At 39.3% G+C, this 255,243-nt stretch overlaps 2 protein-coding genes and 1 pseudogene across 5 annotated transcripts; 2 read left to right on the plus strand and 1 right to left on the minus strand.

The window, feature by feature from the left end:
• The first annotated feature begins 18,558 nt into the window (after positions 1 to 18,558).
• On the plus strand, positions 18,559 to 160,345 carry TBC1D12 (TBC1 domain family member 12). 3 transcript variants are annotated; one of them, XM_073019183.1, is made up of 13 exons: positions 18,560 to 19,644; positions 63,301 to 63,424; positions 95,205 to 95,320; positions 118,828 to 118,910; positions 122,489 to 122,606; positions 125,288 to 125,394; positions 132,564 to 132,644; positions 136,443 to 136,531; positions 137,947 to 138,018; positions 149,485 to 149,613; positions 149,871 to 149,980; positions 158,455 to 158,713; positions 158,979 to 159,782. In XM_073019183.1, exons 1-13 carry the CDS (start codon positions 18,689 to 18,691, stop codon positions 159,159 to 159,161), a joined length of 2,427 nt encoding a protein of 808 aa, XP_072875284.1. In that variant the 5' UTR covers positions 18,560 to 18,688; the 3' UTR covers positions 159,162 to 159,782. The 3 variants fall into 3 exon arrangements, with proteins under 3 accessions (XP_037865209.2, XP_072875284.1, XP_007961804.3); XM_007963613.3 differs by lacking the exon at positions 158,979 to 159,782 and adding an exon at positions 159,794 to 160,345 and having other exon boundaries at positions 18,561 to 19,644; XM_038009281.2 differs by lacking the exons at positions 149,485 to 149,613; positions 149,871 to 149,980; positions 158,455 to 158,713; positions 158,979 to 159,782 and adding an exon at positions 142,182 to 142,551 and having other exon boundaries at positions 18,559 to 19,644.
• Positions 111,425 to 111,988, minus strand: LOC103216294 (small ribosomal subunit protein uS17-like; annotated as a pseudogene).
• A 12,569-nt stretch (positions 160,346 to 172,914) lies between the features above and the next one.
• HELLS (helicase, lymphoid specific) lies at positions 172,915 to 226,802 on the plus strand. 2 transcript variants are annotated; one of them, XM_007963627.3, is made up of 23 exons: positions 172,941 to 173,079; positions 173,505 to 173,626; positions 180,148 to 180,270; positions 183,769 to 183,825; positions 187,916 to 187,952; positions 188,038 to 188,102; positions 196,584 to 196,625; positions 199,183 to 199,407; positions 199,778 to 199,960; positions 201,845 to 201,988; positions 206,424 to 206,620; positions 208,050 to 208,146; positions 209,058 to 209,195; positions 213,549 to 213,710; positions 215,702 to 215,841; positions 215,929 to 216,067; positions 217,520 to 217,603; positions 217,685 to 217,804; positions 218,779 to 218,895; positions 220,236 to 220,395; positions 221,422 to 221,518; positions 221,597 to 221,673; positions 225,523 to 226,802. In XM_007963627.3, exons 1-23 carry the CDS (start codon positions 173,049 to 173,051, stop codon positions 225,615 to 225,617), a joined length of 2,652 nt encoding a protein of 883 aa, XP_007961818.1. In that variant the 5' UTR covers positions 172,941 to 173,048; the 3' UTR covers positions 225,618 to 226,802. The 2 variants fall into 2 exon arrangements, with proteins under 2 accessions (XP_007961816.1, XP_007961818.1); XM_007963625.3 differs by lacking the exon at positions 209,058 to 209,195 and having other exon boundaries at positions 172,915 to 173,079.
• Positions 226,803 to 255,243: the final 28,441 nt, after the last annotated feature.

Genomic DNA, 255,243 nt, shown 5'->3' on the forward strand with positions numbered 1-255,243 from the left:
TCTTCAAAGCTGTCAGACAAAGTCTGCAGAGGTTTCTGCTCCTTTTGTTTACTGTGCCCTGTCCCCAGAGGTGGAGTCTACAGAGACAGGCAGGTTTCCTTGAGCTGCTGTGAGCTCCACCCAGTTCGAGCTTCCTGGCGGCTTTGTTTACCTACTTAAGCCTCAGCAATGGCGGGCGCCCCTCCCCCAGCCTCGCTGCTGCCTTGCCGTGAGATCGCAGACTGCTGTGCTAGCAATGAGGGAGGCTCCGTGGGCGTGGGACCCTCCCGGCCAGGTGTGGGATATAATCTCCTGGTGTGCCTGTTTGCTTAAAGTGCAGTATTGGGGTGGGAGTTACCCGATTTTCCAGGTGTTGTGTGTCTCAGTTCCCCTGGCTAGGAAAAGGGATTCCCTTTCCCCTTGCGCTTCCCAGGTGAGGCGATGCCTCGCCCTGCTTCAGCTCTAGCTGGTCGGGCTGCAGCAGCTGACCAGCACCGATTGTCCGGCACTCCCTAGTGAGATTAACCTAGTACCTCAGTTGAAAATGCAGAAATCACCAGTCTTCTGTGTCGCTCGCGCTGGGAGTTGGAGACTGGAGCTGTTCCTATTCGGCCATCTTGCTCCGCCCCCCATTTTACTTAGTCTTGAATGAAGAACTATAAATGGCTAAGTAATGTCAGGGTGGGGAGGAGGTTCAGCTTCACCTGTAGTTAAAAAAAAAAAAAGTAATTTAAAATAATAAAGAGAAGTCCTTTTATAAAGTTGGGAAGTTTTCTAAAATGATATAATTTATCTTTGGTGAGGATTCAGGAAGATGGGCACTTTATCTTACAGTGCAGGGAGGGAACCACGATCTTTCTGAAAAGCAGTTTCACAGTGTGTATCAGGAGCCTTTAATTCACACAGAGAAACAGCATCGTAAAAAACTAAAGCCTTTAAAATGTATATTTAAGAAAGGAGTTACAGACAAGGAAGGGGAGAAGGCTAGAACTCCATGGTATTAGATTGAAATGGGGCCTATCAGTATAATCTCTCTCTCTCTCTCTCTCTACACACCCACACATGCGCGCACACACACACACAAAGCAGACATACAGAAAGGCATATGGATATAGAAATAGATGTAAATGTGTGTGGTTATGTGTCTGTGTACATATCTCCACATCTCTCTCTTTTTATTTTTTGAGACAGAGTCTCACTCTATTGCCCAGGCTGGAGTATAGGGTCACAATCTCAGCTCACTGCAGCCTCTGCCTCCTGGGTTCAAGGGATTCTCCTGCCTCAGCCTCCCAAGTAGCTGGGACTATAGGCACACACCACCATGCCCAGCTAAATTTTGTGTGTGTGTATTTTTAGTAGAGACGGGGTTTCACCATGTTGGCCAGGCTGGTCCCGAACTTTTGACCTCAAGGGATCTGCCCACTTCAGCCTCCAAAAGTGCTGGGATTACAGGCATGAGCCACCATGCCTGGCCGACATATATCTCTTACCTCTATCTGCTGAGATGGCCTAGAAGCAATGAGACTCCAGTATCAATGAGCACACTTAGTGCCCAGATTTTTTTTTTAATCATTATTTTATTTTATTTTTTTGAAGATGACATCTTGCTATGTGTCCCAGGTTGACCTTGAGCTCCTGGGCTCAAGCAATCCTCCTGTTTCAGCCTCTGAAGTAGCTGAGACTACAGGCATGAGCCACTGCACCTGGTTTCCAAATCTGAATTTATAAATACCATTCTCCTATAGAAGGAATCAACGCTCTTTGGAAAAATGGCTCTTTCCAAGGCTGACGCAGGGAAAATACAGAAAGCAGCTGGAATACCTTGTGGTGCCAGAAAGTAGAAAGTTCCTTAAAAAAAAAAAAAAAAAAGAAGATGAGAGGCTAGGTGCAATGGCTCCTTCCTGTGATTCCAGAACTTTGGGAGGCCGAGGCAAGAGGATTGCTTGAGCCCAGGAGTTCAAGACCAGCTGGGAGACAAAGTGAGACCCCCGTCTGTACAAAAATAAAAATAAAAACATTAGCCAGGCATGGTGGCATGCACCTGAGGTCCTAGCTATTTGGGAGGCTGAGGCAGGAGGATTGCCTAAGTCCAGGAGTTCGAGGCTGCAGTGTGCCATGTTTGCACCATTGGACACCAGCCTGGGTGACAATAAGACTCTGTCTCAAAAAAAAAAAAAAGAGTATCTGTCAAAAAAGACATAGAAACAAACTTTAGGGGCTCTCAATGGCCAAATATAGGACAGTTTAGTACTGTATTTTAAGCAGGTAGAATAAAACGATAATCTATTAGTCTGTGCTGATATAAATAAATAATCAAATAAATAAACCGAGGAAAGATAAAATCTCTTTCTCACCTGAGAATTCCAATTAAATGTAGAACAAATGATGGATATAGATGCCATTTGGCAAACATCATAGGGATAAATGTTTCAAGCATAAAAGTTATGAGGAGAAACATAATTACATTGTCTTTAGGTATTTCCTTATGTCCCTGCTACCATAACCTGTTTTGCCAGGATCCAAGCCCCCATTCCTTCTATAACCTAAAGATGATACATAAGCTTCTAAACTCCATTGGGGGATGGATAATCACTCTGTGTGTGTTTCTCCCTGTGTACATGTTAATAAAATTTATATGCCTTTTCTCCAATTAATCTGCCTTTTGTGAGGTGATTTTTCAGTGAAACTTCAGGAGACAGAGGAAAAGTTTTACCTTGGTCCCTAAAGTTTGGTGCTGTGAGCGGGATCACCAAAGCGGATCTGTTCTTTCAGAAGCCACAGTGAAGGGAACCCAGGATTTGACAAGCCAGAAAAAAGGGCAAGAATTTCTTGCCAGTCAGGCTCCAGGCCTCTCTGTGGAATCTTGGTTGAGTGGATGGTAAAAATCACTGTCTTTTTTTCCTCTGCAAAATTTTGATGAATAGGAGAAAAGGATTTGTGTTACTAGTCTTGGGTGTAGTGACTCTGGTATATTTTTTGGTTCTTTTGTTATGAATATTCATATTGTTTGATCCCTTTCCTCCAGAAATAGTTGGTTTTTTTCCCCCTTTGTATTTGTCTTTCTGTGTTGTTCTTTTATAAAGAAGGGTACCAGATGAGGTTTCCGCTTGTCATGTTGTATATCCTTGAGAGTTTGACTTGTGAGCAAGCACTCTCTCTTGATCTTCATCCAGGGAATGTGATTTTTCAGAGGACATCAGGTGACCAGCCTGAAAATGGCTGGGAACTCAAGACTTTTTGTTCCAAATGTGTCAAGCTCCTAGGAGAGTTTGTCTATCTTAGCCTATTCCTGGGAGTGAATGTTTTGTCAGGGATCTTCAGACTTGTTTCTTCACTTTCCACGAAAAGGCTATTGGACTGAGTCACTACTGGAATGAATACAACATTAGAAATTAATCAGGCTGGGCGTGGTGGCTCACGTCTGTAATCGCAGCACTTTGGGAGGCCCAGATGGGCGGATCACTTGAGGTCAGGAGTTTGAGATCAGCTTGGCCAACACGGTGAAACCCCGTCTCCACCAAAAATACACAAATTAACCAGGCGTGGTGGTGCATGCTTGTAATCTCAGCTACTTTGGAGGCTGAGGCATGATAATCACTTGGATCTGGGAGGCAGAGGTTGCAGTGAGCTGAGATGGTGCCACTGCACTCCAGCCTGGGCAACAGAGTGAGACTCTATCTCAAAGAAAAAAAAAAAGAGGCGGGGCGCGGTGGCTCACACCTGTAATCCCAGCACTTTGGGAGGCCAAGGCGGGTGGATCACAAGGTCAGGAGATCAAGACCACAGTGAAACCCCGTCTCTACTAAAAATACAAAACAAAAAAATTAACTGGGCACGGTGGTGGGCACCTGTAGTTCCAGCTACTCAGGAGGCTGAGGCAGGAGAATGCGGGAGGTGGAGTTCATGGCTAGCCTTAGAAATTATTTAGGCAGGGCTGGGCATGGTGGCTCACACCTGTAATCCCAGTACTTTGGGAGGCCGAGGCGGGTGGATCACCTGAGGTCAGGAGTTTGAGACCAGCCTGACCAACATGGTGAAACCCTGTCTCTACTAAGAAAATACAAAAATTAACTGGGTGTGGTGGCAGGCGCCTGTAGTCCCAGCTACTCAGGAGGCTGAGGCAGAAGAATGGCTTGAACTCGGGAAGTAGAGGTTGCAGTGAGCCAAGATCACGCCACTGCACTCCAGCCTTGGCAACCGAGAGAGATTCCATCTCAAAGAAGAAGAAGAGGAAAGAGGAGGAGGAGGAGCAGGAGCAGGAGCAGGAGCAGGAGCAGGAGCAGGAGAAGGAGAAGGAGAAGCAGAAGGAGAAGGAGAGCAGGAGGAGGAAGAAATTCTCTAGATAGGCCGAGTGTGGTGGCACATGCCTGTAATCTCAGCAGTTTGGGAGGCCGAGGTCAGTGAATCGATCGCTTTGAGGTCAGGAGTTCAAGACCAGCCTGGCCAACACGGTGAAACCCTGTCTCTACTGAAAATACAAAAATTACCCAGGAGTTGTGGTGGGCGCCTATAATCCCAGCTACTCAGGAGGCTGAAGAAGGAGAATCTCTAGAAGCTGGGAGGCAGAGGTTGTAGTGAGCCGAGATCGTGCCACTGCACTCCAGCCTTGACAACAGAGCAAGACTGTCCCATCAAAAAAAAAAAAAAAAAAAAAAGGAAAAAAAAAGAAAGAAAGAAAAAGAAATTCTCTTGACAAAATTAAAGAGCACAGATCTGACCTAAAACAAAGCTAGAATCCTTTGTACACTCAGACTGCCTGCTTGTAATCTCTTGTGGGATTAACAATGGGGGGGCTGCTCTGCCTTGTAGTCTAGTAGTTAAAATTCCACAGGTTCACTGCCATGGCCTAGGTTCAATTCCTAGTCAGGGAGTCAGTCTCTTTTGGTTTGAAATTTGTGTGAGTTTTGATTTTTTGAGGAACCCATTTATTAATGATCCTTGTTCCTTCCATGGACAGCTTATGATTTCCTGTCAACTTCTGTCTATAGGAAGCACATGAGGCTTTTGGACCTTTGTGTGTAAATGATCAGCTGAGAAGCTGAGACCCTAGAGAATATAGAAATGTGGGTTATATCCTATTTGCAGATAGCAAAACTTTTCTTTCTTTGAGCTGTCTTTTGGGTGGTTCTGGATCTTGTGAGGCATTGGGGAGGGTACCTTTGGAATAAAACAATTCAAAAGTCAGAAATATTAGCTATTTGTCCCAGCTAAAATCTAATAATGAGACTTTAAAAGATTTTTTTAAAAAGAGCTCTATGGTTAGAAGTCAGCTTAATTAAAAGCTAATATTCAAGCCATATATATGTGTCTGAGCGTACATGTATATATGTGTATACACACACACACAAATATATAGAGAGAGGTGTGCATAAAAGGACTTCCCGCTTTTTCTCTTTTAGGATCCTGTTTTGGTACTTTCTTTTCAGTTGACAGAAGCCCTCTTTAAAGAAAAAAAAAACAACAGTATGTGCTTGGTCTCTCTTTTCACTTCTATTTACTTCTCCTCCTCCCTACTCTTTCTCTCTCTTTGCTGTCTTCAGTATCACATAAAAGGCTCTAGAGGGGGTCTCTAAGGACTCAGACGCCTTAAGGAACAGAGAAAAAGGAACCACTCCCACTTTTGGAGGGTCCTCTGTTTTCCTTATGGAGTTTCAAGGGTCATAAACAGATTCCTCTCAGGTTTAAAGCTTGCCCTGTCATCTCTGCAGCTCTCAGCAGAGATGCATCCTAGAGTGGGTGGCTCCTCTCTGCAGGCAGGTCCTTCCAAGAGGGTAAGTCCTCTCTGCAGCTGGTCATCTTGTCATCTGCTCAGCTCTGAGGTAGGGGCTTTTTTTTTTTTTCTGAGATGGAGTCTAACTCTGTTGCCCAGGCCCGAGTGCAGTGGCACAATCTCGGCTCACTGCAACCTCTGCCTCCCGGGTTCAAGCGATTCTTCTGCCTCAGCCTCCTGAGTAGCTGGGACTACAGGCACGTGCCACCATGCCCAGCTAATTTTTGTATTTTCTGTAGAGACGGGGTTTCACCATATTGGCTAGACTGTTCTCGAACTCCTGACTTCATGATCTGCCCGCCTTGGCCTCCCAAAGTGCTGGGACTACAGGCGAGAGCCACTGCATCCAGCCGAGTCGGGGGGCTTTTATGGGCCTAAGAGGGGAGGAAGTGCTCACCAATTGGTCCATGGGCGGCCATGGGAAGGCCGGGGAAAAAGCATCACAAGTTCCTGCTCCCATCCGTGGGACTAGGCAGCCCAGCCCCCAGCCTTTAGGCCCTCCCTTGCCTTAAGGTGGGGCCTCACGAGGATCCTTCCCCACTTTTGCTCAGAAAATCTGTCGGCCTCCTTCTGCTGTTCATGGTACCCAGGCTCCGCCCCACTTTGCTCCTAGTGCGCGCTGGGAGCAGGCACTTCGAAGTCTGGGAGGGCGGGGGGGACCTTCTCATGCTCCCCAAGAGTGCAGGGATGCCTGAGCCTGCGGCTGTGGTTTGGGTGGCTGCAGCTGTGCCGAGGAGGGCAGGGCTCTTGCCTGCTCCTGGCCAAGAGCGCAGGGAGGCTCTGATCTGCAGCCATAACTTAAGATGTGGAGCAGGAGGCTGGGTCTGCAGCAGCGGTTTTGGTGGCTGCAGCGGGCACCTGGGGAGCTACTCCCACCCCAGCTCAGAAGGGGTGAGGCTCTCGCTTGTCCCCAGCTCCTGCCGGCTCCATGGAGCATGCAGCCCTGGCTGAGCCTCTCTGCTGCTGCCGGCGTGATGGCAGTAGCAGGCTGTTTGGAGTGACCGCTGCCATCAGTATGTTAAAATAATATGAAAAGCATTGTCAAAGAAGAAAAGGTTTTTAACTTCCTTTGAGTTATATTTGTATTAATATGTTATTAATATGTGTTGCAAAATTGTATGAGATTCCTAAAATTCTGATGTGTCTTGGAATATGTTATCAATGATGATGTTTATAATTATTGGGTTTTTTTTAAATTAGAGTTGGGGTCTTGACCTATCATCCATGCTGGGGTGCAGTGGCATGATCATGGCTTACAGCAGCCTGGAACTACTGGGCTCAAGGATCCTCCTGCCTTAGCCTCCTGAGTAGTTGGGACTACAGGTATGGACCACCATGCCTGGCTAAGATTTTTTTTTTTTTTTAATATTTTGTAGAGAAAGTGTTTCACTATGTTACCCAAGCTGGTCTTGAATCCTGGCCTTATGTGATCCCCCTGCCTCAATCTCCTGAGTTGCTGGGATTACAGGTGTCAGCCATTGCACCTAGCTCTAAATTGTTGCGTGCCACAGTAATAACCAAATTTGCTTGCTCAAAAGTAGATAGCTTCAGTCCAAAATTTGCTGCTGCTTCAAGAAAAGTCATGGAAAGGATTCTGATAAGTACTCTTCAATACAAGTTTCTCATAACTTTAGAGATCATACTATTAGACTAGGTTAAAAACAAAAACAAAAACAAAAAAACAGCCGGAGGTGGTGGCTCATGCCTATAATCCCAGTACATTTGGAGGCTGAGGTGGGCAGATCACTTGAGGTCAGGAGTTTGAGACCAGCCTGGCCAATATGGTGAAACCCCGTCTCTACTGCAAATACAAAAATTAGCCAAGTGTGGTGGCAGGTTCCTGTAATCCCAGCTACTTGGGAGGCTGAGGCAGGAGAATCATTTGAACCTGGGAGGCAGAGGTTACAGTGGGCCAAGATTGCGCCACTGCACTCCAGCCTGGGTGACAGAGCAAGACTCTGTCTCAAGAAAAAAAAAAAAAAAAAAGCCAATGTGTAGGCTGGGTGTGATGGCTCATACCTGTAATCCTAGTACTATGGGAGGCTGAGACAGGAAGATTGCTTGAGGCCAAATGTTTCAGACCAGCCTGAGTAACATAGAGACCCTATCTCTAGAAAGAAAAAAAAAAAAAGGTAAATGTGTTCATGAGGTTTGCTAACCCGACAAAAAGAACAAAAATTAATTACATGGGACTGAGCTAGTAAAAGACTAAAATAATTTAGCTAGGTGTGTAGGCTCACACCTCTGGGAGGCAGAGGTGGGTGGATCATTTGAGGTCAGGAATTTGAGACAAGTCTGGCCAACATGGTGAAACCCCATCTCTACAAAAAATACAAAAATTAGCTGGATGTGGTGGCAGGTTTCTGTAATCCCAGCTACTCAGGAGTCTGAAGCAGGAGAATCGCTTGAACCAGGGAGGCAGACATTGCAGCGAGCCAAGATGATGCCACTGGTGAGACTCCGTCTCCATCTCTGATATGGTTTGGCTGTGTCCCCACCCAAATCTCATCATGGTGAATTCCCATGGGTTGTGGGAGGGACCCAGTGGGAGGTAATTGAATCACAGGGGACGGAGTCTCACTCTGTCACCAGGCTGGAGTGCAGTGGTGCGATCTCGGCTCACTGCAACCTCCACCTCCCCAGTTCAAGCTATTCTCCTGTCTCAGCCTCTCAAGTAGCTAGGGTTACAGGCACACACCACCATGCCCAGCTACTTTTTGTATTTTTAGTAGAGACGAGGTTTCACCATATTGGCCAGGATGGTCTCCATCTTATGATCTCGTGATCCGCCCACCTTGGTCTCCCAAAGTGCTGGGATTACAGGCGTGAGCCACCACACCCAGCTGATCTAATGGTTTTATAAACAGGAGTTTCCCTGCACGAGCCCTCTCTTTGCCTGCTGCCATCCATATAAGACATGATTTGCTCCTCCTTGCCTTCTGCCATGATTGTGAGTCCTCCCCAGCCATGTGGAACTGTGAGACCATTAAACCTTTTTGCTGTATAAATTACCCAGTCTGGGGTATGTCTTCATTAGCAGTGTGAAAAGGGACTAACACAGTCTCAAAAAACAAAAAAGACTAAAATAATTTGTGTGGCCTTTTTTGTTTAAAACATTACTGATTCTTTCTTGTTCTCAAGAGTTTAAAAAGCTTTTTTCTTTTCTTTTGAGCTACTTACAGCTTTTAGCAATTAAGAAAAGTATATTTTCGGAAACGAAATTAAAACATTTATTTTTCTCTCTACATGATCTCTCTAGAGTGTAGAAACTATTTGTGAATATTCTTGATTTATGGCAAAATAGTCACTTATATAAATTCAAGAAAAACCTGTTTTCCTTTGTAACAAGACACAATTAGAGGCACTGATTATTTTTCCAAAGCTTTGACTGGAATGATCTATTTTCAAATATTTGATTCTACAACAGCCGGGCGTGGTGTTATTAGATTCTAACCCTGTTCATTTTTTTTTTTTTGAGTTTGTATTATTTGCCTATCATTTAGACTAACTCTTAAATTATTTCCTGACTACAAGTCTGCAAATTAATGTTTCTACATTTTTCTTCCATTTTTCTGACTTGGATTCAATATAATTGCTACTACCTTTTTCCTGAGGCCCTACAAGCTGACACTCATAACTTGGGACATACAAACTACAAGTGAGAAAAATTTGTCAGATAACCACTGCCTACTTCCACTTTTACTAAATGTACTTCAAGTCTAACATCTAGATACCTCAACATACTGCCCTCCAGACTCCTAGAAAACTGGTTTATAGATTATTCAAAACATTAACCTTCGTTTTTCTTCTGTTTAAAAGCCCATCTACATGCCACTTCCTAAAGTGAGATACAAATGTTTAATGGGAATGGCCTCTTCCCAGAAATGGGAGACAAGTTTAATGGAATCCTTTACAAATCGATTATTGATTCAACTTTTTTCTTCAAAGTCACCAACTTAGCTTTTAGTGTGTGTACCTTCACACAGGATAATGTTGGGCCTTAGAAACCCCAGTACCCCAAAATATGGTGACTTGACACACTGAACTGAAGAAGTCTCAAGATCTCTCTGACCTCGCCTGCTCCCTCCTACCAACTCTCCCAAAGCCAAGATAAAATTTTTCTCTGAAGTTTCTTTATCTGCCTAAAATCCGGACCTCTCTCTAAAATAAAAATCATTTGTTCTTCCAGGAGCATTCAAATTCCAAAGAAAACTATTTACAGATAACATCTAGTCCAGATTCATTCATTCTCCCTAGTAATTCTTTTTTGACCCTCAACAGAACTCAGCTTCTCCCTACTCCTATAACCTGTTTTGCCAAGTTTAAGCCCTCATTCTTTTTATATCTCAAGTTGGTAACTTTAATCAAATTTACATGACTTTTCTTTTAAGAAAGAGTATCTCCTCATGTATGCATATTTCAAAACAACATGCCGTACCTAATAAATATGTACAATTTTGTCAATTAAAAATAAATAAATAAAAGTATTTCCACATCAGATAATTACAAATGGCAAAAGCTGTAAATTTACAGTGCAGAAACCTGACAGACAACATCTTAACTAAATTATCAAAGTTATTCCAATGGAATACAAGGGATACAAAAAAATTTTAAAAGTATCACCAGTATTGGGATAAATGAACATTATGTGCCTCCTGCTATGAAGCATTGAATAGCATGCAACATCTCTTCTGCAGTATTCTTACCAAAAATGCATTACCTGAATTTAATGATGAGGAAGCATTAAGTGGACAAAAATTGAAGGATATCTTACAAAATAATTGGCCAATCTTCTTCAAAAGTGTCAAGGTTATGCAGTATCAGCTAGATAAATTACAGAGATGAGTTCAAATTGAAACCTCAAAATGTGGAATTTCTTCTTCAACATGATTAAGATGTCAACAGCAGAATATTAAACTACATATGGAGGGTCCTCTGTGACTGCACAGATAGCATGTTCATAAAGCTGGCCCTGAGGTCATGGAAATCGCAGAAAGACCAAGAAACTGTCCTGCAGTGGAGGGTAGAAAGAGACATGAAAATGAAATGGAATGCTCGATCCAGCACCAGAAGGAGGACATTAGTGGAACAAAATGAAAACTTTTAATAAGATTGGTAGATTATATAATAGTTTCATATCAAAGTTAATTTCCTGATTTGTGTCATTGTATTGTAGCTAGGTTAGATGCATTAATTATTTGGGGAATCTGAATGAAGAGCACATGGAAATACTTGGTACTGTTTTGCAAATTTTTTTAAAGTCTGAAATTATTTCCAAATGAAAAATAAGTAATAAAAGAGATGTGAGAGATCAGTGAGCATTCTAGGACCCACTGAAATCATCTTGAATATTGAACTTAAAGCTGGGTTTTGGATAAAGAATGAGATTTTAATGAATAGAAAGGAGATTTAACTGGGCGTAAGAAGAAAACACGTAAAGCAATGCAAAGCCCTTGGCTTTTGAGTCTACTTTAAAAAATGTATGTTTATATAATTTCCCTATCAATTCCATTTCTAATAAACTTTCCTGAGAAAATAACGAAAGATATGCACAATATTTAGTATAAACATGGAATTTCATTGCAACAGTGTTTATAACAGAAAACAATGATAACAATCGAAATGGCAAATAATAGGGGATTAGTTAAATATAATTTATTTCATCCATAGAATGGGAAACAACACAGCAAATGTAATTATGTGTAAAAAAGTATCCTATTAATGTTCAATTAATATTAACATTGATTATTTCTGGGTGATGGGATTGTGGCTATTTTGTTTTTTGCTTTTAAATTTTTTGTATTCTGTTCTATTGCACAATGGCTTGCATTAACCTGTTATACCTTTGTAATAATAAAAATGAGCTGTCATTGAAAAAAACAAAAGAGAGATTTTTAACTTATTTAGGTCTAGCACCCACTGTTTCCTTTTTTTTTTTCTTTCTTTCTTTTTTTTTTTATTTAATTTATTTATTATTATTAAACTTCAAGTTGTAGGGTACATGTGCACAACGTGCAGGTTTGCTACATATGTATACTTGTGCCATGTTGGTGTGCTGCACCCATCAACTCGTCATTTACATCAGGTATAACTCCCAATGCAATCCCTCCCCCCTCCCCCCTCCCCACTGTTTCTGAAAATAGTAACATTTAATACATTTTAATCTTCCCCATCCTGAATGTATTTTGCTTTCTTTTTCTTTACTTTATTTTTATATTTTTAGAGACAGGGTCTCTCTGTGTTGCCCAGGCTGGAGTGTAGTAGCTATTCACAGGATTCACAAGAGACATCATAGTGCACTGTAGCCTCCAACTTCTGGCAATCCTTCCTTCTCAGCCTCCCATGACTGAGATTAAAAGGGTACATCACCATATAAGGCTTTCCTCACATTAAATTTATGCAAAAACTCTCATTTGATTATACAAGTAACAACTACCTGCAGAATGCATCATTTTAAAAATAAGTCCATAATTTTTAAGTGTGGGCTTATAGGTGTTTTTTCCTCCAAATATAACTTAATACCTTCCTGTAGTATAAACATATTTGCAACCCCTATTTCTTCATAGCTATGATATGCATTTGGAAATGCACTTCAGAGTTATCATCAATTTTTTTTTTTTTTTTTTTTTTTTTTAGGTGAAGTCTTAATCTGTTGCCCAGGCTGGAGTGCAGTGGTGCGATCTTGGCTCACTGGAAGCCCCGCCTCCCAGGTTCATGCCATTCTCCTGCCTCAGCCTCCAGAGTAGCTGGGTCTACAGGTGCCCACCACCACACCCAGCTGATTTTTGTATTTTTAGTAGAGATGGGGTTTCATCATGTTGGTCAAGCTAGTCTTGAACTCCTGACCTCAGGCGATCTGCCTGCCTCAGCCTCCCAAAATGTTGGAATTACAGGCGTGAGCCACTGCATCCGGCCCAACCATTAATTTTTAAAATGTCATAAAAGGACAAGCCAGGTATAGTGGTACCTGCCTGTTAATTCCAGCTATTTGGGAGGCTGAGCCAGAAGGCCTGCTTGAGCCTAGGAGTTCAGACCAACCTGGGTAACATAACAAGACTCAGTCTCTAAAGTCAAAACAATTTTTTTTAAAATTTAAATTATAAAAGGAAAAGTGTAAAAAAACCCAAAATCCATCATTTTCTTTTCCCATCTATCTTTTTTTTATCTTTATCAAGTTAGATATGCAGTTTCGTACATCATTGTAATTATGGTGTGCAATTGTGTATCTCTCCTTTTTCTTATTATTTTGTAAAAAAATCTCCATATTTCTGCATTTTGTCATTTTAATTGTATTCATAATGTTTCATTGATATACCTAGTTTTTCCTACACTTTCATATTATTGATTATTTAGGTAATTTCTAGTTTTTAACTCTTAAACTTTTTGCTATCAGCATCTTTTTTTAATTTAATTTTTATTTTTTTGAGACGGAGTCCGCTCTGTTGCCAGGCTGGAGTGCAGTGGCGCGATCTCGGCTTACTGCAACCTCCACCTCCCAGGTTCAATTATTTCTCCTGCCTCAGCCTCCCCAGTAGCTGGGACTACAGGCATGCACCACCACACCCAGCTATTTTTTTGTATTTTTAGTAGAGACGGGAGTTTCACCATGTTGGCCAGGATGGTCTCAATCTGTTGACCTTGTGATCCGCCTGCCTTGGCTTCCCAAAGTGCTGAGATTACAGGCATGAGCCACCGCACCCGGCCGGATCAGTGTGCATTTTTAACCATTCATCTGTCTCTTGGTTTGTGGCTGTCCCACTATGGCTTACCAAACAGCTGCTGGCTTGTGATCTTACTATCATTCATTTCCCACACATATCTCACCCTGCTGAGTCAATCTGCAGTAGGTATCCTTTCAATACTTGTTATCTAACTATAATCTGCAACCTTAGTCTAGTCACCCTCTCTTACCAGCTGGGGTTTTACCATGCACGCGTGGAATTTAAACTATTTACATAAGTTGAAGAATATTTCAGTAGCAAACCAATTCACGTAGTCTTATAAAAATTGTACGTTTCACTGCTTTACAAAACAGAATGGGGTAAATGCCATTGAATTGTACACTTTAAAATGGTTAATTTTATATTATGCAAATTTCGCCTCAAGTGTAGAAAATCAATATACAAGATGTCTGGACATAAGGATTGTTATAGGATGGTAAAAATGAGGGTAGCTACAGGAGTCTAATCTCAATCTTTTATCTTTTCAACCTTTGTCCTCTGCCTAAAGAACTTATCCTGCAATTTTCTTTCTGCTGTCAAACATTTCCTAAGTTATTCGTGATCTCAGCTCACTGCAGCCTCCGCCTCCCAGGTTCAAGTGGTTCTTGTGCCTCAGCCTCCCGAGTAGCTGGGATTACAGGAACGCGTCACCTTGTCCAGCTAGTATCAAAATGTGTGTACATAAAAATAAAAAATCGTCCAGACATCTCGTATATTGTTTTTCTATACTTGAGGTGAAATTTGCATAATATAAAATTAACCATTTTAAAGGGTACAATTCAATGGCATTTAGTACATTCACAGAGTTGAACAACTACTGTAACCTCTATCTAGTTTCAAAATATGTTCCTGTTCACCGCATTTTCATTCAATTCATTTTATACCCCCAAAAAACTTTATATCCATTAGATAGTCACACTCTATTTCTCTTTTCCCTCAGTCATTGATAATCATCAATCTGCTTTCTGTCTCTGTGGATTTATCTATCCTGGATATTTCATAGGAGTGGAATTACATGTTACCTTTTTTTTTTTTTTTTTAAAAGAGTTGGGGTCTTGCCAGGTTGCCCAGATTGGAGCGCAGTGGCTATTCACAGGCACTATCAGAGTTCACTATGGTCTTGAACTTCTCGGATCAAGAGATTCTCCCACCTCAGTCTCCCAAGAAGCTGGGACTATACAGGTACACACCACCACAATGCTTTTCAGATTCATCCACCTTGTAGCATGAATCAGTGCTTCATTTCTTTTTCACGGCTCAGTAATATTTGGTTACATGGATATATCATATTTTGTTTATCAGTTCCTCTGATGATGGACATGTGGGTTGTTTCCACCTTTTGGTTATTGTTGGTAATGCTGCTAGGAACATTTAGGTAAAACATTTTTTTTTTTTTTTTTTTAAAGACAGAGTCTCGTTCTGTCGCCCAGGCTGGAGTGCAATGGCATGATCTTGGCTCACTGCAACCTCTGCCTCCCAGGTTCAAGCGATTCTCCCTGCCTCAGTCTCCCAAGTAGCTGGGATTATAGGCAGGCACCACTGCGCCAGGCTAATTTTTTTTTTTTTTTTGAGATGGAATCTTGCTCTGTCACCCAGGCTGGAGTGGAGTGGTGTGATCTCGGCTCACTACAAGCTCCGCCTTCCAGGTTCACACCATTCTCCTGCCTCAGCCTCCTGAGTAGATGGGACTACCGGTGCCCACCACCACACCTGGCTACTTTTTTGCATTTTAGTGGAGACGGTGTTTCACCGTGTTAGCCAGGATGGTCTCGATCTCCTGACCTCGTGATCCCCCCTTCTCGGCCTCCCAAAGTGCTGGGATTAGAGGCGTCAGCCACCACGCCCAGCCTTTGTATTTTTTTAGTAGAGATGGGGTTTCACCATGTTGGCCAGGTTGGTGTCGAACTCCTGACCTCAGGTGATCCACCTGCCTCGGCCTCCCAAAGTGCTGGGATTACAGGCATGAGCCACCATGCCCAGCCCATGTAAAATATTTTTGTTTGAGCATCAGTTTTCAATTCTTTTGGGTATACACCTAGGAGTAAAATTGTTGGCTTATACAGTAATTCTATGTTTAACTTATTGAGGAACTACCAAACTATTTTTCACGGAAGCTGCACCATTTTACATTTCTACCAGAAATGTATCAAAGTTCTAGTTTTGGCCGGGCGCGGTGGCTCAAGCCTGTAATCCTAGCACTTTGGGAGGCCAAGACGGGCGGATCACAAGGTCAGGAGATCGAGACCATCCTGGCTAACACGGTGAAACTCCGTCTCTACTAAAAAATACAAAAAACTAGCCGGGCGAGGTGGCGGGCGCCTGTAGTCCCAGCTACTCGGGAGGCTGAGGCAGGAGAATGGCGGGAACCTGGGAGGCGGAGCTTGCAGTGAGCTGAGATCCGGCCACTGCACTCCAGCCTGGGCTACAGAGCGAGACTCCGTATCAAAAAAAAAAAAAAAAAAAAAGAAAGTTCTAGTCTTCCACGTCCTTTTCAACACTTGTTTTCTATTTTTTTGATTATAAACATCCTGGTGAGTGAGAAGTGCTATCTCATTGTAGTTTTGATTTGCATTTCCTTAATTACTAATGATGTTGGGCATCACTTCATATGCTTATTAATATTCCATTAACATATGTTTCTTAGGAGAAATGTATATTCAAGTCCCTTGCCCAGTTTTTCATTGGGTTGTTTTTCGGTTGTTGATTTATACAAGTTCTTTATTTATTCCGGATACTGCACTCTTACCAGATATACAATTTGCAAATATTTTCTCTCTTTTTATATTAACTTTTCCACTCGTGTCCTGAAAGTCATTTCTTTCTTCTGAAATACCTTGATAATAAATGCATTGCTAACTATGCCGTTGCCACTTAGTCCTTCCCTAGGGCCTTCAATAATGCTCATTTTAGAAGACAATTGATGTTCTTATTTTGTTGAGACAGAGTCTCCCTCTGTTGGGCTGGAGTGCAGTGGTGCGATCTTGGCTCACTGCAAACTTCCCCTCCTGAGTTCAAGTGATTCTCCTGCCTCAGCCTCCTGAGTAGCTGGGATTACAGGCGCCCATCACCACGCTCGGCTAATTTTTTAATTTTTTTTTTAATTTTTATTTTTTGAGACGGAGTCACGCTCTGCTGCCCAGGCTGGAGTGCAGTGGCCGGATCTCAGCTCACTGCAAGCTCCGCCTCCCGGGTTCACACCATTGTCCTCCCTCAGCCTCCCGAGTAGCTGGGACTACAGGCGCCCACCACCTTGCCCAGCTAATTTTTTTTCTTTTTTGTATTTTTTAGTAGAGACAGGGTTTCACCGTGTAAGCCAGGATGGTCTCGATCTCCTGACCTTGTGATCCGCCCGTCTCAGCCTCCCAAAGGGTTTTTTTTTTTTGTTTTTTTTTAGTAGAGATGGGGTTTCACTATATTGGCTAGGCTGGTCTTGAACTCCTGACCTCAAGTGATCTGCCTGCCTCTGGCTCTCAAAGTGCTAGGATTACAGATGTGAGCCACCGTGCCTGGCCTCTTGATGCTTTTTAAATTGAGTGTTAGGTACATGCATGCCCATTTTATTGACATTTTATTATATAAAAGTTATATTCCCTCTTTCTTGTATCTGTATGTATAGGTATTTTTATATGAAAAAAATTTAAAGGCTTGACAATAATGTCTCCTCTACGACTCTATTTTATTTCTGTTCTTGCATTCACTAACATACTTTTAGAATGAACGAGTGGCCTATATTCTATATACTTTCATAGAATGAGTGGTCTATATTTTCTGCTTCATTTTATCCACAACTGATGCCTCTTCAATCTCTTGCAATACAACTTTTTTGCCCTGAAATAATGAAACATTTGGGCCTGTGCCCGACCTTTATCTTTATTCTTTCTTCCTAGGCAATGTTACTCATGATTCATCCACCTATTTGCATTATTCAGATGATGCCTAATCTGTGTCTCTGAACCTAAACCCTAAACCAAGTTTTATTATTTATTTATTTGAAACAGAGTTTCACTCTTGTTGCCCTGGCTGGAGTGCAGTGGGGCGATCTCGGCTCATTGCAACTTCAGCCTCTCGGGTTAAAGCGATTCTCCTGCCTCAGGCTCCAAAGTAGCTGGGATTACAGGTGCCCACCACCACGCCTGGCTAATTTTTTGCATTTTAAGTAGAGACCGGGTTTCACCATGTTGGCCAGGCTGGTCTCGAACTCCTGACCTCAGGTGATCCACCCGCCTTGACCTCTCAAAGTGTTGGAATTACAGGTGTGAGCCACTGCGCCCGGCCAACTCAAGTTTTAGAACTCTTTCAGTCGTTTACTTTACCAGATATATTTCCCCTATTAATTGTTTTTTCCTATCCAATTTTCTATTTCTTCAAACCGTATCAGTTTCAGTCTTATACCTTTGTAGTAATCATTGATTACTCTGTCTTCTGTCACTTCTTCTGATCAGTTATCAAGTCTTTAGTCTTTTACTTTAAATATATTTCATTTCCACTGCATGGTCAATCATCTCGTTTTAATCCACTATCACAGAATGCTGGAATTATTTCAATAGCTCCTCCCTGCCTGACCACTTCCTCTCCCTCCTTAGGTGATAATCTTTTAGAGGACTGTGATGAAACATGGTGCTAAGTGAGCAAGATAACTTAGGTTATCTTTTTTTTTTTTATGTTAGATGAAGTGAAGAAGGGAGGGTGTTGACCTTCCTCGATGAAGTGATGAAGCCCTGAACTGTGGCAATGATGCGGGAGGAGGTAAAAATCCTAAAGTCGACTGGTGACCAATTAGAGCTGGAAGGACTTACCCACGCTAACAACCTCCCAAATATGGGAGTATTTTACTACCATAAATGAAATACATCAAGTGAATTTTTGCTAAGCGAGCAATACCCGCGCTTCGGTAAGAACTGTCACTCTTGTAGCAGGCCAACCAGCCTCCACCATCCAGATGGCTGATCCTAGATTGGCAGCCTGCGTCTCTCTAGCTACCGTCTCTATGGTTCGGGGAATCTCCAGGTCGGGGCTTGACCGGTCCGACTTTTGCGCGTGCGCGAGTCCTGGCGCGTGCCCGCCCTCCCGCAACTGTCTGACCCCGCGGGTGGGAGGGGTGGGTCTGGGAACGTTGAGGCGGGTGTCGCTGCGGCTCCAGCACTCAGAGGTGTTCTGCGGCCAAGCGTGCGCCTGGAGTCCTCCCTTGCCTCCTGGGGCGGCCGCCACCCGCCCCCAGATGGTGGGTCCGGAGGATGCCGGAGCCTGCTCGGGAAGAAACCCCAAGTTGCTCCCGGTGCCTGCGCCGGAGCCCGTGGGCCAGGACGGGAAGGTAATTCGGGCCATGGGCGGCTTTGGCGGAGGCGTCGGCGCTGTGGAGCCGCGGGAGGAGGCTGAGGAGGAGGAGGAGGAAACGCCGCCTCGGCAGCTCCTTCAGCGTTACCTCGCGGCGGCCGGGGAGCAGCTGGAGCCGGGGCTCTGCTACTGTCAGCTCCCAGCTGGCCAAGCCGGCGCCCCGGCGCCCTCGGCAACCCCACGATCAGACGCCTGCCCGCTGGGCTCGGGTTCCAAGCACCGCGGCGCGGAGGTGGCGGATGGCCGCGCGCCGCGGCACGGAGGCATGACCAACGGCGACTCGGGTTTTCTGCCGGGCCGGGACTGTCGCGATCTGGAAGAGGCTCGCGGGCTGGCGCGCGCCGGCGGCCGGGAGTCGCGCCGCCGCCGCCCCTGCGGCCGCCTCCGCCTAGAGGGGCCTGGCGACGAGGACGCGGACAGCGCGGGCAGCCCGTCCGACTGGGCCTCGCCGCTTGAGGACCCGCTGCGGAGCTGCTGCCTGGTGGCCGCGGACGCCGAGGAGCCCGAGGGAGCGGGCAGCGGCTCGGGGGACAGCCCGGCCAACAGCTGCAGCGGTAGCGAGGACTCAGAGCAGCCGGGAGTTGGCGCCGGGGGTCCGGAGGAGGGCTCGCCCCCTGCCACCTCGGCCGAGAGGACTAGTGGGGGTGCGGAGCCGCGCCTGGGCTTTTCTGACATTCACTTGAACTCTCGGAACACTTTCGAGGTGAGCCGCGGTCACAGCGCCAGCGATCACCTGCCCCCGGCCGGGCCGTCGGTGCCCTTGCCCGCCGCGGAGCAGGGTCCTGCGGGGACTTCGGCCCGGGCTCGACGGAGCGGCGGCTTCGCGGACTTCTTCGCCAGGTACGGCGCAGGCTGCGTGGGGACTCGGGGCGGGGCCGGGACCGGGGGCGGGGCCGAGGTCTGGGTTCGGAGTCGGAGCCGGAGCCGGAGCCCGAGCCGGAGCCGGGAGCTTGGTCGGCCGCTTCCTTGCCAGCCCCGCACGCGTCAGGGCTTAGCTTTGATTTGTCACTGGAGGAAAAGGAACTGGGTCGGCTTTATGTTTCTATAGGAGAAGTTGTGAGCTTTGTGGACAGCGAGTCTTTCTGTTGCCTTGTCGGCGGGAGGCTGTACCTGCCATTCATACCTGGCTTCTGTGCAGTCAGAGTCGGCCTGCTGGCTAGTGCCGCATCTGCAGTTGCTTTTTCTGGAAAAGCGGATAACCATCTCCGTCCCCAATTTTTAAAAATTGTACTACAAAGATTTAGGTTGTTGGGGGGTGGGGGGAGGCGGTATGTGTGTACGGGTGTGGTTGTGAAAAAGAAAGGAAGTCCTTTCGTAGAGCTGTTTATTTGCTGTGTTTGCATAGAGTCTAAATCCATTCAAGTGGTTTGGGAATTCTTGAAATTAGAAGTGGTTGTGCTTCATAGTGTTTATTCATTTGTTTCAGTGGCCTTTATTAAAATGCAGTTTGGTGTTTAGAATTTTATCCCAACTTTTTAAGCCAAATTAGCGCTTTAAGGAAAGCCTTTTCTCTTAATCTCCCAGATAGGCCTCCACTTTTTTCTCCCAATAACTTTTTAAAAAAATGGTATTGTATTTGTTATTTGACAGGATATTCTTGGAATTAAATTATGGGACGGGCGCGGTGGCTCATACCTGTAATCCCAGCACTTTGGGAGGCTGAGGCAGGCGGACTGTTTGAGGTCAGGGGTTCGAGACCAGCCTGGCCAACATGGTGAAACCCCGTCTCTACTAAAAATACAAAAATTAGCCAGGCGTGGTGGCAGGTGCCTGTAATCCCAGCTACTCGGGAGTCTGAGACAGGGGAATCACTTGAACCCGGGAGGCAGAGGTTGCAGTGAGCCGAGATCGCGCCATTGCACTCCAGCCTGGGGGACAAGAGCGAAACTCCGTCTTTCAAGAAAAAGAAAAGAAAGAAAATAAATTATGGCGCTGAACGTTGCAGATTTCAGGATGGGGGTTTGTTGATTTAATAGGGATAAATAAGAGTAGTCAGAAAATATTTAATGGACGTTACTGTAAGGGCAGTTTACGGCCGGGCGCAGTGGCTCACATCTGTAATCCCAGCACTTTGGGAGGCCGAGGCGGGCGGATCACCTGAGGTCAGGAGTTCGAGACCAGCCTGGCCAACATGATGAAACCCCGTCTCTACTAAAATATGTAAAAATTAGCCGGGCATATTGGCAGGCGACATAATCCCAGCTGGTTGGGAGGTGGAGGCAGGAGAATCGTTTGAACCCGTGGGCGGAGGTTGCAGTGAGCCGAGATCCAACCATTGCACTCAAACCTGGGGGTTAAGAGTGAGACTTCTCTCAAAAAAAAAAAAAAAAAAAGGCAGTTTTCCTTGAGTTATATTTTGACACGCCTTTTTCTTCTTCTTTTTTTTTTTAAATCCCTAGGTAAATAGGAAAATATTCCCAACTTGTAAAATTTTCCTTTACAGAGTTCTCTCTACTGTGTTTTTGCTACCTTTTTGGGCATCTTGACTACAACCAGAAGTGAAAGAAGCGAATTCTGAGCTCAAGTTTTAGCAGGTTATACAATTAACATACATATTGTAGATATAAAGGCATAATTTTCTGATTATAATTGATATTTCTTATTCCTCTTTCTAGTTTATTCCATATTTTTTTGCTCATATAAATTTACAAATATAAAGTTTCTTAAATCAAAAGTGGAAAATCCTAATTTTGTGTTACTCAGGACAATATGTATAGTAATGAGATCTGTATTTGTAATATAGTTGCAAAAATATATTTAAAACTTGTACTGGCAATATTCTAAAAGATCTCAAGGTGAGTTAGGTTTATAAATTTGTGACACTGTGTGGCCTTTGGGTGTTTATTGGTGGTATCTATCTTGGTCATGTTTTCAGGTCAGATGTCAGGCAATTTTAGATCTGGGAGGGACTTTGAAGATCACAGATTCAACTAGTATACTCTTGAGTTCTTGCTCTGTGCCATGCATTGTGAATAGAGATGATTTAGACAACTGTCCCTGACCTGCAGGTGGGGTGCAGGCTAGTGGGGATTAAGTTTGAAGACAGATAAATTGCAATTTATGAACAATTTTTTTTTTTTTTTTTTGAGATAGAGTTTACCTCTTTTGCCCAGGCTGGAGTGAAGTGGCGCCATCTTGGCTTATTGCAACCTCCGCCCCCTGGGCTCAAGTGATTCTCCTGCCTCAACCTCCCAAGTAGCTGGGATTATAGGCACCTGCCACCACGCCCGGCTAATTTTTGTATTTTTAGTAGAGACCAGGTTTTGACATGTTGGCCAGGCTGGTCTTGAACTCCTGACCTCAGGTGATCCACCCGCCTCAGCCTCCCAAAGTGCTGGGATTACAGGCATGAGCCACCGTGCCCAGCCAACAACGTTATTTATAAGAGGCTTTCATATTATTAACAGTAGGCAGGAATTTTATTTTTTCTTTCATTTCCCATGTGTTTTAAGTAGGCAGGAATTTTGATTTAATTTTTAAATTTTCTTTTATTTGTAGCCTAATAGAACTTAATATAGCTAGATGACATTCATATGGCCACATTATTCATATGTGTCAGAGCACTGGATTTGAAGTCAGAAAACAGGTGCCCTAAAGTTAATTTCTCTAAGCCTCATTTTTCCTGATAGAGGTCTGAATGTCAAGACTCTAGGAGTCAGTGCTTCCTTTATATGACATTCTTGGGAAAGAAAGGGCAGAGTCAGAGAGGCACAGTTTTTCTTAACTGAATTCTGAACACCTTAAAGGCAGGAACTGTGACATTCATCTCTGAAACTATAATACCTAGCCACTGGTATGAAGAACACCATTCAGATTGGGTTGAATCAGTAGCTTTCATGGATTCCCCTTTACTGTGCTCTAGCTAGGTGGTGTAATTTTGAGCAAAATCTCCATCCTCAGTGAAAATAATCAGAAATTACCCCTGTCTCACAACACAACCCAAGAGATCAAACCCTATGCATAGTTGCTATTCTCAACTCTGAAGCTCCAGATGAGGGCTGTCTTTGGAAGTGGCTTGTTTGGGATGGAATCTTGTTCTTCGGTGCAACCCTTACTCCCATTTTATTTTTTTTAGATGAGGAATCTCATTGTCTAAAGAAGGTAATTTAGTTAGCTAGTGGCAGGCTGGGATTCGAAACCAGGATTCCTGATTTCCCAGTCCATGTTTATGTTCAGTCTACAACCTTTGTTCACTTTATGACTCTTTTCTCTGCCACCTGTTTATCTTCCATGCTTTTCTTCTTCTTCCCTTCCCACTTCGTTCTTCTCTTTCTCTTAATTAGGCAAAAACCTATATGAGAAACCTTTTAAAAAAAAGTTTTACGTTTACTTAAGTAAAGAAGGGGGAACATTTTACAGCAATGTATCTATTACTACAAAGTATTATGTTAAATTAAGACACATTATTTCGGTAGCTATCATCTAGGACAGGAATTCATTTAGAATATGACTGCATTCATTTGGAGGGCCTTAGTGGTCATCTTCCACCTTCCTTCCCTTCCACATGAGGTGAGTTCTATTTCAGTCCCTACTGGGGGCTTGCTTCAGTTTCACATGGACACCTTTCTGTGTTTATGGTGACTTGGCTGTCAGAGCGCTAGAAGTAGCTTTCCCTCAGATCCTTGACCTTTTCCTGTCTATAAAAATTGAAATGCAGCTGGGCGCAATGACTCACACCTGTAATCCCAACACTTTGGGAGGGCGAGGCAGGTGGATCACCTGAGGTCAAGAGTTCGAGACCAGCGTGGCCGACATAGCGAAACCCTGTCTTTACTGCAAATACAAACAAATTAGCTGGGCATGGTGGTGGGTGCCTGTAATCCCAGCTACTCAGGAGGCTGAGGTAGGAGAAATGCTAGAACCCTGGGGGTGGAGATTGCAGTGAGCTGAGATTGTGCCACTTGCACTCCAGCCTGGGTGACAGAGTGAGAGTCCGTCTCAAAAAAAAAAAAAAGTTGAAATGCTAGCTGGGTACCACCCAGCAGTGAGGAGGAGTGAACACTTTTGAAGTCTTGTGTTTCCAAGCTTGCCTTAATTCCTCAAGGATCCATTTGTTACTCTTCTTAAAAAATAGTTCTAAGCTGGTCATGGTAGCGTGTGCCTGTAGTCCCAGCTATTCTGGAGGCTGAAGCAGGAGGATTGCCTGAGTCCAGGAGTTCAAGGCTGCAGTGAGCCATGATTGAGTCACTGCACTCTACCCTGGGTGACAGAGTGAGACTGTGTCTCTTAAAAAAAGTTCTAAACCAAAGTTTTTGTGGGTCCTTCAAGTAAATTCATGTCTTGTTTTCTAAGTAGAATGCTTTATTTTTTACATAGATAGACTCTTCCGTAGTTTTTTGTTTGTTTTTAGGCCATTTAATACTTTTGAAGCTTGTTAGAATTGCATTGGCATAGTTACTGTTATTTAAAAATATGGATACTTATCTGTGTTTCCTGGTAGTGCTGATTTTTTTTTTTTTTTTTTTTTTTAAACCAAGTCTTTATATGAATTTGGTGACCTTAAAGGGCATTGCTAAGGTAAGGAAGGAATAATTGAAGATTTTTTTCCCTTTATCAGAAAAGAAAATTGACTATAGATTTTGAAACATACAGATCCATGTGACTTTCTCTGTAGTTGTTGACCTCTGAAACTTCCTAAATATTGTGGCAAAAGCTGTTTTCACAGAGCTCTTTTTACAACGGTTGGGTTGAGTAGGAAAAACTAAAGGCTCTTTTACTGATTTCTTTTCACATCTAGATAGTCTCCATTCTCCCTAATATGAAAACCGATAAAGATTTTTTTCTTTTTTTTTTTTTTGAGACGGAGTCTCGCTTTGTCACCCAGGCTAGAGTGCAGTGGCCGGATCTCAGCTCACTGCAAGCTCCGCCTCCCGGGTTCACGCCATTCTCCTGCCTCAGCCTCCCGCGTAGCTGGGACTACAGGCGCCCACCACCTCGCCCGGCTAGTTTTTTGTATGTTTTAGTAGAGATGGCGTTTCACCGTGTTAGCCAGGATGGTCTCGATCTCCTGACCTCGTGATCCGCCCATCTCAGCCTCCCAAAGTGCTGGGATTACAGGCTTGAGTCACCGCGCCCGGCCGAAGATTTTTTTCTTAATTTAAGGTTCTCGGAAACAGCAAAGTCAGCCACGTCCTTTTTTCCACCTAGAATTTGCGCTAGTTGACAAAATCATAATTCATCCATCTGACTGAGCCATAATAAACATCTCTGTCCTATGAGGCTCCCTTACTTGTTCCATAGTGTGTATTCCTCCCCCAGTCAACTAAAATAAAAACGAGTTTCAACGTGAGTTTCTCAAAAAAAAGTTCCTTTCTCAAATAACTAAAGAAAAGGCAAAATATGAAACTTCTGATGTTTAAACTCTGACTTTTGTGAAAGTAAGATAATTTAAGCACTCAAACGTATTACTTTGAAGCGCTAAATTAAAGTAACTTTTTTTTTGGAGACAGGATCTCACTCTTCTCCAGGCCTGGAGTGCGGTGGCACGGCTCACTGCAGCCTCAGACTCCTGGACACAATTGATCTTTTCAGTTCAGCTTCCCAAGGAGCTCAGACTACAGGCATGCACCACTACGACCTGCTAATTTTGTTTTGTATTTTTTGTAGAGACAGGGTTTTGCCATGTTTCTCAGACTGGTCTCAAACTCCTGGGCTCAAGTGATCTGCCTGCTTTGGCCTCTTAAAGTGCTGGCATGAGCTACTACTGCATCTGGCCAAATTAACATTTTTTAATACACAGTTGTAAGCAAATCAGACTATTATTATAATACTAACTTGGAGTTACTTGTTTAATAGAAATCTCTAAACTATCCATAGAGATTTATTTTTAATTTTTAAAATATTTTATTTTTTAATAGTTTTAGATTTGTAGAAAAGTTGCAAAGGTAATACCGAGAGTTTCCACACCCCTCCCCCAGTTCCCCTTTGGTTAACATCACCTTGTATTTATGGTACATTTGTCACAACTAAGGAACTAACATTTGTACAATGCTCTTAATTAAACTTCACACTTTATAGGAGATTTTGACTAAAAGGTTTTTATTTGGGGAGTGGTTGTGTTACTTTTAAATGGAAGTTTTCACTTTTAAGTTGTTAGATCTTTTAAGTGGAAGGAACTTCTATGATCACCTTATTCATGCCTTAATACTCCATGGAAAGCCAATGATGCTGTTGACAAATAATCTTTTATTTGCTAGATACTATCTAACAAGGTGGTATTAATTTAATATTGGAAATGAATTATGCATGGTAACTCATTGTGTAACCTAGAACAATAATATTCACTGCACACTATTTAGGGGCAGCATTTACAAGATTTAAAAACCAGTACCTGTTTGCCTCTAGGAAAAAATATGAAAGTGTATCTTAGTTCTACATAATTTCACAGTTTTCTAAAATTATTTTCATATGTATTTTCTTCACAAGTTTTTTTTCCTTTTCTTTTTTTTCGTAGAGATGAGGTCTCACCATGTTGCCCAGGCTGGTGTCGAACTCCTGACCTCAGGTGATCTGCTCACCTCTGCCTCCCAAACTGCTGGGATCACAGGTGTGAGCCATCGTGCCCAGCCACAGTTTTTTTTTTGGTGGTTGTTCTTTACATATTGCTGTGACCTAGGAAGGGTAGGGTTTATTTCTATTTTATGGTTATTCAAAGTCAGATAGCTAATTAATGTAAGAATTACAACTAGACTATAGATCTGTTCCTAGGGCTTGAAGCTAATACACTGATTTCTATGAATTATAAATTTAAGAACAAAAACTTAGCTTTTGGTGTAGTGAAAATACAATGCTTGAGAGATAAGTAACTTGCGTTTTTGTCCTAGGTAATAACTTCTGCCATTAAATAATTCTTTTAACCTTGGGCAATTCACTAAATTTCTGAACTTCAGTTTCCTCATCTGTGAAATTGGGATATTCAGAGTCCCTTCAGTTCTAATATTGTGGTATTATAATACACAATTCTGTTGCACCCACAGTAGTAGACCACAAATATTTACTGATTGAATATTACAAATGTGAACTGAGTTAAAGAGAAAGCTGAAAAAAACAGAATTTTTTTTCCCTCTGTAAAATGAGAGGCATGCTAGAGATAGAACTATTCCTTTCAACTCTAAATTCTACTTTTAATGTGTCTTTTAGCAAAGGTCTAACTCTGCCTTAGAGTAATCATGATAGAAATATCAGTGATCTTTTAGTTTTTCATGTGAAGGTGGCACAAAGCAGCAGCTCTTTTTTCTTTTCTGTAGCAAATTCTAGATCTTTTTCTTATTATTTCTTTGAGATGGGGAGGAGTAGTGAGAGAGAGAGAGAGAATGGGGTGTTAAGTACATTTTAGTTAATCAATTAACTGGAATTTAAGCCTTTGACTTCCAGACTATAAGTTATTTCATGAAGGTTGCCACTGTGGCACTTTGGTGAGCTAGTGCAGTTATTTCTAGCTTTTGGTATATTTCAAAATCACCTGAAACCGCCCAGATATAGTGGCTCATGCCTGTAATCCCAGCACTTTGGGAAGCTGAGACTGGAGATTCACTTGAGGCCAGGAGTTCCAGCCTGGGCAGTATAGCAAGACCCCATCTCATTTTATTTAAAAAATTTAAAAAATCACCTAAAAACACATTTACAAAAATTAGATTCTCTAATTCACAGCCTCCACCTAGTCAGATTCAGGAGACCTACTATTTGGCTGGTGAATTTGCATTTTTAGAAAGTTGCCTGCTTGGGCCCAGTGGCTCATGCCTACATTGGGAGCCCAAGGTGAGGGGACTGCTTGAGCCCAGGAGTTCAAGGCTGCCTAGGCAACATAGTGAGATGCTGTCTCCACAAAAAATAAAAAAACTAGCTGGGCATGGTGGTGTGCACCTGTAGCCACAGTTCCTCAGGAGGCTGAAGTGGGAGGATCACTTGAGCTGGGGAGGTCAGGGCTGCAGTGAGCTATGGTCGCACCACTGCATTCCTGCCTGGATGGCAGAGTGAGACTGTCTCTAAAGAAAGATAAAATTGCTTGCAGTTGATTCAGATTGTCAACTAGGTTTTAGTGAATTGCTTAATCCTAGGTGACATCTTCAAATTACAGGATGGTATGGTGCTTAAAAATGCTGGTTCTAGAGTTAGGCTGCTTGGGTTTGAATTAACTTACTACCTCTTTTTTTTTTTTTTTTTTTTTTTTTTTTGAGACGGAGTCTCTCTCTGTCGCCCAGGCTGGAGTGCTGTGGCGCAATCTCAGCTCACTGCAAGCTCCGCCTCCCGGGTTCACGCCATTCTCCTGCCTCAGCCTCCCGAGTAGCTGGGACTACAGGCGCCCGCCACTGCGCCCGGCTAATTTTTTCTATTTTTAGTAGAGACAGGGTTTCACCATGGTCTCGATCTCCTGACCTTGTGATCCGCCCGCCTCGGCCTCCCAAAGTGCTGGGATTACAGGTGTGAGCCACCGCGCCCGGCAACTTACTACCTCTTTAATTCTGGACTTCTCTGGACCTTAGGCAACTCATCCATAAAATGGAGATTATAATAATGCGTAATTCATGGGATTGCCATGAGGGTTAAATAATATTCTACATTCTTTGTTTTTGCTATGTGGCATGTAGTGAAGATTCAAATGTTATTATTTGGACTATAGCAAGACTACTATAACCCCTTCCTCAACTTCACCACTGAAATCCACTGATTTGAAGAAAAAGATACTGGATGAATTTTTGTGTACTGTCTGGGAAATGTTACACAATTTGTGCAGTAGAAGATTTTTAAACATAATTTGTACATGGGATTGGATGGATGTTAAAGTAGATTCTGGTGTAGTGATATAACATTTCCCGAAGTCTTGAAGCTTTGACTAAAAAGCAAATCTGAGAAGGAACCAAAAGGAAGGAATGCTGAGAAGGATTAAAATATTTGTATCTTTTATTGTCTTAAGGAACTTTTATAGACAGGCAAAGCCAATTTTTTAGTTTAAGTTCATGAAATGTTTAACTTGGCTTACTCATGCGTTTCATACTTAGTATGTTGTGGTAGGAAGGTTTTGGGAAAGAGTGGAAACATTTGGAGATTTTGAGATGATACATCTGTTATCCATCTCTAAATGTATGCAGAAAGGCAAAGTGTGTCCTTTTTGAGGCTGCTTTTTTCTCGGTAGGAACTCTGTTAGCTACACTGTGAGTTATCTTCAGGTAGTTATGGCCGATAGTTGCTTGGACCCTACTACAGTGATTCTTAAATTTAGTGTTTAAAATTACTTGGAAGGGGGAGGGTTGTTAAGAATGCAGATTCCTTGAGACCCAAGTAGATCTTGGGGTGGGGTCCACCAGGAATCCAACTTTTTAAAAGGGCCCGCAAGTGATTCTGATGCGGGTGATTCCCCGACTATAACCACGGAAATACTGGGCTGGTTAATAGGCAGGTCTCCTCAGGTAGTGATTGAAAGTACAATAACCTTTATAGCTCACATTGCTTTATTGATTTAAAATTGGGTCATATTCAGGTACTGTGTAATTGATGAGTATAAACAGAGGTGTATAATAGAGAACAGATTCAAAATACAAATCTGGAAGTACTTTCCTAGCCTTTACTTGGTTGATTAATTATTTCAGCCAAATTCAATCTTGGCTTCCTTTTTATTAATGGGAAACATCTTTTATTTTCATTTTATGCTGTTTAGATAGCCATGCTTGCCTGTTTGTGAAAAGCTTTAACTTGTAAGATTTTCCTCAGGTCTACTCAGTTTGTTGGCATACCTTTACCTTTCTTATAGCCTGTGAAAAAAGTGTTAATTTTCCTTCCTTCTGCTGCTAGTTGTAATTATTTTCTGTGCCTTTAAGAAGAAATCCGGCACACTGCACGTGGTTTTCTCCCCTCCAGCATTTGCTGCTTCAGCCTTTCTTATGCTTCTTATTTCTGTGGCCGAAATAAGAAAGAGAGGGAAACCCATGTGACTGTCTGGGTTTTCAGCGTGCTCTTTCCTGCAATTAAGAGAAGTTTACCTTAGGAAATCAAGCTACAAGTCATGCTCCTTACTTAGAGCTAGTTTGACAGTGAACTTGATAAGGTGTTTAACTCATCTTTGAATGTGGCTTTTCAGGTATGTTTTTAAATTTGAATTTTATGTTAGATACTTTTTTTTGTTAAAAAATATTTTCATCTGCTTGTCTCTAACCTCACATAGATTAAAACATTTTAAATTTGGAACTGAACATAATAATTTTGAAATCAAATTATGTGCTGTTTTCTCATATTTTCCCAAGTACTGTAATGTACAACTACCCATCATACGTTAGGCATTATTTAGAATTTCCAAATCTGGTTTTCATCTAGATTGTTCATAGCCATCTTTTAGTCAAGTAGGGCAAATACATTTTTTGTTGTTGTCCCAGGAAAAAGTCATTCGAATACTATAATAGTTTACTTTTTTTTTGGTTAGAAAAACATAAAATGTTCACATTATCTGCTTTTGAAAAGCAAGACAGGAATATAAAATAAAGCTAAAGATAATACATTGTTTCCACGTTATTCTTGTTAAGGTGGTGAGAAGATGATAAAGAAAATTTGAGGGTTTGGAAGTATGGTGAGAGACAGGAGAAACTATTAGAGAATGAGTTTGAAGATATTCGTAGAGAGAGAAATTGCTGGAGAGATAAATATTAGGGAGAAGTTAGCCATGTAGTTAGTACTTAGGCCTGTTGGTTTCAGAGTATAACCACAGATTATTTCCATATTTTTCTAATTTTTCTACTTGGCCTACCTCAGTGCCTTTGTGGATGTTTCTAGCCACTTGTTTCTTTAAAGTATCTTGTATGTCCCTCCTTAACTTCCCTCACGTTGGTGCCTCTCAGTGGCTTAATAGGCCATACTGTGAAACTGAACTTTTTCTTTTCTTTTCTTTTCTTTTTTTTTTTTTTTGAGACGGAGCCTCTCTGTCTCTCAGGCTGGAGTACAGTGGTGCGATCATGGCTTTCTGCCACCTCTGCCTCCCGGGTTCCAGCGATTCTCCAGTCTCAGCCTCCGGAGTAGCTGGGATTACAGCCGTGCGCCTCACGCCCGGCTAATTTTTTGTATTTTTGTACAGATGGGGTTCCACCATGTTGGCCAGGCTGGTCTCGAACTCCTGACTTGAAGTGATCTATCCCCCGCGGCCTCCCAAAGTGCTGGGATTACAGGCAAACTGAACTATTTTTTAATAATAGGTCATATATATAAAGTTTAATTTAGGCTCTAAAAGTTTAGGTTGTTAATATGATAGTTTTGGGTACTAAAATGTACATTTATCAAAAGGTAAAATAAATGCAATATACAGTTGCACACACTGTATTCTTATTTGAGTTCCAGTGCTAAAAGGAAAGGAAAATTTTTCCTACAAGTACCAGGGTAAATCTAGCAAATGGAATTAAAGTCCCTCTTACCCATGTGGAAAAAATTCATGGTTCATTACCAGGAAGATATAGTACACAGAATTTTAAGTTCTAAAGTAAGTTATTAAAATTTTAAATAAGGAAAGCATCCCAACTGAATAAGTTTTTGTATTTTTGAAGAGTGATAACATTTAAGTTGCTTTTTTGTACTTACATAAGCCTCAACTCCCCCAACTCCTCACTGACTTTTTGACGTTATTGGTACTACCCAGAGTTACAGAGATTGGTAACCCTTGAATGTTATTTAGGAAACAAATAACTCATGATTCAGAATTGTGTTTTGGTTACCAAAATTTTTGATCACCAAAATTTTTGATCTAAATTTTATTAGTCTTTGATCTAAAGACTAATAAAACTAGCCAGGCGTGGTGGCTTACGCCTGTAATCCCAGCACTTTGGGAGGCTTAGGCAGAAGGATCACGAGGTCAGGAGATCAAGAGCATCCTGACTAACACGGTGAAACTCCGTCTCTAGTGAAAATACAAAAAAATTAGGCGGGCTTGATGGCAGGTGCCTGTAGTTCCAGCTGCTGGAAAGGCTGAGACGGGAGAATAGTGTGAACCCAGGAGGCCGAGCTTGCAGTGAGCCGAGATCGTGCCACTGCACTTCAGCCTGGGCGACAGAGTAAGACTCTGTCTCAGGAAAAAAAAAAAAAAAAAAAAAAACAACTAATAAAACTTTTGATAGGTAATTATTATATAAGGTAACTAGCACACTAATTGAACAAATAACTGGAGGATAATGCCCATCTTTGTGATATACTCTCAGAAGCACAGTAATACTGTCAAGAATGCTAGGATAAGGATTAACTTTCAAAACTGGGTGGGTGTACAAATAACACAGCTGAGAACTCTACTGCATGAAGGGAAAATTTTAGGAGATAACCACTATAAAATTTTCTTGAGTAAAATAATAACTAGCCACTTATTTTAATGAGTAGATAAGATTGTATTGCTCTTCTACAACACCGCTGAAACATAATCTTTTGATTTAGTTGTCCATTTAATAGAAACATAACACTGTGTAGGGAAAAAAATACAATTACCTTGGTCAGGATCCAGGTTTCACCTGTGCAACTGGAAGAAAGGTTCTATCATGCATATCGTCAGTTCAGGATGTATTTCTAGGTTAGACATGAGCAAAATGTCAAAGCAAAGCACCAGCAGCTACCATACAGCTAAGTGTATGCCTTTTTATTCTCAGAAGGTTTAGACATCTGATATATGTTATTTAGTCTTGCTTGAATTCTTTTACTAATTTGGAGCTCAGTTTTCTCAACAGAGCCTACTGAGGGTATTAGTTGTTAGAAGGTTCTATGTTGAAGTACAGTGTAGTTCATCGTAATGTTCATAGTCCCAATTTCCCCCTTAGTGCCACAAAAAACAATTCAATTCATTTACATGATTACCCTTCAGACATTTAAGATTGCTGCAGAACCCTTTTTAGTTCTTACGAATTAGTCTGGAATTTTCTTACTATTTATTCATTCAGCAAATTATTGTGAGCCCTCTATGTATACTAGGCACTAGGCACATAGGAAATTAGGTAAACAGAACATTTTATTTAAAAAGTTTCACATATAAGTTCCTATAATATCAATGCTTACAATATTACCTGATTAGTGTTATAAAAGAGGATATGAGATGCATCAATACCACTGAGGAAGGAGTGATTAACTTTGAGATAGGAAGTTAGGAACTTTACAGTAGATGAAACATGAAAGCATATTATTTTACTAATGAAGAGGGTTTGGGTTAGAATGACTCTGATGACAGGACAGGTAAAAATAACATAGAATTATATATAAAATAGCTCAGCACTTTTTGGGACTGCAGATTCTCATCAGTATGATTGCCCCTAGGGTGTATGAGGTATGTGTCAAAAACTGAGGCAAAAAGGTTGGGTCTAAATTATGGAGGAGCTAAATTTGTCTGACAGAACTAAGTAATTTGAACTGATTCAGTGAGAGGTGGCAGTACAGGGAACATTTGTGAGTTTTTTAAACAATGGTGACATACTTAGAACTACATTTCGAAACGGTGACTTGCATAGCAGTATGGCAGATGATTTACGACTTGAGAAACTGGAGCATGGAGATAGTTATGGTAGTTTATGGGTGCTTGTCAGTCTCCTTTTCAAAATGTGATATCCAGATAGTTGATGTAAATAACTTTTTTTTTTTTTTTTTTTACCAGTAATATTGGATTAGAGAAAAAAAGTAAATAACTTTAAATAAATCTTTCAATCTCTGCAAGAAGGGGTCATTAATAAGTTGAGTGAGACATACCAGTAGTCTTTTTGCGAAGCTTTAGGGAAAATAAACTTTGAACTGGATTTTTGTTTTTGAAGGAATTGAGATGATATGAAAATAGTCATGTGAAAAATTATGCTTACCATATTTTGTAAGAAATTTAATGAGGATGGGAAAAGAGTCAGAATAGCTATTTGGCTACATGTTTTGCTGTTGTGGATCAGAAAGGAAACAGCTTCAGGAAAAACCCTGGAGGTGTAAAATTGTTGCAAAATCAAGGTTTTACATCTAGTGTAAAAGTTCAGTACATTGCTTTATAAAAGTGTACTGGGACAGTATACTCATCAGCCATTTTTGAAGATTGAATGAGATAAAGACAAAATATTGAGACTTCCATAATTACCTCTATGTATGTGTCTAATTTTTTTTTTTTTTTTTGAGACCAGTCTTGCCCTGTGGCCCAGGCTGGAATGCAGTGGGGCGATTGGCTCACTGCAAGCTCCGTCTCCCGGGTTCACACCATTCTCCTAACTCAGCCTCCTGAGTAGCTGGGACTACAGGCCACCCGCCACCACGCCCAGCTAGTTATTTTTTTTGAATGTTTATTAGAGATGGGGTTTCACTGTTAGCCAGGATGGTCTCGATCTCCTGACCTTGTTATCCGCCCACCTCGGCGTCCCAAAGTGCTGGGATTACAGACATGAGCCACCGTGCCCGGCCCATGTGTGTCTCTTCTACTAAACTGCGAAGTCTCCAGAGACAGGGACCATGTTCTTGTTCTTTTTTTTTTTTTTTTTGCCTCTGCGTAGAGATACAGATTAAATTGAAGGATAATTAAACCTGAAACTTGGGGTCTGCCACCCTTAAATTTGGTTATCTCCAAGTAAATCTAGCTCTAATAATTTTAACAAAGCCCAACAATCTTTAGTTACCCGTGTGCTGGCAAAACAGTCCATGTTTAAAGGACCATCCTGGCTAACACAGGGAAACTCCGTTTCTACTAAAAATACGAAAAATTAGCCGGGCATGGTGGCCGGCACCTGTAGTCCTAGCTACTCGGGAGGCTGAGGCAGGAGAACCCGGAAGGTGGAGCTTGCAGTGAGCCGAGATCGGGCCACTGCACTCCAATCTGAGCGACAGAGCGAGACTCCGAGGCTCTGTCTCAAAAAAAAAAAAAAAAAAAAAAAAAAAAAGGGATTAACTACCTAAACATATAGATTTTGGTAAAATACTTGTGGCAGCTGCATAACTTTTAAGAAAATCCAGATTACAGCATCTGTAACTGAAATGTAATATAAAGGAAGTGCTGAATTTTGTTTTATAAATATTGCCTTAATGCTATTGCTAGTTTTGAAGAAAATATCTTCTTTAGGTTTTCTTATCAGCCTAACAGATTATTCTCAATTTCTGTAGAACTAGATATGTCTGTTTTTTGCACTCAATCTTTTTATATTTTGGTCTTTTATTATTATTATTATTATTTTTGAGACAGAATCGTACTCTCTCCCAGACTGGAGTGCACTGGTGCAGTCTTGGCTCACTGCAACCTCTGCCTCCCGGGTTCAAGTGATTCTTCTGCCTCAGCCTCCCGAGTAGCTGGGATTACAGGCACGTGCCACTGTGCCAGGCTGATTTTTTGTATTTTTAGTAGAGATGAGATTTCGCCCTGTTGGTCAGGCTGGTCTCGAATCCCTGACCTCAAGTGATCCACCCGCCTCAGCCTCCCAAAGTGCTGGGATGAGAGGCTGAGCCACCGTGCCCAGCGCTCCCCAGCCTTTTTTTTTCTTTTCTTTTTTTTTTTTCCGAGACAGAGTCTTGCTCTGTCACCCAGGCGGGAGTGCAGTGGCGCGATCTCGGCTGGCGCAATCTCGGCTCACTGCAACATCTGCCTCCTAGGTTCAAGTGATTCCCCTGCCTCAGCCTCCCGAGTAGCCTGGACTAGAAGCGCACGCCCCCACGGCTGGCTAATTTTTGTATTTTTAGTAGAGATGGGGTTTCACCATGTTGGCCAGAATGGTCTCGATCTCCTGACCTCGTGATCTGCCCACCTCGGCCTCCCGAAGTTCTGGGATTACAGACGTGAGCCACTACAGCTGGCCTCCCAGCCATTTTTTTGATAGCAAACACATACATCTTTTATTAAGTATTTATACATTTACTATTAAATGTGTTAAATGTACAGGTTATTTAATGTATATTACAGTATATTAAGTATATAGATTATTTAGTATGATTTAGTATGAAATCATTTAGTATTTAGTATGAAATCATACTAAATAACATTTGTTTATCATCAGTGAAGTTTTTAACATTAACCTGCATTTTAGATTCAATAAAACTTAAAAGGCCGGGCGTGATGGCTTATGCCTGTAATCTTATCACTTTGTGAGGCCAAGGTGGGTGGATCATGAGGTAAGGCGTTGGAGACCAGCCTGGCTAACATGGTGAAACCCCGTCTCTACTAAAAATAGAAAAAATTAGCTGGACGTGGTGGTGCCTGTAATCCCAGCTTCTTGGGAGGCTGAGGCAGGAAAATTCCTTGAATCCGGAAGGTAGAAGTTGCAGTGAGTCGATATTGCGCCACTACGCTCTAGCCTGGGTGACAGAGCAAGACTCGGTCTCGGGGAAAGAAAAAACAAACTTAAAAACAGCTCATATAGAATAAACAGCTTTTGATAGGAACAGTCATTTTATATTTTGTTTAAAAAACCTTAACCAGTGTAATTTAGTTTTCTATTTAATATATATAATACCAAACAGAGCCACAAAGAAAAAAGTGAATCTCCTCTAAGTTTTTATTTTACCGAAATGTGTGGTTTACATACGGCTTTTGGTTTGGGATACTTACTCCTACTGAAAGAAGTAAGCGGTTAGTCTGTTGATGAATGCTGGCAACCATGTTTTTTTTTTTTTTTTTTTTTTGAGACGGAGTCTCGCTCTGTCGCCCAGGCTGGAGTGCAGTGGCCGGATCTCAGCTCACTGCAAGCTCCGCCTCCCGGGTTCACGCCATTCTCCCGCCTCAGCCTCCCGAGTAGCTGGGACTACAGGCGCCCGCCACCTCGCCCGGCTAGTTTTTTGTATTTTTTAGTAGAGACGGGGTTTCATCGTGTTAGCCAGGATGGTCTCGATCTCCTGACCTCGTGATCCACCCGTCTCGGCCTCCCAAAGTGCTGGGATTACAGGCTTGAGCCACCGCGCCCGGCCTGCAACCATGTTTTAAAAACTGAAACTGGAAGTTCAGTTTTATAAATCTGCTAAATTTTTTTATCGCAGTGGAATATATTGCTGTGGACCAAATGTTTGTGTCCCTCCAAAATTTATGTGTTGAAGCCCTAATCCCCAGTAATGATATTTGGAGGTGGGATCTTTGAGGTAATTAGGTTTAGATGAGTTCAGGAGGGTGGGACTCTAATGATGGAATTAACACCCTTATAAGAAGAGGCCCTGGGGAGCTTGCTTCCCTTTTTCTGCCCTGCTGCTATGTGAGCACATAGCAGAAAGGTAGCTGTCTGAAAACCAGAAGAGACTCCTCACCAGACACCAAATTTGCTGGTACCTTGTTCTTAGACTTTTCTGTCTCCAGAACTTTGAGATACAAATGTCTGTTGTTCAAGTCACCAAGTTGGTGATATTTTGTTATAGCAACCTGAGCTAAGACATGTATATAACATAAAATTTACATTTAGTGACATTCAGTACATTCACAATGTTGTACAACTAGCACCACTATCTAGTTCTAGAACATTTCATTACCCTAAAAAGAAGCTCTGTACTCACTAAGCAATCACTTCCATCCTGCCTTGTCCCCAAGCCAACAATCTGTTTTTGGTCTCTGTGCATTTGCTTAGTCTGGATATTTCATATAAAGGGAGTCATATAGTTTTTGACTGTTTATGTCTGGCTTCTTTCACTTTGCATGTTTTTAAGGTTCATTTATATTGTAGCATGCATCAGTACAACATTACTTTTTATGATTGCATAATAGTCCATTGCTTGGATATATCATTTTGTTTATCCATTTATCTGCTGGTGGACATTTGGGTGGTTTCCGTCTTTTAGTTGTTATGGATAGTGTTGCTAGTATCATTTGTGTACAAGTTTTTGTTTGAACACTTTTTTCTTTCAAGTTTTATTTTTAATTGACAAATGTATATTTATGGGACACGATGTGAAGTTTTAATATATGTTTGCATTGTGGAATAATCAAATCAGTCTAATTAGCATATCATCACCTCAAACATTTATCATTGATTTATGCTGAAAACATTAAAAAACCCTCTTTTAACTGTTTTGAAATGTGTATTACTATTAACTACAGTCACTGTGCTATGCAGTAGAACACCAAAACTTATTCCTCCTATCTAACTGAAACCCATTTTGTACCCACTGACCAATATTTCCCCTTTTCCCTTTCACTCTCCTCCACCCACCTCCATCTCCTTCCCCCGTGACCACCCCCCGGCCTCTGGTAACTACTATTCTACTCTCCACTGCTATTAGTCTGACTTCTTTAGATTCCAAATAGAAGTGAGATCATGTGGGATTTGTCTCTCTGCGTGGCTAATTTCACTTAACATAATGTTCTCTCTGTTCATCCTTGTTGTCACAAATGACAGAATTTCCTAATTTAAAAATGCTGAATATATTCCATCGTGTACATATACATTTTAAAATGCATTCATCCATTGATGGACACTTAGGTTGTTTCCATATCTTGACTATTGTGAATAATGCTGCATTTGAACATGGGCATATAGAGATATCTTAAACATACTGATAGCAGTTCCTTTGGGCATATTCCCTGAGCACTAGTTTTTAATTCTTTTGGATGCTATGCCCCTTAGTGAAATTGTTGGGTTATAGGATAATTCTGTGTTTAAGTCATTGAGGAACTGCCAAACTGTTTTCTAAAAGCTGCAGCATTTTCCATTCCCACTAGCAATGAATGAGGGTTCCAGTTTCTCTATGTTCTTGTTATATTCTTTCAGAAAAAAAAATATAGCCATCCTAATGGGTTTGGAATAGTATTTCTTTGTGATTTTGGTTTGCATTTTCTAATAATGAATGATGCTGAGCATCTATTCATGTTCTTGTTGCCCATTTGTATATCGTCTTTCCAAAAATGTTTATTCAAATCCTTTGCCTATTATTAATTGGGCTGTGTGTGTTCTTGGTTTTGAGTTATATGAGTTCTTTGCCTATTTTGGATTCTAGACCCTTATCAGATAAGTGATTTGCAATTATTTTCTCCTATGGGTGTTATTAAACCTTCTTGATAGTACTATTTGATGCACAAAAGTAGAAATGTTTTAAATTTTGTGTGTATACAGTTCTAAGTTTGTGTAACCAATTTAGTTTTTACCTTAATAGGGGAAATAAGATGTGTATTTAGCTATCTGTAGCATAGGCGGGAAAGTGTAGAATGTATTGAAGAGTACGGTTTTTAGATGATATATTTTTTTTTTTTTTTGGAGTCAGAGTCTTGCTCTGTCGCCAGGCTGGAGTGCAGTGTCCTGATCTCAGATAACTGTGACCTCTGCCTCTCGAGTTCAAGTGATTCTCATGCTTCAGCCTCCCGAGTAGCTGGGACGACAGGTGCATGCCATCACACCCAACCAATTTTTGTATTTTTAGTAGAGACAGGATTTCATCATGTTGGCCAAGATGGTCTCTATCTTCTGACCTCATGATCCACCTGCCTCGGCCTCCTAGAGTGCTGGGATTACAGGCGTGAGCTACCGCGCCCAGCTGGGTTCATGTAGTTTTAAGGAACAGAAGTCTACTTAAGCTAACTTACTTATTTTTTCTTTTTTTTCTGGACTCCCATCAAGAAACAATGTTTGTTTGTTTATTAATTTTTAAGAGATGAAGTCTTGCACCGTAGCCAGACTGGAGTGCAGTGGCGTGACCATAGCTCACTACAGCATCAAACTCCTGGGCTCAAGCAGTCTTCTTGCCTCAGCCTTTTGAGTAGTAGGGACTATACGTACAGTGCCTGGCTAATTTCTTTGCTGTTTTTTTTTTAGAGATGGATGTTTCAGTATGTTGCCCAGGCAGGTTTTGAACTCCTGGCCTCAAGCAATCCTCCTGTCTCAGCCTCCCAAGTTGTTGGGATTACAGGTGTGAGCCACCACACCTGGCTAAGCTACCTTAAATAAAGTAGAATTTATTGTCAGCATATAATAGGCATCTTGTGGGCATTTTGAAGATAAAAAATAAACTAGGCTGGGCACTGTGGCTCAAGCCTGTAGCCCCAGCTACACAGGAGGCTGAGGCAGGAGGATCGTTTGAGCTCAGGAGTTTGATGCTGCAGTGAGCCATGATCATGCCAGTGCGCTCTAGCCTGGGTGACAGAATGAGGCCCTGTCTCGAAAGAAAGAAAGAGAAAGAGAGAGGGAAAGATAAAGGAAAGAAAAAAAAAGAAAAGAAGTAAAATAAGAAAATAAACTATATCTAGATTACAGAGTGTCAGGAACAGTGGTTTTTCTGCCTTCCAAGAGATGCTTGGTTTTTCAACTCTTTTCTGTCTCCTAATTGTTCAATGCGTGGTTTCTACCTACACAGGCTCTGTGAAGCTGTACCAGCTCTACACGAATTATCAGTTCAAGCATTCATCATCCTTTTTTTTTTTTTTTTTTTTTTTTTGAGATGGAGTCTCACTCTTGTTGCCCAGGCTGGAATGCAGTGGCACGATCTTGGCCCACTGCAACCTCCACCTCTTGGGTTCAAGTGATTCTCCTGCCTCAGCCTCCTGAGTAGCTGGGATTATAGGCGCCTGCTACCATGCCTGGCTAATTTTTTTACTTCTAGTAGAGATGGAGTTTGGCCATGTTGGCCAGGCTGGTCTCGAACGCCTGACCTCAGGTGATCCACCGGCCTCAGCCTCCCAAAATGCTGGGATTACAGTTGTGAGCCACCGTGCCTGGCCTCATTCACCTTTTTTTTTTTTTTGAGATGGAATCTCGCTCTGTCTCCCGGCTGGAGTGCGGTGGCGCGATCTCCGCTCGCTGCAAGCTCCCTCGCCTCTCGGGTTCACGCCATTCTCCTGCCTCAGCCTCCCGAGAATCTGGGACTACGGGCGCCCGCCACCATGCCCGGCTAATTTTTTTTTGTATTTTTAGTAGAGACGGGGTTTCACCATGTTCGCCAGGGTGGTCTCGATCTTCTGACCTTGTGATCTGCCTGCCTCGGCCTCCCAAAGTGCTGGGATTACAGGCGTGAGCCACCGCACCCGGCTCATTCACCATTTTTTAACTGTCTCAGTCTCTAAGGCTTCTATTAAAAAACTTGGGGGGTCTGCTTGTCTTTGCCTGTGTATGAATTTTTCTCCGTTTTATCAGTGGTACAGTTTAATCAGCTCTGACTAAGGGGTCGGATCATAAACTAAAAAAATAGCCGCTTTGGGCTACTGTTTCAGAGAAGGAATGGCAGAGTGGGAGTAGGTTGTAGGCATGCCAGAACCACGTACAGTCAGATGACCCTTTCTGTCTGTGGGTTCCACGTCCATGGATTCAACCAGCCTAGGATCGTAAATGTCCAGAAAAAATAGTTTGTATTGAACATGTACAGACTTTCTTTCTTGTTATTCCCTAAAAATATATAGTATAACAACTATTTACATAGCATTTACATTGTTTTAGGTATTATAATTAATCTAAGATTATTTAAAGTATACAAAAAGATGTTTATAGGTTATATGTAAATAGTGCACCAGTTTATATAAGGGACTTGAACATCCGAGAATTTTGGTATCTGAGGAAAGTCCTGGAATCAGTCCCCCACAGATGCCGAAGGACTCTGTATATTTTTTCTAGTTGTAGAAAGAGAGTAGTAGGAAATAATATTGTAAAGATAATTTGTGTCCCCATTGTGGAGAGCTTTTAATGCTAGGGTAAATAATTAAAATTCTTCCATAAATAATAGGGAGTTATTGAGGATTTGGGGACAAGGAAATGAAATAGTCTGTTCTTTTCTGCTTATACTTGGTAGTGTTTTCTAGTTGTAATGGCTTATCTGTCATTTTCTTCCTCTCTCCAATCTGTGTTTGTCTAAATTCTCCCTTCATTCATTCAGTAAGCATATTTGAGCACCAACTATATTCCAACAAAAGAAGGAGCTAGAATAAGGCCTTTCTGTTGAAACCAGTGATGCAAACATAAATTGAAACACTGTGCTGTGATACTAGCTCAGGGAGCATGAAATGGAGTGTTTTAAATTCTTTGAAAATAAAGAATAGCCCTTCAGCAACAGAAGGAGACACAAAATGGAATGAGGATTTCATTACAGGCCCTGGGAGTACATGGCATGCCTGAAGGCCACGTGGAGATGGGTCAGTGCTGGGAAGGGTAGAGGGGGCCCATGCGCCAAAGCTTTTATTGGCATCCAGGGCATATCTAAGCAGATTTCCTGTAGGGGGAATTCTAATTAATGGGTTTAAAGTAAACTGGTAAGAGTTTTAGAAGGTCACTGTGGCATGTCTGCACAATCCATGCAGGGTTTGGCAGTCAGTGGGGCCAGTTAAGTAGGTTGTATTCAACTGTCCCATAGGGAGGTGATCAACAGGAGGTCCACCTTGAGGAACTGGGAAGAGGTGTAGAACTGGAAACTGTCAAGGATGACTGAGCCCTGCTTCTAGTATGAGAAAGTTAAACTGATATTTAAAAACTGATGCCAAGGCAACATAAAATTATAGGGAATCACTGCATGGGGCAAACAAAACTTACTCCTCTGGCACTAACTCTGGTTTGCAAGTCCATCTTCAGGTTCATTTCCAGGGTAGGAAGGGGTGTGACTATAAAGAGATAGCATGAGGGAGTTTTTTGTTTGTTTTCTCTGTACTTCAGTGGGTACAAAATGAGGGAGTTTTTTTTGGGGGGGGGTGATGGAAGTGTTCTATATCTGAATTGGGAGTGTTCTGTACTTCGATTGTGATAGTAGTTACACAAATCTATACATGTGATAAAACTTGTAGAACTATACACCAAAAGAAAAATGGTCAATTTTGTTCTATGTCAGTTTAAAAAAGAAAATATTTGGTGAGTGCAGGGCATTGTGAAGGTTACATGTATCCTGTTCAATTAATTTCTCTGAAATTAGCTGACTTCCATTCCTTGTGTGAAGTCACAGCACTGAAGTTACAGTAATAAATTTGGAGCTCACACTCTAATGCAGTGAAGACATCATAGAACTCACAATTTTTTTTTTTTTTGTTGTGCAACTCAACCAAGTAGTAAGAGCTCACATTTTAATGCAGAAGACAGCTGATTAAATTTGCAAGATTGTTTTGGCTATTTTATTTCCTTTGCCTTTCCATATTGATTTTAGAATCAACTTGTTTTTATTTACAGATAATTCTTGTTAATTAACTTGGGGAGCATTGACATCTTTATGATGTTGAATCTTTCAGTTCTTGAGCACAGTATGTCTAGCCATTTATTTGGGTCATTTTTTATTTCCTTCATCAGTGTTTTGACATTTTAAGCATACACATCCTGTCATATTTTGTTAAATTTATAACTAAATGTTTAATTTTTTGGCGCTATTATAAATGATACTTCTTAAAAATTTCACTTTCTAACTATTCATTACTAATTCATAGAAATATGATTGATTTTTGTGTGCTTGCCTTTTATCTTGTAATCCTGCTAAACTTACTTAACTTACTAGGAACTTTTTTGTAGATTCTATGAGGTGACTGTAGACAGTCATGTTGTCTGCAAATAAGAGAATATTTTATTTTTTCCTTTCTACTATTTGAGATTTTTGACTTAATTTTTCTTGTCTTACTGCACTGGCTAGGACTTTCAGCATGATTTTGAAAGGGAATAGCAAAAGTGGACATCATTATCTGGTTTCCATTCTCAGGGGAAACATTTAATGTTTCACCATCATTAAGCATGATGTTAGCTGTAGGGTTTTTTAAATTATTTTTTATTTTTATGTTTTGGTAGATGCCTTTAATTAAGCTAAATAATTTCCCTTTTATTCATAGTTTTCTTTGGATTTTTTATTGTATTAATATTGCCAAATGACTTTTCTGTGTCCATTGATGTAATCGTGTGGGTTTTTCTCATTTAGACTGTGAATATAATTTGATACATTGAATGAGCCGTGTATTCCCAAGATAAACTCCACTTGGTCTTGTTGTTTTACCTTTTACAGATTGTCAGATTTGATTTTTTTTAGACAGAGTCTCGCTCTGTTGCCCAGGCTGGAGTGCAGTGGCACGATCTCGGCTCACTGCAACCTCTGCCTCCCAGGTTCAAGCAGTTCTCTGCTTCAGCCTCCCGAGTAGCTAGGATTACAGGTGCTTGCCACCACACCCAGCTAATTTTTTGCATTTTTAATAGAGACAGAGTTTCACTATCTTGGGCAGGCTGACCTTGAACTCCTAACCTCTTGATCCACCCATCTTGGCCTTCCAAAGTGCTGGGATTACAGGCGTGAGCCACCATGGCTGGCCTGATTTTTTTTTTGAGACGGAGTCTGGCTCTTTTGCCCAGGCTAGAGTGCAGTGGCGCTCTCTCGGCTCGCTGCAAGCTCTGCCTCTTGGGTTCGCCATTCTCCTGCCTCAGCCTCCCAAGTAGCTGGGACTACAGGCGCCCGCCACCACGCCCGGCTAATTTTTTTCTTTGTATTTTTTTTTTTACTAGAGACGGGATTTCACCGTGTTAGCCAGGATGGTCTTGATCTCCTGACCTTGTGATCCACTCACATCGGCCTCCCAAAGTGCTAGGATTACAGGCGTGAGCCACCGTGCCTGGCCTGATTTTTTTTATTTAAATATTTTAACAGCATTATTGAGACATAATTAAAATATCATACAACTTGCCCCTTTAAAGTGTACAGTTTGGTAGTTTTCAGCACATTCATAGAGCTGTGCAACTATCACCCTAATCAATTTTAGAACATTTCTGTCATCCCCAAAAGAAACCCTGTACCTATTATGAATATTAATACACATGAAGGTATTTAACTCTTACTGTAAACAAAAACACTGTTAGTTTCTGTTGTATTTATACAATAGGCGTAAATGGAAAGGTATTTACACATATGGTTAGTTTTATTTATCATTCCTCATCAGTCATCTTACCTGTGTTTCCCAACTTTCTCCTATGTTAAAACGTATCTTTCCTGCTGGTAACTGAAATATTTTGCCCATGTTCTGCTGATGTTGTTCCTTATTGCCGCTTGTGTGCTTGTCCTGAAAGTTCTTTCCTATATCCTTCCTCTTTTCTTCTGGTGGTTTCTAACTTCCCTTTGAATATCTTAGATACTACCATTGGTCCTAAAGCAACAGAGACTTTCTTTATAAAACATTTCGTACATGGTGTAATAAGTATGCAACACAAAAGCAAAGCTTTTTATAATGACTTTTTTCTTTTATCCCTAAATGTATTCTATTTTGTTCTCTCCTGTTGCAAAAGAAGAAAAAGATCTCAGCCAGGCGCGGTGGCTCACACCTGTAATCCCAGCACTTTGGGAGGCTGAGGCGGGTGGATCACTTGAGGCCAGGGGTTGGAGATAGTCTGGTCAACATGGCGAAACCCTGTTTGTACTAAAAATACAAAAATTAGCCGGGTGTGGTGGTGCATTCCTGTAATTCCAGCTGCTTAGGAGGCTGAGGCAGGAGAATCACTTGTACCTGGGAGGCGGAGGTTGCAGTGAGTCAAGATTGTGCCATTGCACTCCAGCCTGGGTGACAAAGTGAGACCCTGTCTCTCTCTCTCTCTCACACACACACAAAAAAAAAAAAAAAAAGGAAAGAAAAAGATCTCTATCAGTAAGGCATTGCCTGAAATTTATTTACCTTAAGAAATAAGACATATTGGCCGGGTGCGGTGGCTCAAGCCTGTAATCCCAGCACTTTGGGAGGCCGAGATGGGTGGATCACGAGGTCAGGAGATCGAGACTATCCTGGCTAACACGGTGAAACCCCGTCTCTACTAAAAAATACAAAAAAATAGCCGGGCGAGGTGGTGGGCGCCTGTAGTCCCAGCTACTCGGGAGGCTGAGGCAGGAGAATGGCGTGAACCCGGGAGGAGGAGCTTGCAGTGAGCTGAGATCCGGCCACTGCACTCCAGCCTGGGTGACAGAGTGAGACTCCGTCTCAAAAAAAAAAAAAAAAAAAAAGAAATAAGACTTATCATAAGGTGACTTGCTAACATGAATACACTTGGGCTGTATTCTGGAAGGATAAGAAAATAATTTATGTATTTGAATTGTTTAAAATGAAGGCATTTTGGCAATGTGTAGGATGGAGAAGATTAGGGATTAGTTGTGAAGCTCTTACATCTTGATTCTTGTGTAGAGGACATGAACAAGATGAATGTGATCAGAAAGAAAAGCAACTATGAAAGAAAGACCTATTTCAAACACTTAGTAGTGTGACCTTGGCAAGTATTCTTTGGGGTCATCAGTCTGTCTTGGAAGTGGTAGGGTGGCGTATTGAATCCTAGGAGAATTTGATGAAAGCTGGCCAAGAAAAATGTTTGGAACTTCCTTTTATTTATTTATTTATTTATTTAAGACAGGGTCTCACTGTGTTTCCCAAGCTGGAGTACAGTGGTGCAATCACAACGTGCTGCCACCTCAATCTCCTGGGCTCAAGTGAGCCTCCTACCTCAACCTCCCGAGTAACTGGGACTATAGACACACGCCACCATGCCTGGCTAATTTTTATACTTTCTGTGGAAATGAGGTTTTGCCATGTTACACAGGGTAATCTCCAGTTCCTGAGCTCAAGTGATCCACCTGCTTCAGCCTCCTGAAGTGCTGGGATTATAGGTGTGAGCCACCATGCCTGGCCTGTAAGCAAATCATTTACTTAAAATTGTGCATACAATATTTTTTTCTTACCTGACCTCATTACTGGATTGTGCACACAATTTGAGAACACTTGTAGACAACCTCTAGCCCATTTGTGTAGGTTCATTGACTTTTTTTTTGAGACAGAAATCTCACTGTTGTCCAGGCTGGAGTGCTGTGGTGCCATCAGGCTCACTACAGCCTTGACTTCCTAGGCTCACGTGATCCTCCGTCTTCAGCCTTCTGAGTAGCTGGGACTACAGACGCATGCCACCATGCCTGGCTGATTTTTTTTGTAGAGACAGAGTCTCACTGTGTTGCCCAGACTGGTCTTGAACTCCTAGATGCAAGTGATCCTCCCGCCTTGGCCTCTCAAAGTGCTGGCATTACAGGCGTGAGCCACCATGCCCAGCAGGTTAATTGACTCTTGATAAAGAACCTCTGACTTGGATAACTTGGATAGTCTTTTTTTTTTAAATTTAATTTTATATTTTCTTTTTCTCTGGACACTCTCCAATGTTATGGACATTTTGTAAGGTCCCTAGAAGCTCTAAAATATTATTTATTATTTAAAAAATTGTAGCCTTACTTTCAGCCTTGTAATTTCTGTTGTTTTGACAGAGTTAGTGATGTTGAATTTCCCTTTTTGATAGCTCTGATCTCAGAAAATATCTGGTTAGTTAAGTAATGTTTATTGAATAAAAATTCTCTATGTTTTTAAAAAATTTTTAGGATTTGTAATAACAATAAAGACAAGATCCAGAAACAGCTTGAAAAAGAAAATTCTTGGAATTAAAAAAGCCTAAGTTATCTGGCAAAAAACCCTACATTTTTTGCATATAGTCAGCTGAAATTTTTTTCCAAGTTAAAAATGATTGAGGCTTGTAAAGAATGTAGGTAATCTTTGTGCCAGATCTTTAATCCAGAATACTCAAGGGTAACCAGAGTACTGAGTTTGGTTACCAAAGAGACAGTAGTTATACTTCTTAGAATTAATTATGTAGTCAGCTGGGGCATTCCATGGTCACTAGATAATGTTTTCCTTATGGCTTTTTATTCTTTGGGGAAATTAAAGTCCAGGAAATTTTTATGTTTTCAGCCGTCCAACTTCCCCTCCGTTATGATTTCTAATTTTTAAAATTGATTTTACTCTTTGTATTGATTCTATCCCCTCCACCTTTTTTTTTTTGTTTTTTTTTGTTTTTGTTTTTTGAGACAGGTTCTTGCTCTGTCACTCAGGCTAGAGTGCAGTGGTACGATCTTGCCTTATTGCAGCCTTGACTTCCTGGGCTCAAGTGATCCTCCCGCTTCAGCCTGCGAAGTAGCTGGGGCTTCAGGTGCATGCCACCACGCCTGCCTAATTTTTGCATTTTGTTTGTAGAGATGGAGTTTTGCCATGTTGCCTAGGCTGGTCTTGAACTCTTGGACTCAAGATACCCGCCTGCCTTGGCCTCTCAAAGTGCTGGGATTACAGGTGTGAGCCACTGCACCCAGCCGAAAAGTTTTCTATCCCCGCTACCCCAATTTTAAAAAAATAGATGGGGTCTTGCTATGTTGTCCAGTCTGGCCTCGAACTCTAGGGCTCAAGCAGTCCTCCCTCTTCAGCCACCTGAGTAGCCAATACTAACATGTGTGTGCCACTGCGCCCAATGTTGAATCCCCTTTTAATATACAAGTCTATTGAAGTGATAATTAGAATTTATCTAATGAGTCTAAAAGGTTAAAATAGTCTGATGTAATTAAGCAAAATTAATTACTTTTTTGGGGGGCTAGAGCCCACATTATTGTTGGCAGTAAGAAGATTCAGGATTAGGTAGTCACAATTTTCTATAGTGTCAAAGTCCACAGTCTGAGAAACTATGGGATTTACATTGCTTTGTCTCATATAAGTAAGTGGGTTTGCCAATTCTTAAAGATCTAAGCACTGTACATTCTGTTATTTAAAAGATCCAAGCACTGTACATTCTGTTATTTAAAAAAGCATTAGTTAGAATTTGCATGATATCAATAAATTTTGCCCCTTTTTAGTGAGCTTTAGCCTTTGATAAGGTAGGCAAATGGTCTCTTAGGTCATATGTAGCTTTTTTTTGTGTGTGATAAAAGAAATGAAATCTTAGGAAAATACAAACACACAGATATGTGAAGCAAAGGTTAACATGTATTAATAAACTAGAGTCATTTACCCAAACGTTATTATAAAAGCCACTAAGGGAGAAGGCAGAGAAATGGTTGTATTAGTAGGCCTTTCCCCCTGTTTTCTAATCCCCACATTAGCCTTTTCTTAGTGTGCCTCTTTTCTTTTTCAACTATATGTTTTCAACAATGAAGAAACATTAGACTGCTGTTTCTGAGTTGATGCTATTTCCTAACTGGGGCAACTGATTTGCTCAATTCCTTTTTGCTAAAAAGATTGGACATAAATTAGTAGAGAGAATGGAAGATGGTGTGTTTGTGTCTGTGTGTGTATAGATGGGCGTGTATGTGAACATAGTATTTATATAGTGTTGATTGGGGTGGAAGATGAATTTAAAGGGGGAAAGGCGGATTAACACCACCATTCCCTATTCTCTACGTGTACTACAAGATATATCACAGAACGAAGAAAGAAAACAATTTGAAGTCTGGGTGCGATGGCTCACTCCTGTAATCCCAGCACTTTGGATGCTGAGGTGGTCAGATCACTTGAGGTCAGGTGTTCGAGACCAGCCTGGCCAACATGGAGAAACCCTGTCTCTACTAAAAATACAAAAATTAGCTGAGTGTGGTGGCATGCACCTGTAATCCCAGCTACTTGGGAGGCTAAGACATGAGAATCACTTGAACCCAGGAGGTGGAGTTTGCAGTGAGCCAAGATTGTACCATTGTACTCCAGCCTGGGTGATAGAGCAAGACAAAGAAAAGAAAAGAAAAGAAAAGAAAAGAAAAGAAAAGAAAAGAAAAGAAAAGAAAAGAAAAGAAAAGAAAAGAAAAGAAAAGAGAAGAGAAGAGAAGAGAAGAGAAGAGAAGAGAAGAGAAGAGAAGAGAAGAGAAGAGAAGAGAAAGAAAACAATTTGAAAACACATAGTTGTTCTTAATATTTCTACCATACCTGAAGCAATAAGGTACTTTTCAATTTATAAAAACTTGGGGCTTGGGGAGGCCTAATAGGTAACACCTTTTATCAACCCATTCAAGTTTGGAATCAATAGAAAAAAGATAGGAAAACAAATGTACCTCAAAATACCAGTCTCAATACAGATACATTGTGGATCACAAGATGTGGGTTTGTTGTGTGACTGCAGTGGGCCTCCTAATATTTCACTTGTATTAAATTTACTCAGCAAAAACATTAACGCAGCAGGTATTTCCCGTGGGGATGGGGAGCAGAGAGGTACAGAGGTAACTTGGCCTCCTAACAGGAGAGCAGAAGAGAGTATCTTCTCTACTATTAGGCAGCAGTGTCTGCTGCCAAAATTTAGTCTCTCAGATGGAGATGAATAAGGGGACAGAGAGAAGCTAGGAATGTTCCTTTCTGCTTTCCCCTCCCTTCAACACGAATAACATCACAAGAGTGACCCCTTCCCCAAAAGTGCCCTACAGATGTCATTCATATAGTCAGACACTAGTCTCTGGAATCCTGAAAGAATTGTTTTATCTTTTATGTGGGTGTGCTTGAACACATCTGGTTTGTTTTGCTAAGAAGCCTTTAGTGTTGATTTTTATTTAAGAAATTTTAATATTTTGGGGGATGGGAGAAAGGGAAGAGAGAGAGAGTGAGTGTGTGTGTCTGTCTGTCGGTCTGTCTCTGTCTTTCATTTGAAAAGGTGGTGATAGAGAGGAATGTGGTCTCACATTTATCTCCATTGAGACATCAGCTTTTCAGGCTCACTAACAGTAGATCGGGAGACAAGGGATGGGGCATGAAAAGATGACACATTTTTGGCCTGTTTATGTACCTTTTCATTGTTTTTTTCCCTTTAAGATTTAATAAAGTAGTGATTCTCTTCCTGGGCTGACCAGTGAAGCCTATTAAATCTGTAATGTTTTAACACAATTCCATATACAGTATTTGTAATAATATTTTAAAATTACTTTTCATTGCAGGTATATGCCATTTTGCTGTATTATGTTATAGTGTTTGTGGCAGGGAATAACCTGAAAACCCAATCCAAAATTTCTTAGTGGCATAAGAAATTAATGTGGAACAATATCTGATGGCCTTTCTTAGCAATTGGATACCTGTGGGCTCATATTTCTTTTATGGAAATTTCTCGTAGTAACCAATGTTTCCTGGATGCATTCATTTAAGTTATTTGGCTTTGGCTTGTTTTTTATTTATGATTTAACAAGAATTTAAACTTCATTCTGAACTTACTGTGTTGTCAGGACTATAATACATAATTAGAACCAGGCTTTTTTATTTTGGAGGTTATTTTTTTTTTTTTTTCCTTTTCATCTGTGCTGATCATAGCAAGATTCTACAAAAACCACATCCACTGAAAGACCTACCGTTATTTGATTTAAGAAGTTAGTATTTCTTGGAGTTAATTTGGGAAGTCCAAAATATCCTTATAAGTGGCCGGGTGTGGTAGTTCATGCCTGTAATGCCAGCACTTTGGGAGACTGACATGGGTGGATCACCTGAGGTCAGGAGTTCAAGACTAGCCTGGCCAACATGGTAAAACCCTGACTTTACTAAAAATACAAAAATTAGCCATGGATGGTGGTGTGTGCCTATAGTCCCAGCTATTTGGGAGGCTGAGGCAGGAGAATCGCTTGAACCCGGAAGGTGGAGGTTGTAGTGAGCCAAGATTGTGCCACTCCAGCCTGGGCAACAGAGCAAGACTTCGTCTCAGAAACCCTCCTGGGTTCAAGCGATTCTCCTGCCTCAGCCTCTGGAGGAGCTGGGATTACAGGTACCCGCCACCACACCTGGCTAATTTTTGTAGTTTTAGTAGAGATAGGGTTTCGCCATGTTGGCCAGGCTGGTCTCAAACTCCTGACCACAGGTGATCCACCTGCCTCAGCCTCCCAAAGTACTGGAATTACAGGCATGAGTCACCATACCTGGCCAATGCAAGATAATTTTTAACAGTCTCTAATCAAAGATTTATGAATATTTAGCATTTTAGGTGTGATTTTAAAAAATTCTGTAACTTACAGAGATCTGATAGACAATATTAATATGCTTAGCCTCTAGTTTTTCATATGAGAATATGTTTGGTAATGATTACAATATCTAATTGTAGGTAAAGCTGTAGAGACATAAATACCCCCAAGGTTCCTTATAGAATTCTGTACATGAAGAATTTTCTGATCTGTAGTTATTACTTTCCTTTGGTATAACTTTGTCTTAGATTTGTGGTTTTCTCCATCTGCTGCTATGTGTGTTTTCTTAGCCAGGTCACATTATTTGAAGCTGTGCTTCACTAAGTTAAAAGTTACGCTTAATTTAAGCCCTTCTATTTTATGGTTTCTCTGCTTTAATTATTTATACGTGTAACTCTGCATTTCTAATATAAATAATGGAATGCTGTTTTTTCCCCCCTCATGAGAACTACCTACCTGTTCTTGCAGTCTGGTCAGTGATTTGAGTTGAAAATAACTGTAAAAAAAAACCAATAAAGTTTGTTCACTGTAAATTTTTTTCCCCAAGTGCTTATTGTTAGTATGGTTTCTGACCCAGTAACTACCACAGTGTAATTGAGACAGATTTATATATAAATGTGAATTGACCCTAAAAAGGGTACTTGAAGTCTGAAATGTTTATCTACTTTGACTCAAGTAAGTGTACCTAAGCTTTGTGGCAGAAGGTGATGCCCAACGCAGTACAGGAAGAGGATAAATTGATAGCTCCTCAGCTATGGGTTAAAAATATGAAAATTGGCCAGGTGTGGTGGCTCACACCTGTAATCCCAGCACTTTGGGAGACCAAGGCAGGCAGATCACTTGAGGTCAGGAGTTCAAAACCAGCCTGACCAACATGGTGAAATCCTGCCTCTACTAAAAATACAAAAATTAGCCAGACGTGGTGGTGCATACCTGCAATCCCAGTTACTCAGGAGGCTGAGGCAGGAGAATCGCTTGAACCCGGGAGGTGGAGGTTGCAGTGAGCCGAGATTGTGCCAGTGCACTCAAGTTTGTAGGACAGAGCGAAACTCCATTTAAAAAACAAAACAAAAGAAAAGAAAATCTGGCTGGGCGCGGTGGCTCACGCCTGTAATCCCAGCACTTTGGGAGGCCGAGGCGGGCGGATCACAAGGTCAGGAGATCGAGACCATGGTGAAACCTCGTCTCTTCTAAAAATAGAAAAAATTAGCCGGGCGCAGTGGCGGGCGCCTGTAGTCCCAGCTACTCGGGAGGCTGAGGCAGGAGAATGGCGTGAACCCGGGAGGCGGAGCTTGCAGTGAGCCGAGATTGCGCCACTGCACACCAGCCTGGGCGACAGAGCGAGACTCCGTCTCAAAAAAATAAAAAAAAAAAAAAAAGAAAATCTTTTAACCATTTTAGTTAGGACTCTCCAGTTACTAGGGAGTCCTGATTGCGGCATTAGGATTACACGATGTAATAAAAACTAATATTTTGGGGCTGGATGCACTGGTTCACACCTGTAATCCCAGCCTTTGGGATGCCGAGGCGGGAAGATTACTTGAACTCAGGAGTTCAAGACCAGCCTGGGAAATATAGTGAGACCTCGGCTCTACAAAAGATTTAATAAATTAGCTGGGTGTGGTGGTGTGTGCCTGTGGTCCCAGCTACTCAGGAGGCTGAGGCAAGAGGACTGTTTGAGCCTGAGAGGTCGAGTTCTTTTTATTGTGTCATTGATCCATTCTGAGAGTGAAACCGTCATGACCTAAACACCTCCCATTAGGCCTGACCTCCAAATACTGTTGCATTGGAGATTAAGTTTCCAACAGATGAATTTTGGGAAACACATTCAGATCATAGGACTCAACATTGTTTTTTCAAGTTTCATTCATGGTGATGGATTAGCTTTGGTTGCTTTTCGTGGAGGAATAATATTACTTTTGCAAATATACCACAATTAGAATTTTCTGTTCTTCTGTCAGTGGATTTTTGGATTTTGAGTAGGTTTTTGCTCTTTTGTACAATGTTGTCCTGAATGTTGTTATAGATGTATTCCAAGTGTACATGTCCAAGACTTTACTTAGGATATGTGACTAGAAGTCTAATTGTTAGACGGTAGGGTATGCAGCTGTTCAACTTTATGAGCTAGAAACAACTGTATTTTTATCATGTAAATATCAAAACAAATCTGTATCATGTACATTTCTAACAGTGTTCTTCCCTTTCTAAACTTGGTATTATCAGGTTTCTTAGGTTTTGCTTAGATTTTATATACAGTGGTCAGTACATTACAAATGTTACTCTGTTTTTAGTTTGTGAGCTTCCTTATTACTAATGAGGCTAAATATTGTATGATAGATCTCATTTGCCATTTGTTTTCCCTCTTTCTGCAATACCTTTTATCTATTTTTTATTGGATTATCTTTTATGAAAGTGGTTAACAGAGTTCTTTGTATTTTCTGTGTACTAATTTTTTGTCATTTATGTGTGTTGGAACTTATCCTCTAAATTTATGTCTTTTTACTTTGTTTATAGCGCTCTTTGAGCAGAAGTTGTTAATTTTTATGCTGGTGATTTTACCAAGTTTGAAAAATTAATGCTTTGGGCCTGATTTTTAGATTTTTCTCTGTGAGATTAGAAGAAAAATTCTCCTGTGTTTCTTTCTAAAACTTTCAAAAGTTTGCCTTTCATATATAACTGTTTAATACATTGGGAACTGACTGTGGTATGTGGTAGGAATCCAGTTTTATTTTCTTTCATATTGATAGCTGGAGGTCCCAATACTATTTATTATAGTCTTTCCTCATTAATCTGCAGTGCCACCTGTGTTTCCATTTATGCTTGGTTATGTTTCTGAGTTGTTTATTTTTTCTCCATTGATTAATTTCTTTATCCCTGGGTCAATATCATATGGTGTTAAAAACTATAATGTTATGGTAAATTTGGATATCTGTTAGGGCAACTCAGCCTTGCCTTTTTTCTTCTTGAAAATGTCTTATCTTGGGTCCTTTATTCTCTCTCTCTCTTTTTTTTTTTTTTTGTGACGGAGTCTCACTTTGTTGCTAGCTGGAGTGCAGTGACACAATCTTGGCTCACCACAACTCTGCCTTCTGGGTTCAAGCGATTCTCCTGCCTCGGCCTCCCGAGTAGCTGTGACTATAGGTGCGCACCACCACGGCCAGCTAATTTTTGTGTCTTTAGTAGGGATGGGGTTTCACCATGTTGGCCATGATGGTCTCCATCTCTTGACGTGGTGATCCACCTACCTCAGCCTCCCAAAGTGCTGGGATTACAGGCGTGAACCACTGTGCCCGCCCAGGTCCTTTATTCTTTAATATAAATTTTTGAGTTCCCTTCAAGTTCCTAAGAAATCTTGTTGTATTTCTGATGGGAATTGTATAAAATTGATAGATAAGTTTGGAGAGAATTGATATTTTTATGATAGTGTTTTCCTTTCTATACACGTGAACTATCTTTCTATTTAATTGGGTTTTCTTTAATGTGGTTCAATAATATTATATCATTTCATTCTCTCTATAAATTTTTATAAAACTTTGGCTGGATTTCTTCTCAGATACCTTGTATTTTCTTGCTATTATATCTCTTTAGATTTTAAAAAATTTCCAGCTGTCATTGATGATACAAACTCAAAATTGCTTTTTTTAAAAAAAGAAAAAAATCTTTTTTTTTTTTGAGATGAGTCTCGCTCTGTCACCCAGGCTGGAGTGCAGTGGTGTGATCTCGGCTCACTGCAAGCTCCACATCCTGGGTTCATGCCATTCTTCCGCCTCAGCCTCCCGAGTAGCTAGGACTACAAGGCGCCCACCACCATGCTGCCCGGCTAATTTTTTTTTGTATTTTTAGTAGAGACGGGGTTTCACCATGTTAGCCAGGGTGGCCTCGATCTCCTGACCTCATGATCTGCCTGCCTTGACCTCCCAAAGTGCTGGGATTACAGGTGTGAGCCACCACACCTGGCCAGAAAAAAATCTTAAAGCCAACCACTTACTAAAAACTATTTCTAATAATTTGATGGTAGATTTTTTACTTTAAAAATGCAGACCTTTTTATGTTATCAGTGAATAATGACTTGCTTCTCCATTTCCAATCCTTCTCCCTTTTCTCTTTCTTGCCTTATTACACTAGGTAATCCCTTCAATACAATGCCGAATAGAATAGGGATTGTAGTCTATAGCCATACCATCCTGCATGCGCCCAATCTCACCTGATCTTGGAAGCTAAACACTGTCAGGCCTGGTTAGTACTTGGAAGGGAGAAACAGAAATAGTAGCATTCTTGTCTTGTTCCTGATTTCAAAAGAACATGTTTCTAGCATTTTATCAAGGATAACTTTTTTTTTTTTGAGATAGGGTTTCACTCCTGTTGCCCTGGCTGGAGTGCTTTAACAGTTTTATCATGAATGAAGTATTTAATTTTACCATCCTTTTTTCTGCTTTTATTGAGATGACCATGTAGTTTTTCTTTTATTCCGTTAATATATTGAATTATTGAATTGCGTTTAAGATCTTGTAATGTTTGACTACTTTTGCATTTCTTTTTCTTTTTCTTTTTTTTTCTTTTGAGATGGAGTCTCACTCTGTTGCCCAGGCTGGAGTGCAGTGGTGGCACAATCTTGGCTCACTGCAACCACCGCCTCCTGGGTTCAGGCGATTCTGTGTCTCAGCCTCCCGAGTAGCTGGAATTACAGGTGCTTGCCACAATGTCCAGCTAATTTTTGTATTTTTAGTAGAGACGGGGGTTTCACCATGTTGGCCAGGCTGGTTTTGAACTCCTGACCTCAAGTGATCTGCCCACCTCAGCCTCCCAAAGTGCTGAGATTACAGGTGTGAGCCACCGCGCCTGGCCTACTTTTGCATTTCTGAGGCAAACCCAACCTAGTTATGATGTCTTTGTCTACCTTATACAAGATTATATTTAGTTTGCTAATACTTTGTTTAGGATTTTTGCTTCTACGTTCATGGGTTATATTGTATATTGGTATGTAATTTTACAGTCATAAGCTGTTCTCATCTGGTTTGCTGTTGAGTTCATATTGACCTTCCAAATTTGATTAGAGTTTTTTTGCTCTTTTATTCTTTGAAATGGTTTATATAAAATTGATACACAATATCTTGAAAACTTGTTACAGCTTTCATGTAAAATCTCTATGTCTGATTTTTTATGGGGAAAATTTTAACCATTTTAGTTTTTAATATAGTTTTGGGTCTGTGGGCAAGTTATATTTTTCTATAAATCTGCCTGTTTTGTGAAAGTGTTCTAAATTATTGGCAAAAAATCGTTGTTTCTGGTATTTCTTGTCTTTTAAATTTTTGCTCTTTTGGCGTTGTTGATCCTGACTATTGCAGTCTTTTGCACTCTGTCTCTTTGTTGAGATATAATTTACATACCATAAAATTCATTCACTTAAGTGTATAGTTTAATGATTGTTAGTAAATTCATAGAGTTGTGCAGCCATCATCACAATCTATTTTTAGATTATTTCTGTCACACTAGTGAAATCCTTTGTGCCCATTTGTAGTCAATCTCCATTCCTAAACCAACCCCAGGCAACCACTCTTCTACTTTCTATCTCTATTATAGATTTACCTTTTCTGGACAATTCATATGAATAGAATTATACAAGATGAGGTCTTACATATTGGGCTTATTGCATTTAGTTTTTATGTTCATCCAGATGTGTAGCATGTATCAGTTCTTTTCATTCCTTTTTATTGCTGAATAGTATTCCATTGCATGGATGTATTACATTTTGTTTATAAATTTAGTAATTGATGGGCATTTGGGGGTGTCTTCACATTTTGGCTGTTATGAATAATGCTACGGTTAACATTCTTGTGCAAGTCTTTGTGTGGACCTATGTTTTCATTCCTCTTGGGTGGATAACTATGGATGGAATGCTAGGTTTTTACGTTTAACTTTTTAAAGGCTGCCAAATTGTTTTCCAAAATGGCTGCATACTTTGACGTTTCCATCGGCAATGTATGAGAGTTCTAACTTCTCCACACTTCTTATTGTCTGTGTTTTTTATTATAGCTGGCTTCGAGGGTGTAAAGCGATATCTCATTGTGATTTTGGTTTGTATTTCCCTGATGACTAATGATACTAAGTGTCTTTTTAGGTAGCTTATTAGCTTTTAATTTATCATTTTTGATAAAATCTCTGTTTAAAACCTTTATCTTATTTGTTTTTAGCACTTCTTATTATTGATCTGTAAGAGTTCTTTATATTGTTTGGTTAAAAGTATTTCCTCAGGCCCGGTGTGGTGGCTCACATCTGTAATCCCAGCACTTGGGAGGCCAAGTTGGGTGGATCATGAGATCAAGAGATTGAGACCATCCCGGCTAACACGGTGAAACCCTGTCTCTACTAAAAATACAAAAAATTAGCTGGGCGTGGAGCGGGCATCTTGTAGTCCCAGCTACTGGGGAAGCTGAGGTAGGAGAATGGCGTGAACCTGGGAGGCGGAGCTTGCAGTGAGCCGAGACCGCGCCAGTGCGCTCCAGCCTGGGTGACAGAGCGAGACTCTATCTCAAAAAAAGAAAAAGGAGTTTTTACTCAGACATACGTGGTGCAAATATTTTCTCTCAATCTGTAGCTTTAAAAATTTTCTTAATAATGTATTTTTAAAAATTGTAGTAACGTTTACATAGTATAAAACTTAACATTTCACCCATTTTTAAGCATACGATTGTGCAATTCAGTAACATTAAGTACATTTACAGTGCTGTACAACCATCACCATTATCTATTTACACAACTTTTTTTTTTTTTTGAAACGGAGTCTCACTCTGTCATCCAGGCTGGAGTGAAGTGACATGATCTTGGCTCACTGCAACCTCTGCCTCCTCCCGGGTTCAAGCGATTCTCCTGCCTCAGCCTCCCATGTAGCTGGTACTACCGGCGCGCACCACCACGCCCGGCTAATTTTTGTATTTTTAGTAGAAACGGGGTTTCACCATGTTGGCCAGGGTGGTCTCGATCTCTTGACCTCGTGATCCACCCGCCTCGGCCTCCCAAAGTGCTGGGATTACAGGCTTGAGCCATTGTGCCCGCCTCTCCTTCATTTTTGAAGGATAGTTTTGTTGGATATGGAATTTTTGGTGGACAATTTTTTTTTTCCCTTTCTGACCTTTAAATATGTAATCTTACTTCTCGCCTCCATGGTTTCTGAAGAGAAATAAACTGTTAATCTTATTGAGGACCCCTGGTTTTGATGGTACCTCTCACTGTTTTCAAAATTCTCTTTGAGTTTCAGCTGTTTGACTATAATGTATCTCATTGTGAACCTCCTTGAGTTTATTCTGCTTAAAGTTTGTTGAGTTTCTTGGATGTGTAGATTATGTCTTTCCTCAGATATGGGAAGTTTTTGGTTATTTCTTTTTTCTTTTTTCTTTTTTTTTTTTTTTGAGACAGAGTCTCGCTCTGTCGCCCAGGCTGGAGTACAGAGCCCGATCTTGGCTAACTGCAAGCTCCGCCTCCTGGGTTCATGCCATTCTCCTGCCTCAGCCTCTGGAGTAGCTGGGACTGCATGCACCCGCCACCTCACCCGGCTAATGTTTTATATTTTTTAGTAGAGATGGGGGTTTCACCATGTTAGCCAGGATGGTCTTGATCTCCTGACCTTGTGATCCACCCTCCTTGGCCTCTCAAAGTGGGTTATTTCTTCAAGTATTTTTTCTGCCTCTTTGTCTTTCCCTTCTTCTAGGTCTTTTATGGTGCATAGTTGGTACACTTAGTAATGTCTCACAGGCCCTCAGGCTCTGTTCCTTTTTCTTAATTCTTTTTTCTTTCTACTACCGAGAGTGGAAAGTTTCAATTTTCTTATCTTCACATTTGCCAGTTCTTTCTTCTGCCTGCTCAAATTTGCTGTTGAATACATCTGGTGAATTTTTTATTTCAGTTGTTTTTCAGCTCCAGAATTTGTTTTGTTGCTTATTATAATTTCTGCCTTTACTGGAATTCTCATTTTGTTCATTTTCCCCCTTTATTCCCTTTATTTCCTTTAGTTCTTTGTCCATGGTTTTTTGTGTTTTTTGTTTTGTTTTGTTTTGTTTTGGTAAATGAAATTGATTTAATGTCTTTGGTAATTACTTTGGGCTACTCCAGGGATGATTTTTGTCAAATTCCTATTTCTAGGTTTATGGGCCATACTTTCCCGTTTCTTTGTATGTTTTGTAATTTTTTGTTGTTGACAGCTGGATACTCTGAGTATTATAGTATGGTAACTCTATAAATCTGTTTCTCCCACTCCTCAGTGATTACTGTTTTTTGCTTGTCGAGGGCTGAAGCCACCTGTTTGTGACTTTATGAGCTGTTTTTGCAAAGTATGTATTCCATATTGTGTATGATCACCAGTTTTTGTTCTGTTGTCTCTGTGGTTAGCTGGTGACCTGACAAAGATTTTCTTAGATATCTGGCTCCAGAAAAGGAGACAAAAAAGGTTTTACCTTCTTTAATGTTCTGATAAATACCTACAGTGAAAGCCACTGCTGTGGAGAGTACTGAAACTGATGCATGACTGCATCACTCCCTCAGGGCCAGACCAACCAAAATGTACAACCCTAAATTTTGAAGGACACAATCCCCACTGTCCCTCCTGGCACCAGTTAGCAACTCTGGGAACATGGGCTGCTATCCCCACTGCCACAAGAGGTGGTGGGTGTGGTGGTGGTGGTTCTGAGGAATAGGGGAGGGTAATTGGTTTATGCATGCTGCTTATTCGTACTTATGAAAGATCAGTAGCCTCTTCCTTCATCAAGCACTCCCCTGGTTGTTAAAAGGGTTTGGTCAGTTCCTAGAATTCTACTAAAGTACTTGATTCCAGTTACTCTTAGTCTTTTTTTAAACTCTTAGGTTTTTTGAGACAGAATCTTGCTCTGTCTCCCAGGCTGGAGTACCGTGGCGCCATCTCAGCTCACTGCAACCTCCGCCTCCTGGGTTCAAGCAATTCTCCTGCCTCAGCCTCCTGAGTAGCTGGGATTACAGGTGTGCACCACCATGCCCGGCTAATTTTTTGTATTTTTACTAGAGACAGGGTTTCACCATGTTGCCCAGGCTGGTCTTGAACTCCTGACCTCAGGTGATCCACCCGCCTCGGCCTCCCAAAGTGCTAGGATTACAGATGTGAGCCACCGTGCCCCGCTCCAGTTACTCTTTCTAGCTCAACTTTTACTTTGGTGGGGAGACTGACCCCTAGATCTTCCTATTCTGTCATTTTGCATCCATGATGTCTTTTGAAGTTCAAATGTTTTAAATTTAATTAAGCCCAGTTCATCAACTTTTTATTTTATAGATCATGCTTTTGGTGTCATATCCAAGAATTCTTTTCTTAAACCATAGTGACAAAGATTTTTTCCCGTGTTTATTAGTGTGGGTAGATAGGAAACCTTTAGGGTGCAGGCAGGTCACATAGGAATTGTAGAGGGAGTATGACTTGATGAGAACTGTCTGGCCTGTGTGGGGCTTGCAGAGGAAATTGGCACACTGATGCTGGCAAGAAGCCTTGGGTGGAGTCAGTTTTTATGTTGAGCAGGCTGCACGGACGCCATCTCCAGGTTGAGGCTGCAGGTTCAGCAAGGCTGTAAGTTTGCTGAGGGGCTGCAGTCTGGGCATCTAGCTAAGCAGAGTTTTACTGGATGTCCTCACACCTCTACCCCTGATCCACTCTGCAGCAGCTGGAAACCACAGGAGAGCCCCTTTCTCCTTCAGTGTCCCTTTGGTGCCCTCTACCCAGAAAGCTTAACAATTTCATGTTTGTTTTAAAGGAGAAATGATTAAAGAAATTTTTTCTGTTGTCTCAGAGCATAAAGGTGAATTTGGAGCTAAGAGCTATTAGAAGAATCATCAACAGAAATAATAAAAAGATAAACAAATTGGAAGGAAAATGATAGCCATAAATAAGATGTAAACATTTATTTAAATCAGCTACAAAGTGTTTTCTTAATAAGTGGTACACAACGTATCAAACATTGTTTAAATTAGTAGACCATCCTTTGACAGCTTGAACTTTTTTTCTTAGAAGTATTCCTAGTCCTCAGCATATTCATTATTGAAAACTTTCAGCTATTTAGTGATCTTATGAAGTAGAGAATTAAGTCACTATACATGGTCTCTGAGGTGAAACCTCCAGAGTATCTTAAAATAGCAATTATTCTAGTGTCATATGTTTATTTTTGTTATACACCTGAGGAAATAAGAGTGTTTCTTTTCTTTTTATTTCCTTTTTTTTGGGGGGGGGCAGAGTCTTGGTCTGTTGCCCAGGCTGCAGTACAGTGACAGTATCACAGCTCACTGCATGCTTAACTCCTGGGCCCAAGTGATAGTCCCACCTCAGCCTCCCAAGTAGCAGGGACTACAAGGTGTGCACCGCCATGCCTGGCTATTTATTTTTATTTTTATTTTTTGTAGAGACAGGGTCTCACTACATTGTCTAGGCTGTTCTCAAACTCCTGGGCTGAAGTGATCCTTTTGCTTTGGCCTGCCAGTGTTGGCATTACAGGCATGAGCCACTATGCCTGGCAGTTTCTTTTCTTTATTGATTATCCTGCATTCTTTTGTAGGAGTCCCTTAACATTTTTCATTAAAAAGTTATTTTCTATTATCACTGATCTGCACTTTTAATATATATTGATACGGCATTTTGAGTATAGATAAATCTAATTATTTGGGACTTCAACCAATTTGGAACTGTTTGTAATTCATTGTTTGTGTGAATTAGAAATTTTCTTACTGTTCATTTATAGCTTATGCAAAGGGTTTATATTGAGTTGAATTCATCAGTACCTTTCTAATTGGTTCATTGGGCCCTGGTCATGTTGTTTTGATGGGTACATATTTTGAGTATCATCCCTGCTTACATAAAAAAATAGGTACTTAATTTGGTTGGTTAGGACATGGAGATAATAGGTAAAATCCTTAATACCTCTGCAGGGTGCTTAATGACGCAGAGTGCAATGAGGTGGTCTCAGCTCACTGCAACCTCCGCCTCCAGGGTTCAAGCGATTCTCCTGCCTCAGCTTCCCGAGTAGCTGGGATTACAGGCGCCCACCACCACGCCCGACTAATTTTTGTATTTTTAGTAGAGACTAAAATACACCTCACCATGTTGGCCAGGCTAGTCTCGAACTGCTGACCTCATGATCTGCCTGCCTCTGCCTCCCAAAGTGCTGGGATTACAGGTGTAAGCCACCGCACCTGGCCTGGGTTTTTTTTTTTTTTTTTTTTTTTTTTTAAGATTTTTCGGTGAGAGATGCTTTCTTCCTTGGTTATATATTGACTCTTTTGTAATAAGCTTTCTTGTACATAGCTGGCCTAGGAAAAAGAGGTTACATGTATATATTATAGCAATAGGGGATAAGTAGTTATAATTTTATAATAAATAACAAATTATTACTGTAAATAATATTTATCCAAATATTGTATTACTTAATCCTTTAACTGTTATATAGTTTCTTTTAAATGTTTTTGTTTTCAGAATTTTGGCTGTTATTGTTAAGCACATGTACAGTCAATTCTAGTATACTTTGTAGCTGATTTAGACAAATGTTTACGTCTTATTTATGGCTGTCATTTTCCTTCCAATTTGTTTATCTTTTTATTATTTCTGTTGATGATTCTTCTAATACCTCTATGTAAGCCAGATAGTCTTTATTTTAAGTTCTGGGACACATGTGCAGAATGTGCAGGTTTGTTACATAGGTATACACGTGCCATGGTGGTTTGCTGCACCTGTCAACCTGTCATCTAGGTTTTAAGCCCTGCATTCGTTAGGTATTAAGCCACATATTCTTAATTGAGCCTTATTATTCTAAGTAATAGTGGTGTAAGTAGTAGAAATAGTTTTATTTAAAAGTATTTTTGTTTTTGCCTTGGGAACAAACTTATAAAATTACTGTTAAATAGCTCTCTGGTTACAAAAAACACAATTCATGTAACTTTTCTGTGTTTCAGAAACCTTTTTCCAAAAAGGACAAAGGAACTCAAATCAGTTGTCCATAGTGCTCCTGGTTGGAAATTATTTGGTAAAGTCCCTCCTAGAGAGAATCTTCAGAAAACATCCAAAATCATTCAGCAGGTAAGTATGGACATAGCCATGTAGTTTACCCTAGCTTTTTAAGCATTCTTCTTCTTTTTTTTTGATAACTAACCATATTCTGTTTTTATTCTTATTTTTCTAGATACGGACTTTTGGGATTATAAGTATTTATAGGGATTTGCTAAATTTTTTAGAAAAACAGGTCACATATTTTCTGTTATCTTTCGTAATTGTGAAAATTCTTCAAAGGAGTAGAACATTGACTGTTTTTTAAACCAGTTATTCTTGAATAGATTTTTAAAAACTTAATCACTCTCACCACATACTGTTTGACTTCCAGTTGAAGTTGGTAGCATTTGTCAGCAGCACAGTTGTTCTGAATATTGGTTGTTGTGAACTGATGAAATATTAAAAACCAAAAACTGAGTAGATTATGAGGTTGAACTCTTTCCTTTGTCACTTTTCTGGTGTCCTCTCTAAACCAAGGACTTTGTAAATGAGAAAAGTTGGTACACAATCTGCTTCTAGTAATTTGGAAGCTATTTCTTCTGATATCTCTATTAACATCTGTATTGCGTTCCTAAGACTTTCTGATCTTATTTGACTTCTGAACTTTGGCTCTTCAGTACTAGATTAATGAGAATGGAAAGCAGTGAGACTGGATCAATCTGCAGTGTTTTAAAGTTCAGAGAAGTTATTGCTCAGAAGACGACATATAATACATTTCCTATTTTTATCCTTCCAAATTGCAGTTTACCAGATTTAACACAGCTAGCATTTATAAAGACAATCAAATGAAGGCAATAATCATCATTCAAATTGGAAAAGATACTTTCCTTTAAGAATTTAATAGTGTTCCTTTTATTGCTCAGAAGAAAAACTGGTTTTCCAAGTAATATGAGAAAATAATTTTAGATCTTTAAAAGCATTATTGTAGTTCTTTTTTCTTCTTTTTGGATTTGAATAAAAGTTTTATTTTTTTCCTCAGGAAAAACAGAAAGTTAGGGAAACACACTATGTTTTTAGAACCTATATTATTTTGTAGTTGGTCCTAACCCTTCCTGGCACAGCTGTCAAAAGCACTAGCTGTTTAAACAGAACCAAGGTGTTCACCCCCATAGAATGTACATGCACGGCACTAGATGACTGCATGTTTGTCCCTGAGAGAAGCATAAGACAAACGGAAGTTGCTGAGACAGCTGTCTTTTTAAGCAGCCCCTCCCTTTCCCTTTTGAAGGATTTGCCTGAACTATGTAGCTAGTCAGCACTTAGACCATGTGCCTCCTCCTCTGCCTGTGAACTAACTTAATTTCTTTTTTCAAGAGACTTGGTATTGCTATGTCGCCCAGGCTGCCCTCAAACTCCTGGGCTTAAATGATGATGCTTCTGCCTCAGCTTCCTGAGAAGCTGGGACTACAGGTATGTGCCACCACACCTGGCTTATAGTTAATTTTCTTTACAAGCGATTAAAATAGTGAATAGTTTATCTATTGGTACTTAAAACTGTGTGCTGTGATCCCCAAACCACGTGCTCAGTCGCTCTGGTGTGCTGCACTTAACACAGTGGGGTACTGTGGGATATTTAAATTTTTTCAGGCAAACTCAGTGATATTCTACATCAGTTGGATATGTTGCAGACTGTTAATTTGAAGCAGTACAGTTCCAACATTAAGTGCTACTACATACTTTTCTGTGACATCATATCTTGTGAATCTGTTTTTTCTGAGGTTGCTGTGATAAAAACCAGATACTGTACAAAAGTCACCGTGGGAGTGGAAATGAGGGTGATGTCTAATCTGCTTTTAAGGTTTGAGAAATTGTATCCAATGCACAAAGCCACACATGCCCAAATTGGTAATTAATTGTGGTTATTTAAGAATGAGGCTGGGTATAGTGGCTCATGCCTATAATCCCAGAACTTTGGAAGGCAGAAGTGGGCGCATCACTTGAGGTCAGGAGTTCAAGAGCAGCCTGGCCAACATGGTGAAACCCTGTCTCTACCAAAAATACAAAAAATTAACTAGGTATGGTGGTGCATGCTTATAGTCCCAGCTCCTCGGGGGGTGAGACAGGAGAATCGCTTGAACCTGGAAGGTGGAGGTTGCAGTGAGCCAAGATCATGCCACTGCACCAGAGCAAGACTCCATCTCAAAAAAAAAAAAAAAAAAAAAGAAAGAAAGAAAACATATTTCTTTTTTCAATTTATGTGTATTTTTTTTTTAGCGGTTACTAAGTGTTAAGATATACATCCTTATTAAATTGTTTCGACATAGCTACTTATTAAGCAGAATCATTAGGTATTTCTTTTGGCTTAAGAGTTACTGTGAAAAAGATTAGAGACACTAAAGGCATTGACCAAGAAAGGTTGGAAACTTCTGCTATTGTGACATCTTAAATTTTAGCTCCTTTGTTTTTTTTGGTAAAGTCTGAAAGTAACTTCCCTTGTCTGGAAGTTTTCAGAAGACCAGGTTCGCCCTCTAGAGGCAAAACGGTGGTCTTGCTACTGAAGGTTTTTACAGGTATTCTTGATTTTGTATAGTAGTTTAAATATGCATGCACATACATTTTTATATCTTTATATAAACTAACGTTCTATGATATTTTCTTACCATAAGTCTCTGAATAAATTCCTGGTTGGATAATTATCTTTACTGGTATGCTGTATACCTTTAATCTGCTATTTTCATTTTGGAAAGCCAAGACCTCACATTCTCTTATACATATGGTATAAAAACTTGATGGATGGGCTGGGAGTGGTGGCTCACATCTGTAATCCCAGCACTTTGGGAGGCTGAGGTGGGCGGATCACGAGGTCAGGAGATCGAGACCATCCTGACCAGCATGGTGAAACCCCATCTCTACTAAAAATACAAAAATTAGCTGGGCGTGGTGACACGTGCCTGTAGTCCCAGCTACTTGGGAGGCTGAGGCAGGAGAATCACTTGAACCTGGGAGGCAGAGGTTGCAGTGAGCTGAGATTGTGCCACTGCACTCCAGCCTGGCAAAAGAGCGAGACTATGTCTCAAAAAATAGTAACAATAACAGTAAAACTTCATGCGTGGTCAGGAAAAGAACAGCTCTTTTTTATTTGAGAAGAAGGAGTAGAGTTGAAATGTAGTTGCTTCCTCTGCCTCTGCGGCCCCTTCTCTGATCCTTTAAACTGATGATTATTTCTCTGCACCACTTACTTTAGTTTTTGAGCTTTCCAGCTATGTCATAGGTGTTAGTATATATTTCAGTGCCCTTTTTGTGGTTATGTTTGTTCTCTGGGAGGCATTATGTATAGTCAAGTCATTTTTCTTCTGACCCTTTTCCACCTTCAAAATATGTATCAGCTGGGTGCGGTGGCTCACCTTTAATCTCAGCACTTTGGGAGGCTGAGGCTGGTGTGTCACCTGAGGTCAGGAGTTCGAGACCAGCCTGGCCAACATGGTGAAACCTGGTCTCTACTGAAAGTTCAAAAATTAGCTAGGTGTGGTAGCAGGTGCCTATAATTCCAGCTGCTCGGGAGGCTGAGGCAGGAAAATCACTTGAACCTGGGAGGCGGAGGTTACAGTGAGCCGAGATTGCGTCATTGCACTCCAGCCTGGGTGACAAGAGCAAAACTCTGTCTCAAAAAAAAAAAAAAGAAAAAAATGTATTACTTTTACCATGTGATGGAACATGTTTCTACCTCTTGCTTTCTACTATCTCTACTTCAGTGTGTGTCCTCTACTCCCTATTTGTCTAATTTTGCTATCCTCTTCCCTGCAATTCTCATTTTTCAAAGTGGACATGATTTTCTTTTTATTGTAATGGTAAATTTCCAGTCTTATGTCTCTGTTCTAAAACATTTTTTCACAGCACTGATTTTTGAATTCTCTAAAAGATGAATATAAAACTGTGTATCTGGGCTCCTTTACCATGTATGCTTTCAGATAGATGTTATTATGTTTGGAATCAGAAACTGAAAGTGAAGACAGTATCAGTAAAGCCATGAGGAATGTTAGGACACTTCTGTCATGTTTTGGGATAGGGTCTTAAGGTGTTAAGGCTTTAGGAAATGAGGAGATAGCTGGCAATTTAGGTGTAAAAAACTGCTTGGAGAAATGATGCCTCACTTGCTTTTTGAATGGTAAAGCAGTAAGCTTTATTAGATTAGGGTAGTAATATTTCTTTGGCTAATAACTTTTTAAAGCAGGTCTTCAGAAAGAAGTTGTTGATTCTTTTAAAACATTTTTTGAAAAAAAGTTTTTTGGGGGAGATGGGGCTCACTGTGTTGCCCAGGCTGGCCTTAAACTCCTGGGCTCAAGCAATCCTCCCGTCTTAGCCTCCTGAGTACAGGGCACTACAGGCGTACACCACCGTGCCCTGCAGAGTTGCCATATTTTTAAATATGTTATTAAACCAAACATTTCTTTAATAGAAAGACATCTGTAGGGACATGAATGCAGCTGGAAACCATCATTCTCAGCAAACTATTGCAAGAACAGAAAACTAAACACCGCATGTTCTCACTCATAGGTGGGAATTGAACAATGAGATCACCTGGACACAGGAAGGGGAGCATCACACACCAGGTCCTATTGTGGGGAGGGGGTAGGGGGGAGGGATAGCATTAGGAGATACACCTAATGTAAATGATGAGTTAATGGGTGCAGCACACCAACATGGCACATGTATGTATATGTAACAAACCTGCACGTTGTGCACATGTACCCTAGAACTTAAAGTATAATAATAAAAAAAAGACATCTGTAAGATTACACCTAAGTAAAGAAAAAAGGATTTAATTTACAAAGTTTTTGCTGAGTGTGGTGGCTCACGCCTATAATCCCAGCACTTTGGGAGGCTGAGGCGGGTGGATCACTTGAAGGTCAGGAGTTCCAGATTAGCCTGGCCAACCCCATTTATAGTAAAAACACAAAAAAATTAATGGCCATAGTGGCACTTACCTGTAATCTCAGCTACTTGGGAGGCTGAGGCAGGAGAATCACTTGAATCTGGGAAGTGGAGGTTGCAGTGAGTGGAGGTTGCGCCACTGCACTCTAGCCTGAGCTGTTTAAAAAAAAAAAAACAAAACAAAAACAAAAACAAACCCTTTTTTTCCCTATAAGTGAAACAACACATGATTATATTCTCTTTATAAAATATAAAACATAGAATGATATATCTCAGTTCACTTTCACATTTTTATGACTTTTAAAATTTATTTTTTTGTGTGGAAAACACATAATTATTTTTGCATGTATATATTTTGCATGTATAGTATTATATGGTTTTTTTCCATTTCAAGAATGAAATGTCACCATATTTATATAGATATACACACACACGTATATATATAATTTAACTTTACATATTTTGTACCTGTAGCTTTTCAGAGATACGTCAGTTCATAAGTGAAAGAATAGGTTAAATATTTTAAAACTTTTTTTATTCCTGCAGTAACTTTTATTACAAGTCCAATCAATTTTAGTGCTTTCCATGTTAATAGTAAAGAAACATAAAAATCATTTTAGGATTATAGCAAAGTCAAACTGACTGAAGTTTGGCATTTAACTTGATGATCAGTTCCCAAATCACAAGAACATTTGCAGTATTACTTTTTGAGGATTATCACATGTGTTCTCTTGCAGATGTGAAATTCCATTTGTGGCCTTTTGAACCAGTTGGTGAGCCAGGTTAAAAATTACATCTGTTAATTATAAATAGTATTTCAGTTATATCGTAGTTCAGTTGACCTGAGTATTTTTTTTTCCTAAATTAGTAGGTAAAGTTGGAATACAGCTACATGGTTTGTCTTAGGAACTCGAAACTGCAAGTGATAATGATTTCAAATGAACCATGTTATATATAATTATGATACAGTTGCATACTAGATTGAATATGCACTGTTTATGTCAAACTGATAATCTCTCAGGGAAACTTATCTTTTTTTGCTAGGCACTGCTTTTATATTGGCATCTTTAACATGAAAATGAGATTGTAGTCCTTAGATGATCAAGTTTTTCGTCAATACTCGTGCCATTTTCTGGTAAAGTTTAAGTTGAGTGGTTGAATCAGTTTCACATAACTTTTGACAGGCGAGGAAAAAAGTTGTAAGATACTAATTTCTTAATCAGACAGCGTCAGATTGTTTAAAAGTAGAATAAGTCGCTTTCCTCAGTTAAGCCTTTGCTTTTGAAATTTTTTACTGCAGGAACAACATTATGGAACGGACTAGCATACATGTGTTTTGTGAGCAGTAGTTAGATGTTAAATACATAAAACTTAGAACATGTTAGAGCTTAATTTTCTGGTTTCTGATTTTATTGGTATGTGTAATAGAATATTTGAAAAGTTTATTGGTTTTAATTATGCTTACATACCGATATTCTTGCTGTAAAATTTGACTAAGTACTGTAAAAACAAAGCAATTCTTTCACTGATGTTAAATTGTAGAGGGGCTGGACTGTGTTCAGAAGTTATTCTTTAGAAATTCAGTTTTTGAGACAGGATCTCACTCTTTTGCCCAGGCTAGAATGCAGTGGCACGATCATGGCTCACTGCAGCCTTGACCTCCTGGGTTCAAATGATCCTTTCACCTTAGCCTTCCTAGGAGCTGAGACTACAGGTGCACACCACCATACCTGGCTAATTGTTTTACTTTTAGTAGAGACAGGGTCTCACTGTGTTTCCCTGGCTGGTCTTGAACTCCTGGGCTTAAGTGATCCTCTGACTTGGCCTCCCAAAGTGTTGGGATTACAGCCATGTGCCACCATGTCCGACCAGAAGTTCTTCTTGAAAAGTTTAAAAAATTGTTGCACTATTGCATGTTTTGTTTTCACCTTTATTTACGTTATCTCTTATCGCCTTGAAAAGGCAGTGAATAACTACATTTCCAATTGCATGTGTGTTCTTTATTGATGGTTAATAAATTATTATGCATTTCTTTGTATAAATGGATTTAATAAAAATTAATTTTTGTGGTCTAAAGATTGGAGAGGAGCTAGTAATATTTCTGGGCCTGTGTTTCTGGGAGAAGGGAGAAGTATGAGCCTCAAGAGAGAAACCAAAATTATTAATTAAAGAAAATTAAAAGAATAAAGTTAAGTTTTCACAAATTTAACAGGGTAGAATTTGAGGGAATGTTTTTTCATTTTATCAGAAACAGAGACTTGGAAAGGGTTACAGTTTGAAAATACTCTGAATATCTATATTTGATTACAGGAATACTGTTTTGTATATCAACATTATATTAAAAGTTGTATTCATCCTGTCTTTATCTCAGACTTGTATATTATGGCAGGCTTCAGACTAAACAAACAAGATCATGCTAGTAACTTTGCAAAAATAAAATTGACTAAGGTACTCTTATATGCCAGAAAGTGATGAAATGCTTTGCCCCGAGACTGCAATTGAGCTTGAAATATAGGATGGGTTTTTTGTCTCCTAATTCATAGATCTGGAATAAAATTTATGATCTATAAAGACATCGTAATCAGCTAAACCCTGTCTATCCCAAGCATAATGGTTTCCTCAGCTCTTAGATTAAGTTGTGTAAGAGACTCTCTTTATCTTGGGCAGACATGGTCTTGAGGTAGCAGAGGTGGGGAGTTTTTCTGCTTCTGAAACATTATTCTGGCTCCCTATATATTGTTCACAGCATAGAGAAATAGAAGGATTTACTCACTAATGTGGTTTAACACTAACCCCTTTAAGGGGGAGTGTTCCTACTGTCCATTGAACCTCAAAGTCAAGTCAGTTAATGGATATATCAGTGTATATATCAGGCTATTCTGGCTCTCTCATTGTCTTTGAAGGAAAAGCTTCTATGTTACTATTCTTTCTTCTTGTCAATCCCCATATTTTATTTATTTAGGCAGCTATTCAAAGATTCTTGCCACTTTTCCTTTGAATCCAGTCTGATCTTCTCACATATTTCCCTCCTGGTACATTTTTCTGGTAAATCGCTTTAGCTACAAAACGCAAGGCATCAAAGTGTGGTAGAATACCATTCTGCTGCCAATTCAATGTGTGACCTAATATTAGCAAACTCTAGGCCTTTTCTATAGCAGAACTTGAAGGACAGAATTCTTGAATTGATCTTAGATTTCATAAGATTTTCTGGCTTATTTCCATGAATTCTTTATTCAAAAAATATTATGTTTAATGCAATAGGTATAATTTAGGTTCTTGACACACACACATGCACACACATATATATATATATATATCTCCTAGCCTTTGAGTTATTTCAGTATAACTGCAGGGAACAAGGGGTAGAAGAGAATTTCATGTGTAACTATAATATTGTATGGTAAGTGTTTTAGTAGAGCTGTGACAGAGACAGAGTATGAGAGTACAGTTGAAAGAGTGATTTATTTTTCTCAGAGTTGACATGCAAATTGTGTTCCTGAGTGTATTAGTAGGAATTAAGCAGGCAGACAAGATGGGGAAAGCCAGTCTAGATAGAGGAAATTGAAAAAGCAAGCAGGAATGAATAGGATCTGTTTAGCTAATAGGACAGTATATCAAAGATACAGGGTAGATGGTGAAGGCTCATTAGCCATGAGGCTAGAGAATTGGGTTTTATCTAAAATACTTTTAAATAAGGTACTGAGATATCAAATTTATGTATTAGAAAAATAATTCTGGAGGCATTCTAGGAGCTGGATTAGAAAACAGTAATGATCCAGCAATCCCGCTACTGGGCATTTATCTAAACAAAAAGAAATCAGTAGTATATCAAGGAGGCATCTGCACCCCCGTGTTTATTGCAGAACTATTCACAATAGCCAACATATGGAATCAGCCTCAGTATCTCAACAACAGATGCATGGATGAAGAAAATGTGGTATATATACACAATCATATACTATTCAGCCATAAAAAAGAATGAGATCTTGTCGTTTGTGGCAACATGAGTGGAACTGGAGGACATTATGTTAAGTGAAATAAGCCAGAAATGGAAAGTTAAACACCACAAGTTCTCACTTATATGTGGGACCCAAAAAAGAAAGTTGATCCCACAGAAGTAAAAAATGTAACAGAGGATATTAAAGGCTGGAAAGGGTAGGAGGAAGGTGGTGGTGGGGGCTGCATGTTAGGGAGAGATTTGTTAAAGGATAAAAAATTCCAGCTAGATGGAAGGAATAAGTTCTAGTGTTTCATACCATTGTTGAATGACCATAGTTACCAATAATATACAGTTTTAAATAGCAAGAAGGAGGATATTGAACATTCCCAACACAAAGAAATGATACATGTTTGAGATGATGGATGTGGTAATTACCCTGATCTGATCACCATACATTGTATGTATCAAAACATCACTATGTACCCCGTAAGTAGGTAAAATTATTATGTGTAAATTAAACCAATAAAAACATCTTAAAAAGGTTAAAAAAAACAGTGGATTTGAGGACAAGGCTGTTAAGATTTTTAAAATAATAATCTATTATTCTAATTTTCAAACACAGTGGATGATTAGAACTACCTAGAGAATGTGTTAAGAATACATTGGCTCCATACATTGAGTTCCTCATGTCAATTTTATGTGTTTTTAATTCTTCTGTTCCTAGCTGGTTCTTTTTCAAATCTACTGTATCACTTTTTACAGTTTACTGTTCCCTGCTGAAATTTCAAGCTTGGCCTTTATCTCCTTGAACATAGTAAGTATAGCTATTTCATATGTCTGGAAATTCCAGCATCTGGAACTCCTGTAGGTCTGCTTGTATCAAATACTGTTTCTGCTAGTTTTGGCTAGCAGGTATTACCTTACCTCTTTGTGTGCCCAGTTACCTTTGCTTGACTGCTTGGTGTAATATTTCAAACATACAATATTCGAGACATCATGTATGGAAAGCAGTTTGAAGGCTAACATGATGTCATCCTTCAGAGATTTGATGAATGTTTCTTGGGCAGTATATGTCTAGCTGTTGGTCCATTCATATAAAGTAAAACTCAAGTGCCAACTCTTGATCATTTTTTAAAATTATTAAGTTGTGTAAGTTAGTTTTTGGTTGTTAAACCAACTTTGCATTCCAGGAATAAACTATGATCAGTCACAGTTATTATTCACCTTGCTTATTTCTGGATTAGATCTGCACATATATATATACACACACATATATATATATATATATTTTTTTTTTAAATGTAAAAACTATGGCAGTTGTAGGTTCATAGCAGATTTGAGGAGAAAGTACAGAGTGTTCCGTATAACTCCTGTCCCCACATACACACAACCTCCTTCACTGTCAGCATCTTGCACCACAGTGGATCATTTTTTTTTTTACAACCAATGAACTTACATTGACATACTGTCACTCAAAGTCTGTAGTTTACAGTATCATTCATTCCCAGTGTTGTACATTTTATGGCTTTAGACAAATGTATAATGACATGTATCTATCATTGTAGTATTATACAGCATAGTTTTACTACACTAAAAGTTGTGCTGTGTGTATTCATCCTTCCCTCCCCCAATCCTCTGGAAACCACAGATCTTTTTCTTGTCTCCATAGTTTTGCCTTTTCCAGACTATTACGTAATTGGAACCAGACAGTATTTAGCTGCTTCAGGTTGGTTTCTTTCACTTAGTAATATGCATTTATATTTCCTCCATGCCTTTCCATAGCTTGATAGCTCATTTCTTTTTAGTGCTGAGTAATATTCTATTGTCTGGGAACACCACAGTTTATTTACCCATTCACCTACTGAAGGATGTCTTAGTTGCTTCCAAGTTTTGGCTGTTGTTAATAAGTCTTCTCTAAACTTATGCGTGCAATTTTTTTGTGTGGTTTTATGTTTTTAGTTCATTTTGGTAAATATCGAAGGAAGTGATTGCTGGATCATAAGAATATGTTTAGTTTTGCAAGAAGCTAGCAAGATGTCTTCCAAAGTGTTGGTCCCATTGTGCATTCCCAGCAGCATTAAATGAGAGTTCCTCTTGCACCACATTTTCTCCAGTATTTGCTGCTGTCAGTGTTTTGAATTTTGGCCATTCTCATAGCTGTGTAGTGGTGTCTCATTGTCTTAATTTGCAATTCCCTAATGACATATAATGTTGAACATCTCTTCACATGCTTACTTGCCATCTGTATATTGTATCTTCTTTGATGATATACAGGTCTTTTGCTCATTTTAAAATCAGATTGTTCAATTTCTTATTGTTGAGTTTTAAGAGTTGTTTGTATATTTTGGATAACAGTCCTTTGTCAGGCATGCCTTTGGCAAATATATTCTGTCTTTCTATGGCTTGTCTTTTCACAGAGCAGAAACTTTAAATTTTAGCGAACTCCAGCTTATCAATTATAGTAGTCTCCCCTTATCACAGTTTCACTTTCCACAGTTTTGGTTACCCATGGTCAGCTGCAGTCTGAAAATATTAAGATATTTTGTGTGTTTGTGTGTGTGTTTGTGTATGTGTGCATGTGTGAGTGTATGTGTGTGTGAGCGAGAGAACACATTCACATAACTTTTATTATAGTATTTTGTTATAATTTCTCTATTTTATTGTTAATGTCTTACTGTGTCTAGTTTATAAATTTATAAAGTTGATAAAACATTATCATATGTATAGGAAAAAAGCACATACAGGGTTAAGTATTATCCATGGTTTCAGGCATCCACTGGGGGTCTTAGAACATATTTCCCAAGGGTAAGGGGGACTACTGTATTTTAATTTTTATTTTTTTGTAGATCATACCTTTAGTATTGATCTAAAAAGTCATCACCATACTCAAGGCCATCCAAATTTTCTGTGTTATCTTCTAGGAGTTGTATAGTTTTATACTTTACATTTAGGTCTGTAAACCATTTTGAGTTAATTTTTATGATGGATGTAAGGTCTGTGTGTAGATTGATTTTTTTTTTTTTTTTTTGGGCTGTCAATGTCCAGTTGTTCCAGTACCATTTGTTGAAATGCGTATCTTTGCTCCATTGTATTGCCTTTGCTCCTTTGTCAAAGATCAGTTGACTATATTTATGTGGGCCTAGTTCTGGGATCTCTATTCTGTTCCATTGACCTATTTGTCTGCTCTTTCTCCAGTGCCACACTGTCTTAATTATTGTAGCCTTTTTGTAAGTCTTGAATTCTAGTAGTGTCAGTCCTCTGACTTTTTCTTCAATGTTGAGTTGGCTATTCTGGGTCTTTTGTCTCTCTGTGTAACTTTAGAATCAGTTTATCATTCCCAGAATAATTTGCTGAGATTTTGATTAGGATTGTGTTGAATCTGTAGATCAAGTTCAGAAAAGCTGACATCTAAATGACGGTGAGTCTTTTTTTTTTTTTGAGACAGAGTTTTGCTCTTGTTGCCCAGGCTGGAGTGCAGTGGCACAATCTCAGCTCACTGCAACCCCCGCCTCCCGGGTTCAAGCGATTGCCCTGCCTCAGCCTCCTGAGTAGCTGGGATTATAGGCATGCACCACCACGCTGGGCTGATTTTGTATTTTTAGTAGAGACAGGGTTTCTCCATGCTGGTCAGGCTTGTCTTGAACTCCTGACCTCAGGTGATCCACCTGCCTCGACCTCCCAAAGTGCTGACATTACAGGCGAGAGCCATCACACCCGGTGAGTCTTCTTAATCATAAACATGTAACATCTCTTCATTTATTTTGTTCTTCTTTTTATCTTTCGTTAGAGTTTTGTACTTTTCCTCATACGGATCTTGCGTATATTTTGATAGATTTATACCTAAGTATTTCATTTTTATGGTATTATGTTTTAAATTTTAAATTTTACTTGTTCATTGCTGTTATATTGTAAGAAAGTGATTGACTTTTGTACATTAGCCTTCTATCTTGTAAACTTGCTGTTATTGCTTATTAGTTCCAAAAGTTTTTCTGTTGATATTTTTGGACTTTCTCCACAGACAATCATGTCGTCTGTAAACAAAGACAATTTTATTTCTTCTTTCCTAATTAGTGTAACTTTTATTTCCTTTTTCTATTGCATTAACTAGGACTTCTAGAACAATGTTGAAAAGCAGTGATGAGTGGGGACATCCTTGCCTTGTTCTTGATCTTAGAGAGACAGCTTCTAGCTTCTCACCATTAAGTATGATGTTAGCTATAGGTTTTTTGTAGATTTTCTTTATCAAGTTGAGGAAGTTCCCCTCTATTCCTAGTTTACTGAGAAGTTTCATCATGAATGGTGTTGGATGTTGTCAAATGCTTTTCCAATATCTATTAATGTTTTATCATGTGATTTTTGTTTTTTAGCCTCTTGATGCAATTGATTAAATTAATTGATTTTTTTTTTTTAACATTGAACCAGTTGTGCATACCTAGGATAAATCCCACATGGTCATGATATAGAATTCTTTTTATACATTGTTGGATTAGATTTGTTAATATTTTCTTGAGGATTTTTTGCATTTACGTTCATAAGAGATACTGGTCTGTACGTTTCTTTTTTGGTAATGCCTTTGTCTAGTTTTGGTATTAGAGTAATGCTGGCTTCATATAATGAGTGATGAAGTATTTCCTCTGCATCTATCTTATGGAAGAGATTATAGATAATTGATACAATTTCTTCCTTAAATATTTGGTAGAATTCATCAGTGAACCCATCTGGGTCTGTGCTTTCTGTTTTGGAAGATTATTAATTATTGATTCAATTTCTTCTTATGTTAGTTTGGGTATATTTCAAGGAATTGATTCATTTCATTCAGGTTATCAAATTTTGGGCATAGAATTGTTCATAACAGGCCAGGTGTGGTAGCTCGTGCCTGTAATCCCAGCACTTTGGGAGGCCAAGGCAGGTGGATCACTTGAGGTCAGAAGTTCGAGACCAGCCTGGCCAACGTGGTGAAACCCTGTCTGTACTAAAAATATTAGCTGTACTAAAAATATTAATTAAAAAAAATAGCTGTACATGGTGGCATGCGCCTGTAGTCCCAACTCCCTGGGGGGCTGAGGCAGGAGAATCACTTGAACCCTGGAAGTGGAGGTTCCAGTGAGCCAGGATGGCACCTGGACAACAGAGAACAAGACTCTATCTCAAAAAAAAAAAAAAAAAAGAATTGTTCATAGTATTTCTTCATTATCTTTTTTAATGTCCTTGGGCTCTGTAGTGATGGCTCCACTTTCATTTCTGATATTGGTACTTTGTGTCTTTTTTTTTTTCTCTTAGTTATCCTGGCAAGAGGATTATCAATTTTATTTATCTCTTTAAAGAACTGTTAGCTTTTGGTTTTGTTGATTTTTCTCTACTGACTTCCTGTTTTTAATTTTATTGATTCCTGCTCTTTATTTTTATTTATTTTTTTCTGCTTACTTTGTAATTAATTAGCTCGAATTTTTCTTGTTAAGGTGGAAGCTTAGATGATTGATTTTAGATCTTCTTTTCTCATATATTCATTCAAAGCAATACTTTTGCCTCTAATACTGTATTTGCTGCATCTCACAAATTTCATAAGTTGTATTTTCATTTTCCTATAGTTAAAAATATTTTAAAATTACCCTTAAGATTTCTTCTTTGACACATATGTTATTTAGAAGTGTGTTGTTTAATCTCCAAGTATTTGGGGATTTTTCAGGAATCTCTCTCTGTCAATTTGTAGTTTAATTTCATTGAGATCTGAGAGCAGACATTTTATGATTTCTGTTATTTTAAACTTGTTAAGGTGTATTTTGTGGCCTAGAATGTAGTCTGTATTGGTCGATGTTCCGTGTTAGCTTGAGAAGAATGTTTCATCTGCTGTTGTTGGATGCAGTAGTCTACAGATGTCAATTACATGCAGTTGACTGATGGTACTGTTGAGTTCAGCTATGTCCTTACTGATTTTCCGACTGCTGGATCTGTCTATTTCTGATAGAGGCTTTAAAGTTTTCCAGTGTAATAGTAGATTCATCTGTTTCTCCTTGTAGTTCTACCCGTTTTTGCCTCATGTATCTTGACCACTCTGTTTTTAGTTGCATACATGGTAAGAATTGTTATGTCTTCTTGGATTATTAACCACTTTATTATGTAATGCCCCTCTTTATTGCTGATAACTTTCCTTGCTCTGAAGTCTGCTCTGTCCAAGATTACTATAGCTACTCCTGTTGTCTTTGAGTAGTGTTGGGATGGTATATCTTTCTCCATCCCTTTTCTTTTAATTTGTACGTGCCTTTATAGTTAAAGTGGGGTTTTTAAAAATGTAACTTAATTTTACTTTAAGTTCCAGGATACATGTGCTGAATGTGCAGGTTTGTTACGTAGGTGTGCGTGTGTCATGGTTGTTTGCTGCACCTATCAACCCGTCATTTATGTTTTAACATCCGAATGCATTAGGTATTTGTCCTAATGCTCTCCCTCCCCTTGTCCCCCCACCCCCTGACAGGCCCCTGTGTGTGTGTGTTGTTCTTCTCCCTGTATCCATGTGTTCTCATTGTTCAACTTAGAGCGAGTTTTTTTGTAGACAACATATGGCTAGGCCTTGTTTTGTGATACATTTTGACAGTCTCTATTTTTTCATTTGTTTGTTTTGTTTTATTTTTGAGACAGAATCTTGCTCTGTTGCCCAGGCTGGAGTACAGTGGTGCAATCATAGCTCACTGCAGCCTCAAACTCTCGGCCTCAAATGGTCCTCCCTCTGTGTCCTCCAAAAGTTCTGGGATTATAGGTATGAGCCACTGTGCTTGGCCTCTCTGTGTTTTAATTGGTGCATTTAGACCATTGATATTTAAAGTGATTATTGATATAATTGGATTATTCTCTCTCATTTCTGTTACTGTTTGTTAGTTGTTGCCTTTATAATTTGTTTCCGGTTTTGTCTTCCACATCTTTTCAGTCTTTAGTTTTAATTGAACATTTTATATGATTACATTTTCTCCCATTTCTTAGCATATCAGTTATACTTCTTTTTTTAAAACTTTTTTTGGTGGTTGTCCTGGAGTTTGCAGTATGTATTTATAGCTAAGCCAACTCCACTTTCAGGTAACACTATACCTGAAAGTGGAGGTATAGTGTTACCTGAAAGTGGAGTTTCATGTGTAATGCAAATACCTTGTAATAACAAAACATTCCTAATTCCTGCTGCCCATCCCTTTTATTACTGCCATTCGTTTTACTCGCATGTGAGCATACACACACATGAGCATACATAATTAAACACCTTATTGCTGCTATTATTTTGAGTAAACTGTTGCTGTGGTTTGAATGTTTATGCCCTCTAAAATTTATGTTGAAATGCAATCCCCACTGTGGCAGTATTGAGAGGTGGGGCCTTTAAGAGGCGATTAATTCTTTAAGAGGATTACTCTATTTTACAGGATTAATCCATTAACAGATTAATGGATTATTGGATTATCATAGGAATGGGACTAGTGACTTTATAAGAAGAGGAAGCAAGATCTGAGCTAGCATGCTCAGCCCCTCACTGCATGATGCTCTGCACCACCTCAGGATTCTACAGAGCGTCCCCATCAGCAAGAGGGCTCTCATTAGATATAGCCCCTTGACCTTGGACTTCTCACCCTCTGTAACTGTTAAGAAATAAATTCCTTTGAATTTTAGGTATTCTGTTATAAGCAACAGAAAATAGAATAAGAAAACTGTTTTCTATTAGATCAATTAAGAATAAGAAAAATTCGAGACCTGCCTGACCAAAATGGTGAAACCCTGTCTCCACTAAAAATACAAAAATTAGCCGGGCATGATGGCACATGCCTGTAATCCCAACTACTTGGGAAGCTGAGACAGGAGAATCGCTTGAACCCAGGAGGCGGAGGTTGAGGTGAGCTGAGATCACGCCACTGCACTCCAGCCTGCGCAACAGAGTGAGACTCTGTCTCAAAACAAAAAACAAAAAACAAACAAACAAAAAAAACAAAAAAGAAGAATAAGAAAAATATCTTCTTTAAGAAGAACTTCTTTTAACATTTTCTTGCAAGGCAGGTCTATTGTCAAACAAATTCCTTAATAATTGTCTCAGAAAGTTTTTTTCCTTCACTTTTGAAGGATAACTTTGCAGGATACAGAAATCTAGGCTTGCAATTTTTTTCTCTCAGCACTTTAAATATTTCTCTCTACTCTTTACTTGCATTTCTGAGGATAAGTTTATATCTTTGCTCCTATAGGTAGGGTGTTTTTCCCTCTGCCTTCTTTGAAGATTTTTTTGATTTTTGATTTTCTGAAATTTGAATATGATATGGCTAGAAGTAGGGTTTTTTTTATTTATATGTTTATCCTATTTGATGTTCTCTGAGCTTCCTGGATCTTTGGTTTGGTGTTGACATTAATTTGGGGGAACTTCTCAGTCTATATTGCTTTAGATATTTCTTCTTCCTTCTCTCTGTCTCTCTTCTCCTCCCCTCTCTCTTGTCCTTTGTAGTTTTCCTGGTGTTCTTGGATACTCTGCACTTTTTTTGCCCGTCTTTTTTCTCTTTGCTTTTCAGTTTTGAAAGTTCTGTTGTCATACCTCAAGTTCAGAGATTCTGTCACAGCCGTGTCCAATTTGCTAATGAACCCATCAAAAGAATTCTTTATTTCTGTTCCAGTTTTTTAATCTTTAGTATTTCTTTTTGATTATTTCTTAAAGTGTCCATCTCTTACATTATTCTTGCATGTTGTCTACTTTTTCCATTGAAACCTTTAGTGCACTGCTCATAGTTCTCTTTAAAACAAATTCTGGTTTGATAATTCCAACGTTCCTATCATATCTGACTCTGGTTCTAATGCTTGTTTAGTCTCTTTAAACCGTGTTTTTTTTTTTTTTTTACCATTTAGTATGCCATATAATTTTTGCTGAAAGGTAGATAGAATGTGGTGGATAAAAGGAACTGGTAAGTAGGCCTTTAGTAAGTGGTAAGGTGTGGGAAAAGGGGAAGCATTCTATAGTCCTATGATTAGGTCTTAATCTTTTGGTGAACCTGTACCCCTGAATGGTACGCTTCATAGTATTCTCAGTTTTGTTTTTTTTCCCTCTTTGACAGGACAGAATGGCCAGAGGGAGCCGGAGTTGTGTATTTCCCTTCCCCTAGTTAGGTTGGAGCAGGTAAGGTTCTGATAAAATAGTTTCTCCTGAGGGCAGACCTTGTTAAGAACAGAATGTAAAGGAGTATTTCAAAATAATTACTTTTTCTCTCCTGCCGAAAGCACAAGGGGATTTCTCCCCCACAGTACTCACTCTGAGGACCTGGTAGAGTTCCTGGAGGTAAAACTCACAAAAGTGTATGCAACTGGGTCCTCCTGGAGTTTTGTTTTATTTTATTTTTTTCCTTTTTTAAATACCTGCATATCCCCTGGAGTTCTAACATCAGACTTGTCCACACTCAGCCTCCAACAGTTTGTCTATAACAGTTTATGTTTTCCTACTCCAGCACTGCCAGAGGTTTCAGCTTCTGGGTGTCTGCTCTGCTAAGTTGTGATTCTCCTTTATGTGTTTGTCTCTGCAGTTTTGGGGCAGTGGTTTTCTCTGGCTTCATGTCTCTGATGAATCTAAGAATAATTATTAATTTTTCAGTTTGCTTAGGTTTTTACTTGTTAGGATGCAGTGGCAACTTCTTGACCTCCTGGCCTCAAAAGATCCTCCCACCTTGACCCCCCAAAATGTTGGGATTATAGGCGTGAGCCACCACACCTGTCCTGGAATGACAGTTTCTAAGCTGTATACATGCTGGAGTGGAAGTCCAGAAGTCAGTTTGCTAATATTATATTGGGGATTTTTGCTTCCATATTCATGAGGGATGTCAGTCTATAATTTTCTTTTAATGCCTTTGTCAGATTCTGGTATTGGGATAGTGCAATCATCATTTAATAAGTTGAGGATTGTTTCTTTTCTATTTTCTGAAATAATTTGTGTACATTGGTGTTATTTCTTCCTTAAACGTTTGACAGAATTTACCAGTGAAATAATTTAAGCCAAGGCTTCTCAACCTCAGCACTTTTGACATTTTAGGTCATGTATATGTAAATGTAAATGACCTAAATGTAAATATTGTGAGGGGTTTTCCTGTTAAATATGGGATATTTAGTAGTATCCCTGGCCTCTAAGAATTCTGGTAGTAATTACCCCCCTTCACTTCTCATTGTGACAACCGAAATGTCTTAGACATTGTCAGATGTCCTCAAGGGGGTAAAGTCAACCCCAGTTGAGAATTACTGATCTAAGTGAAGTGTGGAAGTTTTTTTGTTGTTGAGCATATTTTTAGTTATAAACTTAATGTTTTTCTTGACCTCAGATTGGGCTATTCAAGTTTTCTGTTTCTTCTTGAGTCAGCTTTGGTAACATGTCTTTCAACAGATTTTTATATTTCATCTATGTTGCTGGATTTATTACAATGAAATTATTCATATTTTCTTATTTTTTAAATGTCTGCTAGGTATGTAATACAAATGTGGATAGTGATGATCTCTCTTGCATTCCTGATTTTGGTAGTTTTTATCTTCTCTTTTTCATTGATCAGTTTTACTAGGAGTTTATCAATTTTATTATGTTTTAAAAGAAACACCTTTTGTTTCACTGATTTTTACTTCTTGGTTTTGTGTGTTCTATTCATTGATTTCTGTTCTTCATTATTTACTATCCACTTACTTTGGATTTATATTGCTTTTTTTCTAGTTTTCTAAGGTGGGTCATTCATTTTAGACCTTTTATCTTTTTAATGTATTTTAAGCTACAAATTTTCCTCTAGCTATGCTTTAGCTGCATTCCATAACTTTCAGTGTTTTCATTTTCACTCAATGCAAGATATTTTTCCTTTTCTTTTGTTACTGCCTTTACTTATGATTATGTAGAAGTATATTATTTTACTTTTAAAATATCTTGGGATTTTACAGATATGTTTTTGTAAATGATTAATTATGGATGGTCAATGTCTCAGTCCATTTTCCGTTGCTTATAACGGAATATGGGAACTGAGTAATTTATAAAGAAAGGGAATTTATTTCTTACAGTTATGGAGGATGAAAAGTCCGTGGTCGAGGGGCTCCATCTGGTGAGAGTCCTCTTACTGGTTGGAACTCTGCAGAGTCCCAGGGCGATGCAGGGCATCATGTGGCAAGGGAGCTGAGCATATGAGCTCAGGTCTCTTTTCCTTTTCTTATAAAGCTACCAGTCCCACTCTCATGATAACATGTTAATCTGTGAACAGATTAATCCATTCATGTGGGCAGAGCCCTCCTGACCAGATTGCCTCTTAAAGCCTCCCCCCATCCCCAGTACTATCACACTGGGGATTAAATTTCAACACCAGTTTTGGAAGGGACAAATATTCAAACCATAACAGACAATGTATGTTATGCAATTTCAGTGTTTTTTCAATTTATTGAGACTTGTTTGTGCCCCAAATATAGCTTGTCTTACTGAACGTTCCTTGTGTACTTGAAAACAGTGTATATTTTGCAGATGTTGAGTGAAGTATTCTATAAATGTCAGTTTAGGTCATGTTAGATGGTAGTGTTACATTTTTTATACTTTTAAATTTTTTTGCTTTTTCTACCAGTTACTGAGAGAAGAGCAATAATATCTCCACTATAAATTACTTGGTTATTTCTCCTTTCGTTTCTGTCAATTTTTGTTTCCTGTTTTTTGAAGCTTTGTTTTGAAGTTGTCTTGGTGAATTTTACCATCAATGATAAGTCCTTTTTGCTTTGGTAAGATTTCCCTTTATGAAGTTTTTATCTGACTTTATTAGCCACTAGAGCTTGCTTCCAGTTAGTATTTTGCAGACATTTCTGTTTTCATCCTTTTATTCTTGTATCTGTCTTTATATTTAAAGTGAGTTTCTTATAAGTAGCATATAGTTAGGTCTTGCTTTTGTATACAATCTGATACCCTCTGTTTTTTAAATGGAGTGTCATTTATTGTCATTAGTGATATGATCAGGTTTAAATTTACCAACTTGCTGTTTCTTTTCAAATTATTTCATCTGGGCCTTCACTTTTTTTTTCTCCTGCCCTCTTTTGGGTTGACTGAGTATTTTTGTCACTGCACTTTTTCTCCATTATTAGCTTACTAGCTTTACCTTTGTTTTACTTTTTTGGTGGTTGCTGTTGACCAGCAGTTTTCAAACATCTTAGTCTCATGATTGCTTTGGATTCTTTTTCTTTTTTTTTTTTGAGAAAAAGTCTGGCTCTATTGCCCAGGCTGGAGTGCAGTGGTACGGTCTTGGCTCACTGCAACCTCTGCCTCCTGGGCTCAAGCCATCCTCCCACCTCAGCTTCCCGAGTAGCTAGGACTACAGGCACATACCACTATGCGTGGCTAATTTAAATTTTTTTTTTTTTTTGTAGAAACGGGGTCCCTTTGGATTCTCAATTATTAAAGACCTCAAAGAGTTTCTGTTTATGGGATTATCAATTATTACTATACCCCCAGTTAAAACTGAAATGTTCAAGTATTAATCATTTAAAAATCACAAGAGTAAAGCTATTATATGTTAACAAAAACAACATATTTGTGAAAAATAACTATTAAAAAACAAGTAGTGGGGAGAGTGACATTATTTTCCATTTTTGCAGATCTCTATGTCTTAAATGAAGGCTGGATTCTCATATGTACTCTTGCATTTAGTTTTTTGCTTTATATTGTTTTAGTGAATTTAAGTACATGAAGAAAATCTGACAGAGTTATGTATGTAGTAAAGAGAAGAACATTTTAATAGTCTTTTCAGATAGTTGTGGGCATTCTTCTTTGATGCCACTCCAAAATTCATCAAGTGGTTGTTTCTTAAAGGTAAGTTATAGTGTGGAATCTGAAACCATATAACTCTGTTGTAGAAAAATCTATTGGTCTTTCTTGCACTTTGCATGGGTATGTATATTTATGCGTGGTTTTATAATATCATGCATTGGTGATTTGGAAAATGTTGGTGCACCAGATACGTCGATCTTCCAAATATTACAGCATTGCATTATAAAATATCAAAAAATGACAGTATTATTACTGCTGATCTCACAAAAATCTAATTCTGGGAAGCTGTTAAATATATGGTGGCATAGGTCTGGGTGCAGTGGCCCACGCCTGTAATCCTAGCACTTTGGGAGGCCAAGGCGGGTGGATCGTGAGGTCAAGAGATCGAGATCATCCTGGCTAACATGGTGAAACCCCATCTCTACTAAGAATACAAGAATTAGCTGAGTGTGGTGGCATGTGCCTGTAGTCCCAGCTACTCGGGAGGCTGAGGCAGGAGAATCGCTTGAACCTGGAAATGGAGGTTACAGTGAGCCAACATCACACCACTGCACTCCAGTGCGGGCAACAGAGTGAGACTCTTGTCTTAAAAAATATATACGCGCGTGTGTGTGTGTGTGTGTGTGTGTGTACATATATACGTATATGTGTATGTATACACACATATAAGAATATATACGTATATATGTGTGTATGTGTACACATATGTAAGAATATATATACGTATATATGCACACATATATATGAATATACGTATATATACTCTTATATAGGAAGTTTTTATCTGACTTTATTAGCCACTAGAGCTTGTTTCCAGTTAATATTTTGCAGACATTTCTGTTTTCATCCTTTTATTCTTGTATCTGTCTTTATATTTAAAGTGGGTTTCTTATAAATAGCATATAGTTGTATCTTACTTTTGTAAGAACCTTACATGTAAGAACCTTACAACAGCGTACTGCTGTTACTTCCTTTCTAACTTTTGTGCTGTAAACTCCTTATTTACATTTACCAGTATATTTCTGTATTAAATGACCGCATATTCTCTAAAACTTTAAGAAATGAGAAAACTGACTTTTTTATTTGTCCATATTTATTATTCTTGGTGCTTTTTTTTTCTCTTTGTGTATATTCATGTTTTCATGTGATACATATTTTCTGCCTGAATAATTTCCTTGAAATTATATTGCTGGTCCTTAAAATTATATTGCTGGTCTATATATGTGTGTGTGTGTATATGTGTGTATATATATACACACACGCATATATACACACACACACATATATATATAGTGGCGTTTACAAGTTCACAGCATTTTAATTCTTACTGAAAGGCTGGATTTTATTATTGGCAATACTTATTTTCAGTTGCTTTCCTTAAAAATCACTGGCACACTTCATCCTTTTTTGTTTGTTTTAATAAACTTTTTATTTTGGAATAACTTTAGATTTACAGAATAACTTTAGATTTTGGAATAACTTTATTATTGTGATTTTGAAAAAAATAATACAGAGAATTCCTAAATACCTCTCATTCAGTTTCTCCTAATGTTAACATCTATTACCCTGTACATTTGTCAAAACTCAGAAAACTGACTTTGGTAAATTACTGCAGACTTCACTTGGATTTCACCAATTTTTGTATTAAAGTCCTATTTCTCTTTCAGTGTCTACTCTGGAATACCACATTATATTTTGCTATCACAATTCCTTAGTTTCTATAGCTTTTGACAGTTTGTCATCTTTCCTTTTTTTTAAATGAACTTGATACTTTTGAAGAGTACTGGTCTATTATTTTCTAGAATGGTCTTCAATTTGGGTTTCTCTCATGATTTCCTTATGACTTGACTGGATTTATGGTTTTCTGGGAGAAATATGGAGATGAAGGGCCCACTTTGTCTAATTTTTAGAAAATAACTGCCACTGCATTTTGCAGTCAGTATTTTAAATAAAAGTAGTGTTCTTGAAAAAGACATTTGTTCAGTTTAGAACTCAAATACTTGCACAAGTACTTTTCCTTTGCACAAGTGTGTAGTTGAGTTCTTTATCGGTACTTTTCCTTTTCTTTTTTGAGACAGAGTTTCGCTCTTGTTGCCCAGGCTGGAGTGCAATGGCGCGATCTTGGCTCACTGCAACCTCTAACTCCTGGGTTCAAGTGGTTCTCCTGCATCAGCCTCCTGAGTAGCTGGGATTACAGGCATGCACCACCACACCCGGCTATTTTTTGTGTTTTTAGTAGAGACGGAGTTTCTCTATGTTGGTCAGGCTGGTCTCGAACTCCCAACCTCAGGTGATCTGCCCGCCTCGGCCTCCCAAAGTGCTGGGATTATAGGCATGAGCCACCTTGCCTGGCCCTGTACTTTTCCTTTTGTCACACAGGATGTTAAGATGATGTTTACTCATATATAAATATTTAATACAATTAATAATTTTTACTGTTTTGTCATAGACATTCTTAAATGAATCTGGCCGCTGCTCCCTTTTTTTTTAATCCTTCAGTGCATGTCCTGAAGAATACAGTGATCAGTAGTGCTATTGCTTTGATTTGTGATGAGGCACTGAGAGTTTTTGTTTTTGAGATAGTCTCTGTTGCCCAGGTTGGAGTGCAGCAGTGAGCTTATAGCTCACTGCAACCTTAACCTCTAGGGCTCGAGTGATCCTCCCACTTCAGCACTCCCCCACCCCTATGCCCATGCAACCATACTTGGCTGATTTTTAAATTTTTTGTAGAGACGGTGTCTCACTATATTGCCCAGGCTACTGACAATTTTATTCAACATTGCTGAGCACCATTAGTACAAGTATCAATGCAGTGACAAACTATTAACACTATTAGGAATATAGCTCTGACTTTGCAGACCGCATGAAAGCATCTCCTGAACACATAGGTCTTCTGATTACACATCGAGAAACCTCCCCATTAGGGCTTTTATGATACTTATCTTTAATTTATCATGGTCTACCTTCAAATAACTTTATAGCACTTGAGTATAATGGAAGAACCTTACAACAGTGTGCTGCTGTTACCTCCTTTATAACTTTTGTGCTGTAAACTCCTTGTTTACATTTACCAGTGTATTTCTGTATTAAATGATCAAATATTCTCTAATTTTAAGAAATGAGAAAACCGACTTTTTCATTTGTCCATATTTATTATTTTTGGTGCTTTTTATCTCTTTGTGTATATTCATGTTTTCATGGGATACATACTTTCTGCCTGAATAATTTCCTTGAAATTATATTGCTGGTCTGCTGACAACAAATTCTCTTAGCTATTGCTTGTCTGAAAATATTTTTATTTTGCTTTCATTTATGAAAGATATTTTCTCTGGTATAGGATTCTAAGTTGATAGATGTTCCCTCTCCATTTTTTTTTCCTTTAGCAATTTAAAGATTTTTCTATTGTCTTTTGACTGGAATAATTTTCAGGGAAAAGTCATAATCCTTTTCACATTCAGTCTTTTCAACATAAGTGCTTTTTTTTCTGGCTGCTTTTAAAATATTCTTCTTAACATTATATTTTAGTAAATAATTATGATGTCTTTTGGTGTGGTTTTATCTGTATTCTGCTTAGAATTTATTGAACTTCTTGGGTCTGTGGGTGTAGTTTGACAACATTTCAGCCATTATTTTCTTAAATATTGTTCTCCCTTGTACCTAGACTCCAATTACACATAATTTAGGCTGCTTGATATTGTTCCCCAAAGCTCTGCTTATATTTCTTCAATTTTTTTCCCTTTCTTTGCTTACTTTTGGATAGTTTCTGTTGCTCTGTTCTCAAGTTCATTGATAACAGTGCTACAGTTTTTAATATGCAAGATCTGAAGTGAACATTTTACTGGGTGACATTGATCACAGATTAAACACTGCAGAAGAAAGTACATTCATTGATAATTTCTTAGTTATGGAATAAATTAGCTCAAAGGAAAAATTACGTTAGTTATGAACTAAAAAATGTTTGTAAATAAGCCGTAAAATATTCAGACTGATGCACAAGAAGCTTGACTTCTGGACAGAACAAAATCAAACATCATTCAGCCCTCAGCAATCTAAAATTCACAGTGTCTTACATCCAACAAAGAAGACACTTTCTGGGTTTCTCCTGAATGTTTTGTGTATTCCCAGTGATGACTTTTTATTCTGGTGGGTGATAATGTGAATAATTCTCACCCCTGGGTAAGCTCTGGAAAGTGTTTTGCGTATAGCTTCTCAGGTTGTTGTTCTTTCCCCAAAAGTTCTCCTTTGCCCAGCTTTGTAGGGTTTTATCGTACACATGTGTAGATCAGTATTCAGCTAAAGATTCAAGAATACTGCTATGTCGGTTTCTGGAGTTTTTCCTTTTTGTTTTGTTTTGTTTTTGAGATGGAGTCTCATTCTGTCACTCAGACTGGAGGGCAGTGGGGCGATCTTGGCTCACTGCAACCCTCTGCCTCCTGGGTTCAAGTGATTCTCCTGCCTCAACCTCCCAAGTACCTGGAACTACAAGCACATGTCGCCACGCCCAGCTAATTTTTGTATTTTTAGTAGAGACAGAGTTTCAGCAAGTTGGCCAGGCTGGTCTTGAACTCCTGACCTTAAGTAATCCACCTGCCTCCCTTCCCAAATTGCTGGGATTACAGGTGTAAGCTACTGTGCAGGACCTGGAGTTCTTTCTTGATGGGGCACTTTCTTTTCTGCTACTGTGTCCCCAAAATTCTAGCCCTTTGGCCTTTCCAAACTAAAAGTCAAACTTCCTTTGGGGTCCCCCTTCCTGCCCTGATGTTCACTCAGTATTGCCTCCAGGCACAACAGTTGAGTGATCCTCAGGCTCATCTTGTTTGTTCCCCCTTTGTCAGGGACTGCAGAGGTTGCAGCAAGAAAGTTGGTGTGAATTACCCAGTTCACCAAGCGGGAGTCTACCCTATGTCTCTGAAGAATTTTTTTTTTTTTTATTTGTATATACATAACTTTTAGGAATGTAGATGAAAATCAGTACTTATTTAAATTTCTCATTACATCTTCAAATCACATGGAGGAGGGCAGAACTGAGATAACAGTAGAGAAGTGGAGTTGCTGATTGATGTTTATGCTGTGAACCTCTTGGTCAAATGGAGTCCAGAGTTAACTGATTGTATGGAATATTCAGTTTTAAGAACTCATAAATTTGCCTAAACCTGTTTGAGTTGGGTTTTCTGTTATATATAATCAAAAACATCTTAATAAATAGCATATAATCTGGGATGAATTTTGAAAGTACTAGTGTTAATATTTGATAATTATTACTATTTTTGAGAGAAGGTCTCACTCTGTCACCCAGGCTGGAGTGCAGTGGAATGATTATGACCCACTGCAGCCTCCACAACCTGGCTCAAGTGATCTCCCACCTCAGCCTCCCAAGTAGCTGAGGACTAGAGGTGCATGCCACCACACTTCGCTAATTTTGTATTTTTTGTAGAGACAGGATTTCAACACGTTGCCCAGGCTGGTCTTGAACTCCTAGGCTCAAGTGATCTGCCCGTCTTGGCCTCCCAAAGTGCTGGGATTATAGGCGTGAACCTCCATGCCCAGCTATATTATTTCTAATACAATTTGTAATTTTTTTTTTTACTTTTTATTTTTATATCCAGGAGTACTGCTATATAATTTGTAATTCTGATTGCATTAAGATGGCATGTTTGGCCGGGTGCGGTGGCTCAAGCCTGTAATCCCAGCACTTTGGGAGGCCGAGACAGGCGGATCATGAGGTCAGGAGATCGAGACCATCCTGGCTAACATGGTGAAACCCTGTCTCTACTAAAAAATAAAAAAAAAAAAAACTAGCCGGGCGAGGTGGCGGGCACCTGTAGTCCCAGCTACTCGGGAGGCTGAGGCAGGAGAATGGCGTGAACTGCGGGGTGGAGCTTGCAGTGAGCTGAGATCCGGCCACTGCACTCCAGCCTGGGCGACAGAGCGAGACTCTGTCTCAAAAAAAAAAAAAAAAAAAAGGATGGCATGTTTAATTTATTCAGCAAATATTTAAGTTATTTTGATATGGAAATCTGTGCTATTTTCTATAAAGATGAGCTCATATAAAGTTTTAAAGCTTCTTATTATTACTCTCTAGAATTTTACAGCACTTTTATGACAAGGATCTATGTGGAAAGTGCTAGAATACAACTTCTTATGTGAATGATGTTTGAGTGACGATTCTGTACAAAACTCATTCCTAGGTCGGGCGTGGTGCTCATACCTGTAGTCCTAGCACTTTGGGAGGCCGAGGTGGGTAGATCATCTGAGGTTAGGAGTTCGAGGCCAACCTGGCCAACATGGTGAAACCCTGTCTCTACAAAAAATACAAAAATTAGCCAGGCATGGTGGCACATGCCTGTAATCTCAGCTACTCGGGAGGCTGAGGCAGGAGAATGGCTTGAACCCTGGAGGTGGAGGTTGCAGAGAGCTGAGATTGTGCCGCTGCACTCCAGCCTGGGCAATAGAGCGAGACTCTATATCTCCAAAAAAAAAAAAAAAAAAGCTCATTCCTCTCTTAGATACATAAATTATATTCTAGCTGCTTCATTTTGAGTTGCTTTATATATTCAATATATACTCAGTTCATGTTTTATAAAGGACAGCTTTCATCAAACTTGGCTTTATCCAAACTTTCAGTGGTTTTCCATTTTGTTCGTGATTAAGTCCAAATATTTTAGCCAGTGAAAGGCCCTGTAATTTAACCCACCCCTTTCTAATCTTATTTCTCATCATTTTTCCTATTCAGTGAGATTAATGTGTTTCCCTGATCCATGCCTTTGCTTGCTCCCACTGACCTGTTCTTTTAATTCTTTCTGCCTATCAGTACCCATCATTTTTGCTCCAGTTCTGATCCCACCTCTTTAGTAAGATCATCTTTATCAGTCATCCACCATGGCCATGAGTGATCTCTCGTAAAACATACTTTATTTTTTGTTGTTTACAAAGCCAATCAACACTGGTTTCATAAGGTAAACCAAAAGCCCTTCATTTCTAATCTCACTGTCCAGAGGAGAACCTCTTAATACTTCCTTAATAATTTTATGCATATTTAAATATGTGTTAGCTTATTTGGTTATTACTAAATTTGGCCACCATATTGGAGAACACAATTCTATAGGCTTAATTATATTGAACTTTGATTTTTCTTTTGGCAAGAATATTTCAAGAATGGTAATGTATACTTTATATTGCATCGTACAAGAAATATACTATCTAGGGATCTCCTTTTGTGATATTTAAGTGGATTGGGGATTTAGGCATTGTCAGTCTGATCTACCCCAATGAGTCTTTCACTGAATGATCTTATGAATCTCATTCTTTTAAATTTTCATCAGCCAGGCACAGTGGCCCATACCCGTAATCCTGACACTTTGGGAGACGGGGCGGGAGGATTGCTTGAGCCCGGGAGTTCAAGAACAGCCTTGGCAACCTAAGGAGATCCCATCTCTACAAAAAAAAAAAAAAAAAAAAAAAAATTAATGTCATGCATAGCTACTTTACTGCCTGTTAATATAGCAAGATAATAGATCGTTAAAAGGCAGGCTCTGGAGCCAAACTGCCTGCTGGTAATGACCTTCAGCAAGTGAGTATACATGTTTGTGCCTCAGTTTTTCTCCACTGGGAGGGGACTGACAGTGCATGGTTACATAGTGTCAGTCAATGTTAATTGTTATTAATATATTGGTTTAAAAGTTTGATTTTGCTGTCTATGTGCATAGCCTTTGTTTGCATGGAAAAATGTTTTATTGGATAATATTCATGGTATTCTGTTAGGTAGTGAAACCAGGTTACCTTGTAGGAAAATGAAACACCATTTAAATTATAACAAATTTATTATTTTTCTATAGTTTTTAGTAAGAAAAACAGCAGAAAAGGAATTTATTACATTGGAGTTTGTAATGAAGAAAAGAAACATTGAGCATGATTAGATATATATTCTAGATATTAGGAAAGAAAATTGGAAAAGACAAAAAGAAATGAGTGACATTATTGCTTTTGATTATGAATGGCTGTATGGTTCTTTGAGATGACAGTTAATAAACATAAGTGCACACAATCCTAAATAATTTGATGGAGGAGAAGTTTCTGAAAACCCAATGTGGTGATGCAAGGGAACTCTCAGATAAGCAAAGCGTAGATATAGTAGATGGAAGGGAAGGTGCAAAACTAAAGATGAATATGAAACTTTATAACAGTGGCTGAAACCACAAGGTAAACTGAAGTTTATAAGACAACATAAGTTGTTTTTTGAGAGTAATATCTCAATTAAGGTTAAGCTTCAAAAAGATCATCAAGGCCGGGCGTGGTGGCTTATGCCTGTAATCCTAGCACTTTGGGAGGCTGAGGTAGGTGGATCACAAGGTCAGGAGTTCGAAACCAACATGGAGAAACCAACATGGAGAAACCCTGTCTCTACTAAAACTACAAAAAAAAAAAAAATTAGCCAGGCTTGGTGGCACAAGCCTGTAATCCCAGCTACTCGGGAGGCTGAGGTGGGAGAATCACTTGAGGAGGTGGAGGTTGCAGTGAGCCGAGATCGTGCCACTGCACTCCAGCCTGGGCAACAAGAGTGAAACTCCATCTCAAAAAAAAAAAAAAAAAAAAAAAAGAAAAAACAAGATTATCAAATTTTTAAGAGGTATGGAACTATCAGGTCTCATTTTACAATTGCCTGATTGAGTAAGGAGAAATAGGTTTTGAGTTGGAAAGGATGTAACAATAGTATTAAAAGAATTATAGGAAATTGTAGTTAAGCAACTAAGAAGTGAAATATCTGACCACTTTAAGTGCATTTTATTTTCTTCATATAAATCAGGGTCTTATCTTGCCACCAGTGGACTTGCATAGTTCATGAAATCATTCAGTAATATTTGAAAATGTAATGAAAAACATAACTAATGCCTGGAGATGATCAGATGCTAGCTTGATTTTTTAGAAAGGAAAAAATGTGGGTACTGAAACTTGCAAGCTGGTAAATTTGGTATTGATCTTTGGCAAATTTCTATAAATAAATTTCAGAAGTTTGGGAACATTTGTGAAAGAATACTTGAATGGAGACATTTAAATGTGTTTACCATATATTATATTAAATTAATTTAGGATTATCAGGTTGGATGAATTAGAAGAATACTATAGAAAGTTTCTTTAGTGAAGTATTTGACAGTCTGTGGCTACATTTTTGAATAAGATGTGTTAGCAAAGTGTTGTTTAAATTTAAAGTAGATCTATTTGTAGGCCAGGCGCGGTGGCTCAAGCCTGTAATCCCAGCACTTTGGGAGGCCGAGACGGGCAGATCACAAGGTCAGGAGATCGAGACCATCCTGGCTAACACAGTGAAACCCCCGTCTCTACTAAAAAATACAAAAAAAAAAAAAAAAACTAGCTGAGCGAGGTGGCGGGTGCCTGTAGTCCCAGCTACTCGGGAGGCTGAGGCAGGAGAATGGCGTAAACCCGGGAGGCGGAGCTTCCGGTGAGCTGAGATCCAGCCACTGCACTCCAGCCTGGGCGACAGAGCAAGACTCTGTCTCAAAAAAAATAAATAAATAAAAATAAATAAATAAATTTAGAGTAAGTAGATCTATTTGTAATAGTAGATTGAAATCCAAAACTATCATTTCATTAGAGGTTGAATGTCACCCTTGAGAGGGATCTTCAGAGCAATACAGTGGCATTGTCTATATCTTGTCTCATTTTAATCACTTGTCTCGTTTTAATCACTGATCTAACTGAAGGTTTAGTAAGTAGGCTTATCTACTTATAGATTATTCAAAGATAGTCTTGGATAGCTGATATCATAGAAAGTAATCAAGAATGTCTCCCTAAAACTTTACCTAATTAATCTAGTGTATTTCTGTCTTTCCTTTTCTTACATTTTGATACTTTGTATGTAATATATATTTATAGTTTAGGTTGCTTCAGGAAAAAAAAACAAACTTTTTTTATGTTTTGTTTTTAGTAGAGGTGAGGTGTTGTCCCTTGCCCAGGCTGGTCTTGAACTCGTGAGCTCAAGTAATCCTGCCACCTTGGCCTCCCAAGTGTTGGAATTACAGGCATGAGCCACTGCTCCCAACTCCCCTCCACCTCCCAAAATTTTTTTTTATTTTTTGTCTGCTTGATATTTTTACCAAATTATTTTTTGAATTGTATGTATCTCTCATTATAGCATAATACTTAATGATACAGATTTAATAATACAAAATATGTTGGAGCAGTTTCTGCATAAGGTATGTTTTAATTTACTCTAGGAATATGAAGCACGAACAGGGAGGACTTGTAAACCACCACCTCAGTCTTCAAGACGCAAGAATTTTGAATTTGAGCCACTTTCTACCACTGCCCTGATTCTTGAGGATCGCCCATCGTAAGTATTTTAGTGATAATCAGTAAAATTGTTTATATTTTCAAGTTAAATTTAATTTTGTTCACTATTTTAAAAGATAGCGAGAAAGATACTGAGATAGATATGCAAAGGATTTAATTTTTACAAAATTTAATCCCTGTTGTCCTAAAACTATGTGGGGAGAATATATTTTTCTTGGGTTTTCTGTTTGTTTAGAGACAGGGTCTTGCTATGTTGTCCATGCTGTTCTCAAACTCAAGTGATCCTCCTGCCTGAGTCTCCCCTTCCAGCATTATAGGCACGCACTGCTGGCCTTAGTAGAGAGTATATTGTTGTCTAAGACTTAACGCATATTTTCTAGAGGTCTCTGTGAGTTAGTATATGAAACATAATAAAGTATTGGCTCTTCGTGTCTGTTTCTATTTCAATTCTCTGCTCCTCCATTTTAACATGATAGGGCAATTATTTTTCCTTTCTTGACATTTAATGTGTATTTAAGATGTGCTTGTCTTTGCCTTTTGTACTATGTAACTACTTAGGTAAGCAAAAGTTTTATTAAGGAAGTAAGCATATACTCCAAGACAGGAGTGGGCTGACCCAGCTGGGAGCCCACTATTATTATTAAGAATACATTTATTGGGCCGGGTGTGGTAGCTCATGCATGTAATCCCAGCACTTTGGGAGGCCGAGGTGGGTGGATCACAAGGTCAGGAGTTCAAGATCAACCTGACCAGCCTTGTGAAACCCCATCTCTACTAAAAATACAAAAAAGTAGCTAGGCATGGTGGCGCACGCCTGTGGTCCCAGCTGCTCAGGAGGCTGAGGCAGGAGAATTGCCTGAACCCAGCAGGCAGATGTTTCAGTGAGCCGAGATCGTGCCACTGCACTCCGGCCTGGACGACAGAGTGAGACTCCATCTCAAAAACAAAACAAAACAAAACAAAGAATACATTTCTTATTTATATATTTATGTTTGTTTTACTTTATTATTTTTAATTTTTAATTTTTGAGACAGAGTTTTGCTCAGTCACCCAGGCTGGAGTGCAATGGTGCGATCTCAGCTTGCTGCAACTTCCGCCTCCTGGGTTCAAACCATTCCCTTGGCACAGCCTCCTGAGTAGCTGGAATTACAAGCTCGCACCGACATGCCTGGCTAATTTTTTCTTTTTGTATTTTTAGTAGAGACAGAGTTTCGCCATGTTGGCCAGGCTGGTCTTGAATTCTTGACCTCAAGTGATCCACCCACCTCAGCCTCCCAAAGTGCTGGGATTACAGGCATTAGCCACCATGCCTAGCCTAAGAATACATTCTTAATGCTCAGCAAAACATCTTACATTGTTCTTTTCCCATATCTGCCCTTCTCTGTATTTTCTACAGTGCTGCTGTACATCAGAATATTGTCTGATTTATTATTAAACAAAACACATCCTAAAGCAAGACCACTTGGTTCTTAGCTCTTTTTCTCCTCCTTGGGTTTTCTGGATCTATTCTTTTTCTTTTACTAGAATTTTCTCTTTGTCCCTCTCTTTCTTTTTAATTTAATTTAATTTAATTTGTAGAGGTGGAGTCTTGCTCTGACATCGAGGCTGGAGTGCAGTGGCACAATCATAGCTTACTGTAGCCTCAAACTCCTGGCCTCAGACAATCCTGCCACTTCAGCCTCCTTAGTAGCTAGGACTATGTGAGCACACCACCGCACCTGGCTAAAGAATTCTCTCTCTCTCTCTCTCTCTTTTTTTAAAATGTAAAAGTTCTAGCCTTTCTTGCCATTTTCCTGATCTGGACCTTTTTCTACCCGTTATCCTGATGAACATAATAAAAGAGTCTGGAGCCAAATAGAAGAGTATAGAATATTTTTTGGACTTTGCAAGAGAAAGCCGAACCTGTTAAGTATATTATTGTTTTATTCTGGTTACATTCCCTCATACTAAAGAATTGTGGTCCCAATACTCCTCTTTTAGGATTTGATGAATATGTTTATATTCATCTTTTCATTGCTTAAAAAAAGCATTTTAGAAACTTAGTTATGAGAACATGTGAAATTTTATTTCAGACTTGCTGCCAGGGATTAAAATGAACCAGGCCAATTCAAAGATTCCTTTCTTGGTGGAGACATTTATAGGAAAACAAGAATGGTTAGATAAACAAGAAAAGAATAACTTGTTAAAGATCTTTAGACTTTGCAACTGTCAGATGAGTACGTAGATAAGTTCCCAGAAGAGTTTGCTTAAACTTGTTAAAATTTATCCGAAATGGGTTATGCTTTTTACCAGGTATGTTTTTTTGTTTTTTTTTTTATTATTATACTTTGAGTTCTAGGATACATGTGCATAACGTGCAGGTTTGTTACATATGTATACTTGTGCCATGTTGGTGTGCTGCACCCATCAACTCGTCAGCACCCATCAACTCGTCATTTACATCAGGTATAACTCCTAATGCAATCCCTCCCCCCTCCCCCCTCCCCATGATAGGCCCCGGTGTGTGATGTTCCCCTTCCCGAGTCCAAGTGATCTCATTGTTCAGTTCCCACCTATGAGTGAGAACATGCGGTGTTTGGTTTTCTGTTCTTGTGATAGTTTGCTAAGAATGATGGTTTCCAGCTGCATCCATGTCCCTACAAAGGACCCAGGTATGTTAATTTCTTCCCAGAAAGCGTTTATGAATGTGCGGTAGCTCATGCTTGTAATCCCAGCACTTTGGGAGGCTGAGGCGGGCGGATCACGAGGCCAGGAGATCGAGACCTTCCTGGCTAATATGGTGAAACCCCATCTCTACTAAAAATACAAAAAATTAGCTGGGCATGGTGGCGGGCACCTGTAGTCCCAGCTACTCGGGAGGCTGAGGCAGGAGAATGGCATGAACCTGGGAGGCGGAGCTTGCAGTGAGCCGAGATAGTGCCACTACACTCTAGCCTGGGCAACAAAGCAAGACTCCGTGTAAAAAAAAAAGAAAATATCACTCAGAGAGTTCTGTTCTAGACAGTGTTGGGGACAAATCTTTCTTTACACCATACTCTATTTTATATCATATCTGTCTCTTTAGGTTCTGCCTCCATGCCTTTGCTCATGTTATTCCCCTGTCTTGGAAGGCTTTTGTCTTATTTCTACTTCTTTCTTACTCAGTCCTTAAGGATTAGGCTTTATCTTTTCTATCAAGTCTTTGGTGATTTATTCAGCCTTCCGTTGTATCTACTTCTCTTGTACCTTTCTTGTAACACACAAAGAGTTCCTTGAAATAATATGTTCAGTGAAATTGGCTTGAAATAATATGGTAGACATAATAACATTATGAAAAGAACTGAGTGTACAAAAAGATATAAACAGCTGAAAAAAAGTACTTGTATTTTCACTCGAACTATCTGTAGTTATATTATTATAATAAATGTTATAGCTTTTATTCTGTTTCTGTGTGTTTGCTCATCTGTAATATAGAGACTGAATTTGGTCTCTAGTGTTCCACTCAACACTGAGATCCTGTGGTTAAGAATTTTGTTCACCTTTTTAAATTTGAAGGGGCATTTTTGGTGTGGGGAAGTTATTTATATGACTTATGTAACTAAAACAAACCAACAAAGTGTTTTCATGGTGGTGGATTGTGAGGGTGTGTAATCACTTACTTATTCTTCTACTTCAACCAATTGAAAAATAGATAATGGAGAACAGAAGGGAATGAAACCTTCAATTTTATTGAGTATAAAACCAGATGAGGGGAAGAAAACTCTACATGGGAATACCTGGGTACAACCTGAGTACTAAAGTGGAACTTTGTACTTTATCTCCCTCAGAATACTCTTCTAGCAGACTTGGGCCAGCTAACATCTGTCTAGTTATAGCCTAAGAAGCTAGAACAGAGATCTGAGTAATCTTAGATTTCTTCTGTTTATGGATGCAGGCAGGTTCAAGAGGCCTGTTCTGCTTTTGTGTCTTATCTACTGGTAATGCCACTACTTCCACAAAGAGGTGGCATCTGGAAGAAGATAGAAATTATTCTACAGCAGGGCTCCCCAAACCCCAGGCCAAAGACTGATTCTAGTTAGGAACTGGGCTGCACAGCAGGAGGTGAGCAGTGAGTGAGTGAGTGAATGAGTGAGTGAGTGAGCAAGCGAGCGAAGCTTCATCAGTATTTACAGCTGCTCCCCATTACTTGTGTTACTGCTTGAGCTCCATCTCCTGTCAGGTCAGCGGCAGCCTTAGATTCTCATAGGAGCATAAACCCTATTGTGAACTGTGTGTGAGAGGGATCTAGGTTGTGTGGTCCTTATGAGAATCTAATGCCTGATGATCTGTCACCTTTTCCCATCACCCCCAGATGGGACTGTCTACTTGCAGAAAAAGCAGCTCAGGGCTCCCACTGATTCTACATTATGATGAGTTGTATAATTATTACATATTGCAATGTAATAATAATAGAAATAAAGTGCACAATAAATGTAATGCACCTGAATCATCCTAAAATCATCCATCTCAGCCCATGGGAAAATTGTCTTCCATGAAACTGGTCTCTGGTACCATAAAGGGTGGGGACCAGGGGTCTAGACCATCTACAAATTTCACCTTATTAAATAGATGACTAGATCTCCTAAACTGTGCCCAGCAAATCGTTTGCCATGACTTGTAGAAAAGAAACAACAGAGGAGCTAGGCGTGGTGGCTCCCATCTATAATCCCAGCACTTTGGGAGGCCGAAGCAGGAGGATCGCTTGAGGCCAGGAATTCAAGACCAGCCTATGCAAAATAGTGATACTCTGTCTCTACCAAAAATAAGCCAGGGTGTGGTCGTACATACCTGTAGTCCTAGCCTACTTGGGAGGATTTCCTCAGCCCAGGAGTTTGAGGTTACAGTGAGCTGTGATTGTGCCACTGTACTCCAGCCTGGGTGACAGAGTGAGACCCTGTCTCAAAAAAAATGAAATGAGAGAGATTGCAGTTGCAAAAGGGATTAAGCTTCACACCAGCTTCATTTCATCTTATGTGAAGAGAAGGATCAGGCCTATTTGGTGGAAGCCAGTAGGTGGTTAGAAATCTTAAAGGCGGGATTTGTAGTTAAACTGGAAATGTAGGCCGGACGTGGTGGCTCACGTCTATAATCTCAGCACTTTGGGAGGCCAAGGCAGGGGCAGATCATGAGTTCAAAAGATCAAGACCATCCTGGCCAACATGGTGAAACCCCATCTCTACTAAAATACAAAAATCAGCTGGGCATGGTGGCATGCACCTGTAGTCCCAGCTACTCAGGAGGCAGAGATAGGAGAATCGCTTGAACCTGAGAGGTGGAGGTTGCAGTGAGCAGAGATTGTGCCACTGCACTCCAGCCTGGTGACAGAGCGAGACTCTGTCTCAAAAAAAAAACAAAACAAAAAACTGGAAATGTGATTTAAATTAAGCTGTTTCTTGAATGGTAAAATGAAAGTTTCTAAAGGTAAATGAAGTACAGCTATCAATCAAACAGTTTTCTGTATCTTAAGGGCTCTGAGTCCAGTCAGAAAAACAAATCAATGTAGTAATTTCAAATAGAGGAACTTTAATAGAGGAATTCATTGCAAGGTTGTTAAAAGGACTATAAAAGCAAAAGAAGGGAATATAGGTTCAAAAGATTAATAATTCCAGAAAGGTATGTACTGCTCTGGGATGTAGAAGCAAAAGAAAAAAAGTAATATTACCCAGAGTCCAGTATCACTGTTTACCCGAAAACTAGATTTATATTTAGCTTCTATTTTTTTCATGTGGTCTTATTTTCTTTACAGTAAATAAAGTTTTTTTTCAAGTATTAACATAATGAAAAGGGATATTGTAATTATTTTGCATGGAACTATATGGAATCCATCATTGCTTTTATCTTCACATCCTTTGTAATTCTAGGAAGCACTTTATCTGAAATTTAGGAACAGTTAAATCCATTATTCTTTTACAGAAATCCAGAGAGGCAAGCAGAATAGCTTGTAAAAGGAAATAAGAGAGACTTAAGGCTAGGATTTTGGAGTTAATAGTTGGTCTTATGACTTAGGTAGAAAGCAGCTTTGGACAGAATCGATTTGCAAGATTTAAGGCAGTTAGTATGTGCAGGCAATACTAGGAATTATAAGATTCAATGGATCTGGATGTGAGGACTAAACTCCATGGATTTGAAATGTGGTTGGAGTTTGTGATGGCTTTTGACCTTTAGAGCATCATCATTGATTAATTGGTATATGATTAAGTAGTTACATTCAACTACACATAAGAGACTCCCCAAATAGTAGCCTAAATACACGAGAATTTAAGTGTGTAAGTAGCCCAAATTAAGTAGTTCCACGTTAGTATGGTGGCTCCATGTATCAAAGACAAGGGTTGATATCTTTCACAGTATTCAGAAGAAACTTTATTTTCATGCTGACCTTATGCTAACCACAGAATGGGCTTGGGGACCCACTAGATCCACAGTAAGACAGACTTGAGCTAAAACTCCACTAATCGCCTGACCTCTACATACCTCTACTTTGACTCTGGACTATGGTGACATTTTGGGTCTCTTGCAATTAGTGTCAGATCAGAGCCGATATCCAGTAGTCCCTGAACGATCTGATTGTTTTCTTTTACCTAATGAATAGTTACCCAGTAAAAGGCCCCTTTGGGGAAGGCTGGGAGAAAGATTAATGGTGTAAAATTTTGGTAGTGTATTGGAGTCCTCTCAAGGGGACCCGTCATCTTCTGCATTCAAAGGATTCTGGGTCTGTAAACTGGCTCAAGTCTAGGGAGTGATTGAGGGGCTGTTAGTCTTCATGATTCAGGATAGACTTTTATTCTCTTGACCTAGCACTTTTCTGCTTATATAGATCAACTAAGAATGTAGTAGGTTTCTTTTTTTAACTTCTAGCAACATTATATCAACTAGCCAACACAATAGGTTTGTGCAAGTCATACTACTCTGATTGCTACTTTGACTCTGCTGTTCATTATGGTAATTACACTCACCTTGCTTTGGTAGTTGAGTGCTGCCACTTGGTCCCTGCCACCCCAGGATTCAGTTATTCCCATTGCATTTAGGTTTCCCAGTTCAGTGACCGCAGTTCGCCCTGGAAGGTCTGGCTTACAAAAAAGTAATCACAGAGTTCTTCAGGGATGCTGGGGCTCCCATCACAATTTTATTTCTCACAATTGCAGTGAAAAATATGTCATCTGTGCCTGTAATCCTTGCACTTTGGGAGGCCGAGGTGGGCGGATCATGAGGTCAGGAGATCGAGACCATCCTGTCTAACACAGTGAAACCCTGTCTCTACTAAAAATACAAAAAATTAGCCAGACATGGTGGCAGGCGCCTGTAGTCCCAGCTACTCGGGAGGCTGAGGCAGGAGAATGATGTGAACCTGGGAGGCAGAGCTTGCAGTGAGCTGAGATCGTGCCACTGCACTCCAGCCTGGGCCACAGAGCGAGACTCTGTCTCAAAAAAAAGAGAAAAATATGTCATCTCTGGGGTACAATGGCTCATGTGTGTAATCCTAGCACTTTGGGAGGCCAAGATGGGAGGATCACTTGAGCCCAGGAATTTGAGACCAGTCTGGGCAACATAGGGAGCTGCTGTCTCCATGAAAATTTTTTAAAATTAAAAATAAATTTTGAAAAGAGACAAGTATGTTTTCTGGACCCTTCCTGTGTAGATGAGTGGGTTTTAAATGACAAACCTGTTCTGACATTCCCATCTCCCTAAGCCTTTGATTTCCTTCCTCTACATTAAACCATAGCAGGTCTGACATTTCCCCCTCACTTCAATGTGGGCCACCTTTTGGTCCATGTTTTAGCCAATCAACCAACCAAACTATTAGAGCCCCTTTCTAATTCTCTGGGCTGTAGCATTAAGTACAGCATCTCTGCTTAGTGAGCCCATATAAATGTATCCTGATCCAGCTTTATCTTATATCAGTCCTTGTTCTTTCCACCATTATCTTATACTCTTACTGTCCATTCCCATACTTGTTCCTCAGATTTCTATGTGTATAAATTTAAAAACTCAAATAGTTCTTTTGGAGTATATTATGCCTCCGCATGGGTCTCACTTTGTAACTCACCTTTAGGAGCCTGCTGAGTCCTGAGTTTAGTTATAGGCCTAGAAGCAAAAGGGTAGTAAGGCTAGGTCCTGAGGAAAATCATCATTGTCTTGCAGGGCAACTGCGCCAGGGAAGGCGATTACCATTTCCTTAGGCAATGCAGGATTGATCACCTTCAGATGCTGTGGAGAGGCCTCTTCTACTGGCAAAGAAAATTCAGCAGAGTTTAGAAGCTCAGTGTCCCCAGCTTCATCGAGGTCTTCCCATGTATACCTATTTCAACTTTCAGGATCCCATTATTTCCCAAACATTGCCCTCACTTTAACAGTAGACACCTTGCGAGGCTGGGAGTTCAAATTTGTTGTAGTTCAGCCAGTCATGGAATGAGATTCTGTATTTGATTTTCAGCAGTTGCAACCTGCTACTATAGGAGATGAGGGTCCTCAAGGTAGAAGCTTTTAGTCATTTATGTGGTGCTTAAGGTGGGAATTCAAATCTCTGAGTTCATCCTTTTCTTTTTCCACTTTGTCTAATGACATTAGGAGGAACCAGCCAATCTTACTAAATTTTTTAGTTTTCCAAATATGTTCAAAAGTAACATGTACATCGTCACCCAGCTTCTTGCTTCTTATTAGTGGTTGATTAGGAGTATCCAGTGGTGATATTTTGCTAATCTCTGTTGCTAGGTTACATACTATGGACTACCAGTGCTCTCTTTACTACTGCAAATTTCCATGTGGTATCATTTTTCTTCTGCCTGAAGAAGATTCTTTTAACATTTCTTATTGTATTAATAGTAGTTCATTGGCAGTGAATTTTTTTTCTTTTGAGTGCTTTTAAGAATTTTTCTATCTCTGATAGTCCTCAATTTGATTATGATATGCTTTCTTATTTTTTTTTTTTCATATTCCTTCTCTTTCGGGTTTGTTAGGTCTAATGTATCTTTGCATTTGCATTTATAGTTTTCTATAAACTTTAGGAAAAGTTTAGCCTTTGTTTCTTCTTCTGTTTTTTGTTTTGCCCCCACCCACCTTTCTTCTGAGATGCCTAAATATATGTTGCTTGATAGTGTCTATGTCCCATAGCTCATTTAGATGCTCTCACTCTCTCCCTCCCTCCCTTCCTTTTTTTTTTTTTTTTTGGTCTTTTTCTCTGTGTATTTCATTTTCTGTAGTTTGCTATTGTATTTTCAAGTTCACTGAATTTTTTCTTTTGCAGTGTATACTCTGCTGTCAGTCCCATTGCTCTATCTTGTGTGTTTTTCTTTTTTTTTTTTTTTTTTTTTTTTTTTTTTGAGATGGAGTCTCGCTTTGTCGCCCAGGCTGGAGTGCAGTGGCCGGATCTCAGCTCACTGCAAGCTCCGCCTCCCGGGTTTACGCCATTCTCCTGCCTCAGCCTCCTGAGTAGCTGGGACTACAGGCGCCTGCCATCTCGCCCGGCTAGTTTTTTGTATTTTTTAGTAGAGACGGGGTTTCACCATATTAGCCAGGATGGTCTCGATCTCCTGACCTCGTGATCCGCCCGTCTCGGCCTCCCAAAGTGCTGGGATTACAGGCTTGAGCCACCGTGCCCGGCCTTCTTGTGTGTTTTTCATTTTAGAAATTGTATTTTTCATTTGTTACATTTTTATTTGGGTCTTGTTTCCCTTCTCTTTATGTTCATACTCGCTTCTGCCTATATAAAAAACAATATATATAAACTTACATTGCCCAGAACCAGTAGAAGAATCAATGATCTGTGGCAGCTATAGCCTTACAAAATGTATTTCTTTAGTAATAAGAGTTGAGGCTGGGCGCAGTGGCTCATGCCTGTAATCCTCACACTTTGGGAGGCTGATGTGGGTGAATTGCTTGAGTCCAGGAGTTCAAGACCAGTCTGGGCAATACAGCAAAACCTTGTGTCTCCTATATATATATATAATTAGCCAGGTGTGGTGGCACACAACTGTATTCCCAGCTACTTGGGAGGCTGAGGTGGGAGGATTGCTTGAGTCTGAGTGGCAGAGGTTGTAGTGAGCCATGATTACGCCACTGCACTCCAGTCTGGGCAGCAGAGCCAGACCCTGTCTCAAAAAAGAAAAAAAAAAAAAAAAAAAAAAGACTTGAAAGCCAAAATTGCTTCTTCATCCACAGGCTGCAGAATGAATGTTGTGTTGACAGACGTGAAAACAACATTCATCTTTTTGTACATCTCCATCAGAGCTCTTTGGTAACTAGGTGCATTGTTAATAAGCAGTATTGCTTTGAGAGGAATCTTTTTTTTTTTTTTTCTGAGCAGTGGGACTCATCAATAGTCTTAAAATATTCATTTAACTGTGCTGTAAACAGATGTCCTGTCATCCCGGCTTTATTGAGCACGAGTAGAGTAGATTTAGAATTGTTCTTAAGGGCCCTAGGATTTTCAGAATGGTCCATGAGCATTGGCTTCAACTTAAAGTCACCAGTTACATTAGCCCCTAAGAAGAGAGTCAGCCTGTCCTTTGAAGCAGGCATTGAATTCTCTCTTGCTTGGAAAGTCCTTGATGGCATCTTTTTGCAGTAGAAGGCTGTTTTGTCTCCATTGACAATCTGTTGTTTGGAGTAGCCACCTTCATCAGTGATCTTAGCGTATCTTCTGGATAACTTGCTACAGCTTTTCCATCAGCACTTGCTGCTTCATCTTGTACTTCTATGTGTGTAAACAGTTTTTTTCTTAGACTTCATTAACTGATCTCTGCTAGATTCCAGCTTTTCTTCTGTAACTTCTTTACCTCTCTCACCTTTCATAGAATTGAAGAGAGTTAGGGCCTTGCTTTGGCTTACGCAAATGTTGTGACTGGTTTGGTCTTTTATCTACACCACTCATACTTTCTCAGCAATAAGGCTGTTTTGCTTTCTTATCATTTGTGTGTTCATTGATTAGCACTTTTAATTTCCTTCAAGAATTTTTCCATTACATTCTCCACTTGCCTAACTGGCTGAAGAGGCCAAGCTTTTGGCCTATCTTGGCTTTTTTAAAAATTTCATTTTTATTTTTTGTGGGTACATAGTAGATACATGTATTTATGGGATAAATGAGATACTTTCATACAGGTGTGCAAGTGCATAATAATCACATCATTGTAAATGGGGTACCCATCCCCTTGAGCATTTATTCTTTGTATAATAAGCAATCCAATTATAATCTTTTAGTTATTTTTATTTTCTCGTTTTTCTTTTTGTTTTCCAAATTTTATGTTAGGTTCCAGGGTACATGTGAAGGTTTATTACGCAGGTAAACTCATGTCATGGGGGTTTGTTGTACAGATTATTTTATCACCCAGGAATTAAGCCCAGTATCCAATAGTTATCTTTTCTACTCCTCTCCCTCTTCCCACCCTTCCACCCTTAAGTAGACCCCAGTATCTGTTGTTTCCTTCTTTGTGTTCAGAAGTTCTCATCATTTAGCTCTCACTTATAAGTGAGAACATGCGGTATTTGGTTTTCTGTTCCTGCATTAGTTTGTGGAAGATAATAGCCTTTGGCTCCATCAATGGTTCCCGTTTTCGTTCCCGCAAAAGACATGATCTTGTTCTTTTTTATGGCTACAGGATTATTTTTAAATGTACAATTACATTATTTTTGACTATAGTCACCCTGATGTACTGTCAAATACTAGGTCTTATTCATTCTTACTGTATTTTTTTTTTTTTTTGAGATGGAGTTTCGCCCTTTTTTTTTTTTTTTTTTTTTTCTGAGACGGAGTCTTGCTCTGTGCCCCAGACTGGAGTGCAGTGGCGCGATCGCAGCTCACTGCAAGCTCCGCCTCCCGGGTTTACGCCATTCTCCTGCCTCAGCCTCCCGAGTAGCTGGGACTACAGGCGCCCGCCACTGCGCCCGGCTAATTTTTTGTATTTTTAGTAGAGACGGGGTTTCACTGTGTTAGCCAGGATGGTCTCGATCTCCTGACCTCGTGATCCGCCCGTCTCGGCCTCCCAAAGTGCTGGGATTACAGGCTTGAGCCACCGCGCCCGGCTGGAGTTTCGCTCTTGTTGCCCACCCAGGCTGGGGTGTAATGGAGCGATCTCGGCTCACTGCAACTTTTGCCTCCCAGGTTCAAGCAATTCTGCTGCCTCAGCCTCCCGAGTAGCTGGGATTATAGGCATGCACCACCATGTTCAGCTGATTTTGTATTTTTAGTACAGATAGGGTTTCTCCATGTTGGTCATGCTGGTTGTGAACTCCCAACCTCAGGTGATCTGCCTGCCTCAGCCTCCCAAAGTGCTGGGATTACAGGCATGAGTCACAGTGCCTGACCCATTCTTTCTGTTTTTAAAAATCTATTAACCATCCTCACTTTCTCCCTGCCCCACTACTATCCTTCCCAGCCTTAGGTAACCATGTTTCTACTCTCTAGCTCCGTGATTTCAGTGTTTGAATTTTTAGCTCTGTAAATAAGTGAGAAAATGTGTTATTTTTCTGTGCCTGGCTATTTACGTAACATCATGATTTCCATTTCTGTCCATGTTGTTGCAAATGACAGGATCTCTTTCCTTTTTGTGGATGAATAATACTCCATTGTCTATGTGAACCACATATATATATATATATATATATTTTTTTTTTTTTTTTTTTGAGTCAGAGTCTCACTCTGACTTCCAGGCTGGAGTATAGTGTACAGTGGCACGATCTCGGCTCACTGCAGCCTCCACCTCCTGTGAACCACATTTTCTTTACCCACTCGTCTGTTGATGGACACAGGTTGCTTCCAAATCTTGGCTACTGTGAATAGTGCTGCAATAAACATGGGAGTGCAGTGCCGATATTTCTTTGATATTCTGATTGCCTTTCTTTTGGGTATATACCTAGCAGTGGGATTGCTGGATCATGCAGTAGCTCCATTTTTAGTTTTCTGAGGAACCTCCAAACTGTTCTCCATAGTGGTTGTACTAATTTCCATTATCTCCAACAGTGTACAACGGTTCCCTTTTCCCCGTGTCGTCTTCAGCATTTGATATTGCCTGTTTGATAAAAGTCATTTTAACTGGGTTGAGATGATATTTCATTGTAGTTTTGATTTGCATTTCTCTGATCAGTGATGTTGAGCACCTTTGAATATGGCTGTTTGCCATTTGTATGTCTTCTTTTGAGAAATGTCTATTCAAATCTTTTACCCATTTTTTAAATTGGATTTTTAGATTTATCCCTGTGGATATATAAGCTTGAGGTCATTATGTATTCTAGTTGTTATATTAATCCCTTGTCAGACAGGTAGTTTGCACATATTTTCTCCCATTCTGTTTATTGGTTTTGTTTTTGTTTGTCTTGCTTTGCAAAACGTTTTTAACTTGATGTGATCTCATTTGTTCATTTATGCTGTGGCTGCCTGTGCTTGTGAGGTATTAATCAAGAAATCTTTGCCCAGTCCAGTGTCCTGGAGAGTTTCCCCAATGTTTTCTTCTGGTAGTTTCATAGTTTGAGATCTTAGAGTTAAGTCTTTAATCTATTTGTTTTGATTTTTATACATGGTGAGAGATAGAGGTCTAGTTTTAGTCCTCTGCACATGATAATCCAATTTTCCTAGTATCATTTATTGAAGAGACCGTTTTTTCTCAAATGTATGTTCTTGGCACCTTTGTCAAAAATGACAGATTATCAGTAGATGTATGGATTTGTTTCTGGGTTCTCTGTTCTGTCCATTGGTTTATGTTTCTGTTTTTATGCCAGTAGCATGCTGTTTTGGTTACTGTAGCTCTGTAGTATAATTTGAAGTCAGATAATGGGATTTATCCAGTTTTGTTCTTTTTTTCTTGAGATGGAGTTTCCCTCTTGTAGGCTGTAGTGCAATGGCACGATCTCCGGCTCACTGCAAACTCCGCCTCCTAGGTTCAAGCGATTCTCCTGCCTCAGCCTCCCAGGCAGCTGGGATTACAGGCCACTACACCCAGCTAATTTTGTATCTTTAGGAGAGACCGGGTTTCTCCATGTCGTCCAGGCTGGTTTCGAACTCCCAACCTCAGGTGATCTGCCTGCCTTGGCCTCCCAAAGTGCTGGGATTACAGGCGTGAGCCACTGTACCTGGCCAGTTTTGTTCTTTTTGCTCAAAATAGCTTTGGCTATTTTCAGTCTTTTTTGGTTGCATACAAATTTTAGGATTGTTTTTTCTATTTCTGTGAAGAATGTCATTGGTGGTTTGATAGGGTTTGCATTGAATCTGTAGATTGCTTAGGGTAGTATGGACATTTTAACAATGTTGATTGTTCTAATCCATGAACATGGAATATTTTTCCATTTTTTTGGTGTCCTCTTCAATTTCTTTTATCAGTGTTTTACAGTTGTTATTGTTTTAAGTAAAAGAAGACCTTTTATTTATTTGGTTAATTCCTAGGTATTTAATTTTATTTGTGGCTATTGTAAATGGGATTACTTTCTTATTTTTCAGATTGTTCAGTGTTGGCATATAGAAATATTACTGATTTTTGTCTCTATTTTTTATCCTGCAACTTTACTGAATTTGTTTATAATTTTTAATAGTTTTTTGGTAGAGTCTTTGGACTTTCCAAATATAAGATTATCTCATCTGCAAACAAGGATAATTTGATTTCTTCCTTGACAATTTGGATACCCTTTATTTCCTTCTCTTGTCTGATTGCTCTAGGTAGGACTTGCAGTACTATGTTGAATAATGGTGGTGAAAATCTGCAGCCTTGTTTTGTTCCAGATTTTAGAAGAAAGGCTTTCAGTTTTTTCCTATTAAATATGATACTGCGGGTCTGTTGTATATGGCTTTTATTATTTTGAGGTATGTTCCTTCTGTCCCCAGTTTTTTGAGGGCTTTTATCATGAAGGGATGTTGAATTTTATCAAATGTTTTTTCAGCATCAGTTGAAATTATATGGTTTTTGTCTTTCTTTCTATTGAGATGATGTATCACATTGATTGATTTGCATATATTGAAATATACTTACATTCCAGGGATAAGTCTCACTTGGTCATGATGAATTATCTTTTCAATGTATTGTTGAATTCAGTTTGCTAGTATTTTGTTGAGGATTTTTGCATCCATATTTGTCAGGAATATTGGCCCGTAGTTTTCCTTTTTTTTTTTTTTGATGTGTCTTTGTCTTGTTTGGGTATCAAGGTAATACTGGCCTCATAGAATGAGTTCATAAGAATTCCCTCCTCTATTTTTCAGAGTAATTTGAGTAGCATTGTTGTCAGTTCAATTCTTCTTTAAATGTTTGGTAGAATTCAGCAGTTAAGTCATCAGGTCTTGGGCTTTTCTTTACTGGGAGACTTTTAATTACAACTCCATAATTAAATGTTTTGTTCCATTGTAACTTGATATTGGTCTGTTCAGGTTTTTATATTTCTTCATGATTTAATCTTGGTAGGTTGTATGTGTCTAGGAATTTATCCATTTTCTCTGGATTTTCCAATTTATTGGCACAGAGTTGCTAATAGTAACTACAAACAATCCTTTGAATTTGTGTGGTATCAGTTATAATGTCTCCCTTTTCATCTCTGATTTTACTTATTTGAGTCTTCTTATTTTCTTAGTCTGGCTAAAGGTTTCAATTTTAAACAAAATTTTAAAGTTTGTAATTAGTTTTCTAATTACTTAAAAACTAAAAAAAACTAAAAAAAAATTCTTAGTTTTTGAAAAGTTCTTTTCAAAAAACCAACTTTTTGTTATGTTCTTTTGTATTGTTTTCTTTGTTTCAGTTTCATTTATTTGTGCTCTTTTTCTTTTTTCTTCTTCTTTTTTTTTGTTGTTGTTGTTGTTGTTGAAACATGGTCTCACTTTGTCACCCAGGCTAGAGTACATTGGCATGAACATGACTCACTGAAGCCTTGACCTCCCAGGCTCAGGCCATCTTCCCACCTCAGCCTCCTGAGTAGCTGGGACTACAGGCATGTGCCACCATGCTCAGCTAATTTTTGGGTTTCTTTTCTTTTACTAATTTTGGATTTGGTTTGCTCTAGCTTTTCTAGTTCCTTAAGATGCATTGTTAGGTTGCTTATTTGAAGTTTTTCTTCTTTTTTGATGTAGGCACTTATAGCTATACATTTCCCTTTCAGTGTTGCTTTTGCTGTATCTCATAGGTTTTGCTATGTTTTATTTCCATTAACATTTATTTCAAAATTTTTTTTTTTTGGGAATGAGAAAATAATTTTATTTCATTGTGGGGAGCGGGCCGATGTCCAGCCTCAGAACTTCTGGAACTGCTTCTTGGTGCCGGCAGCCTTGGTGACCTTGAGCACGTTGAAGCGCACTGTCTTAGGGGCCGACACTCGCCCACTGTGACAATGTCACCAATCTGGACGTCCCTGAAGCAGGGGGACAGGTGCACAGACATGTTCTTGTGGCGCTTCTCGAAGCGGTTGTACTTGCGGATGTAGTGGAGGTAGTCTCGGCGGATGACAATGGTCCTCTGCATCTTCATCTTGGTCACCACACCAGAGAGGATCCGCCCTCGAATGGAGACATTACCAGTGAAGGGGCATTTCTTGTCAATGTAAGTGCCCTCAATAGCCTCTTTGGGTGTCTTGAAGCCCAGACCGATGTTCTTGTAGTACCGCGGGAGCTTCTCCTTGCCAGTTTCTCCCAGCAGGACCCTCTTCTTATTTTGAAAGATAGTCGGCTGCTTTTGGTAGGCACACTCAGTCTGAATGTCCGCCATCTTCCCGGCTGCCTGAAAAAGGACTGTTTCAAAATATTTTTAAATTTCCTTCTTAATTCCTTCAATGACCCACTGGTCATTCAGGAGGATATTGTTTGATTGCCATGTGTTTGTATAGCTTACAAAATTCCTCTTGTTACTGATTTCTAATTTTATTCCATTGTGATTGGAGAAGATGCTTGATATTATCTCATTTTTTTGAATGTTTTAAGACTTGGTTTGTCCTTAACTAAGGAAGTAACATATGGTCTATCTTTGAAAATGATCCATGTGCTGAGGAGAAGAATGCATATTCAGCCATTGGATGAAGTATCTTGTTAATATCTATTAGGTCTGTTTGTTCTATAGAGCAAATTAAGTTCAATGTTTCTTTGTTGATTTTCCGTCTGGAAGATATGTCCAGTGCTGAGAGTGGTGTGTTGAAGTCTCTGACTATTATTGTATTGAGGTGCATCTCTCTCTTTAGCTGTAATAATATTTGCTTTATATACATGGGTGCTCCAATGTTGGGTGCATATAGATTTACAATTGTTATATCCTCTTGCTGAATTGACCCCTTTATCATTATATAATGACCTTCTTCGTCTCTTTTTATAGTTTTTGTCTTGAAGTCTATTTTGTCTGACGTAAGTATAGCTACTCTTTTGCCTTTTTGGTGTCCATTGTCATGGAATATCTTTTACTCTCTCTTTCTTTTCAGTCTGTATATGTCTTTATAGGTGAAGTGTATTTCTTGGAGCATCATATCATTGGGTCTTTTTTTTTTTTTTTAAATCTATTCAGTTACTCTGTCTCTTGATTGGAAAGTTTAGTCCATTTACGTTCAATGTTATTGGTAAGTAAGAACTTACTCTTGCCATTTTGTTATTTGTTTTCTGGTTGTTATGTGGTCTTCTCGTCCTTCCTTCCTTCCAGTCTTTCTTTTAGTGAAAGTGATTTTTTTTTTTTCTGGTGGTATGATTTAATTTCTTGCTTTTTATTTTGTGTTATTTGTCAAATTTTTTTTATTTGAGGTTACTATGTGGCTTGCAAATACTATCTTATAACCCATTATTTTAAACTGATGACAACTTAACATTGATTTCTTAAGCAAACAAACTAGCAAAAAGAAAACTAATACAAACTTTGCACTTCAACCTCATCCTCCTGCTTTGTTTCACTTTTTTTTTTTAACTTTTGTTGTTTCTTTTTAAACTTCTGTTGTTTCTCTTTTTTTTTTTTTAGACAAGGTCTTGCTCTGTTGCCCCGGCTGGAGTGCAGTGGTGCAGTCATCACTCACTGTGGCCTCTCGGGATCAGCTGATCTACCCACCGCAGACTCTCAAGTAGCTAGGACTACAGGTGCATGCCACCATACCCAGCTGGTTTTTTTTTCTTTCTTTCTTTCTTTTTTTTTTTTAAGTAAAGATGAAGTCTTACTATGTTGCCCAGGCTGATCTCGAACTCCTGGGCATGAGCAATTCTGCCATGGCCTCCCAAAGTGCTGGGATTATAGGCGGGAACCACCATAATGGCCAACTTGTTATTTGTCTTTATGTCTTATTTTACTGCCTATGTCTTGAAAAGCTGTTGTAGGTATTATTTTTTTATTGGGTCATTGTTTAATATTTCTACTTAATAGTAGGCTGGGTACAGTGACTCACGCCTATAATCCTAGCACTTTGGAAGGCTGAGGGTGGGTGAATCACTTGAGGTCAGGAGTTCCAGACCAGCCTGGCCAACATGGTGAAACCCTGTCCCTACTAAAAACAATACAAAAATTAGCCGGGTAAGGTGGCACGTACCTGTATTCTCACCTACTGAGGAGACTGAGGCAGGAGAATCACTTCAACATGGGAGGCGGAGGCTACAGTGAGCTGAGATTGCACCACTGGGTATTGCTGTTTGTTATTCAGGGCCCAAGGAGTCTTTTTTTTTTTTTTTTTTTTGAGATGCAGTCTTGCACTATAGTCCAGACTGGAGTACAGTGGTGTGATCTCGGCTCACTGCAACCTCCGCCTCCTGGGTTCAAGCAATTCTCCTGCCTCAGCGTCCCGAGTAGCTGGGATTACAAGCACATGCCACCACACCTGGCTAATTTTTTATGTTTTTGGTAGAGATGGGGTTTTACCATGTTGGTCAGACTGGTCTCGAACTCCTGACCTCCAGTGATTTGCCCACCTCGACCTCCCATGTACTACCCTAGTCCACTGGCTCTAAGTCCAGCATAGCATCAGGACTTGCCTAAGAATTGCAGTCCTTGTGTCCTAGACTGTCTTTCAAGTTCACTTAGGATCCCAGAGCACTTTAACCTGTGATTGCAAGGCTTACTGAAACTCAAGTTTCAGCTTCTGGGATGGGCGCTTCCCCTCTGGGCTAGTGCTGTTAGAAATGGTCCCTCTGTGGGTAGGTGCTTACTGAGTTCAGCATGATTTTGCTTTCCATGTGATAGGGCAGCATTAAGTTCAATGCAAAATTCCTCAGTCACTGTATTGTTCCTCCCCTGAGTGCGTGGGTTCTGTCTCCTAGCCAAGAAGCCACTGCCGGGGGTGGGGGGAGGGGTGGTGTTGGCAACTTAAGACTGTTTTTCCTACCCTCTTCAATGCCTCTTGGGCAATATAAAGTTAAAACTAGGTACTGTGATTGCTCGCTTGATTTTTGGTTCTAATGAAGGTGCTTACTTGTATGCAGATAGTTAAAATTAGGTGTTCCTGCAGAGTGTACAATTGGTGCAGGCTTCTGTTCTGCCATCTTTCTTCACCCCCCTATCTTGGCTTTTGGCATGCCTTCCTCATTAAGTTTACTCATTTATTTCTGGCTTTTGATTTTAAATTGAGAGATACGGGACTCTTCTTTTCAACTGAACACTTAGATGTCATTGTAGAGTTATTAATTGGCCTAATTTCAATGTTGTTGTATCCCAAGAAATAGGGATGCCTGAAGAGATGGAGAGAGATGGGAATGGTCAGTCTGTGGAGCAGTAAGACACACATGTTTGCCTTGGCACACAAATTTGCCATCTTATGTTAGCACTGTGTGTGGTGCCCCAAAACAATTAGAATAGTAACAACAAAAATCACCGATCACAGATCACCATAACAGATACAATGATAATGAAATAGTTTGAAATATTGCAAGAATTGGCTCGGCGCGGTGGCTCACCCCTGTCATCCCAGAACTTTGGGAGGCCAGGGCAGGCAGATTACCTGAGGTCAGGAGTTTGAGACCAGCCTGACCAACATGGTGAAACTCCATCTCTACTAAAATTACCAAAAAATGTAGCCAGGCGTGGTGGTGGGCACCTGTAACCCCAGTTACTCAAGAGGCTGAGGCAGGAGAATTGCTTGAAACTAGCCAGGAGGCAGAGGTAACAGTGAGCCAAGATCACGCATTTGCACTCCAGCCTAGGTGACAAGAGTGAAACTCTGTCTCTAAAGAAAAAAATAAAAAAGAAATATTACAAGAATTACTATAATGTGAGACAGAGACACACAATGAGCACATTGTTAGAAAAATGGCACTGATAGACTTGCTTGACATTAGGGTTGCTACAAACCTTCAATTTGTGAAAAATGCAATATTTGCAAAATGTAGTAAAGCAAATCACAATATTGTAAGGTATGCCTGTAGTGTATTTATAACAGCTATTTTATCATCCTTGTGTTGTAATCCTATTATCTGTGACATTTTTATATTGTGACTGTTGATTAATTTTTCTTCTCATTATGCATTATGTTTTTCTGCTTCACATCTCTGTTTTTATTGAATTTCAGACATTGTGGTTTACATATAGGTGGATGCTGGACTTTTTTGTGTGTTCTTTTGGATACTTTTTGGCTTTAGTCTGGTTTGCAGTTTTTTGGAAATGGTTTGATCCTTTTGACCTAATCTTTGTTAGAGTGGTTCCAGAATAGCTTTTAATTTAGGAATAATTTGTCCTCACTACTGAGGCATTATTCTTCTAAGGACTCTACTTAGTATTCTTGTCTGTCAGGAGGTCTTTCCACTCTGGCTGGTCTTGTGTGAACTTTAAGAATGTCCTATTTTTTTTTTTTCTGGTGATTCTTTCTCTGGCCGTAGTTTAATCACACACATGCACAGATCAGTACTCAGCCAAAACCTTGAGAGGACTCTTCTGCAGCTCCCTTCTTTTCTGGTTTTCTGATTTGTAACTTTTAGCTGTCTTGGACTCTCCAACTCTAAACTGTCTCCTCATGTTAGGAGGATTGATGGACCACTGAGACCTGGAAATGTCAGGTACTTGTAGGGTTACCTTGCTTATTTCTTTTCTCCAAAAGATCACTGTCTTGTGCTGCCCAGTGTCTGTTGTCTGGAAACTATAGTTTAATATATTTTGTCTATTTTTTTTTCTAATTATTTAAGGGGAAAGGGTAGACCTGGTTTCTTTTATTCCATTATAGCCTGAAGCAGAAGTCTTAACTTTTATTCCTCCCTCCTACAACTTACCTGATCAATTGACTAATTTGAGAAGAGGAGGAAGAATTTATAATTTGAAAATTTGTCACATACCTTTTTCCACACTAGCCTGTCGAAAAGCAAAAACTAACTCCTAAAACTGGACATTATTGTGATTATATTTGGGTAAGTGGCAATATAGCAGTGTATTTCTTTTTGTATTTTTTATATCTAAATCACTGACTCTGTGAAGCCATTGATTTGATAAACCAAAATACAGTGTAGTAGTTACCCCTTATCGGCGGTTTTGCTTAAGGCAATTTCAGTTACCTGTAGTCAACTGTGATTTGAAAACATTAAGTGGGCCAGGCGCGGTGGCTCAAGCCTGTAATCCCAGCACTTTGGGAGGCCGAGACGGGTGGATCACGAGGTCAGGAGATCGAGACCATCCTGGCTAACACGGTGAAACCCCGTCTCTACTAAAAAATACAAAAAACTAGCCGGGCGAGGTGGCGGGCGCCTGTAGTCCCAGCTACTCGGGAGGCTGAGGCAGGAGAATGGCGTGAACCCGGGAGGCGGAGCTTGCAATGAGCCGAGATCCGGTCACTGCACTCCAGCCCGGGCGACAGAGCAAGACTCCGTCTCAAAAAAAAAAAAAAAAAAGAAAACATTAAGTGGAAAATTCCAGAAATAACTTTTAATTTTTAAATTGCGTGCCATTCTGAGTAGCGTGATGAAATCTCACACTGTCCTGCTCCATCCTGCCAGGGACATGAGTTCAGTTTATCTGAGCTATATACACTACCCACCTGGTAGTTCACTTAGTAACCTTCTTGGTTGTCAGATTGACTGTTAGTGACACTACAGTGCTTGTGTTCAAAGAACCCTTGTTTTATTTAATAATGCCCCCAAAGCTTAAGAGTAGTGGTGCTGACAATTCAGATATGCCAGAGAGAAGCTCTAAAGTTCCTCCTTTAAGCAAAGAGGTGAAAGTTCTCAAATTAATAAGAAAAAAAATGCTGAAGTTGCTAAGATCTATGGTAAGAATCAATCTTCTATCCATGAAATTGTGAAGAATGAAAAAGAAATTTATACTAGTGTTACTATCGCACCTTAAATTGCAGAAGTTACTGCCATAGTGCATGGTGTTTAGTTATGATTGAAAAGGCGTTAAATTTGTGGGTGGAAGATCTGAACAAAAATGTGTTCCAATTGATGGCAACATGTTGTGCTGGGCTAACTTAATCTCAATTAAACTTTATCATAGTTATGTATCTATAGGAAAAAACCTGGTATATATAGGGTTTGTTTACTGTATGAGGTTTCAGGCATCCACTGGTGGTCTTCGAACATAACTCCCAAGGATGAGGGAGGATTACTATGTATGCAAATTATGGATTATCCAGTTTTTAGTTAAAATGTTGCCTTAAAACTCTAATTAGTGGAAAGCAGTTTGACAATTTGTTGTAAAGGTATATCCACATTTACTATATAACCCAAGACTTTTGCTTAACTAAGGGAAATGAAAGCAAATGTCTACACAAAAACTTGATGTTAATATTTATAGTAGTTTTATTAATTATGGCCCCAATCTGGAAACAATCCAAGTGTCCACCCACATGGATAAATGGAATACTACTCAGCAATGAAAAGGAATACATTACTAATACAACAACATGAATGATTTTCAAAACTGTGCTGAGCAAAAGAAGCCAGACATTAGTCCTTCAGTGTAAATTAAAAACAAAACAAACAAACAAAAAAAACAGACACAAGAGTCTATAAAATTCTTGAAGAAGAAACAAATTAATCTATAGTGGTAGAAATCAAAGAAGTAATTTTGTGAGGAGGGTAAGTATTGGGCTACCACAAGGAAACTTAGTGGAATGATGGGAATGTTCTATATCTTGATTGGTTGGTTAGCTGCACAGGTATATGCATTTGTCAAGACTCATCAAACTACTCTTAAAATATGTTTATTCATTTTATTATATGAAAATTATATCTGAAAAAAGTTGGCTAAAGAAGACTCCACTAAGTGGGTTTAACAAATAACCTAAAAATATTGACTGCAATCTGAAATGGACTGGGCTCAGTGGCTCACACCTGTAATCCCACCACTTTGGGAGGCTAAGTCAGGAGGGTCGCTTCAACCCAGGAGTTTGAGACCAGCCTGAGCAACATAGTGAGACCCCATATCTATTTTTTTAAATCTGAAATGTTTAAATATATATGAACTTATATACACATGTCATAGAAATACACACATTCACAAACACACACCACATATTAACAACCTGGATTCTGATTCTGTTCTAAAATGCATAGTTCTTTTCAGCCTTTTACTTTCTTAATGTATGAAATGAAGTTAGTTTAGAAATTCTTTGTATCTTGGTGTAAAAAGAAAGAAGTTAATAAGTTTAAAGTTAATCTTTTAAAATTGTCTTGACTTAAGTCATTTTTTTTTCCAGAAATCTTCCTGCCAAATCTGTGGAAGAAGCTTTACGTCACCGACAAGAATATGATGAGATGGTGGCTGAGGCTAAAAAACGAGGTATAAAATTTAACTTCAAATGGTATAATTTTCTGATTTTAATAGGAAGATGGATGGTAAAATTCATCAAGTCTATCTTCAAGATGATACTGAATTTTTTTTTTTTTTTTTGAGACAGAGTTGCTCTGTTGCCCAGCCTGGTGTGCAGTGGTGCACTCACACCTCACTGTAGCCTGACCTCCCAGGCTCAAGCAGTCCTTTTACCTCTCAGCCTCCCAAGTAGCTGGGACCACAGGCACGTGCCACAACACCTGGCTAGATTTTTGTATTGTTTGTAGAGATGAGGTTTTACCATGTTGCCCATGCTTTTATTTTTCTCTACTATTTTTATAATTAAGTTTGTTCTAAAGGAGGAATAAAATGACATACCAGGATCATAGTTTTTCTGCATGTACTTTTACAAAACTAATAGGAGGAATCTTGAGATTACAGTCATAAAACTTGGACTACTACTATCTGAGTTTATAAATATAAAGATAATTCATGAATCTATTAATGAATTTCACTTTTTACCATTTTTATATTTTATAATTAATAATTTCTAATTATTTTATAATTTAATTTTAACTTTCTATATGACTATGAGAATATGATTTGAAACTTACTCTTTTGTGACTTACAGAGTCTCTCCAGAGGCCCAATTGTGTCATTTGATTAGGCACATAAATGCATACTCTTGTGTGTATAAATTTACTTATTTATTCATTCATTCTCTTCTCCAACCAAAAAAATAATATCAGGATAATTTAACAGTGTTTATTTCCTGACAGTTGTTATTTCAGGATAAACATACATTTTTAGAAGATATTGCACAGCTGTATACATTTTTAGACTTAACATCTAATACCTTAGTAACAAATGATATTTTTTCCTTTTACTTCAGTGAATGGAACATTATAATGGTATACAGTTCTGCTTTATGGTTTTATTTTGGAAATGAAGTTATTTATTTAATGTTAAGTAAAAATAGGATATATAAGGCTAGTTATATCTTTCTAAAAGGCTTGCTTATTTAAACATTAGTTGAGTGTAGTTTACTATACAGAATTCGAAATATTTCTGACATATCCAATTCCGTTTTTATTTATTTATTTATTGCTTATTTTTATCTTTTTGAGACAAGGTGTTGCTCTGTCACCCAGGCTGGAGTGCAGTGATGCGAACTTGGCTCATGGTAGCCTCAGTCTCCCAGGCTCAGGAGATCCTCTCACCCCAGCCTCCCAAGTAGTTGGGACCATAGGCGTGCACCGCCATGCCCAGTTAATTTTTGTATTTTTTTTTAGAGACAGGTTTCGCCATGTTGGCCAGGCTGGTCTTAAACTCCTGACCTCAAGTGATCCACCCACCTCGGCCTCCCAAAGTGCTGGGATTTTAGGTGTAAGCCACCACATCCAGCCTAAGTTTTTGTTTTTTATTATGTATGTATTTATTTTAGAGACAGGGTCACGCTCGTTGCCTAGGCCGGAGTGCAGTGATACAATTAGAGCTCACCGCAGCCTCAAATTCCTGGGCTCAAGCAATCCTCCTGCCTCAGCCTCCCTGGTAGCTGGGATTGTAGGTGCATGCCTCCACACCCAGCTCTTTTTTTTTTTTTTTTTTTTTTTTTTGAGACAAAGTCTCACTCTGTCACCCAGGCTCCAGTGCAGTGGCGCAATCTCGGCTCACTGCAACCTCCGCCTCCTGGGTTCAAGTGATTATCCCACCTCAGCCTCCAGAGTGGCGGGGATTACAGGTGCCTGCCACCAGGCCCAGCTAATTTTTGTATTTTTAGTAGAGACGGGGTTTTGCCATGTTGACCAGGCTGGTCTCAAACTCGACCTCAAGTGATCCACCTGCCTTGGCCACCCAGAGTTCTGGAATTACAGGCGTAAGCCACCATGCCCAGCCCCAGCTCATTTTTTTAAAGTTATTTTGTAGAGATGGTGTATCTCTGTGTTGCCCAGACTGGTCTCAGACTCTTGGCCTCAAGCAGTTCTCCCACCTGGACCTCCCTAGAGTGTGTTAACTGGCTCCAGTTAAGTTTTTATTTATTTTTAAAGATTTTACTATATGATTACTATGTAAGATAGTTTTTGGTACTGGATGATCTTTAAAGCATATTATGATAGGAAAAATATTGAACTGAGAAATCAGATGGCCACAGCTTTAACCTTGTTTGATACTACCTGGGTGTGATACTCTGAACAGGCCTAATATTAGTTTTCTCATGCGTAAAGTGTGAGAGGCAGGTCAGCTTAATCAGGGCTTTGAGGCTTCTCTTTCATCATTTTTTTGTTGTTGGTAAAGTAGTGGAACATTTTGCCCAAGAAATCTTATGGAATATGAATACATAAAACAAATAAAACAAAGTAGAGATTGTTGGCCAGGCGTGGTGGCTCACGCCTGTAACCCCAGCACTTTGGGAGGCTGAAGTGGGTGGATCACAAGGTCAGGTGTTTGAGACCAGCCTGGCCAGCATGGTGAAACCTTGTCTCTACTAAAAATACAAAAAATTAGCTGGGCATGGTGGTGCGACCCTGTAATCCCAGCTACTCGGGAGGCTGAGGCAGGAGAACTGCTTGATCCCGGGAGGCAAAGGTTGCAGTGAGCCGAGATCGCGCCACTGCACTGCAGCTTGGGTGACAGAGTGAGACTCCGTTTCAAAAAAAAAAAAGAAAGTAGAGATTGTTTACTTGGCCTTCTGCTTGCCCCTCAAGATGGTTTCTAAGGCATATCTGAAAAAACAGTTTGAAAACAGTTTGGCTGGCTGGTCTCTGACATCCTCACTGGTTCTAAAATTACATAAAGTTTTGATTTATGACTCACTTGCCTCTGCATTTGAGACATCTCTTCTTCTGAAATTGTGACCTTTGATTTTCAGAGAGGTATTTTCTTGCCCCAACTTTTGCCTTAGAATGTAAGAGATGTACTGTTAATATATGTGTTTTGGGGGACGTTTTAAAATTTCAAACTAATTAGTAAAGTGAAACACCATATTAAAAAGTGCTACTGAAAAAATCATTTTTGAGTGTCCTGTGGGTTATATCAGAAAATTTATAAACCCTTGTAGGAAAATAGGTATTGATTAGTTGCCCACAGTTGTTTGTTTTTTATATAGTTAATTCATAAGAAATTTGACTTCATAGGTTAAGTGTAAATAGAAATATGTGATAAAGTAATCTACTTAAATTATTTTTCTGACTTTTTATTCCATTTACTTTTACAGTAGTACAGGAGATGTTATTTAAAAATTATGTTAATAGCTGGGCATGGTGGCACACATGTGTAGTCCAAGCTGCTCAGGAAGCTGAGATGTGAGGATTTTTTTAAGTCCAGGAGTTCGAGGCCACCTGGGCAATGTGGCTAGACCCATCTCTAAAAAAAGAGAAAACAAAGAAAAGAAAATTATGTTAATCAAGTTCATTTACTTTCACTTTTTCCCACCCTTTCTTTCTCTTTCCCTCCCTCCCTTATTTCCTTCTTTCCTCTTATGATAATATTCTTTTTTAGAAAGTCTATTTTGTAGAGTTTAGGTAGATGGAGAAGAGGATTTTGATCTAGCTTATTTGTATTGAAATAATTTTTACTCATTTAAACAGAAATTAAGGAAGCGCATAAAAGAAAAAGAATAATGAAAGAACGATTTAAGCAGGAAGAAAATATTGCAAGTGCAATGGTAATTTGGATCAATGAAATACTGCCCAATTGGGAAGTAATGTAAGTAAGCAGACTTTTCCTGAATTCCCATTTGTCTCTGAAGATCTGTTTCTGATTCTGTATTTTTATTATTCCCAGCATGTATTTTATGCTTTGGCTAAATTATACTATTAATTAATGCCTGAAAATTTCCATATTTATGTCTGTGCCTTTGCTTTTGTAAGTCCCTCAGTGTCTACCACCTACTTCCCTTACTGACCATCCTCTGTGTCTACTAAGTCTTACCTATCCTTTGGGACCCACCTGAAATGCTAATTGATGTATAAAACTTTTAATGTCTTTAGTTACTGTATTTTCTTAATGTAACATACCATCAATTGTAAGATGCACTATTGATGTAATAGCTATTTGGAAAGAAAATATTAAATATGTAAATGCATTATAAGATGCATTTATTAATATTAAAGTGGTTTTTTTTTTTTTTTTTTTTGAGATGGTGTCTCACTCTGTCACCCAGGCTGGAATGCAGTGGCTGGATCTCCACTCATTGCAAGCTCCGCCTCCGGGGTTCACGCCATTCTCCTGCCTCAGCCTCCCTAGTAGCTGGGACTACAGGTGCCCACCACCTTGCCCGGCTAGTTTTTTGTATTTTTTAGTAGAGACGGGGTTTCACCATGTTAACCAGGATGGTCTCGATCTCCTGACCTCGTGATCTGCCCGTCTCGGCCTCCCAAAGTGCTGGGATTACAGGCTTGAGCCACCGTGCCCGGCCTAAAGTGATTTTTAAAGTGCTTATCTCATAATCAAGGAAATATGTTATGTATGATCTTTCCCTTATGTAAATGTCCCATCATCATACTTTGAGACTAATATACTTACCTTGCCTTTGCATTTATTTATTCATTTAAAATTTATTTTGCCAGCATCTTTTTAAAGATAAATAATAATTGTATATGTTTGTGTGGTACAGTGTGATTTGTTTGTTTGTTTGTTTTGAGATAGAGTCTCCCTCTGTCACCCAGGCTGCAGTGCAGTGGCATAATCTCAGGTCACTACAACCTCTACCTCCTGGATTCACATGATTCTTATGCCTCAGTCTCCCTAGTAGCTGGGACTACAGGCACCTGCCACTATACCTGGCTAATTGTTTTGTATATTTAGTAGAAACGGGACTTCACCATGTTGGCTAGGCTAGTCTCAAACTCCTGGCCTCAAGTGATCAGCCTGCCTCGGCTTCCCAAAGTGCTGGGATTATAGGTGTGAGCCACTGCACCCTACCGTGATGTTTCTTGAGGTTTTTTTTTTTTTTTTTTTTACGAGGTCTCACTCTGTTGCCCAGGCTGGGGTGTAGTGGCACGATCATGACTCACTGCAACGCCGACCTCCCTGGGCCCAGGTGATCCTCCTCCCTCAGCCTCCTGAGTAGCTGGGACTACAGGTACGTGCCAACATGTCCAGCGAAGTTTTGTATGTTTGATAGATACGGGGTCTCACCATGTTGCCCAGGCTGGTCTCGAACTCTTGGGCACAAGCAATCTGCCTGCCTTGGCCTCCCAAAGTGCTAGGATTACAGGTGTGAGCCACCTGCCTGGTGCAATGTGATGTTTTGATATATGTTTACATTATGGAATGATTAAATCAAGCTAATTAACAAATCCATCAGCTCACGTACTTCTCAGTATTTTGTGGTAAAACATTTAAAATCTGCTCATTTGGCAATTTTGAAATGCACAGTTCATTATTATTTATTATAGTTACCATTCTATGTAATTGGTCACTAACACTTATTTCTTCTAATGGAACTTTGTACCCTTTGATCAACATCTCACCTTTCTCCATTCACTTTACCCTCTCCCGCCCATAACCACCATTCCACTCCCTACTTTTATGAGATTGACTTTTTTGGATTTCACATATGAGTGAGATTATGTGTTGATTTTTCAGTGCCTGGTTTATTACACTTGGCACAATATCCTACAGGTTCATCTGTGTTGTTGCAAATGACAGAATTTCTTTCTTACTGCCTTTTTACATAATATTTTAAAATATGCCTTATCTTCCCTCTCGACTAGAGGGTTGGGGATATCTTCTGCAATGCCTACAGTAGTTGGTACATTGGGAATTTGTTGAATATTGGCACAGTGTGACATATTATTTGAGGCACTTTACATAAGTAATTATATTTGATTCTTAGAACTTTTGTCAGGTATATGTATTTTTACTCCCATTTATAAGGAAATTCAAGGTTAGCGAGGTTAAGTGATTTGCCCAGGGTTATACATTTAATTAATGGTTAAATTAGATTGGATCTCAGATCTCTCTGACTTTAAAGCCGACAGTTTTTTTTTTTTTAGCAGACTTCACTGCTTCTCAAAAACTAGGACTTTAGCCACTGTAGATTCTTGGTTGGTTTGTTTTTGGTACTGAATTGGTGACACGTTTTTATGTCCCTTTTATCCTGTTTTTTAAATAATTGACTGCATATTTCTGATTTCTCATTGGCATTTATAAAACGCATTTCCCTTTAGATTACTATTGTCCCTTTGGGATCCTATACATCTTGTAGGATGTTGTTGCCTGCAAGCATGAACCCAAAGAAAAGAATGCATTACATACTTAATTCTCAATAGTCCTAAAAATGATTTGATCACTTGGCCATAGACTAAACATAATCCATCATGCAACTAGTATTTTTGGTATAAAAAGTAACTTTCTCCTTTTTTCTCCTCCTTTAATTCTAGGCGTAGTACAAGAAGAGTTCGAGAATTGTGGTGGCAGGGATTGCCCCCTAGTGTCCGTGGGAAAGTTTGGAGTCTAGCTGTAGGAAATGAACTAAATATCACTCCTGGTTTGTATTTTACGTTCAGTTACTCCCACATGTAGAAATAGCCATCTACAGAGTCACATAGCAGATTAGTAGAGTGACCATTAAAATAAATGGCCATTACTATATATAATGTCATTTTAAGAGCATGCTTCATCCCCCCAAAACCTGTTATGATTTAATAAGTTATTATAATTTATATAAGGATTTATGGGTTTTCCTTTAGTTTACAACTATCAATAATCTTCTTGGCATTCAAATATCAAAAACTTCTGGGATTCTACATGGCAGTGGAGAATATATATATATAAAAAGAAAATAGTCAATTATGAAAAGGCTCCACTTTTGCACAAAAAACACATAAATACTGGAGGAAGGCTAAAAGTTTCTTTTCATCCCTGTTTACCTAACTAAACCAGTCATTTTGGGATTTTTTTTTTTTTAATTTAAAAATTTTAGGCCAGGCACGGTGGCTCATGCCTGTAATCCCAGCACTTTGGGAGGCCAAGGCAAGTGGATCACCTGAAGTCAGGAGTTCAAGACCAGCCCGGCAAACATGGCAAAACCCTGTCTCTACTAAAAATACAAAAAAAATTAGCTGGTCATGGTGACACACGCCTGTAATCCCAGCTACTCAGAAGGCTGAGGCAGAAGAGTCACTTGAACATAGGAGGCGGAGGCTGCAGTGAGCCGAGATCACGCCTGTGCACTCCAATCTGGGCAAAAGAGCGAGACTCTGTTTCTGAATGAATGAATGAATAAATAATTTTAAAGTTTATAACTTGATTAGCTATATAAAGAAAAAACTTTAGCCGGGCATGGTGGCTCATGCCTGTTATCCCAGCACTTTGGGAGGCTGAAGCAGGTGGATTGCCTGAGTTCAGGAGTTTGAGACCAGCCTGGGCAACACGGTGAAACCCCTTCTTTACTAAAATATGAAAAATTAGCCAGGTGTGGCAGCGTGCGCCGGGAGACTGAGGCAGGAGAATTGCTTGAATCCAGGAGATGGAGGTTGCGGTGAGCCAACATTGAGCTACTGCACTCCAGCCTGGGCAACAGAGTAAGACTCTGTCTCAAAAAAAAAAAAAAAAAAAAAGAGAAAACTTTAAAGAACAAAAGAAGAAAGAAGACTTTCAAAGAGTTATATTATTTTTCTTAAGTTTCTTAAACTTTGGTAGATAGGAGCAAAATGTAGACTAGTTTTTTTGTTTTTGTTTTTGAGATGGAGTCTCGCTCTGTCGCCCATGCCAGAGTGCAGTGGTGCAATCTGGGCTCACTGTAACCTCCACCTCCTGGGTTGAAGCGATCCTCCTGTCTCAGCCTCCTGAGTAGCTGGGACTACAGGTGTGTACCACCACGTCCGGCTAATTTTTTGTATTTTTAGTAGAGATGAGGTTTTGCCATGCTGGCCAGGCTGGTCTCAAACTCCTGGCCTCAAGTGATCCACTCGCCTCAACCTCCCAAAGTGCTGGGTTACAGGTGTGAGCCACTGTGCCTGGCTTGCAGAGTAGTTTTGATGAATTTTTAAAAAATGAAGCTGGACGTGGTGGCTCATGCCTGTAGTCCCAGCTACTTGGGAGGTTTAGATGGGAAGATTGCTTGAGCCCAGGAGTTTAAGGTTACAGTGAACTATGATTTTGCTGCAGCACTCCAACCTGGGCTACAGAGCATGACTCTGTCTCTAAATTAATAAATAAATAATGTGGCCGGGCATGGTGGCTCACGCCTGTAATCTCAGCACTTTAGGAGGCCAAGGCGGGCGGGTCACCTGAGGTCAGGAATTCGAGACCAGCCTGACCAACGTGGATAAACCCCATCTCTACTAAAAATATAAAATTAGCCCGATGTGGTGGCGCATGTCTGTAATCCCAGCTACTTGGGAGGCTGAGGCAGGAGAATTGCTTGAACCTGGGAGGCGAAGGTTGCAGTGAGCTGAGATTGCACCATTGCACTCCAGCCTGGGCAACAAGAGTGAAACCCCATCTCAAAAATAGAATAAATAAATAAATTTTTTAAATTAGACAAAATTAGAATAATATCAAATAGAAGAAAGTAAAATACTTTATAGACCAGGCATGGTGGCTCGTGCCTGTAATCCCAGCACTTCTGGAAGCTGTGGCAGATAGATCTCTTGAGCCCAGGAGTTTGAGACCAGCCTGGGCAACATAGTGAGACCCTGTCTCTACAAAAAAATCCCAAAATTAGCCAGGCAGCCCACATGTGTGGTCACACCACTCGAGAGGCTGAGGTGGGAGGATCACTTGAGCCCAGGAGGTGCAGTGAGCAGCTGTGATTGCGCCACTGCATTCCAGCCTGGGTGACAGAGTGAGACCCTGTCTCTAAATAAATAAATAAATAGTTAATAATAAAATGTGCTAAATTGGCCTAAATGATAATGTTAATGCTAGACAATGGCACCACATAAAGACTTAAGGACTTTAGTATAATACTAGAAATAATATATTGTTACTGTTACTTCTAAAATTTTTCTTTTTATATTTATTGAAAAAAATGAAAGTAATGAGAAAGTACAAGTGTCTGCTCTTCCACCTGAATTGCTATTCTTGATCCTACTGTAAACACTGTTAGCAATTTGGTGTATATTCTTTCTGGTCTTTTTTCTATATACATAAAGTGTGCATCTACATATGATCAATTTTTTTTTTTCTTGAGACGGAGTTTCTATCGTCCAGACTGGAGTGTAGTGGTGTGATCTTGGCTCACTGCAGGCTCCGCCTCCCAGGCTCGTGCCATTCTCCTGCCTCAGCCTCCCGAGTAGCTGGGACTAAAGGCGCCCGCCACCACCCCCACCTAATTTTTTGTATTTTTAGTAGAGACAGTGTTTCACCATGTTAGCCAGGATGGTCTTGATTTCCTGACCTCGTAATCTGCCCGCCTCGGCCTCCCAAAGTGCTGGGATTACAGGTGTGAGCCACCGCGCCCGGCCCATATGATCAATTTTAAAGCTTTTCTTTTATTTTCCCCCCACAATTTATGCCATAAGGTTATTCTGTGGCTTTCTTTCTTCACCCTGTAATCTATCTTAAACATCTTCCATGTTAGTGCATACAAGTCTGCCTCATATGTACTGTAGCTACATTGTATTCCACAATTTGGATGTACTATAATTTATTTAACCATTTTCCTTGTGATAACCAAATCAAAGACATGTATTTTTTCCTGCCATTCTATAAAAAAGACATATATGTTAACATCCAAGTACTGTTTTTCATCCCTCAAAAGAGATTAAAATGAATGAGAATTACCTATACAGGGATGACTGAAAAGCATTCATAAATATTTACCAAAGGTCTCAAACAAATAAACTTTGACTGTTTATTTCAGTTCTAAGAATTTACTCTAAGGAAATAATAAGGATTGGATGCAAAAGCTTTTCTACAACCAGCATTATATATAATTGGACAGAATTATAACAAAAATTTAAATGTTTACCCTTTGTCTGAAAAGCAGTGCCAACTTTGGATATTATGATTATGTATGATTTTAAAATTTGATGTTCACAAGTCTCCTGTAATAAACATTATTTTATTTATTTATTTATTTATTTTGATATGGAGTCTTGCTCTGTCGCGGAGGCTGGAGTGCAGTGGTGCTCTCTCAGCTCACTGCAACCCCCACCTCCTGGGTTCAAGCAGTTCTCCCTGCCTCAGCCTCCCAAGTAGCTGAGATTACAGGCGCCTGCCACCACACCGACTAATTTTTGTATTTTTAGTAGAGACGGGGTTTCACTATGTTGGCCACACTGGTCTTGAACTCTTGACCTCAGGTGATCTGCCCGCCTTGGCCTCCCAAAGTGCTGGGATTATAGGCGTGAGCCACTGTGCCCAGCCAACATGTTAATTTCAAAGAACTTAAAAACTTTCAGAATAGAATTTAAAGGAAGAATTAAGTTTTTATTTAACTTAGAAAAAATTAGAGTTTATATGACTTAACTGTTCTCTCCAAATATAAACTGAGATTACCTTTTCTTTCTGAGTTTGAAACAGATTGAATGTTTTTAACTTATAGTCAGAACTTTCAGTTAGATTTTCTAAATCCATAATAAGAATTTTTGAACATATTATAATTGTTTAAAGTCTTGAGAGTCAATTTTGCAAACAGATAATGAGGTATTGATGGTTATATGAAGTTTTGTTTGCAGTTTTTATTGATAACTTTGGCTTTAGAATCTGAGTTATCTTGATAACTTAGACATTAAAATATTGGTTAAATTGGTGTTAATGTTTTGTGATACTATAATCAAAAGGTTCTTTTTTAGCTTGAAATTTATAGTTTTGTAACATAACTGAGTCATTTATTTCCAACATAATTTTAGATTTTCTTCACTAAATATGTATTCAAGAATGGAATGTGTGTTTATTCTCTTTTTTTTTTATTAGTGTGGAAAAGATGCTATAATTGGATTGAAGTACATTTATTTTTGTTAATTGTTTACTTTTGAATGGCTTTAGTAATTTGACTTGTTTTAGTCATGAAGTTTATACTCATTAGAGAATAGTAGCTAAGAGTAAGGGCTCTAAAGTCAGTCAGATACGGTTCAAATCTTGGTTCCACCATATATATTAGGTTTGTGACCTCGGGCATATTACTTAACATCTAGAAGTCTTAGTTTTTCTTCATCTGTAAAATAGGGGTGAGAATATGAAAGGATTGTTCTAACAGTTATTTGTGATAATATGATAGTGAAAGTGCATTTTGCTGAGAGTATGGATAATATCATAATTGTCACAAAATCAGAAAGCAAAATATACACTGAAATCAAAGTATTCTCTGTTCAAGTCCAAAGTATCATCTTTAAGCCTGCTTCAAACTCTCCCTTTGCAGATTCAAAGCAAAGTAAGTATGACATGAGGACCCAAGCATCAAATTGAACTGAGATGCAGGTCTTCTTAACTGTAAATCTTACTGGAGAGATGTCCTTTGATGTTTTGAAACGCATTACCACATTTTTATTATTGGATCAATTTTATGACTTCTAAAACTGATGGGTTTGTCTGGTGAGCCCCCCGTTTTTTGGACAGTGTTAAAATTTGGGTAGAATATTGAAGCTATCTGTCTTAAAACCAGTTTGAAATTTTTTTTAAAACTTACAATTTTATACCTAATAACCCCCAAATAATTATATGTATAAATTTTAACATATTCATCTCTTCTATGTAGTCATTGATGGAGCCAGGCATAAATAATACGAATTTTGCCTGGTGTGGTGACTCATGCCTGTAATCCTAGCACTTTGGGAGGCTGAGGCAGGTGGATCACATGAGGCCAGGAGTTCAAGACCAGCCTGGCCAACATGGTGAAACCCTGACTCTACTGAAAATACAAAAAATTAACTGGATGTGGTGGCACATACCAGTAATCCCAGCTATTCGGGAGGCTGAGAATTGCTTGAACCCAGGAGGGGGAGGTTGCAATGAGCTGAGATCACGGCACTGCACTCCAGTCTGGGCAACAGAGCAAGATCCTGTCTCAAAAAATAATAATAGGAATATTAAGTTTTTAAAAAGTTTTTTCTTTCCAAACCATTAGTAGTAATGAAAAGTAAATAGAAGGGAGAAAAGATTAGAATAGTAAGAGTGTGTTTGAAATATATCTAGTCAGGTATTTGATAATGATACACTTCTTGGCAATATAAGAATACTTGTTATGGTATAGTCATTACTTTGGAAAATTATGCAGTTGTTTAAAAGAAACAACAGCAAATCTGTATCTACTAATGTGGAACAACCTCTAATATAACAAAGTAAGATACAGATCAGTGCATGAAATACGTTGCCACTTCAATTTTTTAAAAAAAGGATTATATATATATATGTATATACTTGTGCAAGCATATTTTCATTCTTGGAAGAATTAGAGCTCTGATAACCACACTCGCATCTGAGGAAAGGAAATTTATTTTTCTCTCTATACTATTTTGTACTTTTTGAAATTTTTTTTTTTTTTTTGAGACGGAGTCTCACTCTGTTGCCCAGGCTGGAGTGCAGTGGTGCGATCTCTGCTCACTGCAACCTCCACATCCCAGGCTCAAGCGATTCTCCTGCCTCAGCCTCCCAAGTATCTGGGATTACAGGCACGCACCACCATGCCCAGCTAAATTTTTTGTATTTTTAGTAGAGACAGGGTTTCACTATGTTGGCCAGACTGATCTCAAACTCCTGACCTCAGGTGATCCACCTGCCTCGGCCTCCCAAAGTGCTGGGATTATAAACATGAGCCACCGTGCCTGGCCTCCGTTTTGAAATTTTTAAAAACCGTGTTCATGTGTTACCTTTACAAAGGAATAAAATTTTAAAAAGAATTAATTGAAGCAAGAAAAGTTATTTTGGACAATAATAAACTTTGGTGTTTGGGCAAGACATATTTTTTTCTATTCTTCTGTCCCTGAAATGTCCTATTTTTATGTAGTTTCAAATATCTGCAATAGTTAGTTACAAAATAGAGACAAATAAAATTTGGAAATTGAGAAAACTTTTAAAATCTTTCCTGTCCTGAAGTTTTTATGAGATCCTGCATATGGGAGTGCAGTGACTAGGCACTTAAATTAAAAAGATAGGGGTAGAGATTTTGTTTGTTGGTGACAAACACCAAGTCTATGTGAAACATCAGTATCTTTAGATAGCAATATCATGATGGAGAAACCACTTTCAGGAGTGATAGAAAGCAAGATCTAGTATCTATTGAAGTGCTAGGAGGTTCCGGGAGCTTTACATATATTATCTTATTTAATCATCAGTAATCCTATGAGTAGGTGTTGTTTTTCTCTGGTTTACAGATGAAGAAAGCTGAGTTCCAGGGTAGCTAATTAACTTTCTTGAAGTCCCTCAGATAGTAAATGGCAGAGCTAGAATTTGAATCTAGGTCTGATTGACTCCAAAAACCATTTTTTCTGCTGTTCCACAATGATACTTCTTAGCAGAAACATCTCTTTCTGCCTCATACGTACATTCTATATTGTAACTACTTGGATGATTGCTCTGCAGTAATTTGCTTTCTTTCTGGGTATATAATGAATAGCTTTGATAGAATCAAGTACTTAGATTTGCCACTTTTTTGATGCTTCCTACATCAGAGAGACCTGACCTGTAATAGGTGAAGAGTAAAAATTAAAAATTTGCAAATATATTTCTTTCCTATTATTCATAAATTTTTGTTCTCCCCCTTCCCTCCAGAACTTTATGAAATCTTCCTCTCAAGAGCAAAAGAACGGTGGAAAAGTTTCAGCGAAACAAGTTCAGAGAATGATACAGAAGGTGTGATTTCTTTTTTTATATAAGAATTTTAGGGTGAAAATTCAGCTACTGAGCATGATTTTGTACCGTGTATCAGAAGCTGTAGTAATTACTTTACATATATCATCTTACTTAATCTTAATAACCCTTTCAGTAAGCAAGGCTAGAGAAAAGACTTGATTTACAGAAGAGTTCACATAAGTATCATCCTAAGGCCTTTTAGCTATGTCAGCTATTTGTGGAGAACTAAAAGTACATAAAAGGTAAAGAAGTTTTATACTGGCAGACAGCAGCTATTTCATCATTCTTTGAAAACTCATTTTTATGAAACATTGAAATTATAAGAATTAAAATTGTAAGTATTCACTTCTGAAATATTTTTTCAAGAATAATTGGTGAGGCTGGGCAAATGGCTCACACCTGTAATCCTAGCACTTTGTGGGGCCAAGGCAGGTGGATCACCTGAGGTCAGGAGTTCGAAACCAGCCTGGACGACATGGCGAAACCCTGTCTCTACTGAAAAAAACAAAAAATAGCCGGGTGTGGTGGCAGGTGCCTGTAATCCCTGCTACTCGGGAGGCGGAGGCAGGGAGAATGGCTTGAACCTGGGAGGCGGAGATTGTGGTGAGCTGAGATCGCGCCATTGCACTGCAGCCTGGGTAACAGACTTCGTCTCCAAAAGAAAAGAATAAATGGTGAAAGTTGCACTTCAGTAGAAATTAATTGAATGTAATGAAGAGTTCCAGTCAGAAGCAGTGTCTACATAAATTACTGTTTTCTTATTTCCTGGATATTTATAATTTGCATGTGTCATTTAACTTTTTGGTCATTGCCTTTTTAAATATTGCTTCTGCCCTATCTTGCCTGTTTTCCTTCTAGACTCCAATTACATGTATAATAGACCATTTAACAGTGTTTCACAAGCCTCTTACACTCTTATTTTTTTGGGAGGGGAGGTAGGGGATAGATACAATTCTATATAATTGAAAAAAAATTTTTTAATTTATCATATAGGGATGGGGTCTCTCTCTGTTTCCCCAGCTGCTCTGAAACTCCTGGCCTCAAGCCATCCTCCTGCCTTGGCCTTCCAAAGTGCTGGGATTGCAGGCATGAACCCCTGTGCCTGGCCAACTCTTTTTTTTTTCTCTCTCTCTTTCTCTGCTTCAGTTTCATTGATTTTTATTGATCCCTCATCAAATTCACTAATGCTTTCTTCTGGTTTATCTGGTCTGCTATTAAATCTAAATCTGTGTAATGGGCTTTTAATTTCAGATATGCTTTCTAACTGTAGAATATTCACTTGGTTCTTTTTATACATTCTATTTATCTATTGAAATTCTTCATCTTCCCATCCCATGTTCCTTCCCCCATCTTTTCCTCTATTTTCTCTTTAAAATTTATTATTTTTTTCTCTAGCGCATATCAGCCAGATATTTTCTTTAACATATTTATAATAGTGTTGTCGTCTATTATTTCCAATACTGCATTATCTGCAGGTCTGCCTCCGTTGGCTGTTTTTCCCCCTTATTTCCCCTTTAAAGTGGTTGTAAGTCACATTTTCTGCTTCTTTGTATATCTTAAATGTTTAAATTGTATGCTAGACTGTATATAAAAAGAATGTAGAAGCCAAAGCTGAGGTTTCCACTGCAGAGAAAACTGCTCTTTCCTGTTAGGCAGTTTGATTAAGGGCTTATCACCTCAATTCAACCATTAATTGATCTCGGTTGCGCAAGGTTGCAGCTTTCGATAGACTCAGTTTATCTTGAGTTTCAAATTTCTTGATGGGGAAAAAGTGTTTTTTTTTTCTTGAGATTGAGTCTCGCTCTGTTGCCCGGGCTGGAGTGCAGTGGCGCAATCTCAGCTCACTGCAACCTCCACCTCCCAGATTCAAGCAATTTTCCTGGCTCAGCCCCCAGAGTAACTGGGATTACAGGCACGCTCCAGCACGCCTGGCTAATTTCTGTATTTTTGTATTAGTGGAGATGGGGTTTCACCATGTTGGTCCGGCTGGTCTCGAACTCCTGACCTCAGATGATCCACCCACCTTGGCGTACCAAAGTGCTAGAATTACAACACTTTGAGCCCCCACAAAGTGGTGCCACTTTGGAGCCACCACACCCAGCCCAAAGTGTTCTATTTTGATTACAGGTATCTCCCTCCAATGATAGGCCCTCTCAAGACTTTGTGACTTTGGGTGATTTTATTCTGCATTTCTAGCCCGCCCTTCTGCATTCAGAAAAGTCCCATAGGGAAAACCAGGTACACATTCAGGACTCCTCCAGATTCCTGTCTATCACATCAGTTTTATTTGGCCATGTGTAGCTTTTCTGGTTTCTCTTCCTTCAACCAGAGTGACTTTGTCTATGGCAAGCTTGATCCTAAGCCCATACCCAGACCTGGCAGATACCCCTAGGAAGAAAAATGGACACTGGTGTCTACTTATTGGGGGAACCAGCCCCTGATATTTCAACGTAGATTCTTTTCTGTTATCCCTAAGTGTCGGCTGGTCTGAGAAATAAAGGGAAAGAATACAAAAGAGAGAAATTTTAAAGCTGGGTGTCCACAGAACGCATCACATGTCGGCAGGTTCCATGATGCCCCTTGAGCCACAAAAACCAGCAAGTTTTTATTAGGGGTTTCAAAAGGGGAGGGATATACGAATAGGGAATGGGTCACAGAGATCACATACTTCAAAGGCAATAAAATATCACAAGGGCAGAGAGACAGAGTGAGATCACAAGGCCTTGGTGAAACTAGAATTACTGATGAAGGTCCGTGTTCTGCTGGGCACACGTTGTCATTGATAAACATCTTAACAGGAAACAGGGTTCGTGAGCAGATAACCGGTCTGACTAGAATTGACCAGGCTGGAATTTCCTAATCCTAGCAAGCCTAGGGGTGCTGCAGGAGACCAGGGTGTATTTCATCCCTTATCTACAACTGCATAAGACAGACACTCACAGAGTGGCCATTTTAGAGACCTTCGCCTGGAAATGCATTCGTTTGCTCAGAGTTATTCCTTGCTGAGAAAAGAATTCAGCAATATTTCTCCTATTCACTTTCTGGAAGAAGAGAAATATGACCCTATTCTGTCTGGCCCCGCAGGCCATCAGACTTTATTGTTATCTCCCTTGTTCCCTGAAAATTGCTGTTTTCCTATTCTTTTCAAGGTGCTCAGATTTCATATTGTTCAAACACACATGCTTTACAAACAATTTGTGCAGATAACGCAATCATCACAGGGTCCTGAGGCGACATACATCTTCAGCTCATGAAGATGATGGGATTAAGAGATTAAAGACAGACATAGGAAATTATAAGAGTGTTGATTGGGGAAGTGATAAATGTCCATGAAATCTTCACAATTTATGTTCTGCTGTGGCTTTAGCCGGTCCCTCCGTTTGGGTTCCCTGACTTCCCGCAATATCTGCTCACCAAGGAAAGCCTCTTACTTTTCTGGAATTTAAATCCTGTTGATCTCTCTGTATCCATAGCTCTCTGATGATTTTTTAAATGTGATATTTGTAATTTTTTTCCTAGTTGTTACCATGAAAATAATAGTCTGCCTTTATCTTCTGTAAAAACTGGAACTAGAAATCTTTTACCATATAACTTTCTGATAAATGTATAGCTATCTTTTTTGTACAAGAGACTAACAAGTTCTAACAAAAGCTGTGTGACATTTCTTATAATTTCTTGATTATTCAGCTTTTAACTTTAATTAAATAACACATATGCTGTGTGATCATTCTGTATTTATAAAATTGAACTTGTTACAGCCAAGTGATCATTTAAATTGTATCTGCTTGGTAAATGCAGGTGTATCTGTTGCTGATCGAGAGGCCAGTCTGGAATTAATTAAGTTGGACATATCCCGTACATTTCCATCTCTCTACATCTTTCAGAAGGTGAGGGTTTCTAAGCAGCTTGTAATTACTTAAAAAAAAAAAAATCTATCAATATCCAAGGCAACAGATTATTTAAATGAATAGCTATTACTTTAAAAAAGGCAAAACTATAGAAACTGGGGACCTTATATAAAAGTCTAGAACTAGTTATAAAATTATAAAGGAATTTCTATTATTTTATTCCACTGACCAAAATACATTGTAGTTAGCATAGCATTTAATACCTTTTATGTAGTAGGTACTTGATGAATTTTATTACAGTGAATTTGTTTTGCTTTTTATTTTGTAAGATATATGAATTATTAATGTTTTGGCCTAGTATATTGTTAAAGTATAAAGAACTTTGTCACAAAACTTAAAATGTTTCAGAATTATTAAAATAGGAAGAAATGGGTTTTTTTTGTACATAGGCTATTATTAAGTTGATTTTACCTTATTGAAAGAGAAATGACTACATTATATATACTTTACCTTTGGCTGAAGTCTTTATTTTTATTTCTTTTTATATTTGAGATCAGGTCTTGCTGTGTTGCCCAGGCTGGACTCGAACTCCTAGGCTCAAGCAGTCCTCCTGCATCGGCCTCCTGAGTAGCTGGGATTATGGGATTACAGGCATGTGCCACCACACCCAGCTGATTCAAGTCTTTATACATGGAATTCTTCTATGTTTAGATTTATAAAAATAAAACGAGATAAAAATTTTTACCATTAAGATTAAAATTATTAACACGGTTTAGTGTAGCTTGATGATGTTTTTTGCTGATGCTATATTATATAAAATGAAACAGTCTGTATTCATCATACTCTTATACCAAATCTAGAAGGTTTTAAAACTGTTGGCAAATTATATAGCTTGTATCCATCAAGTAAGTTTATTTGACTTTTTTGTTGTTGTTGTTATTTAGTACTAAATATTTCTTTTTTCTTTCTTTCTTTTTTTTTTTTTTTTTGAGCGATTCTCACTCTTTTGCCCAGGCTGGAGTGCAGTGGTGCAATCCTGGCTCAGTGCAACCACTGCCTCCTGAGTTCAATCGGTTCTTCTGCCTCAGCCACCCGAGTGGCTGGGATTACAGGCGTATGACACCATGCCCAGCTAATTTTTGTATTTGTAGTAGAGATGGGGTTATGCCGTGTTAGCCAAGTTGGTGTCAAACTCCTGGCCTCAAGTGACCTGCCCATCTTGACCTCCTAAAGTTCTGGGATTACAGGCATGAGCCACTGTACCCATCTGCAGTATTAAATATTTCTTACTAATAATTTGGAAAACATCTTAGCAGAGTACATTTATAATATTTTTTATTAAATATGCTAAAACTAGTCATTTAGGAGATGTTACAGTTTATTAACATGTTATATAAAAATTAACTTAGAGACAATTATTTGTACAGTTTCAAATTTCATTTTTCTCTCCTAAGGGTGGCCCATATCATGATGTCTTACATAGTATTTTAGGGGCATACACGTGCTACAGACCTGATGTTGGTTATGTAAGTATTTGTTTCAATCTGTTTTTTGAATGTAAGCATTTTATCTACACTCTTTATCAAAATATCCTATGTTGTATTAGCTCCCAAATGTCTGTATCTCTATGTCTCTTTTTCTTGGACTTATCAATTTACCCAGTGAAGAATCTTTCCATCTCTTGCTGAGCTTATATGTACTTGAGACTGTCAGGTTTCTGGGGGAGCTATGGGAGATTTCACCATGCAATTTCTAAACTTCTATTTCATGTCCTGATGTCAGGGGGGTGCCTTGTCCCCTTCTTTTAACCTTCTTTTCCATGACTGTGCCTCTAGAGAGTAAACTTCCTATGTTCTACCAGGTTAAGGGAAGGATAGGTACCTGTCCCTAAAGGATAGGGGAGGGGATTTGCTCCTTTTACAGACTTTCACCCAATCCTGTTTTTAGCTCTATTTCTCAATTTCACAGGTGCCTGACAACTTCAGCTTCTGAGCCTTCAGGGTTTTACAGCAGAATTGGCTTGCTGATTGTTGGCTTCCTCCTCTATAGATATTTTAGTTTTAACATTCTACACTTATTTAATTTACAATTTCTAAAACACTATTAACTATCTACTATATAATTTTTCATTCTTGTAGTCCTCATGGGTTAATATTTTTTTTCTTTACTGTATTTTTAGTTGGATTTTTCAGGAGAACAAAGAAAGATGTGATGATGTTCAATTGCCATTTTTAACTAGAAGTTATAGAACTTTCATCTTCTCACCTTTGCCTTAAAATAAAAGAATGTTAGACATCTCTATAGGGTGACTGTCTGGTACAAGTTACTTTGTTCTGTTGCATGTTCATTTCTATGTTTGTTTACTCAACAAATATTGTGTGCTTATGACTATATGTCAGGCATTGTTCTAGGTACTTGAAATACCTCAGTGAACAAAATGATTTCTTTCCTTACAATGCTTACAGTTTAGAAGAAAGAGACAATAAACAACAAACAAGTAAATCATGTTGTATTAAAAGATAAGTGCTGTGGAAAAGTGTGGGATGATAAAGGGGGAAAGTGCCAGATTTAGGGTGGGGTAGGTTGTAGTATTTGGAAAGATCATCAGATAGTCCTTATAGAGAAAGTTAGATTTGAGCAGAGTCTTTAAAAACTCTCTTACTCAGGTATTCTGTAAATGAATTGTAAGAACACCTTGTATCCCCTTCACATGTTTAAGCTGAAGTTTAAAGTTTTTTATTATAAGTTTCCTTGTAAATAATTTAATTTTTTAGCACTGGTTAAATTTGACATCTTATAGTTTTTTTAAAATGTCCCCAGGCAGGCCAGGCCAGGTGGCTCACACCTGTAATCCCAGCACTTTGGGAGGCCAAGGTGGATGGATCACACGTTCAGGAGTTGGAGACCAGCCTGACCAACATGGCAAAACCCCATCTCTACTAAAAATACAAAAATTAGCCGGGCATGGTGGCATGCGCCTGTAATCCCAGCTACTCAAGAGGCTGAGGCAGGAGAATTGCTTGAACCTGGGAGGCGGAGGTTGCAGTGAGCCAAGATGGTGCCACTGCACTCCAACCTGGGAAACAAGAGCGAAACTCTGTCTCAAAAAAAAAAAAAAAAAAATGTCCCCAGACTGGGCACAGTGGCTCGGGCCTGTAAATCCCAGCACTTTGGGAGGTTGAGGCAGGAAGATCGCTTGAGCTCAGGACTCCCAGGCTGCAGCGAACTAGGATTGGACCACTGCATTCCAGCCTGCACAACACAGCAAGACCCTGTCTCAAAAAAAAAGAAGTCTGTAGTGGAATTTATTAATACTGTAATGAATTTACATATATCATAATCCATTTAAAAATATATATAAACAAGCTTTTCATTAATATTTTACATTTTTTTGCTTTTTCTCTGAACTTGTATCTCTTTCTTTTTTTCTTTTTATTTTTTTGAGACAGGGTCTCACTCTGTCACCCAGGCTAGAGTACAGTGGCGTGATCATGACTTACTATAGACTTGACCTCCTGGTCCCTTGGTCCCTGGTGAGTCTTCCACCTCAGCCTCCCAGGTAGCTGGGACTGCAGGCACAAGCCACCATGCTTGGCTAATTTTCTGTATTTTTTGTTAAGACAGGGCACTATGTTTCCCAGGCTTGTCTTGAACTCCTGGCTCAAGTGACCCGCCCGCATTGGCCTCGCATAGTGCTGCGATTACATATGTGAGCTACTGTGCCTGACTGATACTATGATTTTTTAATATAATGTTGTATAATTAAAACAAAGTAGTTAATCTGCCCAACATCTGAAATATTTGACCTTTTTTGTAATGAGAGTATTTGAGATTCACTCTCTAAGAGATTGTGAAATTTACAGTACTCAGTCATTAGTTGTATTTGCCATGTTGTGTAATAGATACTAAAAAAAAAAAAAAAAAAAAAAATCAGGCCACACATGGTGGCTCATGCTTGTAATCCCAGCATTTGGGAGGCCAAGGTGGGAAGATCGCTTGAGCCCAGGAGCTTAAGACCAGCCTGAGCAACACAGTGAGACTTCATCTCTGCAAATAATAAAAAATTAGCCAGGTGTGGTGGTTTGCACCTGTAGTCCCAGCTACTCAAGAGGCTGAGGTGGAAAGATTGCTAGAGTTCAGGCTCTTGAGGCTGTAGTGAGCCGAGATCGTGCCTGGGCAACAGAGTGGTACCTTGTCTCAAAAAAAATGAAAGTTACTCCTCATTTCAACCTGGAGCTTTTTGTACTCTTTGATTATCATCTTCCCTACCCCTAAGCCTCTGGTAACTACCATTCTGCTCTCTGCTTCTATGAGTTCAGTGGCTTTAGATTACACATTTAAGTGAGAACATACAATATTTGCTTTTCTGTTTTTGCCTTATTTCACTTAGCATAATGTTCTCCAGTTCCATCCATGTTGTCCCAAATGACTGAGTTCCTTCCTTTGTTAAGGCTGAACAGTATTCTTTTGTACACACACACACACACACACACACACACACTCTCTCTCTCATCCCATTCATCTATTGATGTATACTTAAGTTGATTCCTTAATGTGGCTATTGTGAATAGTGCTGTAGTGAACATGGGAGTGCAGATATCTTTTTGATATACTGATTTCAAGTCTTTTGGGTAATAGCCAGAAGTGAGATTGCTGGACCACATAGTAATTCTATTTTTAGTTTTTTTGAAGAACTTCCTAGAGTTTTCTATAGTAGCTGTACTAATTTACATTCCTATTAACAGTGTGCAAGTTTTTTTCTCAACAACCTCACCAACACTTATCTTTTGTCTTTTTGGTAATAGCCATATACAGCAGCCCCCACTTATCCTTAAGGAATATATTCCAAGACACCAAGTGGAATATATAAGTTTGGTTTTTTTTGTTTTTGTTTTTGAGATGGGATTTTGCTCTTTTTAATTTTTTCTTTCTTTCTTTTTTTTTTTTTGAGATGGAGTCTTGCTCTGTTGCCCAGGCTGGAGTGCAGTGGTGCTATCTTGGCTCACTGTAAGCTCCACCTCCTAGGTTCACACCGTTCTCTTGCCTCAGCCTCCCGAGTAGCTGGGACTACTGGTGCCCACCACCACACCTGGCTAATTTTTTTGTGTTTTCAGTAGAGACAAGGTTTCACCATGTTAGCCAGGATGGTCTCGATTTCCTGACCTCATGATCCTCCCACCTCAGCCTCCCAAAGTGCTGGGATTACAGGTGTGAGCCACCATGCCCGGCCAAGACGGGGATTCGCTCTTGTTGCCCAGTTTGGAGTGCAATGGCAAGATCTTGGCTCACTGCACCCTCTGCCTCCTGGGTTCAAGCAATTCTCCTGCCTCAATCTCTCAAGTAGCTGGGATTACAGGTGTCCACCACCACGCCCGGATAATTTTTTGTATTTTTAGTAGAGATGGGGTTTCACTATGTTGGCCAGGCTAGTTTCAAACTCCTGACCTCAGGCGATCCACCCGCCTTGGCCTCCCAAAGTACTGGGATTACAGGCGTGAGCCACCGTGCCTGGCCTATATAGGGTTTTGTACTTGTCCTGAAACTGCAGATAGTGCAGAATCCTATAGATACTATGTTTTTTCTATACATACATACCTATGATAATATTTATTGATTAGGCACAATAAGACATAAACAGCAATAACTAATAATAAAGTAGTACAGTTATAACACTCTTCTAACAATTTAGGTAAAAGAAGCAGTACTCGAACACAAGCTCTACAATACCACAACAGTTGATCTTATAACCGAGATGGCTACTAGGCAGGTGGGTAGCATATACAGCATGGTTATGCTGGATAGAGGGATGATTCTCTTCCTTGGCAGGATGGAGCAGGACCACTCCAGATTTTACCACCCTATTTAGAATAGCATGCAGTTTAAAACGTATGACTTGTTTATTTCTGGAACTTGCCATTTAATATTTTCAGACCACTGTTGACTACAGGTAACTGAAACTTGAGAAAGTAAAACCGGGGGAAGTGGAGGACTACTGTATTTTATTTGATTTCTGTCACAGAATTTTATTCTAATGTAACACTTTTCTACCCAAAAGCCTTTTAGTAATCTCATTATACTTCTGCTACAAATATATAAATTAATTAAAAATGAAAAATTAGCTTTATTTCTGATATACATAATATTCTAAATATTAAATGTTTTTTCTAATTTATTACAATTATTAGTATAACTGATCAAAACAAATAGACTACATAAATGAAAAAAAAAACAAATTTTTAATTATCTCAGTAACTCAATTAGATTCTCCTTCAACTTTATTAAAAACAGAAGACTGTTAAGTACTTGAGTTGCAAAAACATTTTGTTACCAATCATTAGAATTGTTCATTTTCTCAGTTTCTGTAAAGTATCCCAAAAGCCTTTATTGAGACTAGTCAAAATATCTATTACTGACATTTTAGGCTAAATTTTATTTTGTGTTTTTTGTTTTGAGACAAGGTTTCACTCTGTTGCCCAGGCTGATCTTGAACTCCTGGGGCTCAAGTGATCCTCCCACCTCAGCCTCCCAAAGTGCTGGGTTTATGTATGAGCCGCTGCACCCAGCCTACACCAGATTTTAAAAAAAGAAAAAAAATCTATTAAAATTATATCTTCAGGCTGCATGCAGTGGCTCGTGCCTGTAACCCTAGCACTTTGGGACACTGAGGCAGGCAGATCACTTGAGGCCAGGAGTTCAAGACCAGCCTGGCCAATGTGGCGAAATCCTGTCTCTACTAAAAATACAAAAATTACCTCAGCGTGGAGGCGCATGCGTGTAATCCCAGCTACTCAGGAGGCTGAGGCACAAGAATTGCTTGAACCTGGGAGGCAGAGGTTGCAATGAGCTGAGGTTGTGCCACTCACTCCAGCCTGGGTGACAGAGTGAGATTCTGTCTCAAAACAAACAAACAAAAATCCTCACTTAAAGGCACTTGTTTAACTTGGTATACTGAGAGAAATTGGGGAAAATTAAAATACCGTTACTTTTATTACACTTATGATAATGTTTTTTTAGAATATGTTTTAAATATATATATATTTTTTACCCTGGCTGCAGACTTATTAGGTCATTGTATATTTGCTGCCGAAATGAGCTCTGTTAGGTCATTGAATTTATGTAAAATGACCACCATATAACTTAACTGGTAGTATCAAGGCTCATTGACAAAACCAGTCAGTCAAATCACACTTACTTTATAAGTTAAAAATAGTGTAGACTATATTGGAATACCTATTTCATGTCATGATTTGACCAAATACGTTTTTTAACTATGTTAATGAATAACATATGCTGAATCTATAAATAACTCATATGAACATTTTATCTGTAGTTCTTATTCTTGAAAAAATTTGGTAATCTTGGTTCACCTTTCAGTTATACTTATTTAAAAGAACCACAGTCCAAGTGCGGTGGCTCATGCCTGTAATCCCAGCATTTTGGGAGGCCGAGGCAGGTGGATCACCTGAGGTCAGGAGTTTGAGGCCAGCCTGGCCAATATGGCGAAATCCCGTCTCTACTAAAAATACAAAAATTAGTCAGGTGTGGTGGCACAGGCCTGTAATCCCAGCTACTCGGGAGGCTAAAGCAGGAGAATTGCTTGAACCCAGGAGACGGAGGTTGTAGTGAGCCGAGATCCCACCACTGCACTCCAGCCTGCGTGATGGGGCTCTGTACTGCAGTTGCTGTTCTCTTTGTTCTCCTGGATCTCCTGGAACTCTCCCTCAAGGACTATGCATTCTTTTTTTTTTTTTTGAGATAGAGTCTTGCTCTGTTGCCCTGGCTGGAGTGCAGTGGCACGATCTCAGCTCACTGCAACCTCTGCCCCTTGGGTTCAAGCAGTTCTCCTGCCTCAGCCTCCCGAGTAACTGGGATTACAGGCACACGCCACCATGCCTGGCTATTTTTTGTATTTTTAGTAGAGATGGGGTTTCGCCTTGTTGGCTAGACTGGTCTCCAACTCCTGACCTAAAGTGATCTGCCAGCCTCGGCCTCCCAAAGTGCTGGGATTATAGGTGTGAGCCACCGTGCCAGGCCGAGGACTATGTATTTTTTGATATTACATGTGACACGGAAGAGGTGAGGTCACTGTATTGTCATTACTCATCCCCATTCTACCATGTACTAGAATTCAGTCTTATTTAGTCGTATATGTGACAGGAAGCCAGAAGGTTTCCCCAACCAATATTTAGAATTATCCACATTTCATGCCTCCTAGCAATTCCCCCTAGTAATTTTTGTCATGGGTGAGGACTGTGACTTTCACTTGTTACTGTGGCATTGCCAGCCAGATCATGTTTAGAAAAGAAGACATATGTAAATTGAGGATCTAGGATTGAATTCCCTTAAAATATCCATAACTGTGTACTTTCTGGATACTGTTTGTGGCTATAAAACACACTTATCCCAGTTTAAAACCACGACTGTTTAGATTAAGGTTATTGAATTGTCTTAGTTTTCTACTTTCAAGACATGGTTATAGTTTGCTTCTGGGTAGAGCAATTGTGGATGAGTCTTGAGTGTTACCTGTCTGTAGATCCACTGATGCAAGTTTTCTCTTTTTAAGCAAGGAGGTAGCTATTATTTTGCCTGGCACTTACAGTGAACTGGGCCTGCCCTATGATGGGGATTTAAGGTGGGTGTATCATAAAAGTAGAAGTGAGAAGACAAACAAGTTTCCCAGTATCTCAGGTGGAGTAAAAAATGTAGACCGGGAATCAGATATTACTCTAAGAACTTCGTAAGATTTGTATACTCCCCCACCTTGTTTTTTGTTTTGTTTTGTTTTGTTTTATAGAAACAGAGCCTCACTGTGTTGCCTAGGCTGGTCCTGAATCTCTGGGCTCAAGCAATCCTGCCTTGGACTCCCCAATTACTAGGATTATAGGAATGAACCACCACGCCCGACTCATTTATTTTTTGTTATAAGTCCTTGTTTCTCCATAGTTATTATCAATAAGACACCAAAAATAAGAAGCCTGTATGTAAGCCTGCAAGAACAATAAAGGGTGGGGAATTTAAGTGGATTGCCTTGTCCCATATCCTAGCCAGGCATAGAGGAAGAGAGAAATTTCAAATGACAGAAAGTGGGTGGGTTACACAGGTGCTTCAACTGGTAAAGTATTATTTCTTAAGCTGATCTTGGTTCACTGCAACCTCAGCCTCCCGAGTAGCTGGGATTACAGGCGCCTGCCACCACACCTGGCTAATTTTTTTGTATTTTTAGTAGAGACAGGGTTTCACCATGTTGGCTAGGCTGGTCTCAAACTCCTGACCCCAGGTGATCTGCCTGGCACCTATAGATAGGTATCTTTTTGTTGTCTGTGTTTTTTTGTTTGTTTGTTTCCCACATTTTTATTTTGAACAACTTCAAATTAATAGCAAAGTTACAGCAGTTTCCTCCTGGTTCAGAATTCACTCAGGGTCATGTGTGGTATTTAGTTGCTCTTTTTAGTTTCCTTTAAAACAGAACAGTTCCTCAGCCTTTTGTATGTGTCGTAACAATGTCACTTTTCAAAAGTTAAGGCTAGTTGTTTGCGGAATGACCCTTAACTTGAATTTGATTATTTTTTCATGATTAGATTCAGGTTAGACAGTTTTGTCAGCATTACTACATAAACAATGTGTCTTTTTCAGTGCATCACACCATAAGTCAATAAATCATGCAAAATATTTAGAAGAATTGGACTCTGAAGAAATTATATAAATAACTGTTTTTCTTATTTTCTTTTCATATATGAACAAGAGTGATACATGATAAATCTGAATGAGCTATAAATAGCTTTAAAAATATGCATAAAATAAATATTCTGGGCTGGACACGGTGGCTTACGCCTGTAATCCCAGCACTTTGGGAGGCCGAGACGGGTGGATCACCTGAAGTCAGGAGTTCAAGACCAGCCAGGCCAACATGGTGAAACCCCGTCACTACTAAAAATACAAAAATTAGTCAGGCGTGGTGGTGGGCACCTGAATTCCCAACTACTCAGGAGGATGAGGCAGGAGAATCACTTTAACCTGGGACGGGAAGGTTGCAGTGAGCCGATATTGTGCCACTGCACTCCAGCCTGGATGATAAGAGCTAAACTCTGTCCCCCAAAAAATTAAGTAAGTAAATAAATATTCCATGTGATAAGGTATTATGCCATTGCTTAATTGGCAGCATTTTTTCTTTTTTAGTGGTATGTAAAATAATGTTACTTATAATAAACAACATTTTAGATGCAATTAAATGTAATTTTAATTCTTTCTATTTACTTTGCTACCGTTCTATTACAGATCATTAACACTTTGCCCCTTGTATTCATTCAGCAAATATTGTGGTACTAAGAATACAACTATGAACAAAAAGCATGGTGTGGTCTCTGTACTAGTTTCCTATGAATACTGTAAGAAACTACCACAAACTTAGTGGCTTTAAACAACACAAATTAGACTGGGCACTGTGGCTCATGCCTGTAATCCCAGCACTTTGGGAGGCTGAGGTGGGAAGATTACTTGAGGTCAGGAGTTTGAGACCAGCCTGGGCAACATAGGAGAAAACTGTCTCTACAAAAAAAATGTAAACACACACACACAACAACAACACAAAGTTACTGTTTGACAGTTCTGGAGGTCAGAAGTCTGAAATAGACTTCACTGGGTTGAAGTCAAAGTGTTGGCAGCGTTGTGCTTCCTCTGGAACCTCTAGGGCAGAATCCATTTCCTTGCTTTTTCCACCTTCTAGAGGCTGCCTACATTCCTTCGCTCATGGGCCTATAGCTCCATCTTGAAAACCAGTAGCATCTTCAAATCTCTCTGACTAGCTTGCCTTCTTTCTTCACTTATAAGGAACCTCATGATGATTACTTTAGGCCTACCCAGATAATTCAGGATAAGCTCCCTATCTCAAGATCCTTGACTTAATCACATCTGCAGAGTCCCCTTTACCATGTACGGCAACATTTTCATAGCGTCTGGTAATTAATAAGGACTTGGACATCTTTGGTGGGCAATTATTATGCCTACTACAGTCCCTGTCTTCATGGAACTTAAGTTCTAGAAAATCAAGTAGGCAATTACTATAGAATCTGCAAAAAGTACTCAGAAGACAGAGAAAGAGAAATAAGATGAGAACAAAAAAATAATTGGATTGCAGAAGCTAAGGGAATGCTGTTAAGAGAGACAGCACCCACTGGGTTTTACAATAAGTATCATTGGTCATGCTGGCAAGAGAAATCTCAAAATAGTGTGGTAATGGAGTGGGAATACATACTGAAGTGTATTAAAGAGTGAAAAGGGAGCTGAGAGCTGGGCGCAGTGGCTCACGCTTGTAATCCCAGCACTTTGGGAGGCCGAGGTGGGTCGATCACCTGAGGTCGGGAGTTCAAGACCATCCTGACCAACATGAAGAAACCCCATCTCTACTAAAAATACAAAATTAGCCGGGGTTGTGGTGCATGCCTGTAATCCCAGCTACTCGGGAGGCTGAGGCAGGAGAATCACTTGAACCTGGGAGGCGGAGGTTGTGGTGAGCTGAGATCGCACCATTGCACTCCAGCCTGGGCAAAAAGAGCGAAACTCTGTTTCAAAAAATAAAAAAAATAAAAAAATTAAAAAAAAAAGAAAAGAAAAGGGAGCTGAGAAAGTAGAAATAGTGATTGTAGGCATACCTTTCAAAACATTAGGCTGGGAACAAGAGACAAAGTTAGCATTGCAGTTTTTTGTTATTGTTGTTTTGTTTTCTTTTGAGACGAAGTCTCGCTCTGTCACTGGGTCTGGAGTGCAGTGGCGCCATCTTGGCTTACTGTAGGCTCTGCCTCCCAGGTTCACGCCATTCTCCTGCCTCAGCCTCCCGAGTAGCTAGGACTACAGGCACCCGCCAGCACTCCTGGTTAATTTTTTGTATTTTTAGTAGAGATAGGGTTTCACCATGTTAGCCAGGCTGGTCTTGAACTCCTGACCTCAGGTGGCCCGCCTTGGCCTACCAAAGTGCTGGGATTACAAGCGTGAGCCACTGCGCCCGGCCCATTGCAGTTATTCTTAATGGTCTCACTGTGTAAGTCCATTATACAAATCTCTTCCAGAAGTAAGTGTTTGATAACTTTTTTTTTTTTTAATTAAAGAAATGTATGGGCTGGGTGAGCGTGGTGGTAAACACCGATAGTCTCAGCAACTCAGGAAGCTGAGGCAGGAGGATAGCTTGAGCTGGGAGGCAGAGGTTGCAGTGAGATGATATCATGCCATTGCATTCCAGCCTAGGTAACTGAGTGAGACCCTGCTTCAGAAAAAATAAACCAAAAAAAAAAGGAGAAGTGTATGATAGCTGCCAATAACTCACAAACAAGAAGCAAACATCTATACAGCTTAGCCTTTTACTCAAGGTTTTTCACAACATAAACACATCCTACCTTCTCTAAATGCCTTTCCTTTTTCCAGCTGAGTTGGTCCTATTGTTCCCATTTCTGTGTCTTAGTTCATGCTTCTTTTCCATTTTAGGTTTTTTGCTATTTCTGTCTCTTGCTTTTCCAGGACTCCAGGCTCATTATCTCAACCCCCACAACGTCTCCTTTCTTGGTATTTCAGCAGCACTTCTCATAGATCTCTTTTATTTTGAGTTCTTCATTTTTTACTCAGATGTGTTATAACAATGAAAATAATCACCTGATTTGTATTAAATTTTGTGATTCTGTACTCTATTTTGAAAGAATTCAGCCTGAGAGGAAATGAAAACTAGGTAATACACTGAGATAGCCTTTTGTAGCAGTAAAATCTGAACTTTTTCTTTTTTCAAAAATTCTTCCTAATGTTGAAAAACCACACCATATGAACAAGAAATTAGGGAGATTTCATAATCATTAGGGGCTTTCTGTATTTACGTTTGCTGGGAAGGAAAAAAGAAATCTTGGTTAATTCTACTTTGTAATGTCACTGTAATTGTTCAGGAGTACAATAAAATAAACTGTATAGATTTATTATTGTAAGTCCATTTTGACTAATTTCTTCTCCCTTTGAAGGTCCAAGGGATGTCCTTCATTGCAGCAGTGCTCATTCTCAATTTGGAAGAGGCAGATGCCTTTATTGCATTTGCCAATCTCCTGAATAAGCCATGCCAGTTGGCCTTTTTTCGTGTGGATCACAGCATGGTATGAATGGATCATGTTTTCCTTTGTTTCTGTAGTTTTAACGCCCTCTTAGAGTGAAAAACAGTAATTGAAAGACCAAGATAATCTCATCTATTGTAAACTTACTATATTATAGTTTATGAATGAATGTTTGCTGAGAAGACTCAGAAAAAGATGAGATTCTTAATGAGCAAGATTTCCTGTTAATGTTTAAGCATTTAATTTCCTTATTTCTAGACTATATACTTTCATAATTTTATTGATTTTTTAATCTTTAGATGTTGAAATATTTTGCAACATTTGAAGTATTCTTTGAAGAAAATCTCTCCAAATTATTTCTTCACTTCAAATCTTATAGTCTTACACCAGATATATACTTGATAGACTGGTAAGTCATAACATACATAATATATAATAATGAAAAGGAAATAAAGTATAACTTTTTTTGTGTTTTAGAAACTAGAGTGAATCTCATGTACAGGATTTTACATATAAAGAGCCTTCTTCTACAAATTGAGAAACTTCCAAATTTGTGTGGGGACGCATTTGATTAAGAGCATGGACTCGGCTGGGTGTGGTGGCTCACGCCTGTAATCCCAGCACTTTGGGAAGCCGAGGTGGGTGGAGCACCTGAGGTCAGGAGTTCAAGACAGCCTGTCTAACATGGCAAAACCCCGTCTCTACCAAATATACAAAAACTTAGTCTTAGCCAGGCATGGTGGCTCACGCCTGTAATCCTAGAACTTTGGCGGGCGGATCACAAGGTCAGGAGTTCGAGACCAGCCTGACTAACATGATGAAACCCTGTCTCTACTAAAAATACAAAAATTAGCCAGGCATAGTGGCATGCACCTGTAATCCCAGCTACTTGAGAGGCTGAGGCAAGAGAATCGCTTGAACCAGGAGGCAGGAGGTTGCAGTGAGCCAAGATTGCGCCACTGCACCCCAACCTGGTGACAGATCGAGACTCCGTCTCAAAAAAAAAAAAACAAAACAAAACCGTAGCTGGGTGGTGTAGTCTCAGTAGGCTATAGCAGGAGAATTGTTTGAACCTGACAGGCAGATGTTGCAGTGAACCGAGATCACGCCACTGCACTGCAGCCTGGACAACAGAGCGAAACTCCATCTCAAAAAAAAAAAAAAAAAAAAAAAAAAAAAAGAACATAGACTCATAGACTCTGGGTTGAAATCAGAATCTCTCAGTTTGTATTTCAGTTTTTTGTCTATAAATTGGGAGTAATACTATATCTTGAGTTGTAGCGAGGGTGTTTTACATGGATTATCTCATTCAATGCCTAGCACATACTAAGCTCTCAGAGTTAGTTGCTATTTATTTTATTTTTAACACACAGGGGCTTATGATAGTTATAATAGTGTTTCTTTACTAAGGGCTTCATATTGTTTCTTTTTATTTCAAGGCTTTGTCCAGCTTTTTTTCCCCAAGATGACACCAATTTGAATTTTTTAATTTGATCTTCCTTATATATTGTCTGAACATTTTTTTAAAAAGTAATAAATGTAAATAGAATATACCTTCTCCAAGTTAAACATATGAATAGCTCAGATTTTTTCTGTTCCACACACAATTTTACTTGCTAGACTTTCTCTAGCTTAAGGAAAAAAAAAAAAAGGCCAAGTGCAGTGGCTGACGCCTGTAGTCTCAGCACTTTGGGAGGCCAAGGCAGGAGGATTGCTGGAGGCCAGGAGTTTGAGACCAACCTGGGCACCACAGCAAGACCCCATCTCTACAAAAAATAAAAAAAAAAATTAGCCAGACATAGTTGTGCCTTCCTGTAGTCCCAGCTACTCAGGAAGCTGAGGTGGGAGGATTGCTTGAGCCCAGGAATTTAAGGTTACCGTGAGCTGTGATTGCATCACTGTCCTCCATCCTGGGTGACAGAACGAGATCCTGTCTATTAAAAAAAAAAGTTATATATGTTGCCAAATCATGTATACTGTAGACAGGATCACCATTTTATTACTTGCATTTAAAGTTCAAAGTTTTTTAGACTTTGCGTTTGTCATATTAAGACTAATGATATTAATGGTGTTCCTAATAGGCATACAGCTCTCCTACAAGCTGTAATTCAGGCACCAATGTTTCTTCCATTTTTGTACTTCCACCATCTTTAACAAGGTGTTTCCAGGGTTTTCACAGAAGGGGAGAGAACAAGGAGACTCACAAGGGAGATTTTGGGAAGCTAAGACTAGAAGTATTTGGCATCTCCTCCTCTCACATTCCACTGACCAGGGCTCAGTCATGTGGCCACAACTAACTGCAAGTGAAGATATAAAATGTGGTTTAGCTGTTTGCCCAGAAAGAAAAAGAAATGGTTTGGTAAACAGCCAGTTTCTATCACACATACTTTTTTTCTGTTTAATCATAGCAACTACTTAAGATATGTACTGTAATTTACACCACTTACTGACGGGCATCCTGAAATTTTGTTTTTTATTTTTTTCTTTCATTAAAAAATTTTTTTATTTTTATTTTTTATTTTTTGAGACAGAGTCTCGTTCTGTTGCCCGGGTTGGAGTGCGGTGGTGCAATCACAGCTCCTCCCACCTGGAACTTCTGGGCTCAAGCATTCCTCCCACCTCAACCTCCTGAGTAGTTGGGATTACAGGTGTGCATCACCATGACTGGATAATTGATACTGAAATTCTGATAGGCTTGAGTACCATACCTGATATTTCACAGTTAATAAATTGCAGAATAGAAACTAAAACCTCAGCGGTCCAGTCCCAGAAACCATATTCTTTATAAAATTAACTATGACATGACCAGTACTCATCTTACTGAAGAAGAATATTTATGTTTTTTTTACTTGTCAGAGAGGTGGGATTTTAGAATGGGAAGTAATCCAAACTCATTATTTTAGAGCTGAAGAAATTGAGATACGGAAGTAGAATGTCATAGTGAAGGTCAAATTGTTGCTGTTTAAGTGTTATGTAATATAAAGAAACAGTTTTTAAAGAAAATATAATGGCTGGGCATGGTGACTTATGCCTGTAATCCTCACACTTTGGGAAGCCAAGGTGGGCAGATCACCTGAGCTCAGGAGTTTCAGACCAGCCTGGCCAACATGGTGAAACCCTGTCTCTAGTAAAAATACAAAAATTAGCTGAATGTGGTGGCCCGTACCTGTAGTCCCAGCCACTCGGGAGGCTGAGGCACAAGAATTGCTTGAACCCGGGAGGCTAAGGTTGCAGTGAGCCAGGATCACACCACTGCACTCCAGCCTGGGCTACAGAGCAAGACTCCGTCTCAAACAAACAAACAGAAAAACAAAAAACATAACTGCAACAACGTAACAATGTATATTGCATTTTCTAAAAGTTAATTTCTTAAGCTATGTGGTTTAATGGAATTAAAATAAGATTTTTCTTTTCATTCTTTCGAATTAAAAAAAATTTTTTTTAGTTGACACATAATAATTGTACTTATCCATGGGGTACATAGTGATGTTTGTGTACATATAATGTATAGTGATGAGATCAGGGTAATTAGCATATCCATCATCTCAAACATTTATCATTTCTTTGTGTTGGGAACATTCAGTATAGTTGTCCTATTTGAAACCGTATGTTATTGTTAACTATAGTTACCCTACAGTGCTATAGAACACTAGAACTTATTCCTCCTATCTGGCTGTAATTTTGTATATTTTAACAAATTTCAGCCTATCTCTTCCTTCTCTCTACCCTTCCCAGCCTCTAGTATCCTCTGTTCTACTTTTTGTGTTTATGAGATTAGCTGGCCAATGCTATGGCTCATGCTCATAATCCTAGCACTTTGGGAGGCTGCAGCAGGCTGACTACTTGACCTCAGGAGTTTGAGACCAGCCTAGGCGAGATGGTGAAACCCTGTCTCTACAAAAAATGCAAAAATTAGCTGTATGGTGCATGGTGGCATATGCCTGTAGTCTCAGCTACTTGGGAGGCTGAGGTAGGAGGATGGCTTGAACCTAGGAGGCTCAAGTGAGCTGACATTGCACCACTACATTCCAGCCTGAGCGACAGAGCCAGACCCTGTCTCCGAGAAAAAAAAAAAAAGAAAGGAAGAAAGAAAGAAAAAGAGAGCAACTAGCATTTTTTAGCTTCTACATATGAATGAGAACATGCAGTATTTCACTTACCATAATGTCCTCTGGTTCTATCCATGCTGCCACAAATGACAGGATTTCATTCTTTTTTGTGGCTTAGTAGTATTCCATTGTGTGTATGTACCACATTTTCTTTATCCATTCATCTGTTGTTAGATACCCAGGTTGATTCCATATCTTGGCTATTGTGAATAGTGCTGCAATAAACATGGGAGTGCAGACCTATCTTAAAACACACTGATATGAATTCCTTTGGGTATATACCCATGAGTGTCATTGCTGGATCATATGCTCCTTCTATTTGTAGTTTTCTAAGGAACCGCCATACTGTTCTTCATAGTGGCTGTACTTTACATTCACAACAACAATGTGTAAGAGTTCCCTTTTCTTTGCCTCTTTGCCAGCATTTGTTATTTTTTGTCTTTTTGATAATAGCTGTCCTAACTGGGGTAAGAGGATACCTCATTATGCTTTTGATTTGCATTTCCCTGATGCTTTTTATGTTGAGCATTTTAAAATTATATTTGTTGGTCATTTGTATATCTTCTTTTGAGAAATGTCTGTTCAGATCATTTGCCCATTTTTTAGTTGGAATTTTTTTTTTTTTTTTTGGTGGGATGGAGTCACTCTCTGTTGCCCAGGCTGGAGTACAGTGGCGCGATCTTGGCTCACTGCAACCTCCACCTTCAGGGTTCAAGTGATTCTCGTGCCTCAGCCACCCAAGTAGCTGGGACTACAGGTGTGCACCACCACACCTGGCTGATTTTTGTATTTTTAGTAGAGATGGGATTTCACCATGTTGGCCAGACTGGTCTGGAACTCGTTACCTCAAGTGATCCACTGCCTCAGCTTCCCAAAATGCTGGGATTACAGGCATGAGCCATGGTGCCTGGCCTTTTTTTTTTTTTTTTTTTGCTGTTGAGATGTTTAAGTTCCTCATATATTTTGGCTATTAATTTCCTGTCAGATGAATAGTTTGCAGATATTCTCTCCCATTCTGTGGGGCCTTTTACAGTATTGATTGTTTGGTGTGCAGAAGCTTTTTAGTTTGATATAATCTGCAAATGGGAATTCATTTGTTTTTGGTTTTGGTGCCTATACTTCTGAGATCTCACTAATAACATTTTTTCTAAGACTAATGTCCTGAAGCATTTCACCTGTGTTTTCTTCCGATAGTTTTATAGTTTTGTGTCTGACATTTAGATAGTTGATCCATCTTGAGTTGACTTTTGTATAGGGTGAGAAGTGGGGGTCTAATATCCAGTTTTTCCCCCAGCACCATTTATTGAAGAAACGGTCCTTTCCTGAATTAGTGTTCTTGGCACCTTTGTCAAAAATCGGTTGGCTAAAGATACGTGGATTAACTTCTGGATTCTCTATTCTGTGCCATTTTTCTATGTATCTGTTTTTATGCTGGTACCATTCTGTTTGGGTTACTATGACTTTGCAGTATATTTTGAGGTCTGGTAGTCCAATGTTTCCACCTTTTTTTTTTTTCCTTAAGATTACTTTTGTTGTCTGAGGTCTTTTGAGGATTTATATAAATTTTAGGATAGTTTTTTTTATTTCTGTGAAAAATGTCATTGGAATTTTGATAGGGATTGTATGGTATCTATAGATTATATTGGGTAGTATTGTCATTTGAACAATATTAATTCTTCCAATCTGTGAACATGGGATGTCTTTCCATTTGTTTGTATCCTCTTCAATTTCTTTCATCAGTGTTTTCCTTGTAGAGGTCTTTCACCTCCTTGGTTAAATTTACTCCTAAGTTTACTCCTTATTATTTTTGTACCTATTATAAATGTATCCAGTTTTCTGATAGAAGAATGATGCCTTATTTAGGCACTAATGTCTTTTATCATCTCTTCTGTTGAAAATCTTTTGTTTTAACTTGGAGAGTTTGCCTTTCAAGCAATACCCAGTAGATTATAGAATGGTGAGTGAATTTTGCCAAAGAGATGGAGCAGTTCATCTTAAGACAGGTTATTGTTAAGAATATGCATGGGTGCAGTGGCTCACACTTGTAATCCTATTACAGGTGGCTCATACTTGTAATCCCAGCACTTTGGGAGGCTGAGGTGGGTGGATCGTCTGAGGTCAGGAGTTTGAGAACAGCCTGGACAACATGGTGAAACGCTGTCTCTACTAAAAATACAAAAATTAGCCAGGTGTGGCAGCAGGCACCTGTAATCCCAGCTACTCGGGAGGCTGAGGCATGAGAATCGCTTGAACCCGGGAGGCAGAGGTTGTAGTGAGCCGAGATCCTGTCACTTCACTCTAGCCTGGGAAATAGAGCAAGACTCTGTCTCCAAAAAAAAAAAAAAACAACAACAAAAAACCACACACACACAAAAGAAAGAATTCGCATGGTATTCAAGGGATAATTTGAGGAGGTGAGAAGAGTACAGATGACATATTTAAACTTTAATTCTTAACAATTCACAACCAGTGGGCTTCATGTAAATGATACTAAGCTTTAATGTAGAAAAATAAGTAATGGCATTGGTCAAATGTCTTTTCAGATCTTCTTTTGTTTAGGATTTTTATTTTTTTAACTTTTGAGACAGGGTTCCACTCTGTCATCCAGACTGAGTGCAGTGGCATGATCACAGCTCACTGCAGCCTCAAAATCCCAGGCTTAAGCAGTCTGCCCACCTCAGCCTCTCAAGTATCTGGGGCTACAGGCACACCACTACACCCAACTAATTTTTGCTATTTTATAGAGATGGGGTCTCACTATGTTGCCTAGGCTGGTGTTTAACTCCTGGATGCAAGCAATCCTCCCTCATTGGCCTCCCAAAGGCTGAGATTATAGGCATGAGCCACCACACCCAACTAATTTAGGCTTTTTTAAAAAATTAAGTTATTGGCTGGGTGCGGTGGCTCACGCCTGTAATCCCAGCACTTTGGGAGGCTGAGGCAGGCAGATCACCTGAGGCTGGAAATTCGAGACCAGTGTGATCAACATAGAGAAACGCTGTCTCTACTAAAAATTAAAAATTAGCCAGGTGTGGTGGCACATGCCTGTAATCCCAGCTCCTCAGGAGGCTGAGGCAGTTGCGGTGAGCTGAGATTTCACCATTGCACTCCAGCCAGAGCAACAAGAGTGAAACTCCATTAAAAAAAAAAAAGAAAGAAAAATTAAGTTATTTTTCAATGTATTCTCTTCCCGTCCCCCAAGAGCATTAGAGTTAATCAGGAAGGGACCCAAGAAAATGGGAGAAGGGTTTTTTAATACGGGACTGAGATCTAAGTTAAAATACTAATTCCGTTAAGAAGGAAAAAAAAAATCCTCCATTGTCAATCTTGAGAAGTATGAGCATGGGGGATAGCAGGATCACAATTGATGTAGGGGATAGGAGAGAACTAATGAAGAGTAAGTACTGTGTACTAGAACCTGAGACTAGGCACTCCTCATTTTGAACAGTGAGTACAGTCTCTGTACTATCAAAAGTGGTTTTTGTCATATAATTAAATATGTGTTTGTAATTTAAGAAGTAGGGATGGACTTTTGTTTCATGTCTGTGTTGAGTTTATTATATACAAATTCCAGAGACATTTTTGTGGGATAGGAATGAATAAGTGACAGTGTAAAAGGACTTTTTAAAAAATTATTTTGGCGAGAAAGCTTTTAGTTCCCTTCCTCAAATCCCATCAGCACTACCTCAAATAAACACACAATCAGTGTAAACAATTGTGCTCTTTCTTTACCAAGGCAACTTCAAGACAAGTCCTGTAATAGTTACTCTCCTCACTTCCCCTGACCAGAATGCCTCCCAAAGAACCACTGGATAAAGAATTACATGGTCAGACATTGTCAGAAAGGTTGGGAAAAACCATTTTGGTGGTTCTATGGGAAGGTATACATGCTTCAAAAGAAGTAGTAAATAAAGCTGGGTGGAGGGAAAAAGACAAAACAAAACAATGGATGTTTGTGCAAGGGGAAGAGAAAAGAGAGAAGTCAGATTTTGGGTTTATATTAGGTGACTAAAAGATGATATTTGGGTTCTTCATACAATAATAATAACTAATTTTTATTTAGCATTTCTTACATGCCAAACACTGATGTAAACACTTCTACATTTATTAACTACTATAATTTTTAAAACAATCCTGAGAGGTAGATAGTTTTCTTATAATTTACTAATGAAGAAACTGAGGCACAGTAAAGACAACTATCCTGCTCAAGGTAACACAACTAATAAGTGGCAAATTCAAGATTCAAATTCAGGCATTCTGATTTCAGAGCTCATACCCTTAACTACCAGACTGTTCTACCACTCTAGTAGATATTAGGCCTTTCCTCTACATAAGGTGGTAAATTCACATACTTTTGTTATTTATTATTTAATTTCCCGCTACTCAAGTTTGAGGGAGGAAGGCTATTTTATTTTATTTATTTATTTTTTATTTTATTTATTTATTTATTTATTTATTTTTTCTCACTCTGTCGCCAGGTTGGAGTGCAGTGGCATGATCTCGGGTCGCTGCAACCTCCGCCTCCCGGGTTCAAGCGATTTTCCCACCTCAGCCTCCCACATAGCTGGGACTACAGGCGTGTGCCACCATGCCCAGCTAATTTTTGTATTTTTAGTAGAGATGAGGTTTCACCATGTTGGCCAGGATGGGAAAGCCATATTTTATTTGCCTTTTTATCCCTGATAAACACTGTTCTTTTTTTATAGAGATGCTTACTGAGTAAATGAATCAATGAATGAAAAATTTCAGTGACCATTTTTCCCTCTAATTTTAGGATCTTCACACTATATAGCAAATCACTACCACTTGATCTGGCCTGTCGAGTCTGGGATGTATTTTGCAGAGACGGGGAAGAATTTTTATTTAGGACTGGATTAGGAATCCTCCGATTATATGAAGATGTTCTCCTGCAGATGGACTTTATTCATATAGCGCAGTTTCTAACTAAATTGCCAGAAGATATCACATCGGAAAAGCTATTCAGTTGTATTGCAGCCATTCAGATGCAGAATAGCACCAAAAAATGGACTCAGGTAGAGTGACATTTTCCTATCTCTAATAGATGTGTTAAAATAGTTGACTTATTGTAAAAAAATTATGTATTTCTTAAATGTTAGTGCTTAAAAATGTCTTTTAAAAATAATTTTTGACTTCTAAGAAACAAGAATTTAAATCAAATTGCCCACTTTTCAGCTATCCAAACCTAGGGTTTTATTTTATTTTATTTTATTTCATTTCATTTCATTTCATTATTTCATTATTTCATTTCATTTCATTTCATCTATTTTTTTGAGACAGAGTCTCACTCTGTCGTCCAGGTTGGAGTGCAGTGGTGCGATCTCGGCTCGGTACAATCTCCATCTCCAGGATTCAAGCGATTCTCCTGCCTCAGCCTCCCAAGTAGCTGGGATTACAGGCACATGCCACCACGCCCAGCTAATTTTTTGTATTTTTAGTAGAGACAGGGTTTCACCGTGTTAGCCAGGATGGTCTGGATCTCCTGACCTCGTGATCCACCCACCTCGGCCTCCCAAAGTGCTGCGATTACAGGCGTGAGCCACTGATTCCGGCCAGGCTTTATTTTATTTAAGTCCAATAATATCAGTTTAGTGAAGTACAACCCACCATAATCATTTATTTGCCAGAGTAGTTATTACTTTGGTATTTCAAATAGACAACAATTTTATTATATTAAATATCTGCTGTGTACTAGGGTTTGTAGTGGAAAGAATATATAATGTATGGTCCTGGATTTTTAGATACTTAGTCTTGTTAGGAAAGTAAAAGTATTGGCAATCTAAGTTAAGTGACATAAAAGGATAGCAGTATCATTTAATCCATGAATGATATAAACGATTGGCATTATTAAATTCACCATCTTATTTGTTCAGAAAATGTTACCAAATAGTAATTTCAGAATATTTGGCAATTGGTAAAAATTAGAATATAATCATATTTCATGATTAGAAAAAAATAAAGAGGATTTGAGAATGGTACACTTTCAGGGGACAGAGTTAAGTATAATAAAGCTTTTTCCCATTTATAGTTATTTAAATCTCTTTAATCTGGGTGGTAGTTTTTGAGGATTAATCTTTATTTCATATAATTTTCAGGTCTTTGCATCTGTAATGAAGGATATTAAAGAAGGAGACAAGAACAGTAGTCCTGCTTTGAAAAGCTAGTCTTCAAAATTGACAGACTAATGGACATATAAAATGTGGTTTTTGGATAAATGTTTTTTGTTTCCTATGTAAAAGGCGTGGAAGAAAATGTTGGAGATATCTAAAAGAATCAAGAGGTGGAAGACTGCTGATTTTACATTTTATGGCTGAAGTAAATGAAATGAATAACTTATTGTCAGTATTAAACTATTATTTTGTAGGTAGAGTCATTTTTCAAAGGAAAAAGTTTAAATGGTGAGTTTATACTCCACAATTTGGAGTAAACAGTTTAATGCAATAAATTTTTAAAATAGCTTTGGAGATACTTCAAATTTTTACATCTTTTCTTTTGTAACAGTTACCACAAAGATACTCTGGAGGCTAGAGTAGGATTGTTAAATACTATTGTTAACCTCCAAAGTACTATAGTACAGACATTGTTTCCAGTTCTGACCTTTTGAAGATATTATAGACCAGTAATAAACAAATTTGATTGTAAATTAATTTAAGTCACTGAAGATGTCGTTTATCTTCATTCACAAGTTGAGGCAAATTTGAGTTACCCAGGAAATGGAAATGTTGGTGGGAGATTGTTTATTGTTTGTTTAGATGTTTTTCCACAGTATCGTGTCCATTTGTTTTTTAAGGGAAATTTGTTGTCTTCCCTAAGGAATTCCTATCACTCAGAGAATTTTAGCCGTTCTGGTTCTAGTGTAACAAATTATTCACCTAATAATTTGACATTAAGAAAACTATAAATAACTGGTAGAAGGAAAGTTCTTTGCACTTTAGTGGATTGAAGACTTGACTTTGAGAGTAAGTCCAAAAATATTTATGATGTTTCTCAGTGATAAGAGTAAAAAGTAATGAATCCTCAGAGTTTTTAAATAGCATGCTACTTGGCAAGACTTCATATTTTTTAGTTACCATTCTTCCACTGCCCATAGAAACAAAATTTGTTAACTCCAGTTTGAAATTTGAAATCTAATATGTAGCTAAATCTGTGACTTGTAAAACTCTATGCATAACTTTTCTTAATCAGTGGAAATAAGAATAAAAGAAAAAGGTAAAGTTAATTTTTTTTTCTAAGTCTACATCCTAGCCCTTGATTCAATTGCCTGAAGAAGCTGTGTGAGATTAGTCTGGTTATTGGTTCCTTTATCTGTCAGTGCCATCTTAATCTCTTAACATGTTACACTAAATGCTGCCTATAACCCATCCTCATCTTCTTTACTCATCATTGCTTTCTTCAAGGAAGGTCTTGATACTGCCTCGTCTACCTCATTATCTGCTAGTCTAGATAGTGACTCTTTGGAAGATTGGTAGCCCTGAATGAGTTATCCAACTTCCACTTCCTCACATTGGCCACTTTGCATAGGTTTGGGAACTAGCATGTGCTAAATCCTCATGCCCATAGAGGCGAAATACTTTGAGGAATGGGAGCATCTTTTCACTGTGTTCTTGGATCAGCCTTCTCTCATCCGCCAAGAAATGCATGGATTTCCCTGCCAACTCTAGGAAGTAGTGCTGCATGATTGAATCATTCTTTGATGAATTCTTTCATTGTAACATAGGGAGTCATTTCCAAAAAGGTAGATATGAGCTTAAAGTAAATTGACTTACGAATGCTTTGCTTGTGGGCCCAACAGTATCATGACCCTCCAATTGGAACATAGCATGAATTATTTTTATGTCGAGTTCTTGAACTGCTAATCAGGTGTATGTTTCCTTGAAGTCCAGAGCAGGATCCAGGTCAGATGAAGGAGGTGGTATGCCTGGCTTAACTGCTGAAAATAGAACATTGAAACTTTTCACAATGTGCTGCATTGGGTTTCTGCTTGGCTTTCTCACTGAATAGTAAATTGGGGAAAATGCTCCTTTTACTATTTTGTGTTTTATAGCAACATTAATAGCATTTTCCCAGTCAGGTGCTGTCCAGGAACATTTCCCTTGGAAGGTCTGAACAGAATGATGTGGCTTGATGTATTTCTTGAGCTCTAGTACCATATCATAGAATAGGTTAAATGTAGCCAACAACAATGTCAGGACAATTGACATTGTCCTTACAAGAGTGAATGCATTGTCTTTTGGAACTGCTACTAGAGCCATACATGAGGCAGCGAACACATCTTTAGGTGGTGGCAAGGCTATATCTGATTGACAGAGATCTCTGATCTCTAATGACATATTGCTATTGTCCTATTATGTTTAAATTTGAATCTAAATCACTTGAGTGTTATGAGTGATGGCTATATAACATGCCATTTGGTTAGATTTACAGTGTTTTTTTTGTTGCAGTTTAGTTTGAAACAGCACTTAAGCACACTGTTTCTGTTAGTGCTATATAGTTTTCAAACTAACAAGCCTGCGATCCTTGTTAGTGTAGTGACTGCCTCTTTAGGAGTATGGGACTCTAGGGTGCCCATATATTTTTACCCTATGGGTCATTCTAGTCTACGGACTACTAGTAGAACCCTCAAAAGGTAACTGCTATTATAGGGACTTACTTATTGGAAACTGGTAATACAATAACATATTGAAGGAGGGGCCATGGTCTTAGTAGGTTTTAGGATGACCTTTTAACTCCAGTAACTACTTCCTTGGTATTGGTATCTCTGATAGAGGGAATATAACCTCTGGCAGTAATCTCATTCAGTTTATACTACCTGACTAAATTTAATCATACTTTTATGTATTTGTTTCTTCAGTTGGACCTAAGTTACTATATTTCTTTTTCTTATTTTTTTTTATTATTGTACAGTTTCTTTACCTTTCAAGTATAAATGTGTATATAAAATGTAAATACAAGGAATTCACTAAAAACCACTCATAACAATTACTGTGTAAATAAAACTGGTAAGCCGAGTAATTACTTGAAATGAGTCTTCATTACTTTGGGGATATCTATTTTATTTAACTACATCTCAAGGAAAAAAAGGAAATAATTTTTGTTTTTGTTTGCCAAATTTGTCTTCCAAGGAATGCACTAAGGCTTCAGTCTTTTTAGACTGGCAGTACTGGCAGCTAAAATATTGTACTGTATCTTCTCTTGAGACCAGTATGTAGGAAATATGTGATAATTCACATGGTCAGTATATGGCAGTTTTTGTTGTTATTGTTAAAGTATATTTTCAATTAAAAAAAACTTTTCCTAAAATACTCAAAATAATGTGAAATTTAATATGTGTTTCATTTGTTTGTCTAAATATATATACTTCTTACTTAATGTTCCTTTAGTCCAGGTCTACATTGCCTTATTTAAATGCTGTTAGAAAAAAAAAATGCTGTTAGAAGACTCCAGTAACTCGCATAGTTTTCTACAGTCAGCTTTTGCTGATGTCTTTTGCATTTGTGACCTTTGAGTATATTTGTTTGACTTTATAAAATTAGGTAGCATTTGCAAAAGGACATTGACATTTTCAAAATCTCTGACTTCAAGATAATAGCTTTACTTGTAGCTTAGGAACTAATGTTATTTTGACCTAGGCCTGTCAACTCTTTAGAGTCTACACTACTGAAGGGTATAATTCTAAAGCAGATAATCATGAAATAATTTTTCTTACTTCATAATGTCATATGATTTATTTTTACTTTTCATTTTGTTTTTGTTTGGGTAAGATAAAATTATTTTATATTCCAAGAGTGTATTCAGACAGCAGAGACTAGTATAAAAAAGAGTCAAAAAGGCCGGGCGCAGTGACTCACGCCTGTAATCCCAGCGCTTTGGGAGGCCGAGACAGGAGGATCACGAGGTCAGGAGATCAAGACCATCCTGGTTAACACAGTGAAACCCTGTCTCTACTAAAAATACAAAAAAATTAGCCGGGCATGGTGGCAGGCGCCTGTAGTCCCAGCTAGTCTGGAGGCTGAGGCAGGAGAATGGTGTGAACCCGGGAGGCGGAGCTTGCAGTGAGCCGAGATCACGTCATTGGACTTCAGCCTGGGCGACAGAGCGAGACTCCGTCCCAAAAAAAAAAAAAAGAAGCAAAAAAGTGTGAGGTAGCATTGGACAGTAAGTTACATTAAAATTAAAATTTGTCATGACTGATAGTGTCAGAAAACAGTCTTCTGAGAGGAAAAAATGTTTTTGTATTGATTCATATTATTTTGCTGTTTGACAAGCATTGTCTAAAATATTCTCAACTGTAATAAAACTTCATTAATTAGAACTTCACTGCTTTACAACATGTAAAAACTAAAATGAAATCCAAGATTTCAGGGAAACTAACCACTCCAGAGAAAGCCCTGCTCTTTAAAAATATTGTTTGCTTGGTAAGAGTGTAGTTGCAAAAGTGGGAAATTTGAATTAATACACTTATATTTCTTTAGCCCTGATTATTGCCAAGCACTGCCTCTTAACATTTTGTTAGTCTACATAAAGTTTTAAAGGCTTGGGAAATTCCAAAATTGCCTTTCTTTGAGATACTCTGCTGTTCATATTGATCATCCCTTGATCTCAGTTAATGAGAATCTGCTTATGTGCATTTTATTTTGTAGGTTTGATTTATTTTCTAGTAAACACAAGGAAGGAAATTTGACTTAAAATTATACTATGAAAGTGTTTCATTTGAAAATTTACGTAAACAATACTAACTTTATTAAATTTAAAGTAAAATGACTTTTGTACTATTGCAATGTATTTGAAAAATCATTTTTACAATAAATGTGTAAATGATAAATGAATATAGACTTGAAGGAGTATATAAAATTGACAACAATGGGGTATATTTGTTCTCATTTTTCATCCTCAGGCATAATGCTGTACACAATGGTATAAAAGCAGAAAGCAAAGCTTGAAATTCTGGTCACAGCTGAGCGCGGTGGCTCATGTCTGTGATCCTAGCACTTTGGGAGGCTGAGACAGGAGCATCACTTGATCTGAGGAGCTCCAGATTAGCCTGGGCAACATAGTGAGACCATCTCTTCAAAAAATTTAAAAATTAGCTGGTCATGGTAGCATGTGCCTGTAGTCTCAGCTACTTGGAAGGCTGAGATAGGAGGATTGCCTAAGCCTGGGGGCGTTGAGGCTACACTGCGCTGTGATCACACCACTGGACTCCAGCCTGTGCAACAGAGTGAGCCCCTTTCTCAAAAACATTAAAAAAAAAAAAAAAAAATTGGGCCAGGCGCGGTGGCTCATGCCTGTAATTCCAGCACTTTGGGAGGCCAAGGCGGGTAGATTACCTAAGGTCGGGAGTTCGGGACCAGTCTCACCAACATGGAGAAACCCCGTTTCTACTAAAAATACAAAAGTAGTCAGGCTTGGTGGCGTATTCCTGTAATCCCAGCCACTCGGGAGGCTGAGGCAGGAGAATGGCGTGAACCTGGGAGGCGGAGCTTGCAGTGAGCTGAGATCCGGCCATTGCACTCCAGCCTGGGTGACACAGCGAGACTCCATCTCAAAAACAAACAAAAATTGGGGGAATTAGGCAACAAAAAAGCCTCTTATGTGAACACTTGAAAAGCAAACACATCTTATGAAATTTTAAATTAGATTACATATTTTATTACCTTTAAACAGTCTAAATCAGCTGGGCATGGTGGCTCGCACCTGCAATCCCAGCACTTTGGGAGGCTGAGGTGGCAGATCACTTCAGGTCAGGAGTTTGAGACCAGCCTGATCAACATAGTGAAACCCTGTGTCTACTAAATGTACAAAAATTAGCTGGACATTGGTGATTGCCTGTAATCCCAGGTACTTGGGAGGCTGAGGCAGGAGAATCACTTGAACCCAGGAGGTGGAGGTTGCAGTGAGCTGAGATCACGCCATTGCACTCCAGCCTGGGCGACAGAGCAAGACTGTGTCTCAAAAAAAAAATATAAGTCAATTTCATTTTTTTGCTCAAGATCGTCTAATGGCATTCCTCATAATAAAAATCCACACTCTTATCCTAGTCTCCATGGTCCTACTTGATGTGGTCACTGCACATCTTTCCAGTTTCAGCTACAATTTATAAACATTCTGCCTGTAGGCACCAGTGGACTTACTGCCATTTTTCAATTTGTCAACCTTCTATCTACCTGAGATCTTTCTTCCCTCTGAAGTGTTTTTTTGTCTAGGTCTTTGTATGGCTTATACTTTATACCGCTCTTTAAGGTCACTTCCTCAGAGGACTTTTCTCTAAACATCTATCCTCTATTCTCATGACCTTACTCTGCTCTATATTTCTTTATAGTTTCTATTATATATCACCAACTGACACTGTTTTATAGTGTTGTCTGTTGTTTCCACTACAGTGTAAACTCTGAGGTCAAAAACGTTGCCTTATTTACTGCTGAAGTGCTAGTACCCAAAATAGTGCATATCACTACCCTATGGTAGATATGGATGATTGGATTGTTTTTATTTTGACCCACTCCTCACTGAACTTACCTTTTCATTTACATTTTTTTCTATTGTAGATATTATGCAATTGACCAGAAACTCAGTTTCTGGTTCACTAGGAAAGTTAAACATTTAAAGGTTGGGTAGAAGAGAATGAACTAGTAAAAGTCGGGAATAGGAATATCAAGAGAATGTGGGATCAGAAAAAGACAACGGACAAGAGTGTTTCCATAAAGGAGTGATTAACAGTGTTATGTTGCAGTGAGGTTCAAATAAGAACTGAGAATGTCCATTAAACTTAGCAGCGTCGAAGTCATTAAACCTTAGTGGGCTACTTTGGTGTATGCTGAATGTTGCAATCAGAAGGTTGAAGAATCAGTGGAAGGCAAGGAATTAAACATTGCTAGTGTAGATAATTATAAAAGTAAGCTTTAAAGGGGAAGAGAGAACTGATAATAGTTGGTAGGGAAATAGGAGGTTCCAGCTGGGGGCAGTGGCTCATGCCTGTAATCCCAGCTACTTGGAGGCTGAGGTGGGAGGATTCCTTGAGTTCAGGAATTAAAGGTTACAGTGAGCTATGATGGTACCACTGCACTCCAGCCTGGGCGACAGAGTGAGATTTTATCTTTTAAAAAGAGGGAATAGTGATTTCTAATATAATTTCTGAATAGGCAGCAGGGAGTTGGATCCAGAGCACAAGATGAGAGAGTGAGAAAGGTATTGAGGATGCAGATGGGTTTGTAAATTTGACGTTGGTAAGCTGAAAGGGGACTTCTGTCTTGTAGCTATTATTTCCTTTGTGAGGTAGGCCAGAAGTGGGGCTATCTACTATAACAAGAGGGAACCAGGGTTTGGTTTTGTTTTGACTTCTATGATTGGATGGATGGTTATGCACATTAATATGAAAAGGATTCTATAAGAGGAAGACATTTTGTGTGGGTAGGGAAAAATAACTTGTAACACCATACTTAGAAGAAAATCCCCAGTGCCTCATCTGGAGGGGCTGCCTCTGACTTTTTGTGCCATTCCCCCTTGCCAATTCGGCTTCAGTCATGCTGGCCTTCTTTCTGATACTCAAACATGCCCAAGTGTATTCCTGCTTTACTCTCTGTACACCTGTAGTTTCTGCTTGGATTGCTCTTCCCCCAGGCTGGCTAGCTTCTTGGCATTTGGTTCTCTGCTTAAAGCGCCTATCACTCAGGCCAGGTGTGGTGGCTCATGCCTATAATCCCAGTACTTTGGGAGGCCGAGGCAGCGGATCACCTGAGGTCGGGAGTTCGAAACCAGCCTCACCAACATGGAGAAACCCCATTTCTACTAAAAATACAAAATTAGCCAGGCTTGGTGGCATATGCCTGTAATCCCAGCTACTTGGGAGGCTGAGGCAGGAGAATTGCTTGAACTTGGGAGGCGGAGGTTGTGGTGAGCCAAGATGGCGCCATTGCACTCCAGCCTGGGCAATAAGACCAAAACTCCATCCAAAAAAAAAAAAAAAAGTGCCTATCACTTCTTCAGACACCCAATTACTCAATCTAAAATAACAATCCAGTCACTCATGCCACCCTATTCTAATATTTCACAATTTCCCTCTTTTCACCCCAACTCCTGGAATGTAAGTTCCATATCAACAGGGATGTAGTCTGTCTGGTTCATTGCTGTACAGCTCCTATGATAGTTCCTAGTATCCAGGAGGCATTTTAATTTTATTTTTAATTTTTATGGGTACATAGTAGGTGGGGTATGTGAGATGTTTTGGGGTATGTGAGATGTTTTGATACAGGCATACACTGTGAAATAAGCACATCATGGAAAATGGGGTATCCATCCCCTTAAGCATTTATCCTTTGAGTTACAAACCATTCAGTTATATTCCTTAAGTTATTTAAAAATGTGCAATTAAGTTATTATTGACTATAGTAACCCTGTTAGGCAATGAATAGGAGGTGTTATTCATTCTTTCTAACCAGGAGGCATTAAAAAAAACAACCAAAAAAAAAACCAAAATAAATGTAGACTCTTAAATAAAAGTGAATGAACAAGCGTGTTCACAGCCACTTTGAAGGGAGGGTTTGCACAATGGCAAAGACGTGCCAGGAAATGCACCAATGCACTTTTATTAGCAAGTGTGGGGCCAGATGTCAGTTGAGATGTCTGTTCTTTGAGAATCAGATGAGATTTTCTTGAACTCCATTTCGTGTATTTGGACAAATTCTCTCTCTCCCTTGTCCATAGAGCAGAAGGTCCAAGGAGGAAAGTTTCTAGAGAAAAACAATGAATGGAGAAAAGATTTAGGGAGGTGGACCACAATTGAATTTGTATTAGTCCATCTTCATGCTGCTGATGAATTACCCAAGACCGGGTAATTTATAAAGAAAAAGAGGCTTGACGGACTCAGTTCCACATGGCTGGGAAGGCCTCACAATCATGGCAGAAGGCAGAAGATGAAAAGCACGTCTTACGTGGTGGCAGGCAAGAGAGAGAATGAGAACCAAGTGAAAGGGGTTTCTCCTTATAAAATCATCTCATCTTGATCTCGTGAGACTTATTCACTACCACAAGAACAGTATGGGGGAAACTGCCGCCATGATTCAATTATCTCCCTCTGGGTCCCTCCCATAACGTGGGAATTATGGAAGCTGCAATTTAAGATGAGATTTGGGTGGGGACACAGCCAAATCATATCAGAATTCAAAAGAAGGAACAAGGAAAGGTTTTTCAGCACATTAGGGAAAATCCCATAAAACGTGTTTCAAAAGTCAAAGGGAAAGAAATTTTGGAGGATAGGTTGGTTAAAGGGCAAAAATCTTTTTTTTTTTTTTTTTTTTTTTTGTGAGATGGAGTCTCACTCTGTCACCAGGTTGGAGTGCAGTGGCGCGATCTTGGCTTACTACAACCCTGCCTCCCAGGTTAAAGTGATTCTCCTGCCTCAGCTACCCTAGTAGTTGGGATTACAGGTGTGCACCACCACACCCAGCTAATTTTTGTATTTTTAGGAGAGATGGGTTTCACCATGTTGGCCAGAATGGTCTCGATCTCTTGACCTCATGATCCACCCGCCTCGGCCTCCCAAAGTGCTGGGATTACAGGCATAACCCACCGCTCCCGGCCCCAAAAATCTTAAGTAGAGTGAGGGTGGTGGGTAATGTGGCTCATGCTCTGACATGCCTGTTATTTCATACTCTGGGAGGTCAAGGTGGGAGGATCCCTTGAGCCCAGGAGTTCAAGACCAGCCTGAGCAACATAGCAAAACCCTGTCTCTAGAGAAAAATTTTAAAAATTAGCTGGGTGTAGTGGTATGTACCTGTAGACTTAGCTGCTCAGGAGGCTGATGTGGGAGGATCACTTGAGCCCAGGAATTTGAGGTTGCAGTGAGCTATGATTGTGCCACTGCATTCTAGCCTGGGCAACAGAGCAAGACCCTGTCTCAAAACATAACAAAGCAAATCTTAAGTAGAATGAAATGGACAGCTATGCTTTAGATTAGAAGGAGATAGGATTTAAGAGTAGCTATTAATAGAGGCTACATTTTATCTTGAAATAATATTGAATGAACTAGGAGTAAAAATGTTATCAAGCAAATGGACTCACTGCCCATTACACACAAAAGCCAATAACTATGGCACCTGCCTTTGAGAAAAGAAAGGCTTTATTGCAAGCGGTCAGCAAGGAGACAGGAGTGGGCTCAAGTCTGTCTCCCTGATTTAGGGTCTAGGGCAAATTTTAAGGGATCAGAGAGCAAGGGAAAAGATTTAGGAATGTTGGCTTGGCAGGGTCTGATTGGAGGGCTTCAAATTGTCCCATTTAACATAAGGTACTGTTACAGAACTGAACTTTGGTCCACTCACCTGGCTCAGAAAGATAAGACTTCCACACTGAGCTTTTGCAGCGGTAGGAATTGGGGCAGCTCATGCTTAAGACCCAAACTCCCTGATGGCTTGCAGGTAAGGATTTTTAAAGGCAGGGGTAAATTTCAGGAAAGCAGAAATTACAGGCAAAGTCATCAATTAATACATGGAGTCTCTGCATTGTTTAGACTGCCATCTCAAAGGGCAGGGGAATGGGGGTTGGGGAACAGGTCATAGATGGATTAAAAGATTTTCTGATTTGCAGTTGGTTCAGGAGGTGAAGTTTTGTCTAAAAATTTGGCGAGCTGGGTGTGGTAGTGTGCGCCTGTAATCCCAAAATTTCTTTTTTTTTTTTTTTGAGACGGAGTCTCGCTCTGTCGCCCAGGCTGGAGTGCAGTGGCCGGATCTCAGCTCACTGCAAGCTCCGCCTCCCAGGTTTACGCCATTCTCCTGCCTCAGCCTCCCGAGTAGCTGGGACTACAGGCGCCCGCCACCTCGCCCGGCTAGTTTTTTGTATTTTTTAGTAGAGACGGGGTTTCACCGTGCTAGCCAGGATGGGCTCGATCTCCTGACCTCGTGATCTCCCCATCTCGGCCTCCCAAAGTGCTGGGATTACAGGCTTGAGCCACCGCGCCCGGCCCCCAAAATTTCTTTCCCTTTGACTTGGGAGGCTGAGTGGGAGGATGGCTTGAGTCCAGGAGTTTGAGACCAGTCTGGGCAATATAGTGAGACTCCATCTCAATTTTTAAAAATTAAAAAACAAAAATTTGGGATCAGCGGAAAAGAACGCTAGCTCTGCTTGTGTGTGTGACCTCCTCCAGGCCCCTAGGAATAAATTTAGAACAAATGAGGCAACAGAGTGCCAGCAGATGTGTTTGGTGGGGCTTGGGGTTTCTAAAAAACATCTTAGAGACATGTGTTAAGATATTACCTCTAGTTTTAACAGAGGAACCAAACATCTGAATCCAACTTCCTGGGCTATTGTTTTAGGCTACTGTTACCTTCTTCCTTATCAAGTTGCTTATTTACCTGTCAGGGCTAGCTAGGTTCCTAGAATTTCCCTTGAAGCAACTCAAGATTTTCCTTTATTCCCATGGTTGGGGGGCCCACAGGCCCCTAGAGAAAGGGATCCCTACTCCATCTCAGTATGTTGAGGACTTTTTTTTTTTTTTTTTGAGACAAAGTGTTGCTGTATCACCCAGGCTGGAGTGCAGTGTTACAATCTCAGCTCACTGCAGCCTCGACCACCTGGGCTCGAGTGATTCTCTCACCTCAGCCTTCCAAGTACTAGGACCACAGGCACCCGCCACCACACCCGGCTAATTTAGGAAATTTTTGTAGGGGCCAGGCACAATGTGTCACGCCTGTACTCTCAGCACTTCCGGAGGCCGAGGTGGGAGGATCCCTTGAACCTAGGAGTTCGAGACCAGCCTGGATAACATGGCGAAAACCCGTCTCTAGCAAAACACAAAAACATACAAAAACCCCAAACCAACAAAAATCAGCCTGGTGTGGGTTAATGTCCACCACTAAAATGTCCCGGCGTGTTGGCGTGCACCTGTAGTCTCAGTTACTTGCTAGGCTGAGGTGGGAGGATCAACTGAGCCCAGGAGGCGGAGATTGCAGTGAGCAGAGATCGCGCCATTACGCTGCTGCCTGGGCGACAGAATGAGACCCTATCTTAATAAAATAAAATATAGCGACTAGGTTTCGTTTCTTTCTTTCTTTTTTTTTTTTTTTGAGACGGAGTCTCTCTCAGTTGCTCAGTTTGGAGTGCAATGGCGCGATCTAGGCTTACTGCAACCTCTGCCGCCCGGTTTCAAGCGATTCTTCTGCCTCAGCCTCCCGAGTAGCTGGGACTACAGGCTCCTGCCACCGCGCCCGGCTAATTTTTGTATTTTTTAGTAGAGACAGGGTTTCACCATCTTGGCCAGGCTAGTGTTCAACTCCTGACCTCGTGATCCACCCGCCTTGGGCTCCGAAAGTGCTGGGATTGCAGGCGTGAGCCACCGCACCCGGCCGGTAAACTCTTAAATTTTGTGCAGACACAATCATACAAGTTTTGGGAAGTCAAAATGAAGGAAACAGGTGGTTACATGGCAAGTATATTTAATGCCATACGTCCTAAGAAATTGGAGGTGGGAAAGGGAGCTCTGGAGAGGGAGACAAAGAAAATAGTTGAAAAGGAATGCAAACAAGAAAAGGAGGAATTGAAAGCTGAAGTGAAAACCAGGGGCAAGAAAAGCTCCAGTCCTTCCTTCACTGCCCACTCGAATGAATGAATTCTGTTTGGTTTCCTGAATCTTCCTTCTGCTGGCCACTCCGCTTGGTCCATCACTGCTTTCAGCTCGCCCTTACCCTAAACAGCTTTCTTTAACCCAGTCATAATCTTAATATCCTGTTCCTTCTCTCTCCCGTCCCACCCACAAAAAAGCCCTCCTCTTGGTCATTTTGGGGGATTTTCACTCAAGATGTGAGCCGCGTGCTGCGGGTGCGGCGAGGCTGGCCCTATAAAAATGTTTCTGACATCCTTGTGCGGATACGCAGACTTCTCCACCTATAGGATCACGGGCTAGGGGGTGCTCGATCACAGCAGCCAACGTGTGAAGGCGCCTTGCAAAGTATTAACAGCGCTATCAGATTTTAATTGCGTAGTTCTGAACCATCAGTTATGTGAGGAAACTGGGTCCTCCACGATCGGCCGCCTCGCCCAATCTCAAAGGATAATTACAGGCTGAGTTCGGCACCAGGACCCAGTTTCCTCCTGGCAGAGGTCCAGGTACAGGCTCACGGTCGCCACAGGTCGGTCTGAGGAAAACCGCAAGCTGCGCCAAATCTCGCGCAGCGGGGCTGGAGGACGGGCGGGGAATGTAACGTATCGCGAGATGACAGGATTTTCCCGCGAAGTAGAATCGCGCTTTTTTCCCTGGCGGGGGATTTGGCGAGAAGGCTGGGCCGGCAGAGGCTGTGAGGAATTAGCTCGCGGCATTGCAGGCGCTGAGTGGAGGGGACCCGGTTCCCGGGTGCGTGTCCAGGCATGCCAGCGGAACGGCCCGCGGGCAGCTGCGGTAAGTGAGGAGAACCTTCTTTCGGGCGCGGGTGGCGGCATGCGGGGCTGAGGTGGGCAAGCATGGAGACTGCGGCGGAGCTTGGGGGAGGGAGCCGACCCCGGGCAGGGATTGAGGAGGAAGAGAGGGTTGGGAAACTGCCACGGTGAGTGGAGAAGACCCCGGAATTGCACATATTAGCATGCCGGTGAAGATTTCACATAGGGAACTGCATTTTCCGAGCATCCCGAGTTGTAAACTGTGGTCCAGGCACTTGTAGACTTTGCGAAGACCTACGGTGTCTTCTGAGAGGTGATGCTGGCGTCCCCAGGGTCTTCTCCTTGTGCTCCGGTGCATCTCGGGTGGGAGAAGGGCTGTTTCATGTTGGAGTTGAGTAGTTAGTAATTTTTTAAAAACTGCAATTTGGAAGCTTTCTCTCCCGTCAGGCTCCCAGGCTCCAGCAATGGTTGAACAGCTGGACACTGCCGTGATTACCCCGGCCATGCTCGAAGAGGAAGAACAGCTTGAAGCTGCTGGACTGGAGAGAGAGCGGAAGATGCTGGAAAAGGTAATTTGGGCATCAGGTTCGTCGTCGTGAAAGCCCGTGGTAACCTCGGCTTTTACCCGGAGGTGTGGTTTATGTTCTTTGCTTTCCTATTTAGTGGGCTTTTCCGTAAACTTGAATGAAAACAGCTTTATTACTTGTCGTTTTTGTGTGTTTACAGATACTGCCTTTGAGAATCCTTTCGCACGTGCTTTGAATGGTGTGTTTCTATGAGATGTAGTCTTCGTAGTCCTATCTCTTTTAAGGGAGCATTTCAGATTGTTTAGCCATGAAAAGTCTTTCAAAGTCGATAGTGAGTTTTTTCCTTTGCCATCCTTATTTCCTTTAAAAATTACCTTAAATGTATGTCTGATGGCAAACAGGAATCGCCAAAACCTGCAGAAGTGATGTACTAGACTGAGGGCAGGAGAAGTTAGCATCAATCAAAGGCTGGGCTGACATCCAAGTCTAATGATTTCCTTTTAGTGTAGTGCTGTTTTCCACGTAAGTGATCAACTTGCTGTTTGTTTTCCTTTTGGTTTCATGGCCTGTGTATTGCTACATAAGATTCTTTAGCTAAAAATGTGCTGTACTTTTTCAGTGACAAGTTGCTGTAGTTTTCTTGTAGAGAGTATTTTGTAAATTACTAAAAGCAGTGTTTAACCTGAAAAATTCTTGTTTATTCTAAAGTCCTACCCTGCTGCTTGATTCAGTCATATGCAGGAAAAAGAATGACAGTTGAGTCTTAAGTACTGCCTAATAGGTGGTTTTCTTGTGCTTTATTAGCTTATTAAACTCTACCGATATTATGATATAGGTTATTTTTTATCTTCTTTTATAAAAGAGGAAACTGAGGGAGAAGGGCACATAGTAAGTGTTGACATCAAATTTCAACTCAGGCTGCCTCCAGAATTTCTGTCCTTAATAATAGTGAATTAACTCATGATTTATAAAACTACTTAAGTTGGAAAATAATGCAATCCAAAAACGAGTAATGAGGCCGTTGGTTCCATTATATCAACAATAATTTTTTTGTCAGCATTGTTAATACTTCATGAACATCTATTAGGAGTCATGCATTTTGAATGGTTTATATGTATTTACTCATTGAATCCTCAACTATTCTGTGAAGTAGATGTTCATTATTACTATTACTACTATTAAACTTGGTAGTTTAATTACTAGTACAAACAATTACTATTATTGAACTGCACAACCAAATAGGTTTTATTAGTCATCTTATTTTATAGATGAGGAGACTGAGGCACATAGAGGTTGTTTGGGTGCTACAGTTAGTAAATGGCAGAGCTAATATTCCAGTGTAGGTCATCTGGTTCTAGAATGCACATTTTTTAACTACCATGCTATGCTTTCACTCCAGTAATACTCCTTCTGTTATTACTGATGCTCTCTGGTTGGCTATAACCAGCTAAGGTAATATATTAACAAATTTTCTTTTAAGTAAAATCAATATTTTTTGCTTCAGGGTAGATGTGAATTAATAGAATTGAGAGGTCTGACCTGAACCACCTTTTCTCATTCTTTGAATTTTCATAGTACTTTATTACACAGAATTTACCATGATCAAATAAGTAATGATAAATACTTCATATTACTTTTTGATTCTTTCTCACTTTGTTTCTTAAGGATGCATCACTTGCTGTTTTGTTTTTGTAGGCTTTGCTCCTGGCACACAGTAGGCAATCAGTAAATGCTTATTGAATAGCTAACGATGATAAAAAAGTATTTTATCATATGCAAGATTATATACATATACTAAATATACTTATTAGCTCTATAACCAGGTGAATTATAAAGTATAGATTCTGAGGGCAAGTGACCAGAATGGAATCAACTGAAGAGGTCTAAGAGGGATGTGATAATTTTGTTTTGAGTAATGTATCTTCACTTTTTTCTTGTTTCTTCTTATACCCATGATGAGTGTTGGGTAGGGAAATAGCATTTAAAGAAAGATATGCCTGAGATTTGACAACAGTACATTTTCAGAAGGCATTATTAGTTCAAGGGATGAAACACTTCATTCACATAATTATGCATCATAGAACCTAAAGAGTAATTTTTAATCCATGTTCAATCCTCCCATTAAAAAAAGTATATAGCTGTTTTCATGGCCTGGCGTGGTGGCTCATGCTTGTAATCCCAGCACTTTGGGAGGCCGAGGCGGGTGGATCACCTGAGGTCAGGAGTTCAAGACCAGCCTGACCAACATGGAGAAACCCTGTCTTTACTAAAAATACAAAATTGGCCGGGTGTAGTGGCACATGCCTATAATCCCAGCTACTAGGGAGGCTGAGGCAGGAGAATCGCTTGAACCTGGGAGGTGGAGGTTGCGGTGAGCCGAGATCATGCCATTGCACTCCACCCTGGGCAACAAGAGTGAAACTCCGTCTCAAAAAAACAAAAAACAAAAAAGTGATTGCCTAGGTGACACTAGAAAATTCTAAGAAAAGTTTTCGGAGTCTCTCACTACTTGAGATTAATAAACATGTCTTTGGAGGCCAAACAATTCACTATGCAAAGGTAGAGATTCCTTTTCTTTTGGGAGAATGCAGTCTGTATGGGCATGTATTTAGAAGTACTTAACAGAGGAAGAGCTAGCTTAAGTTCCTTAATGAGAAGCATTTGGCTTTAGGAAATCCTAAGTTTTGTGAGGAGCCTAGAAAATGACTTTGACATTCATTTGCTATGGTTATTTTCTTTGACTTTTCACATGTATTTCCCTTTAAAAGAAGTCATTGTTAGTCTAGGAGATTTGAGTACCGATAATGCCTGTGAAGTGGCTGAGGGGGAAGGTTGGAGTCAGGAGTTTCTTAGAGAGGTAAAAGGATCATAATATGTGTAGGCTAAAATAGAATTCCTCCCACCCCCCAGTAAAAAATCTGGGACTAGTGTTGGGAGAGATAAAGGGGTAGATAATGAGGAATTTCTGCCCTCGGTGTCCATTGGCATACTCTGTACTGTAGTTACCCAGAGTTGTTTCCTGCCAGGCACCTAGTGCTTTCAATAGATGAAGTTGCAATTTACCATAATATAATAATCAAATTGATAAGAAAAAACAGTGATAGGAAGATATTGAAATACAGACCAGGTTTAAGGATTAACCACTTATATGGTATTATTCTAATATTAATTGTATATTATTGTTCCATGATGGCATCTTAAAGCCTTAGTGATTTTTTTTTTTTGTAACAGAGTTTCACTCTTGTTGCCCAGGCTGGAGTGCAGTGGCTCAATCTCTGCCTCCCGGGTTCAAGCAATTCCCCTGCCTCAGCCTCCTGAGTAGTTGGGATTACAGGCATGTGCCACCAAGCTTGGCTAATTTTGTATTTTTAGTAGAGATGGGGTTTCTGCACTTTGGTCAGACTGCTCTCGAACTCCCCAACTCAGGTAGTCTGCCCATCTAGTCCTCCTAAAGTGTTGGGATTACAGGCATTAGCCACCATGCCCAGCTGGGTTTTTTTTTTTTTTTTAAGAAAAATTTTCTCAGGACCACCAGGCAAGTATTTAGGGTGTGTTTGTTTTGAGACAAACAAGTATTTAGGGTTTGTTTGTTTTGTTTGTTTTGAGTCTCCCTCTGTTGCTAAGGCTGGAGTGCAGTGGCATGATCTTGGCTCACTGCGACCTTCGCCTCCCCGGTTCAAGCGATTCTTCTGCCTCAGCCTCCCAAGTAGCTAGGACTACAAGCGCGTGCCACCACTCCTGGCTAATTTTTTTTTGTATTTTTAGTAGACACGAAGTTTCAACATACTGGCCTGCCTGGTCGCAAACTCCTGACCTCGTGATCTGCCTGCCTCGACTTCCCAAAGTGCTGGGATTACAGGTGTGAACCACCGTGCCTGGCTGTATCTAGTTATTTTAAAAATATGTGCTGGCCAGGCACCGGCACATACAAAAATTAGCTGCGCATGGTGGCAGGCGCCTGTAATCCCAGCTTTACTGGGGAGGCTGAGGCAGAGAATTGCTTGAACCCGGGCGGAGGTGGGGGTGGGGGCGGGGGCCAGCCAAGATTGCACCACTGCACTCCAGCCTGGGCAGAAGGAAAATGTAAGGCAATATAAAATGATATCTTAGAGATATTGACAAGCTGGAGCAGCAAAACTACCGAAGTGCTAGGGCATCATTTAGAGTATAAAAATGAGCTTATATCCCGCATTTCAAACACTCTGTAAACGCTCAATTACTTTCCTCTAAGTTGAAACCACCAATTACTGGGGAAAGGGGCAGTTAGATTTTATTGGTTGACTTTGTGTTTTCATTAATCCTTGTTGAAAAGTACGAGAGTTGGTTTAGTTGAGAAAACAAAATACTGAAAAATCTGCCACTAAACTCAGAAGTTTGTCTAGACTGTATAAAATGAAAGGTATCTACTGTGTAATCTATGAAAGTATTTTTAATTCTAAAGTTAAGTGTGATTTTTAGTGCTGTTGCTGAGGCCAATGTTGCTTAATTCAGGAACTTCTACAGTAATTGACAAAACTTGAGTTCTTCTGCTCTCATTTATCTATCCTTCAGACCCCTCAGATGTTATCTATTTCCTGAAATCTGACTTCTCTGATCTTAGTGATTCTTAGACTTTTCCAGGATTTAGATAGTACTGTACAGTTTGCTGCTATGTCTATCTGTCTTTAATACTTGTTTTCAGATATATTAATGCCTCATTTGTAGTATAAATCAGACTGTCTTCTACCAGTTATGTAATTTATATAATTGTTGCAGTACATGTTTGTTGATTTACTAGGCTGGATTGATGTTACAGAATTGGTAATCTTGGTTGGGCATGGTGGCACATGCCTATAATACCAGTACTTTAGGAGGACAAGGGAGATGAATCTCTTGAGTTTAGGAGTTGGAGACCTGCCTTAGCAATAAAGCGAAACCCTGCCTCTACAAAAAAAAAATACAAAAATTAACAGGGCATGGTGACATCCGCCTAGAGTCCCAGCTACTTTGGAGGCTGAGGTGGGAGGGTCCTTTGATCCTGGGATTTCAAGGCTTCAGTAAGCTGCAATTGCACCATTTACAGCATGAGACCCTGCCTTAAAAAATGGGGTGCGGGTGTTAATCTTGGCTAGATGTCTGTTTTGATTGTTAGGATGAATTGTGTTCATAGTATTTTTCTAAAATGTTCTATCCAGATAAACTTGTTTATTAATCTCAAACAGGGAGAGACTCTGAAAACTTGTCTTAGAATTTCCTAGTGTCACCTAGGCAGTTACTTTTTATGAGGGTCAAGTGCAAAATTAATCAAAAATTTCCCTTCTCTGTACGTAACAAGGTAATGTAATAACATGGAACCACAACATCAGTGTTTTAGCAAATTACATACTTAAGACTGAAAATGGCTACATATATTTTTTTTTTGAAATGGCGCCTCTTTCACCCAGGCTGGAGTGCTGTGGTATTATCTCAGCTCACTGCAACATCGGCTTCCCAGGTTTAAGCAATTCTCCTGCCTCAGCCTCCTGAGTAGCTGGGACTACAGGCATGTGCCACCACGTCCAGCTAATTTTTATATTTTTAGTAGAGATGGGGTTTCACCATTTTGGCCAGACTGGTCTCAAGCTACTAACTTCAGGTGATCCACACTCTTCGGCCTCCCAAAGTGCCGGGATTACAGGTGTGAGCCACCGTGCCTCGCCCCAATTTTTTTTTTTTTTAATTGATATAGAGTTTTGCTCTTGTTTGGAGTGCAATGGTGTGATCTCGGCTCACTGCAACCTCTGCCCCCTCCCCGGGTTCAAGTGATTCTCCTACCTCAGCCTCCCAAATAGCTGGGATTACAGGCATGCGCCACACTACGCCTGGCTAATTTTGTATTTTTAGTCGGGACGGAGTTTCTCCATGTTGGTCCGACTGGTCTCGAACTCTCGACCTCAGGTGATCCTACCGCTTTGGCCTCCCAAAGTGCTGGGATTACAGGTGTGAGCTAGTGAGCCACCACACCCGGCCTTCAATTGTTTTTTAAATAGACCTTCCAACTCAGTAGATGCCAGAAACCATGTGTTCAATATTTGAAATTACAATATTTTGATATACAAACTGCATCTATCAGATTGCCTGTTGAACCCAAAAACTTTTCTTTTTAACAGTTATTCCAGTTTTTGGTTTGAAAAAGTGTTTGAGCCGGGTGCGGTGGCGCAAGCCTGTAATCCCAGCACTTTGGGAGGCCGAGACGGGCGGATCACGAGGTCAGGAGATCAAGACCATCCTGGCTAACACAGTGAAACCCCGTCTCTACTAAAAAATACAAAAAACTAGCCGGGCGAGGTGGCGGGCGCCTGTAGTCCCAGCTACTCGGGAGGCTGAGGCAGGAGAATGGCGTAAATCTGGGAGGCGGAGCTTGCAGTGAGCTGAGATCTGGCCACTGCACTCCCGCCTGGGCGACAGAGCGAGACTCCGCCTCAAAAAAAAAAAAAAGTGGTTTAAAAAATGTTACTTTAGCCATTTTTATTAAACTTTATGCCAAAAAAAATCAATGTATGTCAGAAAGTGTTCGTAATTATGGAAGTTTTCTCTTTGGATAGGCTCGCATGTCTTGGGATAGAGAGTCGACAGAAATTCGGTACCGTAGACTTCAACATTTGCTTGAAAAAAGCAATATCTACTCCAAATTTTTGTTGACGAAAATGGAACAGCAACAATTAGAGGTATGTATATGTAACTGACTACAAGTGAAAGCTTAAAAAAATTTAAAAATAGCTTTATTGAAGTGTACATTATATACACTAAAATATACAGATTTTAAGTGTACAGTTTGCTGAGTTTGACTAGTAAATATATAGATCTGTGTAACCACCAGCACAATCAAGACAGTGCATTTCTATGAACTCCAAAAAATTGACTTGTGCTGGCAGTGATCCCAATGGCTGGTGTCCAGCAACCACAGTGCTTTCTGTCACTATAGACCAGTATTGTTTTTTCCTAGAAAATTGTATAAATGAAATCATGGTATTGTGCTTTTGTGAGTAAATAGTTGGTCTTCATCACCATTTCCTGGTATACAACTCTTGAAATCCTTGGCATCTTCAACGTCGTGTTTTTTTTTTTTTTAAATGCTAATGATCAGTGGCTAGCAGCCCTTAGGTAGCTTTGGGATGGGAGCCTAAGAAAGACAAAGCCTGGATTAGAGGGTTGGGATTTAGCCTCACCCTCAACTTTGAGGGAAAAAAGGGGGACTGAAAGTTAAGTTGTTCACCAGTGGTCATGATTGAATCAATCATGTCTATGTTATGAAGCCTTCATTAAAAACCCGAAAGGCCTGGGCGTGGCTCATGTCTGTAATCCCAGCACTTTGTGAAGCCTAGGTGGGTGGATTGCTTGAGCCCGGAAGTTTGAGACCAGCCTGGGTAACATGACAAAACCCTATCTCTGATAGACAGATTAGCTAGGTAAGGTGGCATGTGCCTCTAGTCCCAGCTACTTGGGAGGCTGAGGCAGGAGGAGGCTTGAGCCAAGGAGATTGAGGCTGCAGTGAGCTGTGATGGCACCACTGCATTCTAGCCTGGGTGACAAAGCAAGACCCTGTCTCAAAAATAAAACACAGCAGGCTGGGGGCCGTGGCTTACGCCTGTGATCCCAGCACTTTGGGAGGCCACGGTGGGAGGATCACTTGAGCCCAGGAGTTCGACACCAGCCTGAGTAACGTAGTGAAGACCCATCTCTGCCAAAAATATGAAAATTAGCCGGTCATGGTGGTGTGTGCTGTGACCCCAGCTACTTGGGAGGCTGAGGCAGGAGGATCGCTTGACCTGGGAGGCAGAGGTTGCAGTGAGCCGAGATTGCACCACTGGAGCACACCATTATGTCTGTCTTATTTTTGTATTTTTTGTAGAGACACAGTTTTGCCATGTTGCCAAGGCTTGTCTAGAACTCCTGGGCTCAAGTGGTCTGCTTACCCTGGCCTCCCAAAGTGCTGGGATTACAGGTGTGAGCCACTGCTCCCGGACTATCATATTCTTTATAATAAACCAATAAACTTGTGTTTCTTTGAGTTCTGTAAGCTCCTCTAGCAAATTAGTCAAACCCAAAGAGGGGCTTGTGGGAACCCTGATTTATAGCTGTTCAGTCAGAAGCACAGGTAAAGTGACTTGGGCCTTGTGATTGGCATCTGGAACTGGTAGGTAAAGTCTTGGGGACTGAACCCTCAACCTATGGGGTATGGTGCTGTCACCCGGTAGATAGTGTCAGAATTTAATTACAATAGAGGACACCTAGCCGGTGTCACTGCAGAAATGCTTTTTGGTGTATAGGGAAACCCCCCGCACATTGGGTCACAGAAGTCTTTTGTGTTGATTGTTGAGTGTGTAGGGAGAAACTGAGTTTGTTTTTTTCTCTATATTCTTGGACATATGCACTCTTTGTCTTGTTACTTTTGCTCAGTGTATTTTTGAGATTAATTCATGTCATGTTTTTCTGTAGGTTATTCTTTTTATTCCTGAGAAGGATTCCATTAAGAAATGTCGTTATTGGGGTGTAATTGACATAGACTAAACTGCACATATTTAAAATGTACAATTCCCTAAGTTTTGATATAGGGATATACTTGTGAAGACATAACAATCATGATAGTGGACATACCCACTGATTCCAAAGAATTCTTTCGGCTCATTTATAAGTCTTCTTCCTCATCCCTATCCCGTGTTCTATCCACAGATAGCCAATTGATCGGTTTTCTGTTATTATAGGTTCATTTGCATTTTCTGTTGGTGATGTGTTCTTTTAGCTTTCATATGTCTGAATGTCTTCACTTACCTTCATTTTTGAAATACATTTTTACTGGGTAAAGAATTGTTTTTCTTTAGTACTTTATTTCTTAGAGTACTTTAAAGATGTTTCACTGTCTCCTAGCTTATGTTGTTTCTGAAAAGTGAAAGTCCTGATAATATCTATATGTCTGTAAGCAATTTGACTGCCTCCCTCAATCCCATTACCTTTCAGACCTGTCTCCAGATGTGTTTCCTGTTTTGGGCTTTTGCCCATGCTATTTTATGCCTGGAACCTTCTTCTTCTAAGTAACTGCATGGCTTAACTTCATCTTCAAGCCTTGACTTAAATGGTTTCTAGATGAGACCTACCCTCACAATTTTAAGAAAGTTGCTGACCCACCTGATTCTCTTTACCTTGTTCTGTTCTTCCCATTGCACTTTTCATCTGATGTACATCATTTTTTGTATTTATTGTTTGTCTTTCCACTAGACTGTTACGAAGATTTAAAAACTTGTGCAAATTGAGAGAATACAGTAAGTCCCTGTGTTCCCATCACCCACATTTACCAATTATCAGTTTAAATGTTGCTGTGTTTATAAAATCTCCTTTTTCCTTTGTTTGAAACCCTTTTATTGCTTTTTTATGGTAAAGTAAAACAAATGGAAAAACAAATATTCAACTTAATGAGTTACACAGCATCTGCCCCTTTCATCACCTCTTGGAAATGGTTTGAATTTTTGGTGTCTTTTAAACATTTGTAAGAGTATGTCTAGAATAGCTTTTAGTCTAGGAATAAGTTGATCCCTTTCTTGAGCACTCTACTTGATGCCCTTTATATTAAGAGGACTTTCCACTTTGGCTGAGAGAATATACCTTATTATGCCTGACCCCTTGGAACATGAACGGTTCCACCTACTTCTTTCTGGTGACTTTTCTCCTGGCCTTGGTTACCATGCACTTACCAGTAGTCAGCCCGAGAGAGAGGTAACAGCTGCCTTTGTGCAGCTCTGTCCTCTCTGGTACTTGACCCTGGGAATGCTACTGCTCTTAAGTTTTGGGTTCTGTCTCCTCAACACAAAGAGACTGTTGGGCTCTGGAGTTTTCTCCATTATTTGTACTTTAAAATTGTATCAGGCAGTAAGCTGGGCAGTCAGAAGATTAACCTTGTTTCCCTTTTGTCAATGTTTACAGTTCGTTACTGCATGTTGTCTGAAACCACTGTTTAATAAATTTTATCTGGATTTTAGTTTAAGGCAGGATGGTAAATCTGTCCCATTAGTCCATAAAGGCTTGTTGAAGTACAAGTTCCTCCCTGTTTTATAATTATGATGGACCTTAGTTTCTCATTGTAAACCTAAGTTATTTGATAATTGATATGCGTGTTTTTTTTTTTAATGTTGCACTTCCCACTTGTGACATAAGAAAAAATTATCTTACAGGAACAGAAGAAGAAAGAAAAATTGGAGAGAAAAAAGGAGTCTTTAAAAGTTAAAAAGGTAATATAACCAGCGAGAATATTTTTATGTCTTTTTTGATCATCTGTTTAACTTTTTTTTTTTTTTTTTTTTTTTTTTTGAGATGGAGTCTCGTTCTGTCACCTCAGCTCACTGCAAGCTCCGCCTCCCGGGTTCACGCCATTCTCCCATCTCAGCCTCCCAAGTAGCTGGGACTACAGGCACCCGCCACCACGCCTGGCTAATTTTTTGTATTTTTAGTAGAGATGGGGTTTCACCGTGTTGGCCAGGATGGTCTTGATCTCCTGACCTCATGATCCACCCGCCTCGGCCTCCCAAAGTGCTGGGATTACAGGCGTGAGCCACCACGCCCAGCCTGTTTTCTCTTACTCTCACTACAGTTCTTATTAGGTAGAGGTACTTTTCTCCCCCATTTTACATAAATAGGCTGATGCAAGGAGATAAAGAACAGTCATTCTTCATTATTCAAGGATTCTATGTTTGTGAATTTGCCAACTCACTTAAATTTATTTGTAACCCCAGAGTCAAGATTCCTAACACCATCATGGTCATTTTTGGACATGCTTATGTTCAGAGCAGCAAATAATTTTAGTCTTCCAATACATATGTTCCAAGCTCAGCTCAAATATGGGTTGCTACTGTATGTATGTCAAGCATATGTCCTCATGGTCTTCATTTAGCACCATGATTTTTGCATTTTTGTGTGCTTTTTCCTGGTGATTTTGCGGTTAAAATGGCCCCCAAGTGTACCAAAGTGCTGCTAGTGTTTCTAAGTACAAAAAAGCTGTGCCATATGGAGAAAGTGTGTCTTGGGTAAGCTTCATTTAGGTATGAGGTACAGTGCTGTTGGCCATGAGTTCAATTTTTATTTTATTTTATTTTTATTTTTATTTTTATTTTTATTTTTATTTTTATTTTTATTTTTATTTTTTTGAGACAGAGTCTTGCTCTGTCGCCCAGGCTGGAGTGCAGTGGTGCAGTCTCAGCTCACTGCTACCTCCACCTCCTGGGTTCAAGCAGTTCTTCTGCCTCAGCCACCCGAGTAGCTGGGACTACAGGTGCGTGCCACCATGCCTGGCTAATTTTTGTATTTTTAGTAGAGACGGGGTTTCACCATATTGGACAGGCAGGTTTTGAACTCCTGACCTCGTGATCTGCCCACCTCGGCCTTCCAAAGTGCTGGGATTACAGGCGTGAGCCACTGTGCTTGGCCGGCCCTGAGTTCAGTATTAATCAACATAAATAAGATATCTTTAAAAACAGAAACACAAAGAAAACAGGGTTGTGTATTGTTGGTTGAAAATGTTATAACCAGAGTCAGGGACCCAATTGTATTTTTCCTAGGGGCAATAAGTCATTAGTCATAGTGATTTTATTGAACCACAAGTACTGCAGATAATGAGAGCTGACTCTCATTATCTGAAATGAGAATTGCTGAAAATTATGGATTTGAACCCAGGATTAGTTTAAGAACTTCTACTTAGCTTCTATGCTAAACTGCCTTTATTTTTATTTATTTATTTTTTTGAGATGTAGTCTCGCTCTGTCACCTAGGCTGGAATGCAGTGGCGTGATTTCGGCTCACTGCAACCCGTCGCCTCCTGAGTTCAAGCAATTTTTGCCTCAGCCTCCCAAGTAGCTGGGATTACAGGCGCCTGCCGCCACACCTGGCTAATTTTTGTATTTTTAGTAGAGACAGGGTTTCACCATCTTGACCAGGTTGGTCTTCAACTCCTGACCTCATGATCCTCTTGCCTTGGCCTCCCAAAGTACTGAGATTAAGTCCAGTTATTTGATTCTTAGGCTAGTTAATGGTGATGTTAAAATGCCTGATAAAGTATTTTGCAGACTATTTTGCAACAAAACCCATTATTTAAAACTGGTAATACTGCTAGGTGTGGTGGCTCACGCCTATCCCAGCACTTTGGAAGTCTGAGGCAGATGGATTCCTTGAGGCCAGGAGTTCGAGACCAGCCTGGTCAACATGGTGAGACCCTGTCTCTGCTAAAAATACAAAAAATTAGCTGGGCGTGGTGATATGTGCCTGTAGTCCCAGCTACTTGGGAGGCTGAGGCACGAGTATCACTTGAACACGGTTGGCAGAGGTTGCAGTGAGCCAAGACTGTGTCACTGTACTCTAGTCTGGGCCATAGAGGGAGACTCTGTTCCTAAATAAATAAATAAAACTGGTAATACTGAGTTTACTGAGAGAGAGTATTAAAAAAATAAAAATGGGCTGGACATGATGGCTCATATCTGTAATCCCGGATCACCTGAGGTCAAGAGCTGGCGACCAACCTGGCCAACATGGTGAAACCCAGTCTCTACCAAAAACACAAAAATTAGACGGATGTGATGGCAGGTACCTGTAATCCCAGCTACTTGGGAGGCTGACAGGAGAATCACTTGAACCTGGGAGGCAGAGGTTGCAGTGAGCTGAGCTCATGCTACTGGACTCCAGCCTGGGTGACAGAGCAAGACACCATCTCTAAAAAAACAAAAAACAAAAAAACCGCTGATTCTTGACTCACTTGCTAATTTCAGAGACCTAGAGCTTTTCAGATTTTTATTTTCATAGAGACAGGGCTTCACTATGTTGCCCAGGCTGGTCTCGAACTCCTGGGCTCAAGCTGTCCCCCACACCCACACCTTGGCTCCCAAAGTGCTGGGATTACAGGCATGAGCTAGCACAACTGGCCTTACCTAGGGGTTTTGAACAACATGTTTTTATTTATATGATAATTTTACTGGCTTAGTCATTTATTCCCTGCTCTTGAACCTGTTAATTTTAATATATCCTTCACTTTATTCCACCTAGCTGTTTATATCAGGGTTTTGATTTTTTTCCCCTCTGCTTTTTTCTTAAAGGTGTCAACTGTTCTGCCTACTCTAATGGCACCAGTCCTTTTTCGGTATTTTCTTGTTTAATCTTCAGGCTTTGTAACTTAATTTAAAAATTCATTATATATATATTTTTGTCATTTTATCATATGTATTGTTCACCTATTCTTGATATAATAGTTTCCCAACTCTTATTTTGAAACTTAAAAAAATTTTTAGAGGCGATGTCTCAGTAGCCCAGGCTAGAGTTCAGTAGCACCATAGTAGTTCACTACAGCTTTGAACTCCTGGGGTCAAGCCATCTTCCCACCTCAGCCTCCTGAGTAGCTGAAACTACAGGTGCACACCACCATGTTCAGCTAATTTTTACATTTTTTAAAGAGATGGGGATCTTGCTTTGTTGCCCAAGCTGGTCTTGCACTCCTGACTTCAAGCAGTCTACTACCTAGTCCTTCTAAAATGCTGGGATTATAGGCGTGAGCCTCTGCACCTGGCCAGAAACTGTTTCTTAACATCTCATTTCCCTTACCTTCCTCACTAATAATTTTCAGTTAGTATTCTCTTTTATTTCTGCTTTGGGTTATATTTAATGTATGAATTTCATTCACAATGAATATTCCTTCAATTCCCTACCTATTGAATATCTTTAGCGTAATGTTTAAAGATGTACATGGTATTTCTAAATAAAAATGCCAACTGTGGGCTGAGCACCGTGCCTCACGCCTGTAATCACAGCGCTTTAGGAGGCCTAGGTGGGTGGATCACCTAAGATCAGGAATTCAAGAGTAGCCTGGCCAAAATGGTGAAACCCCATCTCTACTAAAAGTACAAAAATTACCCGGGTATGGTGGCAGGTGCCTGTAATCCCAGCTACTCGGGAGGTTAAGGCAGGGGAATCTCTTGAACCTGGGAGGCAGAGGTTGCAGTGAGCTGAGATTGTACCATTGCACACTAGCCCGGGCAACAAGAGTGAAACTTCGTCTCCAAAAACAAATGAAATGCCAGCTGTGTTTAATTTTGAAATTTCTCTTCTAAATGGAAAAATAATGGACAGAAGTAGAACCGTTGGGAAAAAGCAGAGATTATGAACAAGTTGTAGTAGGGAAATACAGAAAATACTACATGTAGGTAAGTATAATAGTGAAAAATTATATGTGGATGTGGCTCAACTGCAAGAAACATTTTTTTCCTCAAGTTAATCAGTGCCTTTTAATGTATAATACTATAAAGTTCATTAGTAAAATCAATATTCTGAATCCTTGTTTTGTAGGGTAAAAATTCAATCGATGCAAGCGAAGAGAAGCCAGGTAAACATCCTTATTCTAGTTTTGAATAATATATGTTTATATTTCTATTTTAATTTCTATCAAAAATAAAATTTTTTTTTTATAGTTATGAGGAAAAAAAGAGGAAGAGAAGATGAATCATACAATATTTCAGAGGTCATGTCAAAAGAGGTAAAAATAAAAGGGAGAGGGTACCTAACATTTGATGTTGAGTAAAATGTAGGTTTTAAACCACCTTAAAGCTGTAAGGATTGAATATTCAATATCACATCAAATATGTTTTTAATTTAATATTATATATCATTTATAGATGAAGTTGCCAAAATGTTTGAAGCTATCTACCAACCTACAGTAGACTTGAGACTAATCTGAAACTAATGTCATCTGACCTTCATAGACTTTTTTTTTTTTTTTTTGAGGCGGAGCTCTGTGGTCCATGCTGCTTTGGCTCACTGCAACCTCCACCTCACGGGTTCAAGCGATTCTCTTGTCCCAGCCTCCCAAGTAGCTGGGATAACAGGCGCCCACCACCATGCCTGGCTAATTTTTGTATTTTTAGAAGAGATGGGGTTTCACCATGTTGGCCAGGCTGGTCTTGAACTCCTGACTTAAGGTGATCTGCCCACCTCGGTCTCCTAAAATGCCGGATTACAGGCGTGAGCTGTTGCGCACGTCCTCACTTAAGTGGCAAATAGATTTACACCTTTAGGTTGTTCTGGTTTTCTTTTCTTTCCTTCTTTTGTTTCCTTCCATCCTTCATTTCTAGGCTCCTTCTTTTTTTTTTCTTCTTTTCTTTTTTTGAGACAGGGTATCACTCTGAGACTCAGGCTGGAGTGCAGTGGCACAATCATGGCTCACTGCAGCGTCAACCTCATGGGCTCAAGTGATCCTTCTACCTCAGCCCCCTGAGTAGCTGGGACTACAGGTGTGTGACACCATGCACAGCTGGCTAATTTTTAAATTTTTTGTAGCGATGAGGTCTCATGTTGCCTAGGCTGCTCTTGAACTCCTGGGTTCAAACGATCCTCTTGCTTTAGCCCCCCAAACTGCTGAAGAGTACACGTGTGAGCCAGTGTGCCCAGCTTTATGCTGGTTTTCTTTTTTTGGTGGGGGGGTCGGGGGTGAGACAGATTTACTGTTGTTGCCCAGGCTGGAGTGCAATGGTGCAGTCTTAGCTCACCACATCCTCCGCCTCCCAGGTTCAAGCGTTTCTCCTGCCTCAGCCTCCTGAGTAGCTGGGATTACACCACACCTGGCTAATTTTGTATTTTTAGTAGAGATGGGGTTTCACCGTGTTGCCCAGACTGATCTTGAACTCCTGACCTCAGGTGGTCTGCCTGCCTCGGCCTCCCAAAGTGCTGGGATTACAGTCATGAGCCACTGCTCCCGGCCTATGCTGGTTGCTTTATTTGGGTTATTATAGAAAACAGTAATAGCTTTGACTCTACCAGTTATCTTGTGGTTGTAAAGTACCTAGTAGACTTGTATTTTGCAAGGAACTGTGGAAACAACAGGCGTGGGCATACAGCTTAAAATTACATGTAGTATGTTGTGGAGAGGTGGGGGGAAAGGGTAGGGTAGTAAAGACACTGACCAGAGCAGAGAAGTGTTTTAGGGAAAAAGATGGTATCTTGTTAAAGGAGTCTGAGCCTGGCCTAGTCAGAAATTGTTACTATAATTTAACTTTTTGTAACCCCTAACCTTGTCTTAAGAACTTTATTCTTGTTCTTTGTTGAAGACTTTTACGAAACTGAAATCATATGCTCATTTCTAAAACCAACTTCTTTTTTTCATTTCTCACTTTTTGCTTCAAAGTATGAATGAATTAGAGCATCTTCAGTTCTGACGAACCAATTCCTTAGCATGTTTTTAATGTGTCACATTCTCTTTTTTTCTTGGAGACAGAGTCTTGCTCTGTCCCCAGGCTGGAGTGCAGTGGCACACACGATCTAGGCTCACTGCTGCAAACTCCACCTCCCAGATTCAAGCAATTCTTATGCCTCAGCCTCTGAGAAGCTGGGATTACAGGCGCCTATTTGTATTTTTAGTAGGGACAGGATTTTGCCATGTTGGCCAGAATGGTCTTGAACTACTGACCTCAGGTGATCCTCATGCCTTCGTCTCCCAAAGTGCTGGGATTACAGGCGTGAGGCACCACTCCCGGCCACATTCTTATATTTAATAAAAAGCACAACTCTATTGTCTACTGTTGTTCTTTTACCTGAAGTTCAGACTTTTTAGCTCGTCATAAGAAAAATTTACATAATACTTTTCTTTTAGGGATGCAGCGATAGTTTTTCATTGAAAAATAATTGTCAGGGGGCTGGGAGCAGTGGCTCACGCCTGTAATCCCGGCACTTTGGGAGACTGAGGCGGGTGGATCACGTGAGGCTAGGAGTTCGAAACCTGTCTGGCCAACATGGTGAAACTCCATCTCTACTGAAAATACAAAAATTAACTGGGAATGGTGGCTCGCGCCTGTAGTCCTAGCTACTCAGAAGGCTGAGGCAGGAGAATTGCTTGAACCTGGGAGGCAGAGGTTGCAGTGAGCTGAGATCGTGCCACTGCACTCCAGCCTGGGCAACGGAGCAAGACTCTGTCTCAAAAAAAAAAAAAAACAAGTTAGGGCCCACTGAAATTGATTATGGTATCCATTCAACTTGCAGTTTAAAACACTTTTAGGTTGGGCGCAGTGGCTCATGCCTGTAACCCCAGCACTTTGGGAGGCCAAGGTGGGAGAATCACCTGAGGTCAAGAGTTCCAGGCCAGCCTGACCAACATGGAGAAACCCCATCTCTACTAAAAATACAAAATTAGCCGGGTGTAGTGGCACATGCCTGTAATCCCAGCTACTCGGGCAGACTGAGGCAGGAGAACAGCTTGAACTGAGGAGGCGGAGGTTGCGGTGAGCCAAAATGGCACCATTGCACTCCAGCCTGGGCAACAAGAGTGAAACTCCGACTCAAAAAAGAAAAACCACTTTTAATATGCCGTACTGAAGTTTAGCCAGTCATACAGCTCTTTATTTAATTTGTTAAATGGTTGTGGAATATTGGTTTGGAGCAAACTTTGTCATAGGTGGATGAAATCCATTAGTAAAGAAAGGTAAACGCTGTCTTCACCTTAGCCTACATACAGAGAGATATATAGGAGTAAGTAGTAAATGAAATTGGATTTTTTTTTTTTTTCCTTGAGACAATGTTTCTATTACCCTGGCTTGAATGCAGCTGACACAATCTCAGCTCACTGCAGCCTCAACCTCCCACACTCAAGTGATCTTCCTATCTCAAACTCCCCAGTAGCAGGGACTCTGTGCATGTGCCACCAGGCCTGGCTGAGTTTTGTATTTTTTGTAAAGATGGGGTTTTGTCATGTTGTCTACGCTGATCTTGAATTTGTGGGCTCCTGCCTCGGCCTCCCAAAGTGCTTAGATTACAGGTCTGAGCCACTGTGCCCGGTTGGTAATTGGATGTTTATATACCGTATTAGAGGGTCTCTTCACTCAGGCATGCAGTTCCTGAACGTTTTCATCTAGGAAAAGGAAATGATATCTATGTTGTGACTTGAAGGATAAAAGTTAAATTATTTAAAGGTGGGATTAATAGGGAAAGAGTAAATTACAGGGAAGATAGTAGGGGGGCGTGTTTTAGGAAGAAATTAAAGCATTGAACAAATATTCAGGGTCAAGAGAGACTGGCAGTTTAAAAAAACTTGAAGGAAATTATATTTGCCTCCAATTTTTATATAAGTGAAAAGAGTGATGAAGGAAGGATGAAGCTGTAGATGTAAGCATGGTCAGGAGTTTAAGGCTGCCCTAAGTAAAGTAGGAAGCTATCGAAAGGTTTTTAAGCAATTTTCATTTTCGTGAATCACTTGGCTAGTGTGTTCAGAGATCTGTGGGCATATCAGTTTTTCTTTCTTTCCTTTTCTTTTTCTTTTTTTTTTTTTTGAGACAAGGTTTCACTGTGTGGCCCAGGCTGGAGTGCAGTGGCGCGATCTCAGCTCACTGCAACCTCCGTCTCCCAGTTTAAGCAATTCTGTCACCTCGGCTCCCTGAGTAGTCCAGCACCTGGAACTACAGGCACGTGCCACAACGCCTGGCTAAGTTTTTGTGTTTTTTGGTAGAGAGGTGATTTTACCATGTTGGCCAGGCTGGTCTCAAAGTCCTCACCCAAAGTGATCTGCCTGCCTCTGCCTTCCAAAGTGCTGAGATTACAGGTGTGAGCCACCATGCCTGGCCCTATACCAGTTATTCTTTCATTTACTTTTATTTCTTCTGTGTATTTACTGAATTTCCTGCTCTCTTTTCCTCTTTGCCTAAATTCTTTTCATTGTTTGCATCTCACGTTACTTGCTGAAGAATCTCTAAATCTACGAATACATTTGGAGATAGATGTGTTACCCCTATTGAATGTTCTGTCACTGTGAACCCTGCTCCTCCAAATTATCCCATCTATTTATTCACCTTTTCCTTCTTCACTGGGGTGTTTTTGTGTCTGCAGAACAAAAATTTTTGAACCCGTCTTTCTAGATTGCCCTGTTTTCTATTCTTTATTTCCAAGTTTTTTTTTTTGAGACAGAGTTTCGCTCTTGTTGCCCAGGCTGGAGTGCTATGGCACCGAATTGGCTCATTGCATCCTCCGCCTCCCAGGTTCAAGCGATTCTCCTGCCTCAGCCTTCCCGAGTAGCTAGGATTACAGGCATGTGCCACCACGCCTGGCAAATTTTGTATTTTTAGTAGAGACCGGGTTTCTCCATGTTGGTCAAGCTGGTCTCGAACTCCCGATCTCAGGTGATCCACCCACCTTGGCCTCCCAAAGTGCTGGGATTACAGGCGTGAGCCACTGCACCACCCTATTTCTAAACTTTTTAAGAGTAGGCTGGACTGGACATGATGCCTGACACCTGTTATACCAGCACTTTGGGAGACCAAGGTGGGAGGATCACTTAAGCCCAGGAGTTTGAGACTAGTTTGGGCAACATGGTGAAATCCTGTCTCTACAAAAAAAAAGAAATTAGCCAGGCATGGTGGTGTACAGCTTTGGTCCCAACTACACAGGAGGCTGAGGTAAGAGGATCACCTGAGCCTGGGGAGGTCAAGGCTGCAGTGAGGTGAGAATGTGCTACTGCACTGCAGCATGGGCAAGAGAATGAGATCCTGTTTTTTTTTGTTTTTTTTTGGAGACAGAGTCTTGCTCTGTTGCCAGGCTGGAGTGCGGTGCTGCAATCTTGACTCGCTACAGCTCAACTCCACCTCAAGCGATTCTCCTGCCTCAGCATCCCGAGTAGCTGGGACTACAGGTGTGTGCCACCACACCCAGCTTATTTTTGTAGTTTTAGTAGAGATGGGGTTTCACCATTTTGGCCAGGATGGTCTCAATCTCTTGACCTCATGATCCGCCTGCCTCAGCCTCCCAAAGGGCTGAGATTATAGGTGTGAGTCACTGTGTCCGGCCCTTTTTTTTTTTTTTTTTTTTTTTTTAAGAGTAGTCTGTACGTATTTCCTTACACATTGTGCGGTTGAGCAGTTTTACGTCTGTCAGTTGAATTTATTGGGATCTTTGAAATTGATAATGTAGCCCAAAGCAAACAATTTATCTTTTCCTCTCTTTCTTCCCAATCTTGCTCTTTTGTTTTCTCTTTGATGTTAATGTCAGAACCAATATCTACTGTGTCATTCAAAACAGAATTTAGGAGGTTATCTGAATTTCTTTATATATCTAGATTTTTATCAGTTTCTGTCAGTCATTTCATTCGCTGCTACTCTGGTGTTTATGTCCTTACTCTGCCCTATTGTTAGTAGTTTCTTAATTGATGTTTATAATCCTAGTATAGCTCTCATTCATTGTCAAGAGTACCAGATTGGTTTTTCTGAAGCAAATTTAATCACTCATAACCTCCATTACTTTTTATGGTTTCACAAGGAATTGCATTTTCTTGTAGAAAAATTTGAGACTAAACAAAATACAAGAAAAATCACCTGAAAAGCTGTCAAACAGATAATCACTAATGTTTTCGTATATGTATATTCTTTTTCTTTGTATTATGGAAAATCTGAAAAATTACAAATATTTAGAGGATAGTAAATTGAATGTCCACCTTTATCACTTTTTTTTTGAGATGGAGTTTCTCCCTTCTTGCCCAGGTTGGAGTGCAATGGCATGATCTCGGCTCACTGCAACCTCTGCCTCTCAGGTTCAAGCAATTCTCTTGCCTCAGCCTCCCGAGTAGCTGGGATTACAGGCATGTGCCATCATGCCCCGCTAATTTTATACTTTTATTAGAGACAGGGTTTCTCCATGTTGGTCAAGCTGGTCTTGAACTCCTGACCTCAGGTGATCCGCCTGTCTTGATCTTCCAAAGTGCTGAGATTATAGGCATGAGCCACCCTGCCCAGCCAATCACTTTTTAATTCTGGGATATTTTTAGAAAAAGCTGAGCAAGACCTTTTTTTTTTTTTTTTTTTTTTTTTTTAAGATGGAGTCTCACGCTGTCACCTGGGCTGGAGTGCAGTGGCGGGATCTCAGCTCATTGCAACCTTCGCCTCCTGGGTTCAAGCGAGTCTCCTGTCTCAGCCTCCCAAGTAGCTGGGATTACAAGTGCCCGTCACCACGCCCAGCTAATTTTTTGTATTTTTAGTATTGACACCATGTTGGCCAGGCTGGTCTCAAACTCCTGACCTTGTGATTTGCCCGCCCTGGCTTCCCAAAGTGCTGGGATTACAGGCGTGAGCCACCATGCCCGGCTAAAACTTTTGAACCATAACCACAATACAGTTATCACACTTTTGAAAGTCAATGGTAATTCCTTAATATTTAAATTTCTCAATAGGCTAATTTTTATTTTTAGGGATGGGGGCTTGCTGTATTGATGAGACTAGAGTGCAGTGGCTATTCCTGAGTATTGTCATAGTGACTACACCTCAAACACCTGGGCTCACATGATCCTCCTGCCTCAGTGTCCTGAGTAGCAGTACAGAGAGTATAGGCACTTCCCACTGTGATCTGCTTAGCTCATACCTTTTTAAAAAATGATTGGTTCAAATCAGGATCCAAAAAAGTTACATAAATTGCGTTTGATTAATGTGTGTCTTAGTTCTCTTTTAGATCTAGAGTGTCTCTCATCTTTTTTAAGAAACATTATTTGTTGAAGAAAATGAGTAATTCTGTATAATTCCCCACATTCTGGACTTTACTGATTGTATCCCCATGATTTCTCTGCCTCTTGTGTTTCCTGTTAACTATAGTAACTATAAGTTAAATACAGAAGTTTGTGATTAAGGTTTTTTTTAATTTTTGTTTTTTTTTTTGTCGAGGGAGGTAGGGTCTTGCTCTGTTGCCCAGGGTGGAGTGCAATGGTGCCATCTCGGCCCGTTGCAACCTCTGACTCCTGGGCTCAAGCAATCCTCCCACCTCATCCTCCTGAGTAGCTGGGACTACAGGTGTACACCACCAAGCCCAGCCAACTTTTATATTTTTTGTAGAGATGGGATCTCACCATGTTGCCCATGCTTGATTTTTAATAAGGATACTTCATTGGTGCTATTTATAGATTTTGATTTATTTCTAAATTGTTCTTTCAAAAGTTTCATTTTATCTGGTCATTTTATAGGACAGCTTTATCAGTTCCTGGTATAAATTCCTTTTAGCTTCAGCCTTAGAATATGAATATCTATACGTACATAATACTTCATATACACACGATATACACATATTCCCGTGTGTATATATGTGTGTGTGTCACCTACTTACATGTCCTGTTACTTTTCTATGAATCTTAAATTTGATAATGCTGTTTTGAATCTACTTCATCCCCTATATCTTCTGTATTCTTTCTACTTGAAATCTACCCTCACTATCTTGAATGATGAAGCCTGGTGACAACTTTTTAGATAATTTTATGTAAGATAATTATTTGCTAAGCCACCCAGTGACACACTCAGGTATTGTTTGTCTCCTTACCATCAGCATCTAGTAGGTCCTTCAAAATCAGAGCACTTTATTCTGTATTTTTAATCTATCTGTCTTTGCCTCTTACCCAGGAATGCAGACTTAGATGTCTATCTACAGAGGTCTAAAGTGGGCTGTAACATGGTTTTCCAGACTTTTTCTGTAAATAGCCAGATAGTAAATATTTTTAGCTTTTGAGTAGTTTTGTGGGCAACTACTTAACCCTGTACTTTGCTATTGTCAGTTGAAAGCAGCCATATACAAACTGTAAACAAGTGAGGCCGACTGTTCCAATTTATCCCATTTCTTTGCTTTTAAAAAAGTACCTATGTATTCGCTTAGCTGGAGTTGTTGTACAGGCTGTAGTTTGCTGACCACAGGACTAGAGGTTTGTTACCATGTGTGAATTTGTACTTAATCTCAGACTAAAAGAAAGAAAAGCTGGAAAACCACTGTATTTGATGAAATACCCCATTGTATAAGTGTTCCCAAATTAGCTTAGAATGTTATGAAATATTATGAGCCAGTAATGTCTATAGGCTTATTTCTGCCTGAAGACCATTAGTTTTAGATCTCTATATTTTAATTATCTTGAGAATCTCATCCTCATTGCCTGGCAAAATAAGCACAGAATAAATGCTTGTTGAATAAATAAATGAACCTCATACATTATTAATTTGTTTTTGTTTTCTCAAACTATTAGGAAATTTTGTCTGTGGCTAAAAAAAATAAAAAGGAGAACGAGGTAAGAGATTTATAAGATTAAGTTTAGAAGTCATATTTACTCCCCAGTTACTAGTCCTTTTTCTATAATCACCAGTGTACGTTTTTCTCACTTTATCCCGTTTCTTTGCTTTAAAAAAATACCTATGTATTCATTTCTTCCATATCCAACATTTTTCTTTTTTATGTATCAACTTTAGTTAGGTATTTTATTGCATGATTCTTGATGTATAAGTGTTAATTTATGGATCTAGCAATGTTGCTTTTAACTTGTGAATCTGGCAGTGATACAACTGCTCGTAGCCATGTGGGTATAAACCATGAGTCATCTTGTGGGAAGCTCTGAGGGATGCCTTTGATGAGGGGTGCCTTAATCTTGCTTCAGACCTTAAAGATTTTTTAAGTTTCTTAAAAGTTCTGTTTGAGAAGGCTTGATTTTCGAGCCACCTCTTCACTTATCCCATTTTATGTAGAGAGGTTCCTTGTTATCTCACTTTTTATTGCTCAAGTACTTAAAATTACCAGGTTGCATAGGGAAGCAAAATAATCATGACATGAAAATATTAATGAATGGATGTGAACTTCAAGTAGTTAATTTACATATTAAAGATTTTTAGGCCTTTGGGAAATTAATGTAATGTTTATAAAATGAGAGATACTCTATTTGGTCATACAATTTTGTCCAAAATTTATACTATAAAACTGTCTTGATTTTTATTCTTTTGTTAAGTATAAGGACTGGTTTATGGGTGCAGTTTAGTTGGATTTTTAAAGATTTAGTTAGATAAACTTTTAGTTGGATTTTTAAGATAAAGTCTTGATGTAATCTTCTATAATTTACCATGGGATTTTGGCTTCATTTTATAACTTACAGTCAGGAAGAAATAATTGTTAAGTACTGTATTTTAATGAATTTTGACACTTGCGTACACTTGTGTAACTGCCATCCAGATGAAGGTATAGAACATTTCCATTGTAGAGGGATCTCTTCTGTGTTTTTCTAATTATTTTTCCACCCCTAAACCCGGAGGAGGCCATTTTGTACACCTTTTATAGGATAACTTATTATTTCCTTTCCACTCAACATGTCTATGATACTCATTTATGTTGTTGAGCATTTTAGTAACTGGTTTCTTATTATTATTGACTAGTATTCTGTTGAATGAATGTTACAATTTTCTCATCCATCCCCTTATTGATGGGCATTTGGGTTGTTTGCAATTTGTGACTTTTATGAGTAAGGTTGCATAATAATTTGCATGCAAGTCCATGTGTAGACATGTTTTCATACTTTTTGCCTGTGTACCTGGGAATGGAATTGTTGTATTACATGGCAAATGTATGTTCATAAGAAAGTACAGATTTGTTCCCCCCAAGGTAAATGCATCATTTTATTCTCTTGCCAGCAATGTTTGAAAATTCCAGCTTACATTATTGTCAGCATTTGATAGCCTTTTAATTTCAGCTATTTTATTAAATGAGAAATGGCAATGTGTGTGGTTTTTAACTTGCATTTTCCTAATTACTACTGAAGTAGAGTTTATTTTTATGTTCTTGATGACTGTTTTCTTTCTTTTTTTTTTTTTTTTTTTTTGAGATGGAGTCTTGCTCTGTCGCCCAGGATGGAGTGCAGTGGTACGATCTTGGCTCACTGCAACCTCTGCCTCCCGGGTTCAAGCGATTCTCCTGCCTCAGCCTCCCAAGTAGCTGGGATAACAGGTGCACGCAACCACGCTCAACTAATTTTTGTACTTTTAGTGGAGACAGGGTGTCACCATTTTGGCCAGGATGGTTTCGATCTCTTCACCTCGTGATCTGCCCGCCTCGGCCTCCCAAAGTGCTGGGATTACAGGCGTGAGCCGCCATACCTGGCATATATGTTTTCTTTTGTAAAGTATCTGTTAGTATCTTTTGCCCGTCTCTTTTGCCCGTCTTATTTATGCATACTGTATTTTCTGTGTAACAGTTTAATAAATTATTGAGTGTCACAATATTAGAAGTTTGGAAGAAAGGTATAATTCTAATGATCTTTTCAAAAGTATGTGCCTGATTTTAATTTGTAAGGGTTATTCTCAGATTTTTTATATTTTATTTTATTTTATTTTTTTGAGGCAGTCTCCTGTCACCCAGGCTGGAGTGCAGTGGTTGTGTTCATGGCTCACTGCAGCCTTGGCTTCCTGGGTTCGAGTGATCCTCAGCCTCCCGAGTAGCTGGGATACAGGCAGTTGCGTGCAACCACACCCAGCTAATTTTTTGTATTTTTAGTAGAGACAGGGTTTCGCCATGTTGTCCAGGGTGGTCTTGGACACCTGGATTCAGGTGATCCTCCTGCCTCAGCTTCCAAAAGTGCTGTGATTATAGCATTAGCCACTGTGCCAGCCTGTTATTGTTTTTTTTAGTAGCTTTTCATTTGTAGAGGGATGGAGATGTCTGCAGTTTTTTAATCCAGATGTGATCTTAGTCTTCTATACTTAATGATTATAGGACTCAGTAGGGTTTGTTAGTTCCATTTTCTGATAAATGGTGGCATACAGCAGCATTTTGTATAACACATCTTATTAAACTTTTTTTCTCTACAGGATGAAAACTCCTCTACTAATCTCTGTGTAGAAAATCTTCAGAAAAATAAAGATTCAAATAGTATAATTAAAGATAGATTGTCTCAAACGGTTAGGCAGAATACTAAATTCTTTTTTGACCCAGTCCGGAAGTGTAATGGTCAGCCAGTACCTTTTCAACAACCGAAGCACTTCACGGGAGGAGTGATGCGATGGTACCAAGTAGAAGGCATGGAATGGCTTAGGGTAATGAATTGTAATTTTTAATACAACATATTGGTTTTATTTCTGTAGTAGCCTAATAATGTGATGTACCACAAGTGGAGTCATTTCTGTCATGTTTCATTATTATACATTTGTGTGTGAATACCTACTTTCTGATTTCTTTAACCTGAATTTTTAGACGTGGAAATTACCTTGTTAATGACTTCCAACACTTTTATGGCTTTAATAAAGGATTTTCCACAGTGTTGCTATAATTTATAGTGTGAATATATCAGTTTTAACGTAATTCTCATCTTTGGGTGTGATTTTTTTTAAAGAGAAGAAATGAAATATTGTAACCCTGTAGTTGCTTATATCCGAGTTTAAATACAGTATCTATTATTTCATCCAGATGCTTTGGGAAAACGGAATTAATGGCATTTTAGCAGATGAAATGGGATTGGGTAAGACAGTTCAGTGCATTGCTACTATTGCATTGATGATTCAGAGAGGAGTACCAGGACCTTTTCTTGTCTGTGGCCCTTTGTCTACACTTCCTAACTGGATGGCTGAGTTCAAAAGATTTGCACCAGATGTAAGACATGCTTTCTTATGTTAAAATTATAATTTTACATGTTTTTTTATGCTTCGTTGTTGTAGGAATTAAATTGTAGAACTCCTATAATTATATTGGTTCCTGTATAAATATTTTGTCTGATTTGACTTAATCTGTGGAGTACCCTAATTTAAATTTATATAGTATAGGTTTTGGAAATCCCTGACATCTTTCCTAAAATATTCCAGAATGATTTTCATTGCATTGGTTAATTTGATTCAACTGAGACAGACTTAGGTAGAGATTTTATTAAAAATTCTGCTTATTCTTCACTTGATCTTTGCCAAAAGGCTGAGAAGAGAGGAAGAGAGTTTTCTGTTTTTTGTAACTTTTTTTCTATACACGTTACCTTCTGCTTTTTTTTTTTTTTTTGAGATGGAGTCTCTCTTGCCCAGGCTGGAGGGCAGGGACGCAATCTTGGTTCACTGCAACCTCTGACTCCCATGTTGAGTTGATTCTTGTGCCTCAGCCACTCGAGTAGCTAGGACTACAAGCATGTGCCACCATACCCAGCTAATTTTATGTTTTTAGTAGAGACGATGTCTTGCTGTGTTGGCCAGGCTGGTCTTGAACTCCTGGCCTGAAGAGATCCGCCCACCTTGGCCTCCCAAAGTCCTGGGATTATAGATGTGAGCCACCGTTACCCCCGCACCCAGCCCTTCTGCACATTTTTGCCTTATGAGAAATTCTAGAAGTAGTGTCACCATCTGCCTCATTTTTTAATATATATATATATATATAATTTATTTATTTATTTTGAAATGGAGTCTCTCTGTCACCAGGCTGGAGTATAGTAGCTGGGACTACAGGCGCGCACCAGCACACCTGGCTAATTTTTTGTATTTTAGTCGAGACGGGGTTTCACCATGTTGGCCAGGATAGTCTCGATCTCCTGATCTTGTGATCCACCCACCTCGGCCTCCCAAGTGCTGGGATTACGGGCGTGAGCCACCGCGCCCGGCCTATATGTATTTTATGTATTTATGGGTTTTTGTTGTTGTGTGTGTGTGAGAGAGAGAAAGAGTTTGGCTCTTGTTACCCAGGCTGGAGTGCAGTGGCACTATCTCGGCTCACTGCAACCTCTGGCTCCTGGGTTCAAGCGATTCTCTTGTCTCAGCCTCCCAAGTAGCTGGGATTACGGGTGTGCACCACCACGCCCAGCTAATTTTTTATTTTTAGTAGAGACAGGGTTTCTCCATGTTGGTCAGGCTGGTCTGGAACTCCTGACCTCGGGTGATCTGCCTGCCTCAGCTTCCCAAAGTGCTGGGATTACAGGCATGAGCCATCCCGCCCGGCCCTTATATTTGTTTTTATGACTTTATTATTTTTATTTTTTCTTCAGACAGGATGTTGCTCTGTTGCCCAGGCTGGAATGCAGTGGCGCCATTCTGGCTCACTGTGGCCTTCACCTCCTAGTCTCATGTGAGCCTGCTATCTCATACCTGAGTAGCTCATGTGAACCTCCCATCTCACTCCACTGGGTGAGTAGCTAGCACTACAGGTGCGTACCCCCACACCCAGCTAATTTTTGTATTTTGTGTAGAGATGGGATTTCTCCATGTTGCTCAGGTTGATCTCGAACTACTCACAGACTTTAGAGATCTGCTTGCCTTGGCTTCCCAGAGTGTTGAGGTTAGAGGTGTGAGCCATTGTGCTGGGCCTGACTTTTTTTTTTTTTTTTTTTCATTTTTCTCCCGTAGTAGTTCAATGATTTGTTAGAATTGCTTGGCTTATTTTGCTATAGAAAAATAGAACTGAAATTTTAAATTATATTTTTTCCCTCAGAATGATTTATATTCTCTAAATAGTCAATTTTTACATTTTGTTCTTAAGTTTGATATAAATCAATATAAAATTTTTCAGATCCCTACAATGTTATATCATGGAACCCAGGAGGAACGTCAGAAATTGGTAAGAAATATTTACAAACGGAAAGGGACTCTGCAAATTCATCCTGTGGTAATCACGTCATTTGAAATAGCCATGAGAGACCGAAATGCGTTACAGGTACAAATGATCTTCATTGGTTTCTTTGTAATACATAAAACATGTTTTTTTTAAATTTATACCACTTTCTTACCATCTGGGAGCATTTGTCTAATTTGTTGTTGTTGAAATTGTAGATTATATTGTGCATATACCTTTAGAATCTGGAGACTTTTATTAACAGAATGATTGAGATGAAGGCCATCATTTGTAACAATATAATTAAAGCTTATGGCAGTTTAACATATGGCGTAGAATCATCCAGAAATAGACCTAATCTCTGAATGTATTACAGATATATTTGTGACAGTTACTTTGAATATACGGAATTTACCTATCTATTGTATTTTAATCAAATAAGAGTATTTGAAGACAAGTTATTTTTAGAGTATCTTATTGGACTATTTGTTAACATTTTCATTTGTTTTGATGTTGTAGCTACTTACTTAAATAATTTCCTGTTAGCATAACACAATTGAAAAATTGTGCCTTCTTTCGTGCCTTCTGTTAATTCATTTATTGATGTTTTGAACTTCTTCCTCAATGCTCTACCTCATTCATTTATAATTCTTGACTGCTTTGTTTTTCCTTTCTCTGGCTGTGTGAGAACCCTCTTAGTGCGGTACCCTTAAGTTTATCTTGCTTGGAAATAGGAAAGTACTTAATGGTTTCAACATAAAATTAAAACACATAAGTCGTAAGTGGAATAATTATGACTTGCATAATTATGACGAGTATTGTCAGGTTTTGCGTATGTGCTGGTAAAACTTTGGAATATGATTTGCAGAAATCTTAGCTCAAGAGTTTAGCAAAGTTGACAAATGTGTACAGCCTTAAAAAGTATTTAAACCAGGCCGAGCTTGAAGGCTCATGCCAGTAATTCCAGCACTTTGGGAGGGTGAGGCGGGCAGATCGCTTGAGGCCAGGAGTTCCAGACCAGCCTGGCCAACATGACAAACCCGTGTCTCTACTAAAAATACAGAAATTAGCTGGGTGTGATGGTGCACATCTGAAATGGTACGAGGATTGCTTGAACCCGGGAGGTGGAGGTTGCAGTGAGCTGAGATTGCGCCACTGCACTCCAGCCCGTGCTGCAGTGAGAGTCTGTCTCAAAAAAAAAAAAAAAAAAATTCAAACCAGCAGTCTGCAACCATTTGGCACCAGGAACTGGTTTTGTGGAAGACAAGTTTTCCATGGACCATGGGTGGGGGATGGTTTCAGAATGGTACAAGTGCATTACAATTATTGTGCACTTTATTTTTATTATTATAAAATTGTAATACATAATGAAATAATAGGGCCGGCCATAATGGCTCACGCCTATAATCCCAGCACTTTGGGAAGCTTAGGTGGGCAAATCACTTGAGGTGAGGAGTTTGAGACCTTCCTGGCCAACATGGTGAAACCACATCTCTACAAAAATACAAAAATTACATGGGCACAGTGGCCCAGCTCCTTGGGAGGCTGAGGCAGGATAATTGGTTGAACCCGGAAGGCAGATATTGCAGTGAGCGGAGATCATGCCTCTGTACTGTAGGCTGGGCAACCGAGTGAGACTGTGTCTCAAAATAATAATAATAATTTTATAACTTACCATAATGTAGAATCAGTGGTAGCCCTGAGCTTGTTTTCCATCTAGGGATGATGGGAGACAATGACAAGTCATCCAACATTAGATTTTTATAAGGAGCGCACAACCCAGATCCTTGGATGTGTAGTTCGCAATAGGGTTCATGCTCCTATGAGAATATATTGTCTCCTGATCTGACAGGAAGCGGAGCTCAGGCCATAATGTGAGCAGTAGGGAGTGGCTGTAAATATAAATGAAGCTTCGCTTTGCTGTAAATACACATAAAGCTTCCCTCCCTCACAGGTGCTTACTTCCTGCTGTGTGGCCTGGTTCCTAACATGCCATGGACCCCTGCAGGTCTGTGGCCTGGGGATTGGGGACCCCTGATATAAACCATTTCTTTACAGTAAGAGTAATATATACCGATTTTTTTAAAGGGTAGTATACAGGAAGATGTAAAAGCACCTGTAATTCTACCTGAGAACTACAACTTTTTTTTTTTTTCTTCCTGTTTTTGAGACGGAGTCTTGCTCTGTCACCCAGGCTGGAGCGCAGTGGCGCGATCTCGGCTCACTGCAAGCTCTGCCTCCCAGGTTCACGCCATTCTCCTGCCTCAGCCTCCCAAGTAGCTGGGACTACAGGCACCCCCTGCCACACCCGGCTGATTTTTTTGTAATTTTAGTAGAGACGGGGGTTCACCGTGTTAGCCAGGATGGTCTTGATCTCCTGCCCTCGTGATCTGCCCACCTTAGCCTCCCAGAGAACTACTTTATACTCAATAATTATAGCTAACATGTAGGTATAATTTACACATATGATCATACTATACATTCATTTTTTTTTTTGGTCCAAGATAGGGTCTCACTTTGTCACGCAGGCTGGAGTCCTGTGGCCCAATCTCAGCGCACTGTAGCCTGAAACTCCTGGGCTCAAGTGATTCTTCTATCTCAGTCTCCTGAGTAGCCGGGACGACAGATGTCCGTCACCACACCTGTTTCTTGTATTTTTTTGTAGGGACAGGGTGTCTCAAGCCATCCACCTGCCTAGGCCTCACAAAGTGCTGGGAGTACAGGTGTGAGCCACTGCTTCCGGCCTGCATTCACTTTTGCAATTTGTGTTTTCTACTCAGTAATATAACATGAAGACCCTTCTAATCTGTTTTCCGTACCCGTCCTGTAATGAAATAGTTAAGCTTCCTTGTCCATTTCATTTGCTAGTGGCTAGAAACTTTCGAATTTTCCATTTCAGTGAGCTTATGTTATCATTTCAAGGATCTTAGCTTACTCTGAGTGGGAGGTTCCAGGGCTTTTGTTGCTGAGTGCTAGCGGAAGTGACTGAGTTCACTTGCTAATTTGGCTTTCAGATTGCTCATCATTTGTTTCCTTGTTTTTTTTTTTCTCTCACCCATTATAAAAGGATATATATACATATACTTTTTTTTTTTTTTTTTTTGGAGACGGAGTCTCACTCTGTTGCCCAGGCTGGAGTGCAGTGGTGCAATCTTGGCTCACTGTAACTTCCGCCTCCCAGGTTCAAGTGATTCTCCTGTCTCAGCCTCCCAAGTAGCTGGGATTACAGGCACTCACCACCATGCCTGGCTATTTTTTGTATTTTTAGTAGAAACGGGGTTTCACCATGTTGGTCAAGCTGGCCTCGATCTCCTAACCTTCTGATTCTCCTGCCTTGGCCTCCCAAAGTGCTGGGATTACAGGCATGAGCCACCATGCTCAGCCCGATTTTTTTTTTTTTTTTTTTTTTAAGATAGTCTCCCTCTGTCACCCAGGCTGGAGTGCAGTGGCAGGATCTCGGCTCACTGCAGCCTCCGTCTCCCTGGCTCAAGCAATTCTCCTCCCTCAGCCTCCTGAGTAGCTGGGATTACAGGCGTGTGCCACCACGTCCGGCTAATTTTTGTATTTTTAGTAGAAATGAGGTTTAACCAAGTTGGCCAGGCTGGTCTCAAACTCCTGACCTCAGGTAATCTGTCTGCTTCGGCCTCCCAAAGTGCTGGGATTGCAGGCCTGAGCCACTGTGTCCGGCAAAGGATATTTTATATTTTTATCTGGCATTTTTAGATAGCTGTCTTACAGTGAGAGATAATTCAGGTTTTCTGGTTTTACCATATTGCCAGGAAAATAAATCTCTTCCTAGTTATTTTAATAAAGAAGACACAATACTATAAACTTTTTTGATTCTTTTGGGATATATAAAGCAAAATGCGAAACATTCTCTATACTCTTTCCTCAATTTGTCAGTCCCATTTTTTAAGGATACCTATATTTTTCAGATTGTTATTTATATTTCCAGAAATACTTTGTATTTCTGTTTGTTAATATAAATTAGATTAATTATAAATTTTCCTGATAAAGATATATGAGAAATCACAGATATTAAAATGAGAAAGTTAAAACATTTTCATGATAACTTTGTGAAAGTGAATGGGTGACTTTCTGTGAAAATATAAATTGCTTAAATAAAGAAGGGAAAATTCTAGTTCTATTTGATGTTTCAGCGTGTATGGAACTAATAAAAACTCAATTTTTAGTAGTCTAGCATAACAATATCAAAACTTGGGAAAACATTAGAAAAGAAAGCTACAACTGCATTGACTAGGGTCTGAATAGGGAAATCTTAAATTCAGAACAGGTGGAGTTCAAGCTTTATTGCGTATTTTAGTAGATAACTCTTCCAGGAACTGAAATATCTATCAATTTTAGGAATCCTTGTAAGTGGATCAAATGAAAACATGATCATCTCAGTAGTTACTGAAATTACATTTGATAAAATTCAACATCCATCCCTCATAATAGATGTTTTATTTTTAGAATTCTTGTTAGAAAAATCGTGAGATCATTGTTTAAAAATCTTTTTCCTCAATTCATTTTCTAGCATTGCTATTGGAAATACTTAATAGTAGATGAAGGACACAGGATTAAGAATATGAAGTGCCGTCTAATCAGGGAGTTAAAACGATTCAATGCTGATAACAAACTTCTTTTGACTGGTACTCCCTTGCAAAACAATTTATCAGAACTTTGGTCATTGCTAAACTTTTTGTTGCCAGATGTATTTGATGACTTGAAAAGGTGGGTAAGCCAGTTATTTAATGATTTAACCTCAAAAATCTGTGCTGTTACTCAAAATTACTTTCTTTTCAGTAACTGAATTAAAATGCCAAATATTTGGCAAGTTCTTTTTGGTGTATATTGTATGTTCTACTCCTGTCACAAATTATGTGAGAGCAGATTAAGAAAAGATTATTTAAAACTTACTTGCATTGGTTAAAGGAAGACTGCTGAATGCTACTTTAAGATAATATTTTTATAATAAGGTTATTTTATGTGTTACCTTTGTAAAACATTTTAAGATGGATTTTTCTCATTATATCCTCATGAAACAACCGGGGACAATAGAGTTGTTAAATTATTCCCTATCTCACATAAAAGAAAACCTAGGTATAGAGTTGTTACAAGGTAAGACTAGTTAGCACCAGAGCCAAAGTTAAAACTGAGGTCTCCCAATGTAAACATAGTGTTTTAATTCTGGAAACAATGTTTGAATCTTAGCTTATATAATAAAATCAGAAATAAAAGTAGTTTCCAGAAAGTAATTAGTAACTTCAGAATGGAGGAGGAGGTAATGTTAACATAATCTAAAACTGATTACAACGGAAATACAACCTGGGCAAAAAAGGTAATTTATACTTGTTTTGGCATCAGTGAAGGAAGTAAGCTAATTGGATGTGGAAATATAATTTTAAATTTTGGGAATTTATTTCAAATCTGGTTACCGAATGGTGTCTCAAGGTAGGCTACCTTATTGTGACTCTGGGCGCTATTATTGAAAGACAAGAATTCCAGGTACTATGCAGACATACTGAATTACAGTGTCAAGATAGGAGTTGAGAATCTGAGTTTTTTGAACATCCTTCTGGTGATCCAAGTTTGGGAACATCTAGTCTACTGCAGAAATGTTACTAGCATTTTCCACAGTTGGATGTAATGTTACCTATTATATATTATTAATCTGCATGCTCATACTTAATTGCTCATTGTAATATATATATATTTAACAGTGGGAAGGAATAAGCATGTATAATATTGTCAAGTTATGTATATGTTGAATTTTAAAATATTGTAGTGGGCCATACTTAAGACTGGTGGAGAAAATCATATGACTTTGGTTTTCAGAGATAGTTCTTACTTTTGTAAAGTAAAATTATAAATATATACCTTAATCTTACTTGATTTTTATACTACTGTACGGTTGTTAATCTATTTATAAATCAGAAAAGTGTTCCCTTTAAGCTCACAGTTCTTGATGGTTCAAAAATCCAATCAATTTATCTTTGTTGTTTGAATATGTTCTTTTCCATTATAATTTTTAAAAATTGCACCTAACGATTTGGTGCAACAATACTATGTTTCAGTATCACAGATTATTACTGTAAATAATCATGTATCATGTTGACATAACTTAATTTATGTGGTTAACTTAAACATTTTTCTTTTCCAGCTTTGAGTCTTGGTTTGACATCACTAGTCTTTCTGAAACTGCTGAAGATATTATTGCTAAAGAAAGAGAGCAGAATGTATTGCATATGCTGCACCAGGTTTTCTATGTTTTCTTATTCTGCTTAACCATAGGCTCAATAGAGTATAAAAGGAACTCTGGAGATCACCTGTCTAATCCTTTGTAGTGGAGATTTGAAAAATGAAGGTCCTCCTACATTTAAATGACTCCTTTGTTTTTTCTTCTCTTGAGTTTTATGACAGAACTCAAGTGCTTACCTAAGTTTTGTCCTTTTCAGATAGTATACTCATTTTACCCCAATGGTTACGGAGAAGTTTGTCAAGCACAAAACAGAAATTTGTGGTTTTTATGGAATGCTTGCCAATAATACTTTTATAATTTACATCCTTGCATGACTGTCTCATCTATTTTTATTGCCTTCTGTAATCCCTACCCCATCCTACCTATCTTTAATTTAGAGAAACATTATCTAATCTAGTCACATGAGCCTGAAAAGCTTCTCAGTTGTGGTGTAGCAATTTTATTCGAAGTCTTTATCATTTTTTCTGATATTAAATTTTATACATGTTCATGAGAAAAATGTGAAGCAGGAGAGAACTGAAAAGTAAAAATATCACTTCCTCTTAAAATTGTACTTCCTGGTAGTGTATGTGGAATGATTGTGTTGTGTTATATGACAGTCCAGACTCTTTTCTGTCTTTGTGTAAACATGTGTGTTTTATGTGTATTTTATGAAGAAAAAGATTGTAAAAATAAAATTATTCCTTAAGATAGTCTTTTAAACAGTTACCAGAAGATTATTGTCCTTTTACTACATGTAGATTTAAATCAGTGGTTTTTAATAACTGCTTATTATCCCACTGTCCTGTTCTACTATAATATAAAATTATACCTATATCTTCCTCTTTTCAAAATTTTCTACAATATAAACAAGGTTGTAGTATCTCTACTTAACATTACACCTTTGCCCATTACTGGCTATTTCCTTAGGAAAGAATTCCTAGAATGTATATGTTAGAATTTACAGATGATGGCTTCTTTGAAGGCAAATTGCCCTCCAGAAAAGATTTATATGACATACGTCCATATGAAAATACTTATTTACTCAAGCTTCATACCAATTTTGAGGTTAGAAGTCCTTTACAGTGTGTTGCAGAGATTAAAAAGGATGATTATTGCTGAATTGAGATGTTTATAGATAGTTCCTTGTGACCATATTCCAACATATGTTGGAATATTTATTTCTTAATGGTTTATAATAACTATGTTAAAAATAAGTTAATGGTCTGTATGTTGTGAAGAATGTCTTTCCCCTCCTCACGTTTTGGGATAAACTTTGTTTATGGTGTCTTTTTGTGTGTTTGTGTGCACAAGTGTGTGTGTTTATATTTAAAATTTTCTTTTTTTCCTGCTGTGACTAGCCAATGATCGAAATTTCAATGTGCCAATAGTTATAGAAGTTTTTAAATGTCCCAGTATGAATTATTGGGGTAAATGACTTATTTAGGAAGAGATGTGTTTCGACATCACATCCTCATCAGTAGTTAAATCCATATAGTGTAGCAAAGGATTAAGTTTCTCTTCTTAGGAAATTTAATTAGAGAGTCAAGACAATGAATATTTATAGAATTGGTCACTTACAGGTTACCTCACAGAGTATACAGGTAGATAGATATTCCTGAGAAATGATAATCTGCCTTTTGATTGAACATTTGTAGTGCTTGTCGTAGTTGATAATTCACTGGAATTATCCAGTGAATAATTGGAATTGAAGATAACTTCAAATTTCCATTAATATTAAGATATGATAATGGACTTTTATTATATCTATCCAAATTCAACAGTTTATCAAAAATAGGGGCAGATTTTGAATGTTCTACCAATAAGAATATTCTGTGCAATACTGTGCTTAAATTTGAGTTTATATTACTTTTATACTTTGTCCTAATTATGTTTTAATGCATTACTGGAGGAAAAAGTTTTCATTCAAAATGAATTCAAATTAGTTGGAGATAGTTTTAAATCGCTAGTATAGTTTCTTAACTAGTTTCTATATGCAAGAATTCTTTCCTTTTTTTAATGCAATGTTTGCATAGAGATGGGATTTCACCGTGTTAGCCAGAATGGTCTCCATCTCCTGACCTCGTGATCCGCCTGCCTTGGCCTCCCAAAGTGCTGGGGTTACAGGCGTGAGCCACCGCGCCTGTCTGGAAGTGTTTTAACATGTTTATGAAACATTTACATATTTTTCCTGATTTGCCTGTGGGCATATTTGTTTTTGGATTGATGTCTGTAGATACCAACACTGGTAATGTGTTTACTGTCTCTGTCAATAGTCTGGTAATAGTTTGCATAAACATTGCATAGTAAAAAAATTTTTTTTTTACTTTCCATTTAAAGTTATCTAAGCTTGCTACTTTTCTATTTCCGCCCCATATGGAAGGCCAAAAGCAGTATAACTTTTACAAATTATGTATTTAAAATTTTTTATTTTAAAATTGTGTGTACACAGTAAGATATTTTTAAATATTACAAAAATTTAGAAAATAAAAAGTAAAAAGCAAAACTTTCTGTTTTCCTTCTGCACTTACTTTCTTATCTCCAAAGTATAACTAATAGATTTTTTTTTTTTTTTGAGACAGAGTTTCACTCTGTGCCCAGGCCTGGAGTGCAGTGGCGCGATGTTGGCTCACTGCAACCTCTGCCTCCCAGGTTCAAGGGATTTTTCCTGCCTCACCCTCCTGAGTAGCTGGGATTACAGGCGTGTGCCACCACACCTGGCTAATTTTTTTGTATTTTTACTGGAGACGAGGTTTCACCATGTTGGCCAGGCTGGTCTCAAACTCCTGACCTCAAGTGATCTGCCCGCCTCAGCCTCCCAAAGTTCTGGGATTACAGGTATGAGCCACCGCACCTGGCCAACAGATTTTTTTTTTTTTTTTTTTTTGGGAGACTCTGACATCCAGGCAGGAGAGTAGTGGTGCCATTGTTGGTCATTAGGTTGGTATCTGCAGCCTCCGACTCGTACTCCTGGGTTCAAGTGATTCTTCTGCCTCACCCTCCTGAGTTGCTGGAACCAAAGGTGCATGCCACCAGGTCCAGCTAATTTTTGGTCGATGGGTCTTGTATAACTCTTACTTGTTTCTGTCCGCTTAGAAAGCTTGTATACTAGGGAAAACATATATAAATACTTTTTTTATATATGTGTTTCAGCGGTATGGTGTGCCCCTTCTTCTACATATTTGCCATTTCAGTTAACATCAAACTATAATATTTGTCAGTGGATGTGGTAGAAAAATACCTTGTTATTTCGTGTTTTTCTTAAAGACATGGACATGTTTTATTTTTTTTATTTTTCTGAGATGGAGTCTCGCTTCATTGCCCATGCTGAAGTATAGTGGTGTGATCTCAGCTCACTGCAAGCTCCACCTCCCGAGTTCATGCCGTTCTCCTGCCTCAGCCTCCCAAGTAGCTGGGACTACAGGCGTCCGCTACGACGCCTGGTTAATTTTTTCTATTTTTTAGTAGGAGACGGGGTTTCACCATGTTAGCCAGGATGGTCTCCATCTCCTGACCTCGTGATCTGTCCGCCTCGGCCTCCCAAAGTGCTGGGATTACAGGCGTGAGCCACTGCACCTGGCCAGACATGTTTGTGGGCATATTTATGAAACATTTACATATTTTTCCTGATTTGCCTGTGGACATATTTGTTTTTGGATTGGTATCTGTAGTTACCAACACTGGTGATGTGTTTACTATCTCTGGTAATAGTCTATGATTAGCCCTATACCTGTTGGGTATTTAAATCCAGAGTCCTGAAAATGAGCTTTATTATATATGATTACTATATATAAAGCATTGTTGGTATTTAAAGGCAGGGGTATAAAGAGTATACAATTTTTTATTATTATTACTTTTTTTGAGTCGAAATCTCTGTCGCCCAGGCTAGAGTGCAGTGCCACGATCTTGGTTCACTGCAACCTCCGTCTCCCAAGTTCAAGCCATTCTCCTGCCTCAGCCTCTGAGTAGCTGGGATTCTGTAATCCCCCCACCACACCTGACTAAATTTTTGGTAGTTTTTTTAGTAGAGACCGGATTTCACCACGTTGGCCAGGCTAGTCTCAAACTTCTGACCTCAGGTGATCTGCACACCTCTGCCTCCTAAATTGCTGGGATTACAGGCGTGAGCTACCGCGGCTGACCTAGAGTATACAATGACTTTAAACAAGTGTTTGTTCTCTTTTAATGACCCAAATATTTTAATAATGGCATAATTGTCTGTTGCTTCTGTGTTCTCTTTATAAATGTGATAATCGTTTGTAACCACCTCAGCTAATGAAAGAGAATAATTTTAAACCTGAAACTTTAGAACTTACCGAAGAAACTTGTATGTCTGCATCACTAGGTCAGCTGGCTTTTTACTGAGTTTAAAACCTCATTCTATTAAAAAATTTAAGTTTTTTTAAAGTTTTTAGTTTTTTGGGTACATGGTAGGTGTATATGTTTATGAGCTATATGTTTTGATATTGATACAGAAATGTAATGCATGATAATCATATCATGGAGAATGGGGTATCTATCCCCTCAAGCATTTATTATCCTTTTTTAATTTTAATTTTAATTATCCTGGATTAGTGATCCAGTTACACATGATACAGCTATATACCTTTTTTTTTTTTTTTTTTTTGTGGAGACAGAGTCTTGCTCTGTCACCCAGGCTGGAGTGCAGTGGCACATTCCTGGCTCACTGCAACCTCTGCCTCCTGGGTTCAAACAATTCTCCTGCCTCAGCGTCTTGAGTAGCTGGGGTTATAGGCACTCACCAGCAAGCCCAGCTAATTTTTGTGTTTTTGGTGGAGATGGGGTTTTACCATGTTCACCAGGCTGATCTCAAACTCCTGACCCAGGTGATTCTCCTGCCTCAGCCTCCCAAAGTGCTGGGATTACAAGCGTAAGTCATTGCACCTGGCCTCCAGTTAGACTCTTCCTTATATTTTAAAATGTAAAAGTTAAATTACTATTGACTGTAGTCACCCTTTTGTGCTACGAAATACTAGGTCTTATTATTTCTACTTTTTGTACTCATTATTTAAAAAATTTTTTAAAATTTTTATTCATTTTTATTGTTTCCCCTTTTGTATGGTGCTGATAAAATCTAATTTTAAAAGTTGTGGGCTATAACTGAAACTTTAACCCTAAGAAATACAAATGCTACCTTTATATTTTTACTTTTAAAATTATTTGAGATAGGTAACAGTTTTTAAGAGAAAAGTAAATTCTGAAATGCTGCGGACAAATACTGTGAGTTTACCATTTGGTCTGGTCTGGGAAAATCTCAAGAAGATATTTTCACCTTTTGAGATTTGATATTACCTATATAGGAAGTCAAAAGATAAGGTAAAGGAGTATATGGGGACAGTATTCCTTGAAAAAAAAAGAATGTTTAATACTCATATTTTTCTGTTCGTGTTTTAATTTTAGATTTTAACACCTTTCTTATTGAGAAGACTGAAGTCTGATGTTGCTCTTGAAGTTCCTCCTAAACGAGAAGTAGTTGTTTATGCTCCACTTTCAAAGAAGCAGGAGATCTTTTATACAGCCATTGTGAACCGTACAATTGCAAACATGTTTGGATCCAATGAGGTATAGTGGTTTTGAAATGTATTGTGAAGGAAACTTGACATAAAATTTCTCTTTTTTCCCTTTTTTTTTGAGACAAGATGTTGCTTTGTCACCCAGGCTGGAGTGCAGTGGCACAATGGCTGCTCACTGCAGCCTTTACATACCTGGCTAATTTTTTTGTGGAAACTGGCTTTTTGCCATGTTTCCCAGGTTGGTCTCAGACTCCTGGGCTTAAGCAGTCCGCCCACCTTGGCCTCCCAGAGTGCTGGGGTTACTGGTGTTAGCAATTGCGCCTGGCCTAAATTCCAGTTTTAATGGCCCCTTGTTTATTTTCAGGACGTGGGTGAATTTGTATCTGGGGTATAAGGCATAAGGCCAAGTGGCAAAAGTTGTTTCCTAGTATCTGCAGTCCTGCTAAAATGTAAGTGATAATCCTTGTATTAATTACTTTGCAGTCATCTGGAATACTTATTAAAAATTTAGGCCTGGCACAGTGGCTCATGCCTGTAATCCCAGCACTTAGGGAGGCCGATGCGGACAGATCACCTGAGGTCGGGAGTTTGAGACCAGCCTGACCAACATGGAGAAACCCTGTCTCTACTAAAAACACAAAATTAGCTGGGCGTGGTGGCACATACCTGTAATCCCAGCTACTCAGGAAGGCAGAGGCAGGACAATCGCTTGAACCCGGGAGGTGGAGGTTGGAGATGGAGGTTGCGGTGAGCCGAGATTGCGCCATTGTACTCCAGCCTGGGCAAGAAGAGTGAAAATCCGTCTCAAAAAAAATAAATAAAATAAAACAAAAATTTAGATTTCTGTGCAGATTAACTCTAAACGCTTTCTGGGAATGAACTTGGAAATTCATTTTTAACAAGCACACAGTTATTTGAGAATCCCTGTACTGAGGACTTGGCAACTAGACTAATCTCCAAATATACAGCATCCAAAATCTGAGTTGCTCCAAAATTTGAAACTTTGTGAGTGCTGATACGACACTCAAAGGAAATGCTTACTGGAGCATTTCTATTTTCCCGTTAGGGATGTTCAACTTGTACAGTTTCCTTGCTGAAGGTTATTGAGAACCAAAAGGATTAATAATCACTTTGATGATTATTATCACCCACCATATTATAGGAGATAGAGGTAGGATGTTATCATTTAACTCAAGGAGACCCTTAAGTTTTGTTTAACTGTCCAGATTTTTTATTGTCCACTATGGACCTGTAGATTTTATTTTCAAAATATTTATTGTCATGCATTTTTAAACAATAGAACCACCAGACTCTCTTCTCCCCCCCCCCCCCCTTTTTTTTTCTTTGAGACAGAGTCTTGCTTTGTTGCCCAGGTTGGAGTGTAGTGGCATGATCTTGGCTCACTGCAAGCTCCGCCTCCCGGGTTCACGCTATTCTCTTGCCTCAGCCTCCCAAGTAGCTGGGACTACAGGCACCCGCCACCATGGCTGGCTATGGTTTTCTATTTTTTTAGTAGAGATGGGATTTCACCATGTTAGCCAGGATGGTCTCGATCTCCTGACCCAGGTGATTCACCCGTGTTGGCCTCCCAAAGTGCTGGGATTACAGGCGTGAGCCACCGAACCCCGGCCTCTTCTCTCTTTTTAATAATTAATTATAATTAAAGGAAAGGTCTAGCTATTTACAAATTTACATTATTTGTCTGTTAATGAGCAATTTCATGCAGTGTTAACCAGTCTGAAGAAATATCCTCTGTAGTGCAAATTTCTGGAGCCGTGTTTCATCTTTAAGGTATTGAATCCTTTTGTGTAAGTTCAAAGTAGTTTTATTCGCCCTTCATTTTTCCCTATTGAGATACGAAGGCCCTTCCTCTTACTTTCAGATATTGTCGTCCATGTTAAAATTAAACTAATTTCCTACAACATTTGTATTTCTCTATAGATTGTCATTGTGTACATAAAGTATGCCTTATTTTGTTTACATTTAGAACCTAAGGATATAGCTTTATAAACTGGCTTTCCTTTATTCGTTCCCTTTTAGAAAGAAACAGTTGAGTTAAGCCCTACTGGTCGACCAAAACGACGAACTAGAAAATCAATAAATTACAGCAAAATAGATGATTTCCCTAATGAATTGGAAAAATTGATCAGTCAGATACAGCCAGAGGTGGACCGAGAAAGGTTTGAATTTGAAAATGAATTTAAGTATTCTTTAAACTGGCACCATTTTTTGTGTTTCTCATATGTATGCATTATTCGTTTTGGTAGAACTGTTGTGGAAGTGAATATCCCTGTAGAATCTGAAGTTAATCTGAAGCTGCAGAATATAATGATGCTACTTCGTAAATGTTGCAATCATCCATATTTGATTGAGTATCCTATAGACCCTGTTACACAAGAGTTTAAGGTGAATACTATTTAATTCTAATTTACTGTTTTGATTTATATTACTTTTATATTGGTGGAAAATGTTACTTTGTTTTGATTATAATTATTAAAAATAAGTATGGTGCTATTTGTCATTAAGATTGTAATCCTTCAGTAAGCTAAGACAGTCTTCTCTCCGAAATTTCAGAGAACCTTTTCAGGGTTAGAGAAATGGTCACTTTCTATGAGCAACTAGTTTTTTTTATTTTTTTATTTTTTATAGAGACAGGGTCTTGCTGTGTTTCTCAGTCTGGTCTCAAACTCCGGATTTCTCAGGCAGTGCTGCCTCAGCCTCCCAGAGTGCTAGGATTACAGGCAAGAACCACCATGCCTGGCCTCTATGCAACTAATATTTTTATTTATGTGTTTTATGTGAACAGCTAATAATTCTAAATTTAGTAATTGATTTGTACTCTGCATATTTACTTGCTATATTTTAGAGAGAGTGGTCTTTTCACTGTTTCTTTTATTATTAATATGTGGCTTATCAAAATCAGCCTCGTTGCTCATTACTTAAAGATCAACAGATAGCCATAGAATAAAACTAATTTTTATTTGGAGGTTTTCACATTAAATAAATGAAGTTGCTTTCTTTGGTAGTTGATAGAAAGATAGCATAATATTAATAGAAATAAATTCTTAGTAACCCTCAATAACCCTTGTTTTGAAGTAGTTTACAATAGACTTTTCCGCTTCTGGCAATATTGACATTTTGGGCCAGATAATTCTTTCTTAGGAGGTAATGTTCCGTGCACTTAGGACATTTAGCAGCATCCCTGTCTTCTACCCATTAGATGCCAATAGTATTCACTTTCCTCAGTTATGACAACTAAAAAGTTTGCTGCCACCACCAAATATACCCTGGAGATAGGTGGAGGGCAAAATTGTCCCCATTTGAGAGGTGCACTGCTTTACATCTTTATTAGAGTAAGAAAGAAGACAAAACTTTTCCACTCAGATGGAAGTAGCTCTCTCATGAAGTCATTTCACCAGAAGGTGAAAGAGTCTTTATCCACAGTATTTGGATTACTTATCAGCTCTTGTATTTTCTCTAATTTCTGGTAAGAATTCTAGCAGTAGTTTACCTATACATTTAGTTGGAAATAATTCAATTATAAAGAATAAGCCTGAGTATGTACCCATAAAGTTTGACATAATTGTTCTCTTTCACAACGTCTTGGAGGGAGGAGTGTTGAGGTTAGATCAAAGTTATATTTGTATTTTATTTTGTTTTTGTGAAGTTGCTGGTTTTACATTCTAGAGTACGTCTTTGAGTAATAACTATCTTCTGATTTACAAAGATTGAATAACAGGTCAGTTTTTAAGTTTTTTAAGTGACTTGGCATTGAAAATTGAACTTTCCAAATGGCTTTTGTTTTAACAAAGCAAATGACATTTTTCTCTCAATTTTTTCTCTCTGCCCATTTTTAAGATCGATGAAGAATTGGTAACAAATTCTGGGAAATTCTTAATTTTGGATCGAATGCTGCCAGAACTTAAAAAAAGAGGTCACAAGGTGATACTTTTGATTGGAATTTTGGATTGTTCAATTATTTTTTTTATTAATTGTTATAAATATTAAGATGTTTTATTTCAGGTGCTGCTTTTTTCACAAATGACAAGCATGTTGGACATTTTGATGGATTACTGCCATCTCAGAGATTTCAACTTCAGCAGGCTTGATGGGTCCATGTCTTACTCAGAGAGAGAAAAAAACGTAAGACTACTTATGTCATATATCCCAAACGATTCTTTTATAATTCCTATCTTGATTTCTGAAGTAATATTCTAAATAGACCCACAAATTGATAAAAAGATAGAAATGACCAGAAACCCTGTGGTTTTATCAAAAACAAACATTTTGATTTAGTACTAAGAAGTCTTAATTTTTGATTCAAATATATATATCTTCTGGCACAATCTTAATAATAACCTACTTAACCATCACTGTAAGAATATTGGGATAGTAGGAAATTTTTTGTCTTTTTGCCCTGTTCTTAACTTTCTATTGTGAAAATATCAACTGTATGGCAAAGTTGAAAAGAAAAAAAGCAACTGTAAATCCGCCTATAATCTGCTGCTAACATTTGACTATACCTTTTTAAAAACACGTTTCCTGTAATAGTGTTGCTGTGTCCATTCATTTAATCCTATTTTTTTTTTGGTGCATTTTAAAATAAATTATAGATGATACTACCCTTTTCCGTAATGACTTCAGCATATTTTATCTTTTGGGGTAAAATTTACACATACTGAAGCAAATAATGTATACATTTGCTGAATCTTTCTGACAAATGGCATATGTAAATTTATACCTAATCCCTATTAAGATATAGATGTTACCATGAGCCCAGAAAGTTTCCTGTGCCCCCTTCTAGTCAGTTCACCCTCCCAGTCACCCCATGTGTAAAGACAACTACAATTTTTTTCATCATTTTTTGATAACTAGCTTTTCTTATTTAAACATTATTGTGATACATGATTTTTAACAAAATTAAGGTCTCTTTAATATAGGTGCTTGGATGATAAAAGGTAACAGCACAGATTTTGTTAACATAATTGTTTTATATATCTGAATGATTTGTTTGGCCTCCTTTAACTCTTTAATAGTTGTAACAAAACATTTTTCTCCTTGAGTCTTGTTGGTAGATTTCTTTTAATCTGTGGTATTTACATCCTTTTTGCTTTTAGATGCACAGCTTCAACATGGATCCAGAGGTATTTATCTTCTTAGTGAGTACACGAGCTGGTGGCCTGGGCATTAATCTGACTGCAGCAGATACAGTTATCATTTATGATAGTGATTGGGTAAGTTGGATGTACAGAAAGGAATATGCTGATTATATTTCCATTTAGATTTTTTTTTTTTTTTTTTGAAATGGAGTCTCACTGTGTTGCCCAGGCTGGAGTGCAGTGGCATGATCTCGGCTCACTGCAACCTTCACCTCCCGGGTTCAAGTGATTCTCTTGCCTCAGCCTCCCAAGTAGCTGGTACTACAGGTGTGCACCCCCATGCCTGGCTACTTTTTGTGTTTTTAGTAGAGACAGAGTTTTGCCATGTTGGCCAGACTTATCTCAGGTGATCCTTATCTCAGGTGAGTCCTTATCTCAGACTTATCTCAGGTGAGTCCTTATCTCAGGTGATCCGCCCACCTTGGCCTCCCAAAGTGCTGGCATTATAGGCTTGAGCCACCACGCCCAGCCTGCATTCTGAATTTTAAAATTTTTTTGAGATGGATTTTTGTTCTTGTCGCCCAGGCTGGAGTGCAATGGCGCAGACTCGGCTCACTGCCTGTGCCTCCTGGGTTCAAGTGATTCTCCTGCCTCAGCCTCCCAAGTAGTTGGGATAACAGGTTCCTGCCACCATGCCCAGCTAATTTTTGTATTAGAGATGGGGTTTCACCATGTTGGCCAGGCTGGTCCCGAACTGATGTCAGGTGATCCACCCTCCTCAGCCTCCCAAAGTGCTGGGATTACCAGCATTACCAGCATGAGCCACCGCGCCCGGCCATTCTGAATTCTTAATTTTTAATTGTACATGTTACAAATTTACTTATCTATTTTGAAAAGATACCCATTTTCAGCTAAGAGTTATTTCTTCATAAAGTTTTCTGCGTGTAAAAATTGAATTTTTGTTTTTTACTTTTATTTTTAGAGACAGGATCTCACTTTATCACCCAGGCTTGAGTGCAGTGACACCATCACGGCTCAGTAGCCTTGACCTTTTGGGTTCAAGTGATCCTCCCACATCATCCTCTTGAGTAGCTGCGTTTATGAGTATGTGCTACCATGCCCACAAAAAATGTAAAAATTAGTGAGACCACGCCTCACTGTTTTGCCCAGGCTGGTCTTGAGCTTTTATCCTCACATGATTCTCCTGCCTTGGCCTCCCAAAATGCTGAGATTACAGAAGTGAGTCATTGTGCCCAGCCTGAAATGTTTTCTTTAGGGTATTTAAACTTTTTTGTTAATATTGCCAAGGATCTGTAGAATGATAATTTTATCTATGAAGCCACTCTGGAAGTTTAAATTAAGACACCACTATTTAAAAGTTCGTGACTACATTATTCATGTTGAGTTTATCCACATGAGTTTACGTTAATTTTAAGCTAATACCGGTAAATGTTATTTTTCTTTTTAACTTTAAGAACCCCCAGTCAGATCTTCAGGCCCAGGATAGATGCCATAGAATTGGTCAGACAAAGCCAGTTGTTGTTTATCGCCTGGTTACAGCAAATACTGTTGATCAGAAAATTGTGGAAAGAGCAGCTGCTAAAAGGAAACTGGAAAAGCTGATCATCCATAAAAGTAAATAACATGTAGTGCTTTATTGTTTAAATTGTACATTATGTGTTGTGGATTTTTGTAGTTGTTTTTATTTTCTTTATGAAATGTTACAGCCTGGGCTGGGTGCTGTGTCTCACACCTATAATCCCAGCACTTTGGGATGCCGAGGTGGGTGGATCACGAGGTCCGGTTTAAGACACCGTTTAACTTTTTTACCCAGGTTGTTCTTGAACACCTGGACTCAAGTGATCATCCTGCCTCAGCCTCTCCAAGTGTTGGGGTTATAGATGTGAGCCACTGTGCTCAGCCTTACTGTCAGTTTTTTAGCAGATTAATTTTGTAGAAAATTTTGAAGGGATTTTTTTAATGCTGACACTTTTCAGTTGAGTTATTACATATATAAAGCAAAATGCACAGATATTAAATGTACAGGTTAATGAAGTTAGACCAGATGTATGTACTCATACGTAACTATTATCCAGATCAGGGTAGCATTTTCATCATCCAAGAAATTTTCTTTTCTTTGTTCACCCTTTCCTGTAATTCCTATGCTCCGCTTAACATCACTAGGAAGCAACCAGTATTCTGATTTTTTTCACATTGTTGAGTCTTTTCTTTGTTTAGCTGTTTCATTGAATATATTTTTTCAGAGTCATCTGTGTTGTTTTTAGTAGAATTTTTTTTTTAAATTGGTGAATAATTAGTTTTTTCCATTCCCTTGTTGGTTAACATTTAAATTATTTCTAGATTCTGGTTATTATGAATAAGCTGGTCCTGTACAAGTCTTTGTGGACATATGCATTTTTTGGTCCTTCATCTTAGGAAGGGTGCGTGTTTAACTACTGGAAACTACCAACCTTTTCCAAAGTGGACGTACCATTTTCCACTCCTACCAGCAAAGCCTGAGAGTTGTATTTGCTTTTATTCTTTATCAACACTTGTTTTTTTGCCATCCTTCTTAATGCAAGCCATTGTGATTGGTTTGTAATATGTTGTGTTGTAGTTTTAAAAGGAATTTTAATGTTTTTAATTTCTCATTTTTTTTAGATCATTTCAAAGGTGGTCAGTCTGGATTAAATCTGTCTAAGAATTTCTTAGATCCTAAGGAATTAATGGAATTATTAAAATCTAGAGATTATGAAAGGTGAGTTTTTAATTTTAGAAAGATTTAATTTGTAGCTTTGAATTATTCACATATACTTGAATATTTTGTTTTCTATAGGGAAATAAAAGGATCAAGAGAGAAGGTCATTAGTGATAAAGATCTAGAGTTGTTGTTAGATCGAAGTGATCTTATTGGTAAGTATCATGCTTTTTCTTAATGGAAGCTTCGAAACATATACATAATTAGCATAATATAATGAATCCCTTTTATAATTCATTCAGCCACACATATCTAATCTTGTTTTATTGTCATTTTTCTTCTCAGAGTATTAAAATCAAATCTCAGACATAATGACATTTTGCCCATAAATGTCATTGTCTTTAACTTTTTCCGTAATTCAGATATTTTCTGTAAACTGGTAAATAACACTTTTGTAAATATATTCAAGTTCCTGTCTTAGTTAAGATTACCAGTGCTTTGTTTTCTTATTTTTCATCATACCAGGAGGCACATCATGTCTGGGTTTCTTATTTCCAGTCAGCTAATATTACAAAATGTCTTGTCAGTCTTTATCCTTTATTTAATATGATGGTTTAGTTTAGTTTAGTTCAGTTCAGTTCAGTTCAGTTTATTTTTGGAGATGGAGTCGCACTCTGTCGCCTAGGCTGGAGTGCACTGACACAATCTCAGCTCACTGCAACCTCAGCCTCCTGGGTTCTAGCAATTCTCCTGCCTCAGCCTTCCCAGTAGCTAGTATTACAGTGGCCTGCCAGCACGCCTGGCTAATTTTTGTATTTTTAGTAGAGACAGGGTTTCGCCATATTGATCAGGCTGGTCTTGAACTCCTGACCTCAGGTGATCTGCCAACCTCAACCTCCCAAAGCACTGGGATTATGGGCGTGAGCCACTGCGCCTAGCCTAACATGATTTTTAGTATCCTTTAAAAATGGTTGATTAGAACCATTATTAACTAAATCATTGCAAAGTGATGATTTTCTTGTTCTGTTATTCTTTTATTAGCTGGATTATTTAAGAACTTTCTCTTACAGTTTTCCTGAGATAGAAGAGAGGCAGGATATATTGCTTCTTTTTTTCATCAGTTTTTAGAATACCACCTTATGATCTGACACCTACAGTGATGACCATGGATTATTTTGAAAACAAAACATTTTCTTATTCTCTGTGGCCTTTCTCTTCACTTTCTTGCTTTTGGTATCTTCTGAAGAGCAAAATTTTTATATTTTGATGAATTCCAGTTTTAACGAATTTTTTCTGTCACTCATGATTTTTGTGTCATGTCTAATTACTCTTTTCTTAATTCAAGGTGTTGATATTTTCTTTTAACAGTTTTATAGTTTTTGCTCTTACATTTAGGTCTATGATCTATTTTCAGTGAATTTTCATCTTTTTGCATGTCAATATCTATTTGTTAGAAGTTGTTCCTTTTTTTGTTGGATTGCCTTGTCATCCTTGATGAAAATCATTTGATCATAAATATAAGGTTTTACTTCTGTATTCTCAATTCTGTTCGTTGATCTCTGGTATTCCTATGCCAGTATTGCACTGATTTAATTAAGGTAGCTTTATGGGAAGTGTACTTTCTCTGGTTTTGTTCTTTTTCGAGATTGTTTTAGATATTCTGGATTATTTGCATGTTTATTTGAATTTTAACTTTGAAATGGTTTAGGGAGAAATATGAGAAATACAGCATTATGGTCAAATCTTAAATATATTAAAAAACAACATGTGAGGTATGTAAGGGCTGTTTAACATCTGATAATATTAATACAATCCATATTAATTAAATAATGGAGAACTAGATGATCACCTAATTAGATACCAAAAACCAACTTGCCATAACATCATAATCATCTTCATAATTTTTTTGGTTTGAGACAAGGTCTCGTTCTGCCGCGGAGGCTGGAGTTCAGTGGTGTGATCATGGCTTACTGCAACTTTAACCTGCTGGGGGCAGTCAATCCCTACACCTCAGCCTTCGGAGTTAATGGTACTGCAGGTGTGATTGCTACACCCTGCTAATTCTGTTTTGTGTATTTTGTAGAGACGGGTTTGCCATGTTGCTCAAGATGGTCTCACACTCCTGGGCTCAAGTGATCTGTCTCCCTTGGCCTCCTAAAGTGCTGGCATTATTGAAATTGCTTTTATTTGCAAGTTTTCTCGTTTGATTATCTTCATTGGAAGTCCAAGGGAATCCAGAATTTTTTAAAACAGAATTTAAGAAGATTGCTTATTAATAATATGTGTAACAGCAGTAATTGTTTAATAATGAGGGTTTTTACAACAGCTACAAAACTACCATGCCTACGATTAAAGTTTAACAGTTTTTAACACGTTTATGTAAGGACAAAATTATGCAACATTGAAAGACATTAATAGAAAGATGGAGTAAACATACAGATTTAGCTGTATTTGTGGATATGAATGGTTACTACAAAGTATAAGTCAGTGTTCCCCAAAACTAACTTATATTCTTGAATTTTTCTTCTAATTAAAATCCTAGAATGACGACCAGGTGCGGTGGCTCACACCTATAATCCTAGCACTTTGGGAGGCTGAGGCAGGTGGATCGCCTGAGCTCAGGAGTTCGAGACCAGCCTGGGCAACACGGTGAAGCCCTGTCTCTACTAAAATAGAAAAAATTAGCCGGGCATGGAGGCATGTGCCTGTAATCCCAGCTACTCGGAAGGCTGAGGCAGGAGAATTGCTAGAACCTGGGAGGTGGAGGTTGCAGTGAATGGAGATTGTGCCACTGCACTCCAGCCTGGGTGACAGAGCGAGACTCCGTCTCTTAAAAAAAAAAAATCCCAGAATGACTTTTTGTAAGACAGACTGTTGTTAAAATTTATATGAAAGAGTAGTAAAGGGCCAGAACCAAGACAGTTTTGAAAAACAAGGTATTGTATATCGGGTATAAAGTCTTATTAAAAATTAAATAGTCATAATAATCAGATGGTAGAATTAGCACATGGTGTGATACATTGGCTAGAAGTATAATATGGTGAATCTAGAAGGGCAACTTTCGTGAAAAGCTAGTAAATGTCAAATGGAATTTCAAACCACTGATAGGAAATTCCAATTAATCAGTAGATGATCTGGGGAAATAGTAATTAATAGGGGAAAAATTAACTTAGATTCTCCTTACCTCACAATACACTTACAAACTTCAGATTGAGCAATCCATGTGTTCAAAACCTAAATATTAAAGGTAGAATTTTAACCAGAAAGATAGGAAAATATATTTATGATTTTAGAATTAGAAAGTAATTCTTTATAATACAGAAATCACAAATTATATGATAGGTTTTATAGATTTTAATTACATTAATAGGAAAGACTACTATAAAACAGATGCCACCATAAAGAGATAAGAGAGAAGCCACAAATAATATTTGCAACATATAACAAGAAGTGTTTAGGATATGCAAGTAAATAAAAGTTGATAATAAAAATGGATAATATAAGAGCAGGCTGTTATCAAGAGAGAAAGAAATGTCTAATGAACATACAAGGATGATTAGAAATCAGTAATACAAATTAAAATCAGAGATTTCATTTCACAGCTGTCATGTTGATAAAAATTTAGGAGACTTCATATTGTCATTGATTCAAAATGTTTCTCAAGGTAAGCTTTTCATACTGTGTTTTCAGCTTTTAAATGAACCATGAATGGGCCTCTTTTTAAAACATTTCTGAAAGCATGATTCAAATTGATGTTGTTTATTGCTCTTTAACTTGTTTATCTTACCTTAAATTCAGCAAAAGAGATTTTGACTAGCAAACTGATGCTTTAGATTGTATGCTCCCAAGAGGCTGATTCTAGTTGTTGTATTAAGAATAGGGTACCTTTTTGCTTTCACTGCTATTAAATCTTGGTGATTAAGGAAGACAGTACCCTATATTACTGTGAGTTTTGTAATTTTGGATAGATGACTCACTTCTGATAACATTATATTGGATGTTTCTTTTACGATTTCTTCTTCTTATACTTCTAAAATGTACCTGTTTTAATATTTTTCCCTTAGATCAAATGAATGCTTCAGGACCAATTAAAGAGAAGATGGGGATATTCAAGATACTAGAAAATTCTGAAGATTCCAGTCCTGAATGTTTGTTTTAAACTGGAGCTCAAAAATAGATTTTAAGTTTATGTTTACGTCTAGTGATTTCCCTGTATTGGGTTTGAAATATTGATTGTCCACTTCACCTTTTTTATTATATCAGTTGACATGTAACTAGTACTATGCGTACTTAAATAGAGGGTAATTTTCTGAGCCTTACCAAGAACAAAGAAGTACTCATATTAAGTTTAGATTTTCAGTTAATTTTTGAGACTGAGTAGTATTCTTGGATACAGGCTGATGTGTACTTAACTACTTCCAGATTTATACAGTCTTCCTGTGGAAGTTTAGTAAATGTCTTTTTCCCTCCTTTCTTCTAGTAATGCAGTTCATGGGTACTTCAGTTATGAAGTAGGCTTTTCATGGGGAGAGATTGGGGTTATGCTCTCTATTGTTTAAGACATTGTTTGATTTTAGAGTCTATTTCTGTGAGATAGTTTACCAAATAAATGTTCCTTATAAGATGATCTCATTAAATTATTTTTTCAGGAATAGCTTAGGTGCAATAATAGCAAAAGACTTGACTGTCGGTAGGATTTGATTATTTTACTTTCTTGGTTTCATTCACTAGTACTATAGGAGTGTGTCATATAAAAGATTTCAAGTGGACGTTCTGTTAGCACAAGAGAAGTTTCTGAATGAAACTTTAGGGCGTTGACAAATGACTAGAAATTGGAAATGGTAGTATATCATGCAAAACAAGACAGATCCTGAAAATTTATAGTGGTTAACTAGAACCAAATAGAAGAGAACAGGCCTTAGGAGTATGTAAGTAATGCAAAATCCGTAATAGAACAGCATAAAGGCCAAAAGGGGTACAATTTAGACCCTGTGTGAAAGGATATCAGGCAGTGAGGAAGAGAAATCCTGAATGTACCCTGGAGAGGGGACATACTCCATGAGCCATACATTTCTGCTGGTGTTTATTTCATGGAAAAATATTGCTGTTGCCATCCATATTCAAATGTAGATCAGATGATCTGTTTGGGATAATGAAACTGTCACTTAAGAAAAACTTAAATTGTTTTTCTCCTGTGTCCTGTTTGCACAGGTCTTTTTTCTTTAAAATTTTTATTTCAGTAGTTTTGGGTTACAGGTGGAAAGTTTTGGTTATATGGATAAGTTCTTTGGTGGTGAAGAAAAACTTCAGATAGAACATTTGGTTAAATAAAAGACTATAGAGCAGGTTTATTTGTTTTGTAAGTGAAAATGTTAACCCATCACATAAGCATGCAGACCTAGGCTTGCTTGAAACTCGTGATCTTGTCCTTAGCGACCCAGTCTTTTCTGTTACATTGTCCTAAATGACTGATTTCATAGTTTTACTCTGTCATTGCATGTCTCATATCTTCTCCCTCTCACTTTGCTCCCTATTGCCCTGAGAAAATAGACACAATCAGAAAAGAATCTTTAAAAGTTGTCACCATTGCATCTGTAAACCTAGCATCTATGCCTATCTGTCCTTTATTATATACTATGGATATATTGTTTGTCCTAGCTTGAGCCAATTGCAATGTCTCATTTCTTTCATACCAAAACTCCTTGAAAAAGAATTCTATTATCGCAAAACTCCTTGCCTGTATTCATTGTTTTTAGTTTGTTCTGTGTTTTTTCTGAACCAATTCCAATCAGATATTCATTTCCATTGGAGCTGTTTTTTTTTTTTTAAGGTCTCGTGACGTCAGTGAATTCATTTTACTTGATCTATTAGCAGCATTTCATACAGTTGTTGACTCTTCTCCATTAAAACACTTACTTTATTTGGCTCCTAGCAAACATATTTGCTTGCTTTTTCTTCCTATTTCTCTGACTCTTTTCTCAATTTCCTTTGCTGTTTCCTTTTCTGTCCTCTAAATATTGGAATATCCTAAGCCTAGTTTGGGATTCCCTTGATGGTCTTCATTTCTTTAATAGGAGCTGTGCTGATGACTCAAATTTATATATCCAACCAGAACCTTTCTCCTGAATTCCAGATTCAAATATCCAACTGTTTACTAGGTGCTTTATAACTGTATCTGTACTTTTCATCTTGTTTAATCCGAATTTGCTTCTTTTGCATTTTCCTTAGTTCAATAAATGACAACTTTATTCTTCCAGTTGTTTAAACCAAAAATCTTGTCTTCTCTTTCTTCCCTCACATTTCACATTTCACATCTGATTCTGAAGGAAATCTCGTCTATACTTTTTCTTTTTTTTTTTTTTTTTCCTTTTTTTGAGTCTCACTCTGTTGCCCAGGCGGGAGTGCAGTGGTGCAGTCTTGGCTCACTGCAACCTCTGTGTCCTGGGTTCAAGCGATTATCCTGCCTCAGCCTCCTGAGTAGTTGGGGTTATAGGCGCATACCACCATGCCTGGCTAATTTTTATATTTTTAGTAGAGACTAGGTTTCACCGTGTTGGGCAGGCTGGTCTCAAACTCCTGACCTTGTGATCTGCCCACCTTGGCCTCCCAAAGTGCTGGGATTATAGGCATGAGCCACCGCATCCGGCATTTTTTTTTTTTTTTTTTCATAGAATCTCAGTTCGTCACCTGGGCTGGAATACAGTGGCGTGATCTTGGCTTGCAACATCTGCCCCCCGGATTCAAGTGATTCTCATGCCTCAGCCTCCTGAGTAACCGGGACTAGAGGTGTGCGCCACCACGCCTGGCTAATTTTCTTATTTTTAGTAGAAACGTGGTTTCACCATGTTGGCTAGGCGGGTCTCGAACTCCTCACCTCAAGTGATCCATCTGCCTCGGACTAAGTGCGGGGATTACAGGCGCGAGCCATTGCGCCCAGCCTACTTTCTATAAATGTCATCCTGTCCCTAACCCCCCACCACCACCTCCCGTACCCTGCATAATCTGTTTCATTTGGTTCTTCCCTTAGTTTGGTGTTTTGTTTTGATGTGTCTTCTTTAGATGCCTTGGGATCATTTACTGTTCCTCAGATTTAAGAACAAATACTTAAAAGTTCTTAGAAATACCTTCTTGAAAAGCCTGCATTCCTACCATCTCTCACCACTTCAACATGAAATAATGATCCCTTACATCTTTTTAATAATAATTTTTGATTGACTCAATAGTTTTATTATGGCTCTGTAAGTATTATTAAAGCTTTAGATAAGCCATGGAATATGCTATGGTTTTTTCATTCTTGTGCAGCTTTTTCTTTTTCTCCTTGAAGTTAATACTTACTTTTTTTTTTAACCTATCAGTAATTTATATCTAATTTCTCTGGAAGTATAAACCTCTCATTATATTAAAACAGATCTCGTGATTCAGTAATAAACCTCCCCCTCCAAATATATCCCATCATCTCTACTCCCTGGAACATTCTTCTAGTTTGGACTGTAGAACTGATTCCATCTGCAACCTTCGTTTACCATCATGTTGGGTATTCCTGTTGGCTGTTTCATGTTTTGGAACTACTGTTAACTGCGTCTCACTTTTGTTTTCTTTTTTTTTCCTTTAAGACGGAGTTGCACTCTTGCTGCCCAGGCTGGAGTGCAGTGGCTCGATCTCGGCTCACTGCATCCTCTGCCTCCCGGGTTTAGGCTATTCTCCTGCCTCAGCCTCCTGAGTAGCTGGAATTGCAAGTGCCTGCCACCATGCCCAGCTAATTTTTGTATTTTTAGTAGAGACGGTTTCACCATGTTGGCCAGGCTGGTCTCGAACTCCTGACCTCAGGTGATCCACCATCCTCGGCCTCCCAAAGTGCTGGTATTACAGGTGTGAACCACCGCTCCTGGCTGGATCTCACTTTTTTCCTCCTTGGTTTACTCCCTCATTTTGATGGATTGTATTGTCTTGTGTTTTCCTGAGAAAAGGATTCAAGAGAAATGAATATTTTGAGAACTCAGAGAAAATCTGGATGTATTTTTGTTGAATTCCTACATTTAATGGATAGTAGTTTTGGTTTGAGATTTTAGATTAGGAATTATTGTCTTCTCAGAATTTTGAAAGTTACTGTGTTGTCTCTGAACTTCCAGTGTTGTGGGAGAGAAAATTAATGATACCCCCTTTTTTTTTTTTTTTTTTGGAGACAGGGTCTCATTCTGTCACCCTGTCACCCAGGCCTAAATATAGCTCACTACAGCCTTGACCTCTCAGGCTCAAGTGATCCTCCAGCCTCAGCCACCAGTTTAGTTTGGACCACAGCCATGCACCAAATTCCCTGCTAAGTTTTTAATTTTTCTGTGGAGACAGGGTCTCGCCATTTTGCCCAGGCTGGTCCTGAACTTCTGGGCTCAAGAAATTCCCCGCCGCTTGGCCTCCTAAAGGGCTGGGATTGCAGGTGTGAGCTCCTGCACCTGGCCCCCGAATGCCCCCTAATGCCACTTTGATTTCCAGTCTGTTGAATGTTGGGGGAATCTGCCTTTTGTTAATGTGAGCTTCTAATGTTTGTCTTTTGTATTTTAAATTAATAATGTGTGTCTTTGATATGGGTCTTTTTTTTTTTTCTGTTTTTTTAAAGAGACTTCTGCTATGTTGCACAGACTTGATTTGAATTCCTGGTGTCAAGTTATCTTTCCTTCTCAGTCACTAGAGTAATGTGGACTACAGACATGTGACACCATGCCCATCTTTATGTTGTGTATCTTATTTTTGTTTTGTTTTACCCTTGAAAAAGCTCAGGCTGAAAATCTGTCTTTCAATTCATGGGAATTTTTTAGAATGACTTCTTGGAGGCTTTTGTCTTTTGAATGTGTGATCCCTTCTCTGCCTATAACTTTTTTTTCTTTCTTTTTTTTTTATGAGACATGGTCTTGCTGTTGTCCAGGTTGGAGAGCAGTGGTGCAATCATAGCTCACTACATTCTTGAACTTCTGGGCTCAAGCCGTCTTCCCACCTCAGCTTTCAGATTATCTGGGGCTACAGGCATGTGCCACTATGCCCAGATAATTAAAAAAAATTTGTAGAGATAGGGTCTTGCTATGTTGCCCAGGTTGTTTTTGAATTCCTGTCCTCAAGAGGATCCTTCTACGTTTGCTTCCCAAAGCATTGGTATTATATGTATGAGCCACCACCACCAGCGCTTCTGCCTAGAACTTGTAGCAAACTTTCTTTACCCCGTCTGCATAGTCTGTTTCATTAAATGATTCTTCCCTTTTTTTAGTCTGTCTTTTATTTTGATGCTTCTTCAAATGCCTGGGGATCGTTTACTGTTCCTCAAATTTAAGAGCTAGAAGAAATCTCTCTAAGCTCCATGCATGAGGGTTCTCAATGGTGGATTTTACTCCAGTGTGAATTCACTAGACCATTTATTTGAGGGTCACCGAATTGTCAGTATGTGTATATGAGAGAGAATATGTACATATATATCTGAGAGAAATTCTGTAATCACTTGTCCTGTGTGAGTATATGTACTTCGCCAGTTTTCTTTTGGGGTGAGGAGGAGGGACAGTATATTAAGAGAGTTTACTATTCAAAATGTAGACTTGCTCAGTTTTCAGTAAAATACTGTACCCTGTTTATATCTGGATTCCCCTATTCCAGACATCCTCTGATTCACCCTTTTCAGGGAGTTAATAGTGACATTTCTTCCATTGTGAGGGGGAGTGGTAATCACTTCACAGGGAGGTAATGGGGCCAGTGTTTTTTAGTGAAAACCTCTATCTAACACTGAGACTTTCATTTCTCGTCTGTTGAGTCAGTTAACACTGATACATTTATTTTTCAGTTCCCAAAATCTTACTTTGCCTTTGCTTTTGTTTTATTGTCTGGAGGTGTTTAACACCTGTTTCATTTTTTACAGTCATTTTAGTTTCCAGATTTTAGTAAGGGACAGAGGGGAAGGAATAGATGGACTCATTTCATGATATAGAAACAAATAGTCCCTCTCTTGTCTTACATGAAAAATTATTCTTAAACCAGGCCTTGTCTTTCAGAACCTGATCAAAGTATAAAAAATACTTTTTAGCTTTATTTCTTTAATGAGTCACTATTCCATATTTTGAAGGTGTTAAGAGGTATGGTGAAGATGGTACTTGAACATTTCCAAGCAAACGTGTGATGAAATCTTTCATCAATGTCTTAGCAATTGTATATGATTTTTTTAGTCTTAGCAATTTGAGGTAAGTTTTTGTGGTTTTGTTTTTTTTTGAGATGGAGCCTTGCTCTGTCGCCCAGGCTAGAGTGTATTGGCACGATCTCGGCTCACTGCAGCCTCTGCCTCCCAGCGGGGTCCAGCGATTCTCCTGCCTCAGCCTCCTGGGTAGTTGGGATTACAGATGCATGCCACCACACCTGACTGAGTTTTGTATTTTTAGTAGAGACAGGGTTTTGCCATCTTGGCCTGGCTGGTCCCGAACTCCTGATCTCAGGTGATCTGCCCAACTCGGCCTCCCATAGTGCTGTGATTATAGGCGTGAGCCACTGTGTGTGGCCTGAGGTAAGATTTTATAAGAAGCCTACAAAGCCCTAATTTTAACATTAAGAACATTAAGTGCTTCTGATAGTTTTAAGTTCTGTAGTCTTTATTTCAAAGAATTATTTCGTTCTGAATTTCTATTTAAATTAGTCTAGAATATGTTTATAAATTTATTTACATTTGGTTGAAATATATTCTTAAAACTTATTCCTGAGCTTATGTCCACAGGTTCCAGTTTGAGGATAAACGAGGTCTAAAGACGGAATTAACTTGTTCATAATTTTTCCTGTTCTTTTTAGAAATCCTAGGTATCCTTAGGCTAATGAATCTATAGATTGGCCCTGCAAGCATGTCACTGGATTTTTTTATGTCTTCTTGAGTCTTAGCACTTTAAATTCCTCTATATCCTTCACTGTCTTTCTTACAGCACCCTAAAAGAGTAGCATGTGAACTATTGCTCTTCTCTAAGGTATTTTAGGACATTCAAAAAATAATATATGATTGGTTCTCTTCATGCTAAATATTCTACCACAACTCATACAATTAAAGTGGTCAAAGAAAGGTCTGTTTCATTTCTGTTTTCAGTTTAAAAAGAAATGTTATTTGTAAAATAGTATAGTCATAACACAAATATGGCAGTTTTTTAGTGTTTTTTTTCTTTTTCTTTTTTTGTGAGACGACTTCTCACTGTCATCCAGGCAGTAGTGTGATTGTAATTCACTGCAGTCTCCAACTCCTGGGCTCGAGGGATCCTCCCACTGAGCCTCCTGAGCAGCTGGGACTGCAAACGTGTGCCAGTACCTGGCTAATTTTTAAATTTCTTTGTAGAGCTTAGGTTTTTTGTTTGTTTGTTTTTTAAAAAGCTTTGTTTGCGCAAACTGTTGTCCAGGCGGCTCCAATTTCTGACCTCAAACAATCTTCCTGCCTTGGCCTCCCAATTGCATAAGCTACCACACCCAGCCCACAGTTTTCTTTTAGTACAATACAAAAATCTTGTCAGCGCTAGCTTAATTTACACTGTCTGTATCCAACTTTTTTTTTTTTTTTTTTTTTGAGATGGAGTTTCTCTCTTGTTGCCCAGGCTGGAGTGCAATGGTGTGATCTTGGCTCACTGCAACCTCCGCCTCACAGATTCAAGCGATTTTCCTGCCGTCTTCTGAGTAGGTGGGATTACTGGCATGCATGTGCCACCACGCCCAATGAATTTTGTATTTTTAGTTAGAGACGAGGTTTCTCCATGTTGGTCAGGCTGGTCTCGAACTCCCGACCTCAGGTGATCCACCCACCTCAGCCTCCCAAAGTGCTGGGATCACAGGCGTGAGCCACTGCGCCCAGCATATATCCACCTCTTTACCATCCACATTAGCATTTCATAAGCTTCTGTTTGCCCTCTTAGTTAATAACCCCATCCCACGGTGAATCACTTTAGTAATCCGTATTACAATGGATTAGTTCTGCATAGCAAAAACTATGATAGGTGTGTTAAATAATGAAGTTTGGGGAATGTTAATAAGACGATTTGTCTTACTATAGATGAAATACTTGGTAAGAGAATCCCTGGTGAGATCAGATCAGTTACATGTATATCTTGCCTCTCTTAAGTCTCTACTATTTATTACTAGACTTGAGTTAGGATTTGGGAGTGCCACTGAACACTAAAATTATTCTGAGTATTTGAATGGTATGAGAAAAAAATCCATTTTAATATTTTATCAAGTTGAGATGTCTCACGTGAACTAGTTAGTGCTGAGAATCAGACACAGGCACATTTGGGAGCATGGGGTGGCAAGCAGCTTTGCTTTGTCCTGTTCATGTTGTACTCATACTTGTTTCTACATTTTTCATTGATGTCTCTTCGTACTAGCACTAGGGCACAGGAGAAGCTGTACTGGAATATTATACTGCTCAGCACGAGACAGGTTGAATCTTTTCTTGGGGTACAAGATTGGAAAATTGAGTTCTGAGCAGACCTGAAGAGAGGTCTGCAACTCAGATTAAATTCATCATTGATTAATTCATTGTTGTTTGGAACTGACGTTTAGCTGTGTTCCTCACTCAGATACGTGCATTGATAGCTGCTTGCTAATTTGGTCTTAGCTCACATTTCACCTAGAATATATGATCTCCCTCTTCCCCACTGTTGCTGATCTGTCTGCCTCATAATTTCCGTGAGATTGAGCATCTGGTCTGTTTTGTCACCACTATATAATAGCATGTTGGAAACAAAGCAGTAATAAAGCTAGAAAAACCAAGCGAATACACTGGATTTTAAAAAATACTGTTTCCTAGAATTAAAAAAATAAATGAGGCTGGGCCTGGTGGCGCCTGTAATCCCAGCAGTTTGGGAGGCTGAGGCGGGTGGATCACGTGGCCGAGATCGTGCCACTGCACTCCAGTCTAGCTACAGAGCAAGACTTTGTTTCTTTAAAAAAAAAAGACCTCATTGGGATAGTTTATTAACTGTTAAACAGAAAACTTAAGAAATTCCCCACACATGTATACATTATAGAGCAAATAAGAGCATCAAAGACAATCTTCCAGATCTTTCAGAGAAAGGTCACCTACAAAGGAACATCGATCAGATAATAGATTTTTGTTTTGTTTTGTTTTCAGATGGAGTTCCACTCTTCTCGCCCATACTGGAGTGCAGTGGCGCAATCTTGGCTCACTGCAGTCTCCGCCTCCCAGGTTCAAGCAGTTCTGCAGCCTCAGCCTCCGAGTAACTGGGATTACAGGCGCCCACTACCATGCCCAGAATTTTTGTATTTTAATTAGTAGAGATGGGGTTTTGCCATGTTGGCCAGGCTGGCCTTGAACGTCACCTCAGGTGATCTGCCCGTCTAGGGCCTTCCAAAGTGGTGTGATTACAGGACATGAGCCACTGCACCTGGCTGATAACAGACATTTTAATAGTAAGATAAAAAGTAAAATTTCCAATGTGTCGAAGGAAGAAAATTACAGCCTAGAACTTTTATCTTCATGTACATTATTTAAGTGTGAGGTAATAGTTTCAGTGACATTATGTCACTGAAGACCTTAGAAGATTCTCTCGCTAAAGAAGATAAAGTGACTGACACAACATGTATTTCTCTGAGTAATTAGAAGTGTTCTTTTCTGGCTGTACTGAAGAGACTTTAATGATTTCTTCATGTTTTTATACTCTTAGTTTATAATATTGCATAGTAGCTAAGGCCTGGCTCTAGCAATTATAAATTGTTCTGCAAGTGCAGGCAGTAATAGTTAATCCTGCCTGAAGGATGTGGGGTTTATATGGGTTAGTGCACAAAAGGACATTTATTAAATTTAGTCATAATCATCTCAAAGACATGGTAAATTAAAGAGTGTACATAAAGTACTTCATGTAATGTCTGCCACTTAATGTTCAATAAGTCAAAGAGACCACCACCACTACTACATTTTACTTTTAATAGTAATTAATAGTAATTCAGTGATAATAGGTATACTACCAAAGAAAGTAAACAGAGCCAAAATTCAAACCATAGAATCATTTTACTGTGCTTTTATTCCACCTCAAACACTAATCTCCAGTCCTTGGATAACGGCATTATTTCTCTGAAGGGGAAAGATACCTCTTTTTGCCCAAGTCACACTTGTCTCATTTCTTATACTGTAAACATGTGGTTCCAATTCTGAGGTATTTTCCTGACTTGTAGGACCCAAAAAGAAATTAGGCTTGAGAAATTTTAAGTGAAGAAAACAATTCTAGTTAAGAGTGATTGGATCTTCCTAAAAGCTGACATGGGACTGAAAATTTTGAGGAGAGGGAAGACCTTTTATGGCATGTAATAGGAAGAAGACCTGGATTTTAGTTACTGCTCTGTCTGATGTCCCAACTTGGGTAAGGCAACATATGTAAATGTCAGTTTCTTCGAATCTGATGAAGCTGATAATCCATGCTCAGCTTCCTTCATGGGTCTCTTGCCTATCAAGGTACAGTATGTGAAGATACATTGCAGATTATTTCATGCATTGCTTCAGGGGATGATTAAACCATCCTTTATTACAGCCAGAGTCTAGTCTAAGGGAAGAAGGTTATTCTCTATACCAGTGAAGGATTCATCCAAACCAGTGTTTGGAGGCATAGTCATAATTGAAAATCGATTATTTTTGTTATCTGTAAAACAGGTAAATAGTATGAATCATCAGGTGGTTGTGAGGATTAAATGATACATGTAAAAAAAAGAAAGCTTTGGATAGTACCTATTATAAGAAACTCAGTGTTGTTACAATGTATGTATTATAATGGAATTTAAATTTACGCTAACCAGCTATCACAGGCAGAAAGAAAGGAAGTTAATGTATCTCTTGATCACCATCATGATGTGGTCTGGAAACCTCAAGATCCTTTTCAGAGAATACGTGAGATCACAATTTTCATACTGGCACTATGATGCTATTTGCCTTTTCCTCATTTTCACAAGTGAACAGTGGAGTTTTCCAGAAGCTACATAATGTCATGACATCACTGATGGGTAATAGAATGTGTGCTTGTATATTCAGAAACTTTCAGCTCCAATTTCTTCGATCAATATAATCCTCATAAATAAAAGTTACTTGAGGACCTCAGACATTTTAAAAAATGTAAAGGGGGTGTGGTCAGGCTCAGTGGCTCATGACTGTAATCCCAGCAGTTTGGAAGGTTGAGGCGAACGGATCACTTGAGGCCAGGAGTTTGAAACCAGCCTGGTCAACATGGTGAAACCCCATCTCCACTAAAACGTTTTCTGGGTGTGGTGGCACACATGCCTATAATCACAGCTGCTTTGGTGGCTGAGGCACGAGAATCGCGTGAACCCAGAAGACAGGTTGCAGTGAGCCAAGATTGTGCCACTGCACTCTAGCCTGGGCCACAGTGAGACTGTCTCAAAAAATAAAGTTGTACAGAGATTGTGTATTTGACAACTTGGTATGTAGGATGTGCTACCTCTAATGTTCCATGCTGTTAGTTTTCACTCACTACTGTATTTTGAAGTTTTGTTCATATTGCTCTGTGTACATTTAATTCTATAGTGTATATCCACCACATTTAACTTACTTACAGAAGTATGCAAGAATTTCTCTGGTAAATTTCACTAAGTACTTACGGGTGTCTTTTCAGAACGATTGTATGAGTTTACACCCCTACCAGCAGGACTGAGTACCCATTTCCTCACATCCTTGCTAGTACTTAATTTGACTTTCTAATTTTTACCATTCTCGTAATGTGGCATATTGTTCAATTTTGCATTTCTTCCATTTTATTTTTTCGCATCTCTGCTTTTTTTTGGTCAGTTTTGCCAGTTCTGCCTATTATATTAATCTCCCAGAATCAGCTTTTAGTTTTGTTAAATCTCTGACATGTTTCGTTGATTTCTGCTTTCATCTTAAACATTTCTTCTTTGTTAATTTGTGTTTCGTCTAAAATAAGCAACATCTTAAATTCTTGATTTGCTTTTGATGTTTATTCTCTAATAAGATATTTAAAGATACAATTTTTTCCCTAAATGCTCTATTAGACTTCTCTTTAAGTTTTGACTGGTAGTGTTTTCATCGTTGTTTAATTTTGTGTTTTTTAACTTCTTTCATGATTTCCTTTTAATCAAAGGGTTTCTTAGATATTTAGTTTGCTGGTATATTCTTTTAAAATTGTCTCATTGCTTTCTTTCTATATTGGATTATTGTCAGATAACATAATTTGCATGATGTTAACTTTTTGGAGTATGTTGTTGCATCTTTGTGGCCTAGTACATGGTTAACTTAGTGAATGCTTCCATTTGTACTTGAAAAGAATGTATATTTTCTGGTTATTGAGGGTGAATTCCTCTTTTCCTGTTTAATAAATACATGGCTATATATTTGCTTATGTTTTGACTGCTCAGTTAATTATTTTCTGAGAAATATGTGTTAAAGGCTCCATATTTCTGTACACAACTGATATTTGCTTATTTCAAGGTCTTTTTAGTAATGGGTGACGTACAGAGAAAGTAGAGCTGGCTCACCCATCACTTGGGTCAAACCCTCTATCTTTAAACAGTTGCTCATATGCAGGTGGACGCATCATTGAAGCTTTTCTTTCTTTGGGCACCAGAGTCATGGATAGATTCAGGCCCCAAAGGACCCCTCGGTACTTCCTGGGACCTTGGGCTCTGTCCTGAACTTCTGTGTCCCGAAATACTGCTTGAGTCTTGAGTCATGGGACTCAAGTCCTGGAGGTCCCGTCCCCAGACAACCTCCAGTTCCTGACATCATAGGAGACCATCACTCCCTCCAGCCCTCAGTAAGTGCATTTTCAGTGTACAGTTACATGAATTTTGACAATTTTTTATATCTATAAACTACTTGTAATTTTACTTATCTATAAAATGTCTTTATATATCTATAAGCTACCTATAATTTATATTTACTTATGTATATATGTTTGTATAACGACTGATAAAACCTAGATACAGATCATTTCTGTTATCCCCAGTTGTTTCCTTGTGTTATAATCTAGTCAATCCCTGCCCTACCTCCAGCTTCAGGAGCAACCACTGATGGGGATTCTTTTCCTCCAGTATAGATCAGTGATTCTCAATTGGGTGATTTTGTCCTCCAGAGGACATTTGTCAAGATCAGGAGACATTTGGTTGTTAAAACTGTAGAGTGCTGTTGTAATCCAGTGGGTAGATGCTAAACGTAAAGCACAGGACAACCCCTCACAACAATGATGCAGTCCAACAGGGTGGTTTGAGGTCACAGAAAGGTGTGAACACAAGGAGGTGGGAATCACGGAGGCCACCTTCAAGTCTGTTTGCCACGTACCGCATTCTCTGTCTCCTTTCTTTCTGAGATTCTAACTTTAGATCTTTTGGATATATCTCATTCACTGCTTTAGTCTTCTCATTATTTATTTTTTTCTCTGTGCTCAGTTTGAGATTTTTTGACCTGTTTTCTAATCTCATATATAACTGGAAATTATATAATCTCCCAGTTTGTTGGTAAAATCCATTCAATGAGTTCTTAATTTCACATGTTTCATTGTTCAGTTCTAGAATGCTTATTTAATGCCTGTTAATATTACCAGCTGAAATTGTTTATCTTCTAATTGCTTTTCTCTTTTTTTTAAACAACATATTACTCATGAGGGGTGGGTGTCTTCAATCCCATCAGGGTTATTGGGTTCGGATTAGGTTGAAATCTTGGTAAAACTCAGTTCACCTCTAGTTTATCTCTTTTTTTTGAGACGGAGTCTCACTCTGTCGCCCAGGCTGGAGTGCAGTGGCGTGATCTGGGTTCACTGCGAGCTCCGTCTCCCGGATTCACGTCATTCTCCTGCCTCAGCTTCCTAAGTAGCTGGGACTACAGGCGCCCGCCACCACGCCTGGCTTATTTTTTGTATTTTTTAGTAGAGAGGTGGTTTCACCATGTTAGCCAGGATGGTCTTGATCTCCTGACCTTGTGATCCGCCCACTTTGGCCTCCCAAAGTGCTGGGATTGCAGTTGTGAGCCATTGCGCCTGGCCTAGTTTATCTCTTTTCTATGAGCATGGTTCTCCTTGGCTTTTGATTTATAGTCTTGTGAGTCTCTGGCTCCTTATCCCTGAAGGACTAATTTAGTTTTGCCATTTAGAGGTTTTGATCTAATTGGCTCTTGAGCCTTGGGTTTCCCTGCATCTTCAAAATCTGGCAAGTGTCTTGAGGTGGAGGACTCTTAGTAGAATCTTGTTTTTTAAGTAATTTGAGATTATGGGAAATTTCACTCTTTTTAGAGGCCACCAGTCTCACTTTTTGATTTGTAGCCACAGAATTCAGCAAATGTCCTGTGGAGAAAACTATATGTATTACGAATTTGTCAAAGTTTAAATTTGTCATGCCAGACTCAGAAGCAGCCAAAAACCCTGCTGATCTTTTTTTCTCTTCTAGAGATCCTCTCTCTGGACCAATCCTGCCTGATCTACACACACACACACACACACACACACACACACACGCACGCATGCACGCACACGCACATGTTCAAACTTACTCAAATCGTTTATATCATTTCTTATGTGAACTGCTTGATTTTGAGGGAGGTTTTAAAAATATTTTATCTTGATTATGGATGTACAGAATTTCTATTTTGCCAGTTTTTTGCTTTTCGTATGTTGAAGCCATGCTGTCAGGTGCTTTAAGGCACACAATTGTTATATAATTTGACAAAACAGTCTTTATCCTTAGTTCTCTCTCTCAGGCCTTGTTAATGTTATTCATTTTAATTTGCTTAATAGTAGTAGTGTTATCCCATTTTCACTTGTTTAGTTTTTATCAGAAATACATTTTTTCATTTCTTAATTTTCAGTACTTTAGTTCCATCCGTTATAAACAGCATTATTTTAGTTTTAACCAGAAGATTTATAGATTTCTCATGACTGTTATATTTTCACTCTTTTGTGGCTCAGTTTTTCCTTCTGTTGGAGTTCTATGAGATTTTTTTCATCTCCTCTAATCAGTGCTATTATCAACTAAGATTATTTTGATTGGGAGAGCCTCAACTCAGGCTGGTTTAAAAAACAGGGAAATTTCAGTGCTTACTGTAGGCAGGGATAATAAAATAAAAACAATAGGGTCGGAGGCTCACACCTGTAATACCAGCACTTCGGGAGGCCGAGTCGGGTGGGTCACTTGAGGTCAAAAGTTCAAAACCAGCCTGGCCAACATGGTGAAACCCCATCCCTACTAAAAATACAAAAATTAGGCCAGGCATGGTCGCTCACGCCGGTAATCCCAGTACTTTGGGAGACCGAGGTGGGTGGATCACCTGAGGTCAGGAGTTCAAGACCAACCTGGCCAACATGGCGAAACCCTGTCTCTACTAAAAATACAAAAATTAGCTGAGCATGGTGGCGGGTACCTGTAGTCCCAGCTATTTGGGAGGCTGGGGCAGGAGAATCTCTTGATCCCAGGAGGTGGAGGTTGCAGTGAGCCAAGATCGCGCCACTGCCCCCCAGCCTGGGCGACAGAGCGAGAATCTGTCTCAAAAAATTAAAATTAACTGTGCATGCTGGTACATGCCTCTATTCCCAGCTACATGGGAGGCTAAGGCAGGAGAATCGAACCCAGGGTTCGGAAGTTGCAGTGAACCAAGATGCGTCACTGCCCTCCAGCCTGGGCGACAGAGCTAGACTCTCTCAAAAAAAAAAAAAAAAAAAAAAAAGGATAATTTACTACTTCACATAAAAGTATTACAGTAGCCATGTGGCTCAGATATGTTCCGTAGTAGTAAGAAATCTCTACACCTCACCTTCTTTGTCTAGAGGTATTCAACCCCCATACGTGGTTTTCTTTCCCCTTTCTCCTGCTTACTAACCAGCCCCCAGAACAATTCCTGTTGGCCCAAATATGTTACTGGTGGCGAATCCAGCAACCTCAATTCTTGCCTCTTCAGAAGAAATAATTTGAAGGGCACAAGGCAAAAGAAGACACCGATGCAAATATTAGAGGAGGAGTGAGTTTATTACAAAGTTTTAGAGCAGGAAATGAAAGGAAGTACACTTGAAAGAGGGCCAAGTGAACATCTTGGAGGTCAAGTGCACTATTTGACCTTGGACTTAGGGTTTTATATGCTGGTCTACGTCTGGCATCTTGCATCCCTTTTCTGGTGGAATGCCCCTGAAAGGTAATATACCAGTTAAACTCTGCCATTTTGTCTGTTAATGTGCATGCTTGAGGTTACTTGCCCAACTCCTGAGATCTTAACAGGAAGCTGCTGATCACTAGTCTCAGGTGTTTCCTATATGTTGGGAGACTGCCTTTCCCTGGTGCTGGCTGTGACCAATTATTATTTTATGGAGACAGTTAACCACCTGATAATCACCTGATGGTCACCTGACTTTCCTGGTGGGATATGGGGGGAACGCGCTCCTGCCCCACTTACGCCTGTCTAGCTACCTACTGTAACAATAGGAAGTCTACCATTGTGGAAAACAGTGTGGCGATTTCTTAAGGATCTAGAACTAGAAATACCATATGACCCAGCCATCCCATTACTGGGGATGTAGCCAAAGGATTATAAATCATGCTGCTATAAAGATACATGCACACATATGTTCATTGTGGCACTATTCACAATAGCAAAGACTTGGAATCAACCCAAATGTCCATCAGTGACAGACTGGATTAAGAAAATGTGGCACCTATACACCATGGAATACTATGCAGCCATAAAAAAGGATGAGTTTGTGTCCTTTGTAGGGACATGGATGCAGCTGGAAACCATCATTCTCAGCAAACTATCGCAAGAACAGAAAACCAAACACCGCATGTTCTCACTCATAGGTGGGAATTGAACAATGAGATCACTTGAACTCGGGAAGGGGAACATCACACACCAGGGCCTATTATGGGGAGGGGGGAGGGACGGTATTGGGAGTCATACTTGATGTAAATGACGAGTTGATGGGTGCAACACACCAACATGGCACAAGTATACATATGTAACAAACCTGCACGTTATGCACATGTACCCTAGAACTTAAAGTATAATAATAAAAAAAAGAAAATAGGAAGTCTACATTTGGACATGCTTCAGAGCGGGTTGACTCTTTGGTTCAGTGATGTCATGCGGGTGTTTCTAGCTCTCATCATGCTCTTCTTCAGTGGCAGCTCCATACTCATACTGGTAGCAAGTGTTTCCAGGCATCACACCCAGAAACAACCACATCAAGAGAGAATACCTTTTTGGTGCTCTCCTAAGAACAAGATAACTCCCTCAAAACTTGCCATGAGCGTTCCCATCACGAATCCTTGTGTCAAATTCCTGAGGCAATCTCCGGCAATATATGCAAAATTATGTTTTGCTGCTCCCTGCATGTAGGAGTTGGATCAGCTTCCACCAGGGTGTATTAAGCTGCCTGGGGAAATGGGTGGATAACTGAATTACTTTGGTACTACTCTGTTAGGAAGAAAAAAGTAGGTAGGGGAGAATGTTGAATAAGCCAGGAATAGTGTCCCCTACAAATGTTCAAGGATTTTCCTTTCATTTATTCATTCTATTGTTATTATTTTTGAGAGAGGGTCTCACTGTTGCCCAGGCTAGAGTTCAATAGTGCAAACATAGCTCACTATAGCCTCAATCTCCTTGCCTCATATGATCCTCCTGTCTCAGCCTCTGAAGTAGCTGGGACCACAGGTGTGTGTCACCACACCCAACTAATTTATTTATTTTTAAATTTTTGTAGAGACAGGGTCTTGCCATGTTGCCCAGGCTAAGAAATTCTACTGGAGAGATTAAGTAGTCTTCTTGGTTCTTTGCTGGAAAACAAAAATTTCATAAACAAAATTTTGCTTTATGACAGATGGAATGATTTTATAACGTAACTTGACATACTAGTAATTTAATATTTTTATTATGAATCTAGTCATTGTTTGGCATCAGGGCACATCATCCCAAAGTCTCTTATGACGGTAGGAGACCATAATATACCACCCCGAAATATGCCTCTGATGAATTATTTTGAACTGCTTATTTTAAGAAACTGCAGATGCAGGAGTAGTTCTGAAAAGGTGCCCATTTGTAAGATAAATTTACACAGCAAATCTCCACTTTAAGTGCCAGGCAAGATGTCAAAGCCTGGACAGTGAAGACTGGTTGGCTTCCTGGTGGTAAAAGAATTTACCAACAATAGTATAGGTTTGAAAAGGAAAGTTTTATTAGAACACTGTGGCAGTGTGTACTGGGACACTTCAGCAAGAGAGGACTGAGCGTGCAGCAGTGATTTTTCCTTAGGGGTATTTATGGACCTTAAAGCAGGAACTTAAGGGTACTTTGGACCATATTAGTCATGTAGGTCATGATAAATGGTTACATGTGTGGACATTTTGGTGCCTTGATGTCGGCGAAGTTTGCACAATGAGTTTCAACATGATGCATTCTGGAGATGTATTGAAATTCTTGTTACTTACACATTTTTGGGAAAGAGGCCTGTTACCAATCTATCATTGATGGGCATTTGGGTTGGTTCCAAGTCTTTGCTATTGTGAACGGTGCCACAATAAGCATACGTGTGCATGTGCCTTTATAGCAGAATAACTTATAATCCTTTGGGTATATACCCAGTAATGGGATTGCTGGGTCAAATGGTATTTCTAGTTCTACATCCTTGAAGAATCGCCACACTGTCTTCCACAATGGTCGAACTAATCTACACTCCCACCAACAGTGTAAAAGCATTCCTATTTCTCCACATCCTCTCTAGCATCTGTTTCCTGACTTTTTAATGATCACCATTCTAACTGGTGTGAGATGGTATCATTGTGGTTTTGATTTGCATGTCTCTAATGACGAGTGACGATGAGCTTTTTTTCATGTTTGTTGGCTGCATAAATGTCTTCCTTTGAGAAGTGTCTGTCTTATATCCTTCACCCACTTTTTCATGGAGTTTTTTCTTTTAAATGTGTTTAAGTTCCTTGTAGATTCTGGATATTAGCCCTTTGTCAGATTGATAGATTGCAAAATTTTTCTCCCATTCTGTAGGTTGCCTGTTCACTCTGATGATAGTTTCTTTTGCTGTGCAGAAGCTCTTTTTCTTAATCAGTTTCCATTATTCAATTTTGGCTTTTGTTGCCATTAATTTTGGTGTTGTAGTCATGAAGTTTTTGCCCATGCCTATGTTCTGAATGGTATTGCCTAGGTTTTCTTCTAGGCTTTTAATTGTTTTTAGGTCTTACATTTAAGTCTTTAATCCATCTTCAGTTAATTTTTATATAAGGTATAAGGAAGAGATCCAGTCTCAGCTTTCTGCATATGGCTAGCCAGTTTTCCCAACACCATTTATTAAATAGGGAATCCTTTCCACATTGTTTATTTTTGTCAGGTTTGTCAAAGATCAGATGGTTGTAGATGTGTGGTGTTATTTCTGAGGCCTCTGTTCTGTTCCATTGGTCTATGTATCTGTTTTGTTATAAGTACCTTGCTGTTTTGGTTACTGAAGCTTTGTAGTATAGTTTGAAGTCAGGTAGTGTGATGCCTCCAGCTCTGTTCATTTTGCTTAGGATTGTCTTGGCAATGCGGGCGCTTTTTTGGTTCCATATGAACTTTAAAGTAGTTTTTTCCAATTCTGTGAAGAAAGTCATTGGTAGCTTGATGGGGATGGCATTGAATCTATAAATTACTTTGGGCAGTATGGCCATTTTCATGGTATTGATTCTTCCTATCCATGAGCATGGAATGTTTCTTCATTTATTTGTGTTCTCTCTTATTTCCTTGAGCAGTAGTTTGTAGTTCTCCTTGAAGAGTTCCTTCACATCCTTTGAAAGTTGGATTCCTAGGTATTATATTCTCTTTGAAGCAACGGTGAATGGGAGTTCAGTCATGATTTGGCTCTCTGTCTGTTATTGGTGTATAGAAATGCTTGTGAGTTTTGCACGTTGATTTTGTATCCTGAGACTTTGTGAAGTTACTTATCAGGTTAAGGAGATTTGGGGCTGAGATGGTGGGGTTTTCTAAATATACAATCATGTCATCTGCAAACAGACAATTTGACTTCTTCTTTTCCTAAACCAGGAAGAAGTCGAATCCCTGAATAGACCAATAACAAATTTTGAAATTGAAGCAGTAATTAATAGCCTACCAATGAAAAAATCCAGGACCTGACAGATTCACAGCCGAATTCTACAAGCGGTACCAAGAGGAGCTGGTACCATTTCTTCTGGAACTATTCCAAACAATAGAAAAAGAGGAAATTCTTCCTAACTCATTTTATGAGGCCAGTATCATCCTGATACCAAAACCTGGCAGAGACACAGCAAAAAGGAAAATTTCAGGCCAATATCCCTGATGAACATTGATGCGAAAATCCCCAATAAAATACTGCAAACCAAATTCAGCAGCACATCGAAAAGCTTATCCACAATCAAGTCGGCTTCATCCCTGGAAAGCAAGACTGGTTCAACATACGCAAATCAATAAACATAATCCATCCCATAAAGAGAACCAATGACAAAAACCACATGATTATCTCAATAGATGCAGAAAAGGCCTTCGACAAAATTCAGCAGCCCTTCATGCTAAAAACTCTCAATAAACTAGGCATTGATGGAACGTATCTCAGAATAATAAGAGCTATTTATGACAAACCCACAGCAAATATCATACTGAATGGGCAAAAACTGGAAACATTCTCTTTGAAAACCGGTGGAAGACAAGGATACTCTCTCTCATCACTCCTATTCAACATAGTATTGGAAGTTCTGGCCAGGGCAATCAGGCAAAAGAAAAAAATAACGGATATTCAGTTTGGGTTGTACAACATTTTGCCTGCCTTGGGCCAAGTTGGAAGAAGAATTGTGTTGGGCCACACATAAAATACAGTAACACTAATGATAGCTGATTAGCTAAAAAAAAAAAAAATCATAAACTCTTACAGAGTTTTAAGAAAGCTCATGAATTTTTGTTGGGCTGCATCCAAAGCTGTCCTAGGCCTCATGCAGCCTGTGAACTGTGGCCTAGACAAACGTGCTTTAGATTGTGCACCCAAAATATCTGAGATGGGTCTCAACCAATTTAGAAAGTTTATTTGGCCAGCGTTAAGGATGCACCTGTGACTCAGCCTCAGGAGGTCCTAATGACATGTGCCCAAAGTGTTTGGGTTACAGCTTGCTTTTATACATTTGATACATATATATGTATCATCAATATGTGTAAAGTGTACATTGGTTTGATTGGGTAAGGTGGGACAACTTGAAAGGGGAGGACATGGGGGGCCTTCCAGGTCATAAGTAAATAACAGACAGAAGGTTGCATTCTTTTGAGTCCTTGACCAGCCTTCCACTGAATACACAATTTAGTATGGCTCAATGAATTTGTATGTTTACATGAACAATAGGGCAGAGGAAGCAATCAGATATGCATTTGTCTCAGGTAGCAGAGGGATGACTTTCTGTGCTGCACCTGTGAAGATAAGCTTATCAGTTTATTGTCAGAGTGAAATTCAACTGAACTCTTTTAGAGTAGAGATCTTGAGGCCCACAAGGAATTTCCTTGTGGGCAAATTGTGAGCGAGGTATGTAGCTCTTTTATCTTTTTAGCTAGCTAATTTTGGAATAAAATGGGAGTCAGGTTTGCCGGATGTAGTTCCCAGCTTGACTTTTCCCTTGGCTTTGTGATTTTGGGGTTCTGAGATTTATTTTCCTTTCACAAGATAATAGGGAAGTGTAATTACTTTTTGAATTCATCAGATAAGGGGCTTTATCTCCAGATGGTCTGCTTGATGGCTGAGGTGATCTTTCCTCAGTAAGGATATCTTCTTTGCACAAAGAAGAGAGGGATGACTAAATGGAGAAGGTGCCCTCACATAACAAATCTTACCTTTGTGTAAGGTGCTTTTCCTGGGTCTCATCTTAACCAGGCTTTTTCCGCACACTTTTTTCTGTACTCTAAAAATAATTACTTATTCCTTACATGTCTGTCTTGTGTATATGAAAATACACATGCTAATAAAGTTTTTCTCCAGTTAACCTATATATTGTTACAGGGGGTCCCAGTGAAGAACTATGAAGGGTAGAGAAAATTATTTTTTCTTCCTTATATTATTATCACATTGTTATAGATAACAAGGGTATTCCTCAACTCATGACTGCAGATCGTTATATTGGCCTTTTTGTTTACCATATATTTACCCTACTTCCCCATAAGAATCACAGAACCTTTTCTGGTCAACAGAGAAGTTTCTTCTCAATAAAGAATCTGGCCTCATTGGAGGAGAGACCTGGCCTTTGTCTTGGCTCCTAGGAGGTAATCTTTAAGCTATTGAAATTTTGTAAATGATAGGAATGTCTTTGTGGGCCCCTCAGAGGACAAGGCTAGTTAGTGTTAATAAGGTGGTTCATGGTCTGAGTGTGTGGTTTATGCCCCTAATCCCAGCACTTTGGGAGGCTGAGGTGGGAGGATAACTTGAGCCCACGAGTTGGAGACCAACTTGGCTAATGTGATGAGACCCCATCTCTACAAATAATAATAAAAAAAAATCAGCCAGGCTTGGCAGCGTGTGCCTGTGATCCCAGCTACTTGGGAGGCTGTGTTGGGAGGATTGCTTGAGCCCAGGAGGTTGAGGCTGTAGTGAGTTATGATGGCTCCACTGTACTCTAGCCTGGATGACAGAGTGACACCCTATCTCAAAATAAGGTGTGTAATGATGGGCCCCCATGATGTTAGCCTGACCTGGGAAGCAGGGAGAGCTGATGCCTACATTCAACCTGTGGCCAATGAGTCAATCATTAAGCCTGAATAAAACTCCTGGACACAGTAGGGTGAGCTTTGCCTTATGTAGGTATTGTAGCCCACTGTGGCTGGGAGGAAGTAACACTGGCCATAGATCCACGGGTAGAGGTTAACGGAAAGCTCAGCATTTGTGATGCGGACAGGAGACGGAAATACTGGATAGAAGAAGGTGTTTCCCCAGCAAAGGCCCCATTCTCAAGCCTGGAGACCTATGGCCCTAACTGAGAACAGACACTTCTGTTTTTGTGCCCCAAAAGTTGCCTTTTGGTTTGCCATGCCTCCATATCCTGTACCCAAATAAACCCCGAGCCACAGGCTCCAGAAGCAGATGAGGAGACAGAGACAATGTGGCAAGTGGGAGAATGGCGCAACAGAGAAAGAAGAGAAGGAATGCCTGAACACCAAGAGGAGTTCGGCTGTGGGTGGTCCGAGAGGCGTTCAGCTGCTGGATGACCAAACTCCAGGGGAAGGTCATCTTCCCACTCCATCCCCACTTCCAGCTCCCCGTCTATCCCGGTGAGAACCACCTCCACCACTCATTAAAACCTCCGCATTCATCCATCAAGCTCGTGTGTGACCCAATTCTTTAAGGACACTGGGCAAGAGTTCAGGATGCAGAAAGCTGTCACAATGGCCCTCTGCCCTTGTGAAAAGGCAGAGGGCCCATATTGAACAGGTTAACACTTAAGTCATCTGAGGAAGGCAAGGCTAAAAGCGCATTGTAACACTGGGGCCACAGGCCCCCACCCCTAGAGACTAGTATGGGGCCGGAGCCCAAAGCACTCACCCTAAGTACTCCACCTGCCTGTCTGTATGCTCCCACTCCTGTCAAGGATTTGAGCAGCAGCAGCAGTGACCAAACATGAGCCCCACCCCTGTTGCACGTCCTGAGAGGGGGGTGAAGGAACTCTCCTGTTTCGTTTGGACCCCTCCACAATTCCACCTGATGCATCTCTTCTTTTGGCTGGTTACTGAGACAAGCTTTCAGTACTATGAATCTTGCAAGAAAATTATTGAATCTCAGGGTGATTTTGGGAAACTCAGAACTTATAGTTGGTGTCAGAAGACTTGTAGTCTGGAGAATTGTGCCCTCACTTTTCAGTTAGTCTAATTCGAGGTACACTGCTATATCATATAGTAGGAAGAACCTGTCTGTGGGTCTTATTTGTACCTTTGCCTGGAAGTTGACTGTCAAAGATTCAGTTGGAGATGGGGGAGGCTGACAAGAAGTTACTCACAGGAAGGTTATCACACAACTATCTATGATAATAGGGCTTGTACCTGTAGTCTTTGACACTTAGATCTGTCTCCCACTTAACAAGACATGCTATATTTTTTTCTGCTTGGCCAGCCTGTCATCATAAAGTTATACCTATTTTCCACCTGTCCCCAGATTGGAATTATGGTCAGAGGACCTTGAAGGTGTATTTGAACCACAACAGTGATAGTAGAGCATCATGCATAAACAAATATATTTAAATTTAGGAGTCCAGTTTTTAATTTTTAATTTTATTTTATTATTTTATTTTTTTTATTTGAGACTGGGTTTTGCTGTCTTGCCCAGGCTGGAGTACAGTGGCGTGATCATGGCCTACTTCAGTCTCGACCTCCTGGGCTCAAGTGATCCTTCCTGAGTAGCTGGAACCACAGGCATGTGCCACTATGCCCAACTAGAATCTTCCTTTCTTTTTAAGACAAGAGTCTTGCTCTGTCACCCAGGCTGGAGTGCAGTGGCACCATCTTGGCTCACTGAAACCTCCACTTCCTGGGCAAGAGATCCTCCACCTCAGCCTCCCGAGTAGCTGGGACTATAGGTGTGTGCCACCATATCCAGCTATTTTTTAAAGTATTTTTTGTAAAGAGGGGGTTTTGCCATGTTTTCCAGGCTGGTCTTAAATTCCTGGGCTTAAGTGATCTGCCTGCCTTGGCCTCCCAAACTGTTAAGATTACAGGAGTGAGCCACCACACCTTTCTAAACTCTTATTTTTAAAATAAATCTCTTCATATCTGATGTTTTGAATTTAAGTTGGTTGTATTTTGTTGGCAATTTATTTCTGTATACTTAGTCTTCTAGGAGTTTCTCAATTTTATGGTCTGTTATTCAGCTCCTGGATTTTTGATGCTGCTATAGATTAATTTTTATGTTTATTTTGTCATTTAAAATAAGATATTGGGAGGGAAAGTAAGACATATTTTACAAATCAGAAAGTAAGACATATTTTATAAATCAGAATAAAAGTCATTTTTTGACCAAGAAGTTGGGACAAGAATAAAATAAGCAAAACACCCTGCAATGGTAATTATGGAATTTACTAGTTTGATATTGCCAGGTACAAAACCACCCTCAAAGCTCAGTGGCTTAAAATGCTTATTCTGAGTTTGTGAGTTGGCTGTGGTCAGCTGGTCTAGGCAGGGCTTGAGTAATTGGCTCAGCTGGCCTGGGCTGGACTCACATCTATGGCCAGCTGGTAGTCAGTTGATTTAGACTCAGTGGGGTTGAGGAGACTGCTGAGAAGTTTTTCTCATCTTTCTGCCACTAAAGAGCTAGTTCAGACATGTTCTTCTCGTAACAAAGGCAGAGACACAAAAGTAAGTGAAATTGAGGAAGTACTTTTCAAGCCTCTACTTGCATCCCAGCTAATTTCCTATGGCTAAAGGAAGTCACAGGGGCAAGCCCAAAATCATGGTTGGAGGACACTGCAAAGTTACATGACAAAGGTTATGGGTACAGAGAGAAGTGAAGTGTTTATGCAAACTACCCTCCAGAATTATTTCTCAGAGTTAAATTGTGATTCTCAAATGCAAGGAAATAGAAAACCAGTTGGAGATACTTGAAATGGTCTTTGGAAGCAATGTGCATTATTTTGGCAACCCAACCTATTATTTAATGCTTAATTTAAATATCACCTTTTTCATTAATGTTTCATGATTGTCATAATGGTTAGTATTTTCATCCTTTTCAGATTTGTCACTGAGATATGAATCAGCATTTTGAATCACATGCTGTTATAATCATCCAAAGGGCAGTAGTTTGGTTTTGTTTTGTTTTCCTCAGCATTTTGTGAGTTATGCTGGTGTTTTTGTTTGTTTTTTTTTTTTTTTGTCAGAGGCAAGCTTGTAGACAACAAGAAAAACATGCTCTAGTGATAGTCTGATGATAATTGCTACCATGTATGCATAGTGTATTGTGCTACTCTGCACTGTTCAAAGCACATGACTTATACTAAATCTTTTTAGTAAAACTTCATGTGAGAGTTCAAGTTAGCCAACCAATATGCTTTTCTGCTTCAAAAATTAATGTCTATTAAATAACAGCATAAGTCATTGATCTCTTTTCTAATAGTTGCTTTTATTTTTATGTTAAGGGAATGATATGTAAACCAGAAACAAAATTCTAAGGCCGCCCAACCATCTAAATGGACTTCCTCTTCAGCTAGGCCACTCTTAAAACTTAACCTGAAAGACTGGTTCAGGCCATGACAGGAAGTGGGGGTAGGACATGCCTCGTTATACCTGTCCAGCATTAACATCAGCACCGACTTTAAGTCTGTTAAGAAACATTTTATGACCTATTCCTTTTACTACCTGAAGGCTTCCTCTGCAAATAAGAATTTTGGTCTCCACAGTCCTTTATCTTAACCCAGACATTCCTTTCTATTGATCTCAGGTCTTTAGATAAACTCAACCAATTGTCAACCAGAACATTTTTAAACTACCTATAAGCTGGAAGCTCTGACCCACTGCCCCCACCACTTTGAGTTGTGCTACTTTTCTGGACCAAACCAGTATATTTCTTGAAAGTATTTGATTAAAGTCCCATGTCTCCCTAAAATGTATAAAACCAAGCTGCACCCTGACCACCTTGGGAACATGTTCTTAGGACATCCTGATGGCTGTGTCACAGGGGCATGGTCCCTCATATTTGGCTCAGAATTAATCTCTTCAAATAATTTACAGAGTTTGACTCTTCATCAACAGATGTGATAAAGATTGTGCAATCTTTTGCCAGATTTTCACTGTTACTAGTTACTGCTTGGTTTTTACTTGTTCTCTGCAAGTTTGTTTTAGATCTTTTAGCTTTAAAAAAAATTACCTTGGAGCAATTTTTAGCTGAATAACCTATTAACTACCTGTTTAGGCCTCCAGCTAAGGCAATATTCTGCACCAGCTGCCCCCCCCAACCCCGCCCCACCCAGCGCTAATAATCTTCTTGTTGTTACTGTGCCTGCAAGAATCTCACTTGGGCCTGGGCAGGTTTGGACCAGGGCCCAGTTAAATGGCTTCATTGGTGAGCTTGGCTTCTGAAGTGTCCTTCAGACCTTTTGTTTTCCACTGAACAATGAAGGTAAAAATTTTGTTAGTGACTTCAGTATCTCTCTGCAGCCAGTATAAAAATTTAACTCTAAACATAGAATTACAGTGTTTCAGTTGGGAACAACCCTTATTTTGGAATCAGCCAACTCAAATGATTTTCTGTTATTGATAGTAGTGGTTCATTATATATAAACATTTTATGTATTCATTATAACCATCTCATTTATTTTTTCCTTCAACTTTTAAGTTCCATGGTACATGTACAGGATGTGCAGGTTTGTTACGTAGGTAAATGTGTGCCCTGGTGATTTGCTACACAGAGCAATCCATCGCCTAGGTATTAAGCCCAGCAACCATTAGCTATTCTTCCTGATGCTCCCCCTGCCCCCAACAGGCCCCAGTGTGTGTTGTTCTCCCCATGTGTCTCTGTATTCTCATCGTTCAGCTCTCACTTGTAAACTCATTTCTTTTTATGGCTGCATAGTATTCCGTGATGTGTAGGTACCGCATTTTCTTTATCCAGTCTATCATTGATGGGCATTTGGGTTGATTCCATGTCTTTGCTATTGTGAAGAGTGCTGCAGTGAACATACATGTGCATGTATCTTTATAACAGAATGATTTATATTCCTCTGGGTATATACCCAGTAATGGGATTGCTGGGTCAAATGTTATTTCTGCTTCTAGATCTTTGAGGAATCACCAGACTGTCTTCCACAATGGTTGAACTAATTTATACTCTCATCAGCAGTGTAAAAGTGTTCTTTTTTCTCTGCAACTTCACCAGCATCTGTTGTTTTTTGACTTTCTAATTATTGCCATTCTGACTGGTATGAGGTGGTATCTCATTGTGGTTTTGATTTGCATTTCTCTAATGATCAGTGATGCTGAGCTTTTTTTCATATGTTGGTTGGGCACATGAATGTCTTCTTTTGAGAAGTGTCTGTTCATGTCCTTTGCCGACTTTTTAATGGGGTTGTTTATTTTTTTCTTGTAAATTTGTTTAAGTCCTTTGTAGACTCTGGATATTAGACTTTTGTCAGATGGATAGATTGCAAAATTTTCTCCCATTCTGTAGGTTGTCTTTTCACTCTGATGATAGTTTCTTTTGCTGTGCAGAAGCTCCTTAATTTAAGTAGGTCCCATTTGTCAGTTTTTGCCTTTGTTGCAATTGCTTTTGGCATTTTCATGATGAAGTCTTTGCCTGTGCTGATGTCCTCGATTTTCTGCTAGAATTTTTATAGTTTTGGGTTTTACATTTAAATCTTTAATTGATCTTGAGTTAATTTTTGTATAAGGTGTAAGAAAGGAATCCAGTTTCAATTTTCTGCATATGATTAGCCAGTTGTCCCAGTACCATTTATTAGTGAATCCTTTCTCCATTGCTTGTTTTTGTCAAGTTTGTCGAATATCAGATGATAACTATCTCATTTAATAGGCAGCACTTTTCTTTGTGTCAAGTAAGTTGACATGAAATCATAAGAGGCCCTCTACTTACAAGCTGGAGAACAATCTCAAAATTTAGTAATACTGTATCCTGAAAACGGTTATATTTGGCAATATACTAAATTACCACGAGGTGGCATAATTTCCTTATTAAAACTGACTTTCAGGGCTCTAAATTGGATTTCCTCTAGTCTTTTGACTTAACAGGGCAAGATTTCAATTTTATTTATTTTGTTTCTCCTGTTGGAAAAGAGGAAGAAAAACAATTTATTAACTTCTGTACCTGTAACAGCAAGGGAAAATTTTAAATTCTTCTATTATGTATATATTTTAAATTTTATATATTTAAGGTATATAACATAATGTTTTCATATACATGTTCATAGTAAAATGAATTCAGCCAAGCAAATTAACAAGTGCAGTGGCCTGATCATGGTTCACGGCAACATCTATCTCCTGGGCTCAAGTGATCCTCCCACCTCAGCCTCCCAAGTAGCTAGAACTACAAGCATGTCTACGCTTGGCTATTTTTTTTTTTTAATTTATTTTTTGTACAGATGAGGGTCTCACTAGGTTGCCAGGCTGGTCTCGAACTCATGGACTCAAGCAATCCTCCTGCCTCAGCCTCCCAAAGTACTGGAATTAGAGGCGTGAGCCACTGCACCTGGCCAGTTACCTCTGTTTGTATGTGGTAAAGTACCTAAAACCTACTCTTTTTGCAAATTTCCGGCATACAATACAATATGTATTATTAACTATATTCCTCATGCTGTACTTTATATCTCTAGGGTTATTTATCTTACATAACTGAAATTTTGTACTCTTTCACCTCCATCTCTCCATCTCCGCTCCCCCGCTCACCTTTGGCAACCACCTTTCTACTCTCTATTTCTATGTATTCAAGTTTTTTTTTAAAGTTTCCATGTATAAATGAAATCGTGCAGTATTTTCTATATGTGTCTGATTTGTTTCATTCACTATTCACTTAGCATAATGTCCTCTTGGTTTATCCATGTTGTGGCAAATGGCAGGATTTCCTTCTTTTTAAAAAATTTGTTTTTATTATGTATTATTTTTAATTGTATTATTTTTTACTTATAAATATATATTATATGTTATATTATAAATATATGTAATATATTACAATTATGTTATATATAATTATAATATAAATACATATTTATGATATATAATATAGAATAATGTATATAAGAGAATATGTAATATATAAATATATTCACATATATTTATGTTTAGTATATTAGTATTATTATTTTTC

Source organism: Chlorocebus sabaeus, chromosome 9, assembly GCF_047675955.1.
Source record: "Chlorocebus sabaeus isolate Y175 chromosome 9, mChlSab1.0.hap1, whole genome shotgun sequence".
Classification (NCBI taxonomy): Eukaryota; Metazoa; Chordata; class Mammalia; order Primates; family Cercopithecidae; genus Chlorocebus; species Chlorocebus sabaeus.

Bases quoted from the DNA above. Each gene is read 5' to 3' on its own strand.
- HELLS (XM_007963627.3), top strand. From the start codon at position 173,049: ATGCCAGCGGAACGGCCCGCGGGCAGCTGCG. The intron at 173,080-173,504 runs GTAAGTGAGGAG...CTCTCCCGTCAG, and splicing joins ACGGCCCGCGGGCAGCTGCG to GCTCCCAGGCTCCAGCAATG. The intron at 199,408-199,777 runs GTAATGAATTGT...TATTTCATCCAG, and splicing joins AAGGCATGGAATGGCTTAGG to ATGCTTTGGGAAAACGGAAT.
- TBC1D12 (XM_073019183.1), top strand. From the start codon at position 18,689: ATGGTGGGTCCGGAGGATGCCGGAGCCTGCTCGGGAAGAAACCCCAAG. The intron at 19,645-63,300 runs GTACGGCGCAGG...TCTGTGTTTCAG, and splicing joins TTCGCGGACTTCTTCGCCAG to AAACCTTTTTCCAAAAAGGA. The intron at 118,911-122,488 runs GTATAAAATTTA...TCATTTAAACAG, and splicing joins GGCTGAGGCTAAAAAACGAG to AAATTAAGGAAGCGCATAAA.